Raw genomic sequence first — 258,580 nt, 5'->3', positions numbered from 1 at the left:
GTGTTAGAAATACGGTAGATAAATCAGACATTTATTACTTTATACACATAAGATTTAGTTACCAATAACTGATTTATTTTTCAAAATTGTAAATGACACAATTTCTAAACATTAATGTATCGGCTTTATCCCAGTATTTATAATTGTAATTAATCTCCTTGAAATTGTCTAAAAAAAAATCACTAAATATTCTCCCTTCAAAGTGATCAATTAACATAGTACAATCAGTATCCATTGTTAGGCCTAATGCACACAGCGGTATGATGAATCATATATTGTAGGGTTCTTAGTACACTGGTAACGTTTTACATTTTATATATGTTTCCTTATATATCAATTTTAGGTGAAATAAGTTTTCAGTTTTCTTTTATGACAGTAACACATGGAGCCCATACAAAACCATTCCTTATCATTCTCATATGTGACCATCCAGTGGTCATGTTGGGCATTGCAGTTGAGTCTCTAGTGGGCATATTGTTAGCCTGTGACTTTAATTGAGTCTTGAAGGGGTATTCGCATCTGAACATTCACATTTAATTAATCTGCCATATACAAACATTTCTTCAATCGGATATTATTTAACAAAAATATATTTTTGTAGATAATTTCCTATAAACGTAGTCATTTTGCCCCTTAGAAACAAGATTGCTGTCTTTGGATACGACCACCGATGCGGAGGTAATTGCACATGAAATGTTCGGAAGTTACTTTGTGTCCCACAGCCATCCTGTGGTAATGACTGTTGAATGTAGGTGATCAGACAGGACTCAAAAGCGTATGCATGATGACCAACGCTTCCGGAGTTTGGGCTGGTTGTATCCAAGGACAGCTATCGCAATTCCAAGGGACAACATGGCTGCGTTTATGGGAAATTATCTTCACGTAGGTTAATTGTTTTTTTTAACATGCAATTGAAGAAATGTTTGAATATGTCAGATGAATTAAATGTGATTGCCCAGATAAGATTTCCCCTTTAACCTAATGTTAAATAGGATGTCCAGTTTCTACTTTTTTCATGTGGTTTCAGTTTGTTTGCAAAAATTCATACCAGTTTCTGCACCTCAGCTCACGTTCCATTGGTTGCAATTTGTTTAGATGGCTACAACAGTGACATAAGATAATGGACATGTGGCCTCCATGTCTTCCACTGTTGGAAGTTATGGGCAGTCATATGGCATCACTGTTGCAACTGGTTAAAGGGGTTGTCCACTTTCAGCAAATAATTCATATTGTCTGTGTAATGAAAAGTTATACAATTTTCCAACATACTTTCTGTATTAATTCCTCATTGTTCTCTAGATCTCTGCTTGGTGTCATTCATTAGGAAGCTTCATTGTTTAAGTCTTGTGGTTAAAACCAGTCTAGTCATGTGATGTCACACAGGTGCAAAACTTGTTATATCACAGAGAGTAATCAGATTTGTGTCATACAGCAAGCCATGCACCTGTGTGACATCACATGACCAGGTATATAATGAGCCGTGCACCTGTGTGACATCACATGACCGGGGAACTAACTAGCCATGCACCTGTGTGACATCACATGACCAGGGATATAACGAGTTGTGGATCAGTGTGATATCAAATGACCTGGCATATAAGGAGCTGTGCACCTGTTTGACATCACATCACAAGGAATATAACGAGCCGTGCACCTGTGTAACATCACATCACCAGGAATATAACGAGCCGTGCACCTGTGTGACATCACATCACCAGGGATATAACAAGCCGTGCACCTGTGTGGTATCACATGACAAGGGATATAACGAGCCGTGCATCTGTGTGACATCACATGACCAGGGATATAATGAGCCGTGCACCTATGTGACATCACATGACCAGGGACATAACGAGACGTGCATCTGTGTGACATCACATGATCAGGGATATAACGAGTGGTGCACCTGTGTGACATCACATGGCCAGGCATATAATGAGCCGTGCACCTGTGTGACATCACATGACCAGGGACATAACGAGACGTGCATCTGTGTGACATCACATGATCAGGGATATATAACGAGTGGTGCACCTGTGTGACATCACATGACCAGGGATATATAATGAGCCGTGCATTTGTGTGACATCACATGACCAGAGACATAACGATCCATGTACCTGTGTGACATTGCATGCCCAGTGACCATTTTTATCCACAGTAAGTAAACAAGAAGCTTCCTATAGAATGACAGCAAGCAGAGATCTAGAAAACAGTGATGAATTGATACAGAAAGCAATGGTGCAGGGACTGAAGTTCATCTTTAGCATTATTAAAAACACATTGGCCCTTTAAATAATAAACAAAAGTTAGATATAGCTTTAGATGTCTCCATACAACGCAAAAAAAATTCATTGGCCATAAATTGATCATGTGCATAAAACTATAAAACCTATCCAAAATAATACGTATTATACAATATAAATATATGTGAGCATTTACAAAAATAGACAAATGGAGGGGGAAACCATTTTTTGCCAGCAAAACAGGCCTGATTCCCCGTAATCTACTTCCTCTTACAAAAGTTTCTCCAGTCTTTTAGTTGTTTCTACGTTTTTGATGTATGTTTTGATCATATAGTACAACATTATTACCTATTAACATTGTTCTACACTTTTGCCTCCTATTCAGGACAACAAATAACACATATTTTATAAAAGCCAGCTTCTTAATGATTATTAAAAATATATTTTACTACTTAAGGGCTCATTCACATAGCCGTAATGGGGAGAGAATATCAGGCTGAAAATGGTGCCTATGGAGCCCGGTTGCACATGTTGTATCACCGCACCATGACGAAGAGATATAGGACATGTCATATATTTCTCTGTGATACAGCGCCTCTCTATGGAGAGGGGAGGGATGAGCAACTTATCCTTCCTCCCCTTCGCCGCGCTGACGTGTGCCTACGGGCGGGCGAGCCCACTTTCGTCTGAATGTACCCTTACTACAAAATATCTCAAGGTCTGTAGATTGACTTGGAAAAACTGAAGAATTTGTGTAAATTTGCAAGGTTCTGCATGACCAACCGGTGTGCGCCTTTACTGTAGCACGTTTTGTCTCCCATTAATAAAGTTTATTGTTGCTTAAAAAAATTTGCAAATAAAAGACCAGAGTACACAGATCCATGAATCTAAAATGGCTCCAAACTATATTTACATTAGGTAGTAATTCCCTTTTGGGTTTACTAAAATTCTGAGATAGAATTGGTACATAACCTTCTGTAGTCCTCAAAATACACATTTTTTTGTGAAAAGGTCCTATCCCTTATTTTTTCTGGAATTTTTCCATCCAATTCACCCTTCCCTAAGCTCTGTGGTGAACGACAGCAGTATCTAGCCGCCATTTTGAAAGATTTGTCCAACCGAATGAGAAAATTTTTTATTCTGTGCATGAAAAATTCCGGATTCGTAACAAATCTACGAACCAACTTATTGACATCCTCATCTCTACTATGATGAAACCCATAGGATAGACAAATTAGTGCCTTTGTCATGAGCAATTTGGTTGATTCTACCGCGAACACAATCAAGGGAAACAGATAACATGGAGCCATTTTGAACATGAAATGAGGATCGTAGAGCCACACTAGTCCATTGGCTTCCTTCAGGCATCTGACCACCAATTTGTTGGGCCACCACAGTTGGTTGCACTTGGTCACTTATTCGTGTACTTATTGTCACTTTAACGACGTTGCACGAGTGGATCAATTTCAGATTGAAGGACACACTGACGCCTCCACTTTCAGTGAACTTAAAATATTTGTGGGCAAACTGGCCGGTGGAAATAAGCTGAATTATCTTATCATTGGGTAGATCCATGGTAAAAGTCAAGATTTTATTCCTCACCGCTCCCGTTGGTAATCCAATATTGGATACCGAGGCTGTGATGGCTGTAGAAATTGCTGTGGGAATCCAGAGAAGACTTAACATACTGATTCCAGAATTTTCCCCAAAATATCTAACATTGCATTGTGCCGGTGATAGGACCTCAAAATTTATTATGTCTCCAGCGTTGACTTTGGCTGCACCAGATCCTGAGATGGAAGTGTCTCTGTAGTTGACGCCTGACTTAAAAATTTGCAATAATTCTGAATTGGTGCCGTTTCGATTAATGTAAAAGATTAGAGTAAAACCTTCCCGCACACAGGTTGGACCCATAGAATATAAGGCTTGTTGGAAGACAAATTTGACTACACCAGACTCTGTAAGCTTTATGCTTCTGCCATCGTGGGAAAGGCCAACCATGTAAGGATCAGACACTGAGATAATCTTAAAGGTGGGCCGATAGTTGGTTTGGTAGTGCATTGCTGTGGACATCTGAGCAGTCATGGCCACCGCTCCCGTGTCGTGAGATAGCCAAAGCAAACTAAGTGGAGTGTTCAGGTCATAGACGTGCAAGTCTTTACTCTGATTACAGAACTGGTTGGGACTTTTGAGAACCACGGATAAAGTTTGGCTTGGCTCAACTTCAGCTGCGCAACTGATACTAGTGCTCTGGAAGTATTTCCCTTCTGGCTGTTCTATACGTGAACCACTTAACTCATAACCTTCTTCGCTGTTGTTAAGTTTTATAGACAGCTGAAGAAAGTTTCTGCAGTTGTGTTTTACTGCAAAATTCAGATCTGCCCATAACAAGCCATGTTGTTTGAAGACCGCCTGATTGTCTTCTGGAGATAAGATTTCACAATTCATCTTCTCTTTGATCTTTAGGTTGAGGCCTGGGTAGATCTGGGAGTTAGGATTTTTAGATGTAGGCAGGGAAAGGCTAGAAGACCACGATTCAGATAATTTGCTTTCACTTGTGGTTGTGCAGACTGTGTCGCTATCGGCAGTACATGAAAAGGCAACAACCCCTTCTTCACACTCCGAGCAGGCTTGGCACTCCTGCAGTTCCTTATTATAGAAGTATTGGTCACCGCAAATCCCTAATGCTGCCTCCTTTTCAGCAATCCCAAGACACCGGAAGCCACCTGGTAGAAAACATAATATGGTTAAGAAAGACAATTATAGTAAGGAATAATGTCTTAGTGTACAATAACTTTAGTGGTTATTTTTACTTTTACCATAGTATAATATAAAGTATACAGTAGCTATTTTTATTATTGTGCCTGCCTTAGCCAATAAAGATGTAAAAAATCATCTATCACCAAAAATACTTGTCTAATAGAAAACAGCAGAGCTAGGGGAGAGGCAGCTGTACAGTGATTTTATGAGACTGCACGCTGTGAGAGGGGAGAAGGAGTTTCCAAGGGAAAGATCAGACTGGACACAGTACAGATCTGACATCACATCTGGTAGAGCAACCCACTTATAAATATAATACTGATACCAGAAAAAATCAGAGGGATAAATATAAAAATAATAATTGCTAATTGCATCTATGACCCGGAGCGTGCGAGTGGTAATTATTATTGTGCCTTACAACTACAGTCAAAAAAAATGTAAAGGAGTTTTCTACCTATAGAACAGCTCAACAAATATCAGAAACCCCTTACTGATCAGCTGCTTCCACCTTTCTCCAGCAGCACCAGGTAGTCTAAGAGGCCATCAATACAACTAAAGTAAAACAATCCCTTTTACTGAGACAGTGGGGCTCATTTCCTAAGGGCTCCACGGCTGCACTTTCGTCGGGTTTCCCAAATTTTTCAGTTTTGCGTCGAATTCCGCCAGGATTTTGGTGCACGTGATCTAAAAAGATTAACAGACACGGTACCTGGGGTGTTTAAGCACTTAATCCTCTCGCCGCAGATGCTTGGTGAATCCATGCACTCGTCTCTGTCCTGCAAAATATGAAATTAATTATGTCTAGACAATCAATATAATGATTTGATTTTTTTTCCTTGTTTTGTTTTTAAAATATGATTTTGTTTTTGAGCCCTTAAGGGGGATTTTTTATCACCCACACCAACTCCCACTCCCAATTTAATAGGTGCCGCTTCACTGCTTTTGGTGGAGCTGGAATATTTTCTGTAGCCCCTAACGTTCCCAGGCAATTAGTGAGGTTAGTTTTGATAACCAAAATATAAATCAGACAATGTACTGTCATGTGGGTGGTACCAGGTCATCAGTTCCAATTCGGTACAACTCCCCTGACAAAGAACCTATAACACCCAGCAGAACTTTAGCGTGGATCCTATTATTTTAAGTAGGCCTCAAGCATGATGGTTACCTTCCCAAATATTGATGCCTAGCTTGTGATTGCGTAAATCTGTCTGCGGGGCCACATTGGACGGGAGATTGCAACTGGAACAACATCTCAAGAAACTGAAATCTAGTCCAATTGGATTGAGAGGGGTCCAACACCCCTTTGAATGGAACAGGAAGGTGTAGTGACTTGGTTCAGCCACTACAAGGAGAATGAAACTGTCTGATCTGTAGGAGTGCTAGGTATTGGAACCCCACCCCAATTTGATAACAAGAGAAGTGCGAATCGAATCAGATAACATGGAATTCAATCTGGATTTCTTCAAAAATTAGATTCGGCATGAATCTGAATTTCTTGACCATTCATGGTACTGAAATTTGAGAGCCTCCAGCTCTTGGCAAAAATAATAAGGTCGGATAAGGTTTCTATGACCTCCCAGTTGAGACCGATTTGATTTAGACCAGAATCAAATTTTTAAGAAATTCTCTCATCTCTGTTGATGACCTATCAATAGAATATAATCAATGTCAATTGTTATTGTTAGTATGGAAAACTCCTCAATCGATAACGAGGACCGATTACCTCTCCTGACATGTGTTTTAGTGACCGGTTTTCTATAAAATAGATGTTCCAGACTTGTTATTTCATAAAGTATAAAAACAAGTTTTTACATCACATTTATCTTTATTGCAACATTGCTCAGATTTTAGAAAATTTTTTTACTTACTTGACAAATCCGATCAATATTTTCGGAACAGTCAGAGAGTTGGAAGAATCCAGCGGGGCACAAGGTACATTTCTCACACTGAGGAGGAGTTTTCTGAAAGTTACAAAACTCATCGCTTTCACAGATGCCACACTCAGGTAAAGGTTCTTCAACGTCAAGCACTTTGGCGTCCACCTCCACCTTATGTACGGAGTATGTTTTCTGGAGGTTGTTCCGGACCTGATTCTGCAACCCTTGGAGATGCGCTTCAAAGTACTGCTGTATGTCCTCCTGTAGGCTCTGGAAGGACATCTGCTTTACGGTGTCAAACAGCATACTGTACTGGACTTTCACCATGTCCATCTGCTCATACATTCTCCTCTGCTGCTCTATGATCTCTCGCTGCTGGTTGATCAGTAGGTTCTGCTGCTCGGAGAGTTTCTGCTGTAAATCCGTGATGGTCTTTTGTTGCATTTTCAATGACTCCACAAACTTCTCCTGGCCTTTGGCAAGCTGCAACTGAAGAATCAACGCATCTTCTGATGGGACTTCATTTTCACCTGTAATATATTCATTTTGACAAATTTAACATGAATTATACATAGAGATCTGTATAGAATGAACGTGTATCAGATATTTTGTCTAACTTCTATCTCTAAAGGCCATGATGGAAATTTGTTGTGTCATTTTTTTATTAATCGGATGAACCCCATAGCCGAAAATAGCACCCAATTGTCCGAATTAGCCACTTTTTTAGAATTTTGCAATTAAGGTGATGTAAGTTTTTATTAATGAAAGGTTTTAGAATTTTTTAAAGGTATTAAGACATAACTAAACTATATAAATGTAGTATTTCTACGATTGTACTCGTCTAAAGAATAAAGTAGAAGCATCGTCTCAACGGCACATTGAAAGCCCATCAGAGGATACTGCAACTGTATTTTTTTGCCAATTTCACCACATTTGGAATTTTTTAAAGGTATTAAGACACAATTAAAACTATATAAATTTGGCATTTCTGTCTTTGTACTGATCCAAAGAAAGAAGGAGAAGTGTCATCTCAACCACACATTGAATGCCCATCAGAAAATGGTCCAAATTGCCAAATTCACCAGATTCAGAATTTTTTCCAGCTTCTCAGTACATGGCACAGAATATTAATCAGTGCCACTAGAAAACACAATTAGTCTTGCAGAGAACTATCCCTCATTTACCTTTGTAAACAAAAAAACGAAAAGATACGGCTTGTGGAAGAAGTGGAGTTAAAAAAAAACTAAAAAATTGGTCTTGAAGGGATTAATGAGTGGAGATGAGTGGACCCGATGATTGGGTTCAGGTTCTGCGTTTTGGATTGGTCAACTGACCTGGACATGCTAGGGGGGTAAATTTGCTAGATTGACTGTCAATCTCGCAATATGTCCGGGACAGGCGGCTTACTATGATACTATCTGTCCTGTACGTCTCAACTTGGTTTAGTTACACAACCCCTGTACATTATTCAAGAATTTTATGTGCCCAACACCATAGAAGGGGGTCAGTTTGTCCCTTGCTATGAGTCCTTGACTGTGCCACCACCGGACAGCGGCAATAAGCTATACAGGAGGGAGGAATAGCCTTCATGTGATCCTGCAAACAGCCACCATTGACATTTTTGGAAAGATAATTTACTCAGTGTATATACAGTACAGCTCCCTACAATGTAATCCGAGCATTAAGTGACCATCTAATTGCAAGTTTAGTCAATGAGAAACATCTGTGTGCACATGTGTGCCCCCCGGCTAAGCAAAACATATGTTCCTAAAATACACAGCATATAGAAAACAGACGTGCCTCACATTATCAGCGGCAGGGCAGACCTGAGAAATATGAGTAGTGCCAGGATACTCTGGGTTGTAGACAAATACCCCCAAACACTTTGCTAACAATTTGCCAAGACAAGCAAAGCCGAACCATGAAAGTGGACATGTTGTTACCCCTAACATGTCGCATCCTAGTAGGAACTTACCCTAAATAAGGGCAGGAAAGTCAGATATAATGTGGACAGTGGCTTAAAGGGAAATACAGAATATAGAAAAGTGTTGGGGACACAAAAATTCTAAATTCAAAATGGCTTCCCTGACAAGATACTACGTCAGGCCAGTGAGAGTAGTGTGCGGAGGAGGAAGGAGGTAATGGTAGAGATAGACTAGACTAACGATTTTTGAAGTTTTTTTGAAGGGTTTGTACGATTTAAAACTCATATCAGTCCTGCCCTGTAATACAGCATAATAGTACATGTCCTGTGAGCGGAGGATGTGTGGCCTATAAAGTCTTATTAAATTCTGCTACACTCTGATGCCTCCTCTCAGCTGCCAATACACATCAGCCCTGGGTGCAAATTCCACTGAACACAGATAAAGACACTTTCTAAAAGAAGAAAAACATTTGCCCTTCTGCAGCATCATCAATCAAACTAGATAAAAGAAGGTAACTTTTGAGAGGGCAGATCCTGCAGATGTTGTAACATGCAAATGATCCCTGTACTGTGACATCACTGTGTATTCTCCCTGTACTGTGGCATCACTGTGTATTCTCCCTGTACTGTGACATCACTGTGTATTCTCCCTGTACTGTGACATCACTGTGTATTATACCTGTACTGTGACATCACTGTGTATTCTCCCTGTACTGTGACATCACTGTGTGTATTATCCCTGTACTGTGACATCACTGTGTGTATTCTCCCTGTACTGTGGCATCACTGTGTATTCTCCCTGTACTGTGACATCACTGTGTATTCTCCCTGTACTGTGACATCACTGTGTATTATACCTGTACTGTGACATCACTGTGTATTCTCCCTGTACTGTGACATCACTGTGTGTATTATCCCTGTACTGTGACATCACTGTGTGTATTCTCCCTGTACTGTGGCATCACTGTGTATTCTCCCTGTACTGTGACATCACTGTGTATTCTCCCTGTACTGTGACATCACTGTGTATTATACCTGTACTGTGACATCACTGTGTATTCTCCCTGTACTGTGACATCACTGTGTGTATTATCCCTGTACTGTGACATCACTGTGTGTATTATCTCTGTACTGTGACATCATTGTGTGTATTATCCCTGTACTGTGACATCACTGTGTATTATACCTGTACTGTGACATCACTGTGTGTATTATCCCTGTACTGTGACATCACTGTGTGTATTATCCCTGTACTGTGACATCACTGTGTATTATCCATGTGCTGTGATATCACTGTGTGTATTATCCCTGTACTGTGACATCACTGTGTGTATTATCCCTGTACTGTGACATCACCGTGTGTATTATCCCAGTACTGTGACATCACTGTGTGTATCATCCCTGTACTGTGAAATCACTGTGTGTATTATCCCTGTACTGTGACATCACTGTGTGTATTATCCCTGTACTGTGACATCACTGTGTGTATTATCCTGTACTGTGACATCACTGTGTGTATTATCCCTGTACTGTGACATCACTGTGTGTATTAACTCTGTACTGTGACATCACTGTGTGTATTATCCATGTACTGTGACATCACTGTGTGTATTATCCTTGTACTGTGACATCACTGTGTGCATTATCCTGTACTGTGACATCACTGTGTGTATTATCCCTGTACTGTGACATCACTGTGTGTATTATCCATGAACTGTGACAGCATAGGCTTCCGACTTACATACAAATTCACCTTAAGTACAAACCTAAAGAACCTATCCTGTAGGGGGTCTGCCTGATTCCTAGACATTATTCCTAGAATCTGTTTGGTAGTGGCTTTTTTATCTGGAATTCATCATTATGGAGACTAATTGTACTGTCAAAAATGTTTCTTTTAATATATGGAATAAAGTATTTATTTTATAATTTTGTATGAGGTTTATGTTTTTGGACTGTAAACACTCATTTTTTTTGCTCTGGTTATGAATCGTAATTGAGTGATTTCATCTACATTTCATTCTATAGAATTCTTTGTTATTCAATACTAAATACTAGACATTTTATGGTTGGTAACACTTATATCCATGTAATGTGTAATGTCTGCTAATATACTGTCAGTGTAGGGGGGGTAATTAAACTATCACTCAGCACATCAAATGCAGAGCGCCCCCCGGGGACGGAACCTGATACTCTGACACATAAAGCCGCCTTTCAGCTCATCTGACTTCCAGTTGCATGAAGCCCGAACACATAATTCCAGATCATGTAGATCATAATTCCAGATCATCACAGAGCGAGTTATATGGAGTCAAATCCTAATGAAGTCACATAAAGAAGTCGCTGTAAGAGAGGGGAACCAGACAAAATAAACACCCTTCCCTGTGAGGAGTTATCTATGTGAATAGTATTGCTATGCTTGTTTTATTAAAGGGGTTGTCCACTTTACCTCATGTTTTTTGTAATGTGCGTGTAAGTGTGTGGTGCAGGATATTGGGTAATTTACCAATATACATCTAGTTATAGTTCTGCTCCGCTTTCTTGATATGTAAAGTGAGGCCTCCTGTCTTTTAACTCATCCTCCAGATTCCTGTCCATAAAATGGCCGCAGATGCAGGGTCATGTGATCAATAACTGTCCATAAGCAATCGCCCTGCCAAGACCTTAATCTTATATTCATGAATACTATCATAAGATAATGGCAGGGCGATTGTTCATTACAAAAAAGTCAGATAGACCAATATATTATGTGATGTATAGGCAGTGGCTTCTTCACCCCACGATGCCACCACAAAAAACTAGAAGGTGTTGACGATATTCTGTTATCGGTTCATCAGGTCAATTGCTGATGACAGGTTCCCTTTAATGGTCTAAAGTCACTGTCACTAATGTAAATGCAGTCTAATATAGCCGCGGTCTTAGCAATTTTATGGTATTTTATACATGGACTGCAGAAGCTGCTGTAGAAATGTATTGCCTGAGGGATCTTCTACCCTACAGAACTGGCCCTACATGACTGTCAGTAATGTGTCTGCCGGCTGTAGGCTCCATTAGTTTCCCTTTGTACCGTTTTAAGCATATTAACACAGCTAAAAACGTTTAATCGCTTCCTCCCTCGGGACCTGTCATCCAGTTTCCTTTCATGAAATCAACATCAATAATCAGAAGAAAGACTGACAGCTCTTCTGAGGAAGATGCCCTGAATATGCAGAGACCTCTTACATCAGCCGGCAGGTTTAGACTCGCTGAAGAAGGTGCCAGATGATCCACTGGTTGGCCTCGGGGATGTAGACCCTACCAGGAGAGCACAGGAACAACTGCAAACAGCTACAACCGGCCTTCAGAAATATAATTAATTATATAGTAGGGGGAGAGCAAATAAAACAAATTGTTTTTGTCTTTTTTTAGGTAATTTTTTTAAATTTGAAGAAAATACTAAATTTGAAAATTTCCAAGATTTCCGGCTGATGGAAACAAGAGCTGATCCAAACATCTGTAGGAGCTTGAAGACTGATTTCCACCAAAGTTCCTCCATAGATTGGATTTCCACCAAAATGTGATGTTGTTTTCTTTATAAACTAGTCAAAAACTAGTGTGTTACATGAAGGTTCCTCTAAATATACCAAGACGTACCGCAAAATGCAAACATATCCTGGACCTTGTGTTAGTTTCACTCAACTCCGTCGGTGGTCCTGAACAAGTTGGAATATTCAGAAAGCTAAAGCTAAACTAAATATTAATGTTACGTCTCTTCTGTCTACACTGAGATGTGACGTGAAGCTGTCCTTTTTCTATGGAGCAAAAAATATTTTAAAAGTTTTCGTTTTTTTTTATTATTTATATTATAAAAAAATAAGGCCCCTGATCCTAAAGTTATGTACATTTATAATTGACCCTCTATTCATTTTCACCTACACAATGCATGAAGCCAAGAAGTAGGAAAGATTGAATTTTTGTGACTGCATGATCAGACTACACAGGGTTTGTTTGCAGTCTGTTACTATGGATACAGGTCTGCATTGAAATCAGGAGCTCTGTTTTTTTTAGTTTTCCAGCAAATCTTAAGAGGCATTTTGCATTCAGTTCCTTTGCAATCTATGGGCATATCGGCGCTTATTTTAATAAATTTAATAAATTAGCAATTTTTTCAATAAAAATAAATAGTCTTATATGGTTACAAGTGAAAAAAGTTGTAAAGGTGAATTATTCTCCACAAGGGTTGAGGGGTATGAGGAGTTATCATATAAACCTTAGTAATTAGAGATGAGCGAGTATACTCGTCCGAGCTTGATGCTCGTTCGAGTATTAAGGTACTCGAAACGGCTCGTTGCTCGGACGAGTATCTCCCCTGCTCGAGATCGAGCATTTAATTAAAAAAACACAGTGAAGAACAGTGAAGAATAGAATAAAAACAGTGAACACAGGATCATTTAAGTGAAAAACACAGCGAAAAACTCAGTGAAGAATAGATTACAGATGTTCGGCACATCTGCTTACTTGTCGGGAGATACGCGCGGAACGGTGCGAACAAAATAGTATGTGAAGAACACATTGAAGAACACGGGGAACAGGACAGAGACATCGGGGAACAGGACAGAGACATCGGGGAGCAGGACAGAGACACCGGGGAGCAGCACAGAGATGTCGGGGAGCAGCACAAAGACATTGGGGAGCAGCACATATAAATGAATCCCACCTGCAACTGGTGGCGGGAGCCTATTCAAAGATGGGTAGAGGATAAGGTAGATCAAGATAAGCTGAAGATAGTATAGATAGAGAGTAACACTTGTGCTAGATATATCCCGCACGCGTCCTTGGATACCTGGGATCGCACATAACAGCGGCTTTCAGGAGCATAATGAAGATGCTGCAATAATTAACAGAGGCAGCGGCTTGCAGAGGAATACTGTAGCTGCTGCGCTTTAACAAAGAAGTGACAGTACTGAGGGGCAATCTTTATAGCTTTTCTTTCTTCTAGCACAGGCAGCGGCTTCAGCACTGTATCCTCCTGCAAGCTGCTGCCATATGCGATCGCGGGTAAACATGATGTTACCAGCGCAAGCGTCCTTGGATACCCGCGATCACTTGCAGGAGGATACAGCGCTGAAGCCACTGTCTGTGCTAAAGAAAGAAAAGCTATAAAGATTTTGTGGGTAACCAAGGGCACAAGCGTCCTTGGATACCCGTGTGGCAGCTGCTTGATGGAGGATACAGAGCTGAAGCTGTTGACTGCTTGAGTAGAAGAATAAACTCTAAAAGATTGCGAGCTCACCATCACAAGCGTCTGTGGATATTCACGATCGCGTATGGCTGCAGCTTGCAAAGGGAGACAGCGCTGAAGCTGCTGCCTGCGCTACAAGAAACAAAATCAATGAAGATTGCGGGTAACCATGGACATACTTGGATACCTGCATTCTTGGAAACCAGCGGGTAGCTTCATTGATGCCTCGGCAAAATCTCCGACCACAATGAGATAGTGGCGTTTAGCACAGAGGCATTACTTTGTTTCCTGAAATGTCAGACATTCATGGACGTGGAACCCTAGTATGGTCCACATATGGTCCACATCGGGAAGGGCAGAGAGATCGGGGAGACCTCAGTGGAAGAAGAGCAGCGGATCCCGGGACAGCGTATCTCCCGACAAGTAAGCAGATGTGCCGAACATCTGCAATCTATTCTTCACTGTGTTTTTCACTGCATTTTTCACTTAAATGATCCTGTGTTCACTGTGTTCACTGTTTTTATTCTATTCTTCACTGTTCTTCACATCTGCTAACTTGTCGGGAGATAATATACGCGCGGAACAGTGAAGAATAGATTGCAGATGTTTGCATACATCTGCTAACTTATGAGAAGACATTCTTTTTCAATTAAATAACACATTTTATTCCCGAACCATGGTCCCTTTGAAAAATGCTCGAGTCTCCCATTGACTTCAATGGGGCTCGTTATTCGAGACGAGCACTCGAGCATCAGGAAAAGTTCGTCTCGAATAACGAGCACCCGAGCATTTTAGTGCTCGCTCATCTCTATTAGTAATTCAATTCATGGGCTATGTCTGTTTAGTAAATCTTGGGTAACGTTATCATGTGTTATGATTTTTTTCACCCCCCCCCCCATAGTATTTAGGTGTTTTTTACATAGGGACACAACTAAAATCATAACTTCATGATTTCAACAAACCAAAATCAGGCTTACCTGGTTTAATATCACAGGTGAGTTGAACTCCCAATGGAGCTCCTCCTAGTTCAGCGTTTGAGAATGGAAGATCTGGTACCTCCCCAATAAAGTGAGCGGCCCTGTCTGACAACCTCAGCAAACCTTGCTGTCCCTCCACAGGGGGACATCCTTCCCCAGTACAAGGAACTCTGCCTCGAGATTTCAAGCGGATCCTCAGGGGCAGTTTACATTCAATTCCTTTACAATCTCTGGTGATGTTGCTTTGTGTTCCACCCAATGCTTCAGAACTTCCCAAAAAGTCAGAACTTGTCGAAACTGATTTCTGCTGGTTAGTTCTCGTAGGCTGGTAGAGAATATCACTGCTTGCTGTCTGCTGGTAGGAGTGTGAGGTCCTGGTTGCTTTAGCTGGGCACCTTGCACCCACACAGGGCTTTGGCTGTTCATTATCAATGGAGCTACTGGTGCAGGAGAGACCCCCAGGACATCTCTCGGCTGGAATTCCATAACATACAGGCAGGAATAGCAGGCAACTCATCCATGTGCAGGACCACCAACTCAGCATGGTTATCTGCAGATACACAAAAGCATAAAGCAAGGAGAAATAATCATCACATCGAGCAATCCTCAACATGTGCAACGTTGCGAATAGTAATGAGGAATGCAAGCAGCACCTTCTGGCCAGATATGCATCAGACATCTTACCATCTATTTGTCTTCCACCCCATATAAAATGCATTCCTTCAAGCTTACAAAAGTAAAACCCCCTTTAATGTATCTACATAAAAGCTCCTCGAGCATCTGTTTCCAATTGTCCCAGCTGTAGTGTCTTGCCTTTCGAATATTTGCTTTAGCTGAGATGAATCTTGAAAGAGATGTTTTATGGTTGGAATACCTTGGGAAGACTTGCGGAGTCAAGTCCTCGGAGCTGCTACCTCCAATTAATGACTTATCATCAGTTCAGAGAACTCAGTCTACCCAAACTAGTGACCTCTGCTAACAAAAAAAAAAAAGTAAACCCCACAAGCCGGGAATGTAATGTGCAACATTCCTCGGATTTCATTAGCTTAGAATTACTCAGAGACCACCCATTAACCCTCCACTCACTAGCCTCGATGGTTCATCAACTTACCTTAAAATTAAATTCCACTTCTTCTCATACATCCATGAAAAGTTCTTCACTGATAGGTCATGAATACAAATCCATTATTCGACAGATTCCAGGAGAATTCTTTGCCCCCTAATGCAATATGTCCATGATTTGCCCCCCTCTGTCACATTGAGGAGGAGGTAAAGAAGAAGGTTAAGTGTTTGCGACTCTAAATGTAAATCCAAGTTTTAGCCTAATTATGGTGGCCAGGGGCAGGAATGCTTTTCATTGTGCATTTCACTCAATCTCCTCTTTCAGACTGAGGCTGAACCTTGGAGGTACAACTATAGTCAAGATGTTGAAGAGCTATTGGATTTCAAGACCACTTCCTGCATATTTGTGGGGAGAGATAATTTACTTACCAAAACAAAAACAGAAGCCAAGAATAGGTAGATCAGAAGCTAAATTTACACGCAAGAAGGGGGGCAACATTTGGCTTTGCCTCCAGCTGTCTAAGAGAAGTTTCATTTTTTTAAAAAATTAAAGATCTATAGATATTTCCATTCCAACTGGACTATGTTGGAGATTCTCTGTATAGTACATGTTGTGTTGTACAGTAGCAGATGATAACATAGGCGGTTTGGGTGGTAGTCCGGGGCCAAAGCCTTCTAGCGGGTCCATGGCCACCCAAACCACCCACCAAATTTTAGACTGAAATGAACCTTCTCCCATGAAATCCTCATACATCTGCTTATGCTCCCAATACACATTGCAGAACCTTTAAAGGTCCTCCAAAGGTCCTGAAACAAGAGACTGAAAGCAGCAGATGCGACACATCCTCCATTCCCCAAGAAGCTGATTCTAGTACATATGTAGGTAGTGACTTCCAGCCTTGAGGAGGCTATAATACTCATACAGCACAGGGCCCATGGCAGTCTTACTCCTCCCCTGGTGTTATATAGCTCTCCTTGCCAGATCAGATCGCCACATTGTGATGAGCACCCATGGAGATAAGTCTGGCTCCTTGTCCTCTACGACTCCCTTCTTGCCATGCAGCCCTCCACAGCTATATCAGTTTGTTAAAGGGGTTGTCTGAAGGATCAGCGTGATTCCCTATCTACAAGAAAGGTGATAACATGTTGATGGGTTGGGGTCCTACCACTGTGACCCTCAATGATGAGAACTGTGGTCTCCTTAATGAATGGTACTATGGGTCTACTGGAGATACATGCAGTTCCAGGCTTTCCAAAAGATATTGAAGGGAGCATTCTCGACAAGTCACTGCAACCAATGGAAATGGCCCCATGTATAGAAAGGAGTCTCCCACTGTTGCCCTGTTGGGGGAGAGGGCTCAGGCACATACTGTGCACAAAGACCTTCTACGGGCTGGATATGTGCCTGCAACATAGATTTTTCTTCCTTCTGGAGAACTGTTTATCATACTATTCCCCTGGGGGAATCACTCTAAAGCAGTGTCCCGAGTCACACGTGACTCTTAGCAGAGCAGAACCTTAAAAACCAGAACTATTTTGCATCATACAGTCCTTGAATGAGGATGAGGGCACATCTACATCTATAGGTAAATCTTACCTGGATCATAGGTGGATCAATAAGGTTTATTACTAGAAAAAAGTCACCACAGGGCACATGATACATTACATGAAGGTCATGCCAATAATATGTACATCTTGGGTCCTCCAGAAAGACACATTCTGTGTAGCCATAATAGGTCAATTGAAATTGGATCTTCTAAAGCAGACAATAGGGGAGTTTTACTGTGCCTTCTCCATCAGTTTTCAGAGCCTTTTTGTACCCTGCAATCCAATTTGGGTGTGATGGGGTGGAGAATGGGGCGAGTGGGGTGCTTAAAGGTTGAACCAGTTGAGGCTACAGCTCAAATTTCTGTCAGGTCAGACATGGTCTAAACAGGTTCAACTTACGAGAGAATGGGACCAGATCTACAAAGATGATGGACCCTCTTAGTAGATCCAGACGCAAGGGGGAACATGACTGCAGTTTAAAATGCCAGCCTTAATAAATTCCCCCCAATGTCTTTAAATTAAAAACTATACTTGTGTCGTGATCTTAAAGATTGACTCGAGATACCGCAAAAACATTGGGAAATTTAGAACGTATTATTAGTCAGCAGCCAGTATTTTTAAAAGGGTTAAAGAGTCAACCTGTCTCTCAATTAGATGTAAGAATGACAGGGGGTAGATGACTTGGACCACTGCCCTTTAGGGCAACTCACCTTCCATCTGTCATATAAAGCCTGTTGCAAGTAGAAGGAAGGCTTCACACTTTACCTCCCTGGGGACATTCACCCTCCAGGATCCAAACTAACTCCTTCACAGCTTCCATTAAAGGGGTTGGCCACTTTACCTCATGTTTTTTGTAATGTGTGTGTAAGTGTGGGGGGCAGGATATTAGTAAATTTACCAATATACATCTATTAATATTTCTGCTCCGCTTTCTTGATATGTAAAGTGAAGCCTCCTGTCTTTTACCTCATCCACCAGAGATTCCTGACCATAAAATGGCCGCTGATGGAGGGTCATGTGATTTCTAACTGTCCATGAACAATCCCACTGCCAAGACCTTATGATAGTATTCATTAATGTAAGACCAGGGTACTGACAGGACGATTGTGACCATACCTCTTAACTTTTGGGCAAGAGAAAGAGGACAAAAAGTGGACCCACCCCAAACATATTCTAATATCATCTTTAATTATCCCCACATAGTATAATGCCCCCTTCCAATGGCCAACCATGTCCTCTCTCATACTATGTCCTCTCCTCTCATATTGTAGTCCCCTACTCCAATGCTGTGGCCTTCTGTCCTGGGTATTAAACAAATAAAAACTGTATTACTTACCTACTTTCATTCCCCACGGAACACAGCAGAGTAATGTTAATTTTGTGATAAGAAGATAGAGGAGTATTTGATAAAATGTTTGTGTTGTTAAATCTGTCATGGCTGGAGGAGTCATGGCTGGAAGAAGCTGAAATGGCAGCCAGGTAGAAGAAGAAGAAGACATCCCCTCTGATCAACTGTTACCAGATTTACAGTAAGTGCTGGTGTTACACATGAAATCACAATTCTGCACTCAATATTCAATGTTTTGTACACTGAGCTTGGTTCTATTTTTATGTACTTAGCTGGGTTCCGGTGCTGGATATACTTACTGAACTGGGTCTTGTTGTTTTTTATGTATTAACTGAACTGGGTTCTGGTGCTGCATTTTTTCTTTTTAGTTCTTTTCAGTTCTGGTGCTGTTTTGATATACTCAGCCTCGTTTTGGTGCTGTAAATATGTACAAACTTTGTTTATGTGCTGTATTCACTGTAAGTATTGGGCTTGTTTCTGGTGCTGTATTTATGATATGATCTTGTCTGGTGTTTTTAACTTGGTTCTGGTATTGTATGTGTTCTATCTTCTAGATCTAAGCGGTTAACACAAGATTTTTGTATTTATGGTTTGGTAAAGGGGATGGAAATATGTCTATATATGAAATGATTCATTAAGTAAGTAATTTTAGATACAAAAAGGTTGATTTAAATAGTGTATTCCTATAAAGTGCATTTTAAATATCGGAATTGTTGAATAGAGTAGGGAGTATTGTTTCTCACCCCGCACAACACGATGGACTTCTCTCTCCGTAAAGAGCCTGTTGTTAAAATTTGAAATCCCACACCTGAGTTTATGGAGCTAGTGAAGGGTCCATTTTAGATGAGTACATTAATTTTTATATTTAGTTAAAATTATATATTTGCAATCAATTTTTGTGACCCACCAAACAATAGAAAACAATGCAGACTATAGACAAACATTAGCAGAATTATTTGCAATGACGAGCTCTTGTAATGTGACACTAAGGGCCCTTTAATATGGGTAAAGAGGGGCAAAACTATGACATAATGACAATATATAACGCATTGATCATCATTTGTTTACATGGGCCTTGATACAGGTCGATGCAAACTGCATGTGGGAGGAATGATCACTACCGCCATCATTCATCCCTCATACACTTCTATGATGTCAGCGGCACATTCCCTGCTTACACAGGTCAGGTATTCCCGAAAACAATGGTTGGCCAGTTATTGGCCCATGTATAAAGTTAAGTTAATATGCCATTGCATTTTGTTATCCCCAAATAGAATGGGGGTGCCAAATCTAATGAAAGTAAATCCAGTATTTTATACCCATAGACATGCTCCGCCCCCCAAAAATTGGAAAAAAATAATCTCATTGATGAGCTACAGTGAATAATTGGGCTAATCCTCACACACAAACGTGAACATTCATTGAAGATCCAAAGTGGAAATCTGAGCCATGGATTCTATTTTTAATACATTTCTGATTTTCCATATGAAAGTATTCAACATTCCCTTAAAGGGGTTTTCCAAGGAGTCTTGTAAAACCTATGGGGGCCCAGGCAGAGGTGGCAAAAAATACAGAATGTACTTACATTGCTTTGACTACCAGTTACTATGAGGTCCCATCACATTCACTTTGGACATTTAGGGGCATCCACAGACCACAGGATGTAAAAGTAAAGTAAGAGGAAGAGACGTCCCATGGTCTGAGGAGGCCACTAATTGGCTCACATGGGTCATTTAATCCCCCGGAAACCCTAGTGGAGACTAAGCTAACCACAGTTCATCCAATACACCTGAGCTGTGACCAATAAGCCCCATTGAGTAATAATGAGGTCACATCAAAATCCTCCAAGATTTCCAATAGTTTAAAGTGGACCGTTCACTACTTTCAACAACTCTTTAATAGATGCTGCCCCATTGATTTTATTATAGTTGCTATTTTTTAACTGGGATGGGTGCTATTTAAGTAGGAGGGCGGCTATTCTATATCTCAATATATGAAGCCTGTGCTATATTCCGGGGGGGGGGGGCTGTGCAAAAGGAAGGGGGCTGTGCTTTAATGAGGGGTGTATGCTATATGAAGGGTCTGTGCTATTTTGAAGTGGGCTGTACTATAAAAAGGGAAGCTGTTCTACGTGAGGGGGCTGTGTTATAAGTAAGGAATCTGTTCTACTTGAGGGGGCTGTGCTATAAGAAGGGAAGCTGTTCTACGTGAGGGGGGCTGTGCTATAAGAAGGGAAGCTGTTTTACGTGAGAGGGCTGTGCTATAAGAAGGGAAGCTGTTCTACGTGAGGGGGCTGTGCTATAAGAAGGGAAGCTGTTTTACGTGAGAGGGCTGTGCTATAAGAAGGGAAGCTATTTTACTTCAGGGGGCTGTTCTATATTGAGGGGTATGTGCTATAAGAAGGGAAGCTGTTCTATATGAGGTGGCTGTGCTATATTGAGGTGGTATGTGCTATATGAAGGGGTCTGTGTTATTTTCCGGGGGGCTGTTCTATTAGAAGGGAAGCTGTTCTACGTGAGGGGGCTGTGCTATATTGAGGAGGGTGTGCTATAAGCAGGAGCCTGTGCTGTTATGAGGGGGCTGTGCTGTTATGAGGGGGCTGTGCTATATGAAGGTGATAGCTGTGCTATATTAAGGGGGGGCTGTGCTATTTAAAGAGGAGGGAGATGCTTCATTAGAAGGGGCTGCTGCTCTAAATTGAGGGGTGGTGCTGAGCTACATAAAGTCGGGTGTTGTGTAAGATTAAGGGGGTGCTGTGCTACATTTCTTATGGTGCTGTGCTGTGTTTAGTGGGGGTGCTGTGCCACATTAAGAGGAGGTGCTGTGCTACATTTCTTATGGTGTTGCTGTGCTAGGTAGGGTGGTGCTTGTGTTAAATATAAATTAATGAGCGGGCACAATTTTACATGTCCACCTAGGACACCGAAATGTCTCGTCCCGGAACACAGCGCAGGACTGCCCATCTGACAAGAGAGGGTGTAGCTAGCATACTGGGTGCTGAAACAAACTGGGAACAGTTGGGGTTAGGCAAATAAAATCCAGCTGTGTCAAAATGAGTTGGGTGACACCTAGTAAAGGATGCAACATTTGGTGGAAATGGTAGAGATGGTGAAACGTCCTCTTTAAACTTTCCATGTTCAGAGGCTTGGATTGTGCACAAAGCCTTGCAGCTAAAAAATAGCAAGTAATCCATGTTCTGCTGCCTGACCGTCCAGCAACCAGCGCTACATTTCCTAAATCATTACTGTTATGCGGCTATTTCCTATTAATAAATAATTTGCCTGCAATTTTCTGCTTCTTGTTTTGATGCAGAACCTTATTTTATGGTTATTTGCTTTTGCAAAATAAACGGATATTCGTGACAAATTGAAAAAGTCTCCAAGGAGTACGACATAACATAACAGAGACATAACATAGCAGCTGCCGAGCAGATGTCCCTCTGGTAACTGACCCCGTTGTCAGAGATTAACTTGGAGAAAACTCAACTTACGAGGAATCAAAGATTCTAAAACACGACAACGATTCTGTGTTTTTAGTCTCGTATCAAATAGGACGTTTCGATATCTTGTCAAATTACCTATTTTAATAATTCTGGTACAGTTGGAACTTCCTCTTTAGTCCCGATCATTCCTGGGTAATCGGTGCTGTTATTTTTGGCAAACAATACGCTAATTAAGCTCCCCACTGTCAAGTGGGTGGCACCAGGCTATTTGCTCCACATCCTCAGTTCATATCAATTTCCATTTGGAAATTCCTGCACCAACAGAATACTATACTAAGGGCTCTTTCAGGCTATCATGTCTGTTGAATGTCTGTTTGCAGCCCATTTGCTGCATTTGGCACACCCATTCATATGTCATGCGTTTTTCCATGTCTGCAAAAAACGGTAGCTAAAACTAGATGGGCAAAAGAACCTAGTTGCATTTATCATCTGAGAAAAAAAAATGGACCACACACAGGTGATATCTGCGTATTAGCATTTTTTTGGCAGACCCATTGGGCCACATTTATCAAAAGTGCGCCAGATTCATGAATAGTGGCACACGGTCTTCATTAATCTGGCGCCCCCTGCACTACTCCGGCAGAGTGTACCAACTTTTTTTGGTGCACCTTTAACATAGGGCATGTGACACAATTCTGTGCCCCAGAAGCCCGTACTTTGTGTGATAGCGCACGGATTGAAAAGCTCTGGTCTCATAGGGACTTTACTTCAAAGCCATGTGCACAATTCCTGGGCTGTAAGCAACAGAGACGCGTAACACCACTTGCGGCCTGTAGGAAATCGTAGGTGAGCAGTGCTCAACGCACCGATGTCCATTGAGAATGACTGCCCAGCCGCAAATCTATACAAGAATAGTGCCTGCTCTATAATTTGCGCTTTGCATGGTCACAGTACGGTGAGATATGGTGCATGCACCACACTGTCATCATTCACAATAGAGGTAATTGTGGGGGATTTATCATGGCTTGTAGACCTGAAAAGAAGAGTACAATTCATGATTTAATCTCAATTCCCAGTGCAGATCTCTACACTCTACACCAGTGGTGGCGAACCTATGGCACTGGTGCCAGAGATGGCACTCGGAGGCATCTCTGTGGGCACACGGGCTGTCTCCCAGGCACAGAGTTTGCCTGACATGACACCTTCCTGCAGTATCAGGCAGTCCAAGTAGTGCCCTACTATTTTAAAGTGACCCATCCTGTGCTGCTTGGTCCTTTCTGAAGAGTTAGGAGGTGTGGACAGGGTCGGATTGGAGCTCAAAGATTCTGGTAGCAACAAGTTTATTACTGCCTAAATTGCCGTGTTGGCACTTTGGGAAAAGCTAGTATGTTTTGGGTCTCATTTCAGGCACTCGATCTCTAAAAGGTTCACCATCACTGCTCTACACCCTCTGCGCAGGTTGGGTGGGGAGGGAGGAGGTGCCGGATCAATAAGGTGCAGGCTAGGGCCTAATTCTACACCAGGTCAGACCTGGCATAGAAGTGCCAGCCTGGCACAGCAGGAGGATGGAGCTTCCTAATAGATCCGGCGGCTGCCGGGAGGAGGGGGCACCATCATGGGCACTTAGCGCCAGCCTATGATAAACTTGCCCCAAGGTAACACACTGGCCCACATTTATCAAAACTAGAGCAGTCTGTACTACGTGCAGTTTGCCTGTAGAGGGTGCAGAGTGCGACAGATTCATCAAAACTGGCACCTGTTCCTGCTGCTGCAGAATTGTGGCGCAGACAAAAATGATAGTAAGAAGTCAGTAATAAATGTGGCGCAATGGCAGCAACAGCCCCTTTCAGTGCACATTTTTCTGTCTTGTCGGACACAGAGCAGCCGCGACAAAAAACTAGCCCAAGCGTTTTATAAATACTCGTACAAGCAGTTTGCACGTTCTTTTCAGAGCAAAATCAGACAGAAAACTGGCGCAAACGCTTTAAAAAATGTAAACGTAAAATACTCGATGCAGACACGTTGTAGTACGGTGTATACAATCCTCTGTTACTACTGTCATCAAAGTAAGAGATTTTTAATATTTGGGTAAACCCCATAAGCACATTCCTTAAGCAGGTGGCTGACGTCTAAATTAACAGGTCAATTGTATTCATATTCTCAATGCCTGGAGATGAAGAGTAGAGGAGCGGGTGTAGCGGGAGTAGCGATGAAAGCTAACATAATTGCTGGTACAACACAAAGAGAAGGAGATGAGTATATGAAAGACTGTTAAATGACTGTTAAATGAGTAGTTACCTTGACATCTATCTCATCATTGCTACAAAGAGGGAGGAAATTGTGCAGAACAACGTGGGATGGCAAGACATCAAAACAATATCACATCTACGAGCCAGTTCCAATCTTTTCCATTACCCTGAAAAGAAACTAAAAAAAACAAAAAAGATTTTGGAAATAAAGATCTGATCTCCATCTGAAACATCCCCCCGAAGGAGTCTCACCGAAAGTATTGGGGGCAACTGGATTCCCCTTGTACCTAAGCTGTATCTTGATAGTGGCCTAGCACTCAACCGGGTCATGGTTGCTTGATTCAGGCGGAACAGGCCTCGTCCAAGCCGGGCAGGTGTCCGACAGGTGGAGGGAGATTCCATGGATGGAAGGTACTTCTCCCTGGGGCTCTCCCTGTGAATGCGTGTATAAGGATCTTTGGGTACATGGTAGAGGGGAGGCCCTTGATCTTAGCGGCAGCCAGGGATCACACGTAGACAAGGTATGTAAAACATCAACTTCCAGTTCCTTTATTCCAGAACATGAACACAGCAAAGACAACTGGCCATGGTAATAATTTAATCTATCCAGGTCAAAGATAGCTGGTTGGATTATGTCTGGCAAAGGAAGCTCACAGCCTGGTTTCTGTAGCTTTAGGTTGAAGAGGTTATGGGCTTCTTTAGCAGCAAGGTTTCGGCAGGCCCTGTATGGCTGCTGCAGGCCCGGGTGTCTTTATTACATCCACAGACACATTCTCTCATCACTGGACTTAATCTCTCTTCTCTAGAAATTTTCAGCCACAGGGGATTTTATAGACTTCCCTTTGGGGTGGAGAATTTCAGCTATCCAACAAGGGGCCTTGTTACAAGTAGATTAACATTAATAAACATGTCATCTCATTGGACAACAGTTCCTTCTCAGACAGGTTTGATGCCGTTGCAATACCAAATATAGACAAAAGTTGGCGCTCAGAGGTGATCAGGCTGTATGGACGTTTGCAATCTAATAGGTGTGTATTTCGTAATGAAACTGTTTTGGTAGGGCCGTTACACATCTACAATGGATTCATAAATGTTATGGAGAGCCACCAGAATTTTAGTAGCCCCTACCCCTATATATGTTTTTAATAAATCCAGAAAATTTTAAAAGAAAGACCTCGATCTCTATCTATAAACTATGTTGTTTATCTTGAACACCATATCCTTCAATATTTTTATACTCAAAAACATGCATACAAACTATAAGTGATAAAACTGTCTGCCTGATGCTACCACTAGGGGGAGCTCAGTGCATAGGAATTTATGCCTCATTAAAAGCTGTAAAAATCTTTTTGCATTGATGAAAAAATGTAAAATTCTAGACTATTTAGACAAAGGGGCATTGTCTCCTGAAAGGGTGTGTGACGGGGAAGAAAATAATCAGTGCAGCTTAAAAAATTAGGGTTTCAGCACTCAGTGGGAAGGAGGAAGTGCTCCTGTACAGTGTAACAGCCTGTGAAGCCACAGTTCAGAGGGGTTCCGGTAACCACCCACCCCCTTTCCCTAGCCCTTCTAACTCATTAGAATAATTTGAAAGGTTGATTTTAGAGGGAAGGAGTCCAGGGATAACAAATATAAGATTACCACAGTCACGGTGCCTGGATCTATGAGTAATTTCCCTGGTTTATCATGATGGATTTTTATGGATTTCCTTTAATATTATTCCTTTAAAAGAAGCAGCAAAATATTCTCAAAACTCATTTACTGTTTTGATAGTTTGAAAACACAATCATGCAGTTTGATATATAAACCAAACTATATATATGTGAATAATTTCTCTGTATATATTATTGGACACGGCCAAGTGTTAAAATTAACCTGCAATTAATTTGTTCTGATAATTCTCAGGTTTTTTTTTAGTCTCAACAGCTTTGTTTTGGGTTTTAATAGATTTTACTATTTTAAAATGTGCAATACTCCATTTGTCCAGCGGGGGCACTGTAAAAAAAATATTGAACTCTTGATGCCAGATGTCTCTCCAGATTACAGATGATCCCAGTTGACAATTTATGATAGATAATTCAAGTTTCTAATGTAAGAAATCTTCTAAATTAAAATATCCTTTAAAAAATATAACGGATATACCGTTACCAATTAACCCTTTAACTGCTGGAAACTGTAAAGTTATTGTAAAGATACAAACATATAACACTTTGACTACTAGGTAGAAAAAAGCGAAAAAAATGCCGGCTCGCCCAACCTTAGGATCATCTGGGCTGTACTCCTTCTGTGTGGATCTTCTGGTGCACGGGAAGACTAATCTATAGCCGTATAGCACATGCAGGAAGAAAATGGTAGTAGACCGGCACAACACGAAGACCACCACTTGGGTACGATGAAAAACAAATCCTTCTTTATTGTTAAAATGTCACAAAACACGGGAAGAAGATGGGTTAACGCGTTTCGACGGACACTGTCTTAATCATAACCTGTCTAACATACCAAAACAGCCGCCTTTTATGTTACTCAGCTGACTAATAGACGGGAGGGAACTCCCTCTATACCTGACGTCACTAAGTTCCGGTCGTGCCCTAGAATCACATGATCATGCCTCCGCCCCCTAAGTCACATGATCGGAGGCGCGTCTCGGAACTGTGCGACAGAGGTAAGTAAACAATCAGTTTAAAATACTTGTAAATACATAAAATGAACAATATGTTAGTGCTAAATACTATTTTTGTATACAAAAACTACAAAGTTTAGGTACAAAAATAGAAATGTACCATTGGGAACAGAACTATATTAAATGGACTAAAACTAGAGCATCATAAAGTTCTAATGTTATAACATGGGACATATGCTACATGCCACAAGATTGACTAAACTTAATAGAAAAGACAGATGATAATAGCAAAAAATGTAAATTTTATTCAAGATACACGATACACAGTAAAAACACTTAAAATACCCAAAGATGGGTAAAAACTCAGGTCCCCCAGGTGTGTAAACAAATATCACCAAAATTCATACATCAAACAAAAATTCCAAGATTCTACACATTCGTTTCTGTAAAGCATCTAATAGTATAGATTGCTGCACGGTGGCTAAAGTGTACAAAGTGCTATCAGGTCAAATAGTCACTGAGGTGCAAGTAGGCAAATAAATAAATAATTAAAGTGCATAGATCAAGAGAATTTTGTAGAAAAATATTACCAGTAGTTCAAGTCCTGGGGGAGAGGAGGTAGGAATGCCCCACGCGTATCGCCCGCTAAACGGGCTTCATCAGGGGATACAGTGTAAGGAAACATCCACCGCCTTAAATACCTGCATTTTGCTGTGATGGGACGCGGCTGGCGGAGCGCGATGCGCAGACTTCCGGTCCAAACCGGAAGTACGTCATACCCACATTGCATTGGGTGCGTGTCAGATTCAAGGAAGTGAAATATATTGAATCAGTTCCGATGCGTTCCAGCATCGTAATGATAGAGTATCAAATACGATTAGGTAAGTATCTAATGGAAATCGTGAATTCCACTAAAAAGTATAAGTGCTTGGTTGTCAAAGCTTATATATAGAGCTAAGTGAAACATTTAAATAGTGCAATTGTTAAAAAGTGATCTATTTACAATAAAGTTAAGTGACAATTTATACCATAATCATAAACACAATCTTATGTATATACAATTCTAATTCAGTATTAATAACACTTCTATACAAAGGTAATATCTCAAAACAATAACTAAAAAATGCATTAAAGAGTGGTAGTTGGTTAGCCTTAGGGGCGACAAAAACCTGACAATAAAGAGGGGTTTTTTATAGTATTCGCAGGCGCATATTAGGTAAGTTGGGGAAGGGAAGAAAGGGGGGGAAAGGAGGGGAGGGAAAGGGGGGGGAGTTTGAACCAACCACAGTCCCATCAGAGCAAAAATTAAAACACGAGAATTATACAATTGAAATGGTATGTTCTTGACAAATATCATGATTTAGGCAATATCAAGTGTAAGAGACATCAATTGAACACGGGTCACAAACATGAGTGAAATATACATAGATGTGATTCACCCCAGACTGGATGAATTATATAGGAAACAACATATCCTCGATAAGGTCTAGTAAGAAGAGGGGATGGCAGATATTCAGTCTCACAAAGACTGGTAAGTACTGAGGCTTGTCTAGTGCAAATTAGGCCTCAATACAGATTTTGGAAGATGTTCAGTAATATTAGTGTGAGCGCTGGCTTCCACACAGAAATCGGTGTATGCCAGATTGTGAACCATACTATCTGATATTGGCGAGGAGGAAGAGAATGCACAGAGTAGGAGGTACAAGATGTTAGATTGTATGTGGATATAAAGAATATATATAAATTGGAAGTAAAGATAGAAGGTTGAGTTGAGGAGAAGCTCCTTAATTATAGTGAACATGCTATTAGATCGCGATAGAGCATTGTTAAATCAACAACGTGAGGATATTAAGAGGTTGGAATCTCGTCTATCCTCTTTCGACCAAGTCACCTTGGTTGAACCCTTCTCCAAAAAATTAAAAGAAACCATTGAGGGCTATGAAAGAAACATAATACAAAATAAACAGAACAAACTTCAACGGGATAAAAGAGACTACGAGAGGGGTAAAGCCTATCACTGGACTCACAGGGGCAATAAGCGAAGGTTTCACTCAACTTTGACACACAAACAACCCACGGAAGGAGGGCATATGGAGGAATCACAATCCTCTGAACCCAGTGAATCGGAATCATCACAGGATGACCAACCCTCGAATACACAAAACACCAAGAAAAGGGGCGCAAGGCATCGTGATTGGTCCCCCAATTACAAACGGGATAGAACAGCCCGAGGCAAGAAAAACAAGAATGATGGCAATTAGCCTTTAAATTATTGTACCATCGTCCGGACCTGTCAGACGCGTTTGCTGAAGAGGACAGACAGACATTTCGTGATCTTCTGGATCTTCTTAATGAAAATTCAGACACAACAGGTAAGAGAAAATTTGAACTGCGCACTCCATCACAAAGCACGCCAAGTTTCAGGCTGTTCCCTGCATTACAAACGTTCTATGAACTCACCATACGGGATATTCGCTCACTCCCATTGGACAGGAATAAGTTGGAAAACCTCTCGAGACCTGAACGTGTAGCCCTCTCTAACCTCAAGAAACAGAACGACTTCTTAATAAAAGAAGCCGATAAAGGGGGAAATATAGTAATCTGGCCCACAGATATGTATTTGGAGGAGGTAAAAAGACAACTTACCAATACCGAGTTCTACACAACTTTACCCTCGGATCCTACTGTCATTTTTAAAAATAAGATAGATCGACTTGTGGCGGCAGCCTTACATGCAGGAATTTTAAATAAAGGGGAATCGAGATTCCTCACTACAGAAAAACCTGTAATCCCCACGTTTTATGCACTGCCAAAAATCCACAAATCTATAGAAAAACCACCTGGACGCCCGATAGTATCAGGGATAGGCGGGCTTAACGAAAAATTATGCATGTATCTTGACTTTTATCTGCAACCTTTGGTCAACAGATTGGATTCCTACATAAGAGATACCACGCATCTGATACAAAAAATTGAAAACTTACAAATTTCGACTCCGGCGATTCTGGTTACCCTAGATGTGGAGGCCTTATACACGATAATCGAACATAAAACAGGTATTGAAGCAGTCTCTTATTTCCTAGACAAACAATGGTCTACGGATAGGAGGCACGATTCGTTTCTTTTGGACCTCCTCTTTCTAATTCTGCATCAAAATTACTTTGTATTTGATCGTGTCTTTTACAAACAGATCTCAGGCACCGCTATGGGGGCTAAATGCGCACCCTCATATGCGAATTTATTCTTGGGGTGGTGGGAGGAAAATGTGGTATATCGCTTAATCAACTTTCAAAATAAAGTGATTTGCTGGTCACGTTTCATAGATGACATCTTTTTTCTGTGGACAGGAACTTTGGAGGAATGCCAGGACTTCATCAGGGACCTAAACATCAATCCATGGCACATCAAACTTACCTCACATCTATCAGACAGGTTTGTAGAATTTTTGGACATTAAAATCCTAAATACACGCCCCACTCTAACTACCACACTCCACAGAAAGGAAACGGCAACCAATAACCTTCTTCATTATTCCAGCTTCCACCCCCACCACCTCAGGAATGGAATTCCAACCGGACAATTCTACAGAGTAAAGAGAAACTGCAGTACGGAATCGGATTTCAGAGACCATGCACATGATTTAACAACTCGCCTCAAAGACAGAGGATATCCACGCAAAGTGATTTCCAGATCATTTACACGAGCAAAGAACAGTGAGCGCAAAATACTATTACAGACCAAAACTCGACTGGCAGACTCAAAGCCACGAATAATAACTACCTTCAACAACCAATGGAGTGATATCCGTACTATTCTGGGACAGAATTGGCGTATCCTACAGAGTGACTCCAGACTTGCACCTTTTCTCAGTGAGAAACCACTTCTGACAGCGCGACGCTCCAGAAACTTAAAAGATCTACTCACGTCTAGCCATTTTCAACGGATTAATCCCTCCTTGGGAAGAGGCACCCGATTACAAGGTTCCTTTCCATGTGGAGAATGCTCGATTTGCCCGTACATGAATCGGACAAAAGAATTTACAGACCCGAACCGAAGAGATACATATCAAATCCGGGATTACATCCACTGTAAAACTAAGGGCGTGATATACGCCCTCACATGTTCCTGTCCGAAGGTATATATAGGTCAAACTACTCAAGAACTGAGAAAAAGATGTCAACAACATCTTTCAACAATAAACACAGCAAGATCGGACCTGCAGAAGGGAAAGACACTTACCTCTGTGGCCTCACATTTTCTCCAACATCATAACGGCCGGACCCGGGACCTGAAAATTGTAGGATTGGAAAAAGCATCACAGAATATTAGAGGAGGCAACCTAACTCCTTACTTATTACGCAAGGAGTCTAGATGGATTTACAGACTAGATACAACGGCACCAAGGGGCCTGAACGAGGAGTTACTTTTTACAGGTCATTATAAACAATAGATTCTCTTTTTCGATCTTTGATATAGTTATTTACTATACATCGACTGTACTCTCTCCTTACATCATTTATTGTCACCTTTGGTTAGAGCTTCACTCACCAGTACACTTATCTCCTTCACAGTCACTTTGTATCAATTCTTGGACCCCATAAATAGTATTGCTGTGTATCCTGGGCCCCCTAACACTTTATGTTTTTTGAGTTTTTTATTAACACTATTCTTTATCTTTACAGGATCAGTTTATCACCTTTAGCCTTCATTGATGACACACTTCTTCACTTAACTTTTGAGTCTTAGCGCTACACGTCCAAGAAGAAATCACTGAGAGAGTTCCAGTCTGCTGTTCAAAGTGAATGTTGATGTCAACTCCTCCACTATCGAGACCTCAACTCAACCTTCTATCTTTACTTCCAATTTATATATATTCTTTATATCCACATACAATCTAACATCTTGTACCTCCTACTCTGTGCATTCTCTTCCTCCTCGCCAATATCAGATAGTATGGTTCACAATCTGGCATACACCGATTTCTGTGTGGAAGCCAGCGCTCACACTAATATTACTGAACATCTTCCAAAATCTGTATTGAGGCCTAATTTGCACTAGACAAGCCTCAGTACTTACCAGTCTTTGTGAGACTGAATATCTGCCATCCCCTCTTCTTACTAGACCTTATCGAGGATATGTTGTTTCCTATATAATTCATCCAGTCTGGGGTGAATCACATCTATGTATATTTCACTCATGTTTGTGACCCGTGTTCAATTGATGTCTCTTACACTTGATATTGCCTAAATCATGATATTTGTCAAGAACATACCATTTCAATTGTATAATTCTCGTGTTTTAATTTTTGCTCTGATGGGACTGTGGTTGGTTCAAACTCCCCCCCCTTTCCCTCCCCTCCTTTCCCCCCCTTTCTTCCCTTCCCCAACTTACCTAATATGCGCCTGCGAATACTATAAAAAACCCCTCTTTATTGTCAGGTTTTTGTCGCCCCTAAGGCTAACCAACTACCACTCTTTAATGCATTTTTTAGTTATTGTTTTGAGATATTACCTTTGTATAGAAGTGTTATTAATACTGAATTAGAATTGTATATACATAAGATTGTGTTTATGATTATGGTATAAATTGTCACTTAACTTTATTGTAAATAGATCACTTTTTAACAATTGCACTATTTAAATGTTTCACTTAGCTCTATATATAAGCTTTGACAACCAAGCACTTATACTTTTTAGTGGAATTCACGATTTCCATTAGATACTTACCTAATCGTATTTGATACTCTATCATTACGATGCTGGAACGCATCGGAACTGATTCAATATATTTCACTTCCTTGAATCTGACACGCACCCAATGCAATGTGGGTATGACGTACTTCCGGTTTGGACCGGAAGTCTGCGCATCGCGCTCCGCCAGCCGCGTCCCATCACAGCAAAATGCAGGTATTTAAGGCGGTGGATGTTTCCTTACACTGTATCCCCTGATGAAGCCCGTTTAGCGGGCGATACGCGTGGGGCATTCCTACCTCCTCTCCCCCAGGACTTGAACTACTGGTAATATTTTTCTACAAAATTCTCTTGATCTATGCACTTTAATGATTTATTTATTTGCCTACTTGCACCTCAGTGACTATTTGACCTGATAGCACTTTGTACACTTTAGCCACCGTGCAGCAATCTATACTATTAGATGCTTTACAGAAACGAATGTGTAGAATCTTGGAATTTTTGTTTGATGTATGAATTTTGGTGATATTTGTTTACACACCTGGGGGACCTGAGTTTTTACCCATCTTTGGGTATTTTAAGTGTTTTTACTGTGTATCGTGTATCTTGAATAAAATTTACATTTTTTGCTATTATCATCTGTCTTTTCTATTAAGTTTAGTCATGTAACTACAGATGTAGCAATAATACCTATACCTTACACCCCCTCTTTCAGTATACATGCCACAAGATTGAACATGATGCCTATTATAAAGCTAATATTGAGTAAATACCAAGGAAAATTCCAAACACAGCAAACCTAAATAATGCGTAATTTTTTACATATATAAAATGTCATATAAGCATACTGCGAGATAGACCAATATGTGTATGTACACAATATGGTGCAGATAGACCAATATGTGCATGCACACAATATGGTGCAGGATAGCACAAGATGTACTATGGTGTGTGATGCAGAGTACGCACAAAACAACACATAATGCCTTAGTACGTTAATATGATGTCCTGTCTTTTGTTCATACCTTGTGGTGTTCTACTTTCCATTACAAATATCCAATAACTCTCTCTATTTAAAAGTTTTCTCTTGATACTGCCCCCTCTAATTGGATGTGAAACTTTCTCAAAGCCAGTCCATATGAAATAAGATGTAGACTTATTATGAGTTTCTCTAAAGTGCCTGCAAGCCGCTGATATGCCACTTGATTCGTTAGTAATGTCTGACAAGTGGCGGCGTATCCTGATTTTAAGAGGACCTGTGGTATGGCCTATGTATTGAATATTACAACTGGTGCACTTGATAGAATAAATGACATTGCTGGTATTGCAATTGAGATATGATCGAATAGGATAGCTCCTGTTGGTACTACTGGATGTAATACTTGTGTCTACCGCAACAAATTTGCATGCTTTACATTGTGTATGGCCACACTTATAGCAGCCTTTGGTGTTTAACCATGTCCCCCCAGAGTTTTGGCTTCTAAAAAGACTAGGTGAAAGCGCATTACCTAAAGTGGGAGCCCTCTTAGCTACACATTTAATACCACCCTCCAGTATTTTGTGTAGGCAAGAATCTTGTAGTAAAATGGGAATGAATTTTTGAACTATCTTAGTAATTTCTTTATATTGCCTACTATAGGCTGTAGAGAAAATTATAGGGGTCTTTGGTTTTCGTGTTGTTGAGACCTCCTTTCGTCTCCCATTTTTACCCTCGTTTTCTTTATGTTTTAAGTTTTTCTCGTCTAGTAGTAAGTCCTGTTGTGATATATTCAATATCTTACTCTCAGCTTTCTCAATGTAACAGTTTTGGTAACCTCTCTGAAGGAGTCTAGCCCTAAGTGTGTTTTTTTCTTTTTCAAAATCGTCATTATCAGAACAATTCCTTCTTAGACGTATCAGTTCCCCATACGGAATGTTCTGTATTACATGGGGAGGGTGACAAGAGGAAGCTAACAGAGTAGTGTTTCTAGCCATCTCCTTCCTATAGGGTATACTTCTAACCCTATGGTCTTCTCCTATTAGAGTAACATCTAAAAATGGAATTGACTTTCCCCCAAACATGGATGTGAATTTTAAATTCATGTGATTTTCATTAAGATAACTTACAAAATTTGTAAAGGATGTTTCTGACCCTTTCCACACCCACACCAGGTCGTCTATGTACCGACCGAACCATACTATAGACGCCTGGTGTGGGTTGGAAGATGAGGAAATAAACGCCTCCTCCCATTGTGACATATATATATTCGCAAGGGAGGGGGAGAATTTGGCCCCCATAGGGGCCCCCTCCACTTGCAAATAATACCTGCCGTCAAAGTAAAAAAAATTATTAAAAATTAAATAAAATAAAATTAATTATTAGTTATTGTAAAGATGTTATATATGTGCTGACTAAACTATTAGTTGTTGCTTTTGATTCAGCTTAGAGCAACACGTGGATCGTGCAGATATTTGCCTTGACCTTGGATTGATTTCTCCACAGTAATAACGAGGCCACAGATTCATTACCGGCGTCTCTAATGTGATTAAAAGATTTATCCGACAGTAATGTGATCATTTATTTAAAATATACAGTGACACAATCCAGGGATAAAATTGAAGTTGATAAAAAATTGGAACAAAATCCTGCAGTTACATTAGGACATTCAAGGCCAACGGCAGCACTGGGCATACCTGGGCAATGCCGGGGCCCAAAGCTGCTGAGGGGGCCCACATGAGGCTGTATCTAATGTATCCACAGGGGGTGAGGGGGCTTTATATAAAATAACCATGAGGAGGCTAGTATGATAAACAAGGGACTATTTTAGGGAACGGGAGACTCTACCAGTTTCTGAATTGCCGCAACATGAGTTCACTGCAAAGGGGCCCACTGAGGTTCTGTCGCCCAGGGGCCTACTGAAACCTGGAGCCAGCCCTGACCGCATTATGAACTATCCCTATGGGTTTTCCAGTTCCCTAAAAGTATTCCTAAAAGTTTGGCTTCAGATATGAATCACAAAGGGCCAGATATATGAAAAGTGGTGTAAATAGCCTTAGCGGCGCACGATCTTCGTAAATCTGGTCTATTTTCAGGATGTGACACAGTTGCACCTTCTTTTCTTGCTGCACTTTACTCCTTGCTGTTGCGACACAATTGTGGCGCATCTCAGGAATAAATGTGTCGCAAACTCTCACTAAGCTCTACCACGTCCCTTTTAGGTGCACATTTTTCTAAAGTATTGGACAAAGTGCACCTGCAACAAAAAGAGTCGCAAACACTTCATAAATACATATGTAAGCTCAAATGACCCTTTTTTGGGTGCAAACTTAGACAAAAAAACAGACACAAAGGGGGTCATTTACTAAGGGCCCGATTCACGTTTTCCCGACGTGTTACGCGAATATTTCAGATTTGCGGCGATTTTCCCTGAATTGCCCCGGGATTTTGGCGCACGCGATCGGATTGTGGCGCATCGGCGCTGGCATGCACGCAACGGAAATCGGGGGGCGTGGCCGAACGAAAACCCGACGGATTCGGAAAAACCGCAAAGTCGCGAAAATTGCACTTACCTTCACTCAGCCCGGCTCGGTGTATTCCAGTGCGTTCCGATGCTCTTCAGCGCAGCAGCGCCACCTGGTGGACGTCGGACGAACTACCTTAATAAATCCCGGCCGGACCCGAATCCACCGCAGAGAACGCGCCGCTGGATCGCGAATGGACCGGGTAAGTAAATCTGCCCCAAAGAGGGACATTTATCAGAATTGTCTGAGGTAAAACTGGAAACCAATCAGATCTCAGCTTTCATTTTATAAAAAACTGTGGGAAAATGAAAGCTGAGCTCTGATTGGTTGTAATGGTCAATTAGAACAGTTCTGCTCTCAGACACTTCTGATAAATCTCCTCTAATATATCTGGGCCAGTATCTGTTGAAAAAATTGCAGATTGGGGAACATAACGGGTACATGACATACCCCATTATAGTCAATGGGAGTCTCTCAGGATACTTTGTTGTGCATTGTTTCACTCATCTGGATTTCCATTTTCCTGTTCTTAAGGCTACATTCACACTGCCGTTGCCCACCGTACCGTAGCACGGCGGGCACACGGCAGTGCACGGGGAGAGGAGGAGGAGGTGAGCGCAGCTCACCCCCGCTCCTCTCCATAGGAAGATATGGCGTACTACGGAGAAAGATAGAACATGTGCAGCACCGTACCGCCGTGCGCCCATTGCCGTCTATGGGGAACGTATATCGGCCGTATATACGCCGGCCGTATATACGTCCCCCATACGGCAGTGTGAATGTAGCCTAAGATATAGGATTCAGCAGCCACAAATCTGGTGAATGGAAACCCCAGAATATAAGAATACACAAAAATCAGGACCTGTAAGGATGTGTTCACACAGAGGATATTGAAAAAAATTCCATTGAAAAAATATGTATAAGAATGCTCCTCCCATTGACGTATATGGGAGACTGACTTGTAAAATTTCCAGAATTCTGGTTAAAAAAATCTAGAACGAGCTGAAATCTGCAGCACCCCAATGACTATTTTTAACACAGAATTTGATTTATTTCTTCAAACTGCTCAGAGAAGTTTTGGAACTGAGTCTTTAGCTTCAGATATTTCTATACAGTTCCCCTTAAATCATCCTTAAAGGGGTTGTCCACGTTAAGCACATTACAGCAACTAATTAATATTGTTTGTGTAATAAAAAGTTATTTAATTTTCCAACATGCTTTCTGTAACAATTCCTCACGGCTTTCTAGATCTCTGCTTGCTGTCACTCTATAGAAAGCTTCTATGTTTACTTCCTGTAGATAAACACAGCTCCCTGGTCATGTGATGTCATACAGGTGTGTGACATCACATGACCATGGATCGAGGTTTATCTACAGGAAGTAAACAATGAAGCTTCCTAGTGCATGACAGCAAGCAGAGATTTTGGAAACCGTGAGGAAAGTGTATTGGAAAATTTTATACCTTTTCATTACTCAAACAATATCAATTATTTGGTGGAATGTGCTGATATTGGACAACCCTTATAAATGAAATCTACCATAAAATCCGTCATGATAAACCAGGGACATTACTCATGGATCCAGGCACCAGGACTGTAGTAATCTTCTTATATTTATAATCCATGGCCTCCTTCCTTCTAAAGTTTACAATTATGCTAATGAGCCTGAAAGTCTACTGGGGTGGTTACCAGAGCCCCTACCATTCACAGGCTGTTACACCTCCCCCCTCCCACTGTGTGCTATAACTTCCTGTGCTGCAGTGAGTACATGAGGCAGTGGGAAGGGGAAGTGATGAGGGAGCAGAGGGAAAGTGAGACAGTGTAACAGTCTGTGAATCTGAAGGTTCATTAGCATAAATATAAAAGTTGATTTTAGAAGGCAGGAGACCATGGATATCACATATAAGAAGATACCACAGTCACGGTGCCTGAATCTATGAGTAATGTCCCTGGTTTATCATGATGGATTTTGATGGGACATTTTAACCTATTGTATAATCTGATGTAAGGTACCACCCTCACCAAAAAAAACAACAATAGACGAATGTGTTTCCTGAGAAATTGTTGATTAATCTTGACCACATAAACCCTGACTTGAACTTCTTGAAATGCCAGGGTAAAAGTATTTCCGTAGCTTAAAGGAAACCTACCATTTCAAATGGTAGGTGTAAGCTGTAAACACCGAGCACCAGTTCAGGGTGAGCTCAGGGTGAGCTGGTGCCGGTGCTTAGTTTCGTTAGTGTTAAAACCGCGGTATCGCGGTTTTAACACTTTTTAAACTTTATAGCAGAAGCCGCTTCGCCTGCGGCATTTCCTATGTAGGCGCGCGCACGATCGTGCGCACGCAGCGCCGAAGCAGTTTCTGCTATAAAGTTTAAAAAGTGTTAAAACCGCGATACCGCGGTTTTAACACTAACGAAACTAAGCACCGGCACCAGCTCACCCTGAACTGGTGCTCGGTGTTTACAGCTTACACCTACCATTTGAAATGGTAGGTTTCCTTTAAGAAAATAATTTAGGATACAAATGATACAAAATAAAAAACTTGCTTTTACAGAGATTCCATGATTTCTTCCATTTGCAGTAGTTTTATCCACTTATTCTCTTATAGGGAGCCATGGGACACACAATCTATAGTGTAAACGGGCTCTCCATGGTGGTGCCAGGTTTGGCTGGAGGGCTCTAGGGCCAGGTGTTTGTTTCCAAACAATGGGTCCTGTAGTCAGGGGACTGCTAATTGTCTTCTGGAGAGTGCAGCACCCATTATTCTTTCCATCCTTACAATTGGCCTTAAATATTAGATATACATGGAACAGATACTCAGGACCCCTGCAGATCAGCTTTTTACCTAGAGCCAGAATTCTATAATATTGCCCTCAATGTGGGGGATTTTTTTCGTTCAGTGGAAGTTGTATTCATTCCTATGTTGTGAGCTCCCCCTAGTGGTGGCTGCATGCAGCCAGTTTTATCAGTTTCTTGGTAATTTGACATAGATGTAACATATCATATATCTTCCTTGCAGTACAATCTATGGATCATCAATACTAATTCAGTGTTCCATAAACTTGAATAGGACACTATTGCAGTACCGAAAACCACCACTGGATGTGAATTTTCCATGTTTACATTTTATTGTGGTGGAATGGCGCTTAGAGACTTGTCATAGTTGTTGCCATGTTCAGTCATTACCTTCTTCCAGCTTCCAATTATTAATTGCAATATACAGAACGTAACGGAACAAATCGTTGTACGGTAATTCTGATTTTTTAGCTGCTGAAACAGCCAACCCTTTAATTAAAACCCGCTTTGAAGTGTGTCACGGCTATATTTTTCCAGGTCACAGAATTGTGAGTTTTGTGTCATGTTATTTTCCTACTGCTACATCATCAGACACGTCCTACGGGGAACCTTCTATAAGCCATAGAGCATTGCCGGCCGCGATGTGATGGTTAGCAGGAGCTCCATAATTACAGCACAATGTATTCATTAACTACAACTGCGTCTTTTTCCGATTTTTCCACGGCTTCCTGTGTTCTACATCCTTCAAACACAACTGGAAAAATCACAGTTCTCTTCTACCGCCCCTTTGTAGCGCTGTGTGTAATTCTTCTTATTTCCAGACAAGTAGAATGATACAAAGGTGAAGAAAGAAATGCAAAGTAAGAAAGATATACTGGGAGATCTTAAGGTAGATTTGACCACTTAAAGGGATTGTACAGTTTAGGAAGTTATTCCCTATCCACAGGGAAGGTGATGACAAGCTGATCGGTGAGGGTCTGGCAGCTGGGACCCCCATCATCATGAGAACCGGACCTCCAGCTATTGGGAGAATGGGGATCTCAGTCTCACTAACAGTCTCGAGCATGCTCCTGCTGCAGTATTAAAGACTATGGTGTCGTAAATTGCTGAGCACAGTGCTCATGTATCTCCAACAGTGACATTCACTGTCTATAAAGAGAATTGATTGGATGAACATGCGTCTACTTGGCTCTACTTTTTAATGAGAATGGGAGCCCCATTCCCGTTCTCTTGATCGGTTTGGTTCAATAGATAAGGGATAACTTTCTTGAGTTAGTACAATCCCTTTAAAGGTAATCTACCCTTAAAATTAAGCATGATAAACCAGGGACACATACTCATAGATCCAGGCAGTGTGGATAAATTGTCTTATATTTGTTATTCGTGACTTCCTTCCTTCTAAAATCTACTTTTAAAATTATGTTCATGAGCAAGAATGTCTCTGGGTGTGTTACCTGAGCCCCTCTGTGCTGCAGCTTCACAGGCACTTCCTCTCCTACTGTGTGACAAAACTTCATGTGAGATTACTGTGCCTGGATCTATGAGTAAGTGAAAGTTGTATCAACGTCTATGTTCTCAGCTCCCCCTAGTGGTGGCTGCAGACAGCTAGGTTTAAGACTTTCTTGCCAAGGTGTAACATAGTGGGGCTCATTCACTAAGGGTCCTGCGGCCGCGATTCCGTCGGGTTTTCCCCAATATTTCCGATTTGCACTGCTTTTCGGACAACACGACGGATTCAGAAAAAAAACGGAATTTTAAAAAATATTTGTGTCGCAAGATCAACAGTTAAATGCAACGGGAAGCAGAAGGAGAACTCTGGCGGACTTCGGCACAGCAGCGACACCTGGGGGACATCGGGTGCACGACCTTAGTGAATGCCGGCAAAACCCGAATTCTCGTCGGAGAACGCGCGACTGGACCGGGTAAGTAAATGTGCCCCATTGTAGACATATCAGGGACATGGAAGCACTCCTGCACAGTGTAACAGCCTGTGAAGCTACAGCATGGAGGCGCTCTTGTCACACTGTCCAGAACCCTTAACATTAACATAATGTTAAAAGCTGATGTTAGAAGGAAGGAGGCCATGGATAACAAATATAAGAAGATTACCACAGTCCCGGTGCCTGGATCTATGAGTAATGTCCCTGGTTTATCAGGATGGATTTTGATGGTAGATTTTCCTTTAAAGGGTTTTTCTCATTTATGACATTCAGCTCTTATGGCTTGGGTATTGGATGGAAACAAACAGCCAGTAATGTTGATAATACAGACTGATTTTGAAAGGAAGAAGAGAGACTAATTATGTGATTTTCACCGTCCATACATTTCATATGAAGCTGGGAGTACATCCTTTTTACTGCCGACTAACAACAAATTTTCACTGTTCCTAAGGACAAAGATCCAGAGTGCAAAAGCTAACAGTATAAGTAACCACAGGAGCACATTAGTTTGTAGAATGTTCTAAACTATGTATAGTTCTTTTTGTTTTATATATAGGTAATATACTTCTATATTATTACAGCAGATTTACTGTATTATAGATTATTTGATCCTATAGTAATAAACACCTCTTCTAAATCAAAAAGACCAAGTAGAGAGTAATTATAATTTCCTTAAGTAAATTCAGGACAATAAAGGGATTTCTGTAAAGTCTCACCCATGTAAAATGCATTTACCCATAACAAAGTATATGTACAACCATACAAAGAAAACATCACCTGCAGCCTTAACATCAAACAATGTAGCTGAAAATTTTTGGGATTCCATCTATAATCTCTATTGTGTTGGGTGACCTCCGTCCCTTTGAGGTTCAGTTAACAAACCTAAACTTTGTCAATGGGTTGAGTAAATAACCAGTACATGTAACAGGATGAATAGCAAAGACTTGTCATGCACTAATAGACTAATGAAACCACATTTACTATGTAAGTTTTAACATGATCCTTTAAAACCCAAGCCCTCTGTGTGTAGTTCATCACCTGGTAGTAGCTGCAACACTGTAAACTAGTGGCACCAGAGAAGTGGATTTGTTGTAGGTGTCACAGTCTATGGGAAATAGTCCCTTGGGACTAAAGTCTTGTATACTCCCTGGACCACTGCGGGAGACAAAGATGACAGCCACAACCCGGGAGCGGAGTCTAAGTGGACTCCTGGTCTTCACCAGAGCCTGCCGCAAAGGGGGATGGTCAAGCGCAAAGCGGGGAGCCACCAGGTCGCTCCACAGGTGCGACTAGGACCACGGTGGCAACCAAGGTAGGGACATGGGGACCACGGGAAAGCAGGACCACGGGAAGGCAGGACCTCAGATAGGCAGGACCTCGGATGGACGGCTGGCAGGACCTCGGAAGACTACTAGGATACCGGACAGCCACAGGATAACAGGACCGCCACAGGATTACAGGACCGCAACAGGATTACAGGACCGCCACAGAAGTACAGGACCGTCACAGGATTACAGGACCGCCACAGGACTACAGGACCGCCACAGGATTACAGGACCGCCACAGGAGTACAGGACCGTCACAGGAGTACAGAAACACGGGAACACCAGAGGAACACGGAGCGTCTGGAAACGCTCAGGAATCACGAATGCGTCTGGAAACGCCCAGGAAGGCTTTCTCTCCAGTAGAATGACCTGAAGATCCGGCAGGGGATGCTGGGAGTCGCCACGCTCTATATAGCAGGGCCTGGATGCCAGTACCAATAAGGAAGAAGCTGGCCCTTTAAATTCCTGAAGAGCCGGGCGCGCGCCCTAGCAGCGGGACCCCGCGGCCTCGGCAGGAAGCAGGAGTGCGACCTCGGAGGAAGCCGGCGTGGACCAGGACGGGATCGACGTGGAGTCCGTAGCCAGGTGAGGTGAGAATGGACCTGGGGGAGTGGGGACTGCGGCAGCACAGCAAGACACGGGTGCCCCCGCGATCCGAGACATGGATCGCAGGGTCACCCGTAACAGTAGGTATCAAAACAATATTATAACTTAAACAGATTTTCCTAAATTAAATTTGAATGCTGAGATGGGATTTTAAAGGGGTTTTCCCACAAATCAAAGTTAGGCCCTAAGGGCCTAATTTGCTGATCAGTGGGGGTCTCAGTGATGAGACCCCCACAGATCACGAAAATGAGGGGTCTGATGGGGTCTCAGTTACCTCAGTAGGACCCCTTGTTGCTCCCGGAGAGTAATGGAGCAGACGGCCGCGATTGACCGTCCTGCTCCGCACATCTCAACAGAGCCGACGGAAATTGCGGAGCACTACACTCGCCAATTTCCGTCAGCTCCATTGAGACGTATGGGGCAGAATGGGCATATGCGGCCGCCTGCTCCATTACTCTCCGGAAGCAACGAGTAACCGGCTGAGGTAACTGGGACCCCATCAGACCCCTCGTTTCCTATTCTGTGGATAGGGCCTAACTTTAATTTCTGGCAAAACCCCTTTAAGGCCTGGTCAGAATGGGGTAATAGAGAAAGTCATGTAAAATGCAAGGGCATTGCTCCATCTACTCTTCTTCTGGATTTAGCCGTTTCCCTATCAGGTAACAAGGTATACACATGAAAAATCCCACCTAATATGGGCAGGTGGGAGAGGGGCATGTGATTGGTTTAAAAATTCTCTGTTATGTCCATTTCTGGTCTGTGTTTTGGCCTATGTATGTCACAAACAACCCCAGGATTTTTGTCATGGAGGAACAGGTAGAGATTGGCTACACCTCACTATTATACCATCCACTCGGGCAGAATACATTATTATTACCTGATCTCTTATAACCCTCTGTTTTCTACCCTTCAGCAATATTAGACTAGTAACAGGCACAAGAACATTATATGACCCGTTGACTGGTTCCTATCGGTGACGCGTTATAAAAGTGTTTTACGGAATATTATTTTCTGAACTAGCTGATAGTTTGGTAATTACAGGACACTTCTGGGTAAAGGTATTGCTACGGTTTATAGGGCAAGATGTTCTTTTCTGACATGAAATTGCTGGTAATTTCTCTTCTGCGCTGATACGAGAAGAATTCCTCCAGAGAAATACGACACGTTGACCTTCTATTACTGCCGACTGTGGTTGTGTAGTGCTAGATGTGGTGCAGAAACTTTTATTGGATTTTGAAGGAAAAAAAAAACTCTAAAAACAGAAATAAAGAAAGAAAATTAAGTTCAACAATGAACATCAACCAAATCATGTTAGATGGAATGGCCAAGAGTCTCCTTCACCATACAAGGTCATATCTTCTACACAAATGAACTGGGTACTTTTTTGGGATTCATGAATACTATGAGATACATAACTTGTCAACAAACTTTCTGATCAGAATGACTAAAATGCAGTAGTGGATTATAATATGGGCTTCTAGGAGGCCCATGACCACCCAAACCACTGACGAAATATAATACTGCCCTGTAGAGATAATTAAGGAAGGGACATCCAGGCCTGATATCCTCAAACAATATTTTCCTTACATCCCCATAAAATCAACTTTATGTTATATAACCTGGCAGCAGAGAAGGCGTATCCTTATTGGACAGACCCTCCCATCTAGTCCTCTCTATGCTGCAGCATTCATGTGACCAGAGTGATGTCATCTAAGGCCCTTTACCCAGTTACATTTGCAACATCTACCTCATGTATGTATCTGATCACATAAAATCAAAGCAGGCTCCATGCACTTCTACCCCTCCCCATTCCCCATGGAGCCTGCTATGATTTCATGTGATAAGATACATGCATGTGGTAGACATTGCAATTGAAGCCCTTACAGAGCTCCATTGAGTGCTCCTTCCATTTCCCATCCCTATGATGTCACTTCTATTTACCACATTCCTGATCAAGTGAATGGGGCTGAGTTGCAATACCAAGAACAGCCACTATACAATGTATGGCACTGTGCTTGCAGGTGACGCAGCACAGACAGTTCTTTCAGTCCTTTGTAACATGTGTCCATTGGGAGTGTTGGGTGTCAAACACTGGACATGTGTGATAAATTTCTTTAATATATATGTACATAAGTTCCTATTAATCCATGTCATTGTTAGATTTCATTTATCAGATTTATGGAATTTTCCTATTATTATAAAGCTTACATATAAATCCAGCCCCGCCTCCGCTCTTATGACTGTTTATCATATGCAGAAATGTTGCAGCATCTCGTGGACCACAGAAGAGATGGATGTGGTAATGATTCTCGTAACCGCCATCAAAGACACCGGCAGCTTAGGCAACATGTGAAGGCTCTTATCATTCTGTGCCAGAGCAACCCCTTATCTCTGCTCACTAGTCAGACCCTTCCTAAAAAAAACCTGCCCCCTCCTCCTTCATGAGCCTTTTATCTCATCCATAGACTAATCATGTAAATCCGGACGGGAAGCGAGTGGGATCATTGTCGGACGGCGTTGGATTCAGCGCCTGATATCCTATATATTCATGTGATACAGTCCTCCTTCTGTTCCCTGGGCATAGACCGGGTTGTCTGGTTGCATTAGGACGTCTTGGCTGCGTCAGGCAAGTCGTGATAGTCCAGCGCCATGTGTGACTTGTCTCCTCCTAGCTGTTGTACGTGCTCGGTGCAGCCTTCAAGACACAACAAGAAGATTAACCACCGAGCTGAGACGGAAAACCCAATATAGTGTTACACTGTGGGGATGCTGTATAAAGTGCATAGGAGGTCGTGTAGAGATGTTTCATCTCTGTAAAACCGATTTTTTTTTTCAAAGTGTTATTAAAATAAGAACAGGAATCAAAAGTTAAAGGGAACCTGTCGTCTACTTTTATCCCCCCTTACATAGAGTAGGAAATGTCCTTTCTAGAATTCCCCCTTTTATATGAAATCTCATCCGTTTACCTATAAAAAGTCATCTGCAAATGAGCCGAGAGTCACTTTTTTTCTGACATGAGTCACTTTTGAAGGCTTCAGGGTGATCGTCACTTCCGCTCAGGGATGGATTGAGACTGCCATGGGCCCTGGGCTGTATGGATATTATAGCCCCTACAAGTCTGGAATCACTTCCTACATCTGGTACTAGAATCAGCTTCTTGGGGAATGGAGGATGTGTCCCTTCTGCCTGCTCTGAATCTGTGGTTTCAGGACCTTTGGAGGACCATCAAAGGTCCTGAAATGGATCTTGTGCTTATGTGTATTGAGAGCAGGAACAGATGTATGAGGCTTTCATAGGTGAAGGTCCTTCTCAGTATAAAATTTTGTTGCTGGTATGGGTGGCCATGGACCCCCTAGAAGCCTTGGACCCCGGGCTACCGCTCAAACCACCTATATCTACTACTGCTTCCTCTGCCCATAACAAGAGTTCGGAATGGAAAACCTTATCCACTTTAAGTCTGATATTAGCAGTTGCCTGTGATGTGGAGAGCAAAAGATGATTCCAACAAAGTTGTTTTTGACTTCCATGAACTCTGACAAGTTTATTAAAGTAAATCTACCATAAAATCCATCCTGATAAACCAGGGACATTACTCATAGATCCAGGCACCGGGACTGTGGGAATCTTCTTATATTTGTTATCCATGGTCTCCATTATGTTAATGTGCCTGAATGGCTCTGGGAAGTGTTACCAGAGCCCATACTGCAGATTCAGAATATGTTACACTGTGCTGGAGCATTTCCCCCTCCCACTGTGCGCTGAAACTTCATCTTCTATCATGACATGACATCAGGCATAGTGATGGGAGAAGTAATGGGGGAGGATAAGACAGTCAGTGTAACAGCCTGTGAAGCTACAGCATGGAAGGACCCTTGTAATAAGCCCAAAGCTATTCTGGCTAATTCTTCAAACAGTGGGAGGGGGTAGCACCTGTGAAGCTGCAACCCGCAGGGGCTCAGGTAACACCCCCAGAGCCCTTAAGGCTCATTAGCATAATATTAAAAGTTGATTTTAGTAGGAAGGAGGCCATGGATAACTAATAGAGTATAAGAAGATTACCACAGTCATGATGTCTGGATCTATGAGTAAGTGCCCCACTTGATTTTATTGGTACATTCCTTAATAGGGGTTGTCCAGGGGTTGATAAACATGTCTGCTTTCTTCCAAAAACAATGCCACCCCTGTACACGAATAGTGTGTGCTACTGTAACTAAGCTCCATTCATCTCTATACAGCTGAGCTGCAATACTTGCTCAATCCATTATCAGGTGTGGCGCTGTTTTTAGAAGAAAGTAGCCATGTTTTTCCCAATTTCCACAAAAAAAGGTTTTTTTTTCCCAAAACTTCACCACTCTTTTCCATAGACCGTTGTGGTATATTGATTATACATAACCTGCAGTCGGCACAATTTGCCTAAGTTGCCAAATTGGGAAATCAGCTTTGCTGTATTTAACACTTTCAGCTCTACATTTAGATACATTTCTCATAGATGAATCTTTAGAAGAGCTTGAATTTAATGACCTCGCCATGGAATGGAGAAGGAAATATTGCAAATGTTCCTGTCCTCACCCTGCGAAAAACTTCACCCAAACTTGAAAGGTCAGCCAGCACAAGGTACAGACTAGACTGAGTACTCCATGTGACAATGAACCAGCTAAAGGGTTGTGACCGGGCCCATAAGCCAGGGAGGTCCACAGGCTCATCTCATAATAATATGATCTCCTTTGATATGTGGCAGTCTAAGTATTGTGAATCATTGCCTTTATTCTGTGAACAGAGATTTATGATACACAGGCTGTCAGACATATCCCCTTCCCGTCTGGAGATTTCTAATATTATAAGCCAAATGTAGCAGTAGGTCTCCCAGCACATGTATGGAGGAGACTGCTAAGGGATACAGAAGATTTTAGTCCATTCCCACCTGTACAATCAGAAAAGATGTCATATACATCTCTGGCGGGGAAAGAGAAACAAATCACTGAAATAAATCAAGAGGCCTAAAAATAAACCATGAGATCCATCGGAGTACCTCAAACTGACTACATGGGAGAACTAGGTGGATCCCCCCTTTATATTACAGTCCAGAAGAGGGCGCTAACGTTCCTGACTCACCTTCAAAGCAGCAGATTCCTTCTACCATAAAGCCTTGCTACACCATGGGGGTCACTGCAAACCTGTGAACCGAAACCCAGCAAAACCTGAACAAGGACCAATCATGTATGAGAAAAGCTAAAATCAGGGACACGATAAACAAGGCCCAGGAGTTATAGATGTGTATTAGTCACTGGAGGACCACTATAGGGTCATCCCAGAAGCTGACCATCTACTCCTGCGTACAGAGAGACTACAAAGTAGTCCAGTACCTAGAGAAACTACCGGACCCCAGGAACCAACAGATCCTGAACCCACGACCTGGCCATGGGGTCCGAACGGCACAGACAGACATATGTGCCCACAGACTGTGACAAAAGTGCCACAGGATGCCACAGAGGACAAGGCCTAGTATTCAACTCTAGTTTTGGACATCTGGCATTGCCACCTAACGAAGTATACTCTGCTCAAACCAGTCCTCACTTAACGGGGCAGATATATCTTATTTCTATCTATTTTGCAGGTTTTTTTGCTAAAATGTCTTTATTTTGCGCCATACTTGACTAATGTCAGAATTTCCTTAGATAGATGTGATCATTCTGTGTGTTTTGTTTTTAAGACTTTTTCATATTTTTGTGACTTTTTGTAAAATTTCCCAGCGAGAAAAATTCTTTAAATCAGCTTCAGCTGACAACATACAATCATTGAACAATTAGGAACATTCTTCAGACTAATAGTCAGGGGCGTTGCTAGGGTGGTAAAAGATTCGGGGCACAGGCCCCAATGCATGTGTATGGCACTTTCAGTACTGCCCCCTTCTGTACATAACCCCCTCACATGTGGTTGTGCCAATAACAAGGTTACTTCTGGTATATACAGCTACAGAGAACACAGGAGAAATCCCCATCACCACATGTTATGTACATCATTGTCCCTACATCTTGGTTCCCTGGCAGTGTTATCCGGCTGCCGCCTCTAACAATCTCCCCAAATACTGTAAGGCGGAGCTCACATGTTACCCATCACATGTGTATTACTGGAAAATATATGTGATCAAACCAAGGCCTGTCCTAGTGCCATGTGTGAACACGCCCCAAGAAATGTCCCCCACACAGCCCCCCATAAGTAATGTGCCTCACACAGCCCCCCAGTAAATAATGTGCCTCACACAGCCCCCCAGTAAATAATGTGCCTCACACAGCCCCCCAGTAAGTAATGTGCCTCACACACAGCCCCCCAGGAAATAATGTGCCTCACACAGCCCCCCAGTAAGTAATGTGCCTCACACAGCCCCCCAGTAAGTAATGTGCCTCACACAGCCCCCCAGTAAATAATGTGCCTCACACAGCCCCCCAGTAAGTAATGTGCCTCACACAGCCCCCCAGTAAATAATGTGCCTCACACAGCCCCCCAGTAAGTAATGTGCCTCACACAGCCCCCCAGTAAGTAATGTGCCTCACACAGCCCCCCAGTAAGTAATGTGCCTCACACAGCCCCCCAGTAAATAATGTGCCTCACACAGCCCCCCAGTAAGTAATGTGCCTCACACAGCCCCCCAGGAAATAATGTGCCTCACACAGCCCCCCAGTAAGTAATGTGCCTCACACAGCCCCCCAGTAAGTAATGTGCCTCACACAGCCCCCCAGTAAATAATGTCCTCACACAGCCCCCCAGTAAATAATGTGCCTCACACAGCCCCCCAGTAAATAATGTGCCTCACACAGCCCCCCAGTAAGTAATGTGCCTCACACAGCCCCCCAGTAAATAATGTCCTCACACAGCCCCCCAGTAAATAATGTGCCTCACACAGTCCCCCCAGTAAGTAATGTGCCTCACACAGCCCCCCAGTAAATAATGTGCCTCACACAGCCCCCCAGTAAGTAATGTGCCTCACACAGCCCCCCAGTAAATAATGTGCCTCACACAGCCCCCCAGTAAATAATGTGCCTCACACAGCCCCCCAGTAAGTAATGTGCCTCACACAGCCCCCCAGTAAATAATGTCCTCACACAGCCCCCCAGTAAATAATGTGCCTCACACAGCCCCCCAGTAAATAATGTGCCTCACACAGCCCCCCAGTAAGTAATGTGCCTCACACAGCCCCCCAGTAAATAATGTCCTCACACAGCCCCCCAGTAAATAATGTGCCTCACACAGCCCCCCAGTAAATAATGTGCCTCACACAGCCCCCCAGTAAGTAATGTGCCTCACACAGCCCCCCCAGGAAATAATGTGCCTCACACAGCCCCCCAGTAAATAATGTGCCTCACACAGCCCCCAGTAAGTAATGTGCCTCACACACAGCCCCCCAGTAAGTAATGTGCCTCACACAGCCCCCCAGTAAATAATGTCCTCACACAGCCCCCCAGTAAGTAATGTGCCTCACACAGCCCCCCAGTAAGTAATGTGCCTCACACAGCCCCCAGTAAGTAATGTGCCTCACACAGCCCCCCAGGAAATAATGTGCCTCACACACAGCCCCCCAGTAAGTAATGTGCCTCACACACAGCCCCCCAGTAAGTAATGTCCTCACACAGCCCCCCAGTAAGTAATGTGCCTCACACAGCCCCCCTACTAAGTAATGTGCCTCACACACAGCCCCCAGTAAGTAATCTGCCTCACACAGCCCCCCAGTAAGTAATGTGCCTCACACACAGCCCCCCAGTAAATAATGTGCCTCACACAGCCCCCCAGTAAGTAATGTGCCTCACACAGCCCCCCAGTAAGTAATGTGCCTCACACAGCCCCCCAGTAAGTAATGTGCCTCACACAGCCCCCCAGGAAATAATGTGCCTCACACAGTCCCCCCAGGAAATAATGTGCCTCACACAGCCCCCCAGGAAATAATGTGCCCCACACAGTCCCCCCAGTAAATAATGTGCCTCACACAGCCCCCCAGGAAATAATGTGCCTCACACAGTCCCCCCAGTAAGTAATGTGCCCCACACAGCCCCCCAGTAAGTAATGTGCCTCACACAGCCCCCCAGGAAATAATGTGCCTCACACAGCCCCCCAGTAAGTAATGTGCCCACACACAGCCCCCCAGTAAGTAATGTGCCCACACAGCCCCCCAGTAAGTAATGTGCCTCACACAGCCCCCCAGGAAATAATGTGCCTCACACAGCCCCCCAGGAAATAATGTGCCTCACACAGCCCCCCAGGAAATAATGTGCCTCACACAGCCCCCCAGTAAGTAATGTGCCTCACACAGCCCCCAGTAAATAATGTGCCTCACAAAGCCCCCCAGTAAGTAATGTGCCTCACACAGCCCCCCCAGTAAGTAATGTGCCTCACACAGCCCCCCAGTAAATAATGTGCCTCACACAGCCCCCCAGTAAATAATGTGCCTCACACAGTCCCCCCAGTAAGTAATGTGCCTCACACAGCCCCCCAGTAAATAATGTGCCTCACACAGCCCCCCAGTAAGTAATGTGCCTCACACAGCCCCCCCAAAAATAATGTGCCTCACACAGTCCCCCCAGTAAATAATGTGCCTCACACAGCCCCCCAGTAAGTAATGTGCCTCACACAGCCCCCCAGGAAATAATGTGCCTCACACAGCCCCCCAGGAAATAATGTGCCTCACACAGCCCCCCAGGAAATAATGTGCCTCACACAGCCCCCCAGGAAATAATGTGCCTCACACAGCCCCCCAGTAACTAATGTGCCTCACACAGCCCCCCAGTAACTAATGTGCCTCACACAGCTCCCCAGGAAATAATGTGCCTCACACAGCCCCCCAGGAAATAATGTGCCTCACACAGCCCCCCAGTAAGTAATGTGCCTCACACAGCTCCCCAAGAAATAATGTGCCTCACAAAGCCCCCCAGTAAATAATGTGCCTCACAAAGCCCCCCAGTAAAAAATGTGCCTCACACAGCCCCCCCAGTAAATAATGTGCCTCACAAAGCCCCCCAGTAAATAATGTGCCTCACAAAGCCCCCCAGTAAATAATGTGCCTCACACAGTCCCCCCAGGAAATAATGTGCCTCACACAGCCCCCCCAGGAAATAATGTGCCTCACACAGCCCCCCAGTAAGTAATGTGCCTCACACAGCCCCCCAGTAAATAATGTGCCTCACACAGCCCCCCAGTAAATAATGTTCCTCACACAGCCCCCCAGTAAGTAATGTGCCTCACACAGCCCCCCAGTAAATAATGTCCTCACACAGCCCCCCAGTAAATAATGTGCCTCACACAGCCCCCCAGTAAATAATGTGCCTCACACAGCCCCCCAGTAAGTAATGTGCCTCACACAGCCCCCCAGTAAATAATGTCCTCACACAGCCCCCCAGTAAATAATGTGCCTCACACAGCCCCCCAGTAAATAATGTGCCTCACACAGCCCCCCAGTAAGTAATGTGCCTCACACAGCCCCCCCAGGAAATAATGTGCCTCACACAGCCCCCCAGTAAATAATGTGCCTCACACAGCCCCCAGTAAGTAATGTGCCTCACACACAGCCCCCCAGTAAGTAATGTGCCTCACACAGCCCCCCAGTAAATAATGTCCTCACACAGCCCCCCAGTAAGTAATGTGCCTCACACAGCCCCCCAGTAAGTAATGTGCCTCACACAGCCCCCAGTAAGTAATGTGCCTCACACAGCCCCCCAGGAAATAATGTGCCTCACACACAGCCCCCCAGTAAGTAATGTGCCTCACACACAGCCCCCCAGTAAGTAATGTCCTCACACAGCCCCCCAGTAAGTAATGTGCCTCACACAGCCCCCCTACTAAGTAATGTGCCTCACACACAGCCCCCAGTAAGTAATCTGCCTCACACAGCCCCCCAGTAAGTAATGTGCCTCACACACAGCCCCCCAGTAAATAATGTGCCTCACACAGCCCCCCAGTAAGTAATGTGCCTCACACAGCCCCCCAGTAAGTAATGTGCCTCACACAGCCCCCCAGTAAGTAATGTGCCTCAAACAGTCCCCCCAGTAAGTAATGTGCCTCACACAGTCCCCCCAGTAAGTAATGTGCCTCACACAGCCCCCCCCCAGTAAATAATGTGCCTCACACAGTCCCCCAGGAAATAATGTGCCTCACACAGCCCCCCAGGAAATAATGTGCCTCACACAGTCCCCCCAGTAAGTAATGTGCCTCACACAGCCCCCCAGTAAGTAATGTGCCTCACACAGCCCCCCAGGAAATAATGTGCCTCACACAGTCCCCCCAGTAAATAATGTGCCTCACACAGCCCCCCAGTAAATAATGTGCCTCACAAAGCCCCCCAGTAAATAATGTGCCTCACACAGTCCCCCCAGTAAATAATGTGCCTCACACAGTCCCCCCAGTAAGTAATGTGCCTCACACAGCCCCCCAGGAAATAATGTGCCTCACACAGTCCCCCCAGTAAATAATGTGCCTCACACAGCCCCCCAGTAAGTAATGTGCCTCACACAGCCTCCCAGTAAGTAATGTGCCTCACACAGCCCCCCAGTAAATAATGTGCCTCACACAGTCCCCCAGGAAATAATGTGCCTCACACAGCCCCCCAGGAAATAATGTGCCTCACACAGCCCCCCAGTAAGTAATGTGCCTCACACAGCCCCCCAGTAAGTAATGTGCCTCACACAGTCCCCCCAGTAAGTAATGTGCCTCACACAGTCCCCCCAGTAAGTAATGTGCCTCACACAGCCCCCCCCCAGTAAATAATGTGCCTCACACAGTCCCCCAGGAAATAATGTGCCTCACACAGCCCCCCAGGAAATAATGTGCCTCACACAGTCCCCCCAGTAAGTAATGTGCCTCACACAGTCCCCCCAGTAAGTAATGTGCCTCACACAGTCCCCCCAGTAAGTAATGTGCCTCACACAGCCTCCCAGTAAGTAATGTGCCTCACACAGTCCCCCCAGGAAATAATGTGCCTCACACAGTCCCCCCAGGAAATAATGTACCTCACACAGCCCCCCAGTAAATAATGTGCCTCACACAGTCCCCCAGGAAATAATGTGCCTCACACAGCCCCCCAGGAAATAATGTGCCTCACACAGTCCCCCAGTAAGTAATGTGCCTCACACAGTCCCCCAGGAAATAATGTGCCTCACACAGTCCCCCCAGTAAATAATGTGCCTCACACACAGCCCCCAGTAAATAATGTGCCTCACACAGCCCCCCAGTAAGTAATGTGCCTCACACAGCCCCCCAGTAAGTAATGTGCCTCACACAGCCTCCCAGTAAGTAATGTGCCTCACACAGCCCCCCAGGAAATAATGTGCCTCACACAGCCCCCCAGGAAATAATGTGCCTCACACAGTCCCCCCAGTAAATAATGTGCCTCACACAGCCCCCCAGTAAGTAATGTGCCTCACACAGCCTCCCAGTAAGTAATGTGCCTCACACAGCCCCCCAGTAAGTAATGTGCCTCACACAGCCCCCCAGTAAGTAATGTGCCTCACACAGCCCCCCAGGAAATAATGTGCCTCACACAGTCCCCCCAGGAAATAATGTGCCTCACACAGCCCCCCACTAAGTAATGTGCCTCACACAGCCCCCCAGGAAATAATGTGCCTCACACAGCCCCCCAGTAAGTAATGTGCCTCACACAGCCCCCCAGTAAATAGTGTGCCTCACACAGCCCCCCAGTAAGTAATGTGCCTCACACAGCCCCCCAGTAAGTAATGTGCCTCACACAGTCCCCCCAGGAAATAATGTGCCTCACACAGCCCCCCAGTAAATAGTGTGCCTCACACAGCCCCCCAGTAAGTAATGTGCCTCACACAGCCCCCCCAGGAAATAATGTGCCTCACACAGCCCCCCAGTAAGTAATGTGCCTCACACAGCCCCCCCAGGAAATAATGTGCCTCACACAGTCCCCCCAGGAAATAATGTGCCTCACACAGCCCCCCCAGGAAATAATGTGCCTCACACAGCCCCCCCAGGAAATAATGTGCCTCACACAGTCCCCCCAGGAAATAATGTGCCTCACACAGCCCCCCAGTAAGTAATGTGCCTCACACAGCCCCCCAGTAAGTAATGTGCCTCACACAGCTCCCCAGGAAATAATGTGCCTCACACAGCCCCCCAGTAAGTAATGTGCCTCACACAGCCCCCCAGTAAGTAATGTGCCTCACACAGTCCCCCCAGTAAATAATGTGCCTCACACAGCTCCCCAGGAAATAATGTGCCTCACACAGCTCCCCAGGAAATAATGTGCCTCACACAGTCCCCCCAGTAAATAATGTGCCTCACACAGCCCCCCAGTAAGTAATGTGCCTCACACAGCCCCCCAGTAAGTAATGTGCCTCACACAGTCCCCCAGGAAATAATGTGCCTCACACAGCCCCCCAGGAAATAATGTGCCTCACACAGCCCCCCAGGAAATAATGTGCCTCACACAGCCCCCCAGGAAATAATGTGCCTCACACAGTCCCCCAGTAAGTAATGTGCCTCACACAGTCCCCCAGGAAATAATGTGCCTCACACAGTCCCCCCAGTAAATAATGTGCCTCACACACAGCCCCCAGTAAATAATGTGCCTCACACAGCCCCCCAGTAAGTAATGTGCCTCACACAGCCCCCCAGTAAGTAATGTGCCTCACACAGCCTCCCAGTAAGTAATGTGCCTCACACAGCCCCCCAGGAAATAATGTGCCTCACACAGCCCCCCAGGAAATAATGTGCCTCACACAGTCCCCCCAGTAAATAATGTGCCTCACACAGCCCCCCAGTAAGTAATGTGCCTCACACAGCCTCCCAGTAAGTAATGTGCCTCACACAGCCCCCCAGTAAGTAATGTGCCTCACACAGCCCCCCAGTAAGTAATGTGCCTCACACAGCCCCCCCAGGAAATAATGTGCCTCACACAGTCCCCCCAGGAAATAATGTGCCTCACACAGCCCCCCACTAAGTAATGTGCCTCACACAGCCCCCCAGGAAATAATGTGCCTCACACAGCCCCCCAGTAAGTAATGTGCCTCACACAGCCCCCCAGTAAATAGTGTGCCTCACACAGCCCCCCAGTAAGTAATGTGCCTCACACAGCCCCCCAGTAAGTAATGTGCCTCACACAGTCCCCCCAGGAAATAATGTGCCTCACACAGCCCCCCAGTAAATAGTGTGCCTCACACAGCCCCCCAGTAAGTAATGTGCCTCACACAGCCCCCCCAGGAAATAATGTGCCTCACACAGCCCCCCAGTAAGTAATGTGCCTCACACAGCCCCCCCAGGAAATAATGTGCCTCACACAGTCCCCCCAGGAAATAATGTGCCTCACACAGCCCCCCCAGGAAATAATGTGCCTCACACAGCCCCCCCAGGAAATAATGTGCCTCACACAGTCCCCCCAGGAAATAATGTGCCTCACACAGCCCCCCAGTAAGTAATGTGCCTCACACAGCCCCCCAGTAAGTAATGTGCCTCACACAGCCCCCCAGTAAGTAATGTGCCTCACACAGCTCCCCAGGAAATAATGTGCCTCACACAGCCCCCCAGTAAGTAATGTGCCTCACACAGCCCCCCAGTAAGTAATGTGCCTCACACAGTCCACCCAGTAAATAATGTGCCTCACACAGCTCCCCAGGAAATAATGTGCCTCACACAGCTCCCCAGGAAATAATGTGCCTCACACAGCTCCCCAGGAAATAATGTGCCTCACACAGCTCCCCAGGAAATAATGTGCCTCACACAGTCCCCCCAGTAAATAATGTGCCTCACACAGCCCCCCAGTAAGTAATGTGCCTCACACAGCTTCCCAGTAAGTAATGTGCCTCACACAGCCCCCCAGTAAGTAATGTGCCTCACACAGCCCCCCAGTAAGTAATGTGCCTCACACAGCCCCCCCAGGAAATAATGTGCCTCACACAGTCCCCCCAGTAAATAATGTGCTCACACTAACCCCCCCAGTAAGTAATGTGCCTCACACAGCTTCCCAGTAAGTAATGTGCCTCACACAGCCCCCCAGTAAGTAATGTGCCTCACACAGCCCCCCAGTAAGTAATGTGCCTCACACAGCCCCCCCAGGAAATAATGTGCCTCACACAGTCCCCCCAGGAAATAATGTGCCTCACACAGCCCCCCACTAAGTAATGTGCCTCACACAGCCCCCCAGGAAATAATGTGCCTCACACAGCCCCCCACTAAGTAATGTGCCTCACACAGCCCCCCAGTAAATAGTGTGCCTCACACAGCCCCCCAGTAAGTAATGTGCCTCACACAGCCCCCCAGTAAGTAATGTGCCTCACACAGTCCCCCCAGGAAATAATGTGCCTCACACAGCCCCCCAGTAAGTAATGTGCCTCACACAGCCCCCCAGTAAGTAATGTGCCTCACACAGTCCCCCCAGGAAATAATGTGCCTCACACAGCCCCCCAGTAAATAGTGTGCCTCACACAGCCCCCTAGTAAGTAATGTGCCTCACACAGCCCCCCCAGGAAATAATGTGCCTCACACAGCCCCCCAGTAAGTAATGTGCCTCACACAGCCCCCCCAGGAAATAATGTGCCTCACACAGTCCCCCCAGGAAATAATGTGCCTCACACAGCCCCCCCAGGAAATAATGTGCCTCACACAGTCCCCCCAGGAAATAATGTGCCTCACACAGCCCCCCAGTAAGTAATGTGCCTCACACAGCCCCCCAGTAAGTAATGTGCCTCACACAGCTCCCCAGGAAATAATGTGCCTCACACAGCCCCCCAGTAAGTAATGTGCCTCACACAGCCCCCCAGTAAGTAATGTGCCTCACACAGCCCCCCCAGGAAATAATGTGCCTCACACAGTCCCCCCAGGAAATAATGTGCCTCACACAGCCCCCCACTAAGTAATGTGCCTCACACAGCCCCCCAGTAAGTAATGTGCCTCACACAGCCCCCCCAGGAAATAATGTGCCTCACACAGTCCCCCCAGGAAATAATGTGCCTCACACAGCCCCCCACTAAGTAATGTGCCTCACACAGCCCCCAGGAAATAATGTGCCTCACACAGCCCCCCACTAAGTAATGTGCCTCACACAGCCCCCCAGTAAATAGTGTGCCTCACACAGCCCCCCAGTAAGTAATGTGCCTCACACAGCCCCCCAGTAAGTAATGTGCCTCACACAGTCCCCCCAGGAAATAATGTGCCTCACACAGCCCCCCAGTAAATAGTGTGCCTCACACAGCCCCCCAGTAAGTAATGTGCCTCACACAGCCCCCCCAGGAAATAATGTGCCTCACACAGCCCCCCAGTAAGTAATGTGCCTCACACAGCCCCCCCAGGAAATAATGTGCCTCACACAGTCCCCCCAGGAAATAATGTGCCTCACACAGCTCCCCCAGGAAATAATGTGCCTCACACAGTCCCCCCAGGAAATAATGTGCCTCACACAGCCCCCCAGTAAGTAATGTGCCTCACACAGCCCCCCAGTAAGTAATGTGCCTCACACAGCCCCCCAGTAAGTAATGTGCCTCACACAGCCCCCCAGTAAGTAATGTGCCTCACACAGCTCCCCAGTAAGTAATGTGCCTCACACAGCTCCCCAGGAAATAATGTGCCTCACACAGCCCCCCAGTAAGTAATGTGCCTCACACAGCCCCCCAGTAAGTAATGTGCCTCACACAGTCCCCCAGGAAATAATGTGCCTCACACAGCTCCCCAGGAAATAATGTGCCTCAGACAGTCCCCCCCAGTAAATAATGTGCCTCACACAGCTCCCCAGGAAATAATGTGCCTCACACAGCCCCCCCAGGAAATAATGTGCCTCACACAGCCCCCCCAGGAAATAATGTGCCTCACACAGCCCCCCAGTAAGTAATGTGCCTCACACAGCCCCCCAGTAAGTAATGTGCCTCACACAGCTCCCCAGTAAGTAATGTGCCTCACACAGCTCCCCAGGAAATAATGTGCCTCACACAGCCCCCCAGTAAGTAATGTGCCTCACACAGCCCCCCAGTAAGTAATGTGCCTCACACAGTCCCCCAGGAAATAATGTGCCTCACACAGCTCCCCAGGAAATAATGTGCCTCAGACAGTCCCCCCCAGTAAATAATGTGCCTCACACAGCTCCCCAGGAAATAATGTGCCTCACACAGCCCCCCCAGGAAATAATGTGCCCCACAATGTTCTCCCCCTTCCCTAGTCCCTATCATGTTTCTCACCTCACAGATGCAGCTCTCTCTCTCTTTCTGTGCACTGCTTTCCCCTGCAGGTCATGTGATCATGACATCATCACAGGTCCTTGAGCCTCTGGAACTCCCGGAGGTAAGGTCCTTGCAGGGGAAAGCAGCGCCTGCACTCGTTCTCATCACCATCTGAGGATACAGATCGTGATGAGAACAAGTGGGGCAGATGATCTGCTGACCCGAGGAGATTCGGGGCACTGGCCAAAAGACTTTTGACCTAGCGACGCCCCTGCTAATAGTCATTTTTAAAGGGGTGGATTTATTTTTTTTTTAAATGTAAATATCAAAAATCGCTCACTAAAAAATGAAGATAAATCTGCTGTTTTTATCTCCTTATAAGATAGATATGATATAGATAGATAGATAGATAGATATGAGATAGATAGATAGATAGATAGATAGATAGATAGATATGAGATAGATAGATGATAGATAGATATGAGATAGTTGGATAGATAGATAGATATGAGAGTACATAGATAATAGATATAGATAAATATGAGATGGATAGATAGATACATATGAGATAGATAGATATGAGATAGATAGATACATACATACATATGATATAGTTAGATAGATATAAGGTAGATAGATAGATAGATAAATAAGAGATAGATATGAGATAGATAAATATGAGATCGATAGATATGAGATAGATAGATAAATATGAGATAGATAGATAGATGATAGATAGATATAAGATAGATGGATAGATAGATAATGGACAGATATGAGATAGATAGATAGATAGATAGATAGATAGATAGATAGATAGATATTAGATAGATAGATATGAGATAGATAGATAGATAGATAGATATGAGATAGATAGATAAATATGAGATAGATAGATAGATGATAGATAGATATAAGATAGATGGATAGATAGATAATGGACAGATATGAGATAGATAGATAGATAGATAGATAGATATTAGATAGATAGATATGAGATAGATAGATAGATAGATAGATATGAGATAGATAGATAAATATGAGATAGATAGATGATAGATAGATAGATAGATAGATAGATAGATAGATATGAGATAGATAGATAGTTGGATAGATAAATAAAGTAAAAAGCGGGCAGCACTCCATGGTTCAAAATTTCAAAATAAAAGGTGAACTTTATTGAACAAGTGGCGACGTTTCGGTTTGATGAAGGTGTTACACACCGAAACGTCGCCACTTGTTCAATAAAGTTCACCTTTTATTTTGAAATTTTGAACCATGGAGTGCTGCCCGCTTTTTACTTTATTTAGCTACAAGAGGATCAAGCCAGAACCTTTGTGGGCGCTGCACCCCTCCTTATTAGGAGTCCATAAGATTGTGCTGACTTGGATTTTACTTCTTCTAGTTGGATAGATAGATAGATATGAGATAGATAGATAGATAGATAGATATGAGATAGATAGATAGATAGATACATAGATAGATATGAGATAGATAGATAGATAGATATGAGATAGATAGATAGATAGATAGATAGATAGATAGATAGATAGATACATAGATAGATATGAGATAGATAGATAGATATACAACATTTGAAAAGTCCAGCAGCACCAAGATTGCCAAGTAACTTTGTGGGTGCAAACCCCAATATCCTGGTCTTGACACACCAGACAAATATATCCAAGAAAAAAATGAGACTGCGCTCCAAGGTAAAATGTGAAAAAATGGATGGGAGCTTTATTAGCCCAAGTACAAAGAGCGCATGTGCGCGTGTCCCTATGACATCAGGGAGCCACAGGGTTATTTACTGACGTTTCTTGATATATCAATGGAAGCTGTTCACTGTGTCACATATATGAATGTTTTGAAGTGTAATTTTGTTGTATACATGCACCTGATATGATCACATGACTTATGATGTTGTCCATATATATGGGGCCACATTTGTCACTTGTTTTTTCTGTTGTTTTTGCGCCTTTTCGTTTAGGCGCACCGTTTTTGCGCCCGTTTTGCGATTAAACGTCAAATTAGCCGCGCAGCTAAAATAACCACCTTTCCCTCATCTATCGTTCAATTCCAGATGTTTTGCTGCGCCTAATGATATTCATCACGTGCGACTTTTGCAATTAGGCGCACAAACACTCCAGCCCGAAGGTGGTGTTATCTGAGAAGAAAGAACTGAGCCCCTTTGCAGAACAGCTCATTTCTAGCAGCAGAGCTCAGCCAGACACTGGAACACATAATACAGACATTAGATACATTACAGACAGGAGCTGCAGACTCTATTTACAGTTCATCACCTTCTATTTACAAAACATTCTGCAAGACGCTGAGCTCACAGCAAGAGCAAGAGAAGTTTGCACAAGTTTGCAGAATGTTGCAGATACGACATACAAGTGTCCCCCATGTAATTCTGCACAGTATCACCAGTGTGTCTGAGGGGGATACTGTGCAGAATTACAGGGGTGCAGCAGGAGACCAGCACTCGGGGATCCCCTCCAGGAGAAGCCACTGCTGAGGAGGTCACTGGGTGCAGGGTGTCACACACCTGGGTGCTGCTGTGAGTGTTATCTTCATTCTGGGCTGTGGGAGAAGCAGAGAGGAGCTTGTAGCAGGATCACATGTAAGTGTCCGAATCTAACATTGCGCCTAAACTGCGCCTAAACTGTTTTAAAGTAAAGTGATTAATAAGAGGCAGAAAATTACCTTATCACAGATGGTTGTAGCTTGTGATAAATCTGGCAAAACATTGCGCCTGAATTTAGGCGCAACTACTACACTTAGGCGCACAAAAGTGATAAATGTGGCCCATGGAGTGTTGGATTTATCACATTGCTTGAAAAAGGATCCTGAACAGGGTCTGAAACGTTGCACTTGGGCTAATAAAGCTCCCATCCGTTTTTTCACATTTTACCTTGGAGCGCAGTCTCATTTTTTTCTTAGATAGATAGATATGAGATAGATAGATAAATATGAGATAGATAGATAGATATGAGATAGATAGATAGATAGATATGAGATAGATAGATAGATATGAGAGAGATACATAGATAATAGATATAGATAGATACGAGATGGATAGAAAGATACATATGAGATAGATAGATAGATAGATTTGAGATAGATAGATAGATAGATAGATAGATAGATAGATAGATAGGAGCTAGATAGATAGATAATAATCTCTTCCTCCTCTAGATGGCGACTGTGAGGGGTAATTATATTCACATTTTGGGGGACATTAATCATAGTCAGTTAGACTGTTTTGAGCGTCTTTTAACGCTAAAATCTGGCGCATCTCGTTAATTAGGCGCATTTATGCGCCATTTCTGGCGCACGGCAAAGTTCGGCACGTAGTGGTTTTGAGTCTCTGCGCCTTATCTGACATAGTGAGAGCGTCCTAAACAGATGTTTGCACGGGATCTATCACAAAAGTGCGCCTAAAAAGGCACAAAATAGGCGCAGAAAATGCACCTGCTCTGAGCAGGTGCACTTCCAAAAAACTTCCCTTTTCATTAAAACAGACATTTTAGGTTCCCAAATGAAGAATAACCTCTATGTAACATGGAAAATACTTCGGAGCAGTTTTAAAATGTAAAATTTCTCCAGTAACGACTTCATCATTGTCTATGGGATCATCTCTGGGAGTGATTATTGTCTTATTGTACAGATCTGAGAATATTATCAGTCTCCATTTCATGTAAATTACAATAAAAAGGGAAAAGACTCATTTCAGCAAGAATTTTTTTTTTTTTTTTTTTTACATCTCTGTCACTTTTAGTCCCTGCATTTGCATCATAATGATATTTTTTTTGTGCAGAGATGAAGCCCTGAACGTTCTGTCACATTTTCTCAGTCTCCTTTCATTATTGCTCACAAATGAGATCTAACAATTGCGCCAAATTTGGTGCTAATTTAGGCGCAAATGAATGGGACATGCGACAAATCCAAAGTGCATTTACTAAGGCAGAACCAGATCCATCATAGATCAGGAGCCAAAAAGAAGAGCAAACCAGGCGCAAAAACAGGCGAACCTGAGACCCACTATGATTAATGTCCCCCTTTATGTCTCATTAACCCTTTCCGTTTTTCCATATGGTTGCACTTCTATTGTCCAGCGCGGCCCCGATCTCCTGCCGTTGAGCAGCCACATAATCCATAATGTCATTCTGTGCGGCTGCTGCCTCTCTGTTATCGCTGGCAGAGGATCATGTAGCTTTCACTGAAGTCCTACACGAAAGGAATATCAATGGGATGGTAATGGCTGTAGGTGACGGAGCTGACACGCTGCATGGCCGCCGGTAATGGCTGAGCTCACATTGTTACAGTATATGGATTCAGCAGAGACACCATGTAATGGTACATTAAATACATGAACACATCTTATCGATGTACAGGAGGAATTATCCTTGTCCGTAGTATTATATATGGAATTCCTTTTTATGGCTTATATGAAACTACAACACCCAACGTTGCATACACTTGAACTGAGCTGCAGTACCATAGGCAGGCCACTATACCCTGTATGGAGCTGTCTGCTTTCGTCTCCATACACCAGGCTTTAATCAGCCAATGTCAGATCCTCACCCATCTATCATGAATATCCTATACATTAATAATCGCTCTAATACAATTCCTCTAACCAACTGAGCTGCAATACCACACGCCGACCACAGACAAGAGTGGCGCTGTTTCTGCTCAATAAAAACCCACTTATATTTTTTTGGGTTTTTGAAGTCACCAAAAACCATACAAATTCTACATGTGCTGATTGTGAAAGATACCGTGTACATAAAGGATACAACCGCCCCCCTATTTGTTAATTAGATGCACCACTTCCTCTTTGGGGGAGGGGGAGGGATGTTTAACCTAAAGAAGAAGTTTCAACCTGACTCATAAAAACTTAAGTTTAAGAAGAAACGCACTTGTGTTACATCTTGGCACATTGCAGACAGGACAGATTGCAACATATCGCAAAGGTAAGGAGATATTGGAAAACGTATTGATAATTAACATTCCGGAATATTGGGACCAGTCCCAGTGGCTTGAGATGAAAAAATTTTTTTTAAATGTTTGGGTGTTCTGCAAAGAAAAAAATTCTTTACATTAAATGTGATAATAGTTTAGAATAGTAAATAAAGAAAATTTTAATTATAGATTGCAATAACATTATATGGATATGTAGTTTGCCTTGTGGATTTACATAAATTACATTGTATGTAGAAAGGATTCTTTGCAGTTGGAGAGGTGACTGTATATAGTTACATGAAATATTCCAGATGGTTCTTTTAACTGAATTACTGCATTCTGCAGTTTTAGGACCTTTAGAGGACCTTAAAGGTCCTGGAAGGGCTCTTATATACTTCTATGTCAACAGCCGGCAATCATGTATGAGGATGTTAGGTCTTGAGGTCCCTCTCTTTATGATCTCTACAAGTCATTATCAGACTTGGAGGGTGGGCTGGGTAGTCATAGACCTACAAGTAGCCTTGGGCCCAAGACGGCCACCCAAACAGCCCATATTACAAGCAAAAAAATTAGAACTGGGTGGGTTTGTCACATATGTTAACACAATATTTAGCCAACCACAAGGATAATTTTTTTAAATGGTTTCACAATTACTGAATATCAGATCTAAGCTTATTGGGAAAAGGCTGTCCCTTTTTGAAGTTTAAGGACCTTTGTAGGTCCTGGAAGAGCTCTTGTATTTCTCTGGGTCAACAGCCAGCAAACATGTATGAAGATGGTAGGTCTGGAAGTTCTTCTGTTTATGATCTCTACAAGTCATTATTACACATGGGAGGGTAGATTTGGAAGCAATAGGTCCACAAGAAGCCTTGGGCCCTGGGCGGACGCCCAAACCGCCCATATTATTTATAATCCACTGCTGTTGGACCCAGAAAAAAATTAGACCTGGGTTGGTTTATCATACATGATTGTGAGAAAATTCATTGATAATGGGCCCACCATTTTGCTTTAATGGCCTCTATGGGGGACCCTTAGTAAATGAGCCCCTATGTGCGTGTCAGTATAGCATGGTGGCCATGAGATTAAAAAACACCCAAAATTAGTTTCCTTTTTCATACCGAAAAATTTGATTATCCAGCAACTAATGACCCCAGTAATGGAAATTTTCCTTAAAGGGGCCAATTTCATTTAATTTCAGTGCTCTAAAGGGTTAAGTAATTATGGAAATTTTAAGACATTAATATTTCATGGTTCTGCACTTTACATGATTCTGATGAAGTGGATAATTAGTACCTCGCATCAAATGCTGCCTATAATCAACCCTTCACCTACATAGAGAAGTAACTGACTCATAGTATGGAGGATGGTATATGGTGATAAGCTCATTTGCATATTCATAAAAATGAAGATTTTTTTTCTGTATGCCCTGGATGACTCCTCTGCATGGAAATCTGTGTGATGTGGATAATCTTGTATTCAGGATGTTCCTAGATGAGATACATGGAGTTAGCCCCATTCCATTGGTCATAGGGACCTATATAGAACAGTTACATTTTAGCATGGTTCCTTTCATTCAACATTTGAGAAGTATTTTTCCATGTAAATCTGTGGTTGCTTTGCTTAAAAGATGAGTAACTATATTAATACATTGTATGACTTATCTGATTCTATGTTACATTCTGATTCATAGACTGTAAGCTCTTGTGTCACCCCCTCATCCTCATAGACTGTAAGCTCTTGTGTCACCCCCTCATCCTCATAGACTGTAAGCTCTTGTGTCACCCCCTCATCCTCATAGACTGTAAGCTCTTGTGTCACACCCTCATCCTCATAGACTGTAGGCTCTTGTGTCACTCCTCATCCTCATAGACCAGTGATGGCGAACCTTTTAGAGGCCGAGTGCCCAAACTACAACAAAGACCCACTTATTTATCGCAAAGTGCCAACATAGAAATTTAATTTGTGATTTATACTCCCTTCTCTGTCACAGTTTTCATTGATACCAGCACCCTGAGGACACCAATAAAGCAGAAAATAGTCCCATTAGAGCTGTCACTTTAAAATACCTCTGTGTACAGCAAGTCCTGGGCTGTCTGGGACTGCAGGAAGATACCTGGAGTCATCTCTGGTGATGGCCTGAGTGCCCACAGAAAGGGCTCTGAGTGCCACCTCTGGCACCAGTGCCATAGGTTAGCCATCACTGTCATAGACTGTAAGCTCTTGGTCACTCCCTCATCCTCATAGACTGTAAGCTCTTGGTCACTCCCTCATCCTCATAGACTGTAAGCTCTTGGTCACTCCCTCATCCTCATAGACTGTGAGCTTTTGGGAGCAGGACCCTCACTCCTATTGTTCCATATGACTGTCTGCACTCTGTAATGTAGTATTTTATTTGTATGTGTCCCTTATGATGTGTAAAGCGCTACAGAATATGATGGTGCTTGATAACCTCCTTAGACACATTTCTAGAGGCTATAGTCTTATAACATAGTCATAGTTATTTTGTAGCATATCATAGCAATGTACAGGATGCTGGAAGATTAACAGTCCTGACCCCTGAATCTGTAATATCTATAATGAAATATGTTGTAGTGCAAGTAGCAGATTCTTCTGAATGATGATTTACACTCACCGGCCACTTTATTAGGTACACCATGCTAGTAACGGGTTGGACCCCCTTTTGCCTTCAGAACTGCCTCAATTCTTCGTGGCATAGATTCAACAAGGTGCTGGAAGCTCCTCAGAGATTTTGCTCCATATTGACATGATGGCATCACACAGTTGCCGCAGATTTGTCGGCTGCACATCCATGATGCGAATCTCCCGTTCCACCACATCCCAAAGATGCTCTATTGGATTGAGATCTGGTGACTGTGGAGGCCATTTGAGTCCAGTGAACTCATTGTCATGTTCAAGAAACCAGTCTGAGATGATTCCAGCTTTATGACATGGCGCATTATCCTGCTGAAAGTAGCCATCAGATGTTACAGGGTACATTGTGGTCATAAAGGGATGGACATGGTCAGCAACAATACTCAGGTAGGCTGTGGCGTTGCAACGATGCTCAATTGGTACCAAGAGGCACAAAGAGTGCCAAGAAAATATTCCCCACACCATGACACCACCACCACCAGCCTGAACCGTTGATACAAGGCAGGATGGATCCATGCTTTCATGTTGTTGACGCCAAATTCTGACCCTACCATCCGAATGTCGCAGCAGAAATCGAGACTCATCAGACCAGGCAACGTTTTTCCAATCTTCTACTGTCCAATTTCGATGAGCTTGTGCAAATTGTAGCCTCAGTTTCCTGTTCTTAGCTGAAAAGAGTGGCACCCGGTGTGGTCTTCTGCTGCTGTAGGCCATCTGCCTCAAAGTTCGATGTACTGTGCGTTCAGAGATGCTCTTCTGCCTACCTTGGTTGTAATGGGTGGCGATTTGAGCTCGAACCAGTCTGCCCATTCTCCTCTTACCTCTGGCATCAACAAGGCATTTCCGCCCACAGAACTGCCGCTCACTGGATGTTTTTTCTTTTTCGGACCATTCTCTGTAAACGCTAGAGATGGTTGTGCGTGAAAATCCCAGTAGATAAGCAGTTTCTGAAATACTCAGACCAGCCCTTCTGGCACCAACAACCATGCCACGTTCAAAGACACTCAAATCACCTTTCTTCCCCATACTGATGCTCGGTTTGAACTGCAGGAGATTGTCTTGACCATGTCTACATGCCTAAATGCACTGAGTTGCCGCCCTATGATTGGCTGATTAGAAATTAAGTGTTAACGAGCAGTTGGACAGGTGTACCTAATAAAGTGGCTGGTGAGTGTATAGGCATCATTCATCTCACTGATCCTCTCCTGTTGCTATGCCAAAACTAAAAAGTATGTTCCAGTTATTCTGGAAATCAGCACAGGGGGCTGGGGTGCCAAAATAGGAACTCAAAGTGAGTCATTTACTAAGGGCCCGATTCGTGTTTTCTAGACATGTTACCAGAATATTTCCGATTTGTGCCGATTTTTCCTGAATTGCCCCGAGTTTTTGCCGCACGAGATCAGATTGTGGCGCATTGGCGCCGGTGTGCACGTGATGGAAATCGGGGGCGTGGCCGAACGAAAACCCGGCGGATTTTTTTAAATAAAGTGTTGCTACACGCGATTATCTGCACCAGGAATAGGATCGTGAACTCCGGCGGACCTCGGCGGACTTCAGCGCGGCAGCGTCACCTGGTGGACGTTGGAGGAACTGCCTTAGTGAATCGCCGGAAGACCTGAATCCACCGCAGAGAACGAGCCGCTTGATCGTGAATGGACCGGGTAAGTAAATCTGCCCCAAAGTGTACTTGATCCAGCATTGCACCAGTACATTCATTCTTCGGCAACTCCAGCCAAATTGTGGCCACCTTGGAACCATGGGACACCTTGTGTTTCAAAGAGGTGACTGATTGGTCAAAGTAGGTTCCTGACCAGTAGTGGATTACAATATAGGCGGTAGCCCAGGGCCAGAGCTTTCTATGGGGCACCTTGGCCCCAAAAACCACCCACCAAATTTTATACAGAGGAGGACCTTCATGAAATCCTTGTACATCTGTTCATGCTCTAAATGCACATGTACTCAAGAGCCATTTCAGAACCTTTGAAGGTCCTCCAAACGTCCTGAAACTGAAGATTGAAAGCAGATGGAAGGGACACATCTGCTATTCCACAAGAAGCAGATTTCTGTACCATATGTAGGAAGTGATTTCAGACTTGTAAGGGCAATAATATTCCTACAGCACTGGGCCCATGGCAGTCTTAATCCGACCCTACCTCTGACCCTCTGGTACTTCCAGTCAGATGGAAGACCAATGGCTTGGAGCAAAAACACGGTGGATCGGGGAACCGTAACAGGGTAAAAGGATTCTGGAGATTTTTGGTAGCTTGTTCCCAGGGCCGGCTCCAGGTTCCAGTAGGCCCCTGGGTGACAGAGCGTCAGTGGGCCTCTTTTTCAGTAACTAGAAACTAAAACAGTCTCCTGTTGCCTAAAATTTTCCCTAATTTATCATCCCAATCAGCCCCCTCATGGTTAGTTTGTATAGACCCCCCCCCCCTCACCCACTATGGATTCATTAGATACCGCCTTATGTGGGCCCCTCAGCAGCTCTGGGCCCCGGCACATGCCCGGGTATGCCCAGTGTTGGTGCCAGTCCTTCTCGTCCCCCTGGTGGTTTTCCATCCAATTCCTGCAAGATGGAACTGCAAGTAGAGACAAGTTTGGACATTTACAGGATTTACCATTTAAAGGGGCTTTACAATTACAAAATCTACCCACCCCCACCAACCACAGGATAAGTTATACATTTCTCAAAGGGGGATTTCATGCTGGAGATGAAAGCAGGACTTCAATATCTATAGCCACCTTATCCCTGCTATAGCATACACTCTGTAATACTTAATATTAAAGGGATTTCCAACATCTAGAACGCAACTTTAAGTGAGGATCCCCTGATAGTCAGCCGATCATCCGGAATCCTGGCCACATTTTTCATACTCAATGGCCACTACAGGAATGATGTAATGTTCCTTGGCTCTGATACAAATAATTAAGGAGCAAACACTTAAAGGTGCACGAAACCTGAGGGAGGGGCGAAGTGGGGAAGGGGGAATAGCTGTCACTTGAATATATGCTGATACAGCAGTTCTCCACTTTGGCTCTTATAGAATGTCCTTAAATCTCCTTCTACATCTTCTAAAGGGACTATATTAGTAATAGAAGCAAATCCTACAGGGTGGAGAATAGGGGTAGGTGATCGCTGAGCCTTGCTGCACACTGAGCTGCACAGGATGTGGACTATGATGACAGATAGCAGGAGCCCCGCACTGCGGTTACACACTTAACAACACTCTTGGTTACACATGTTTCTTATAAAAACGTGAAGTGTGAAAATCCTACAATTTATTTAATAATGTGAAACTTCTTTTTTCTAATTTACAGTATTCCAGATTTAGAGTAAGGTCACACCGCAAATTTGGACAAAATCCTTGGTAAAAATAAATTTTTCAGATTTGTGGTGTAGATTTTGTCCCCAGCTCCTTTATATTTATTGAATTTTTATAAAAATTTGTGTTTTTATACTTCATTTTAAACGATCCGACCTCTTATCAAATTAGAGGTCGGATTGTCGTACAAGTTCCCTAGCAGTCGGCTGTATTCATGAGGGGGCCGGCCGACACACCCCCTTCACGCCCCTTTCAGTCATGGACCTGTAACAATCGCCGGCAGCAGCGCATGTATTGCGCAATCGCTGCCAGCTCTATGCGATGCGGCGCGCTTACAGCGGCCGCAGAGGGGCTTATTCACAGCACTGGTTGAACAGTCCCTGGATGATGGAGGTTGGGGAGCCCGTGATGGTGAAGCAGCCTGATCCAGGGATTACACGGAGGCAGATGGTGCAAATCAACTTACAGTTCTTTATTCAACTCCAAACGGTAGGCAACAGTCTTAAGAGGATCAACAGATTCAGCAGAGCTGGAAGGCTGATGGAGATAGCTGGTCCACAGGAAGGATTGCATACCGCATGGTAGTAACTTCAGGCTGGACTGATAAAGATGGAGCCGAGTCCAGATAGTGGACCTCTGCTCAGGGCCTTAGTCTCTCGGCTTTGGCCTGAGGAACCTCTGCTTCCTGGTAGTGTGTCTGGCTGGCAGCTCTGCAGGAGCTGCACACTGGACCTGCTTTGTCCTAGAACTTCAGACCATGAGGTCTGGCTCTCTGCTCTGACCATATGCTCACGCTCACCAGGGGGGTTTTATACTCCCTTGGTCAGGTGGTAGCACCCTCCAACCAGCTTCCAGCTTGTTTTACAATAATACAAGGAATATCATTAGATAACAACATTTCACATGCCTAACTCTTGCCTGACCAGGCAGTGGCTTCAGGCTGCAATTACTAAGTTTACCTAGCAGTAGCTTCTGGATGAATTGTGAAGGCTCACGGGATAGCTCCTGACAAGGAGAGGGTGCTATTCACAACTACCACCTTGCCTATGGATTGGCAGGGTTGTTGCACAAGCCTTTAGAAGGTCACAATTGTCCACCGCGGCCGATCACCAGATAGAGCATGAAACCAGAGACTGTTGATATTTCCTGCAGAAGCAAAGGATCGCTATTACACCCTTTTCAAACTTTTTTAGATATATATATTTTTAGGGAAGCTAACATTTTTAAAGGGAATCTTAAATCAGTTTTGACCATAAAAAGCTGCACTGGAGATCTGTGTGATCATATCTTTTTGTGTGTTGGTTAATGGCCTCAGGACTGTGAAAAATGAATGTATATTCCAAGATTGTAGCACTAGGGGGAGTCTCCTTAAACTGCTTTGTTCTTAGATTCCACTGCTCCCACAATCTATTTACAATCTGTTGTAATATGTAACCAGAAGCTCTTACCCAGAGCAGAGGGGAGTGCTGTAATACCTAACATATGGATGCAGCCCAGAGCTTCAAGTCCATCTACAATCCTGGAAATAAATCCACATTTCATGGTCCAAGAGTGACCATCTATATAGATGTTGAAGTTGCTACCTGTAGTCACTGTGCCCTGGCTTATACAGTAGATGAAGTTCCTGAAGAAGAGATTCTTAATTTACCTAAAAATAACAAAATTCCCTAACAGGATACAAAAAATGGGATTCTAAACCAGACAACCATCAATCATAACCAGATGTTCTTCAATACAATATACTCCACTCCCAAATCTTCATAAATTACTAGTAAAGAGAATGTACTCCCACATCCTAGAACGCCTAAGGACCCTTCTCCGTTCCTTGTTGTAGACCTTTCTCATGAACTGAGGCCCTGGTAGATAAGGAGACAGGAAATTGCCATCTTCAGTTTGACTATGGTGCTATCTACACATCAGATCTATATTGTGATCTACTTACAACAGATTTATGAACAATATGTAAGTATAAAGATATATTTTGTGAATATCAAGGGAAACATCCTGGTTGTTGTGGTTATAGAAAGTTTGGGGTAAATGCTCTTCCTGCAGCTTCATCCATTAATGAAAATGAGAGCCCCGTTCTCCTAACTGCTGGAGGTCCCAGTACCATCGGAGCTGTCGGACCCTCAACGACTAGGAAGTTTTCTCCTATGGTGTGGGTGGCCTGGCCGACTGACCTTCAACATTCCAAGTTTTTCATGTAGGGGATCTCAGTCTTGATTTGCTCTACACCATGGCAGTATACACTCAAATTTTAATATGGCATTTTGAGTGCATTCTCTGGAAGTTTGTGAAACTAGAATCAAATCTTGTGAGGCAGGTGGCCTGGTCCACATTGGGCCAACATGACACCCCCATTATTGAAAGTCCTAATGATGTAAAAAGCAATTTCCACAGAAATGTTGCAGTTTAAAAAAAATTGCAAATACACAATCTGATAAGTTTTTGGCATTTAAACTCCCCCAGTTTCTACTTCTATTAAAGGAAATGTACCATGAAAATCCATCATGATAAACCAGGGACACTTACTCCTAGATCCAGGCACCGTGACTGGGGTAATCTTCATATATTTATTATCTATGGCAGTGATGGCGAACCTTTTAGAGGCCGAGTGCCCAAACTACAACATAGACCCGCTTATTTATCACAAAGTGCCAACACAGAAATTTAAGTTGTAATTTATACTCCCTTCTCTGTCACAGTTTTCATTGATACCAGCACCTGAGGACACCAAGAAAGCAGAAAATAGTCCCAGGTAGAGCTGTCACTTTAAAATAGCTCTGTGCACAGCAAGTCCTGGGCTGTCTGGGACTGCAGGAAGATACCTGGAGTCATCTCTGGTGATGGCCTGAGTGCCCACAGAAAGGGCTCTGAGTGCCACCTCTGGCACCAGTGCCATAGGTTAGCCATCACTGGTCTATGGACTCCTTTCTTCTCAAATAGACTTTTAATATTATTCTAAAGAGCCTGAAGGGCTCTGGGGTGTTAACAGAAACCCGACCAAACTGCATTTAGACACATCCTTTAAGGCAGTCACCATGGACCAGCAATAGTCTGAAGATGTTCATTGAAGTCTATGAGGGATCATTGTGGGTATGCTCTTTGGTCATTGTGCTGGTAGAGGATGGAGATAAGATGTGACATCATCCAAAGCGAATGGTAAATATTCCGGAATTCTAACTTCAGTTATATCCCTACAGGTAAGGTCCAGGCAGAGGAGGAAATTGAAGCTGCTGGGTCCTAATGCAAAACCTCTACCAGGCCCTAAACGATAAAGTATTAATTTATTCATGGTACCAGTCCCTTTGTTTGAGGACATAGACACCTAATGGGCCCCTATAGAAGTTACATCCCCGACTTTAGGTCTGCCTATTTCCGTCTAAATGCAATCAATGTGAGTTTGGGTTGGTATAGCCTAACCTTTTGAACAGTTTCACAAAAACATCTCATTTCCCCTTGCACCATCAATAACACTGATCTCTGACACTCCCCTTCATTTCCTCATTGCATAATAGACAAAGACAATGCTGCATTTAACCCATTTGTGACTAGCGAGATGCTACGCCAGCAATCCGCACACTACAGAGAGTCACCGCACGTATAACGTTAATAGTTATACAGGAGAGGCCATGGGAGACTTGAAAACGGGAACCAAAACCGAGCATTTGGGAATTATTTTTATATAGTTTATAATAAAAAAAATTCTAATTCTGATCATAAAATTAGTTTTTGTCCAACTACTAGCGATAGGGATCAGAGCAACTAGGACTGGACTCCATCATGGTGCCCATACGGTGCTCACGAGCTTGGCTTTAGTAAGGTTTGTTGTATCATATTTTACCGTGTGGCAAGTTATTTCATTAGAAAAGAAACTAGAATACTCAGAAATTTTAAGTACTTTAAATCCATCTAATTTAAATAACCAAAAAGAGTATTATTGGGAGCGGATTGTGAGCCTACTGTGCAGGGTCGGCCCACGGTATCAGTAGGCCCCTGGGCGACAGAGCCTCAGTGGGCCCCTTTGCAGTGAACTTACGTGACAGTATTAAAAATTCAAAAGCTACTGTTCTCTAAAATATTCCCTAGTTTATAATCCCAAACATTCCCTTCATGGTTATTTTATATAAAGCCCCCCTCACCCCCATGGAATCCTTACTTATGTGGGCCCCCCAGTAGCTCTGGGCCCCAGCACTTGCACAGGTGTGGCTGTGGGCCATCAGGAATGGATCTGGGCCACTCCTCAGGCTGACGTCTAGGTGGCCACAGTGGTGTTCATCCCCTACTCAACCCCCCCCACCACCACCACCATGCTGCAGATTCAACGTTCTTGTACTATCATCTCCTCCACCGCTGCTCCTGCTTGGCACTTCCCCCCTCCCTCTGCCTGCTGTAATCTCACTGCAGCACAGGAAGTTTCAGCACACTGTGGGAGGGGAGAAGTGCTCCTGCACATTGTAACAGCCAGTGAAGCTGAAGCACGGAGGGCCTCTTGGAACTGCCCCAGTAGCCTTGCAGGCTCATTAGCATGATTTTTCACAAGATTTCAGAAGGAAGGAGGCCATGGATAACAAATATAAGAAGATGACCACAGTCCCGGTCCCTGGATGTAATGTCCCTGGTTTATCAGGATGGATTTAGCTTTTTTGACTTTTCAGCTACAAACAAACCAAAAAAAGTTATATAAAGCAAAATTAAATCTATAAAACTTTTCTTCACTTTATAAACTACATCATCTGTATTGTTGTTTCAAGACTTTAGGTTTGTGAAACGAGAACTATACAGCCACAACCTATGATCTGATAGGAATCAGGGCAGATACAGACTTACGTCTATGTGGAGACATAAAATACTTAAGTAAGTTTAGAGAGCACCCCCCTCCCTCTCCCATGAGACTTCTACCAGTGTTATGTTGAAATTTGCTCAAGATAGTGGTAAACAATTGCTGGAAAGTTACAATAATTCAATTAGTGAAAATCTATTAATGGGGTTGGCCAAAATATTATTTTGAAAGTCTAGACACTAGAAGCCATGTTTGTATTCCTAGATAATTGTAATGAACAGAATCAATTTTTCTATTCCACACAATTAGGACCTCGGCAGGGAGGTTGTGCCAAACATCTTGGACGACTACCCATAGAATTTTTCGGCAATCCTTCTGTTTCGGCCAGGTCTTTTATGTCATCTTGCTACATCTGAACTATCTTGCATTTTTGTAATAGCACTAGGTTGTATCATCACTTTACGATCAATGGGGGTCTGACCTCTAACATCTAGGGACCAAAGCAGACATGTGGAGCAGCAGCGCCAGGGAATGGGCATTATTGTCTATTAATATTAGTAAAGCACCTGCTCCTAATGACCCTCTTATTTCTTTTATTAGCCTTGGACTATATTTATAGAGGAGACCTTGAACCTGATAAGTCACATGGTCACTGTGAATAAGTGGTGGTCATGGAGAGGTGGTCGCACATGTGCAGTTATCAGCAATAATTACTAGGAGAGTCCAAAGAACAGTCAGCAATACTGGAACATAAACTTAAAGTTAATTTCAGCCCCTTTCAGCTTTTCAGTCTGCACGGTGACAAGTCCAAGTCCTAACACTGACTACACACCTGTGTAGCCTTCATCTATTTACATGAAAAGTGACTTGACCCCTGTAAAACTTCACTACATGTAATGAATAACTTCAGCGGTGATGGATGGTCTCCATGGTAGACCTGTACATTCCTTGAAGATAGTAATTTTTGATAAATGACTAGGATGGTGTTTGTTCTTTACTAACTGGTGGCTTTTGCACAATATCAGGATCTCCTAGATTCCCCTTGGGCTTCTTCTTCTCAAATCTCTTCTCCTCCATCCTATACCTCATTGTGCGCATCTGATCAACACCTCGATAATGTGAAATGACACAATCATTACATAGAAGATTATTCACTCTCACTGTGTTATGTAGTACCTATGGGATAACCAGATCTCTAGGCACTAGGGCTGTATATGGGGTAAGATAGAAAGACAGAAAACTTCCCTGGTCAACTGTTCTTAGGGTAGACTAACCTTTAAATTTCCTTAAAGATCATCTACCACCAGGAAGAAGGACTGTAAACCAAGGACACTGAAATGCAGGTGTGTGGCTCCACTGGCAGGATCCACTTTTCTTTTACTTTCTTATGCCTTTGTTTTTAAGAATAAAAGGCCTTAAAAAGTATGCAAATTAGCCAAAGGGGCTCCAGGCTCCATTAAAATACCATAGAATAAGAAGCTAAAAGAAGAGCGGATCCTGCCAGAGGGAGCACGCAACAGTATGTCACTGTGTTTGGTTTACAATCCTTCATCCTGGTGGTAGATGTCCAATAAATTCTTCTTAAACATCCAGGACCCATCTAATAGATAAAGCATATCCTAAAGACCTACTATGCACTATTTAGCCACTTATTATCTGCTTCCTCTCAAAAAGAAATCCATCAGCATTTTGACCAAGTAAAGTTAACAGTATTGTGAGCAAGCAGATCTAGAGAAATGACTGAAAATATAGATCTTTATTTGAGGATTCCAGGACTTGTCCTCACACTGCTGTGCTCTTAGCTGTCTGCATTAAATGAGAGCAAAGAGCACAGCACAGTGACTACAACCCAGTGGATTAGGAGAATCTACCGTCCTGGAACATAAACCAATTGTAAACAGTCCTGCAGCTACAACACACAAAGGTATAGCTACACAGGGACAATACCTAAGGACTCATTGACACTGCCTCAATGGCGGACCAGTGGCCACCCAACACAGTCACGGTGCGGTAATGTGGTGTCGAGTGGCCGCCCACTGTGGCCTAACACTGTCTTCAAGGGGCTAAGAACTCAGGTCATGCCCCAAATGTACCAGAGCCTTTATACAATCCTGGAACATAAACCCATTTTAACAGTCCTGCTGCTACTAACAACACAAAGATATGGTTGCACCTATCTCGAGGGCCATACCTAACGCAATCAGAAGCTTTGTATGATCAAAACTGCAAATAAATAAATAACTGCTTAATACGATTTTTATTATGAATCTAAGAAATAAAAAAAATTTAGATTTTTCTTAATATACTTTAATAAAGAAATTCTGATGGTAGGGCATGCACCATAAATGATGTATCATGCACATATTTCGGTGTATTCAGAGGGTGCGGCCCTGTGGGGATCTCAGTACTACATAATGTGGTTTTTTAACTTTAGAAATAGACTTGAGTTTCTTACATTTCTTAACTCTTTTCACATTGTTGTGGTCAATGTGCAATCACAGACCAAAGTAAACTTGCAAAGTCTATACAACAAACCAATCCCCCCGAGTCACAGTTCTTGTAGATACATTAACAGAGGGTCATCGTCCTCCTGAATGTGTCCAATGAAAACCCAAAAATGATACATTCACGAGTAAAACAAAAACAATATATTATGGAATGAAAACGTCATAAAGGGGCTCAGCCCATTACAAATGAACAATTATATAACACCATAGACAAGATATACAAGATAATGGGGCAGATTTACTTACCCGTCACGATCTCGCGGTGAGTTGTCCGACGAGGATTCGAGTCCGGCGTGATTCACTAAGATCGTGCGTGCCAGTTCCTGCATGTGTCACTGCTGCACCGATGTTCGCCGGGGTTCACCTTCTTCTTCCCGGTGCATGTGAGTGCTTAATCTTGTGACACATTTTTAAAAAAAAAAATTTTTTTTTAAATTCTGTGTTTTTTTCGAATCAGTCGGGTTGTCTGACGGCCACGCCCCCCCCCATTTCTGTCGCGTGCAAGCCGTTGCGCAATCCGATCGCATGCGCCAAAAACCAGGGGCAATTCAGGGCAAAAGAGAAATATTCGGGAAACCCGACGAAAGTGCGGCGTTCGGACCCTTAGTAAATGAGCCCCAATGTGTCTCTCTTTACTATTCCTCGCGGCTTGTGATAACTCCAGAAGATTAACCCAAGATGGCCAACACAGAAAGTTTTTGTTCTCAGATTTCATCCTCTCATGACATTCATCTAGGCCAGGGGGAACCTAAACTCTCTACACCCCCTCTGCCCCATCTGGTAGAATTATATCAGGTTACTTTTTAGTAAATGGGTTCTCCATTCAGTGTCTCACACCCCTGCTGACATCAGATATGTAGAGACTTTGGGTCACATTTACTTACCTGGTCTATGCGCGATGCCCGAGGTGCGTTGTCCGACGAGGATGAAGTCTGCTGCGATTCAACAAGATTGTGTGCCCCATATCCTGCATGTGTCGCTTCCCTGCTCACGTCCGTCGGAGTTCACCTTCTTCTTCCCAGTGCATGAAAGTGCTTGGCTTGCGAAACACAAATTTGAATTTTAAAACCTGCGCTTAGTCCAAATTCGTTGTATCGTCCAACGGCCCGCCCCCCAATTTCTGTTGCATGAAGGCCGGCACCGATGTGCCAAAATCTGATCGCGTGCACAAAAACCCTTCTAAATCCGTCGCACACCGGAAATCGTTGAATATTCCAACGATAGTGCAGTCAGCGGACCCTTAGTAAATGAGCCCCTTTATTTTTAAGTGCCAGCTCCTGCTTTATAGAAGTTGACTGTGCCCCTGATGCACCAGCCATGAAGCCAAGTTGAGCCTCTTGCCCCAGGCAGCACCACCTGCAAAAAGATGGCTCTGCCTGAGGAAAGAGGCTCAACTCGGCCTCATGTCCGGTGCATACATCTACATCTAGGCATGTGGAGCCAAAGTAAGGAAGGTGTTCTCGTCAAGTTGATGATCATAGAGGAATTTGGTATTCAGTACTTTTAGGTGTATCCCAAAACAGGGATGTCACATAGTGTAACCAGTCTGACTGTGCAAAGACTGATGAACTGTTTACTCAGTAGTACAACATTTTTCAAGCACTCTAGATTTGGAGCATACTTAAATGGATTTTTCAGGAATCTCAAAAATCCCCAGGGAGCTTCGGTGGGAAAAAGAAACAATGCATACCGTACTTAGCCCATTCCAGCTCCCATATCCCTCATCGTTCTGCTACTTCAAATTTTTGGCAAAAAGCTTAATAAATTCAAGGGACTCAGTTGAACCAATGAAAGTCTTTCTCAATCCAGGGAGCATCAAAGGAAATTAAAGTCCCCTGGAAAGCCAAAGTAACATAGCGTGGTCCAAGGAAAGAGTCTGGCCATGTATTTCTATGGATAGCCTTTCCTCAGGATCAATAGTTAATGTGGGTGTCGACACCTGACCGTTGTTGGCTCCATGTTAGTGAAGCAAGCGTAAGCTGTAACTACACTTATGGCTCAAATTAACTTTCAATGGAACTTGTTGCTGCAGTTGTGGCAAACCGAACGCTATAGGGCAGTGATGGCGAACCGTTTAGAGGCCGAGTGCCCAAACTACAACAATGACCCGCTTATTTATCGCAAAGTGCCAACACAGAAATTTAATTTGAGATTTATACTCCCTTCTCTGTCACAGTTTTCATTGATACCAGCACCTGAGGACACCAATAAAGCAGAAAATAGTCCCAGGTAGCACTGTCACTTTAAAATAGCTCTGTGCAGAGCAAGTCCTGGCCTGTCTGGGACTACAGGAAGATACCTGGAGTCATCTCTGGTGATGGCCTGAGTGCCCACAGAAAGGGCTCTGAGTGCCACCTCTGGCACCCGTGCCATAGGTTAGCCATCACTGCTATAGGGGTATACAAGGGCTGTGCAATGACTGACCCCACTGATTAGTTATCCTGGCAATAGGCCATCAATAGTAATTCATAACTGTCAAGGAGGAGAAAGAGTTGCAGGTCCTGAACTCCGCCACAAACCCAATACCATTCCTACTGGTCAACAATCCTTACTCTGTGTATTGTATGTTCTCAGAACAGAAGTAAAATAAATAGACAGACAGTTAAATATACAGACACAAGAGAGGATTCAGAATCAAGTACAGGTTCAGGATTCCGGATCATGCTGACTGTTCAAGATTCTGGATCCAGCAGTATTCAGGCTCAGGTACAGGTTCAGAGTTCTGGATCAGTCTGGGGTTCAATGTTTTGGCTCAGGCAGGATCCAGGTTTAAGTACAAGTTTCAGGTAGACAAACACAAACAGACAGTATTACTAAAAACCAATGGAGAAAGTTTAACCAGCCCTGAGTCAACTGAGCATTGGATTTTTATTTTTTTTGTATAAATGTTTTTATTGTTTTACATTATACAAGTTACATATCAAGCTTTACATCAAAATGCATTGTAGGTTACAAAGAAGCCAACGAATATTATGCATATTACGTCAGGTGGATTACGTCTGGAAGCGGTCCAAAACAAAGGACCTGTGAAAAATAACCAAATAACAGACTGAAACACGGAATGTACAGCCATTGACCAGGGTTGTGATAAATAACCTAAAAGTGTCTTTCCATATGGTGCCACTGACCAAATATTGATAAAGGTCTAGTTGTATGCCTTCAATTGCCAGAAGGGCGGATGATAGATGGGTTGTGTCTCCCTTCACATGTTGCCGACAAAGGTGTAGTCGATTGATTGTACATCAACCCACACCTGGAAACCCCATTCTCAGAAACAAGATCAAACCACGCAGCTTTCCACAAAACAAACTCTCAGCTCAGCCAAAATGATCTATTCTGCAAGGCAGCTGTCAATCACAGCTCCAGCAGAGAAGCCCTGGGTGTGGATAAGTTCAGAACTCTGCAACCAGAATCCATATAAAGGGCTCCGGCGATAACCTACCCCTTTAAAGTGACTTTGGTGACCCCCTCCCAAATATTTAAATAATGTCTAGACACTATTAATATAATAACAATAAATAATAATTCCTTTATTTATATAGCGCACACAAACCACACAGTGCTGCACAGATCTTGCGCAATCAGTTCCTGTCCCCAATGGGGCTCACAATCCAATCAACCTGCCAGCATGTTATGGAGAATGGGAGGAAACTGGAGGACCAAGAGGAAACCCATTTAAAAAAGAATTTGTGTCGCTTGACACGCACTCACATGCGGCTTCCTCTCCATGTGCTGATAGCCCTGTGTGTCCATACTTTGTTTACACTTTGTTTCTGAGTTGGTTTCATGGGAGGGGAAGAGCTGCTTCTCCCTGCTCACAGAGGAAAAGGTCATGTGACAGTGTATGTAGCAGAGCTGAATGTGTCATAGACAGTGAATACAGATGTCTCCTGCACAGAATAGTGAGGTACAAGAACTCCCCTCAGTCCCTCCATCCCAGTCTGTGATTCTACAGAACTTTCTCTGTCTCTACCTGCACCTCATGCTACTCCCTTCCCCCACCTTGTCATCAACAGTATCAGCTCTGTGCAGATAAGTTATTAACCCTTAGAGCTCACACAGGATAGGCTATACACTGCATGTAACTTGTTTACTTATGATTTCTTCCACTAATTACATGTTCCCTGCTCCTCCATGTGATGGAAGCTGCAAGGCTGTCACCATATAAATCCTGTATGTGCACTGTGCAGTGTTCGGTGCATTTACTTGTGGGAAACTAAATGGATTTAATGCTTAACACATGGGATCACATGGGATCTGTGGGCAAGCTAACTGGCCTCAGCTTGAGGGCATAGACTGACAGACATTAGTCTCTGCCCACTTCAGATTTTTGTCAAACGCTTTCAGAACAGAAAATGCCATAACTTCGGAAAGAAAAGGACGAATGGCACAAAGTAGACATCGTCCTTTCAAAAGGGGGAATCGCATGTAATAATTTGGTAAAATCGCTATAGCCTTACAGTTACACTTTAATGATAAGTTATAGTACTATATTTTGGACAGTTGAATTAAAAAAAAACCCTGTGTATATCTTTTTAAAATAAATCCCCCAATTGTGACTTTATATCTATGTCCTCCATAGAATTTTTTCGTCTTAGTGTTATCTACCAAGTTTACTTGCTGCGGGACATCACCAAACCACCTGAATCCCAGATAAGATGCCCCTACTACATTTAAAAGTCTTCAGGATACAGATAGCATTCAATTCAAGAAAGAGAGGGCAGCATTGAGGCACAGGTGACCATGTTATCACCCCTGATGTTGCCCTTTGAAAGTTGGTGTATGTAACTAAGACCAGCCATAGTTGGGTCACGTAAGAAGATCTGGGGCACATGTCCTGGTGCCAGGACTCAAGTACACCATTAGAGGGTCTCAATGCACACATTTTTTGCACGTTGCTGTGAATATTACCAAACAAAGATTAACTTTCTTTATTATAATTGGAAGAAAAATGTAGTGATGACATCATTGGGATTACATCATTGGGATTCCTGGCGGAAAGGAAAGGGCGTCAGCCCCATTCACCCTACAATCTTCCCGTCATAATACTTTTGATCTTGTACCAAAAATTACTTTTACTTTTCCATTCCATTCACAATATCCAGAAGCTGTCAGTGACATCCAGGGGCCTGATCCCATACACAGTACAAAGACTACAGAAATGTTCTCCATGTGTGTAAATGTTCTGCTACCAAATACACAGTCCAGGGTGGACCACGTGAAAGCCATCTGTTCATAATGGCCTGTCCCTATTGTTACTACAGCCAAGCTATGTGTAAAGTCAAATTACCAGTGAATTTAAACCTGAAACCTTAAAATATTTTAGTGGGCTTGTCAAATAGTCCTGACCTCCTATTCATTTTACTTTGAGCCAAACCTAAAGGAATTAGTAAGAATGGGAACCCGATTCTCTTTATCGTGGGGGCCTGATCTTGTGATTTGTGGATTGTAGATACCTCGGTACAACCCCTGCTTGGACATCAGGCCTCATGGCAGATGCGGCCCTGTATACAGCCCCCCGTTTTCTATTATATACAGCCTCCTTTTTCTAAAAATAATAAAGCAATTACTCACCTCGACTCCTATCACTCTCCCCCGCCACCGCTCGCGTCCTCTTCCCGGCTCTTTGGCTGCCTTGTGCTCTGTGGCGGGACACAGGCAACGTGACATAATCGTACGCTGCCTGAGTCCTCCAGAGCAACAGAACGGCACAGACAGAAGGATCTGTGCCGCTCTGTACATCATTTGCGTCTGTCTCTTAAAGAGACACGCATTATTGATTTTTCATGTGGGCTATTCGGGCGGCAGTGGCCACCCGAATCGCCCACATTATGGCCCAAATTCCGCCCCTCCCTCACGGCTCGGGCATCTGGCAGATGTGGCCCTGGGTGTGTGCCCCCTCTGGCAGGACCTAAGCCCTTGTTTTTAAGGAAAAAAAGGCTTTACAAATTATGCAAATGAGCCTGAGGGGCTCCAGGCTCCATTAGCAGCTATAGGCATAAGAGGTTTAAAGAAGAGCCAGAGGGGACACACGAATATGTCAGTGTGCCTGGTTTACAATCTTTCATTCTGGTGTTAGATTTCTTTTAAATCCTGTGGGGAATTGCTCTGGTAGTTGACAGGTAGCAGTGCAGGAAGCAGTGACACACGCAGGTTTAAAAGTCCAACTTAAGTGTTTATTCACACTTGCAAAACAGAACACAAATTCAGCCTTGGTTTAGGCACATGCAAAAACATTACAAAAGTAATTCCTGCCCGGCTAGGCGCTGTCTAATACAATTGTCGGACCCTAGCTATCCGGGTACCAGGCTGCCTGGCACACGCTCTTGGCCACCAGCAAGACAGGAGACCCTCAGTTACCTTTGCTGTGAGAATGCAATCTCGCTTTCAGCTCTCCAGGTAGGGCCTCTCCTACTGCTTCTGGCCTGCAGACTAAATCAGGCCCTAACGAGGCCTGTGACCTGCACCTGTGGGCTATACAAAAGCCCAGGACCGAAGCCCGGGTGGAGTAGGAGTCCCACTACCAGCCTACCCCTACTCCATAATAAGCAGGCCCAGTACGGACATTACAAATGTGTCTGTGTTAGCTAGGCCAACACAGACAAAACAGACTATTCCTGCTTATCATGTCTGCATTAACCCTTGGGTTACTGCAGACAAACCCAGGGCTTTTACCACATGCATTTCATCTGCCTGTAGGACAGATAGCGGTTTTCCCACACAATACCTCTTACTTTCTCACATACCCTCCCCCTCAGTTCAGACCCACCGGGGCGAACTCCTGACATTAAGCAATGCGTTCGGGACAAGGCATCTGCATTGCCCTGTAGCTTCCCGGCTCTGTGCTCCACCGTAAAGCTGAAATTTTGGAGGGACAAGAACCACCTAGTGACCCTGGCATTCTTCTCCTTAGTTCTACTCATCCACGTGAGAGGAGAGTGGTCAGTTATTAGACGGAACCGTCGTCCCAGCAAGTAGTACCGTAGGGACTCTAATGCCCACTTTATCGCCAGACATTCCTTCTCTACGATACTGTAATTTTTCTCTGCTGGCTTGAGCTTCCTGCTCAGGTAGGTAATGGGATGTTCTTCTCCATTCACCTCCTGCGACAGGACAGCTCCCAGTCCTACATCTGACGCATCCGTCTGCACAATAAACTCTCTCTTGAAGTTTGGCGCAATGAGGACGGGAGATCCACACAATGCAGACTTCAAGGCCTGAAAAGCCCCTTCTGCTTGTTCATTCCACCGCACCATGACAGGCCTTTTACCCTTCAGCAGGTCTGTCAAGGGAGCGGACACGGTGGCAAAGTTTGGTATAAACCGTCTGTAGTACCCGACAATGCCCAGGAATGCCCTGACTTGTTTCGTGCTCACTGGTTGAGGCCAACCCTGTATAGCGTCAATCTTGTTGACCTGAGGTTTAATTATACCTCGAACAATCACATACCCCAAATAGTGTGTCTCCTCCATTCCCAGCGCACACTTCTTGGGGTTTGCAGTCAGGCCCGCTGCCCTTAGCGAGTTCACTACGGCCTGTACCTTGGCCAAGTGACTCGCCCAGTCTTGGCTGTAGATGATAATGTCATCTAGATAGGCTGAGGCGTATCTCCTATGTGGCTTTAACACTATGTCCATTAACCGTTGAAAGGTAGCGGGGGCCCCATGAAGCCCAAATGGTAACACAACATAGTGAAAAAGGCCCTCAGGGGTAACAAAGGCTGTCTTTTCTTTAGCCCTATCTGTCAGGGGTACCTGCCAATATCCTTTAGTTAGATCCAGGGTGGTGAAGTACCGAGCACTCCCTAGTCTCTCAATAAGCTGGTCCACCCGGGGCATGGGGTAGGCATCAAACTTAGACACCTCATTCAATTTTCTAAAATCGTTGCAAAATCGCAACGTCCCATCCGGTTTGGGAATTAGAACAATTGGACTGGCCCACTCACTTTTGGACTCCTCAATTACCCCTAGCTTCAGCATCTTCTGAACCTCCTCTGATATGGCTTGTCTACGAGCTTCAGGGACTCTGTACGGCCTTAATCTTACCCTTACCCCTGGCTCAGTGACAATGTCATGTTTAATTACAGATGTGTAGCCTGGCAACTCTGAGAACACATCTGTATTTCTTGCTACAAACTCTCGAGCCTCTCGCTGTTGCTCTTTGGTAAGGGTATCGGCTATTCGTACTTCTGCCTCCGGCACAGGCTTATCTGCAGCCTGTGAGGGTAGCGCAGGAGGTGGACTAGCCAGAACCATCTCTGTATGCAGACTCTCTCTGTCTTTCCAGGCCTTTAACAGATTAACATGATAAGTCTGCTCGGGTTTTCTCCGTCCGGGCTGACGTATCCTGTAGTTCACCTCTCCTATTTTCTCTATCACCTCATACGGTCCTTGCCATTTAGCGAGAAACTTACTTTCTACAGTGGGGACTAGCACCAACACACGATCACCGGGACTAAAGCTCCTTACTTTTGCTGACCTGTTATAAACCCGGCTTTGAGTTCTTTGTGCCTCCTCCATATGCTCCTTGACAATGGGCATGACGGCCGCCACCCTGTCCTGCATATCTGAGATATGGTCTATTACACTTTTGTGGGGGGTGGGCTCTTGTTCCCATGTCTCTTTGGCTATGTCCAGGAGACCCCTGGGATGTCTGCCATATACTAACTCAAACGGCGAGAACCCAGTAGAGGCTTGTGGAACCTCTCGGATGGCGAACATTAAATATGGCAACAGTACATCCCAGTCCTTCCCATCCTTGTTTACCACCTTTTTTAGCACACTCTTTAAAGTTTTGTTAAACCGTTCTACCAATCCATCCGTCTGAGGATGGTACACAGAGGTGCGTAACTGTTTAATATTAAAGAGCCGACATAGCTCCTTGGTGACTTTTTACATAAAAGGAGTCCCCTGATCTGTGAGGATCTCCTTGGGAAGTCCCACCCGGCAGAACATGGCAAACAACTCTTTAGCAATTAGTTTCGCCGAGGTGTGCCGTAGTGGGATGGCCTCAGGATATCGGGTAGCATAGTCCATGACTACCAGGATATGCTGATGCCCCCGAGCAGATTTAACCAAAGGACCGACCAAATCCATGGCGACCCTTTCAAAGGGTACCTCAATAATGGGCAGAGGTACCAACGGACTTCGAAAGTGTACCATGGGAGCATGCAATCGACAATCAGGGCAAGTTTCACAATACCTTTTTACCCTATCGTACACTCCGGGCCAATAAAAACGCTGCAAGATGCGTTCCAGAGTTTTTGTGGTACCTAAGTGCCCTCCCATCACATGCTTATGTGCAAGGTCTAACACCATCTGACGATATGGCTGAGGTACCATTAACTGCTCCCGGGTTTCACTGTGGACCTTATCAATGCGGTACAATAACTCCTGATTTACCACCACTCGAGGGAACAACTTATCCGCACCTGGGTGCTGAGGTACACCATTAATCTCTACCACATTTTCTCTGGCGCGGACCAGAGTGGGGTCCTGGAGTTGTGCAGTACCAAAGTTGTCACGGGATACCTCTAAATCCGACAACTGCGGTCCTGTCACTACCTCCTCAGTTTCGCCTGCCATAACATCTAGGGGAAACATTACACTTCCATCTTCTGTGGCGGTCACCCCTACGGCAGGAACTCCAGAATCTGGGTCATCAGGCTCGGGTTCAGAGATCTGACCAGACAACACAGGAGAACAACCCCCCAACTCTTGGTTTCCCCGCCATAGAGTCCAGAACATGGGGAAGTCCCGTCCCAAGATAAGGTCATGGGGCAAGTTCTTGACAACCGCTGCCTCATGTAGTGTCTCTCCACAAGAGGTCTGGAAGTTAATAACTGTGGTAGGGTAGTCCTTTACGTCCCCATGGATGCACAGGACTCCAACTGTGCGCCCTGTGACCGCCTTGGGGTCTGTGAGGGACCCATTAATCAAGGTCACCCGACTGCCTGAATCCAGCAGGGCCAACGCTGGATGCCCTGCCACAGTCACCCGGCACAGGTGGCGCTCATCAGCAGAGTCGGGGCTATTAGCTGTGTAGACAGAGGCAGCATAGAGAGAAACCCTTCTGGCGGAACTGCAGTCCATGGGCTCTGAGGAATTGGGGCAATGGGCTGCAATATGACCTGGCTCATGGCAGGTCCAACAGGTGGGAGCCTCCCCCCTCCTCCTCCCCTGGGGTACTTCCCGGACATTGGGTGTTGTCCTGCCCCGGCAATTTGTGGGTGACAAGACCTTCCGTGCCTTAAGGCCTGTCTTGGTATAAGGGGCTTTCTTTGTTAGGGCCTGAGTGGCACAAAACCTCTCCACCAACCCCACCAGCGCCTCGGCATCAGACGGGTCCCCGTGTCCCACCCATTGTTGGATCTCACCCGGCAAGGCCCTCAGGAAACGGTCCAAAACAACCTTCTCGACCATCTGGGCTGGGGTTGATGTCTCCGGCTGAAGCCACTTGCGGACCAAGTGAACAAGTTGGTGCATCTGCCCCCTCGGTGGTAGCGCCTCCTGGTATCTCCAGCTATTCACTCTTTGAGCGCGTAGATGCTGATCAACTCCTAGTCGGGCCAAGATCTCTGCCTTTACCTTGGAGTAGTCCCGGGCATACTCCTCGCTCAGGTCGTAGTATGCCTGCTGGGGATCAGCGACGAGGAAGGGGGCCAACACCTCTGCCCAGTGCTGCTGTGGCAACCTCTCTCGGGTGGCCACCCTCTCAAAGCCTGTCAGATAGGCCTCCACATCATCCTCGGCGGTCATCTTGGTCATAGCTTTGCGGACCTCTTTCCTGGCGTCCTTATCCGTCATTGCTGGGACAGTCCTTTGCTGAGCAGCGGTCAGGGCTGTTACCTGCTGGAGCAGCAATCTGTTTGTCTCTTGCTGCTGCACGTTGGACTGGACAAGCTGCTTGATTAACTCCTCCATGGCTGTGGCTTGCAGCTTCAGTGCTGTCCAGGACATGCACTAGTGTATACTTCACTGCACTATGCCCGCTCCAATCCACCATGTGTGGGGAATTGCTCTGGTAGTTGACAGGTAGCAGTGCAGGAAGCAGTGACACACGCAGGTTTAAAAGTCCAACTTAAGTGTTTATTCACACTTGCAAAACAGAACACAAATTCAGCCTTGGTTTAGGCACATGCAAAAACATTACAAAAGTAATTCCTGCCCGGCTAGGCGCTGTCTAATACAATTGTCGGACCCTAGCTATCCGGGTACCAGGCTGCCTGGCACACGCTCTTGGCCAGCAGCAAGACAGGAGACCCTCAGTTACCTTTGCTGTGAGAATGCAATCTCGCTTTCAGCTCTCCAGGTAGGGCCTCTCCTACTGCTTCTGGCCTGCAGACTAAATCAAGCCCTAACGAAGCCTGTGACCCGCACCTGTGGGCTATACAAAAGCCCAGGACCGAAGCCCGGGTGGAGTAGGAGTCCCACTACCAGCCTACCCCTACTCCATAATAAGCAGGCCCAGTACGGACATTACCAATGTGTCTGTGTTAGCTAGGCCAACACAGACAAAACAGACTATTCCTGCTTATCATGTCTGCATTAACCCTTGGGTTACTGCAGACAAACCCAGGGCTTTTACCACCAGCATTTCATCTGCCTGTAGGACAGATAGCGGTTTTCCCACACAATACCTCTTACTTTCTCACAATCCCCAGGAATAGGAATGGTTTGTCTATAAAGCTCATACATCGCTATTTATACTTGTGAGGTGACTCATAGTTTCCAAGTTGTATCTTGCTGTATGAATCTTGATGTAGACAAGAGATTAAGTAATCTAGAATTAGATGCATCTGTACTAAATCCATAGTGTACTAGTCAGTAATACTAAGCACCTCCTGTGTATGGATAGTACATGCCGTATACACTCCGGGGGTTCCTATACATGGACTTTTCCACTTGAAGATATTTTCAGACGTGCCGTAGGATTAATGTCCAGCGCCATCTTAAAATAAACAGTTTCTAAACGATTACTCCGTCTGACGCATGGACACCTTTATCAGGATGCCAAAATAATCTTCCAAATGAAAGCCATTATCACGGTCCTGGATGTAGATTACATAGAGAGTCAATTATATGTCAGAAAGTTTTTCTGTAGAGACATTCTTCCGAGGCTTATGGAACTACTTTAATAACAGATCTATCTCTCCCTGCAATCACTCACACATTGTATTCTCCTAGGAATAACTGTGATTTATTCTACAAATTGACAAGATGGAGGAAAATGTAAAAAAAATTAACATCTGTAATAATGCAGATAACAGTATGTCTACAGAAAGTTTAGTCTAAATCCACTTTATGAATATTTTTTTCTTTATCCTCTCACCGTGACCATTATTACAACTTTAATGCACCAAAGGTGACAAATGGAGAAACTTTTCGTATAGTCTCTGCGTATACAGATCTGATATGTCGCCATCCCAAAAGAACTCCCTACTCTTACTTCTTCATAACACTGGTAGGTCACCATTAAGTAGGGGACAAATGAACGGTGACCTGCAAGATCGGACTACACAGAGTTTGATTGCATTCACACGACCGCTGGGGGACGTATATACAGCCCCAAGCTTGTGGCTGTATATACGTCTACCTTAGACCGGCAATGAGCGCACGGAGCGGTACGGAGCTATACGGTGCAGCACACATGTCCTATCTCTCCCCGTATCACGGCGCCGTGCACCGTGTATCTCTAAGGAGGAGGGAGAGGTCTATGGCGCGGTGGACATACATTCGTGTAAATGCAGCCTTTGATTGTTGCCTGTTTCCATGAAGATCAGTAAAGGAGATGTAAACACAAAGTTGCTCCATGTTTCATTTAGTATCTATAAGCGTAATAAAATGGCGTAGTATTTGTGCTGGCATCATCCTCAGTAAACAAAGTGTGGCCGGGGATGCACTGACTAAGGGTACATTCACACGCGGTATGCCCGCCGTGCGGGCATACCGCCGTGTGCTGGAGGTGAGGAGGAGGTGACTCCTCCTCCCTCCATAGGAAATAGCGGCACACGGCCGCACATCCGCCGAAAGATAGAACTTGCTCTATCTTTTTGCGGTGTGCGGCCCGGATCGGTGCCACACATGTGTGGCACCGGATCCCCGCCGTGCCGCTATTGCCGTCTATGGGGACGTACATGCGGCCGCAAATTTGCGGCCGCATGTACGGCCCCGCAGACGGCAGTGTGAATGAGCCCTTACACTGATCTGTGTGAACACTGGTCTATTTTTTCCAAGCCGCATTGATTGATTATAAACCACACCCAGTAGTCTCCTTTCTGGTTCACTAATAGCTAACCTGCTGTGATGGACAGAACCCTTATCCTACCAGCGTTTGAACCAGGATTCTGACATGACTTAAAAGACCCTGGCAGCCTATCCTGTGTGTATATCTGGTATCTTCTGACCCTTAGGCTTGTCTTCCTGGTTATCCCTTTGCCTATCAATTTGGTACTTTGTTTTCATTTTGTCTTAGACTTGGCTGTGGTCACGTTTGTCTTGTCCTTATCAGTTTTCATCACTTAGAATAAAGCGGAAATTGTCATCCAGTTACTGGCCACTCTCTAGGCTGGTTCAGTGTGCCCCATACCTCAAGTTCTTGGATTGTTTTAAAGCATGTGTTTTTAGCCCGTTTAAAAACGCAGGCATTTTGATTGTTTACCATGTGTTTGGCTGCTTTGAACCTGTTTATCTTCATTTCCAGTGTGGCAGCTGTGAAACAGATTAAAACCAGCCAAACGCATGATAAACTTATAAAAATGCATCTGTTTAATATTGCATGCGTTTTCAGTCCGTTTAAATCCGGCCCAAAAACGGTCCAAGAACACGAGGTGTGGCAGCACCCTCAGAGTAAGAGATTGACGAGTTCAAACTGACCATTGAATTAAAGGGGTTTTCTGGTGACAGGAATTTTTCCCATATCCAAAGGATCGAGGACACCTTTTTGGCCCAACGGTCCTGAGACCTGAAAGCAGGTAGAAGGAGCACATTCTCCATTACCCAAGAAGATTGGATTACAAACTTGTGGGGGCTATAATATTCATACAGCCCAGGGCCCGTGGCATTAGTATTCAGCAAGTTACTGGACTCTTTCCTTTACAAAATGACAAACAGCATATCTGCTTATGTTGACTAACATCCTTGGCACATGCATTGGTAGGTTGTTGTTCTGATCTTATCTTTGAAGATACTAAAAGACAGCATCAAACATAGTTTTCAAGGACCCAACGGTAAAATAATTCTGGGGTCACACCTCCATCAAACCATAGGAAATTGGTTTCCTTCTGCTAGACCTCTAGGATCTGCTAGACCTCTGGGATCTGCTAGACCTCTGGGATCTGCTAGACCTCTGGGATCTGCTAGACCTCTGGGATCTGCTAGACCTCTAGGATCAGGTTAGACTCTGGGCCCAGTTGTCGAATCTATGACACTGTAGTAGGCCAGGCCAACCACTGCCTAAAGAGGACCTGTTATCATTCCCAACATGTCTACTTTGACCAATTCAGGCATGCCCCATAAAAGGGTGGATAATCTGTCCCCTGTAGACCAAGAAGATGGACCTGCAAGTGAATACATGTTTGGTCACCATTCCCTGTCAAAAATATCTGTCTGACGGAAGTGAATCATCTACAAATCATCTACCAAGATGGCAAAAGTAAGTTCTACTAGAACCATGACTTATCGTTGAGCAGTACAGTATGTTGCGGTACACTACTGTGCATGATAGTTAGAGTATTTAAGGTATCGATTGAAGTTAGCTCCAGATATCAGCCTAATGTACCAATGTGTAACCCATCTTGAGGCACTTTTCCAATGCATGATACCTGATCTCTCTGGTTTAGTTCTAATCGCTTTGTTTGCTTTTCCTCTCCAACAAAAATATCAAAAAGTACCTGGTAGCGGTTGCTTTTTTTAGTACCTCCTTCAGACCAGGTACCAAGTGGTCAGAATCAGTACTACTGTGTCACATGTGCAAACTGCTCAGCTCTGATGGAGAATCAGAATGGAGAGCTCTTGGTCCATGTCAAACCATTCCAAACCGAACCAAGCTGACCAGGTACTAAGCAGTAGAAAAGAGGATAGATCTTACTGTTGCCCATGACAATCATTTAAAGGGATTGGCCACTTTAACGCATGTTTTTGTAAGTGGAGGGGGGGCAGGATATTAGGTAATTTACCAATATACGTCCATTAATAGTTCTGCTCCGCTTTCTTGATATGTAAAGTGAAGCCTCCTGTCTATTACCTCATTACCAGACATTCCTGACCATAAAATGGCCGCGGATGGAGGGTCATGTGATCTCTAACTGTCCATGACCAATCGCCCTGCCAGGACCTTATGATAGTATTCATGAATATAAGATTAAGGTCCTGGCAGGGCGATTGTTCATGGACAGTTAGAGATCACATGACCCTCCACTTTACATATCAAGAAAGCGGAGCAGAACTTTTAATAGTTGTATATTGGTAAATGACCTAATATCCTGCCCCCCCCCCCCCCACAGGTGAAGTGTCCAACCCCTTTTATAACTAGACAATCATTAGGAATAATGGGTGGAAAGCCTCATCTGTCTAGATATCTCGCAGTAATAATTGACTTTTTGGTAGTACATTGGGCCACTGAAAGTTTAACTTTTTGGAAACAATGAAGCAATAATGGTAAACACATGTCAGACTTTGTCTGGACGCTTAAAGCTTTCCCCGTTTGCCTTTGATCACAGACTACGATTACAAAAATCATCACGCAGACTCATATGAGCGATGGCTTTTTGAACCTTCATGTAAATAACCTTTTTTTTTTTTTACATATTTTTGTGGAGATCAATATCAAGACTAACAAATACAGGTGTCCACTATTTTATGTATTACCGTAAATGGAAACTTTAAGGGTCAACGCTATCAACATTTCTAAGTAAATATAACAAGCGCATGAAGTTCATGAAGTCTTGTCATAACTTTAAAGGTTTGAAACAGAAATACAAAAGAAAAACCCAAGCAAAGCATTCAGCGCCATGTGCACATTACCAGAAACACATGACGGCTCCACCGCCCTCATCCAGAACCTCGCATGCCACGGGCAGAAGTAATACGAAGATGTGGGAAGGGGGGCAATTGCTCTGATAGAGATGTAACAGCTGCTGAAGCGCATCTTGTAACAATCTTGGATTTGCTAATGTATTATCCCATAGGAGGTGGTGTTCTGAACCAAACCTGGTACCAAAGAGAAGCGCATGGTTTCACTGGGTTTTACCTAAACATCAGTACTTAATCAGGGCTAAAAAATGCATCTCTCGACATCATGTAGAAGTCTTGAACCCTTAAAGAAAATCTATCAAAATCCATCCCACGAGGTGTCTATGTTCCACCCTCATCATGCCTGATGAAAGTTCTGGTCCGGAGCAGAAACGCATCGCAACCTTTATTTCTTTTAAATGTCATTTTTATTTTATTTAAATAAAAACTCATTTTATCCAATGCCGGATTTCCGAGTGGGTTGCAAAGCGCCGTTCCTACCTTCTCTTATGGGTCACACATAATACGCCCACACGTATTTAATCATGACATCTGCAGATTACGATATAACACGACATTTGCGCTCTGTTTTGTCTTATTTGCATCTATACTATCCTGCTGGGGTGTTGGAGATCACAGCTCGACCCCTTACCCCAGGTCTTTTTGACTATGTTCCACCCTCGGCATTAGTCATTTTTCTCTTGAGAAAGGGGTACTTTTTCCCCGAAACGTGTTGTGACTTGTTATTCAATAAAATTTTAATTTCCACTTCTGAGTGCGCCATCCAATTGGACCACTACCATACGCATTATCCTGATATACCAGGGACACTTTCTCATAGATCCACCGTGACTGTGGTAATCTTCTTATATTTCTTATCTATGGCCTCCTTCCTTCTAAAATCAATGTTTAAAATTATGCAGACGGCAGGCTTCGCAGACAAGGGACAAAGTTATTTGGTAGGAGGATCAAAGAACCTTGTGGGGGTGGAGTAGCTGTGCCGGTTAGCTTCAGCTCCGGCTACTCCACGCCCCAGTAGACTCTTTAGAAAATGTACATATTAGCTAAATAAAAGTTATGAAAAGATTGCCGGGACATCACGTCCTACAGATGCACCTACCACCCGATCTACCTTTATAGATAGATCCGTGGTGGTAGGTTTCCTTTAATATCAATATACTAGGAATATAATTAGATAGAAATTTCCTGAACTACTTCTTAGTTACTCACTGCACATATGTAACCAGTATACTTTTATTTTACAGATGGAGCAGACGTGTGAAGAAATAGATGAGATGTTTAGTAATCTACTAGGGGAAATGGATCTGCTAACCCAGGTGAGTCTTCTCAATAGTAGAGCCATACAGTCACAGATCAGCCCTCACAATCCCACATTTGTTCCTGTTCCAAGCTGAATGTTCCATGTGGAGACTTTCCAGACTGGATAAATATTGACAAAGTGGATTTCAAAGGAGATAAATTGGTCCAGTCTGTTTGGCCTCCTCTCCAATTGTGTGAGGAACAGTCCATGTGACATCACAGCAGCTCACTGTAAGGAACAGCTGTATCTCAGCCCCAGGAACACAGATTTACTCCAAGATTAGACCAAATTCTTCACAAGTCTCATCCTCGATATGTCAACAAGTATTGTTGCCTTTGTGAACAAGCAAAATGCTTAAAAACTAATTTATTTGGCAAGAACTTACATGTTCCAAAACCTCAAGACAAATTTAGTATGAATGAGTATACGTGACCTACAATATTCCTGCTATGGGTTAACTCATCCAGTAGTGGACTAATATAGACGTTTGTGTGGCCACCCGGGGCCCATGATCATCTGAACCAATCACCAAGTTTGATACTGCCCTCGGGGGCACATTTACTTAGCCGGTCCAGTCGCGATCCCGCAGTGCGTTGTCCGATGCTGATTCGGGTCTGCCGGGATTCACTAAGGTCGGTGCGCCCGATATCCAGTAGGTGTCGCTGCTGCGTCGAGGTCCGCCAGAGTTCACCTGCTTTTTCCTGGTGCATGTGAATGCTGATCTTGCGACACAAATTCTTTTTTAAATTCTGCGGTTTTTCCGAATCCCTCGGGTTTTTTCCGACGGCCATGGTCCCAGATTTCTGTCTCGTGAAAGCCGGTGCCGATGCGCCACAATCCAATCACGTGCGCCAAAATCCTGGGGCAATTCGGCACAAATCACAAATATTCGGGAAACCCGACGAAAATGCACGATTCGGACCCTTAGTAAATGAGCCCCACTGAATCCTCAACACATATGTATACAGGAGCTCTTTTAGGATTTTGAAGGTCCTCCAGAGGTCCTCAAACTGTAGAAATAAAAGTACACAGTAGGGACTTCCTAAGGTAATGGCCTACAATTTAGAGACAGCTCAGGACTCATTGCCATCTTAATCCGCCCCTGAACTTGTCCCATTGTTTTGTATAAATATTGGAAGACACTTTTCTGGTGCCTTCAACAAGTAATCCAGGAATCAAAAAAAGGTGTTTGGTTTTTTTCTTGAAACAGCGCCACAACTGTCCATAGTGTGGTATTGCAGTATTTCTCAATCCAGTTAATTGAGTTGAATTGCAATACCGGGCACAGCCTATAGAACAGGCTGAAGTGGACAATTAAGGGAAAGGGGGCTTGGCCCACAGAGTTCGGTCCAACTTTCTGTAATGCATGGATGTATTTCTTCTAAATGACATCCACTTCACTTCTATTGTACATTTCATCCGGTTAGTAGATTCTGCTGAGGCAAACCCACTCTGATTCAACCTGTGATATCACCAGCCTAAGGGGGTTTCTAACTATATACTCCAGCCGCCACTCCATTACTTTACCTGGACTTCCTAGGGAAGTTAGAAGTGAACATGAAGCACTTGGGAGCACTTGCCGGTTGACAGCTGTGGATTCCAGTAGTATATTATAAGATGGGTGGTTTGAGGTGTAGCCTGGATCCCAAGACTTCTAGGAGGCCCAGTGCCACCTGAACCACCATGTTTGATGCTGTCCTGTAGGACCTCCAGTCCTGAAAAGCTCATACATTTGTGCTGGTTCTCAATGAAAGAAGCTTTTCAGTTCCTAGAAAAATCCTTTAACTGAAACCCCAATACAAGGGAGTCCCTAACCCCTCCTTTCCCATGGGGTCAGTAAATATCAAACCATTACATAAGATTTGTGGGGGGTCCAAAATTGTTACAGCCCAAGGAGCGTGGTAGTCTTAATCCACCAATGATGGATTCAAATGCTAGGTCCCCCATCAATATTTTGCCCATCAGGCCAGTTTGTTCTATACCACTATGCCAAGGTATCTAGTGTGCCATCTCTGTAAGGCCTGGCTGCTGATTTGTTTTGGAGGCACCTCAATGATCCAGAGAATACAAGTTTGGCAGTGTTGTCCCCTAAGCAAATTCAACGCTAAGGAAGAACATCCTACAGAGGAAACTTTAAACTTTAAAGTGGACTTAGCAGTGATTTTCCATGACACAATAAGGGCTAAGTCTAAAACGAATCCCCAATACGCCACAAGGGCCCAATTGTGCAAACTAAAAATGGTTGGGGAAGAGGAAGTGCCCTAGAAATTCAGTAGGGGTAATACACATCTGGGCTCTTGTGGATTCATTTATTCATATGTGTCCTGCTGAGAATCAATGTCTCATACCTTACTACACATGTGTATGGGGACCATGCACTATGAGGGCTCGTGCCAGCGTGTGATAGCCCCTCCACAGCCAGATACATCAAGAGACTAAGGCCGCAACCTCCCTTCACACCCCGCCACGTCCCCCTGGCATGAATATTTGCAAGTCCTAGCTATAAGATAGCATTGGCGATTATTTCAGCGCTTCTACGCAACTGACGCGGCTCAGAAGTGCACATAAATATCCCTCATTGTGTTTATAGTTTATCAAGATTTTCGTCTCTCACGTTCACATACAAGCCGCCTTTACTCCACCCTCGCCACGCCTCTTTTCTTGAAAGAGCCAAAGGGGAGGGGTTAAAACTTTTTGACCAATGGAAGTAAAAGTAGACAGAAACATTTATTTGATTTCATTTGAAAGGTGATTTACACCTTTTTGTAATCCAGATCTGGCTTTAAAAATGTCCCCCGATGTGTATACAACAACAACGTTAACCTAACTTTGTTTTCATTCTATGTTTTTACAGAGCCTGGGTATAGAGAATGACCCCCCTATGAACGCCTTTAACACAGACAAAGAGATTAACTTTTCCTTTGGTTTCAAAGACTTAAATGGTACGAACTGTTTAACACTAGGACCACATTCACACTCAGAATTCTGCTATTGTATAACAAGATCCAGGTTCGGAACTTAAAGGGGTATTCTTATCTGGGCATTCACATTCAGTTTCATTAATCTGTCAGGTATATACATTTCTTCAATTAGAAATTAATTTTTTTTTACCTGTGTGAAGATAATTTTTCATAAATGTAGTGATACGGTGCCTTAGAACTGTGTCCTTGGATACGACCACCTCTGCTGGAGTGATTGCACAAAGAAACAAAAGGTTCCTGTATATGAAATGTTCGGGAGCTACTGCATGTTCTGCAGCCATCCTGTCATTATGATCTCTGAAACCAGATAGTTAGGCAGGACTTAGTAGTGCATGTCTGGCCACCGCTGCCAGAATGTGAGGTGGTCGTATCAGAGGAAGCTATCTCGTTTCTAAGCGACAACATGGTTACATTTATGAAAAATTATCGTCACACAGGAACATTTTTTTTAATAACATCAAATTGAAGAAATGTTTACATATGGCAAATGTTAATGCTCTAAGATAATTAGATTTTTCCATTACTATTCCGTGGCTTGTGTTCCACTTCTGGTTTTACAAATACTGATACAATATGCTGATGTCGGAAAGATAAAGGTTTTATATGTCTGATTATTTCACAGAGTCACTTAACGCCCTTGAAGAAAATGATTTTGACGCTCTAATGGCCGATCTCGTGGCCAACTGTGAGGATGACGAACTGAAAGTTAGCAGTCAAAGCTCCTCCCACACTCCCCTATTTCCTAACGCAGATACCCTAAATAATTATTACCCTAATTGTGATTACTTGGCCACTGGTTCCATGGATGACCTGTCTTCTCTCCCACCTCCACCACCACAGAGTGCATGGGAAATGGATCTTCCACCTCCACCACCTGATCCTGAAGAACCCAAGCCTCAGGTAAAACAATAAAGCGCAAAGGGGGCCCTTTTTTCAATTTTTTAAATGGATAACCACATTACATGGATTGATTAAGATATTGTAGTACTGTAATGAATCAGTTATGCAAAATTATGTGGTAGAACCCATGCTTGACTATCACTCTACTTACTCAAGGTAGAACCCTTGTACTCGTGATTACTGGAGGTCCAAGTGGTGTGATTTCCACTTACTTGGATTGATATTAACATATCCCTTTAAACTTCAATTCTGTCATTGGGGTTTATGATAACTTAAGGCAAAGGCATAATAACATCAACCATACAGTCCATCATGACTCAATCTATAATAAGACTGTAATGCGGGCTCTGTGAATGGACAGGTGATGTAGACAGTGCAGTGGGCTCTGAAACTAAACCCCCTTCCCATTTGCCCCTGACTTATTGCTTACCATAAGTGCTAAGGGACAACTAGTGGATGTTACCTTCCTGTGCCAAAGTGCAAAACACTGAGATGAAGACAGGCCAGGTGAGAACCAAGAGTGAAAGATACAGTACAAAATCACAAGTAAAAAGGGTAGTCAGAGCAAAGGGTCAAAATTCCAAGATACAGAGTATAGAAATAACAGGATACTAGGAGCTCACTATAAGTCTATAGCAGGCAAGACCTTATGTGGTGGAGTACCAGTGCCAGGGAGGGAATGGACCAGAACTCTGAAATCCAGACAAGACAGAACAGCAAAGGATTAATGTGAGAGGAGAGAGAGTCAGTAACAGTGGGGATAACTATTGATGAACAAGAGCAGAGCTGCAGAAGACTGACGGTTGTGGTGCAAAGTCAATCAAAGCTGTCAAAGAAAGGAATACACCAGTGTTCACACTTATAAAAAGAAGCATGGACAGACAGACAAATCAGTGCATCCTCCGCCGTGTTTCACAGACAGAGGATGATATAGGCACCTATGTAACAGAGACATGCAGAATTTTACATTATTATGGGTTACTGGACCCGAAATGAGAATGCCCTTGTTGTATTTTTAGAAACTGTCCCATCAGTCAGACTCCTGGTCACCATTTGTCCACCACTGATAACGACATCACATGTTCCCCATTGGGCTCCTGCTTTATTGCGTTTTGCATACAAGGCTAAAGTATAGTCAGAAAGAGAACTGAAAACAGCAGTTATAGCAGACTTTGTAGTCTCATGAGGAAGTTTTCGGAAATATTTGATAATATAGATATTTTTCTTAATGGGTATTATATTAAGTCATCCCTTAGTTTGCATGTTATGTAAGATGTTTAGTGTCTCTGGAAAGGGAAAATTATTTCACTTTTTTTGTGGCATTATTTGTTGTAGGAGGAAGAAGATTCAAAAGCCAAAGCTGACAAAATAAAACTTGCTTTGGGCAAAATGAAGGAAGCCAAAGTAAAAAAAGTAAGAAAAATATAAACTTCATATGGAATGTATCACCAATGTTATTTTTCACTCTTGTTCTGTACATGATGATGGAGGCTGAAATGTCCACTGAGCTCTATTTAGGGAGGTAATTTACAGCAGTCCAATTGTAATATGAAGCAATAATCTAGAGGCAAATCACTGAGGTCTAAAGAGAGTTTCTTGATCTGCTGTGTCCACCTATCCCACTAATAGGGGGTCAGTGTTATCTATACAGAGGTCATTGTACAGGGAGGGGGGAGGAGGAGATAAGCTGTGACATCATCTATTGTCAGTAGTGATGTAATGATGGGTCAGTGTTATCTATATAGAGGTCATTGTACAGGGAGGAGGAGGAGATAAGCTGTGACATCATCTATTGTCAGTAGTGATGTAATGAAGGGTCAGTGTTATCTATATAGAGGTCATTGTACAGGGAGGGGAAGGAGATAAGCTGTGACATCATCTATTGTCAGTAGTGATGTAATGAAGGGTCAGTGTTATCTATATAGAGGTCATTGTACTGGGAGGGGGAGGAGATAAGCTGTGACATCATCTATTGTCAGTAGTGATGTAATGATGGGTCAGTGTTATCTATATAGAGGTCATTGTACAGGGAGGGGGAGGAGATAAGCTGTGACATCATCTATTGTCAGTAGTGATGTAATGATGGGTCAGTGTTATCTATATAGAGGTCATTGTACAGGGAGGGGAAGGAGATAAGCTGTGACATCATCTATTGTCAGTAGTGATGTAATGAAGGGTCAGTGTTATCTATATAGAGGTCATTGTACAGGGAGGGGAAGGAGATAAGCTGTGACATCATCTATTGTCAGTAGTGATGTAATGAAGGGTCAGTGTTATCTATATAGAGGTCATTGTACAGGGAGGGGAAGGAGATAAGCTGTGACATCATCTATTGTCAGTAGTGATGTAATGATGGGTCAGTGTTATCTATATAGAGGTCATTGTACAGGGAGTGGGAGGAGATAAGCAGTGACATCATCTATTGTCAGTAGTGATGTATTGATGGGTCAGTGTTATCTATATAGAGGTCATTGTACAGGGAGGGGGAGGAGATAAGCTGTGACATCATCTATTGTCAGTAGTGATGTAATGATGGGTCAGTGTTATCTATATAGAGGTCATTGTACAGGGAGGGGGAGGAGATAAGCTGTGAAATCATCTATTGTCAGTAATGATGTAATGATGGGTCAGTGTTATCTATATAGAGGACATTGTACAGGGAGGGAGGAGGAGATAAGCTGTGACATCATCTATTGTCAGTAGTGATGTAATGATGGGTCATTGTTATCTATATAGAGGTCATTGTACAGGAGGAGGAGGAGATAAGCTGTAACATCATCTATTGTCAGTAGTGATGTAATGATGGGTCAGTGTTATCTATATAGAGGTCATTGTACAGGGAGGGGGAGAAGATAAGCTGTGACATCATCTATTGTCAGTAGTGATGTAATGATGGGTCAGTGTTATCTATATAGAGGTCATTGTACAGGGAGGGGGAGAAGATAAGCTGTAACATCATCTATTGTCAGTAGTGATGTAATGATGGGTCAGTGTTATCTATATAGAGGTCATTGTACAGGGAGGGGGAGAAGATAAGCTGTGACATCATCTATTGTCAGTAGTGATGTAATGATGGGTCACTGTTACCTATATAGAGGTCATTGTACAGGGAGGAGGAGGAGATAAGCTGTGACATCATCTATTGTCAGTAGTGATGTAATGAAGGGTCAGTGTTATCTATATAGAGGTCATTGTACAGGGAGGGGAAGGAGATAAGCTGTGACATCATCTATTGTCAGTAGTGATGTAATGATGGGTCAGTGTTATCTATATAGAGGTCATTGTACAGGGAGTGGGAGGAGATAAGCAGTGACATCATCTATTGTCAGTAGTGATGTATTGATGGGTCAGTGTTATCTATATAGAGGTCATTGTACAGGGAGGGGGAGGAGATAAGCTGTGACATCATCTATTGTCAGTAGTGATGTAATGATGGGTCAGTGTTATCTATATAGAGGTCATTGTACAGGGAGGGGGAGGAGACAAGCTGTGAAATCATCTATTGTCAGTAATGATGTAATGATGGGTCAGTGTTATCTATATAGAGGTCATTGTACAGGGAGGAGGAGGAGATAAGCTGTGACATCATCTATTGTCAGTAGTGATGTAATGATGGGTCAGTGTTATCTATATAGAGGACATTGTACAGGGAGGGAGGAGGAGATAAGCTGTGACATCATCTATTGTCAGTAGTGATGTAATGATGGGTCATTGTTATCTATATAGAGGTCATTGTACAGGAGGAGGAGGAGATAAGCTGTAACATCATCTATTGTCAGTAGTGATGTAATGATGGGTCAGTGTTATCTATATAGAGGTCATTGTACAGGGAGGGGGAGAAGATAAGCTGTGACATCATCTATTGTCAGTAGTGATGTAATGATGGGTCACTGTTACCTATATAGAGGTCATTGTACAGGGAGGAGGAGGAAATAAGCTGTGACATCATCTATTGTCAGTAGTGATGTAATGATGGGTCAGTGTTATCTATATAGAGGTCATTGTACAGGGAGGGGGAGTAGATAAGCTGTGACATCATCTATTGTCAGTAGTGATGTAATGATGGGGCAGTGTTATCTATATAGAGGTCATTGTACAGGGAGGGGGAGGAGATAAGCTGTGACATCATCTATTGTCAGTAGTGATGTAATGATGGGCCAGTGTTATCTATATAGAGGTCATTGTACAGGGAGGGGGAGGAGATAAGCTGTGACATCATCTATTGTCAGTAGTGATGTAATGATGGGTCAGTGTTATCTATATAGAGGTCATTGTACAGGGAGGGGGAGGAGATAAGCTGTGACATCATCTATTGTCAGTAGTGATGTAATGATGGGTCAGTGTTATCTATATAGAGGTCATTGTACAGGGAGGGGGAGGAGATAAGCTGTGACATCATCTATTGTCAGTAGTGATGTAATGATGGGTCAGTGTTATCTATATAGAGGTCATTGTACAGGGAGGGGGAGGAGATAAGCTGTGACATCATCTATTGTCAGTAATGATGTAATGATGGGTCAGTGTTATCTATATAGAGGTCATTGTACAGGGAGGAGGAGGAGATAAGCTGTAACATCATCTATTGTCAGTAGTGATGTAATGATGGGTCAGTGTTATCTATATAGAGGTCATTGTACAGAGAGGGGGAGGAGATAAGCTGTGACATCATCTATTGTCAGTAGTGATGTAATGATGGGTCAGTGTTATCTATATAGAGGACATTGTACAGGGAGGGGGAGGAGATAAGCTGTGACATCATCTATTGTCAGTAGTGATGTAATGATGGGTCAGTGTTATCTATATAGAGGTCATTGTACAGGGAGGAGGAGATAAGCTGTGACATCATCTATTGTCAGTAGTGATGTAATGATGGGTCAGTGTTATCTATATAGAGGTCATTGTACAGGGAGGGGGAGAAGATAAGCTGTGACATCATCTATTGTCAGTAGTGATGTAATGATGGGTCAGTGTTATCTATATAGAGGTCATTGTACAGGGAGGAGGAGGAGATAAGCTGTGACATCATCTATTGTCAGTAGTGATGTAATGATGGGTCAGTGTTATCTATATAGAGGTCATTGTACAGGGAGGAGGAGATAAGCTGTGACATCATCTATTGTCAGTAGTGATGTAATGATGGGTCAGTGTTATCTATATAGAGGTCATTGTACAGGGAGGGGAAGGAGATAAGCTGTGACATCATCTATTGTCAGTAGTGATGTAATGATGGGTCAGTGTTATCTATATAGAGGTCATTGTACAGGGAGGAGGAGATAAGCTGTGACATCATCTATTGTCAGTAGTGATGTAATGAAGGGTCAGTGTTATCTATATAGAGGTCATTGTACTGGGAGGGGGAGGAGATAAGCTGTGACATCATCTATTGTCAGTAGTGATGTAATGATGGGTCAGTGTTATCTATATAGAGGTCATTGTACAGGGAGGGGGAGGAGATAAGGTGTGACATCATCTATTGTCAGTAGTGATGTAATGATGGGCCAATGTTATCTATATAGAGGTCATTGTACAGGGAGGGGGAGGGGATAAGCTGTGACATCATCTATTGTCAGTAGTGATGTAATGATGGGTCAGTGTTATCTATATAGAGGTCATTGTACAGGGAGGAGGAGATAAGCTGTGACATCATCCATTGTCAGTAGTGATGTAATAGTGGGCCAGTGTTATCTATATAGAAGTCATTGTACAGGGAGGGGGGAGGAGATAAGCTGTGACATCATCTATTGTCAGTAGTGATGTAATGATGAGTCAGTGTTATCTATATAGAGGTCATTGTACAGATAGGGGAGGAGATAAGCTGTGACATCATCTATTGTCAATAGTGATGTAATGATGGGTCAGTGTTATCTATATAGAAGTCATTGTACAGGGAGGAGGATGAGATAAGCTGTGACATCATATATTGTCAGTAGTGCTGTAATGATGGGTCAGTGTTATCTATATAGAGGTCATTGTACAGGGAGGGGAGGAGCTACGCTGTGACATCATCTAATGTCAGTAGTGATGTAATGACGGGTCAGTATTATCTCTATAGAGGTCATTGTGCAGGGAGGGGGGAGGGGATAAGCTGTGATATCATCTATTGTCAGTAATGATGTAATGACTGGTCAGTATTATCTCTATAGAGGTCATAGTACAGGCAGGGGGAGGGGATAAGCTGCAACAACATCTATTGTCCTTAAAATTGCTAGATATAGAACTTTTTTCAAATATAAAAAACTAATTTAACTTAAAGAATAGGAATCAAGTAGATATTAAGTATAATGCATACCAGTGGATTTGTTGCTTCTACATGCAGTAACAGTACTATGGGATTATATATGTGGTATAGTTTCTATGCATCACACTTACAACTGTGTTCACTCTGCACTTGATATGATGGGTGATGCTCAGCTGTCAGCTTGAGCTCATAAACCACCCACCAGTAGTTGATCCGAAGCTTCAGGAAACATCTGCAGCAAAATAAATCTCTGACACTGATAGAAATAGAAAGATCCGTTATAGTGTCTGAGCTTCTAACACCAACAGTAGGAAGTGGCGGGCTAACTATACCGGTGGTGGGAGGTCACCATGGCCAGGAAGAAGTATCTCACATATGGGAATAGATTAGGTCATTAGTATGAAAAAGGAATGGGAGGCTCAAATTCCCTTTATAGCTATCAAGGGATAGTAGAGAACTTGCTTATCATGAAGGCCCAACCACATGGGCTGAAATCCAAACACCACGAAAAGTATAGGGGTGGTTCTTTTTTTGGGAGGTTTTGATATCTACAGTAGAAGTTAATTCATATAGAAATTAATGCAGGCGAATAATAGGCAAAGTCATCATTTAACATATTCCTTTACCGTCCCTATAAATAAAAATGAGAACTAATGTCGTTCAAAAAACCCAAATTTCACAACTTTTTACTGTTTTCTTTAAATTGTCCTGTTTGCAATAGTACGCCTCATTTACTTACTGTGCTAAAGTAGAGTTTTGTTGAAGCTCCCTAGAGATTAGCACAACTCTAGGTCTGATATCTGCCCAAAATCACCGAGAGATATGGTGTAGTTCTACTGGACCTTCTTAGCTCTGCTGCATTAAGAGCTACTTAATATGGAAAACCCAATGGGGGCCTAGGGTCAGGGTGGTAACTAAAGCATACTTACCCTAAAGTCTGGTTCCTGTACCGTTTCAGTACTTCTGGTTTGCTGGCCTGCACCCAGGCAGAAGTTTCTGAAGGGTCAGGCCAATGATAGGCCTCCTTGATCAAGTGACTTCACTTCCTTTGTTGTCTCTTGGTCCAAGGAGGCCACTCATTGGCTGACGCAAGACCCGTGGCCAGATCATAGCAGTGTGTGAACAGGGAATGGGTTACCGTTAAGTATGTGTTCTTGTTTATTCCCCAAAAATTAGAAATGTGGAAGCAGACCCTGCCTGTTTGGGTCATCAAGCAACTCAAGCATGATCCTGAGGTTTGTGATTTCATCCATCCATCTGAAAAAGGGGCATTATTTTGATAGACTCACTCAGTCACATGCAATAGAGATCTGCTGTGCCGGAACAATACAGGGGCTCCTTGTTACCCCATATTTTATCTTAGAGCACCTTCTTCATGTCCCCTACAATTTATTAGTAATTTGAAGGCATTGAATTAATTTGTACAGTCAGTCTCATGGAAGTAGGAGCCTATATCAGGGTAACAGAGGGCCATATTACATACTGGGGTTTAATATTATGTCTATCCTTGGTGGTGCCCCTAATCTAACACAGTTGGCATTATGGTTAGAGGGTCTCATTGTTAAACTAAAACGTTGATGATCTACAGAGATCAGTAGAATTTGACAGGTTAGCTCCCTAGGACTTAGTTACTTTTAGGTTAAGGACTTTTACGTTTTATGTCAACCCTAGTACCATGTCTCTACACATGATATTGATGAGGATCTAGAAGTTGGGAGACGTTCTCTGTAGAGCACCCAGTCCCTCGTAGGACTCTCTGCCCCTTAGTTTGTAGATATTATAACTAGTATTTCTGTCTTTAGCGTACAATATATTGTTGCCTTGATTCGTTCACAGCTGATTGTTAAGGTTCACATGACGGACAGCAGCACCAAGACCTTGATGGTGGATGAACGTCAGACTGTCCGTGAAATATTGGATAACCTGTTTGAGAAGACGCACTGCGACTCTACAGTGGAGTGGTGTTTATATGAGGAAAATCCTGAGCTTCAGATTGGTAAGTGTTTGGGTAATCGAGAGATTTAGTGCTGCATGTATTTAGGTCTCCAGATGTTGGTGGAGGAGGACCACTTTAAATTGTTTTGCATTAAGGATTTGGACATTGATCTATACTTAGACAGGTCACCAGTAGCAGATTGGTGGAGGTCTCACAACTAGTTCCCATTATGATCACCTTTGATTTCCAGAATGCTCCTCCTTAACAGAAAACAAACAACAGAAACAAAAACTCTGAAATGAAAATATGAACTGTGCTTGAACTTACCGATCATTGGATCCATGGGAATCACGGATCTTATCTTTGTTAGTCCCAGGAGGGCCACGATCCAGTGATAAATGCAGTCTTAGACAAAGGCTGACCACAGCCTGGAGCGCCGGAGATGCTCCCTCATTACATAATTATACATGGGGCCCTCCTGAGACTATGAAATCCCCAAGGATCCAACGATGAGCCTGAGGTTAAAAAACACTTTTTTAAAGTGGTCGATTTCATTAAAGATTTCATATAAGATTGATAATTTCATATAAGATTGATAAACTAGCCTTGGATAATATAACACTTCCCCTTATAGAGCAGGATTATAATATAGATAACATTATAACAATATCAACCGATCTTCATTTGGTCTTCCAGAGAGATTTTTTGAAGACCATGAAAACATTGTGGAAATCTTATCAGACTGGACTAGAGACAGTGAAAACAAAATTTACTTTGTGAAAAAGTCTGAAAAATATGCTGTGTTTAAAAACCCTCAGGTAAGTGCCAGGTATTAATGTGTCCAATTTCTGACATTGGTTGATGCCAGTCGATGAATTTTGTGTCCTACACCTAGTTTGTGCTATGGATTGGGGCTAAGGATTGAGTGCTTGGCCCATCACCTTCCCGTGGCTTAAAAGGGTTTTTAAGAATCCTGGAAAGCTCCTTGGCAGCTGGGGCAGGAGTAACCATAAAAAAGAAAGTGTACTTACCCTGCTCCCTGCTACCAGCATGGTGATGGTCTACCGGTCTTCTATACTGACTGCACAAACATAAGTGCCAGGTGTCACATGACCAGCTTCAGCCAAACAATAGACTCCTCAGAAAACGGGATGTCACTTTCTCTTACGTCACAAGTGACATTTTATTGTTATAAGGAGGCCACTGATTGGTCAATGCAGGTAAAGTGACCCCTGACATTTCTAGCAAGCAGTACCTAAGGTACCCAAGTGCATTTAGATACTGTAAATTAAAGCAGGTCAGTTTCTAGGACATTTGGCCAACAGGGTAAACCTCAAAATTTGCACCCCATCCCAAAGTTATGTTGAAAGTTGTCACAGAACCTGATGATTTGCACCTCAGCTGCTGTGGAGCCTCATACTACTCACCACAGCTGCTCCAAGACATCACAATTACCAGAAGAAATGCAGCTGATTTGTAACAATAGAGACATTTACATGTTACAGTATTAGGCTACATTCACACTGCCGTTACCCACCTGTACCGTACCGGGCAATGGCAGTGCACGGGGAGCTCACCCCCGCCCCTCTCCATAGGAAGTTATGGCGCACGGCGCCTTACTATGTACAAAGATAGGACATGTCCTATCTTTTTCCGGGGTACGGAGCGGTACGGTGCCGCACGTGTAGGGCACCATGCGCCCATTGCCGTCTATGGGGGATGTATATCGGCCGTATATACGTGGGCCGTATGTACGTCCCCCATACATCAGTGTGAATATAGCCTTAGATAAATGCCCATCGACTGTGCGGGACAATGCTGGAGATCTCCTCAATGTCTGAAGATACAAGAGGTTTCTAAACAGTACAATAATGTAAAACATACAATGTCATGCGATGACCCCGAAGTCATCCTATAGAATAGAAACATCTAATTAGCAGATTAAATAACATAAGATATAAGCACTTTCCATATATATTAACAATAGACGGGCACAGGAGACTAAACAAACAGGTGTCGGCCGGTGATGGATCCCACCTGTGGACGCAGGACATGTACTAAGGAATATTTATTATCTAAGATCAGACGCCTCCAGCGCAATGAATCACAGATGATGAATGTATACATATATCATGTTAATTTTGCGCATTAGGAATTCAGGGGCTGCACAATTTAGAAAATACATTGGAGATCCAAATTAGAGAACAACACACAATTTCCTAAATGTTAAGGTCAATGTGAAGTCTTAGGTGAAGATATCATAACACAAGTAACATAGGAGTATTTTAAAGAGAACCTGTCAAGCAAATTCATCCACCCAAAATAAATACCTAAAGGGAACCTACCACCACGAATCTACCTATAAAGGTAGATTTGTTCTTCCTACCCAAAATCTTCGGCGCACAGCTCCTTGTAGCTGCGCGCCCTTGTCCAACAAACCCGCCGTCTGCACTTGCGCAGAACAGCAGGCCCCCCCTGCACGTTCACTGCTCCGAAGCCGGAACTGCACAGACCAGGGCACAGTTCGTCGGACGAGGGCTCGCAGCTACGAGGAGCTGTGCCTGAAGATTTCAGGTAGGAGGAACAAAAAGACTACTGGGGCGTGGAGTAGCCGCGCCCTGTAGCCTGAGCTCCAGCTACTCCACACCCCAGTAGCCTCTTTACATAATTTACATATTACGAGAATAAAAGTTATCAAAAAAGTGCAGGGACGTGAGGATTAGTACTTAAAAGGTCATACTTCCAGGCCTCTTCATACTTCTAGGCCTCGTCATACTTCTAGGCCTCGTCATACTTCCAGGCCTCGTCATACTTTCAGGCTTCGTCATACTTCTAGGCCTCGTCATACTTCTAGGCCTCGTCATACTTCCAGGCCTCATCATACTTATAGGCCTTGTCATACTTCCAGGCCTGGTCATACTTCTAGGCCTCGTCATACTTCTAGGCCTGGTCATACTTATAGGCCTCGTCATACTTCCAGGCCTGGTCATACTTCTAGGCCTCGTCATACTTCTAGGCCTGGTCATACTTATAGGCCTCGTCATACTTCCAGGCCTGGTCATACTTCCAGGCTTTGTCATACTTCCAGGCCTCGTCATACTTATAGGCCTGGTCATACTTCCAGGCCTGGTCATACTTCCAGGCTTTGTCATACTTCCAGAGACATCAGCTGATCTACAGAAAGTGCCTGACTTAAGAACAACCAACTTAGAGTTACAAACTTACCTCCCTGCCAGGGCCGATTCTAGCATATTTGCTGCCTGAGGCGAATATTAAAATGCTGCCCCCCCCCCGCTCCCTGTTAAGTAAATGCTGAAAACTTTACTAACAATTAACAACCCTACAGACAGCTCCCTGACACTGTGTGACTGACTACAGGATCTGAGAGGCATTAGTGGAATCTAGTACCTTATAGATGACAATCTCTTCCATCAGCAGGACTTTATTCCGGGTTCTCCAATCCATGACGTATCACTGCTGAGGTCACAGCCAAATATCTTCAGCTCCGTGCAGCATCTCCACCCGGCGTCCCTAAAAATACCACAGTCACTTACAGTATAAAGTCTCCTGGAAAACAACACTGCGCTCCTAAATAATATATACCCCTCACAACACAACTGACCGCACGCTACCCCACATATAACACATCCCTTCATTATATAGGGATAAAATCTATATACATATAATATACTGTATCCCATATACAGCCCCTGCAGCTAAGTAATATACTGTACCCGATATACCGCCCCCCCCAGCATAGTAATATACTGTATCCCATATACATCCCCCCAGCTTAGTAATATACTGTATCCCATATACATCCCCCCAGCTTAGTGATATAGTGATATATAATATATACAGCACCCCCCAGTATAAAATGATTCTGGCCCCATATAATATATACTGAATCCCCCCCAGTATAAAATAATTATAGCCCCAAATAATATATATATAGCATCCCCCCCAGTATAAAATAATTATAGCCCCAAATAATATATATAGCATCCCCCCCCCAGTATAAAATAATTATAGCCCCAAATAATATCTATAGCATCCCCCCCAGTATAAAATAATTATAGCCCCAAATAATATCTATATAGCATCCCCCCCAGTATAAAATAATTATAGCCCCAAATAATATCTATATAGCATCCCCCCCAGTATAAAATAATTATAGCCCCAAATAATATCTATAGCATCCCCCCCCAGTATAAAATAATTATAGCCCCAAATAATATCTATATAGCATCCCCCCCAGTATAAAATAATTATAGCCCCAAATAATATCTATAGCATCCCCCCCCAGTATAAAATAATTATAGCCCCAAATAATATCTATAGCATCCCCCCCCAGTATAAAATAATTATAGCCCCAAATAATATATCTATAGCATCCCCCCCAGTATAAAATAATTATAGCCCCAAATAATATCTATATAGCATCCCCCCCAGTATAAAATAATTATAGCCCCAAATAATATCTATATAGCATCCCCCCCAGTATAAAATAATTATAGCCCCAAATAATATCTATAGCATCCCCCCCCAGTATAAAATAATTATAGCCCCAAATAATATCTATATAGCATCCCCCCCAGTATAAAATAATTATAGCCCCAAATAATATCTATAGCATCCCCCCCCAGTATAAAATAATTATAGCCCCAAATAATATCTATAGCATCCCCCCCCCAGTATAAAATAATTATAGCCCCAAATAATATATATATAGCATCCCCCCCAGTATAAAATAATTATAGCCCCAAATAATATATATATAGCATCCCCCCCAGTATAAAATAATTATAGCCCCAAATAATATCTATAGCACCCCCCCCCCAGTATAAAATAATTATAGCCCCAAATAATATCTATATAGCATCCCCCCCAGTATAAAATAATTATAGCTCCAAATCCCCAAATAAAATATACAGAAACCCCCCCCCCCGCCCCTAGTATAAAATAATTCTGGCCCCAAATAATATCTATAGCATCCCCCTAGTATAAAATAATTATAGCCCCAAATAATATCTATAGCATCCCCCCAGTATAAAATAAGTATAGCCCCAAATAATATCTATAGCATCCCCCCCCAGTATAAAATAATTATAGCCCCAAATAATATCTATATAGCATCCCCCCCAGTATAAAATAATTATAGCCCCAAATAATATCTATAGCATCCCCCCCCAGTATAAAATAATTATAGCCCCAAATAATATATATAGCATCCCCCCCAGTATAAAATAAGTATAGCCCCAAATAATATCTATAGCATCCCCCCCAGTATAAAATAATTATAGCCCCAAATAATATATATAAAGCATCCCCCCCAGTATAAAATAATTATAGCCCCAAATAATATCTATAGCATCCCCCCCAGTATAAAATAATTATAGCCCCAAATAATATCTATAGCATCCCCCCCAGTATAAAATAATTATAGCTCCAAATCCCCAAATAAAATATACAGAACCCCCCCGCCCCTAGTATAAAATAATTCTGGCCCCATATAATATCTATAGCATCCCCCTAGTATAAAATAATTATAGCCCCAAATAATATCTATAGCATCCCCCCCCAGTATAAAATAATTATAGCCCCAAATAATATCTATAGCACCCCCCCAGTATAAACTAATTATAGCCCCAAATCCCCAAATAAAATATACAGAACCCCGCCCCTAGTATAAAATAATTCTTACCCCATATAATATCTATAGCATCCCCCCAGTATAAAACAATCATAGCCTCAAATAATATATATATAGCATTCCCCCCAGTATAAAATAATTACGGTATAGCCCCAAATAATATAAATATATATTGCATCCCCCCCAGTAATAAAGAAATAATTATAGCCCCAAATAAAATAGCATTCCATAATCCCCCCCCCCCCAGTTTAAAATAATTCTGGCCCCATATGATATATATATAGCCCCCCCCCCCCCCCGCAGTATTAGTTATTAGCCACAATTAATTAAATACATGAAAAATAATAAAAATCATACTCACCTGCAGGCAGCTGCTCCCTCGGCGCGCGGGTCCCGTCCTCACGCGGCTCTTCCGGCAGCCGTGGCTCCGCACAGTGACACAGGCGCATGACGTCATGGCGCCTGTGTCACTGCTTAGAACGGAGCGACGCAGCTGCCGGAAAGGCGCTGCGTCGCTCCGCATATAAATCGCGCCTGTGTCTTAAAGAGACAGGCGCGATTTATTTAGCTGGTGGGCGATTCGGGCGTTAATGGACGCCCGAATCGCCCACTTTAGAGCGGCGAATTTCGCCGCCCTTTACAGGGACCCGCATTCTGCCGCCTGAAGCGAGATTTTCATCTCGCCTCATGGCAGATGCGGCCCTGCTCCCTGCCCCCTGTGACCTTTGGTGAATCTCTCTGGATGCTGGTAATTTACTGAACTTTAGCCTCAGGCTGGAACTGTCAACATAGAGGTTATGAAAGTTGTCTGGAATGAAGCTTTATTCTTAGTCCTTGGCCCTAAATTATGAACAACCATAATTTAGGGCCAAGGGATGGAAAAAAAAACTTTGTCTGGAGTTACACTAAAATATACCAATTCCAACTTACATACAAATTCAACTTAAGAACAAACCTATAGGGGGAGACTTATCAAAAGGTCTGAGAGTAGAACTGTTCTAGTTTGCTCATGGCAACCAATCAGAGCTCAGTTTTAATTTTATAAACAGCTGTGGGAAAATTAAAGCTGAGCTCTGATTGGTTGCCATGAGCACCTAGAACAGTTCTGCTCTCAGACACTGCTGATAAATCTCCCCCATAGAACATATGCTGTACATAACCTGGTAACAGTCTTTATAGGGCTCCAAGCACAGTGACACTTTGGTATTAGATTATTGCCAAGTGATTCCTCTAACACATAGTGATTGACCTAAAAGGAGAACCTTTTCCAAGGGAATCTGTCAGCAGCCTTGACCATACTTAGCTGCAGATAGTGCTAGGTTGCATTTATATAGCGCTTAGCGTGTTTTGTTAGTAGCAGCAAGACTGTGAAAAATGTATTTAGTGCATATTCCTGTATTTGGAGCACTGTTGTGTGGGATCTCTTCAATGTCCTGCTGCATAGCCCCTCCCACTTCTGTATTTGGCTTCTGATTGAATCTTACAACAGCTACTCAGGGTGGAGGGGCTCTGCAGCAGGACAGTGAAGAGAAATCACACACCAGTGCACCACAGAGCTCTGAATCCAGCTACAATCCTGGAATATACATGCTTTTTACAGCCCAGCTACTACTACCAACAAACACAAAGCTATGGTTACAGATCTCACACTGTCTGCAAATTTGTATGGTCAAAATATCTTACAGCTTCACTTCATGGAAAGCCTACAGCTTAAAAAAAAAATTTTGGTATTGTTTTTCTACTTTTTGTGACCTGATCATTATGTATAAACCTTTGTACATATATGTTCTAGAAGAGAATGTCTGCCCAAACTCCGTGGATCCTTGGATTTGTAGAGGGTCACCTACCCTGTGCATCTATCATTTCAAAAACCGTTGTCCCGTTGACTGGCAGAAGTCATGAGGAGGCTTAGAGGATGGACAATTGGGGGGAAATTTATTTATTGTAGGGCACCTCAGGAGGAGTTGTCATTCCCGCTTCTGCCATTTGTAGGGGTTCAAGTAATAAGACATTTATCCCCGATCCAGTGGGGATAATGAAAAACCTGTGCAGTGGTTTCAGGGGGGTTCGGATCCTTTCCTTGAAGTAATTTGGATGTCCTGGTGCCATCTGTCTAGAGACATTGCCTCTGCAGTATTATTTTTAGTGTTTGGCTTTGTTGTTGGGGATATTTGCCGCAGTAGACGGAGTCATTACCCGTCATTAGATGCAGTGTGTGCACGCGCCTTCTGTCTGTGTTTTCCTGAGCTCGGCTCCCATCCAGCGCAATATAAACAGTAGTGTGGAGCGTAATAAAAGCGTGACGCTATGATTGGAACTGTCTAAATATTTTTCTTTCTGTGCCCATAGCGCGATGGTTGGCCCTTACGACTCAAGGCTTTATGTATACTACATGTTCTCAAGGCTCCTCATCTACCACCCAGAAGTCGGCTTTGACATCTCAATGAAGTCTTACGGATTTTGTCTTCAAATGTCATGTATAGTTATACCCCCGCCCATGAAACTATAAACTGAGATATGCTCCATTAAGTAGTACAGGCCTACAAACTGTTAATAATCCTGCATGTAAATCGCTCCCATGGGACTATTTCCAGCCTCTATGTGAACAACCACTTTTGGGTGGGGTTTACACAAATGTAATGACTTATAAAGTTGTAATAAGCTGGAGTGACCAGCAGGGGCGGAGTAAGACCACCATGGGCCCTGGGCTGTATGGATATTAAGGTCCCTACAAGTCTGCAATCACTTCCTACATCTGGTACTAGAATCAGCTTCATGGGAAATGGAGGAGGAGTCCCTTCTGCTGCTTTCAATCTGTGGTTTCAGGACCTTTGGAGGACTTTCAAAGGTCCTTAAATGGCTCATGTGTACATGTGTATTGAGAACAGGAACTGGTATGAGGATTTCATGGGGAAAGTCCTTCTCAGTATAAAATTTGGTAGGTGGTTCGGGTGGTCATGGGCCCCCTAGAAGGCTTGGGTCCCAGGTTACCATACAAACCCACTTCATAATGATCCACTACTGATGGCCTGCAGAATTTTTTTGATATAATCATTGCAAATAGGGATCCAAAAGTTAGTCCAAAAGTTTATGAAACTAGTCGTAGGCTAGGGACATGTGATCCGGAATCACTGTGGAATATCCGCAACCATTGAAAAAACTATTTTTAAAAAATGAATCAAAGTAGATCAGATGTCTCAGCACGGCCACCAGGTAGGACCCCCTGACGCGTTCATTTGTAAGGAAAAGGCTCTTGTAGAATAAGCTTATTCCTAAATGTATCTTACAGCATCTCCGGTTACTGATTATGGAAAAATCTATGATCAAGCAGAGGGACAAATAATGATTTGCAGGACGGAGCATGTGAGATCTCTCCTGCAGCTGTAATTCATTGAAATACAATTATATCCCTGGAAAACTGAGGTTATGCATGAAATGTATGGTGGTGACTTCCACCATTAAGATATTATATAAAAACAGAATATAATATGATATATGGACACTGATTGCATGGATGTACACAAGCATAATCAGTAGGGTATTTGTGGAAAGACCATAAAAACTGACCATAATATCAAGCGATTATGACCAAAAACAGTTACTTTGCTAGGTTTTGGTTTTTCATGTCAGACTATGCCTTTGGTACAACAGTGAGCCCTTCCCCCCAGGCAAAGTCGGACTGAGGTCCCTAAAAGAGGTTCTCCAGTGACATACAAGTTAGCCCCTATCCACAGGTTAGGGGCTAACTTGATAATTGGTGAGAGTCTCCGTGACGGGACTCCCATGGATCTCGAGAACGGAGGTCCGTTGTACCCTGAGATGAAGAGTGCAGCGAGTCGCGCATTCTCTGGCTGCTTTATTCATCTCTATTGTGCTGACAGATATTGCCGAGTACAGCGCTCAGCTATCTTCATCAACGTCATAGAGATAAATGGAGTAGACAACACATTCGTGACCAGCTGCTCTCTTCAATCCAGGGTACGACGGACCTCCGTTCTCAAGATCAATGGTGGTCACATCACTGAAACTCCCACCAATTAGAAAGTTACCCCCTATTCTGTGGATGTCATTGGAGAACCCCCTTAAAGGACATCTACCATCAGATTTACTAATAGTAGATGTCCCAAACTTACTTGCTCATCTCATCTGTCAGGGGATGATCTCACTTTTATGAAGTTCTGGGACATTGTTCTAAAAAAGACTTTATAAATTTATTCAAATGAGCTGGAGACGCTCAGGGCTGCTAATATATGCACGCTCATCAGTGTTTATGGTGCATGGCCCTGCCCACCAATCCCCTGAGGTCATAATCGGTGGGCGGAGCCAGGTGCCATGAATATGGAGGGGCGTGCATATATTAGCAGGAGGCGGAGCCGTGAGGCACTCGGGGGACGTAGCCCTGAGTGTCTCCGCCTCACTTGAATATCTTTATAAAGTCTTTTACATACATGTGCAAGCAGTTTGCACTAAAAAGAACACGCTAAGTCAGACAGAAAACTGCTGCAGGAGCCAGATTGTGCAAAAGACATGACTTATATCTTGGAAATGGCATAATGGACTAAAAAAATTAAGGTATACAGGTTATCCCCTACTTAAGGACACCCAACTTACAGACGACCCCTAGTTACAGATGACCCCTCTGCCAACTGTGACCTCTGGTGAAGTCTCTGGATGTTACTATAGTCCCAGGCTGTAATGATCAGCTGTAAGGTGTCTGTAATGAAGCTTTATTGATAATTCTTGGTCCTGTTACAGCAAAAAAATTTTAAATTTTGAAATAAAATTTACAGTTTCGACTTACATGCAAATTCAACTTAAGAACAAACCTATGGACCCTATCTTGTACATAACCCGGGGACTGCCTGTATTGGAAATCACAATTCATTCCTCTACACAATGGCTCCAGCAGATTATAATGTGTGGGGGAGATTGTAGACTCCCACTTGGCCCGTCCATGTATTCGCTTGGTGGCGGTGGTAGACTCCCTCTAACGATACTGAATAATTTACAATTGGCCTAAAGCTTTCAGAAGACCTTGATACTAGTACACAAAACATGTCACAAATAGATTAGATTAGAAATGAAGTAACGAGCCTCTGGTTGTACCCCACATTATACAATGACTCATTGCTAATGTATTCATTTCCATGGGCAATTAATCAGCCATTAATATAATTCATTAGTAGAATCCAGTATTAGATGCCTACAGAACTACATATACATCATATTACATACATGACAGCGGAAACCTGTGTACAGAAGAAACTCATGCAAAAAGGGAGAGAACATACAAACTCTTTGCAGATGTTGGCTCTGGGACTTGAACCCAGGTACCCAGCGCTGCAAGGCTGTAGTGCTAACCACTGAGCCACCGATTTTTATGTGAAAGTTACTTTTTCTTGACCGTTGCTTGTCTGGTCTAAACTCACGGCTTCACACTGATCTATGTTGCAGAAAGTTCTAGAACTACCAAGGTTTTATTGTTCTATTGTCTGTGTATACTGTGAGTACTGGAGAGTGGTTGTAGTAATAGTTTAAGGACTCGCTGTATTATCACATTACGCTGATGCTATTAGATTAGTTCAAGCGACAGACAAGCTGGAAAATGCATTTGGCACTGAGATACTGCCCCAGCCTGAAAATGGCCCAATAAAAATTAGTGACCCATAATACAATTTAAACAGCGGCTATGAAACCGTGGTGCAGTTGAAGGCCTCAGTTTGTTTTTAGGAAACCCTGTTAGTAAACCGCTTTAATTCCCCATAAAATGAAGATGGATGAGGGTCATTAGGAAGGGCAGGATTCTGTATTTCAGTGTTAAAATTTCCCGTTATTGCCGCAGTCACTGGAGTCATTTCTGCATGACAAGGCCATAGTGAAGCCGCGCTCCTCGCTGCTGGGGTCCGACTGCTCCGAGACATTAGGTAACTGAACACCGGGACAGCTGCAAATAATCAGCACCGGGTCAGGAAATGGGAATCATTTAGAAAACTACACAGGTATTAGATATTAAGATACAAACTGTGAGAACATGAGGGATAAGGAGATTCATCTCTTCCCATTGCAAACAGCAAGTCTGATCCTAAGGGCTTTCTACTGAGAGACAATGGGGAAATTTCACAATTAGGGGCTCATTTACTAAGGGTCGCAGTTCACACTTTTGTCGGACTGTTCACATTTTTTCGGGGATTATATGGCCTGCACAGGTATTTAACAAGTGTCTGCGCTGAGATTTTGGCGCACACGATCCATTTTTGGCGCAGCTGCGCTGGCTTCCATGTGACCATTTAGGGGGCGTCGAACGATTCAACTGATTCAGCATTTGCGATTATTTCAGGGCTTCCAGTTTTCTGGTGCAGAAGCCCTGATAAATAAGCCCCTCTTGCTAGAATTCACTAGTCTTTTGCTGTGTCAGATTTATCACTGTGATGATAAATTCTGGTGCACTATAAGACTGTTGGTTCCTACTTTAGACCGAGTTTTTGTTGATCTAAACACCACAGCAGAATTTTTGGTGCAACAACCTTTCCCGGTTGGCCATGCGATGTCACACCCACACTGTGCTGCGATGTGCTGTTCTCTGCTGTAGACAATCTTCCCCCTACAATGTGCTGTGATCTGCCGTAGATGATCTCCCCCCTACAATGTGCTGTGATCTGCCATAAATGATCTCCCGTATACAAAGTGCTGTGATCTGCCATAGATGATCTCCCGTGTACAATGTGCTGTGATCTGCCATAGATGATCTCCCGTGTACAATGTGCTGTGATCTGCCATAGATGATCTCCCGTGTACACTGTGCTGTGATCTGCCGTAGATGATTTTCCCCCTACAATGTGCTGTGATCTGCCATAGATGATCTCCCGTGGACAATGTGCTATGATCTGGCGTACATGGTCTCCCGTGGTCAATGTGCTATGATCTGGCGTACATGGTCTCCCCCCTACAATGTGCTGTGATCTGCCGTAGATGATCTCCCCCCTACAAAGTGCTGTGATCTGCCATAGATGATCTCCCCCAACAATATGCTGTGATCTGCCATAGATGATCTCCTGTGTACAATGTGCTATGATCTGGCGTATATGGTCTCCCCCCTACAATGTGCTGTGATCTGCCGTAGATGATCTCCCCCCTACAATGTGCTGTGATCTGCCGTAGATGATCTCCCGTGTACACTGTGCTGTAATCTGCCGTAGATGATCTGCCATGTACAATGTGCTGTGATCTGTCCTAGATGATCTACCGTGTACACTGTGCTGTAATCTCCTGTAAATGATCCTCTACGTACATTGTGCTGTAATCTCCTGTAAATAGACTACATAGTATGTTACTGTACATGATCTTCCCCCTACATTCTTTTCACATTCTGCCCTGTAAGCTTCTGTAGATGATCTTCCCCCGCACTGTGTGCTACATTCTAGTATTTATGTTGTGTGACCTAAAGATGCTTTATTCCCTTCTTTTATCAGAATTTCTACATGGCCAGAAAAGGAAGTGCAGATATGAAAGACATGAATGAGAAAAATAAAGTCTCTTTGCTAGAGGTAAGATAAAACACTAAATGGTGTAATAGGGGTTTGGGAGTTTTCACAGATAATTGATTTTAAACATTGATTTTTTAGCATCAAGCTGGGTCCACACAAGACCTTCTTATAGCGTCATCTGCATAGCAAGGTCCAGGTGGCTTATGTCTTGTGGACCCAGTCTTTTCAGTTTGTACTAAAAAACATATATTTGTGAATTACACAAACCTCATGCACACAAAATAGCCTAAGTGTTGTCATTTCTTTAAGAACTGAAAGTTTTAAAAAATTTTAAAAAACAGACCATTTTCATACCCAAAAACTGTTTAATAACTTGGAAAGAATGTCGATGAGACCTGTGAAACTCACTTGCAATCGTCCGATGATATTCCACATTGTATCTTTGATAATCTTTCCAATTATTTCCCAAAAATAATTTCACCTCGTCCCATGTTTACACAGAAGCCAAACAATCCTATATTATTCGGAGACCTCCATGTAGTCTTCTTCTTTGTGACAATAATGCATCTCTTTGAAAGCCTCCACATATGTCCTGGTTCCTAAATTAGATTTGTTCATCCTCTCTGTTCTTGTTCCAAGATTTCTGTTTTCCATATAGTCGGATGGATCAAGCTGACTCTGTTACCCGGCACATGTCTAATCAAAGCCTTGTCACATGGACTCATTCGCTCTATATAACATTTAGCATGATATTGCTGCTGCCCCAAGGCTTTTTGTTGTGCAGTTATTCTCTTATGTGTTCCATTAGTGTAGTAAGAAGAAGCCTAGCTGGCCTAGCTGGTAGTCACACTGTCCATGCCCGGCACAAAGAAACTACTATCTGTATACTAGACATTGAACTTGTACCTTGACCTGCTAGCAGCATGTTATAGAGCAGAAAGAGCATTCAGATTAATCTATATAATATCGTTCCCTGAGCAGGAGGGAATGGAGTCACAGCAATGGGGGAGCAGAAAAATAATGTGAAGTTGTCATTGCACAAACAAGTCACACAAAGTGTCTTGCCCTGTCCTTCAAATCCATTACGTTTAGATGTTTACTTTAATCTATATTCATATCAGGCTGAGAAGACAATGAATTCTATTTGGTTATTTTCAATTGGCAGTCTGAACAGTGCTCTATTGGCTGGATAAAGATTTCCTTGCTAGCATTCTTGTCTGTGCTTTACTACCTGTATGTATGTACTTCCAGTTTTTCAATATTTGGCTTACATTCTTTACTATTCTTCTGTGCATACGATTCTGTATTTTGTATTCTATCTCTGGTGTTACCCGGATTGTTGATCTCCCCTTTTTGTTATTTGTTTGTCTGCCTTGTTAAGTGTTCAAACTTTAGTGCAGGGAGGGACCATCTTCATGGTTGTCCCGTATCACCTAGCATACGCAGAGGCAATTATGCAGGGCTGTTGGGGGGGGGGGGGGCTGGAGTTTTAGGGTTCACTGTTATGTCTGTTGTCCTTGAGTACACTTTCCCCATTACATATATATTAGCGTGGAGTCTCCTGGACAGATTCCTCCTGCTGAGAGGCCATAATAGCCTATTGGGGACAGATGCAACAGTATGACATTCATACCTAGCCTCCACGGAGAGAATGCTCTGGGAGGTCTCCAGTGACTTAACTGCCAATATTAGGACAGTAACATCACTGGGGGAAACACCCTGAACATTGTCAGCAACAAATTACTTGCAGCTGCTGTGTTCAGGGGGGAGAAACAGGACGACATATCCCAATATATTAGCATACAGTGGTATATATACGTCCTAGCCCTCCAAGGATATGTCAGGCAGATTCCAACCATGTCCTTACAACAGAGGGCTAAGACATATCCCACTGAGGGCTAAATATTAGCTATGAACATGACCTAAGCTTGAAGATAGGTCAAGAATATCAGATTGTTTAGACCACAACACCTGTCACCCCCTCTAATCGTCTAGAGATTGGTGGAGCTACAATACTGGGCCAGAAGCAACGCTCCATTTGCTGTGCAGTGGTCATACAGCTTAGGCCAAGTTCACACTCTCATTGGGGTTTCCATTATTCTCTTCTACAGTAGTATTTTTCCAGTATAAAAACCCAAAGGACATGACGGAAGCTGCCGAACACAAATGTGAACCTGTCCTTAGCTACGCTTTACTTGCTTCCTACTCCATTCTCTCTCTCATTGGAAGTATCGGTTGTTGGATCCCATCAATTTAATATTTTTTACCTAAAGGTGACAGGTTCCTTCAAACGCAAAGGGTCTGCTTTGCTACATTTACTAAGGGTCTGCACAACGCATTTCCGTCGGGTTTCCCGACTACTTCCGATTTGCACAGCATTTAACAGGGTTTTTTGGCGCACGTGATCAGATTTTGGCACAATTGCGCCGACTTTCATGAGACACAAATCGGGGGGCGTGGCCGTCGGACAACCCAACTGATTCGACTAAGCGCGGGATTTAAAATTCAAATTGTGTCGCAAGACATACACCGGGAAGAAGAAGGTGAACTCCGGCGGAACTCAGCGACACACGCAGGATATTCGGCGCACGATCTTAGTGAATCGTGCCGGACTTCATCCTCGTCGGACAACGCACCTCGAGGATCGCGACAGGACTGGGTAAGTAAATGTGCCCCATAATATACAACTGACGCCTTTATTGTTATCTTATTTTGAATGCCGGTGATGGTGACAATTATTTCCAAGCAGCATTTCCATTGTATTTCAATCTGGGTAAAATAAGACCTGCTGTGCATAAGATGTTCTCCCAACAAGGTCACCTATAAAAAACTGGACGGCATCTATTTTTTTGTGTACATTGATTTTGTATAATCTTCCCATTCCTTCCATCACAGCAAAGCTTTTGTGGAGCATCTGTTGTGGTACCAGATCTAGAAGGAGCTTTCTATTTAAAAGAAGATGGCAAGAAGTCTTGGAAGAAAAGATATTTCCTTCTGCGCGCTTCTGGAATTTATTACGTGCCTAAAGGAAAGACGAAGGTCAGTATATAAAAGAGGAAACTACTTAGGAATAAAGGAATTCATGAGGGTGAAAGAGAAGTATTCCCCGGGTGGCTTCTTCTGGGCATGTCTGGTGCACACGAGAGGTTCACCACTTGTGTAAACATTAAGATTTTTGCCTTCTGATGGTTTTCTGTGTCTTCTGTTTGCAGACATAAGAGAATTAGGTTTATTTTAGCCAAAACATTTCGAATGGAGACCTTGACATTCTTCTGATAACTGCAGCTAGATTAACGCTATTCCCCAATGGAGGACAAACATTTTTCTTTTGAGGGCCTTCAACGTAGACTTATAGTCACCAAAGCAAAACCGGTCTCTCTGTGTTCATCAATAGAACAACTGTCTGGTGGCCAAATATGTAAAATCGCAGTATGTTAATACAAATAGTCCAAGAAGACATTCGAGATGTTGCTGATAGGGTAACACATTCCTCTTAGACGAGAAAACATTGACTCGCGTTTCGGGTTTGTTCTAATTCTTGGCAAGATTTTCTTTTTTATTAGTGGACAAAATTAGGCATTTTCTTGTGGATTGCATCGTTATGATACAAGACAATGTTGTGCTTTCCGCTCATAGAAATGGTCCATAAACTCTTCTACAAAACCTCTGGGCCCCTCCTTCCCATGAAGCACCACTTCCTCGTCTTATGCCTTCTCTTGCATCTCCCTCAGTAGATACCATCACAGAAAGTACCCCTATATACCCAAGTATCCGAGGTCCATACTTATAGTATAAGCTGGGAAATGCAGCCCCTGCAATTTAAGAAAATGCCCAGCATATCCCCCTTGTCGATAAAATGTCCAGCAAGCCCCCTCTCAGTAATAAAATGCCCGGCAGAGCCGACTAAAAATAATAAACTTAATGCTTACCTCCAGCACTCACCCGGCGTCCTCTTCTTCTCGTGGCTCCTGGTGTCTTTCTGGCAGTGAGGGAAGAGGCACGTCTATGCGTATTTTCCTGCAAACACGCTATGTGTAGCACAGACAACACCGCGTCATAGAATGTGTGCTACTCGGCTTATACTCGAGTATATACGGTATATTGGAAGATTGTATAACATTTCATTACACAAACAATATCAATTCTTTACTGAAAGTGGACAACCCCTTTAAGGAGTTAGCATTAGCATTGGCTGGATTGCTGGAGAACATCTGCAGGGGACATTTTTATGACTATTTCTATATAAAGTCTTCTTATTTAGCTGCTGTTTACTCGAAGGACCCTCCATTAATAGAAGGACCTGGAAGGTCCTCATATGTAAACGCTATTGGAAATTAGGCGCACATTCAATCATATTAGTGGGTGGCTCTGCTATCTCACGTTGTGCCACTACCATAGATGATGAACACATTACAGAAACGTAATCAATATCTATATCTATGATTATTCTATTGACCGATAAAAAATGAATGATGGAACGGCTTGAGATTTCGTGGATCCGTTCGTATATTCATCAGGCACCGTCATCATGGATAATGGAGGTTTCTAGATCTACATTTATGTCACTTTCTTTGTCTCATGGAATATTTTAAATTGTGAGAATCGGCGCAGCATGAAATGGGCTGCATCCAAACAGCTACCGGGTCTCCGTTATCGCAGGTTACCATAGCAACCACTCAAGAACAAAAAAAAACGAGAACGACTTTATAACAAATGACAGGGAGAAAAGAAGGTGCCACATAATCGCTGATCTGTTCTTTTACATACAAAGGAAAGAAAACACGTTCATTTCTCCAGAAGGCGCGTTCATTTATTTAATACGTTTTTTTTAAAAATCGTAAGAAATATTATAAATTTGTCCAGAGAAGTGTAAAGTAGGATGTGACTCACCAGGAAATCAATGGGGAGTCAAAGGTGAGACGTGACACGTGACAGACGATGGGTGTCATCACTGTGTAATAAGCGGCCATCATCCTGGCCACCAGACCGAAAAATTGGGCCTTGTGTGAAGTCACAGCAACCAGAATGCATCAGGAGACGCTGCGTATGTCACTGGGATCACCCGGGGCAGGGGTCCCCAAATGCAGGGCTACTGCCCAACACCGGGCCGGAACCGGTACCAAACAGTGACTGGAGGAATCTTAAATAAAATGATGATAGTTATTGTTCCCTCACACTCGTCTTTTTTTGTCTTTTCTGCTGCAGTTGTGTACAGCAATGGTACATTATAGAAAAGGGGGCATGGTAAGGGGGGCTTCAGGAAATGTGCAATTATAGGGGGCTACAGGAATGGCGGTGTTATAAAGGAGAGGCTACAGGAAAGGGGACATTATAAGGGAGAGTCTACAGGAATGGGGGCATTATAACGAGGAGGCTACAGGAATGGGGGCATTGTAACGGAAAGGCTACTGGAAAGGGGGCATTATAAGGGAGAGGCTACAGGATAGGGGGTATTATAAGGGGGGAGGCTACAGGAATGGGGGCATTATAACGGAGAGGCTACAGGAAAGGGGGCATTATAAGGGAGAGGCTACAGGAATGGGGGCATTATAACGAGGAGGCTACAGGAATGGGGGCATTGTAACGGAAAGGCTACTGGAATGGGGGCATTATAACGGAGAGGCTACAGGATAGGGGGTATTATAAGGGGGGAGGCTACAGGAATGGGGGCATTATAACGGAGAGGCTACAGGAAAGGGGGCATTATAAGGGAGAGGCTACAGGAATGGGGGCATTATAACGAGGAGGCTACAGGAATGGGGGCATTGTAACGGAAAGGCTACTGGAAAGGGGGCATTATAAGGGAGAGGCTACAGGAAAGGGGGCATTATAACGGAGAGGCTACAGGAATGGGGGCATTATAACGGAGAGGCTACAGGAAAGGGGGCATTATAAGGGTGAGGCTACAGGAATGGGGGCATTATAACGAGGAGGCTACAGGAATGGGGGCATTGTAACGGAAAGGCTACTGGAAAGGGGGCATTATAAGGGAGAGGCTACAGGATAGGGGGTATTATAAGGGGGGAGGCTACAGGAAATGGGGCATTATAACGGAGAGGCTACAGGAAAGGGGGAAGACTACAGGAAAGGGGCACTATGAGGGAGACTACAGGAAAGAAGGAATTATAGGGGGGCTACAGATGGAGAATTTTAGGAGGCTACAGGAAAGAGGGAATTATAGGGGAGCTACAAGAATGGTGGAATCACAAGGGAAAGGAGGTGTCATAATGGGGACATTATGGGGGGCTACAGATAAGAGGGCATTAAAGGGGGACTACAGGAAAGATGGAATTATAGGGGGTTACAGGAATGGGGAATAATAAATGGGGCTATGGGAAAGGAGGCATTTTGGGAAAGACGTTACAAGAAATGAGGCACTGTAAGGAGGCAGGCTACAGGAAATGTGGCGTAATAAGTGGGGAAGGCCGCATAAAAGGGGGTATTATTTGGGCAGGCTAAAGGAAATGGGGCACTATAAGGGGGGACGCTGTAGAAAATGGGTCATTGTAAGTCTCTGGGGAAGCCATAGTAAAGATAATGCACATCGTGGCCATGCTAGAAGCCACCATCTTGAACCCAATGATCCCATCCAAAAGACAGCTTCACTTATTCCATTATTAATAGGCTGTGGCTTTAATGTGGGATTTTTTGTAGCTTGGGTATTTCTAAATACATCATAGGTGCGGGTCCTACATCCGAACTCCCCTTTCCTAAATGTATGGCCACTCCTCTATAAAGTAACACTTGGCTATTTTCTCGACTGCAGTGAATAGGACTATTCACTTCTATTAGGACTATTCACTTTGGGTCACATGACAACTGTCAAAGGAAAATGGAAGATGTGCAATGATTGGTTCCTAAGGGCAACACAAAAGTTTTTGCTTCTAGACTTTATTTTATAAAATTTTCTAAAATTGACCCATCAGGAGCATTTTTGTTACTCTTTGATGACTTGGATCGGAGTCAGCTCTATATTATAATGTTACGGCGCGCCAGAGGGAGTTTATTAAAGATGTTTATTTTGGGAATGAGATGTGTGTACGTGTAATAATCGCCTCCATGTGCTTGTTTTGCAGACGTCCCGTGATTTGGCCTGTTTTATCCAGTTTGATAATGTCAATGTTTATTATGGTATGCAGTATAAAGTGAAGTACAAGGCTCCGACCGATCACTGCTTCGTCCTGAAGGTAGGTCCCTGACATCAACTGAAGGATATGAAACCAACATAACTAATCATAAGGACTAAGGCTAAGGACCTGTAATTATGGATGGTTTGTTATTTCTAGTGGGGATTAATTCTAGTTTATACTTTTTCTTTAAGAATTACAGCAGATGAGGAATGAAGTTAAATCCTAAAATTATTAGCGGGATCGTGAGGGACGATGAGGTATAAAGGTGGAAGATGTGGAAGTTGTGGTTAAACAAGTTGGTCAATTCCCAGTAGATTGGTCCAGGGGAGGATTTAGCATTTTAGGGGACTGAAGCACAGCAAATTCTGGGGACCCTGATGAAATTAATTGTAAATAGTGGAGTATAGAGTTTCCTTCTCTGCCATAATTTTTAACTCTATCAGCACCCAGAGAATGTCAATACAGTTCTGTGTCAGCACCCAGAGAATGGCAATACAATTCTGTATCAGCACCCAGAGAATGCCAAACAATTCTGTATCAACACCCAGAGAATGCCAATACAATGCTGTATCAGCACCCAGAGAATGCCAATACAATTCTGTATCAGCACCCAGAGAATGCCAATACAATTCTGTATCAGCACCCAGAGAATGCCAATACAATTCTGTATCAACACCCAGAGAATGCCTATACAGTTCTGTATCAACACCCAGAGAATGCAAATACAGTTCTGTATCAGCACCCAGAGAATGCAAATACAATTCTGTATCAGCACCCAGAGAATGCAAATACAATTCTGTATCAGCACCCAGAGAATGCAAATACAATTCTGTATCAGCACCCAGAGAATGCAAATACAATGCTGTATCAGCACCCAGAGAATGTCAATACAGTTCTGTATCAGCACCCAGAGAGTGGCAATACAATTCTGTATCAGCACCCAGAGAATGCCAAACAATTCTGTATCAACACCCAGAGAATGCCAATACAATGCTGTATCAGCACCCAGAGAATGCCAATACAATTCTGTATCAGCACCCAGAGAATGCCAATACAGTTCTGTATCAACACCCAGAGAATGCCAATACAGTTCTGTATCAGCACCCAGAGAATGCCAATACAATTCTGTATCAGCACCCAGAGAATGCAAATACAATTCTGTATTAGGACCCAGAGAATGCAAATACAATTCTGTATCAGCACCCAGAGAATGCCAATACAATGCTGTATCAGCACCCAGAGAATGTCAATACAGTTCTGTATCAGCACCCAGAGAATGGCAATACAATTCTGTATCAGCACCCAGAGAATGCCAAACAATTCTGTATCAACACCCAGAGAATGCCAATACAATGCTGTATCAGCACCCAGAGAATGCCAATACAATGCTGTATCAGCACCCAGAGAATGCCAATACAATTCTGTATCAGCACCCAGAGAATGCCAATACAATTCTGTATCAGCACCCAGAGAATGCCAATACACTTCTGTATCAGCACCCAGAGAATGCCAATAAAGTTCTGTATCAGCACCCAGAGAATGCCAATACAGTTCTGTATCAGCACCCATAGAATGCCAATACAATGCTGTATCAGCACCCAGAGAATGCCAATACAATGCTGTATCAGCACCCAGAGAATGCCAATACAATTCTGTATCAGCATCCAGAGAATGCCAAAACAATTCTGTAAGAGCACCCAGAGAATGCCAAAACAATTCTGTATCAGCACCCAGAGAATGCCAATACAATTCTGTATCAGCACCCAGAGAATGCCAATACAATGCTGTATCAGCACCCAGAGAATGCCAATACAATGCTGTATCAGCACCCAGAGAATGCCAAAACAATTCTGTATCAGCACCCATAGTATGCCAAAACAGAGCATGCAGCAGGAATGCAGGTCATATCCCCCATCTCCGTTTTCAAACTGGTCAAGGAGAACCTGCACCCCATCTCTAAGTGGGGACCTTGATCTTGAGGGGCATTAAGTAAATGTGTAGGATGGGTGAAATTGCCCCTGAGGCTGGTCAACAATATGTCATCCACCGGTCCAGAGAATTAACTTGAATCTTCAAGCCCCCATCTACCAAGTGCCATATTACTTACTGTTGCCTGCTTATATGGAAGAGGGTTTTTGGGTCTCCCCATGTACCAGGGTATATGGGTGCATCTACATCACCTACACCTTACCTTACCACATAGGTATTCTGAGTTATAACAAGAGTGTATTGTATGGACTAAAGCACTCCCAAGGCAGTAATACAGCACTTAGAGGGGTATTCTCATCAATGAGAAATTGTCAGTAAGGGGAACCTGTCAGCAGAAACTGACTGAATAAACCACTACCAGTATGTTATTACTAGATCATGTTTCTTTCGGGGCCCAGCATGGTGGCATCAACCATAAAATCAACAATTAAGTGAAATGTAAATTGCTTGTATAAAATCAAGGAGGTGGAGATCTCACTGCAGAAGTCAAGCTCTCCCTGCCTAAGGGCTCTTTCACATTGGAGTTGATGTTCAGCTTCAGTTGCACATCTGTAGCATATTGTCTCCTTTGTGTCTCAGTTTTTCCTCCGTTTTGTCTCCTTGATGCAACCATTTTGTCTCCGTGTCCGCAAAAAACACCTGAAGGTTTAATATTGCTTTGAAAAAATCACACCTCATCAGTGGACCCATAGCCTTCGATTGCCTTTCGTGATCCGCATCCGCATTATGTTTCATAATTTTTTCCACGGACAATGGATCAGTGAAAATACAAACCAATGTGAAAATATCCATAGAAATCAATGGCTTTGTGAGGCATCCATGGAAATCATTGAACCATGGACGTGAAAAACAACGCCAATGTGACAGAGCCCTAAGGGTGCCACGATCCAACTGATCTATGTGGTCTCCAGTTCCCTCATACATCATCCTACCAACACCTTGTTTTTTATGCACCTATTTAAGGTTTTTAAGAAAAAAAAGGCTTTAAAAAATATGCAAATGAGCCTGAGGGGCTCCAGGCTACTTTAACACCTATGGAGCCCCTCAGGCTCATTTGCATGATTTTAAAAGCCTTTTTTTGTAAAAACAAGGGCATAAGAAGCTAAAAGAAGAGCAGATCCTGCCAGAGGGGGCACACACCAGTATGTCAGTGTAGTCGACTTGTAAAGATTTGGGGTCTCAGCTCCGTTTATCCGACTATCCCTACTAAACAGCGTTTTGGGCAAAAGAAAAATCAACGGCCCTTGGTCATAGCCAGGGCCGCCACTAGGAATTTAGGAGCCCCAGACTGGAAGAATTTTGTGGGCCTCCCCCCTCCCACCGGTGTCCATTCCCACGTTGATACTCTACTGCACGTGCCCACTCAGTATATAGATAGCCCCAGCACATGCCCACTCAGTATATAGATAGCCCCAGCACGTGCCCACTCAGTATATAGATAGCCCGAGCACGTGCCCACTCAGTATATAGATAGCCCGAGCACGTGCCCACTCAGTATATAGATAGCCCCAGCATGTGCCCACTCAGTATATAGATAGTCCCTGCACATGTCCACTCAGTATATAGATAGCCCCGGCACATGCCCACTCAGTATATAGATAGCCCCGGCACGTGCCCACTCAGTATATAGATAGCCCCAGCACGTGCCCACTCAGTATATAGATAGCCCCGGCACATGCCCACTCAGTATATAGATAGCCCCAGCACGTGCCCACTCAGTATATAGATAGCCCCAGCACGTGCCCACTCAGTATATAGATAGCCCCAGCACGTGCCCACTCAGTATATAGATAGCCCCAGCACGTGCCCACTCAGTATATAGATAGCCCCAGCACGTGCCCACTCAGTATATAGATAGCCCCTGCACATGCCCACCCACTCAGTAAATAGATAGCCCTGGCACATGCCCACTCAGTAAATAGATAGCCCTGGCACATGCCCACTCAGTATATAGATAGCCCCGGCACGTGCCCACTCAGTATATAGATAGCCCCGGCACGTGCCCACTCAGTATTCAGATAGCCCCTGCACGTGCCCACTCAGTATATAGATAGCCCCTGCACGTGCCCACTCAGTATATAGATAGCCCCTGCACGTGCCCACTCAGTATATAGATAGCCCCTGCACGTGCCCACTCAGTATATAGATAGCCCCAGCATGTGCCCACTCAGTATATAGATAGCCCCTGCACTTTCTATAGCCCCTGAATCACGAAACGGATCCTGTAATATGCCATCTATTGTAGCCAAAGAGTATAGTGGTTCTGTTTGACTGGGATAAGCGGCTGCCGGGTGTTTCTGGTGACGCTTATCTACACCCAATATAGTGCGGTAACTCCAGCCCCTGAGGTCTGGGGTAGATTGAGGCATTATACATCAGACTATTGGCCGAGTCCCAATTAGTGGTGATAGCACTTGTTGACCTGTTCACATTACTTTTATCAGGTTGCCATGTAACATTGTGATGGATCTTGTAGGCTGGATCCTCACATCACCAAGATGTGGTAAAAGCATCTGACCTTGATTTACGTCTGCTGCGCGTTATATAAAGTAGATTACTATAATTCCTCTCCGTGCTTCCTATCTGACACATGTTTGTCATATTTCTAATTAAGCTTCGGGTTCACTTTAATCCAATCCTTATCATCTACAAAGTTTGCAAAAAGTATCAGATCTGGAGGTAACAATCCAGAGATTAGACTGCCATCTGCTGGTGATGTGGGCAAAATACAACTATTTCATCACCATCATTATCCTAAGTATTATTATTATTTTATTTTTATTAAAATTATCATTATTATCATTATTATTACTATTATGATCATTGCTTTCCATAGTATGTACATATTCATCAGTGTATGGAAGACACTGTAAACACAGTGGGGGTCATTCACTAAGGGCCCGACTCACGCTTTCCCAACGTGTTACCCAATATTTCCGATTTGCAGCGATTTTTCCTGAATTGCCCCGGGTTTTTGGCGCACGTGATCGAATTCTGGCGCATCGGCGCTGGCATGCACGTGACGGAAAACGGGGGGCGTGGCTGAACTAAAACCACACGGATTTGGAGAAACCGTCGCATTTAAGAAAAAAAGTGTTGCTGGACACGTGCTTACCTTCACCAAGCAGTCGATCGTGAACTCCGGCGGGTCTCGGCGGACTTCAGCGCAGCAGCGACACCTGGTGGATGTCAGAGGAACTGCCTTAGTGAATCGCAGGAAGACCCAAATCCACCGCAGAGAATGCGCAGCTGGATCGCAAATTGACCGGGTAAGTAAATCTGCCCCAAGTAAATCTGCCCACCGGAACAGGCGGTCCCCGGGTTACATACAAGATAGGTTCCGTAAGTTTGTTCTTAAGTTGAATGTATTGTATGTAAGTCGGAACTGTATATTTTATAACTGTAGCTCCAGCTAAAAAATTTTTGGTCTCTGTGACAAATGGATTTTAAAAATGTTGGGTTGTTATAAGAACCAGAATTAACACTAAATCTTCATTACAGACACCTGTGATAACTGTTACAGCTGATCATTGTAGCCTAGGACTAAAGTACAATAAATTACCAGTAGCCAGAGGTCCGTTTGTAACTAGGGGTCGTATGTAAGTCGGGTGTTATTAAGTAGGGGACTGTCTGTATATTATATGAGCAAACAGAGATCATAGGAAAACTATGTAAGTTTTTAAGATGACCTCCCTCCATAAAATAACAAATCAGAAGCTTTTTTTATCCTCCCTTTGATCTGTGCCGTTTCTCTGTTATTCTTTCTGGGAAAGTTGCAAAAATTGCCAAGTGGGTGTGAGCATTGACAAGGCGGTGTCCCTACACATTCAAATGGCTGCACTGATTGGGCAGTGTCAGATCATCCAAGGACACGCCTCCAACCAGTAAGGCCCTGTTGTCAATTTATTCATATACTTCTAACAGAGAGTAATGGTTAAAGAGGATTTGTCACCCTTAAAAACGGCACTTACTGAAGTAAGCAGCTCCTAGTGCTAAATCAGTCCCAGCAGTGTTACACTAATAGGGTTATCGGAAACCTCTGATAACGCTAGCAGACACTGCTGCGATGTACAACAGAAACACCAGACCGCTCAAAGCAGTCCAGCGTATTCATGAGGGGGCGGTCCCAGGTACTGCCTCGCCCTCTCCATAGGCCAGAGGTGACTGCCACGCGTCATGCGGCAGTCACCACCCCTAATCCCGCCCCCTCATGAATATGCCGGGGTCTCATGTTAATGTCATTTTGTTGAATTAAAGACGATTGTATCGCATGTGAGAGCCAAGAATAACAGAGAAATGGAACAAAGCAAAGTTATAAGAAACAAAGAGATCCTGGACTGCTATTCTATTGGGGATAAGAGTCTGGAGACGTGATAGGGGCAATAACAATAGTATAGGGTAGGAAGGGGCGTACCTAGAAATCATGGGGCCCCAACAAAAAATAAATATACATTGTAATTCATAATCTTTGTGACGTGAGATCTACAGTATTGTGGTGCGTAGGAATTATCGCTCTCTATATTCATTAACATAATCTACCGCCATACAATATCACTATATAGAGTAATCCTTCATATAAAGACCAATGATATCACTGAACCAAATATTACCCCCAACTAATATTACTGCCTTACTGTACTGTACAAACAGTATGATGCAAACTAAGATGATACCGCCACAATAGGACCTTTACCATAGTGACTGAATAATACCCCACACTGTGACCTCTGCCATTACCTCTACATAGTGTCCGAATAATACCCCACACTGTGACCTCTGCCATTACCTCTACATAGTGACTGAATAATACCCCACACTGTGACCTCTGCCATTACCTCTACATAGTGACTGAATAATACCCCACACTATGACCTCTGCCATTACCTCTACATAGTGACTGAATAATACCCCCACACTGTGACCTCTGCCATTACCTCTACATAGTGACTGAATAATACCCCCACACTATGACCTCTGCCATTACCTCTACATAGTGACTGAATAATACCCCCACACTGTGACCTCTGCCATTACCTCTACATAGTGACTGAATAATACCCCACACTATGACCTCTGCCATTACCTCTACATAGTGACTGAATAATACCCCACACTATGACCTCTGCCATTACCTCTACATAGTGACTGAATAATACCCCCACACTGTGACCTCTGCCATTACCTCTACATAGTGACTGAATAATACCCCCACACTATGACCTCTGCCATTACCTCTACATAGTGACTGAATAATACCCCCACACTATGACCTCTGCCATTACCTCTACATAGTGACTGAATAATACCCCACACTGTGACCTCTGCCATTACCTCTACATAGTGACTGAATAATACCCCCACACTATGACCTCTGCCATTACCTCTACATAGTGACTGAATAATACCCCCACACTATGACCTCTGCCATTACCTCTACATAGTGACTGAATAATACCCCACACTATGACCTCTGCCATTGCCTCTACATAGTGACTGAATAATACCCCATACTATGACCTCTGCCATTACCTCTACATAGTGACTGAATAATACCCCATACTATGACCTCTGCCATTACCTCTACATAGTGACTGAATAATACCCCCACACTATGACCTCTGCCATTACCTCTACATAGTGACTGAATAATACCCCCACACTATGACCTCTGCCATTACCTCTACATAGTGACTGAATAATACCCCATACTATGACCTCTGCCATTACCTCTACATAGTGACTGAATAATACCCCCACACTATGACCTCTGCCATTACCTCTACATAGTGACTGAATAATACCCCACACTATGACCTCTGCCATTACCTCTACATAGTGACTGAATAATACCCCACACTATGACCTCTGCCATTACCTCTACATAGTGACTGAATAATACCCCATACTATGACCTCTGCCATTGCCTCTACATAGTGACTGAATAATACCCCATACTATGACCTCTGCCATTACCTCTACATAGTGACTGAATAATACCCCACACTATGACCTCTGCCATTACCTCTACATAGTGACTGAATAATACCCCCGCACTATGACCTCTGCCATTACCTCTACATAGTGACTGAATAATACCCCACACTATGACCTCTGCCATTACCTCTACATAGTGACTGAATAATACCCCCACACTATGACCTCTGCCATTACCTCTACATAGTGACTGAATAATACCCCACACTATGACCTCTGCCATTACCTCTACATAGTGACTGAATAATACCCCCGCACTATGACCTCTGCCATTACCTCTACATAGTGACTGAATAATACCCCACACTATGACCTCTGCCATTACCTCTACATAGTGACTGAATAATACCACCACACTATGACCTCTGCCATTACCTCTACATAGTGACTGAATAATACCCCACACTATGACCTCTGCCATTACCTCTACATAGTGACTGAATAATACCCCACACTATGACCTCTGCCATGACCTCTACATAGTGACTGAATAATACCCCCACACTATGACCTCTGCCATTACCTCTACATAGTGACTGAATAATACCCCACACTATGACCTCTGCCATTACCTCTACATAGTGACTGAATAATACCCCACACTGTGACCTCTGCCATGACCTCTACATAGTGACTGAATAATACCTCACACTATGACCTCTGCCATTACCTCTACATAGTGACTGAATAATAGCCCATACTATGACCTCTGCCATTACCTCTACATAGTGACTGAATAATACCCCACACTGTGACCTCTGCCATTACCTCTACATAGTGACCGAATAATACCCCACACTATGACCTCTGCCATTACCTCTACATAGTGACTGAATAATACCCCACACTATGACCTCTGCCATTACCTCTACATAGTGACTGAATAATACCCCACACTATGACCTCTGCCATTACCTCTACATAGTGACTGAATAATACCCCCACACTGTGATCTCTGCCATTACCTCTACATAGTGACTGAATAATACCCCCGCACTATGACCTCTGCTATTACCTCTAATAATACCCAAATAATGTGCCAACCAGAATCCGCAATAAAAATGTTGAAATCTGTGTAAAATTGACCATAAGTGCTCGATAAGAAGATGTCAGACAACAAATAATCTGCCACCAAATGTCTAGTAACATGATGAGAATCCATGCGGAGGTTTTCCTGTGACCTATTTACTGGATCTTCTCTTATTTTGTAGCATCCACAGATTCAGAAGGAATCCCAATACATAAAATACTTGTGCTGTGACGACCCATGGGTTCTGCACCAGTGGGTGACCGGTATCAGGATAGCGAAGGTAAGAGAATCAAAACTCTATGTTTTCTCAGATAGTAACAGTGCAAGATTTGAAACAGAAAAACATAGAATAGTAAATAATGTTTTAATGTTCTATACTAAGAAGCCCCGGCATGATATGTAGTTCTGGTTCTAGATATGTCCAGTGAGAAATGACTTTTCAAAAAAAAAAAAACATGATTTCACCATATTGGGGGAGATTTATCAGAAAATGTCTGAGAGCAGAACTGTTCTAGTTGCCCATGGAAACCAATCAGAGCTCAGCTTTCATCTCCCCACAGCTGTTTATAAAACTAATGCTGAGCTCTGATTGGTTTCCATAGGCAACTCAAACAGTTTTACCTCAGACACTTCTGATAAATCTCCCCCAATGTGTCATGAGATGCCTATTCAATATGAGTCCCAACCTAGTGGCAGTGATGTGTACTGCGGCATATCCAGTCTGATAGGGTTAGGCCATAATGAAAAAATTACAAGAAGTTCACCTTTTACAAGTGGTGAGTGGGATTTTACTTCTACGATCCCTCAGTTCTCATACCCATACTAAATATAACTTTGCTTTGTTTTCCAGTATGGAAAAACCTTATATGACAACTATAAGACGGCTCTCCACAAAGCCGGCCTGGCCTCTCACTGGTCCCCTCTCGGCAATGTGTCAGCCCCCGGCACAACAGGTAAATATAGTTTATAATATATAGATTATACTATTATACTGTCATTTTTGATCATACCTTGTAGGGTGATAAAAATTGTGACAATCTGATTGGAGCAAGTCCGACTGCTGGGACTAAGACAAATCACAAGATCACAATTGATGGAGCGACAGGTGGAGTGTGTGTCCCACCGCTCAATTTAGTACCATAGGAGTGTCGGATATTGCAGGGCCCATCGCTTGGGTATCCCCAGCAGTGAATTGGGAGAGGCAGAGATACCTGAGCGCTGTACTCTGCAATTCCAGTGCTCCTGAATGGATCGACAGGACACATACTGGACCTATCGCTGGTATATAGTAAATTCCATATACATTTGATCATTACCCTGTCCTCCAGAAATCAGTTTGAGAGTTTGTCTGACATTTATCTGACATGTAAGAACGTCACAGGGGATCACATGTTGGAAATATAACCCTCCAATGTCCTTTTATTTCATAGGCAAAGCACAAGGAAATGGACAGGTACCACAAAATGTCACAAATGTCAGCTCAAGTTTTTCGGATGCCTGGAAACTTGGAGAAGCAGCTAAGGTATATAACATATAGAATTCACATATGACCTACAAACGTCAGATGACTTTGTTATGGGATCCGGTTAAGACTTCTATTCTAACAACCCCATTATGAAAGGGGATGTCCCATAACAAGATGGGGGGGAGGGTCTGATGACTGGACGGCAGAGTGAGGGGATCCCCAGCAATCATGAGAATGAGGTCCTACAAGTGCCCCAAATAACTGGAATAGCACTGTATTCACTCTTATGGGATGGCTGTATTATAGACATTAAAGTGAACCTGTCACCATGAATGTCATTTTTAGCTGGTGGCAGGTTCCAATAGCCTATGCCAGTGATGGCGAACCTTTTAGGGACCGAGTGCTCAAACTGAAACCCCAAAGCCCCCTTGTCTATCGCGAGGTGCAAACCAAAAATAAAGCAGTAACTTATTGCTCCCTGTTCTTCATCAACGTTCAATCATATTTGCCTCCTGACGACACCAACATAGTAGAAAAAAAGATGGAATATTTGCAACATTGTAGCTTCTTTCCAGTGTCCCTCTGTACACAGAGAATCGTGGGGCCAGCAAAAGGTCCTCCAAAGATAATTCAGCCCTGTCTACACATTCCCCTCTTCCTACAGTCCCATGTAACCAAGTATGTATCACTTTAAAATATCACTGAAAGCAGCTTCTTTTAAGTAGTTTGGAACTGCAGGAAAATTCTTTGAGTCCTGTCTGGTGTGCTTGGGCAATGGCCTGGGTGCCCACTGAAAGAGCTTGGAGTGCCGCCTCTGGCACCCGTGCCATAGGTTCGCCACCACTGGCCTATGCTATGCCTTTGTCAGCATTCTGAATCATTTCAGTAGTTTATAAAAGTTTATTTCACATTACCGGGCTCTTATTTATGAATATAAGATCAAGGTCCTGGCAGGGCGATTGCTCACGGACAGATAAAGATCATGTGACCCTCCATCTGCAGCCATTTTATGGTCAGGAATCTCTGGCTGATGAGGTAAAAGACAGGAGCAGAACTATTCATAGATGTATATTGGTGAATTACCTAATACCCTACCCCCCACACACTTACACAGATTATAAAAATCATCAGGTAAAGTGTCCAACCTCCGTAACTTCTTTGGGAAATCAGACAAGCGAAGAGCACTCAGTTTTTGTTGCCGCTCTCTTAGATGTGAATTGCCTTGTGATACTCTACCTATGCCATCAGTAAGCACCAGACATGGTTTATTGTAACTGGAGAATGAAGTAGATGACATGTCTCTATGACCTCTAGATTCTTATGGTTTTCTTGTATTCTCTTCCTCTAGGGCACACAATTAAATGAGATCTCTAAGTCTCATGTTATTAAGCAACCAACCCCGACATTAGCGAAAAAGCCTCCACCTGCACCTATAAGATCCTCCAGTGCAGCACCAGCGCCACCATTACCAACTAAAGCCAAAGCTGATGGAAATTTTCCACCACCTCCACCCCCGCAGTATTTTCCTCCACAAGATTCACAAGTAGATGAGGATTTCCTTCCCCCTCCTCCTTCTGATTTCTTTGATATTCCCCCTGACTTCTTACCTCCTCCTCCACCTGACTCCATGTCTGGTTATGCTCCTCCTCCACCTGACTCCATGTCTGGTTATGCTCCTCCTCCACCACCAACCATAGGCAGCACAGCGGCACCTCCACCGCCTCCACCACCACCACCACCACCACCTTCTGCTTCAACTCCACCACAGCTTCCAGTCAAAAAGTTGCCACCTAATCCTCCAAGAAGAAAGGACAGTACAACGTCAAGGTCCAGGGAACTTAGCGCGAATGGAAATGCTGGAGGCCAACCGGATTTTATGTCCGACTTGATGAAGGCTTTACAGAAGAAGAGAGAAAACACAAGCTAAATGGACGTCGTACAAGACTTACTGCTAAAACGATGGCGCGGGAGCGAAAATCAAAAAGACTACATTATGATAGTTTAATATTTTTCAAAAAATATCCAAAAAGATTTCTCAGATTTGAAAACGATAAAGAAACAAAATTCTACCAAACACATAGAGAAGACTGCATTCTCTCCAGACAGCGGATCATAGGGGATACCGAGTACCGGACAACCCTATACACCCTATCCTATACACAAGCTGCAGAAACTGAATTATACTCCACAACATTCCCAGTACAATTTTCAAGGTTGCTCCCCCCCCCCCTCCTTCTCCATAGACTGGTTTCCAATGCATGTGCAAGTCTTCTGAGTTGATAGATGAGTATAGAAAATCTGGGGTCCTAAGTTTTAGTTCAATGTTAGGTTTTATGTGGTATTGTCACTATTGAATATAATTTTTGGAAAACTGTGTATTTGCCGACCCTAAGTAGACATAATTGGATGAAATGAGGTATATGGACTTTATTGGTATGACTCGCATAAACTGCAAACGTTAGCTTATTTACAGGAAATCTACCATAATATTTTTGATAAACCATGGACACTTACTCATAGATCCAGTAATCTTTTTATATTTGCCATCCGTGGCCTCCTTCCTTCTAAAACAAACCTTTGCAATTATGCTAATGAGCCTGAAGGGTGAGCTAAAGGCTCTGAGAGGTGTTTCCAGAGTCCATCGGTGCTGTAACTTCACAGGCTGTTACAATGAACAGAGCAGGTTTCCTCTTCCCCTGCACTTTCTGTAGCTGCTAGATTATGCAGAGGGAGGAGAGATAGAAGGGGGTTGGGTCATTGTTCTGGTCATTGTAATAGTCTGTGAATATGCAGCACAGATGGGCTCTGGTAATGCCCCCAGAGCCCTTAAGGCTCATTAGCATAAATTTAAAAGCTTTTTAGAAGAAGGGAAGCAATAGACAGCAAATACCACAGTAAAGGTGCCTGGGTCCATGTTGGATTTGATGGTAGATCCTTTACATCCCATCTTTGCGTCTATTATTCTCCTGTAGCCTGCCTGATATCAAGTGAAGGAGCCGAGAGCGTTCCCACACTCCCTCATGACCCTGCAACATTGAACCATCGCCCCTCCGTTCTATGTCATGCATGGTGCCTGTCATTTTGACACTAGCCCCGCACGTCCCCGTCGGGTCCATAGGTTCACTGCACAGGTTCTGATGAGGAGGTACTGGGTCGGCGATGAAATGACAGGCGCACCATGTGTACACAGGGATTTTGTTACGGAGTCTGTGACATGGAGCGATGGTTCAAAACTGAGGGGTCGTGAGGAGACGGGAGACCGGAGCTGTATCCTAGAGCTCTCCTGCCTCCTGCACGTGATATCTAATAGACAAGAGGAGGAATACAAGTCAGAGAGGACCCGTAGTAGAAGCATTCAGATACATGCTCATTCTTGAATAAGGTGCTACTTGTGGTTTTAGAGGATATGTAGGATATTAGAGGTGACAGGTTCACATGCAGTTACCTTCATTAAGCCTTTGACTCATTGGTTTCGGAAAAGAAGAGTCTCGTTCTTGCGGCCGCTTTCTAGTCACAAAAACGGGCCGCGTGTCATCCGTATGTAACCGACATGTCACCGTACACGAGCCGTATCACAAAAAAATTAAAAATAGTGGCTCAGCCCCCAAAAGACCTGGTCAACCTACCATAAAAATGGGCCATATGCGGCATCTCGCTTACCATGTAAATATAGGTACATAAGTGGAAATCTTATGTATTTCTATTCTTAATAGGAAACACCTAAAATCCCAGGGACTCTCATTCCTTAGCCGAAATGTGAAGTGCTCGTTCAATGTGAATATAACCCTGGGTGGAAGCAATCTGTGCAGACACAACGCTGCCAAGCCATGAAGTTACCGCTACGGAAAGGAGGGGCTGGCGCTACCTACCATCACCACCTGCTCCACATTAACAGACAGCTGCGCTGGGCACATAATTGATGAGAGTAATTATCGATGGGTGGACTTACCAATCCTCTGGGATAGATGAGCGAAAGCTCTTCCGCCTATGGCCACTGGCTCTAATGAGATCACAAGCTACAATGTGTCTGCTGTACACGCTATGTCCATGGCTGCCACTTCACATACACTTCTACTACGGGCACATACAAGCCACGGGTCCACATCTATGGGTATAGGATGCAAGGGAATTATATAGGTAACATATAGACATTTTGTACAGTTTACATCCCCATAACTTCTGGTCTTGTTCACACAGCGCAGTATTGGTGCAGTTGTTCAATGCCTTGTATTGTGGATGCAAATAAAAAGCTTAGAAAATGGATGGAAGATAATACTTAAAGGGTGTGAACATTTCCAAAATGGACATAGACTTTGCCTAGAACAGCCACTGACTGACCTCTGACCAAATTAACGGCTGATTAAATAATAATATGGACCGGTCTGCAAAAGTGTTAATTGATCTTGAAGGCAATCTACCACCTCCCCCCAAATGTAATAATCTGGTGGCAGCAGGTTGTAAAGAAATGCACCGTGATTTCATGCATACCTTTGTTATGCTGTTATACATCCCCATTTTAATCCATATGCCATTGGTGGCGAACCTATGGCACGGGTGCCAGAGGCGGCACTCAGAGCCATTTCTGTGGGCACTCAGGTTGTCACCCCAATAAAGAGTTCACCAGACAGGAACAAATCCACCAAATCTTCCTGCAGTCCCAGGCAAATGAAGAGATCCTGCTCTCAGCGCTATTTTAAAGCGACACTTCTTCGGCTGTTTGGAACTGCAGGAAAAGTGAAAAGGTTTGGACAGAACTGCATTATCTTTGGAGGTCCTCCTGCTGGACCCACCATTCTTCCTGTACAGAGACCCTGGAGAGAAGCTATAATGATAGTCTGAATTTCAACTGTATTGGTGGCCTCAGGTGGCCGATACAATTGAAAGATGTGTAAAAACAGGTAGCAATACGTTACTGCATAAAATGCCATGCTGGCACTTCATGGTAAATAAGTGGATTTTAGTTGTCGCTTGGGCACTCGGTCTGTAAAAGGTTCGCCATCACTGCCATATGCTAATGAGGCAGTTGGTGTACTCAGTGGCAAGTTCCCCGCAGCACTGCTATTTCTACATGGATCACTACCCCCTCCACCAGATAAGGAGATTTGTAATAACCTACTTGTAATAAGCTTGGAGCTACACTGATAAAAGAGGGAAGTGATCTAGGTGGGGATATTGGTGCTCTAGGTGCTAAGGAAACGGTAAGGCGCACCAACTACCTTATTAACACACAGATTAAAACGGGAATATCTTGCAAATGGCATAATGGATAGAAATAATAAAGGTACAGATGGTCTCCTACTTAAGGACACCCGACTTACAGACGACCCCTAGTTACGAACAGACCTCTGGATGTTGGTAATTAACTGTACTTTAGCCCCAGGCTACAATAAATAGCTATAACAGTTATCAAATGTGTCTTCAATTAACTTTATTGTAAATCCTGATTCTTATGACAATCCAACATTTTTAATATCCAATTGTCACAGCGACCAAAAAAAATTGTCTTACTTACAAATTCAACTATAGAACAAACCTACAGAACCGATCTTGTACGTAACCCGGGGACTGCGTGTATTATGAGAATCACAGTGCATTCCTCTACATAATGCTACCAGCTGATTAGAGTGTTTGGTGGAGGTTATAGACTCCCGTTAAGGCCACATCCAACTCCAGGAAAATCATCCAACTCTGCAGTCTCATCCAACCATGTGATATGTATTGAGCCTTCCATTTCTCCTCTGGTGGAAGATATGGAGAAATGATCAAAGTGGAATTTATGCACCCGGCTCTTGTCGTCTTAACTTATTACATGTCCACATTCAGGCGCACCAGTTGTCTGTGGACTAGAAGAGTCAGGAGAGCTCAGCCAATCAGTCCCTGTCTCCAATGGGGCTCACAATCTAATCAACCTACCAGTAATTTTTTGGAGTGTGGAAGTAAACCGGAGGACCCAGAGGAAACCCATGCAAACACCGAGAGAACATACAAACTCTTTGCAGATGTTGACCCGGGACTTTAACCCAGGACCCCAGCGCTGCAAGGCTGTAATGCTAACCATTAAGCCACCGTGCTGCCCTCATGTAAAAACTGCATCCTGGTCTGAGACCTGAATGGGGAAGCAAAGGCACCATATCATCTGTCTGTCAGATGTGGGGCAGGGGATGGATACTGTATCTTGTGCCTATCACTGGCACTATACAGTGATCTATATACCAAGACTATATATAGCGACCACCTATACATATACTGGGGGTTAGTTATCATTGCTTTCCTGGGCTTTTTCAGTGTAAAAAAGTCTCAAAGTAGTTGCATAGAGGTTTTTTGAATAATAATAATAATTCCTTTATTTATATAGCGCACACAGATTACGCAGCACTGCACAGAGGTTGTCAGATCTGTCCCTGTCCCCAATGGGTAACACAATCTAATCAACCTACCAGTATGTTTTGGAGTGTGGGAAGAAACCGGAGGACCCGGAGGAGACTTTTCATTGCTAAAAAATCTCACAGGACTATATACACCTCTTCATTAATCCAGAAAAAACATAGAACTACTACTAGTGCAACACCATGCAAAGCCAGAGTCATGATTTGGGACTTTTGCATAAAAGTCTCATTAAAAGTCTCAAAATTATTCCAGTCCCCTGCTGCCCTATGTGCTTTTTATGCATTTTGAGACTTTTTTGTGACTTTTTGAAAACAAAAATCCCAGATAGATAATAGACCATAATAACATTTATTAACGGGCCAAAGCCACTATAAAGAATGTGATGGGCAGCGGAGCTCCAAAAACAGACATAGGACTGCCCCAAGGAGCCGCCTAATGATAAATAACCTCCACTGTAAGAAACGGATTGGGAGGACAAATCCCACGTAATCCCACAGCCCCCGTGAAATAAGTAAATGGAAAATGAATCAGGAGCTGGAAGCCGCACAAGGAGATGCTCCTAATGATCTCCAGATTTACTGCAAAGAGGTTACAGGCAGTCCCCGGGTTACGTACAAGATAGGGTCCGGAGGTTTGTTCTTAAGTTGAATTTGTATGTAAGTCGGAACTGTATATTTTATAATTGTAGATCCAGAAAAAAAAAAAAATTTGGCCCCAGTGACAATTGGAGTTTAATCATTTTTTTATGTAATTGGATCAAGGATTATCAATAAAACTTCATTACAGACACCTTACAGCTGATCATTGCAATCTGGGACTATAGTAACATCCAGAGACTTCACCAGAGGTCAGAGGGGTCTGTCTGTAACTATGGGTTGTCTGTAAGTCAGGTGTCCTTAAGTAGGGCACTGCCTGTATTCTGCTACAAGTCCAAAGTGCCAAACCAGCCGCTCCTGATATCTGCTGTACATTGCCTATAAGTGTCCATATGTCACCAAAATACAATAAATCTGCATCACTGTCATCATTTGCCATACATTGTCAACTTGGTATTTGCAATAGATAATCCATAAGTTTTTATTATTATTATTATTATTATTATTATTATTATATAGGTTCTTTGCAGCAGTTTCATATGATGTTCTCCCTTTTTTAGTTTAATTTTTTATGTTCGATCATTTGGTTTGCTGCATGATGGTTTAGACACAATTATGAAGGTAGCCGGTGAAAGTTTGATGAATTTATTTTAAAAAAAGGAAAAAAAAAATCAAAAGGATTTGCTGCACATTAAAGGAAATCTACCAACAAAATCCATCATGATAAACCAGGGAAACTTACTCATAGATCCAGGAACTCTGACTGTGGTAGTTCTTTTTATATGTGTTATCCATGGCCTACATCCTTCTAAAATCAACTTTTCAATTATGCTAATGAGCCAGAACAGCTCTAGGGGCGTTACCAGAGCCCCATCATGCTGTAGCTTCACAGGCTATTACACTGTGCACACGCACTTCCCCCCTTCCACTATGTGATGAAACTTCCTCTGTTGCCATGAGACTACATCAGGCAGAGGCAGGGGGGAAGTGCTGAGGGAGAAGGGGAAGGGGCAGACGGTCTAACAGCCTCTGAAGCTACAGCACCAAGGGGCTCTGTTAACGGCCACATAGCCCTTCTGACTAATTAGCATAATATGAAAAGTTGATATTAGAAGGAAGGAGACCATGTATAACAAATATAAGAAGATTAGCACAGTCCCGGTGCCTGGATCTATGAGTAATGTCCCTGGTTTATTATGCTAGTTTGATGGTAGATTTTACAGCTTCAGTATAAGACCCTAATAGGGTTACACATATTGCATTTACCCTGTTAGATTTTCTAAGAGCCGGGGGTCATGTGGCCCCTGGGCAGCAGGACTTAGGACTTCCTATGATGTCCCGTGTCCTGCTGCACCCGGCGAGGATGCCAATGACAAAGTGATGAGGACGCTGCTGATTGGCTGAACTGGCTTCCGTGACCCCTGGCACTTTTAGCCAGGTGCAGATACAACATGGGAACCGGGAGCCGGACTAGGGCAATTCTACTTTTTTTATTCTTCCTGCATTTTAAGGTTTTTTCCGGACTTTATGGAGAACCCCCTTACATAGATCATTTTGTGTCAGGACGAGCAGCTGACTTTCAAGTCTTTGGCCCATTCTGGAGTTTTTTGGGAGTATCCAGCCTCTTCCGCCATCTTTTGCCTCTGAAAAGGTCGCTGTAATACTTTCTGCAGTAGGTGAACCTGTGGTGGAGGGAAGAAAATATAAATTATTCATTAAATTATCTTCATACAGACGCAGACAAGGTGCAGGATTTGGTGGATTATTCATTTTCTTTCAGATACATTTCCTTCAGTTGTTAGAAAATCTTATTACACTGTAACCAGAGACAGACCGTCCAGTTACACAAGAGCACAAAGGGGACAAGATAGATAGAGAGATATGAGATAGATAGATATGTGATAGATAGATAGATAGATAGATAGATAGATAGATAGATAGATATGAGATCGATAGATAGGAGATAGATAGATATGAGATCGATAGATAGATATGAGAGAGATGATAGATAGATAGATAGATAGATAGATAGATAGATAGATAGATAGATATGAGATAGATGATAGATAGATAGATAGATAGATAGATATGAGAGAGATGATAGATAGATAGATAGATATGAGATAGATAGATATGAGATAGATATGTGATTTACTAAGGGTCGCGGATCGCACTTTCATCGTACTGTTCATGGTTTTGAGGGATTGCACGTCTGTGGCAGGTATTTAGCAGGGGATTGTGTCGCACGTGATCGGATTGTGGCGAGCTGTGGTGGCTTTCATGCGACAAATATTGGGGGACCTGCCGTCGGACGATCCGACTGATTCAGACTGAGCGCCGGATTTAACTCTCAATTTGTGTCGCAAGCCAAGCACTTACATGCACCGGGAAGAAGAAGGTGAACTCCGACGGACCTGAGCGGGGAAGTGACACATGCAGGATATCGGGGGCGAGATCTTAGTGAATCACGCACAGGGCATTATCGTCGGAACATTGCACTTTGGATGAACTGCTCGGCCGGGTAAGTGAATGTGCCCCATAATCTTGCACTAACCTCTGAGAAGTCGTTCCTTTCTGCCTTCCGCACTGCAGCTTCTGCCATCCAGTTGCGCAGGATATACACAGGGTTAGTAGCTGCAAACAGAACATGTAGCACAACATGTCACAATAGAAAGAGATGTGACACATCAGGAAGCATTTCTGTCTCTATTCACACTACAGTGATGTAACTTGAAGCTGTTGGGCCACAGGGCATAGGCTATGCCAGGCCCAGACTATAATGTACGGTTTATAGTACTAGTCTTCTCATATGGGAAAGTGACACAATATGGGCCCCCCAAGCTTCTTGGGCCCAGTTTTGACCACACCCTCCGCACCCCCTCAAGTTACTCCCCTGTCCCAGATACCCCCCAGGCAGCACCTACAATACAGATACATGGGAAAATCTTTTTCGCTTTGATTCGGCTACTGATCTTACTTTCCATCCGTCGTCTTCTTTCAGCATCACAGTCTTCTGGATTGCTAGGTAGAAAGAAAGAAAATATTATTAGGATCCATCTACAGGCAGTCCCAGGGTTACATACAAGGGAGGTTCTTTATGTTTGTTCTCAAGTTAGAACTAATATATTTTATCATTGTAGCTCCAGGCCAAATTTTATTTTTCTCAGTGACAATTGGATTTCCAAAATTTTATGCTGTGATGGGACCAACAATTATCAATAAAGCTTCATTACAGACACCTTACAGCTGATCATTGCAGCCTGGGACTTCACCAGAGGTCACAGTGGGCAGAGATTTGTATGTAACTAGGGGTCGTCTGTAAATTGGGTGTCCTTAAGTTGGGGACCTCCTGTATACATCATGTGGGTAGTGGCTCAATAAATGGACAGAGTCTCGAGCCTCCAAACATAAAGATTGACCAAATCTGACAATTTTTATGAATTTTGCAAACCATCTAACATATGCGGGGCTTCCCAAATCTTGACCAATGTCACATATTGGGGAGATTAGGATTGTGCAAGTAGAATTTAATAATGGCAGAGCTTATTGTGTATGTATAGGGCAGTGATGGCGAACCTTTTAGAGGCCGAGTGCCCAAACTACAACAAAGACCCGCTTATTTATCGCAAAGTGCCAACACAGAAATGTAATTTGTGATTTATACTCCCTTCTCTGTCACAGTTTTCATTGATACCAGCACCTGAGGACACCAATAAAGCAGAAAATAGTCCCAGGTACAGCTGTCACTTTAAAATAGCTCTGTGCACAACAAGTCCTGGTCTGTCTGGGACTGCAGGAAGATACCTGGAGTCATCTCTGGTGATGGCCTGAGTGCCCACAGAAAGGGCTCTGAGTGCCACCTCTGGCACCAGTGCCATAGCTTAGCCATCACTGGTATAGGGGAATCAGGACAGATACATGGGGAAGATTTATCAGAAGTGTCTGAGAGCAGAACCGTTGTAGTTGCTCATAACAACCAATCAGAGCTCAGCTTTCATGCTCCCACAGCGGTTTATAACATGAAAGCTGAGCTCTGATTGGTTGGCTATGAGCAACTACAACAGTTTTGCTCTCAGCCACTTCTGATTAATCTCCCCATTACGGTGTCTTCAGCCTGCATAGATCTCACACAGGAGATATATGTAGTAGTGATGTGCACGGTAGCGTCTTCCATCACATCATCCTTCATGCTCCTGGATATTTTCTCAGGTTGCATAAACATAAAAATATACACATCCTCCGAGAAGACGTGTGTTGTCTCCCTGGGTCCCTACGTGAGGCTATACAATAGAGGCAGAGCACAGCTTCTGATCACTGCAGCTACTGGATGCTAGCGCTGAGCTCAGCATCTGGAAATACTTGGAGATGTTGGTTCCCGGCCCGTCACACACCATTAACTTAATAACAATACAGATGTAGGGATTCGGGGCACATGTTAAAAGTCATTTAAACATCATCAATTAGTGATCAGCAATTAGGACATAAAATCCATGTATATGTGTGTGTGTGTTACTCCAGCTATGGCAACAGACGGATCCCAGCATCTTACCAGGACATGTCACTACTCAATACTTGCTGCACCATTATACACATAGCAATGGCCTATGGAGGTATAAAGATGCCCGGGATAACTGTATAGATGTTCAGTATACACTCATATTAAAGGAAATCTATCATCGAGATCCATCATGATAAACCAGGGACACTTACTCATAGATCCAAGCACCGGGACTGTGGTAATCTTCTTATATTTCTCATCTATGACTTCCTTCCTAAAATCAGCTTTTAGAATTATGCTAATTAGACAGAAGGGCTCTGGGGGTGTGGTGTAGTTTCAATGGCTGTTATGCTGTGCAGGAGCACCCCCCCATTCCCCCCCCCCCCATTCCACTGTGTAAGATTACATAAGGCAGAGAGAAGGGAGGGACCAGTGGGTGGGGCAGACAGTGTAACAACCTGTGAAACCACAGGAGGAAGGGGCTCTAAAAACACACCCATAGCCTTTCAGGCTCGTTACTATAATTGTAAGTGTTGATTTTAGAAGGAAGGAGGCCATGGATAACACAGTCACGGTGCCTGGATCTATGAGTAATGTCCCTGGTTTATAAGGATGGATTTTGATGGTAGATTTCCTTTAATGGGACTGGCCCAAGTTGTATTTGTATACCCTATCCACATACCAAATCAGTTCAGGACCACCACAATGATGAGAATGGGGTCCTATTTCTCCAACTGAATGGAGAAATAGGACGTCAGGTCATGCATCTGGACTGACATCCAATTCGTTCACAAAGTGACTTTTGTAGTTGGATAGCAGAGAGCAGTTCCACACATGGCCGGCAGTGCCAGCACTGGGCATACCTGGGCAAGTGCCGGGGCCCAGAGATGCTGGTGGGGCCCCCGTAAGGCTGTACATAAGAAATCCATGGAGGGGAAGGAGGCTGTATCTACTGAATCCATAGGGTATGAGGAGGGCTTTATATAAAATAACCATAAGGGTCTGTTTGGGATGATAAACTAGGGAATATATTAGGGAACAGAAGACTGTTTTAGTTTCTAAATTTTGAATGTTGCCACGTCAGTTCACTGCAAAGGGGCCAACTGAGACTCTGTCACCCAGGGGCCTACTGATACCTGGAGCCAACCCTGGTCCCACATACAGTGAATGATGCTGCAATGTGCATGGAAAACCTGACACGGGAGTAGGAACCAAAGCACCAGGCTGCAATGATCAACTGTAAAATGAATGGAATGAAGTTTTATTGATGTTCCTTGTTGCCATGACAGCACAAAATTTTCAAAATTCAATTATCGCATTGACAAAATGGGCTTTTATCTGGAGTCACAATTATAATACTAATTGTAACTTACAAATTCTACTTAATGGGACCCTACCACCATGATTCTACCTATAAAGGTAGATCTGGTGGTAGGTGGATGAATGGGACGTGAGGATAGCCCTTTTTTTGCAAATTTTTTTAAGCGGCTACTGGGGCGTGGAGTAGCCGGACATGAGACTACACATCGCAGCTACTCCACGCCCCAGCAGCCTATTTTCTCCGCCTACCATTTAATCTTCGCCGGGGACTCGGACGAGAAGATGAAATGGTAGGCGGAGTAATGAGGCTACTGGGGCGTGGAGTAGCTGCGATGTGTAGCCTCATGTCCGGCTACTCCACGCCCCAGTAGCCGCTTAAAAAAATGTACATATCCCCCGATTAAAGTTTTCTTAAAGATAGCCGGGACGTGAGGATTAGCCCATAAAAGGGCTATCCTCACGTCCCATTCATCCACCTACCACCCGATCTACCTTTATAGGTAGAATGGTAGTGGTAGGTTCCCTTTAAGTACAAAACTAAAGAACCTGTATCTTGTATGTAACCTGGGGACTGTATATGTATATCCAGATCATATTTGTGTATTCTTTACCTTTTTAATCTCTGGAGATATGCAGTGACCCATGCTGGGAAATCCGAATGCTGACTTATATCATAAAGGGCCCAGTATTCCTTTAACATAAAACCAAAGCATAAAATCAACAGGTCAGTTTGACTTAATAGATAAATGGTCACTAACTTTGCAAATGTACAAAAAACTTTGTGTACATATTATTTCCAAATTTACTGCTAAATCTGCCAAATTTACTTTCACTCTGAAATCTTTGCTGAATTCTGTCTTGAAGGAGAAAGGATAGTAGACTACAGAGATCAGCAGAGGGTAAACTCCTTACAATGCAGAATACAATAATGGGCAGGATAGTGTTATTCCCCATATACAGTACTTATATTGCAATGTTAGATACACTTTAAAGAGAACCTTTTACCAGGTTTTACCCCATTAAACTAGTAGCACTGTCAGGCAGAGGATAAAATGTCTTTTCTAAAATTCCCTTTTCTATGTAAAATATCACCAGTAAGAAATCTCTCCCAAAGTCAAGAAAATATGACTTTTCTCACTTATTTCACAAGAGATGAGTCAAGTTTAGTGGTTTAGTCACTAGAGAAGTATCTTTTGTTCTATACTACCTGGAAACATGTTACTGGTGTCATATTAAAGATAAGGATTTAATCATTCAAATCATCATTTTATGGCTTTATGATCTACAGAACCAAAGATACAGGCAGCTAAAGACGTAGTTGGAAATGCAAGCTGCACCTATTCTATAGCGGCAAGTATTTCCAGTTCTGTAGCTCACAGAACCGTATGCTTGATGGGATATGAAAGATGAGATTCTTATCTTTAATATGACATCAAAAGTTGTTTCTATTCTATTCTATTGCTTCTAAGTTGTATGATAGACCCAAAGATAGGGGCTTCCGAAAAGACACTACTCCTGCAACCACTAAACTTGACTCATCTCACGTGAAAATGTGGATGAGAAGAGTCATATTTGCCTGACTTTGGAGGCAATTTTTTATAGGTAAGATTTCACATATAGGAGGGAATTCTAGAAAAGACATTTCACACCTGACCTGAGAAGTTTAGTGGGGTTAAACCTGGTGACAGGGTCTCTTAAATGAGATATTGGCATTAAAAACATGCATCTTTTATGGGGTAAATATGAGATAAATTTCTGATATTAGTGCTCTGTCCACTTCAATGGGACTCCCAGGATAGAGGACCTCTGGAGCTCCTCCAGATGGCGCATAACAGCAGGATTTTCCGTTCCATATTCAGCCAATTTCCAGGGTGCAAGCGGTCTCACCCCCAGCGACCCTTCAGACATTTATCCTCTGTAAATATTTAAAATCCTAAATTTAAGATAGACCATTATTTTAAGAATATTGAGTTCAGCAGATGTATGGTGCTCACAGGCCTATGTAGGAGCCTCTTTGATCTACGGCCTGGATCCAAATAATCAGACCCCCAATAATCAAATATTGATGCCCAATCCAAAGAATAATCATGGAAAACCCGGATCGGTCTCCAAATACCTGAGGTATGGTGAGACTCTGCAGCTGGCAGTCTGTTATCTCACTCAGCTGACGAAAGGACATTGTGAAATCAGCCTTTGTGTCTTCCATCATCTGTGAGAAGGGGGAAAAAAACCACAATATGATGCAATGTCTGATGGTAATGGCGTCTACCCCGTTCTCTGCCCCATATCACGTACATTCAGAAAGGACACAATCAGGGTCCAGTCTTCTTCCCTCGCACCTACAAATCCCAGTTTGGACCTGAAGAGTTCGGTGAAGCTATAAGCAAAGAGAAGAAGGTGTCATTGTATACGGTAGCCCCATACCAGGGTGTCCACATAGGACCGGAAGTGAGAACACCTCCATTGTTTATTGGACCACTCAGTCGTTCAGCAGCCCCATGAGCGGCACGAGACTGGTGCGACGAGTGAGCGGCTACAAGAGGGCGTACCTCCGGTAATAGACATCTGGGAATCCATCAAGAACCTTTGAGGCTCTGAAATTAAATGTAAATTGTTAGTTAACAAGGATATTATAATTCTAGAGCGCCATCATATGCCGCAGCGCTGTACAGATCATTTACATATACGAACATTACAGAATAATAACTTGGTCATATGGAACAATAGGAGTGAGGGCCCTAATCCCAAGACCCCAACAGTCTATGAGGATGGAGGGTGACACATAAGGTGACAGTAGTTGTACCATGGTCACAAGAACTTACAATCTATAAGGATGAAGGAGAGGGACAAAGGAGGTGACAGTACTTGTACAATGGTCACAAGAGATTACAGTTTATGCGGATGAAGGGGATGACATATAAGGGACAGTACTTGTACAATGGTCACAAGAGCTTACATTCTATGAGGATGAAGAGGATGACACATAACGGACAGTACTTATACAATGATCACAAGAGTTTATAATCTATGAGGATGAAGAGGGCACGCCCCTAAAGAGATGGGTTTAAAGAGCACAAAACTTTGGTAAGTGGGTATTAGTCTGATAGTCCAGGCTAGTGCATTCCAGAAAATTGGTGCAGCTCAGAAGCAATCATACTCTTAGATTGCTGAAAGATGAATGAGCATGGGTTGGGGTTATAGACGGAGATGAGACAAAAGAGGTAGGGAAGAGCAGTGCTGTGGGGAGTTTAAGAGTCACTAGTATGAAAAAGGACATGGTTTGGCTCATTTTCTAGTGTTTTCTCAACCAGCTAAGAGATGTAAAGTTAGATCAGACAGCCATATATTTATCATCCAACACTGTGATATATCTGGAGCAGGATAACACTGACTCGTCTAACATTCAGAATTCTCATCTATAACCAGGACAGAGAAAGTTTCTCTTATTGGAGGACCCAACATGTCCATAGTCCAATAAGGTCAATAGATAAGGTGTAATACTTTATGTCCCCTGTGGTGGCGCTGCAGGGATATAAACACTTCCTCAGAGATCACAGATCTGCTAATTATTAGGACCCTTCTAACAAAATTTTAATACAAGTTCCCTATTGGATTAGAAGTCGGATCCAGCGCCTTAGGCTACCATCTAAAGAAGTTAACATGACACAGGCTTCAGATGTCTGCTCCTTGCGCTGGCAGAGGGCGGTCATGCTGGGAAGGGGGTTATTCTCCCTTTGCAAAAATAAACACCTAATCCCATCTGTCATTGGTCATTTGTCAACACAACATTTTTCAAAGTCTGTCCTAATCCTCCAAGGGTTTTAGTATCAAAATGTTCAAAGGGGCACAAGATGCCCCCGTCAGCGGATGCCTCTATTGCCACGATACCAGTATCCTGGGGTGCTAGGGGGAGTCGGGGTGTTTCCGACTCACATCTGTTGTTGCCTGGTGTCCATCAGGGGGCTCAGGGCTACCCGCAGCTTGTTCAGATTATACATTCCAACGTTGGCCTGGTTTCCGATCCTGTACCTCCCTTCATCGTCAGATGTGTTTGGAACGTAATCTATTTAAAGAAAACAGAGCGCAAATTACTGCGGTACCGAAAAAAAAAAAAAAGGGCATTTAAAATAAATAGTAATTGCAGCCGTTTTAACAATAGACCCCATTCCTGGCTCGGTGACTACATGAGAAGCTTTAGAGAGATCCAGGACCTTCCCGTTCTCAGCGCTGCGAGCTATACGCTATTTATTTTCGCAGGAGAGGCTACAGATTTCCAGATGCTCTCGGGCCGGCATCCTCCTCGCAGACACAAATTGTAACGCAATTGATTGTTACCGCTACATAATAAACCTCCCCTGTTATGTTAACCAGAGTAATCTGTGTAAGTTGTGGCAGGCGCGCAGCGCTCATCTATCATCCGCAACATTTGTTTTCTTTGGAAAATATGTTAAATCCTTCCGTGCTGGGGGCGAGGTATCCAACGTGCGCAAGGTTAAAGGGATCCAGGAACAAGACTACGGAACGTACAACATGTTTTACTTTGAGGAATGAGGGTTTTGTTTGTTGTAATCAAATATTTCTTCATCGAAACACTGGTGTATAGATGTAACAGCCGGCACAGGCATAAAATGGCATCAAAGGTGCCATCTGTGCATTAGTCTAAGGGTCCAGCCCCAATTTAATTTATCATAAATCCACAGTAGTCAGAACACACGGATCATTGGAATGGCGGCCTGTTCCTCCAGCGGAATGCAGCATGAGGTCGAGCATCCCTACTATCAGTCCCTACTGCACTGCTGTACCTGAAGGGGCGTTTTGGTGCTGATTTAGACCATGCATCACATTTATTATTGCGAGTCAACAGAATTGCGTTGCACACAAAAAAAGAAGTTGGTGCACTCCGTCGGAGCAGTGCAGGGGGCGCCAGATTAATGAAGAACATGCGCCACTATTTAATGATCTGCCGCACCCTGCACATTATTCAGGCAATTGCACAAAGTGCGGCTTGCACTAGTTTTAATAAATGTGGCCCATTATCTAAAAAAAAAAAAAAACTTTCACCATGAACATTTTTAGGAGTTTTTATGTTGTATAGTGGTTCAGATGCAGAATTGTATTGAGCTGCTTCGGACATTGTACCGGGTTCAGAGATTCTTTGTTGGAGCGTTACAACTTGATCCTGGCGCTATTCTATGCTCTCTCAGACTTGGACCCTAATAGGAATGATATCTAGTGCTAAGACAGTGCTGCTCCCCCTTAATGTGAGGATGGGTTTGGGGGTTTCACAAGTCGCTAGTAATAGCCTGTGCACAGTCCCGTTCACTTTAAAGGGAACCTGTTAACAGAAATTGGCTTGATAAACCACTACAAGGATGTTGTCAAGCAGCTGAACACCTTCTAGATTATCTTTCTTGCATGGTCCAGTATGGTGGCATGACCAGAAGATGCACTTTAAAGTCTATGCCAGGGGAGGAGGTTTTCAGAATTGGCGAGAGAGAACTTGACTTCAGTGTTAAACTCTGCACTTCTATGGCTTTATACAACCAATTTAGATCTCACTTCAAATTCAATGATCAATTTCTGATGATGGGTTCCCTTTAACTTTTCTGGTGTAATATTAAAGACAATATTACCCTCTTTAACATGACACCAGACCTCTATTTTCTAGGTGCCAAAGTTCAGACGATATAGCCACGTGATGTGTGCCCGTCCTATACACATACTGTCTGCATGGTGTATGTGCAATTAAGACGTATATAGTATGACAGTCGTGAAATGGTTCTCCTACTGCAATACATTAACAGAAGTATAGTCAGTGTCAGCAGGATGTGGGAACTCACCAGGATCATAATTTTCCATGAAACCAAAAGGACCATAATCAATAGTGATAGACAGGAGGCTGAAGTTATCGGTATTGCACACACCTGCGGGAAAATCCAGAGGAAACATCTCCTGTTATAAACATTAGAGTAGCACATTGTCTTATTGTGGAAAGGTTCATTGGCCTCCTATGTGATGGCCATATGTGTGTCTGAGCCTCGTCAGGGACAGGAATTCATCTGATTGATGACAATCTCTGTACTACGCTGCAGATTATGTCGGCGATACTCTATACAAGCAATGAGAAATGAATAAATCAATGGCAATGATGACAAAGCTCTGTGCCATCTACCAAAATCTGTGACAAGCACCAGAGCAATATGAAAGCAGAGATAAGGACCCGGAGGGAAGGTCACAGTGTCACAAGCCCCATAGCGAGCGACGTGTAATACAAGATAACGCACATCAGAGACGTGAGATGTGACCGCAGGAGAACTACAGAGTAGCAATCACACATATCTTATATCCACAGGAGGAATGAGGGGACACGGGAGTCCTGGCTGTCAGCCCATGGGGGTGGCTCTGCCCAAATGATCTACATGTGATCCTTTATCATGTGTTATATACATAGACAATAGAACATAAACTAATAACACTGCTCTCTGCTTGCTGTCATTATATAGGAAGCTTCATCGTTTACTTCCAGTGGATAGAAATCTGTCCCTGATCATGTGATGTCACACAGGTGCACGGCTCGTTATATCCCTGGTCATGTGATGTCACACAGGTGCACGGCTCTTTATATCCCTGGTCATGTGATGTCACACAGGTGCACGGCTCGTTATATATCTGGTCATGTGATGTCACACAGGTGCACGGATCATTATATCCCTGGTCATGTGATATCACACAGGTGCACGGATCATTATATCCCTGGTCATGTGATGTCACACAGGTGCACGGCTCATTATTATCACAGAAACAAATCAGAGCTGTATGTAATAACGAGTTGTGCACCTGTGTGACATCACATGACCAGGGACAGATTTCTATCCACTGGAAGTAAACATAGAAAGGCACATTTACTTACCCGTCTGACAGAGTTCACAGAAAGTGCGCTTTCCGTGTATAATGCACATCTGCCACGATTTACTAAGATCGTGCGCCCAATATCCTGCATGTGTCGCTTCCCCGCTCAGGTCAGAGTTCACCATCTTCTTCCCGGTGCATGTAAGTGCATTGTCTTGTGACACAATTTGAAAGTTAAATCCCGCGCTCAGTCCGAATGAGTCTCATCATCCAATGGCCCGCCCCCCGATTTGCCGCATGGAATCTGATAACGCACGGCACAATCCCGAAAACGTTAATGAGGATAATTGGAAAATGGACAAAAACAGTCAAAAAACTGATGCGTTTTTTAACGGACTGCTTAAAAACGGCCCAAAAACGGGTTCAGTAAATAACCCCCAGAATCTTTCTATAGCAGGACAGCAAGCAGAGATCTAGAAAACCACAAGGAATGGAAACAGAAAATACAGAAAGTTCATTGGATATTTGTATAACTTTACCTTACGCAAACAATATAAAATTATTTGCTGAAAGTGGACAACCCCTTTAACTACTTAGATGCTGTGGAGGCTATGGATCACAGAATCTAAGGGGTCGTCTATAAGTTGCATACGCAGCTGCCACATCTTTACTCACTTCAGTAAAGCAACGCTGCGATACTCTTGTTGTTTCAAGAGGAAACCATGTTTTGGGAGTCCTGAACAAATCCGTTTTTATTTGGATTACGGGGGAATGATGTGTCAGCTTACCATGTGCAAACCCTATGGACATCCACTTTGCAATCATCTCAGCTGTCTGAGACACTATTGTACTGAAGAAAGCCTGCAATGAGAAATCTGGTTATAAGCTATCAAACACTTATCAAGCTCAATGAACCCAAATTTTTATTAAAGGGAACCTGTCACCAGATTTTTCACCCCTTCAGGTCAGGTATGAAATGCCCTCTCTACAATTACCTCTTTTATGTGAAATTTCAAACATCTATAAAATAAATGTACTTCAAAGTTATGTGAGCAGAGGAGAGTCATATTTTATCGGAGATAAGTCAAGTATAGAGGTTGCAGGGGGAATGTCACATGCCAGTATCTTCAGTTCTATAGTAACTACAAACATTTTTGGTTTCATTTTAAAGATAAGAATCTCATGTTTTGCATCGCATCAGACTTGTGGTTCTTTGATCTACAGAACTGGAGATACAGAAAGCTAATGACATAGGACCAGATTTATCAAAAGTGAGGCTCTATGTGCAGTTTGCCTCACGACTTTGCAGGGTGCGCCAAATTATTGAATTGTGTCTGACACCATTCAGAAAACTAGCCCAACTTGCACACGCCGCTCTTGCTTACAGGACATCTACCACCAGGATGAAGGATTGTAAACCCAGAACACCGAAATACTGGTGTGCGCCCCCTGTGGCAGGATCTGCTCTCCTTTTAGCTTCTTATGCCCTTGTTTTTAAGAGAAAAAGGCTTTAATCATTATGCAAATGAGCCTTAACACATATGGAGCCAGGAGCCCCTCAGGCTCATTTGCATAATTTTAAAAGCCTTTAAAAAAAAAAAAAAAAAAACAGGGCATAGAGTGGATCCTGCCCGACTGTCCGACTTTCTACATAAATGTGGCGCACGATCCTAATCAGTGCAAGAAAGCCACTTTAGGTGCCGAGTTTTGTTTCATGGCGCACACAGTGCAGCCGTGACACAAAATGGGCGCACATACCTGTGCGAGCCATTCGCACATTCTTTTCTGTACACCTTCTGACAAAAAACCCGGCACAGCAAGTTTAATAAATTTAGGCCATGGTTGACATGCAAGCTGCAGTTACAGAACTGAAGACAGGACTCATCTCAGATAAAATATGACTCTTCTCAGCTCATTTGCATATGACTTTGGAGGAGATTTTTTACTCTATAGGTAAACCCTAACTAAAGGGCTGGTACATTTTTGGGGTAAAATCTGACAACAGCGACCCTTTAACAACACGAACAACATTGCATAATACTGTAATAAGTTGTACTTGGTCTTACCAAAATCCTATTGGGATCAGTTGGTTTAATAGATGGAAAGTGTTCTTTAATGACAAACTCAACTAACACCCTAGAAAACACAACATAAAACACCAAGCAATGGAATAAACATGATAAAAAAAAACAGATTTTATCATGTACTGAAACTGAAGATATGCGGAGTAAAGCCTCAGCTCGATCTCTTACCTTAGCAAGTGAAATTCTCCAGAGTTAGTCAAAATTTCAAGAGAACCAATACGAAACCAGGATTTGGCCACTCTCAAAACCACCGCTCCTGCACAGGAAGACAAAATACTGAATATTCACCCTGTTTATACTATATATGGATGGAGTGACTGCTTAAAGGGAACCTGTCACCAGGTTTTAACCCACTAAACTTCCACCCCCCTCGGGTAGGGTATGAAAGGTCCTTTCTAGAATTCCCTCTATTATGTAAATTTCTCACCCTTTTACCTATTTAAAAAAAAATCTCCTTCAAAGTCAGGCAAATATGACTCTTCTCACCTCATTTTGACATGAGGTGAGTCAAGTTTAGTGGATGTCGGGGTCATTTCAGAAACCTCTATCTTTGGTTCTATAGTATCTAGGAACACGCTTTTCGTGTCATATTAAAAATTAGAACTGAACCAGAACAGGACATAAAGGCAGTTGAAAAATAGGTGGGAAATGGATTTTTCTCCGAAGCTTGCATTTCCAACATTATCCTGCCAGGACCTTACTGTATTTTTCGGACTATAAGGCGCACAGGATTATAAGGCGCACCATCAATAAATGCCTGCTAAAACGTCTAGGTTCATATATAAGGCGCACCGGATTATAAGGCGCACCTGATTGTAAGGATGAATGACCAGCAGGTGGCAGACCTGTGCACAGTACAAGGCAGCTGTTGTCCAAGTATGGTTCATATATAAAGCGCACTGGACTATAAGGCGCACCTTTGATTTCTGAGAAAATCAAAGGATGTCTGCCTTATAGTCTGAAAAATATGGTAATCTTATATTCTTGAATACTTTCATAAGGTCCTGGCAGGGCAATTGTCTCATGGACAGTTAGAGATCACATGACCCTCCATCTGCGGCCATTTTATGGACAGGAATCTCTGTCTGATGAGGTAAAAAGACCGGAGGCTTCAAAAAAGCGGAGAAGACCTATAGATGTAAATTGGTGAATTACCTCATACCCTGCCCCCCCCCTCCCACATTTACACACACTTTACAAAAAACATGAAGTAACTTGGCCAATGCCTTTAAGGATCAATGGAGAGGGCGCTGCTATCACCCTGCGATCAGTGTTAACTCTTTAAGTGATAGCGGCACATGGGTGGCCCCCTCTAGGATGTGACCTCTGGACCTCCCTAATTGAGGAAGAAAAACAAAGATACATTCTCGTTTTCTCAGATACATTGTCACCGTGCAAGGATCAGCCACACAAATAAGTAGCGTCACTGTGGAGGGAGCCTTCTAGATGTTACCACAGGCTCATACAGCCCTATGCGTGTACCTCATCATAGTACCTACCTCTTTCTTTAGTCACATGTCCATTGTAGAACTGATCTCTCCAGACCGCATCATTGCTGACGACAAGGCTGTGTTACAGAATATATTAGCCATAGATTAGTATAACGCTACATCACACACATCAGTGGAATATTATGACCTTCTGTTCGTGTATTGGGGCATTTAGGCTCGGTAAGGGGGCAGCGCTTTTCACTGAAGGGGAATTCTGGTTCTCAATAGGGGGGTATAGTTTGCTCTTTGAAAGGATAGTTCACTTAATTGGAGATGGTAGAGGTTGTCCTGGATTGGCAAGTAATGACCTACTTTTAGGACTGTTGATGGGCGAAGGTCCAATAATTGTGCATAATAATATGAAAAGTGTGTCGAACCTTCACCCATCTCCTATACTGAGGGTAGGCGGTAACGTGTCAGTCCCGGACACCAGTTTTAGGTAGTCAGCTCATTGTAGACTGATATGAATACATACAGGGCTGGCGTCAGCACTGGGCATGTGCTGGGGCCCAGAGCTGCTAGGTGGGGGGGGGGGGGGGGGCACATAGGGCTGCAAATAAGAAATCCATGGGGATGAGGGGGGCTTATAAAAAATAACCATGAGGGGGTATGTTTGGGATGATAAACTAGGGAATATTTTAGAGACCATGAGACTGTTTACGTTTCTGAATGTTGTATGTGAATGTGTGTTCATTGCAAAGGGGCCCACTGAGGCTCTGTCACCCAGGGGCCTACCGATACCTGGAGCCGGCCCTGTATTCATGTACCTGGCAGCTCTGCTGGTGGGAACACCCAGATAGTACATGGCCTCGCTGCACAGAAACTCCCTTACAGAGGAGCGCAGCACAGCTCTCCCATCTCCATTCCTAAGAACAAAGGAAAGTACAAATATCAGATCTATAATATTATATATTACTATAAATAGGCCACAATCAGAGGCAGCACTGGTCACGGGAATATTGGAGCAGATCCCTTACCACAAATGTACGACCCATTATACTATGTGCCATTATTGTGTATAAAAGAAGACAAATTCTGCAGTGGAACTTATTTGCCAAGTCTAATGATATATCTACATATTTAGCTGCTGCATAACATAGACACTGTTGGAAAAAGAAAACTAATCCAATTTTTGCAAAATATTAGAAAATCCTAGTAAAAAAAAACATCACTGACTCCTGGATGATACCGAGTTGCAGGACCTATAGGAGGTTCCTCGGTTCTTACATCGGTGGGTGTCCGTATATATTACATATCCATATTAGAGCTAGAGCCCAGTTACACATTTTGCATTTGGTTCAAGGACATTTAAAGGGGATGTCCACTTTTAGCACATAAGTGACATTTTTAGATTTAATGAAAGTTATACAATTTCCCAATATACTTTTTGTATCAATTCCTCACAGTGTTCTAGATCTCTGCTTGCTGTCATTCCATAGCAAGCTTCTATATATACGTCCTGTGGATATTAACCGGTCCCTGATCATATGATGTCACACAAGTGCACGATTCATTTTATCCCTGTTCATGTGATGTCACACAGGTGCACAGCTGGTTATATTACACAGCTCTGATTACTCTCCGTGATATAACAAACCATGCACCTGTGTGACATCACATGACCAGGGATATAACGAGCCGTGCACCTGTGTGACATCACATGACCAGGGATATAACGAGCCGTGCACCTGTATGACATCACATGCCCAGGGATATAACGATCCGTGCACCTGTGTGACATCACATGACCAGGGATATAACCAGCTCTGCAACTGTGTGACATCCCATAACCAAGGATATAACGAGTCATGCACCTGTGTGACATCACATGACCATGGATATTACAAGCCGTGCACCTGTGTGACATCACATGACCAGGTTTATAACGAGCCATATGCCTGTGAGACATCACATGACCTGGGACCGGTTTTATCCACAGGAAAATAAACAATGAAGCTTTCTACAGAATGACAGCAAGCAGAGATCTAGAAAACCGTGAGGAATTTATACAGAAGTATATTGGAAAACTGTATAACTTTCATTACACAAACAATATTAATTGTTTGCTGAAAGTGGACAAAACCTACTTTTAGGATTTCTGACCACATGTTAAAATAGCCAGACTGTGTTTAGTAGGATGGAGAAAGCCTTGTACAGGTGCATCCAACCCTCCAATTGCCCCTTTGTTGAAGGCCCACAGACACCCCACCACATTTGCCTGAATTAGAGGCCCCAATTCCGGAAATAGTTGTTGATCCAAACTTTGTGATATTCCCCCCAAATCAGATCTTAATATCATTGTTCTACTGATTTGGACTTACTTGTATTTTTTTTGCATAAAAACCTATTAGCAGCTAATTACCTTGAATAAGGTGTTTTTCCTGATCCCTTTAACTGAAGCTCCCATCTTTCTCCAAACCTTCCAGAAAAAAAAAAGAGAATTTAAATACAATTGATAAAAGTTGAATCGTAAGTCTCTCCAGTTCTAACTATTGATTTTTTTCTCTTTTTATCACACTAAACGAAAACATTTATATTTCAGGTCCGCAGATCCAGGAAAATATTGATCTTCCTGTTGGGATCAATAATCTTCCATTATCAAAGCCAGAATAGTTTGTAATAATCTTCTCCTGCAACATCCTGGCCATCAGGAGGGAGACACCTAGTGGCCAATGAGCAGATCACATCCTCCTCATAGAAAGAGGTTTTAGTCCAAAGACATTTTTTTATTAAATTGGTCAGAAGTAAATTTTATTATTAACCTTTTCAAAGATGGAAACTGTTCCTGCTCAGATAGTAGAGGAATTTTGCTATCTTGCTATGTATGTGTTCCCGTATTATATCTGCAAAGTGCAGTTTGTACCTCAGCTGAACTGGAAATGTTAAAAAAGACAAAAATATTGGGGAAAAAAAATGAAAACCTAAATAATAACTATTAAGGGTGCGATAACTAGGTGGTCCAGGGTTAGATACGTAGCAGGCAAAAAATACAGCGCCATCTCTATCAATGAACTGTGTGTGGCACTGCAGCTCTGGCCCAGTCACTTAGGTGAAGCTCAACTGCAATACCACCTACGGACAGGTGGGGCACAGTGTAATGCAATGATTTTTTAATCGTCTTCACAGACATGAATGAGCTTTAATGAACTGATGATGATTTGTTCATTCTCTTGATATTGTCTTTCTATAAGACATCACTGATGAAGGTTGTGCTGGTATCCTACCTGTTGATGTAAGAGGCTATTAAATGTGCTCTGCCGTCCCCCAGCTGTCCGACCCAAACGCCAAACTGAAAGGAAACAGTAACAAAAATAGAAGAGATTAAAATCCAACTGCAATAACCATGTCTGTACTAAAGGGGGTATCTATGGGGCTCCATCCACCCCATAGACTTTAAAGAAGCGACACTGCGCATATGTAACTGCTGCTCCTTCCCAACTCTCTGCCACTGCTGGAGAGCCAATGATGCCATTTTTAATATCCATAGGTGTCCTGGTGGTATTAATGATGTACCTGGGGTGGTAAATGCAGCTGCACTATGATCGGAGTAGAACGAAGACAACCCCGTGTCCATAGTGTATCGGCCATTCACCAAAACTACAGGTTTGTATAAAATAAACAAGCGTAATGTATGCCATGTGGCCAAACGTGAATAGTGTTATATACGTACATACAGGGCCGACGTTAGGGGGCGGCAAACTGGGCATTTGCCAAGGACTCCATGTCCTAAAGGGGCCCCCTGCATGTAGACTTTTGTGGGCAGAGGATTTATTGCTCTTTTAATGCCCCTTGGTTGAATGCCTGGGTGAAGATGCTTATCCATATATCTCCTGTCTACATATCTATCATCTGTCTAGTTATCTATCTCCTAAAATTTGTCTATTTTCTATCTATATATCTGTCTATTAAACCATTTATCTATCTATCTCCTATATATTATCTATTTATCAATCAATCTTCTCTCTTCTACTGTATCTATCATCTATCTATAGATCTTTATCATGTTTCATATTTATCTTCTATCATCCATCTCCGTATCATCTGTCTCTCCTATATAATACTCCTACAGCCCCATATTACAGATACTTACCTACTACTGTGTGCAACTACAAAGTGTTATTATTGTGCAGGGCTAAAGGAGCCTCTTACTGACTGTGACGGTTTATAAAATAGTTTTATTTTGGGGCCCCACTTTTGCTCAGGGCCCCACATTGTCTAAAAACATCCCTGTATATATATATAAAACAGATGAGGTAAAAAATCCGGTCACCTGGTGGCCTCCGTATCTGTGCGTTAGAGGAGGGAATCCTGAAACTGATTTCCCCCCACTGACAAACTGCAGGAAGTCATCTGTGTGTGACACTGAAATGTCCAGATCCAGCAGATTTTCCACAACATCCTGTGAAAAAAATAAAACATTTAACCCCATTACAGATCCAATACAAACAGACATAACATGTATCCGAAAACAGACCCTGGATTAGGACACCAGGAACTGCGATTATTTCCAGCTTCATGTGGGCATGGAGGGGCCTGAGGGTGGGTATGGGCCGGTATTGGACCTTCCTGCCCTGCACTTGCTGTAGTCTGCAATTGTTGAAGCCTGAGCCTCTTGATGCGCCCGCCACCGCAGAGGGGGGGGCTTATATATTACAACGACAGCTTTACTAAATGGATGTTAAAAGGGTTGTCCACTTCTATAAAATTATTGATATTTTTGTGTAATGAAAAGTTATACAATTTTCTAATATACTTTCTGTATCAATTCCTCGTTGTTTTCTAGATCTCTGCTTGCTGTCATTCATAAGCTGCATTGTTTACCTCCTGTGGATATAAACTGATCCCTGGTCATGTGATGTCATACAAGTGACTCTATATATCACAGAGACAAATCAGAGCTGTGTGATATAAACGAGCCATGCACCTGTGTGACATCACATGACAAGGGATATAATAAGCCGCCCACCTGTGTGACATCACATGACCAGAGATATAATAAGCCGCCCACCTGTGTGACATCACATGACCAGAGATATAATGAGCCGTGCACCTGTGTGACATCACATGACAAGGGTTATAATAAGCCGCCCACCTGTGTGACATCACATGACCAGAGATATAATGAGCGGCGCACCTGTGTGACCTCACATGAACAGGGATATAACGAGCCATGCGTCTGTGTGACCTCACATGACCAGGGCTATAATAAGCCGCCCACCTGTGTGACCTCACATGACCAGGACTATAACGAGCCGTGCACCTGTGTGACATCACATGACCAGGGATATAATAAGCCGCCCACCTGTGTGACCTCACATGACCAGGACTATAACGAGCCGTGCACCTATGTGACATCACATGACCATGGATATTAGCCGTGCACCTGTGTGACATCACATGACCAGAGATACAATGAGCCATGCACCTGTGTGACATCACATGACCAAGAATATAATGAGCCGTGCACCTGTGTCACATCACATGACCAGGGATATAATGAGTCATGCACCTGTGTCACATCACATGACCAGAGATACAATGAGCCGTGCACCTGCATTACATCACAATGAAGATTCCTATAGAATGACAGCAAGCAGAGATCTAGAAAACCGTGAGGAAATGATACAGAAAGTATTTTGGAAAATTGCACAAAATTTAATTAGACAAACAATATCAATTATTTGCAGAAAGTGGCAGGTCACTGAAGAAACAGGGGAGTCCAAAAAGAATCATGGATTTATTTCTGGTGAATAGACTTGTTATAGGAAGGTTTGGAACACTAAAGAATACAAATGTTTAAGGATTATCTGCTGGATGAGGTAGATGATGTTGACCAGTCCTGTCCTGCATTAAACCCTTTGGATTTTAATACTACATACCACTGTATGGCCGGCTGCATGTGCAGCCAGTGGAAACAGACCAGTATGTTGGCTGCCATTCAGCCAGGGAGTCTTTGCATCATATTTCTGTATGATGCAAGGACTCCTGTGCAGCCAGTGGGATCTGACCAGCCTACAGGTCAGTTTCCATGAGCTCAACAAATAGAGGAGATACCGTAGTACTTCTACTATCTTTTTACATTCACTATTGGTTTTGGGGTCAAAGATGTAATTTAAAAAGTAAACCTAAACATGAGTAGACAATGGTTCCTAGATCTCAAACACTGAAAAAGTAGGGCATTTCATGGCAGCTCTGAAGCCTGCTGGATTCTTAATATATCTCTGGACTATATTGCAGACTGTGATTTATAAAATGACTTCTTGATGGTGTAAATTATCAGTGTGTAGAGCCCTGCGTGTGATATACTGGTGTCTTACCTCTGAGACTGCAACAAGATGAACATCAGACATATATGGAGTGGGGAAGGTCTGAGAGAAGATGCAGCCTTTCACCTTTCTTACATAATTGGCTTTGATTGCGTCAATTGGTAATTTGGCTGCATATTAGGAAAGAAAAGTAAATATTAAATCAAGAAATGTATTGAATCTGTGTAATACATGAACCTGCCTCTAGATTTTATCTCATTAAACTACCATTCCCATCAGGTAGGATATGACATGCCCTTTCCATAATTCACTTTTTTATGTGAAATCTCATCTGTTTACCTACAAAAATCTCCTCTAAAGTCATATGAAAATGAGGAGAGAAGAGTCATGTTTTGATTGAGATGAGTCAAGTTTATATGCTGGAGGGAAAGTGTGACTTCAGATGGCCCTATCTTTGGTTCTCTAGCACATAAAAACATGCTGGTGTCATATTAAACATAAAAATATTATTTTTAAGATCACTTTAGGCCTGTGGTTCTGTGATATACAAAAATGGAGATACAGGCAGTTAAGGAAATAGGTGGGAACTGGAGATGTGCAGATCCACAAAAAGAACGGAAGACTGGCAAATAATGTCGCTAGCTTGTTCCAGCTTCTCAAAGATGATATGTTCCGGAAATACAGACCGCGCATGGATTATACCTGTGTGGCACCTATTTCCCTCCCTTCACGCCATCTCCAAGCCAAATGGGCGTGGAGAGGTTGAATGGGGGGAAGTAGCCGGCAGTGGAGTGGGCTAGCTATAGCTTACGAACATTCAGTCCTGTAAATTTGCAGGCTATAGCGCTATTCAACGCCAGAGAGGACCTGGTGTAGATAGTCCACTGTTGCCACATCAGGAAGGTGAGGGGTGCGAGGCAATCATCATATGCTTTTGATTAGAATATTTTTATTGAGATTTTTTTTCAGTTTTTAAAGACTAAACAAACATTGAAAAACACAAGGACTCCAAACCCAACAGAGATCACACCCAAAAAATGATCAATATGTTGATTGTCACAGCGTTCCTCATTCTATATCAATAAAGATCAGGTCCGTGGACCATCATCATATGCTTGGGCATGGAGCACCGCCTTATGATAAATGTCCCCCAATGTGTCAGTGGGACACAAGGATGAAAACAACAATCCAGTGCATGCAGCCATAATCTGTCTTTTGGTAGGAAGTGGGTGGTCTACCTTTAAAAACATATGACTTAGACCCTATATCTTACCTAGATCATCGTCCAGTGTTGGGCTCCACAGACCCATAGAAGATACTCTCCTCCTCCTTCCGCAGGAGTCACTGCTGTTCAGCGTAGTAATGAAAAGTGGGTGCCCACCGTCCTCTGCGCCCCGATGGATGTTATGTTTCCAGGTCGGGCCATATAGTCCGTATGCTGCCCATATACACAGCAGCGCTATAAAGCTGCCCTGCCTCATCATCTCCTCTGCGCATTTCTCAGATTCTTCCTCACAAATCTTCTTAACACTTCGTCAACATCATTGATGTAGAGAGAAGACGCTCGTCCACTGCTGCGGAGTACAGGCTGCAGATAAGGAACGTGAAAAGTAATGTAATATGCAGATTAGGAGGTCACTGACTAAGGTGTTTGCTAATGTGATGTATTCTGGACAATTTACAACCAATATTAGATGGAAATAATAGAGCTGGAGCTTCTGTCCAATTTTCCACTGAGATGATGGAAGCCGAACGGACAATAAAATAAGCCATTAAAAGACCAATGAGATCTATGGACATTTTAACGAAAAACATTGGACTTCAGTTATTATCATCTTAGAGATAGAAGATAAGAACGGAGGTCCAAATGCAGGTGTTAACTTGGGTTTATAGGGGAGAACAGGCTGTGTGTGGCTATGGGGTTCCTGAGCTGTCTACCTGCCTATGCTGCCGCCGATGTGTGTGGCAGATCCTGGTGTCAGGTTCAAAGCCACAAAGAAAAAAATGGGGTATGGTGGAGATGTAATGGAAACCTACCATTTCATTTGATGCATTATGAAGCAAACATACCTTAAGAATGCTGTAGCTACACAGATGCAGGATCATATCTTGTTTAATCCCTGAGTTTTGCAGAAATAACAATTATATAATTATGATAATGAGGTTTTGTCACTTCTGTTCCTGGCCTCCACATGTTTCCTTTCACATTAGTTATTCACTGCTTCACAGGATCACTGTTCTTCTGGCCAGGCAGAATAATCAATTGCTGCACCCCCCCCACACCCCAGCTGCTGTGTATGAGTGATCCAGCTGAGGTTGATTAGTCCTGTCTTGGCTGTTCCGAAAGCTTGGGTGTAATGTGGATCCAGCTTTCCCAAGGTCCTGAATTTTATAATTGTTTTTAATCGTTTCAATCACTCAGCTCAGGGATTAACCAGCAGTCTCAAGGTATGTTTGGTGACAGAACTGCAATATCTTCCGTGGTCCTCATTCTGGACCCACCATTCTTCCTCTGCAGAGATACCCTGGAGAGAAGCTATAACGAGAGTCTGAATTTGCCCTCCTTCTTTCAACTGTATTGGTGGCCTCAGGGGGCTGATACGATTGAAAAATGTGGAAGAACAGGTAGCAATAAGTTACTGCTTAAAATGCCATGATGGCACTTCACGGTAAATAAGTGGATTTTAGTTGTAGTTTTAGCACTCTGTCTCCAAAAGGTTTGCCATCACTGTTTTGGGGTCTCTCTATTAGGAAATATAACGCCTTGATGCCATCAATATGTCTATATATTGATTTTTGCTCATGTGCACCACATTATAGACCACTTTTTGATTTATACTTGACAACAATTACCCCCCTCGTCCCCAGAGTCACGTGACGCCCCATCTCCCTATATGGACGTATACTGGGGTATACGGCACATAACAGAAGAACCCGCATCCACTGATAAATAATTCTCGTCCTAACCCATCCATGTAACAATTATTATTACATTCCTACTGGTAACGTCACGTTATAATTGTTCGCTATGCGCCCTGATATTAACACTTTAGATCACTTTTAGGGCAAAATACGCTGCCTTACCCTCACCAAAAATGGCCGACCAGTCACTTCCGGTTTCCGCCTGAGAAGCGAAAGGATAATGGGTAGTGTCTAGATTGGAGTTGCTCCTAGTAGGGATGATGTCACGGGAGGGCGGGGTTTCTTGTGAGAAGGGCGTAGCCTTCTACAGGAGCTGCTGGATGACGTCAGGGGTTTACAGCTGTAGGAGGAGATTAGGGGCAAAGTGTATGGGATTGGAAGGATATAATTTACATGGGACTGTATGATAGCGACCAGGAGTGATTGTCGTTACATGGGACTGTATGATAGAGACCAGGAGTGATTGTAGTTACATGGGACTGTATGATAGCGACCAGGAGTGATTGTAGTTACATGGGACTGTATGATAGAGACCAGGAGTCCTTGTAGTTACATGGGACTGTATGATAGAGACCAGGAGTCCTTGTAGTTACATGGGACTGTATGGTAGGGACCAGGAGTGATTGTAGTTACATGGGACTGTATGATAGGGACCAGGAGTGATTGTAGTTACATGGGACTGTATGATAGGGACCAGGAGTGATTGTAGTTACATGGGACTGTATGGTAGGGACCAGGAGTGATTGTAGTTACATGGGACTGTATGGTAGGGACCAGGAGTGATTGTAGTTACATGGGACTGTATGGTAGGGACCAGGAGTGATTGTAGTTACATGGGACTGTATGGTAGGGACCAGGAGTGATTGTAGTTACATGGGACTGTATGGTAGGGACCAGGAGTGATTGTAGTTACATGGGACTGTATGATAGGGACCAGGAGTCATTGTAGTAACATGGGACTGTATGATAGGGACCAGGAGTCATTGTAGTAACATGGGACTGTATGATGGGGACCAGGAGTCATTGTAGTTACATGGGACTGTATGATAGGGACCAGGAGTGATTGTAGTTACATGGGACTGTATGATAGGGACCAGGAGTGATTGTAGTTACATGGGACTGTATTGTAGGGACCAGGAATGATTGTAGTTACATGGGACTGTATTGTAGGGACCAGGAGTGATTGTAGTTACATGGGACTGTATTGTAGGGACCAGGAGTGATTGTAGTTACATGGGACTGTATGATAGAGACCAGGAGTCATTGTAGTTACATGGGACTATGATAGGGACCAGGAGTCATTGTAGTTACATGGGACTGTATGATGGGGACCAGGAGTGATTGTAGTTACATGGGACTGTATGATAGGGACCAGGAGTGATTGTTGTTACATGGGACTGTATGATAGAGACCATGAGTCATTGTAGTTACATGGGACTGTATGATAGGGACCAGGAGTGATTGTAGTTACATGGGACTGTATGATGGAGACCAGGAATCATTGTAGTTACACAGGACTGTATGATGGGGACCAGGAGTGATTGTAGTTTCCTTTTTACATGTATGTTTATGTTTATATGCTGTGTATATGGTATGTATGTATATGCTCTGTATACTGAATGTGTGTGTGTGTATTTCCCGTATGTGTGTGAAAATGCTGTATATACTAAATGTGTGTGTATTTGCGGTATGTGTGTATTCTGTATGTATATGCAGCATGTGTGTATTTGTTGTTTTTATACTGTATATATATATATATATATATATATATATATATATATATATGTATATAATGTGTATGCCGTATGTGTGATGTATATTTACTGTATGTGTGTATATACTTTATGAGTTTGTGTATACTCTGTATTAGTGTATAAATGTATATGGGTACATAAATGTGTGTATATATATATATATATATATATATATATATACACACACACAAGTATATATGGGTGCAAGCATACGAATGTAGAACTTTATAGGGGTCATTTACTAAGGGCCCCATTTTCCCGACGTGTTACCCGAATATTTCCGATTTGCGACGATTTTTCCTCAATTGCCCTGGTTTTTTGGCACACGCGATCGGATTGGGGCGCCTCAGCGCCAGCATGCATGCGACGGAAATTGGGGGGCGTGGCCGAACGAAAACCCGACGGATTCAGAGAAACCGCCGCATTTAAAAAGTGTCGCTGGACACCTTCACCAAGAATAGGATTGTGATCTCTGGCGCGCCTTTGCGGACTTCAGAGCAGCAGCGACACCTGGTGGACGTCGGAGGAACTGCCTTAGTGAATCGCCGGAAGACCCGAATCCACCGCAGAGAACGCGCCGCTGGATCGCGAATGGACCGGGTAAGTAAATCTGCCCCTATGTGTGTACACTCACCGGCCACTTTATTAGGTACACCATGCTAGTAACGGGTTGGACCCCCTTTTGCCTTCAGAACTGCCTCAATTCTTCGTGGCATAGATTCAACAAGGTGCTGGAAGCTCCTCAGAGATTTTGGTCCATATTGACATGATGGCATCACACAGTTGATGCAGATTTGTCGGCTGCACATCCATGATGCGAATCTCCCGTTCCACCACATCCCAAAGATGCTCTATTGGATTGAGATCTGGTGACTGTGGAGGCCATTTGTGTCCAGTGACCTCATTGTCATGTTCAAGAAACCAGTCTGAGATGATTCCAGCTTTATGACATGGCGCATTATCCTGCTGAAAGTAGCCATCAGATGTTACAGGGTACATTGTGCTCATAAAGGGATGGACATGGTCAGCAACAATACTCAGGTAGGCTGTGGCGTTGTACCAAGGGGCCCAAAGAGTGCCAAGAAAATATTCCCCAAACCATGACACCACCACCACCAGCCTGAACCGTTGCTACAAGGCAGGATGGATCCATGCTTTCATGTTGTTGATGCCAAATTCTGACCCTACCATCCGAATGTCGCAGCAGAAATCGAGACTCATCAGACCAGGCAACGTTTTTCCAATCTTCTACTGTCCAATTTCGATGAGCTTGTGCAAATTGTAGCCTCAGTTTCCTGTTCTTAGCTGAAAGGAGTGGCACCCGGTGTGGTCTTCTGCTGCTGTAGCCCATCTGCCTCAAAGTTCGACGTACTGTGCATTCAGAGATGCTCTTCTGCCTACCTTGGTTGTAACGGGTGGCGATTTGAGTCACTGTTGCCTTTCTATCAGCTCGAACCAGTCTGCCCATTCTTCTCTGACCTCTGGCATCAACAAGGCATTTCCGCCCACAGAACTGCCGCTCACTGGATGTTTTTTCTTTTTCGGACCATTCTCTGTAAACCCTAGAGATGGTTGTGTGTGAAAATCCCAGTAGATCAGCAGTTTCTGAAATACTCAGACCAGCCCTTCTGGCACCAACAACCATGCCACATTCAAAGGCACTCAAATCACCTTTCTTCCCCATACTGATGCTCGGTTTGAACTGCAGGAGATTGTCTTGACCATGTCTACATGCCTAAATGCACTGAGTTGCCGCCATGTGATTGGCTGACTAGAAATTAAGTGTTAACGAGCAGTTGGACAGGTGTACCTAATAAAGTGGCCGGTGAGTGTATATATCAGTGTATAAATGTGTGTAATTGTATAAACTGTGGGACTGCATGTCTAGTGCGGGCTAAGGTGTATGTTAAATGGGACTCCATATCTGGTAGGGGAGAAGGTAGATATAAAGATGTGTTACTGGGGATGAGGCCGCTGTATGTAACTGTGTTACTGGTGGTGAGGTGGCTGTATGTAACTGTGTTACTGGGGGTGATGCGGCTGTATGTAGCGGTGTTACTGGGGATGAGGCGGCTGTATGTAGCTGTGTTACTGGGGGGGAGGCGGCTGTATGTAGCTGTGTTACTGGAGATGAAGCGGCTGTATGTAGCTGTGTTACTGGGGGGGGAATCGGCTGTTTGTAGCGGTGTTACTAGGGGTGAGGCGGCTGTATGTAGCTGTGTAACTGGGGGTGAGGTGGCTGTATGTAGCGGTGTTACTGGGGTTGAGGCAGCTGTATGTAGCGGTGTTACTGGGGGCGAGGTGGCTTTTGTAGATGTGTTACTGGGGGCGAGGTGGCTGTATGTAGCGGTGTTACTGGGGGCGAGGTGGCTTTTGTAGATGTGTTACTGGGGGCGAGGTGGCTGTATGTAGCGGTGTTACTGGGGGTGAGGCGGCTGTATCTAGCTGTGTTACTGGGGGTGAGGCGGCTGTATGTAGCGGTGTTACTGGGGGCGAGGCGGGTGTATGTAGCTGTGTTACTGGTGATGAGGCGGCTGTATGTAGATGTGTTACTGGGGGTGAGGCGGCTGTATGTAGCGGTGTTACTGGGGGCGAGGCGGGTGTATGTAGCTGTGTTACTGGTGATGAGGCGGCTGTATGTAGATGTGTTACTGGGGGCGAGGCGGCTGTATGTAGCTGTGTTACTGGGGATGAGGCGGCTGTGTGTAGCTGTGTTACTGGGGATGAGGCGGCTGTGTGTAGCTGTGTTACTGGGGATGAGGCGGCTGTGTGTAGCTGTGTTACTGGGGCGAGGCGGCTGTGTGTAGCGGTGTTACTGGGGATGAGGCGGCTGTATGTAGCGGTGTTACTGGGGATGAGGCGGCTGTATGTAGCTGTGTTACTGGGGTGAGGTGGCTGTATGTAGCGGTGTTACTGGGGGGGAATCGGCTGTGTGTAGCTGTGTTACTGGGGTGAGGTGGCTGTGTGTAGCTGTGTTACTGGGGATGAAGCGGTTGTATGTAGCTGTGTTACTGGGGATGAGGCGGCTGTATGTAGCTGTGTTACTGGGGATGAGGCGGCTGTATGTAGCTGTGTTACTGGGGGCGAGGCGGCTGTGTGTAGCTGTGTTACTGGGGGCGAGGCGGCTGTGTGTAGCTGTGTTACTGGGGGCGAGGCGGCTGTGTGTAGCTGTGTTACTGGGGATGAGGCGGCTGTGTGTAGCTGTGTTACTGGGGGCGAGGCGGCTGTGTGTAGCTGTGTTACTGGGGGCGAGGCGGCTGTGTGTAGCTGTGTTACTGGGGATGAGGCGGCTGTGTGTAGCTGTGTTTCTGGGGATGAGGCGGCTGTATGTAGCTGTGTTACTGCTGGGATAGTGGAAAGTGAGAAGGACGTGTATGCACGCTGCAGTGAGTAGGGGCCTCCACCAGATTTTGCGCCCAGGGGCCCCCATCAACCTTAATCCGGCCCTGTCGTGACACATTGTAGTTTTTATTAGTATAATTTTGCTGATTGGTTTGGTTTTTTGGGAGTAAAAATTTTACAATTTAAGAAAATTTTGAAAAAAAGATTACAATTTTCTAAGTTTCAAATGTTCTATTTCTTAGACAAAAAGTCATAACACCAATTTTTTTTTGCAGAAAACTTTTGCCTTGTCTTTTTCTATTTCCATAATTTTTTTTCTATGTTTGCTTATTTTCATGAATGTTAGAAGGTTTATAGTTTTAGTAGGAAGGGGAGGGGGAAGGAAAATGGACAATGGGGGGGCATAACACAAGGAAAAACGGATGGTGCTGGGAATAATACAAGGAAAAACGGATGATGGGGCGGGGCGGGGGAATAGTATTTTTGCACCCGTATCTACTGGAGAGATCACGAGTATTCCTGCTCTCGGACACCCACCAAATGCAGAATGGCGGTGTTGCTGAGCGGGGAGATAGGGTGATGTCACACATTGGGTTTTTTACTTAGTGCGTTTTCAGATCGTAAAAAACCCATGCGTTCTTGTCCGTTTATTTACAATCTGAAAACGCCATAAACGGCCCAAAAACGCCATGTGTGACATCTCCCATACTTTCATCTGTCATGACTTAGAATTATTGTCACTGGCCAGTTTGTATTGACTGGCCAATGGCAGCCATCGACATTGCAGGACCATTCAAATTGGTCCTGTGATATCATAGGGGGTAATGTCCCCTATCGATCCCGGCACCCTTCGCATACACGTGTAGTCGGCTATAATAACCACCTCCTTCTAATACACATGTAGTCGGCCACCACTGGCTACCCCTCATACACATGCAGTCGGCTATAGTAACCACCCTCTCCTTATACACATGTAGTCTGCTTCCTTTTGTGGCAGAAGTCCACACCCCTTCCCAGGGAATATCCGCCCCTTCCAGTGACATCATCCGTGACAGAACATCTACATTGTAGACACGACCTCAGCCGTGCCCTCACCAAATATGGCCGACCAGTCACGTCCTGTTTCCGGTTTGCGATACATCCGCTCCCGGGGCAAGTGTAAGGGGGCGTGGCCTGGCAGCTGTCGGGCGCCGGGTGGAGGCTGAGCAGTGCGGGTTATGATGGGCTGGGGATGGAGCTGGAGGTTACGGTGCTGTGGACATCACGCCGCGGCCCTGGCCGGGATACGGGGTGTGCACGGAGGGTCGGGAGGAGGCTGGGCCGGCGCCATAGGAGGGAGAGCGGCAGCAGCAGGGAAGGTGAGGACAAGGGGGAAGGTCATGGTGTCCCCGGCGGATGCTAGGCTGCTGTGTGTCTCCATTCATACATAACATGTGCCCATACAACTTACTGACCGGCTCCCGGTCACCTCATGTGTTCTGCCCTGCATCTCATATAAACTGCTCTGCTTCCATGTATGCTCTGCACGAAATGCTCTGCAGTGTCATGTAGCTCTGCAAGAAATTCTCTGCAGTGTCGTGTGCTCTGTATCTGCAGTGTCTTGTGCTCTGTGTATGTAGCTCTGCAGTGTCATGTTCTCTGCATGTAGCTCTACAAGAAATTCTCTGCAGTGTCGTGTGCTCTGCATGGAGCTCTGCAAGAAATGCTCTGCAGTGTCATGTGCTCTGTATGGAGCTCTGCAAGAAATGCTCTGCAGTGTCGTGTGCTCTGCATGGAGCTCTGCAAGAAATGCTCTGCAGTGTCGTGTGCTCTGCATGGAGCTCTGCAAGAAATGCTCTGCAGTGTCGTGTGCTCTGCATGGAGCTCTGCAAAAAATACTCTGCAGTGTCGTGTGCTCTGCATGGAGCTCTGCAAGAAATGCTCTGCAGTTTCAGTGCTCTGCATGGAGCTCTGCAAGAAATGATCTGCAGTGCCGTGTACTCTGCATGTAGCTCTGCAAGAAATGCTCTGCAGTGTTGCATATTGTGCTTCAGTGCTTCCATGGATACTCTATAATGCTCTGCATTGTTGCAATGTGCTCTGCCTGTTAGGCTCCACAGTGCTGCCGTGGATGTTCTGCGCTGTATGCTCTGCACGGGCTCAGTTAATACACAGCAACTCATATAAAATATTGCCATCCCTCCCTGTGTGTTGTATACACTGCAGTCTGGCTGATAGAAGTCTTGTAAATCCAGCAGAGCAGTAAACATTTAGCTTTGCAGCCATTGGCTCTCCCTGGTCCTGGTGGCTGCTCGTCCTTGGTCCTAGTGGCCGCTCCGTTAGAACAATCTTACAGTAGAACAATCATCTATACCGCCCTGTCCCATCCACAAAATGTATGAAATGTGTTACAGCCACAGGCTGTGTGTAGTACTACAGCATGAATCTGGTCTTGTGACTACAGACACGTCCTGCGGTAATCCTGTACAGCTACTATATTCCTACACAAACCCTATAGATAATCTCTAGGTGCAGAGGGTGATGTATGGGTGTAGTAGATACATAGTTACTCTCCTGTGATCTGTGTGTCCTGTCCTTGACTAAGGGCAGACTCCGCCCTCCTATAATGTTCTATAGGGGGAGCTCCTGTATCTCTTATAGATTCCCTGCTTATCTTTACTGCCAGTTATTGATTATTGTCCTCCAGGTTTTATGGTTTCTACAAAGTTTAGATAAAGGTAATTTTTACGGTGTTTAAAATTACCACTTCTGTGCATTTTGTTGATTATAATTACCTTATATTATTATACTATCACATTGTGGTGTATGTTTTATATTGTATATTCAATATACTGTACAAACTGTAAAAAAAAAAATGTATGTGTGTGTACAGGGAGTTAAGAACAAACCTATAGAACAGATCTTGTACGTAAGTTCCTGGATTTATATACATTTTATGGCTGTAGGGAGTGTACATGTCCTGCAGTACTGGCTTACCCTTGTACTACCTTGTGTTATGTAGGCGATATCCTTATCTGGGGTCGCAGAGAGGTTTTTCTAAGTTTAGGTGACCTGGAATGGCTCCTCTTTGCGTTTTTCTTTTGCTTTCTCTATGTTAATGATACACGTTGCCTCACACCCCATGGATTCGCTCCATGCCGCCCTTTCATCTAGATTTTAAGTGACTTTTTTCATTTGGAAGCAATTTTTTTTTTTTTCGGCGGTGGTTTTTGCTGGTCCTGTGACACTCACGCTGCACCATCTTGTCTCCCGCAGGTACATTGCTCCCTTCTAAAGCCAATGTTTTTAAGGAACTCAGTGAGCGCTCACTTGTGGTAAGTCCGATCACTACTCGTGTTTTATTCATAGCAATCATAGAATACCCACCACTGCCGATGGTGACTGTAGAAAAAGTTTGCACAACCCACAAACACGGATCAGGAATAGGAACTGGTTCCAGTTACGCAAACCGGACTGGACAGCAAATCCAGCAAAATGGTTGAACATCTGGTTCACACATCTCTAGTAAGGAAACCTACCATCAGGGATCTGCCAACAAGGTAGATGTGATGGTAGGTTCCCACTATCGACCTCATCCCCATGTTGTATCCGGCTTATCTAAGAGTTTAGTAGAATCTAAGTTAAACGTATCTTTAATTTATGCAAATCATTGGCCGCAGCTACTTGGGCGTGGAGTAGCCGCGCCATGGAGCTACTGAGCTATTCCACACCCAAGTACCCGCGGCAGATGATTTGCATAAATTAAAGATAAGTTTATCTTAGATTCTATCTGCAAAGAGTTTGTATGTTCTCTCCGTGTTTGCGTGGGTTTCTTCTGGGTCCTCTGGTTTCCTCCCACACTCCAAAAACATACTGGTAGGTTGATTAGATTGTGAGCCCCATTGGGGACTGATTTGGGAAGCTCTGTGCAGCTCTGTGTGCGCTATATAAATAAAGGAATTATTATTATTACTAAACTCTTAGATAACCTGATATAGTAATGGGATGAGGCCCATAGTAGGAACCTACCATTGGATCTATCTTGTTAGGTATATCCCTGATAGTAGGTTTCCTTTAAGGCAGTATTATGGAGGTCAGGTACATATTGATTCAAGCCACACTGTCACCAAGCGGAGCTGCAGTATACGTCGTATTACATCCCCTGTTACACGTGATGTAATCCTTGGACAGGATGAGATGTTTCCTCATGTCACTATAAAGTTACAGAATAATTGTCAAGATGTCTATCTCGTTACATAAAGAAATATCGCCATTCGTGTCCAGTGTCACATTTTGCAGCCATTCACGTGACCTTTTTATTTTAGTCTTGTATATAATGCTGTGAGGTGACTATTCTATACTGATGTCTCCTGTTCTCCTCTCTCCTGCAGTCGGCCGCAGTCCAGACTCCTCCATTCTTCTCGTGTAGCGTGCTGCTACAGCAAGACCAACAGCGAGGCCAAATACAAGGATCCCTTTAAACTTGGGAGCAACGACTTGAAGAATCTCTATGAGGATATTAAGAAGGTGATTTGTTTAATATTGCACCAGATTCTGTGCTTGTGCCACATTCATAACAGGGCCGTATATATCTCTGTGCTATGTATAGCAGCAGGGTGGGTATACAGAGGCATCACCAGGCTGTGTGCCCACCTGCTAGGACTACAATACTCTTATAATACTCTTGAGAAAAGCTTGTGGGTTGTGTAGCATTTCAATTGCATCGGGCGCCATATTCCTGATGTCTGGCTACAACTCACACCTTTCATATACTGATGTAAACTTTTGTCCTTGATGCAGGAGCTATTTATAACGACACAGGAGCTGAGAGAAATGTGCGAATATTATTTTGATGGCAAAGGAAAAGCATTGAGACCTATGCTGGTGGTGTTAATGGCACGCGCTTGCAACATCCACCATAACAATTGTCGGTAAGTATGGCGCCATTGTACCCTGCCTTTGGGATATTTTAAACACTTTAATGAGGATATTCTGGAATTTTTATCAGCTTTAGATGATCCAGCACCCAGTCATGCCTTGGGTGCAGTCTATTTTCAGCTCAGTACTACTTAAAGGGACACTCCAGTCAAAGCTAATGCATTGAATAATACATGGTGCAGGGCCTAGAGGGAGGAGCAGGACTCACCTCCCTTCAGGCCCTTCAGTGTATATATAATTCGGTGAAGCAGCTGTGACTGGAATGTTCCTCTAAAGGGATTGTCCCAACTTCAAAAGTTATCCCCATTCCCCAGAATAGGAGATGACTTCCTATTTGGTGAGGGTCTGATATGGCTTCCTGAACATGCACACCCAGTTGTCGTAATGTGTAAACATGGAAAAATAATAATAATTCCTTTATTTATATAGTGCACACAGATTACGCAGCGCTGTACAGAGTTTGCCAAATCAGTCCCTGTCCCAAATGGGGCTCACAATCTAATCATCCTACCAGTGTGTTTTGGAGTGTGGGAGGAAACCCACGCAAACAAAAAACAATGCTCATCTTTCCCTTTAAATGATCCCTAATTGTGTAAGTGTGATGTAACCCTTTCTATCTCCCTACAGGGACGTGCACCCTGCACAGCGTTCGATCGCTGTCATTGCTGAGATGATCCACACGGCCAGTCTGGTGCACGATGATGTCATCGATGGTTCGAATTCACGGAGGGGAAAGAAGACGGTCAACCAAATATGGGGTGAGAGAAAGGTAAGCTCTATGGGAAATGCAGGAGCGCTGACGCTTATTGATGACTCTATGGGTCCTCTCATTGACAAAAGTACTAATTCGGGGCAGCTCATTGCAGAGAGCTAAGAGCACTGCAGTGTGAGGACAAACCTCTCTCCCAAAACCTCCCCTTACGTGAGGAATTGATACAGAAAGTTTATTGGAGAATTGTATAACTTTTTATTACAGCGCATGCAGTTGATATTGGTTGTGTCAGTACACAACCCCCTTCCAGGATTTAGGTGCTGCAGCATAATGTCCATATCCAATACCTCTGTACAGGTTTTTAGTGTGTGAACTGGGACACACGTGTGATTTATTGTCTTAATTGCTGTTTGTCTTTCAGGCCGTCCTGGCAGGTGACTACATTTTGTCCGCGGCCTCTGTAGCCCTGGCACGAATTGGAAATGCCACGGTCATATCTGTATTATCTCAGGTCATTGAAGATTTAGTACGTGGTTAGTAAACATCTATTTCTATACTGTATTATGCAGTTATATATATATGTGTGTATGTATGTATGGGAAGCAGGTTTAGGTAAAGGGCTTGCTGAGAATTTAGAGTAACAAGGCTGCTCTGGGGGGGATGAACTAGGAGGAACTTCTTCTAAATTCCGGTAACTCATTGGAGGTCTGCAGGAGAGGAAGGTTGGCATGGAGGGCTCTGCTTTGCACCCACCTGCTAAAGCCAGATCATGGGGTCCTGCAAAGACCAGCTTCCAAATTGAAGGACTTTGCTGATATTTTTATATAGACAGTCGTAAGGCCGTGTTCACATTAGGCATCCAGGGTTTTTAGAATGTACCTCCTCATTAGCCCCCCAATGTTAGGTTTACATATTACATACATGGAATCTCTGGCCAAGTATGATTATTGATTTTCCTTCTATTGATATTCAGCCATGTCTTATTTTTTGGTTATTGTGTGTAATCTAGGTGAATTTCTCCAGCTGGGCTCCAAAGAGAATGAAAACGAACGATTTGCTCACTACCTCGAAAAGACCTTTAAGAAGACGGCGAGCCTGATAGCCAACAGCTGTAAAGCAGTATGTACGTTCCGCATTTTCTATAGCTAAACGTAACGTACCGAGCTCTTCTTAGGCTGCGTTCACATTTGTGTTTTTGAAACGCATTACAACCTCTGAGGAGAGAAGATTTGCCTGATTACATTATGCCAACATTTGTGTTTACAAAACACAAATGTTAACATGATTTTAGCACACATGTTAACTTTGTGTTTTGTAAAGCAAATGTTAACCGCAATTTAATTAGGCAAACTTTCTCAGCTGTTTTAACGTGTTTCCAAAATCAGTGCAAATACCACGTGCGAACACAGCTTTACAAGCAGTAGGCTCGATGTAGTCTCATCTATACCCTGATCTACTAATCAAAATCCACTGTTTTTCCCAGTTTACCTATTTAATTAAAGTGGGACACTAGAAATTTTTATTTTTTGCCTATCCTTTTGGATAGGTGATTAAAGACGGAGCAGAGAGGGGTCTAATACCTGGCACCCTCACTACTGGCTGCACCCTGTCTGCTTTTATCCGCTTCTATTATAAAATGTATATAATGTTACTGACATTTACTTATTATGGGTGTCTGTTTAAACTTTAGGTGTCAATTTTGGCCTGTCCTGATCCCAAGGTCCATGAGATTGCATACCAGTATGGGAAGAACATAGGGATAGCCTTCCAGGTAAGCATTACCTTAGTCTAATGAAACTTCGTATTTCAAAGAAGAAAGTGTTGGAGGTAAACTCCCTGTATGTTGTCTGAAATAAGAGATTCTTATCTTTAATATGACACCAAAAGCATGGGTCTAGGTACTATTGGACCAGATATATAGGGTTGTCTGAATTGACTCTTCCCCTGCAACTTGACTCAACTCGGGCAAAATATGACTCTTCTTTGCTCATTTTCACGTGACTTTGGGAAGGTTTTTTTCATAAGTAAATGGGTGAGATTTCACTTAGAGGGAATTTTAGAAAGGGCATTTCAGCCCTAGCTGGGGGGGACGGGACAGTTTTCCCAGGGTAGAATATGGTGACTTTGTGTACGATGTTCACCTGATCACATTGAATTGCTTGTAGCTTGGAGTGTCCATTACTAATATAACACTATTAGAAAATGTACTTTAATATAAGAGACACTCTAAGGCCCCATGCACATGACTGTCATGGGGACGCAAGTACGCCGCAAGCGTCACCCATAGATGGTAATGGGCGCATGGAGCGAAACGGTGCTGCTCCTGTGCCGCTCCATACACGGGGAAAAGATAAGACATCTCCTATATTTCCCCGTGTATCTCTATGGGGAGGGATCACCCCTCCTCTGGCACTGGCTGTTGAAATGACGACATCACTTGTGGTGTTTTCTCCTCGTAGCTCATCGATGATGTGTTGGATTTTACGTCTTGTGCCGATCAGTTGGGAAAACCCGCAGCGGCAGACCTGAAATTAGGATTAGCCACTGGTCCAGTTCTATTCGCTTGTCAACAGGTGAGTTTGAGAGAAAACCCTACTACAAGTAGTACTTCTATCTGCATCACATATCCTGATGTTGTATATGATTGTGTAGAACTACAAGGATAAGCATACCTCTTACATGTGGGGTATATATACATTTACGCCCACCTTCCCACAAATCGTTCACATGTGTATTTTCCACAGATTACATGTTTTGGATAGCAGAAGGTACATTGAATTCCCATGTAAAATCTGCAGATTTGGGGTTAGTTTTGCACCCGGATGAGGAGGATGTGGCTGCTCCATGCATGTACTGCCATCTGCTCGTGTTATTCTGAATATTATAATGATAATGTTGTGTCCTCTGTCTGCAGTTCCCTGAATTAAACGCTTTGATCATGAGGAGATTCAGTTTAGCGGGAGATGTGGAGAGAGCGTGGCAGTATGTACGACAGGTAAGAGATCACTACTGTGGTGACCCAGCATGGGGGAAGGGGGGTTACAGACAAAGTGGGGTGATACTTACTAATGGGGCGTCATTGTGAGGCCAAACCCTGAACAGTTTGGAATCTGGGAGGCCAAAGGTGCTTTTAAATTGCTTCTTCTATGGCCAAGGCTCCATTGTCTTCTGTGCGGCTTCCAAGGCTTGCATTTTCTATCAGCCCCATAGAAGATTATGGAGCACTGGTCACACCTGTGTCCTGGTTGTTTTATTCTTAGGGTGGGTTCGGATTCACACCTGCGTGTGTGTTGCGTCTCCGCTTTGCTTCCGTCAACAAAAAAAAAACTAAGTTTAACATTGGTTCGAAAACCTAACACTTGGATTCCCAGTCTTGTCGGTAAAAAAAAACTTCCTGTCATTAGGTTTTTTTTTGCCGACTCGTAGACTTCTATCGCCTTCTGTGACCGGCATCAGTGAATGACAAAGACAAAAAAAAAAAGCCTGTGAAAAAAATGGCTCTGTAAGGCATCCGTCAAAATCGCTGACACACTGATGTGAAAAACGTCAGTCTGAAAGAGCCTCAAGTCCCTCATTCTCTGGGTCTTTTAACTACAGTACACTACATATACATCCATAATACAATGTGTAATGAAATATGCCAGTCTACAATATGCTGCAGCTTGAATTGTAGCTACACAGAAGTACTACTCAGGCCAGTCAGCCAAGAGCGATTTCGGGCCAAGAATTTCGCTCAGTGCGCTTGTGGGATTTCCAGAACCAGTTATCGAAACACTGGACTGAACAGACATGCTGAGTAAGATAGGGTTACGATATGGAAAATTGCAAAAGCGCGCGTTGCAAGTTTTACATGACCCTCCATCTGCGGCCATTTTATGGTCAAGAATCTCCGGCTGATGAGGTAAAAGACAGGAGCCTTCACTTTACATATCAAGAAAGTGGAAAAGAACTATTACTAGATGTATATTGGTAAATAACATAATATCCTGCCCCTCTAAGTTATTCTACAGTTGGTCCTTCTTGTAAGGCCTCAATGTGGTAGTAGTCCACTGTACACATTGATAGAATTTATTATCCAATTACGACCAGTTCTGAGTTGTTAAAGGAATTGACTGAAGTTTTCAAGTTATCCCCTATCGATGGGGACTGACCCCCAGTAGTCCAGAGAACTGGGGTACCATTCTTCAAAATGGGTAAGGCGCCAGGATAACCATCAACCTGCCGCTCTATTTACTGTCTGAGATACTGTTGCATACTGCTACTCCCACACTATTGAATAGAGAACGGCGAAACTCCTGCTTTACCAGACGCTCCACTGATTAGTGAGAACGGGACTTCTGTTTTATGGACTGCTGGAGGTTTGTTCTTGGGATCGGCTTGGGGTCCCAACAGGCAGACCCTCATCAAATCGGCCTGCTAACTTAAAAAACATGGCTGCTCTCTTCCAAAAACAGCGCAGGCCATTGTGTGCACCGTTATTGCAGCTCAGCTGTATAAAAGTCAATGAAACTTGGCTGAATACCAGGTTGCGGGGAGGGGGGGGGGGGGGTAAATGTTTAACCCCTTAAGGACCAGGCCCTTTTTCGTTTTGCGTTTTTATTTTTCACTCCCCACCTTCAAATATCTATAACTTTTTTATTTTTCCATGTACAGAGCTGTGTGATGGCTTATTTTCTGCGTAACAAATTGCACTTCGTAGTGATGGTATTAAATATTCCATGCCGTGTACTGGGAAGCGGGAAAAAAATTCTAAATGCAGTGAAAATGATGAAAAAACACATTTGCGCCATTTCTTGTGGGCTTGGTTTTTACAGCTTTCACTGTGCACCCTAAATGACAGGTCTGTTTCATTCATTGGGTCAATACGATCACGGGGATACCAAATTTGTATAGGTTTTATAATGTTTTCATACATTTACAAAAATTAAAACCTCCTGTACAGAAAAAAAATTCTTCATTTTGCCGTGTTCTTGCGCTAATAACTTTTTCATACTTTGGTGTATGGAGCTGTGGGTGGTGTCATTTTTTGCGACTTCTGATGACGTTTTCAATGCTTCTATTTTTAGGACTGTTCGACATTTTGATCACTTTTTATAGAATTTTTTCTATTTTTCAAAATGGCAAAAAAATGCCATTTGCGACTTCGGGCGCTATTTTCCGCTACGGGGTTTAACGCAGTGAAAAGTGGTTATTATATTTTGATAGATCGGGCATTTTCGGACGATACCTATTGTGTTTATGATTTTTACTGTTTATTTATATTTATATCAGTTCTAGGGAAAGGGGGGTGATTTGAATTTTTATGTTTTTTTAATATAATTTTTTTTTTTTACTTTTTTTAATTTATTTTTTTTACTATTTTACAGACTCCCTAGGGTACTTTAACCCTAGGTTGTCTGATTGATCCTACCATATACTGCCATACTACAGTATGGCAGTATATGGGGATTTTGCATACCATCTATTATAATGTGCAGATCGCACATTGTAATAGATAGCCTCGATTATGACAGCCTCGGATCTTTGTGTGATCCCAGGCTGTCATGGCAACGGTTCGCCGCTCCCCGGTGACGTCACGGGGAGTGACGATCGGAGCCAAGATGGCGGCGCCCACGCGCCGCCGGCTCTTTAATGCCGCTGGCAGCTTTGCCAGCGGCAATCAAAGGGTCAGCCTGTGAGCCCTCTTCATACTCCCCCATGCGCAGTAAGACGTAAGGGTACGTCTTATTGCGCTATGGGGTTAAGGAACAGGGAAGCCATGTTTCTTTTAAACCATGGACAACTACTTCAAGTCTCAAATTATGCTGCAAGCCCATTTTGCTACAACTTTCAACATTTCCTACCTGTTTTGTAAGTGAGAGGAATGTGACCAAGATCCGGAAGCCATTGCCTGGAAATTGAAATTTTCGCTGCATTGATCATTTTACATCCTTGTTACCCTTTAATACCCCGGGAACCTCCATTAGATTATTGGTGGATCTGTGATGTGTTGTCCTTTTTTCTTTCTTCCCAGAGTGACGGTGTCCACCAAACCACCTACCTCGCCCAACGCTACTGTAGCGAAGCAATCCGAGAGATCAGCAAGCTGCAGCCGTCCCCCGAGAGAGACGCTCTCATCCAGCTGACAGAAACTGTGCTCACCAGGGACAAATGATGGAGAACTGGGACCGGGCAGCTACCACCAAACAGTGCCTCAAAGTCACACTTACCGAAAATAAAAACACAGCCGGTTTGCTTCCTGTGCGGGCCACCAAAAAGACTTCAGAGAAAACAAAAATATTCAAGATGTTTATTATGCCATTCACCACGACAGTACTGTATTTTTTTTATGGTTAGGTTTTATCAGTGGAAGCCATATTATCATGTCTGAACGAGGGGGAAGGGGGGGGGATGTGTGCAAGAAGATAAAATCTATTCTAGAACTCAAATTTTAGTATATTTTTTAGTTTTTTATTTTATTCTAGAGATTTATCAGATTCTTATATTTATGATGGAGGACGATGAAGTGGCAGAAATGGCTTGGACGGGGGTCGCTGTAACTGTGACAATCACTAGAATGTGACATGATCCCCTTAATCCAGTAATCCGGCATTGAGTATTCCGGGATGTTGAATCAGGGAGAATTTGGTGAAGGGGATTCAGATGTAATTATTTAATGTGAAGTCAGGGGTCTCTGCGAACTGCTATAGACGTTTGAAGGTGCACAAGTGTCTGTAATGTCACGGTCGCTCCCAATATATCTGCATAGTGTGGGTGGTCCTTAAAGGGGTTGTTGTGGATTGGAATGTGTTTGTTCATGCAGTTGAAACCCCATAATAGAGCCTAGGTGCAATACCAGATGCAACCTGTGGACAAGTTTGGGGGGAGCGGAGGTTTTTTTTCATCCTAAATGTAACCCCTTTTAGAGGAACACAGAACCTACAAAATACACAAAACGTGTTTTGCTAGTAGGGTTGTAACTACTGAGACCCTCGCCAAAAAAAATAGGGTCCTGTTTCCCCTAATGAATCAAGCAGGAGGTCAAGTGTACACCTGGTCACTGCATTAACGTAGGAAATGGCAGAATAGAGCCCTCCAGTAGTCCCTTAAACGATGTTTTTTTAGGGGATACCTCTTTGATGTGAGGCGCCCCCTTTAAGTAGACCAATATCTACAAATAGGGGGTAGATAACACAAATGGGATCATTCTGGTGATGGCTAATAGCTTATTTATAAGGGCTCTTTCACATTGCCATTGACGCTCGGCTTCAGTTTCACATCCATTGCGTTTTGCCTGTTTTTTTTTTTTTTTTTTGTGTCCGCAAAACTGAAGGTGTAATATTGCTTTAAAAACCTCACACCTGGTTTTTCAGCCTCATCGGTGATAAAAAAAAAAAAAAAAAACTAGATGCAGACCCATAGATTTCTATTGCCTTCTGTGATCCGCATTTGTGAAAAAAAAAATAGGACATGTTTCAAAATTTTTTCCACAAAGGATCAGTAAAAAAAAAATACAGGCCAATGTGAAAACACCCATAGAAATCACTGATCCACTGACATGAAAAACAACGCCAATGTGAAAGAGCCCTAATTGTGATTTCTTGGTAACAATCAGACCACATATTATTAGTGATCAATGCAGAAATCATTTTGAAGGGTTCGTTTTTTTCTTTCCATGCACCTGTATGATATATATATGATACTACCCCCCCGGCCATGTCATTTCAGCCACGATCATCTTATAATTCTAGATTTGGTTTTTTAAACCTTTGGCCAATGAGAATAATATGCGGTTTGGCCCTGGTTGATATTTATGAAGCCTTTCAACAATAGCTGGAACAATCTCAGGAGAGGCATCAGCACCATTCCAGTGTTCAGCCAGAGCTAAGGGTTTTCTATGTGTGTGACTGTATATACCGTATACTCCTGCTCGCACTTCTACATCTGCCATTGTCTCTGCTCTTACTTCTGCTATTTGAATGCATTAGTCATAGGAAGAGGCTTCTATTATCACTCTCCTGTCCGAAAACCATTTCTTGCTAGGGTCCGAGACCATGCAATTCTCCCTTAAAGGAGTTTTCCATCAGATGAAACACCATGGACAAATATCTATGTAACCCTTGCCCCTATTAAGACCAGAAACTGCGTCACCACTGTACCTATATAATGTATGACATTACTTTTAAAGGGATTGGGCACTTTACCTCATGTTTTTTGTAATGTGTGTGTAAGTGTGGGGGGCAGGATATTAGATAATTTACCAATAACATCTAGTAATAGTTCTGCTCCGCTTTCCTGATATGTAAAGTGAAGCCTCCTGTCTTTTACCTCATCAGCCAGAGATTCCTGACCATAAAATGGCTGCAGATGGAGGGTCATGTGATATCTATCCGTCCATGAACAATCGCCCTGCCAGGACCTTGATATTAGATTTATGAATAGTATAAGGTCCTGGCAGGAAGGCCATTTTATGGACAGGAATCTCTGGCTGATGAGGTAAAAGACCGGAGGCTTCACTTTACATATCAGGAAAGCGGAGCAGAACTATTACTAGGTGTATATTGGTAAATTACAACACACTCTCACACTCACACACTCACTCTCACACACTCACTCTCACACACTCTAAAGTGGGCAACCCCTTTAAGCCACATTCTTCACAGTAGTGCTAAGGCCCAGTTCACACCTGTGTCTTCCATAATACTCTGTTTAAGGAGAACATAATAGAGATTAAAAACATAAGAGCATCCGTTCACCTTGTGTTCCCCCAGAGACTTTAATAATGGCTGTGTAACAGAAAATCTATTAAAGGGGTCGCCTGGTGCTTGCAAAATATGGCTGCTTTATTCCAAAAACAGCGCCACACCTGACCATGGTTTGTGCCGGTACTGCAGCTCCACTCCATTTATCTAATAATTCTTTATTTATATAGTGCACACAGATTACGCAGCTCTGCACAAAGCATGTCACATTGGTCCCTGTCCCCATGGGGCTCACATCTCTATACAGCTGAGCTGCAATACCGGCACAAACCATGGCCAAGTCTGGTGCTGTAAGAGAGCAGCTATGTTTCTCTTTTGAACAACCCCTTTTAATAGCGGTGGGAAAAAAAAATGCGGGTTGCTGTATAATTTTTTTCCCCGGTTATTAAAAACGCTGGTGTGAACATTTGAGATGAATGGACCTGTGAAAATTGAGTCAGGAACCTGAACATCGGTCCTGCTCATCCCTAGAGAACATAGCCTAAGCTGCAGTACCAGACACAACCTATGGACAGGTGTGGCACTGTTTCTATATGATAGATCTAAGCCAGGACAGTACCTGCATACCCCTCATGTAAACCAAATTTCTGGTCTGACCAGGCGTAATGGATTATGGCAGTGAAAAGTTGGACTCCTGGGCTCGTAACAAGAAGCCCTTCACGAAATGCACTAAAATCTTACACTTTGGTTCTAGGCACCCATCCCCCACCCATTTCTACCCCAGATATAGCAGATCCATAAATGTACATAAACAGGATAAAATTAGTTATTGCCCGTCCCTCATCCATTACAGACCCCCAGAAGGCACAATTTTAGCACTATGTGCCAGATAATATATCTCAGACTGCCATTACCTGTTATTTTTTTATTTTTCAATCCTCATTTCTACCTGTGAACTCTCTCTGGGGCAGAGTTATCAGTGCGTCAAACTAAAAAGGATCCACAAAGCCGTCTCTGATATTCTGTGCCATATTAATAGTTCCGAGTCTCCATTCAATACTAAGGGAGTGTCAAAAATTGCAGAGCACAGCGCTGGGGTATCTCCGGGACTTGTATATGGTGAATGGTAGTGCTGGAAATAACAGAACGCTGTGTTAAGTAATTTCCAACACTCCCTCGGTACTAAATGTAGATGCAGGACACATTCTGGACCTGTCACTAAATGAATTAGTTAGAACGGGACCACAATTCTCATGACTGGTGGAAGTGCCCCAGCAGTTGGACCCCCACAGATCACTATCCAATTTGCAGGGGCCTGATGACCATTATCTTTGCTGATCACCTGTACTGTATAGTAGAAGTGTTTTGGTAAGTGCAGAGTTGACAAATTTCCTTCCACTTAGAGGGGTTGTCCAAAAAACATGGCTGCTGGATTCCAAAACAAATAGCGCCACACCTAAGCATGGGTAGTGTGTGGTATTGCAACTAAGCCTTATCCATCTATATACCACTAAGCTGCAATAGCGGCATAGCCAGGTGTGGCGCTGTTTTTGGAAGAAAGCATCCATGGTTTTCAGCCTCCGGACAATCCCTTTAATAGCACTACAGGTGATCGGTGAGGATCTTGGTGCGGTTATGCACTGATTGGACTTTGCTGATCTCTCATACACATGGGTCATCAGTATCACCTTACAATCATTGACCCGAAAAAATTGTGGAATATAATATATGACAATTGATAATTCTGCCCCCTCTGTATACAAAGTCAATGTAACGCACTGAATGTATCTGCTCTTGTGTGTTCCACACTCTGTGGCCAAAACCTGTGCAAACATTAAAACAAAATTTAAGAAACTACAACGGATTCCGGGAACTTTTTGTCGCAGAACTTTTCCCCCATAATCTCCGTTCTAAAACAAAGGCTCCATTGGATTTACATAGGAGAATGGTTTATTATAAAAGACTGTACATAAAATTTTAACAGGTTATATACAAATGGAAAAACAAAAACAAAAGAATTCTGATTTGAATATAAAGGAACAATTACTTTTTTTTGTTTAATAAGAGTTCATGTCGTATAAGAAGAGCGTAAGGATGAAAGTTTTTTTTTTTTTTCAGATCTTCGGATACAAATAAGATTTCACGGCAAAGCTCTGCATAAAATACAAAACATCCCTCGAAATATCACTAAACCTCATAGAGAAGACCTGCTCCGACACCCACAAACATATGTGGAGAGTTCCGGAACTGGTCCCCATGTTATCGCTCATACAGGAGCGGCCGCCATCTTTTACGGCAATACGTTTACCACCACCTCCCAAATAGTTCAGTTTACAATCAATAGATTACGAGATGACAAGTATTTCGGATTTAGTAGCTTTAGATTTCATAGCAGAACTTTCTCCCTCAAAACTTCTCCAATTTCTTTTCTTTTGCCAAAATTGTCAATTTTGTAATTTTTTTAAAGAGAAATTTGTGATTGTGACTTTTATTTATTTATTTCTTTATTCCTGTTCTCCAAGACACAAAAGGCCTGGAATTGGTTTCGGTAGTTGCTTTGCCCTTTTGTATAGTATATTGTGATTGTACACTTTGCTGAAATCTTTTGTAGGCCCATTTGGGTTTGACCAAAAATTTACAGTTTTGAGGGTAGAGACTAGTAAAGTAAAGTTGCTACAGGTCATATGGCAGACAACATAACTTGTTCTGTCAGCTCTAAAGTATCTCACCTTCCAGGACCCTAGCGAATTTGACACATTGGGGCAGATTTACTTACCCGGTCCATTCGCCATCCAGCGGCGCGTTCTCTGCACAGGATTCGGGTCCGGACGGGATTTATGAAGGTTGTTCCTCCGCCGTCCACCAGGTGGTGCTGCTGCGCTGAAAATCATCTGAACGCGCCGGAATACACAGAGGTGGACCAGGTGAAGTAAGCGCTTCCAAGCGACACATTTTCGGTTTTTAAATGCGGCAGTTTTTCCAAATACGTCGGATTTTCGTTCGGCCACACCCCCCCGATTTCCGTCGCGCGCATGCCGGCGCCGATGCGCCACAATCCGATTGCGTGCGCCAAAATCCCAGGGCAATTCAGGTACAATTGGCGCAAATCGGAAATATTCGGGTAACACGTCGGGAAAACGCGAATCGGGCCCTTAGTAAATGACCCCCATTGGCTTTGGGTTACACATTTTTTTTTCCTGGTTTCATGTTATCCATAACATGAATTGTGCAAATTCTCTCCAAGTAAAGGCTTTTTTTTCGTTTTGGCAAGGCCAAGCCATTAAAAAAAAAAAAAGGCCATAGTTCATGGACAGAACAGTGGCCCGGGCGCTGGTATCCGTTGCCAAGTCACCGATTCCCCGATCCTGGAAACAGAATACAGTAGTCCTGAGGGGAGACAATGACTTCTAGGGCGATATATAACTATGGCAGGAGTCTCAAGTCCCAATGATCGGACTATGAAATACACCCATGTGAAGGAGGAGTAAAGGGAGTTGCCCAGATTACGGCAATAGGATACTCCTACAAAACCGATTAGACAGAGTGAAGGGGCTTATCCAATTAATTTATTTAAACGATTCCAAAAGTGAGTTATTATGGTGGGTAACCTCTGCCAAGAAGCGGCAGAGTTTACCATTGCCCAAGCAGTGGGTTAACCTGCTCAACGTTAGGACAGAAAGGCGACAGGTGTCCTGCTAAAAACTGGAAGAACTTTTTTAGGGCTTTTGGAATCACAACAAAGACATTGGGGGTAACTTACTAAGGGCCTGATTCGCGTTTTCCCGACGTGTTACCCGAATATTTCCGATTTGCACCGATTTCCCCTGAATTGCCCCGGGATTTTGGCACACGCGATCGCATTGTGGCGCATTGGTGCTGGCATGCACGCGATGGAAATCGGGGGGCGTGGCCAAATGGAAAACCGGCGGATTCGGAAAAACCGCCGCATTTTTTAAAAAAAAATCTGTCGCGGAGCTTGCGCTTACCTTCACTCAGCCCGGCCCGGTGAACTCCAGCGCGTTCCGATGCTTTTCAGCGCCACCTGGTGGACGGAGGAGGAACTACCTTAATAAATCCCGGCCGGACCCGAATCCTGTGCAGAGAACGCGCCGCTGGATCGCGAATGGACCGGGTAAGTAAATCTGCCCCAATGTTACGTAGCGTGTACACACACCCCATTTCCTACAGTCTGCAATATCAGGGGCAAAGATTTATAGTAAGGTGAGGTGGTGGATTTTTCTTGTTTCTTTCACCTTATAGAAACATTACAAGTGTTGCCAGATTTAAATTTGCCTTCTTTCATCTACCATAGAGGTTTCTGTAGAATAATACTTTCTACAGTCTTGAAAAGGTCACCGTTTCTAGAATCGGAGAAGTTTTGAGGATTACCATTATTATTTTTTTTTTTTTTTTTTAATTTCGTTCTCCCTCCCATCACTTATAAATCCCAAAGATAAATTATAATTCAATGGAAAAAAAAAATAAAAAATTGGCAGTTCTAGTATTATACAAAAGTGCCCAGCAAAGGCCTAAAACAGAGTCATGTAATACTTCTTGGGTAAGAGGGGGTTATAGACTGCAGTGTAACACTTGTGTACAGCCTCTCCTGTAATCCCTATGATCGGCCGGACATACTACTCAGAGGGCGATGGATCCTAGAGTAAAGGGGGCACTAATCTAGAAGCAAACGGGTGTTACCACATCTAGGTGGCCATAAGCCCCACTAACCTCGGCTGCTCTACGAGTAAACTTTTCCTAACACCTCCCTCCATGTGTTAGTTTTTGGGCCGTTTTTAAGCAGTCCGTTAAAAAACGATTTGTTTTCAAACGCATCACACAATCTGAGAAGAGGAGATTTGCCCAATTACATTGTTGTCCCCCGTTAGTGTTAGCGCAAACAAAACGCAACATGTGAACGCAGGCTTACATTCAGCTCTGGTCAAATATGCGCACCACAAGGAGGAAAAGGTGTGAAATATATAAAACACCCCACAGGAACAGATGGGGGTCAAATGTTAACTCCTTACAAACCAGTGTTAAATCATCCCATTTTAATTCATATTAATTGTGTAGTATATACATTTCATTTTGTGCCTCCTTTCAAAAAACGAAATTTAATTTTGAATGATATTTTCTTTGTGAGTGTGTGTGTAACCATCTCTCTACTTAAGAAGTTTACCCGCTCCTCAACAGATTGGCTATACCTGCGTTTTGCAGGCTGACTAGATATGGCAAGTTCGGTTTGCTTTTTTTTTTCCCCAAATTTCTGTTTTGCGTGCGATTTACAGAGAAACGCTCCAGGACACAGGCCATTGCTCATTTTCAATCATCTTCTCTGCCATCCTCTTATAGGAAAAATGAAGCGGTAGCTAATGTTTGGGCATTACAGGGGAACTATATGCAATTCATTAGAATCAATAGACTAGCTGGATGCTTTCTCACCGCTCTCCAAGTACTTAAAAATCTGTGTAGAGCTGGACAACCTCTTGCAAGGTTCGTCGATAAAGTTCACAAGTCTTCCCTCAACTACGATAGAGCAGGCAACTCTTAAATCAGTGGTGGTAAGACCAGAACAAGAGGCCCAAGTCTCCTCAGCTCAATGGAGAAGCCAGAGATGGCTCAGAACCACTGGGCCGGGACACACCTGGTCTCGACTAAATGGGTTGGAGACCACTGGTCTAGAAGCTTCACGTTTGTTAGATAAAGCTTCGTCTCCTGCATTCCCATAAAGTCACATGGGGCAGCACAACCCAAACGATACAGAAATAAAAGAAACATCGGGATCTCGAGATCGTGAAGGTCCAACCAAACCTGCAAACCATGAACAAATTATCCCTTTTGTGTGGTTATAAGGTAACTCTAGTACAACACAATTCACCAACCAGACCTTCAAGATTCCCACTCTTGGTAGAGACTTCTGTATATTAAGTAGAGCTTTAATCAACTGGCACTGGTCGAAATAACCGTGAATCCAGTCATGTGATCATGGTTGACGTATCAACACAGACCGACGTACCTACCAAATGGGAAGTTCAAGAGGCCAGTCAGGAAATGCCACGTCACCGGCTTATTTCCAATCTATAACAACATGTTATTGAGGCCTGTCTCCAAGATAAATACCAACTACTCCTACATTATCCTATTCAGCTAGGATCATAGCCTACTATGACTTACATTGGCACATTTCCAGCCAACCCCTTTAAGTTCATACTATAGTAACACATATATTTCAGTAATATTTCCCTTTTTCGTCTTCTCCTTCACTTCTTTCATATCTACAGAATGCAAGGCGTGGACGCCATGTTAGGACACGGAGAGGAATAGCAGGTTATTCCGGTCGAGCCGGATCTGCGGCCATTAAACTATAAATCAGTGGGACGTCAAGAGGTGTGGGATTTTCACTATTATCTCCTATAGAACTGAATCAGGGAGAAATGATAGAAAAATAGGAAATAAAATGTCTAAATGCTGATATATGTACATCAGATAACATCGTATTGAACATCACATAGTCTCATACATGCCGCACATTTTACAATCCACCCACGTGAAAACTGCAGAAATGGAAAGCTTACCAGAACCCTAGTAAGTGTTGGCGAGTACTGCGGTGCCCACCAGGAAAGCATTATCATCCCATTATAAAAAGTACATAAGATTAAGATTACACTTTTGTAGGCTGCCCGATCCTGGATCATCAGGCCAATATGCCAGAGTGGTCTCATGTGCACGTAGGGGGCCGTGCCACCCATTCACATGACAGCAGTAAATCCAATATGAAGTAATACAAAATGAGCTCATATTAAAAAAAGTTCCAAAACGTTTAACACGTAATGATCAACGTAACATCCAATTGTGTTTAAGACATGCAGTGATGGCAGCGGCGCCGTAGAGCTGTTAACATACAGTTTATTAAAAGACAGAATAAAACCAGGAATCATTTCAGAAATTTAAAAAAAAAAAAAAAAAATTCCAGAATCGTCCACAGGATTTCCTCTTCCTGTGCTACATTCCAGAGGAATTGTGCCTTTAGGTAACACCCATTGTCCGTGATTTGGCTCTGTATCATGGAGGTGCGCATTATCCAAACTTTGGTGGGCGTCTAGAGTTGAAGAATGGCGGGATCTGGAAATGGCCAGCGCGGAGTTAAAGCGGTACAAATTACAAAATACAGATTACAACCAGTATCGTTACACAGATAAGACAACTTTTTTTTTTTTTGTTCTTTAAAATCGGTGAAGGAGGAATTCGGAAGCATTGCGGACTTTTAAAAAAATATTTCGATACATAAAGAATTTTTTTGTTTTCCGTATGCATGCTTTTAAAAACAATTCATTTTTAATATTAAGGATGAGCAGTTATCGAGAAGGCAATACAACCAGCAGTAGCGTCGACTCAGAGTCCAAAATGTTACATGGTAGCCTAACGTAGTGTTAGTTTTTGTAAAAAATTTTTCTTTCTTTCATGCTGCGTGGAAAACATATGTTAAGAAGGAAAAACATATGTCAGTGGCACAAGATGATTTATCAAAGGTGATCACACACTATTATCCTACTTCCCAATGAAGTACTAATCGGGGGCGGAGCACAAAATAATGAACTGGTATAAAACGGCTGCCAGCTTTGTTAGGTCCATCAACCAATTGGCCTTGTGGGTAATTAATACATCAATGCTCTAGGGAAATAAGTCTAAACCCATCTAGTGAGAGCAGACCGCCAGCACAGAATGTGTTAAAAACCGAAAAAGCCACATGATCTCTTTAAGAGGATGCATCATCTGTCCCAACATTTTTACAAAATCTATGTATTCCTGGTAATAAAACAATCCTGAATGCCTTGTACCATTATCCTAGAAACTCCGGAACAAAACTGACAACGGGGCGTTACCAGCTGGAGGCGTGTCCCTGTACAGTCATATATTAAACAATCAATCAATCAATGATGTAAGGACCCAATGCTTCCATGGTAAAGTTTCTAAGAGGAACAACACAAACACATAATTTTATCAATGAGGAATACAAATAATTTGTAAAATCGGCGCCTCAGGATTAACGAGAGATCCTCTTTAAAAATTAACATTAAAATCAGATTAGACTTGGTACTGAATTTAGGAACAAATAAAAGAAAAAAAAAATATGAGAATTGGTAAAAACATTAATCCGCATAGTGCATGATTGTTTCGACGTAATTTCCGGGGAAGAGGCCGGTTACTCCGTTGGAGACCCCTTCGTACCAGCCGTCGTCGTTCTTCTTGATGACGTATATAATTGATCCCTCCATAAAAGACAACTCGTCCTCTTTGTCCTTTGAGTAGTCATAAATGGCGACAACTAAAGAGCAAAACGAGAAGATGTTAGAAGTAACCTACATGATATGGACTGTATAGAGCTGGAAACTCATAGCTAGAGAATTTCAGTCTTTTCTACACCAAAAACTTTAAAAAGGGATGATCTGGGATTACCCATTTTTTTGAGGATAGCCAGGGTGTTCTAAAAACAAGAAAAATCTGGGGGGTGCCAATATGGAACGGAAAAGTCAAAGAGAATTATCATTCTAGCATTTCCGGTACGGTCACCGCCCACCACTGACGATGTTACGAGCACACCTCACGACCTCTAGAGTGAGATGTTTTAGAGAGAGTGCACTATGGTTGTGTCAAAGGCCGACAGGAGGAATCCCATAAAGAAAAACAACAAGGGTCACTAACCTCAGGGTGAAATAACACCATCTCCAAAAAGATTAGAATTTTTATCCCCTGATCCACGCCGATTGGTGTAGAATTTGTGAATTTATCAGTGATCATCTATTTTGCAAAAAACATTCAACCCCCCCTCCCCCATTTGAATAGGAGGCAAGAAGATACAATAAATGGTCTACCACGTACCCAACTAACCTCCCACATACAATCTCCCTTTATAAAATGTATTTTGCCACCAAAAACATTGATCAAATAAAAAGGTCATCCGCAGTACCACTCACCTTTCTCAAGATACGTCTTGGGAGCCCATATTGGATCTCCATCTGCGTAAGGGTCACTGTATTGGACCACAGCAGCTTCTTCATCCTCATAGTCTACAGGGGGTGGAGGTGGTGGTGGTGGAGAGTCATCGAACATTGGAATCTCATCCGGAGGGGGCGGAGGTGGTGGTGTAGGACTATCGGCAACTTGAGAAGAAACGTAGGTACAAGAAAATATATTAAATGTGTTCCAAAAAAAATATTGGTTTATCCTTTTACTCTTGAGTTTCTGTTCCCAAAAGTAAAAAAGGGTTAAAAACAGCACCAAAAAAATGATATACTATTGCTTTATATTTTATAGGCGAGTATTTGGTGTTACTGTATATAGGCGAGCATGCGTTAGAGAGATCATGCATCAGCCACAGCATATAAGCGTCTCCTCGGACCCACAACTTTTTGTTGATCTTTTAGGACCTAGATATAACAAATGATACAAAAAAACAGTCTACGCATCTACAACGCGCCCCCCCCCCCCCCCCTTATATGTTTTTATTGCACCGCCCTGGAGCTTATCACAGGAAATGAACTTACTACCAAAAAAAAAAAAAAAAACCCCAGCTGTCACAGGGATTGACAACATTAGGCGGCCATCCATAGACACATTATCATACAAAAACATAAACCAATAAGACACAATAAAACACTGGCATTGGATCAATGGGGTGTGGTTGTTTATTGCTTATTAATACATGTAATTATCTAATTATAATATTATCAATAACTGGTTTTACTTAGTTGGTTTTTTTTTTTTTTTTTTTTTTTTTAAATGACCAAAAGCTTTCTGCCTCAACGTGTGTTTTGGTTCAGTCTGGTGTCGGTTTTTCCACAGATCCTCATAAAACTATAGACTATGAGTGATCTGTGAAAAAACGGGTCAGAAAGGGACACTAAGGCTACATTCACATGACCAGATGGGGGACGTATATACGGCCGATATACGTCCCCCATAGACGGCAATGGGCGCACACGTGCGGCACCGTACCGCTCCGTACCCTGGAAAAAGATAGGACATGTCCTATCTTACTCCGTAGTGCGGCGCCGTGCGCCATATCTTCCTATGGAGAGGGGCGGGGGTGAGCTGCGCTCACCTCCTCCTTCTCCTCTCCTACGGTACGGCGGGCAACGGCAGTATGAATGCAGCCTAAATTTATCATAAGTTTTAGTCACTTATCATAAAATAGTGCGACAAAATAAATCAAAATTACTTAACTTCAACAGCCCCCATAGGATGTAGTTCACATGACATATTCTAAATAGCCCCCTCTTGCCAAACATGTCTGGCCAACATTTCTGAGTAGAAATTACAGCGTTGACATGCTTTATGGCAAGATGGAGGTCATCTGTATCACAGGTTCTCACTTTCATTGCAGCTTAGTCCACAATATAGCTGCATGTATTTGTGAAAAAACCAACAATGCAAAATCCTAAATCCCTGCAATACACAACTAAACTGATATTTTAGTTATCAGCTCAATTTAAAAAATTTATATGGGGAAAATGATATAACTTTTAGGCACTCTAGTGTCAATTATCAAAAAAAAAAAAAAAATTACGCAAATTAGCGACATTAAAGTGGATTCTCGTTCAAAATGTAAAGTTTATTTTAATTTTTATTTAATTTTTAGTTTCTGCGGCGGCCATTTTAGCAACAGTGACAGAAAGATGACCACAAGTTTAACAATACGAGGATAGGTTTATGAAAAGGAGCCGTCACTCAATTTTCTACAATTAAAAACAAAATCTGTGTTACGACTTGCTGCTATGGGTGACAAAGAATGTAATTTTTCAGAAATCTTCTCCAATAGTTAGTTTTTCACAATTTTTCCTCACAGAAACTAAAAGATGACAAAAATAATTTCACTTGCTGCTGTCTCTCTTACCAAAAAAACAGTACTGAAAACTTATGAGGTGGGCAGAAAGACACATAGCAACCAGTTACAGCGTGGCTTTCATTTTGTATTTCACTTTTGAAAAATGAAAGCTGTGTGCCGATTGGTAGCCAGGCTTGTTTAAGGCCTAGTTTTCAAAATGGGGTCCGTATTACATCTGACTAGAATTTACTGCAGCATACTTCGCTATGGTGCGGACAATTCGGGACATACAACTTTCAGAAAGGATGTTATTTAGGAAGGGTCATAAAAACAAGGCTGCTGCTTTAACGCCAGATTTAGTAAATAACGCCAATTTTACATTTTGCGGGTAAATCCTCTGTGAAATTGCTTAAATATGGCCAGATGTCATGCAGATTTAGAGCCCCTGTATAATAAAAGCACCTAGGAGAGATTTCGCCACCAGATGAAAGAAGAGCTACTGGCAGCCATTTTGTATAGCCATGCAAAGAGTGAGGCTTGGTGTTCTTTAGCGGTGACTGGAAGGACTTACTGTTTTCTTGCACCCTGGCCACGAAGCCTGTGAGAGGTATCTGTGGAGTCAATTGAGGCATTGGGGGAGGGGGAGAAGCGATAGAAACTGGAAGCGGCAACAGTAGAGACGGAAAACGGGTGTGGAAAGAAAAGACAAACAGGCAGCAGTCAGTAACAAGGACCAAAAGCGGCAACAAATCTACAAAATTACAACAAAAAACACAAAAAAAAACATACTGGTGCACATTATAAGGAAGTGCCACAATTAATGTGTCATTTCAAAGGTTTATGTGAGAGCGAATTAGGCCAAGTTTTTAATAAAAACTGAAGCGGTTCATGGTGTATATCACGGATACTGGGAGGGTGGGAACTGTCCTCCATGTTTGTAGCGGACAAGACAAAATGGCTTCCATTTTTTTACACCATTAAAAGATTATAGGGTAGATTTATCACAAGAGCAGAACCAATCAGAGGTCAGCTTTCATTTTCCCACAGCAGTTTATAAAATTAAAGCTGAGCTCGGATTCTGTTTCTACGGAAAACTGGAACAATTTTACCTCAGAAACTTGATAAATCTCCCCCGATGGTTCTATTAATTTATATTTAACTTCAGTATTCATTGAAAACCATCAAATGAAAAACTGAGTGATAACTTCCATTGCTGGATAAATAGCAGCGTATTTTTCCTTTATATATTAAAAAAAAAAAAATTCAGTTTTTCTCTTATACCTTTTCGTAACCAGTAGATGTCACCATTACTCTTGTAGATGAGCAAAGGCGAGCCCACTATAAGAAGGGACAGCACAAGATTGTATACTACTAAATTCCCCCAGCAATGGAAACACCACTAGGATTAGAAGCAAATGGGAGGCTATTAAATAAAATCGTGAATTATTTTTTCTGTGCAAAGAAGAGTAAAAAGAGACTTAAAATTCAAGAACCTGGTCATATCATTTATTAGAAAAACACATACAACTTTAGCCCAAGTATATTTCATTATCAGTCACTTTAAGAGAACCCGTCACCTCCCCTAACATCTCCATAAATTCCCCATTTTCCAGCCTTGTGTTATTCCTCCTAGAAATTTAAACTGACAACTGACAGTTAGGGGTGTGCCTGATCTCAGATTCTGTCCAATCAGAGTTGACAGAACTCAATTATAAATGAGCCAAAGGTTCCGCCTAGCTGACAATTTAGGCAAAAAAAAATAAAAATGATAACAGAGGAATTGTTTATGTCAGACAATAGTGCTTGAGGAAAATCAGTCTTGAAATGAAAATCTCCAAGTCAATGGGAAAAGATCCTTTGTGAGGAGAAAATATCAAAAACTTCAACATGATCATTAGGCCATAAACCATTCAGCTGTAGAAAGTGAAGGCAGCCATATACTAAAACACATGGCTTTTCCAGTTTTGTAATTTTGATAGCCTGGCCCTGGCGGTTGCCCAATTTACTTTTTTATGTTTTTTTTTTAAATGTGTAGGCGGCAGCATATTAAAGGGGTTGCCCGACTAATAGCAATTTACAAGTTGGGCTGGGGAGGCCACTGGGACAGAAGATGGGTGGCCATGACAGACGGCCCGGTAGTTGTTGGAGTGGAGCATCCGTGCCACTGTATAGAAACAGGAGGACAGCTCTGATAGATCGCAGGGTGGGACACCAGGAGCATTGGAGGTGAGTACACATTTATTTTTGGGGAAAAAAAAGCCCCCTCAGCCAGTTTGTAAAGTCAGACAACCCCTTTAAGATATAGCTGCCATTCTTGTTCATAAAATGGGATGGAGGCCCATGTGATCCTAAGGCTATATTCACACTGCCGTTGCCCGGCCGTACCGTACCGTAGCGGGCAACGGCAGTGTACGGGGAGAGGAGGAGAAGGTGAGCGCAGCTCACCCCCGCCCCTCTCCATAGGAATTAATGGTGCACGTGTGCTGCACCGTACCGCTCCCGTAGGGTGCCGTGCGCCCATAGGAGTGTATGGGGGACGTATATCGGACGTATATACGTCGGCCGTATATACGTCCCCCATACGTTCGTGTGAATGTAGCCTTAGTGTCTGTGACAAACCTACCTTCCAGGACCTTAATCTTCTATTCATGAAAGGTCCTGGAAGGCAGATTAGTCATGGCCAATTAGCGATCACATGGCCATCCATCTCCAGCCTTTTTATGGACATAAATGGAATTGGCCAATATCCTTACCCCCCATATCTTATAAATAATAATAATAATAAAGTGGACAACCCCTTTAAAAATCCTTGGCTTTATACCCTAGTAAGCTCATACAAAATCAGTTTTAACCATAGGTTTGTACAATTGCGATGTGTGAAGGAACAATAGACTTGGTACCACAGATTTGGGTTCTTATACCTACAGACTCTAGTCTCTCCTAAAAATAATGTCACATATTAAAAACCAGATAACATTGTACGTAAGACACACACTTACTGACAAACACTGTGCATTACATAGCAACGTAAAAGATAGCAGACGTGCTCATTTAGCAAACAATTATCGATGATCTTATTGATAGGGAGTTGTGAGCTCAGGCCATTAACGATAATTCCCAATCTATCGGGTCGGTGTCATGATTTCAGGAGTGGTACAATTTGGAAATCGGAAGGCAACTCCCATAACAATATGGTTGACAATCCTCTCAAATTTAATCCACGTGTAAACAACCTTCGCCCACAGTATAGCATCAAAAAAATTCGCAGAAGTCTGGTATTTACATAGAGCAAATTCTCCTGCTCCTTTGTTATTCCTCCTAGAAATTTCTACATTAATTGACAACAGGGAATTGTCATCCCTGGTCACATGGATGTGCCCCTAGACGGTCTATTTATGACAGCACTGATTGGACAACGACATACTGTTTAAGGACACACCCCGCTCTGGAAACCCACCCCCAGTTGTCCATTTACTTATACATTCTTAAGAGGAATAATTGAGGAGCACAGGAAGGGAAATACAAATATTTAACGGTCATAAAATCGGACAGAAAACCGATTTGGTGAATGTGGCTTCCAAAATTGTGACTTAATAAATGGATCTCAAGGAATCGGAGGAAAAATAAAAGGACAGGCTTACTTGAGTTTTGGGAATACAGAGGCCCACCGTTGATATGAGGTTGACCCGAGAACTGTGAGGTCACAGAGGGCGTCCGTCTGTACCCCCCAGAAGAAGCAGTAGATGTAGTAGAGTTGTGCCGGGAGATCTGCCTTGCCATAGAGCCAAACTGGGAGCCGGGAGCTGGGCCACCGCCAACTGCAAGGAATGAGCCGAGAAGAACCCCGCCAAAGAACAGAATTATTATATATTCAACGTATAGAGCAAAGAAACCAAGCAGAGCCTCAAAACAGCAGCACCAATATCTGCAGAGTCAGCTCTTACTGCAGAAAGGCACAGGGTAAGCTCGGCCCTGTATGATGCCATCTTCCTGACATCATAAGTGAACTGCCTCCCTGCACAGGTAGTCACTCGCAGATAGGGCAAAGGTTGTCACAAAGGTCACAGGGAACCAACTTTGCAGCATGCACCACACATGTAACCATGTAAAGTTGGATTGGACTTTGCACCTGGGCGCCATGTTTTGAGGATGCTCGAGCATGCAAAGGGTCATAGAAGAAAAAAAAAAAAAAAAAAGGTACATGGATAATATTACACATTCAGAATGATCACAGAGGAGGCAACCAGAGTCTACAGTCCCTAATGAAAAGAATACATGAATTTATTGAATCAGGGATTTTTATTGCGTTGGTGGATTCCACAATGCATTGAAATGGCCTTCAAAAAAGATGGTGGCGCAGAAAGCCAACGGGTTCAGAAATCCCGGCAAGAAACCAGTGGAAACTGCATGGGACCATAACCTGGGACTATTGAATTGGTATGGGACTGGTCCGTTCAGTCTAATGGGCTCAAAAGGAGAACTGGCAAACATGGTCTTCATCCTAAATTCTACGGCAGAGTCTGCCTTCCCGGAGTATGAGTCCATCCATCCATGAATAGTTCAGCTCACAAATACATTACAAGGGTCCAAAATCTGGATGTGTTATGATCGGTTACTCCAGCTGAATGGAGCAGCGATCAAGCACACAATGCTTTTATTCCATTCAAAGTCTACCCTATGACACGGATGGTAACAGCCAGGCAATCTACTTGACCGTTTCAGTAGTTGGCTCCCTGCTGAACCAGAATTTATCTCCCATATAGGCGGGCAATTATTCTGGTCAGAATACTACTATAGGAGTTGGGGGGGGGATGGAGAGGAGGGCAGAATTTCTTCTGTATAGCTTAAGGAAGATTTTGTGATACAAAAGTGAATCAACTGAAATCGAAATATGAAGAAGGGACTAAAAATAGACCCACTCAACTTCACTGCAATCTTCCATTGGTTCTTCAGGAATTCTGGAAAACCCATTGGAGAACTAGAGCAGGGGTGTTGGTACTTCTGGTCTTCAACCTGGCTGAAAGTGCATGGGTTTACATAACATCTTTTGCTCGATCAATGGCCTCCTAAGATCACAGGACCTCCCTTCCTGTGGTCTGAGGAGGCCAATTATTAGTAGGAGGTAGACCAGAAGAACAGATACAACGTAGGACCTAAAGCACCACTGTCCTACCACAGTCGCTACCATTAAAAGGGATTTTCGGGTATTGAAATATTGTTGAATTGTCCTTAAAGGGGTTTTCAAGCTGTTCCAGAAAACCCCTTAAAGACAAATGAACATAATATTCCTGGAAAAATTTCAAACCAAACCCCCCCCCAGCGTCAGACCCCCAACCAATCTCAAATTGATCAAGCAAGCTAAAGGAAATCCCTTTAAGAAGTAAAAGACTGCTTAAAACACGGTAAACAGACTCTGGTTGCGGCTCTTCGGTAATCCTTCTCTTTACAGAGCATTTTACATTGTAGCTAAATATACAAATGAATCACAGCGTCTAATCCATCACCAGGAAAATTAAGACATCTGAAATTAGCAGTTTTAGAGTCATGCAGAATAACATTATTTCTCTGTTGGATGAATAAAAAAAACAACTTGAGCACTTTCCCTTCTTGCCAGGTTAATTTCCGAACCATCTGCGATGGTAAATCGCTGGGTAATATGCAAATAATTAATGTCATTTTTTTTTAAATTTTTGTTCCGAGATGTACTTGAGTAATGTACATCTCGCCGCGGGTAATACTGCAAAGTCTTTACTTATTAACGAGGCTCAATAGAAACGCTGACGGCAAAGGAAAGTCCACAAGATGTTCTGCAAAGCCTCTAAAGTGAAATGTGATTTAAGGAAACCCTTGGAAGAGAACCTCTGGAGGTGATCAAGCAAAGCAACACTGAAGATGTGAAGTGCTTTATAGCCTATCCCTAAGGACCCTGCCAGAAATATATCACTTGCTATGGATTATCCTCCGCTGGATGTCCCCATCATACACAGATAGTCTTGAAAAGCTTGAAATGAGAACAAGGTGTTTGATGGGGCCCATCAGTGTCAGACTGGTTCTTCAGAAATTATGGAAAACCCGTCAAGAGGCCACATCGTTGCGCTGGTACTACTGGTCTCCAACCAGGCTGGAAGTGCTGGAGATTCACAAAACCTGCTTTGGCCTATTGAGGGTCTGCTCAGATCACAGGACGTTACTTCCTGTTACATCACACGTGACTTCCTGTGATCTGAGTAGACCACTGATCGACCAAAGGAGATCTCTGAGGAGATGCCGAAGATCAGGAGAACTGATGTGACGTCAGACATGAAGCACCACTCTCCTGGCCAACATGAGGTTTTCCAATATTCCTATAAACCACCATTAGGATGTGGACGTTGATATAAATAGATATTTGGATCTACACAACACAACTCTGAGGGACATAAAAAGTCTCTCTCTTCTTCTTCAGATCATGTAGAATTGTAATCCCATAAACCTCATTGATACAGGGCTGTGTGAGAGGAGATGAAGATGAGGCAGCCCTTCTATAAGAGACATGCAATGTGACCAGGCAAGGCATCACCAAACACATCATCAGAATGGGTGATGTCACAGATAGGTGGCGCCTATTGTACGCACATGTATACATAAAACACGGATGGTGGCGGTTTTTTTCAGCCAAAACACTGACTTCACTTCAGAGGCTTTAACACCAAAATGACATTATGGATTAGAGACATGATAAGTCGTGTGAGTCACCTATGGCTCATTAACACCAGGAAATGAATCTACAATCATTGGTACACCTTGAAACCACCATGGATTAATGTAGAAAGGCACCCATACTCCATGTTGTAGAGGTCTCACCTGGAGGGGGTGGAGGTGGTGGCGGTGGAGGAGGTGGTGGTGGTGAAGGTGTGGGACCACCAGAGACACCTGGGGGAGTTTGGGTAGTGAAATAACGTGTATTGTCAGAACAGACAAAGGTTGTAAAGTGACGCTTTCTAGTCTCAGCACATGATACGCAATTATCTGATACATTGTATTTCAAGACATCGCACTTAACCAAAAAATTTTCTAATGTGTGTAAAGTCAGTCGGATATCATGCAATCCCAAGCGAGGTTGGAAGAGGATTTGACAACCATAGACCACCCCTCATTACATAGTTCATCATTTTCTACCACTGACCCAATCTATCGCATAAGAAGGTGGTAAACATATTAAAATGTGGACATTTATTTAATTTATGTGACTATTCATATGATCACAGGCCCAAACAAGACAACAGACGGGTTACAGAAAATTGCCAACTACTTCTTAACTTTGTTGTGTAGACATGGCCATGGTCAGTAGAATCGCCTCATGATGGTTTGTGAGAAGGGAACTGCTGTGTAGACTCGGACATGGTCAGCAGAGTCATCATCTTAAGTTTATAGTACAAACATGGACATGGCCAGTGGAGTCACCTCATGATTGGTTGTAAGAAGCGAATCTAATTGTAAATTACTGTTTAGACTTGGGCATACTCAGCAGAGTCACCTCATGACTGATTGCGAGTAGGGGGATTTCATAAAAACCTATTATACCCCCCAAAAAACCCAGATACCCAGATGTGATTATGTCACGGAGGCTGTACTCCATCACTATCAGGAGTATACAGAAGATATACATCAAATCCTCTTCTAAACTCATGAATAAATGGCCAAAGTGAAAAAAGAAATATCATTTTTGGACATTCCTGGGAATTCCATTCATAATAGAACAACTCCCTAAATATCTACCACCCTGGTGCTCCCCTTAAGGAAAGAATTATGGTGTTATTAAACTACAGTATTATGGAGTGGTCTCCATAATACTTCTAATGGCCTAACGTTACCCATGTTACATGCATGATCCCATGCTCATTGGCATGAACCAGGAAGTGAGATATATTAAAATGAGATATAGAATTATATCCGATCCCCGAGAATAATTTCCCTTCCCTGATGACCTTCCCTTTGGCAAGTTTGCATAGTGTAATAATTCTAACCTGGTAACAAATACGGAAAAACAAGTCCTACCTTGCCCGATAGTTGGTGGCGAAGGAGTTGGCACAGCTATGGGAATGCCAATGCTGCTGCTGCCACTGTTTTCTCGACTACCGCTGCCCCCGCTGCTTCCACTGTTGAAGAAAATTCAGATACGAAAGTTATTCAATGTTGTTCTGGAATCTATGGAGCCAATGAGACTGCTCGCTCTCTAGGTTTTCCTCGGATCCCCATATAGCAATTTTATGTTATTCCCAGTAATCAGAGGGGGCGTGTCCTGCTCAGCTGGCCCCTCTTCTCAGCATGTCACATGACCAGAGTGATATCATCGGTCCTGTAGGTATTGTTACATCGGCAACGTCTACCCCATGTATGTATCTGATCACATGAAATCACAGCACTTCTGCCATTACATGAGATCACAGTACTTATGCCCATCCTCCATGGAGACTGCTGTGATTTCAGGTAATCAGATACATATAGCTACCCTGTGCCTGTGTCATTTTTAAAACCTGCCAACTTGTTTTAGCAGGTTTTTACACAAGACTATGCAAAGTCGAACACAAAGCTTTGGTCGGCTAACAGCTAGGGGTGACAAGTGGCAGAGCATGGCCGCTGTTCACATACCTGTGTGTTCTTGGTCTCTGATTCAGGGATGCGGTCCTGCCTGGACTGTGCTGACTTCCGAGCCTAGCCGGACTAGTCATGTAATCATTAGGAACCGTAGGAGGTTTGACGGGCTCCAGGGTCTTGTATGGAGTATTCCGCCTGTAGAAAGGAATTTACATGTAAAGATGGGCCCATGCTGTAACAACATATACACCATCCATGGTGTTGGAAAATCATAGACATTAAAAGGAATAGAATATGTTAAATATAGGTCTGACTCAGACAGCAAGCAGAGATTTTATCAGCAGTCAATAAATATATAGGAAAAGCATGGTGGCTTGGTGGTTAGCACCACTGACGTGCTGCACTGGGGTCCTGGTTTAGAGTCTGACCGAGTGCTACATGGAGGTTGTATGTTCCTTGTGATATTTCTAGGTAATTTCGGATTTTGTAGAAGGGGTTGTAAGCAACCTCATAGGTAAATAAAGTGTACGCATTATACAACTGAAAGTTCTGGGAACGCACTTTGGTTTTCAATTCCTCATCTTAGTTATTGCAAAAATCAAAACCTCCTTCAGGCTCCGTCCACATTAAAGCTGAGAGTTTGGAAACCAAGGTCTTAGCATGATCAAAGTGTAGCAGCTCTATGCCACCCTCCCCTTGGCACAGACTTCTATGCAACTCTATGCCTCCCCCCTGCATAGACTTCTATGTAGCTCTATACCCACCTATTCTCTACATAGTCTTTCACGTAATCTGACCTAGGAGTCATTTTGGCTCTTCTTATACTCCCTCCTAATAAATCCACTATAAGTGCAGAAATCAGCACTTTCCCCTAGTAACCATCATATTGTAGCTACAAAGACTATCTCTCTGTCTAGAGGACCTAATGCAGTGGTGGCAAACCTATGGCACGGGTGCCAGATGGCACTTGGAGCACTCACTGTGGGCATCCAGGCCATTTCCCCAGCACAGAGTTCCAGTCAGGCTCAAAACCTCCTCCTGCAGTCCCTGGCCACACAGGATGTGCTATGGTCAGTGCCATTTTAAAGCTACACATCCTTAGCTGCTGGGACTACAGGAGGAGCAAGGAGGTGCAGACAAGGCTGGATTATTATTGGAGCTCCTGCTCTGGGCCCCACAATTTTTCCTGTTCAGGGGACCCTGGAAGGAAGCTACAATGATAATCGGAATTTCTCCTCTTTCGTTCAACTGTATTGGTGTCCTCAGGACACAGATGCAATTAAAAGCCATGACAAAACAGGTAGCAACATGTTACTGCTTAAATTGCCATTTTGGCACTTTGCATTTAAATAAGTGGGTTTGGTTTTAATTTGGGCACTCAGTCTCTAAAAGGTTCGCCATCACTGACCTAATGCATCCAAGCATTACACAGCTAGCAGATATATTTAAAGAGAACCCGTCATGCAAAATAAATATATTTTCATAAACTGCCATTAAAGAGCATTGCCTCTATCCCTTCATTGTCCCTCTACGTGCCTGTAAACCTAAGCAATGAGGTTCTAAAGCTGTATGCAAATGACCTGTGAAATGTCCAATGAGACATTAGCATATTCAAGCTGTCCAGCTTATTCATGAGTGGGAGGCACAGCCACACCCCCAGTGCTTGACTGACTGCCTGTGTAATGATGTGAGGCTGTATAATGATGTGATGGCTGCTCCATGTGCTTGCTGGTGGCCACGCCCCCTGCAGCCTGTGTGTGTGTATAGGAGAGATACAGCAGCTCCAGGCAGCCATGTTATAGCAGAACATGTCAGGTACTTGTGTAGCTGATGTCTGTGTCACACATGTATGGGAGGATGCAGCATGTCAGCAGATGCAGCACAGACACTAACTATACATTACTATACTTTACACACAGACATGAGCAGGGGAGGAGAGGGGAGGGGTGACAGGGGTGACATCACTGCCTCTGACCATGTGACCAGCCTCATTTAGATGATAAAGAATAGATGATTTTACAATGAATAATGTATGAAATAACTAGATAAAGGCTGGGATAGGATCCTTGTGAGATGCTCCAACAGGTAGAGGTGACAGGACTAGTGACACAGACCTGATGACAGGTGTCCTTTAAATAGAAATTATGCAATTCTTCATTTTACCAGTGGGGGCAGTGTAGTGTAATATAACACTTGCTGCCAGTCCCTCTATAGATTACCGCAATCGATCACTTAGGATCACCACCGATTATTCATTGACCATCTGTCTAGTGGACCATGAAGCCAGGTTTATTCAGTGCTCTTACCCCAGGGTACCCCGGCCCTGCATCGGTGGACTGGGCGGCTTCTGTGTAGGAGGATTTGTCCTGCTCAGTGTTCCGGTTCTCGCTGCCTGGTTACTTCCATGCTGAAGAGGGACAACGATAAATGATTAGAAACACATTTATAGCCGATGAGGACAATGGTTATATTCTTAGATAATATTATATAAGGATGTTAGGGTTCCCAGACATAGCTCAGGGATGACGAAGGCAAAGAACGTACAAATAATGATATTTTGGCACTTATCCTCCTTCATCCCAGCTTTATCCTAATACATTTATAGAAGAGAATAAATATGTCAGGATGTTCTCCGTTTGCCAAAAGGGATTAATTCCTCCAAAAAAATGTCCTAGTCTGGTCAGAGACCGAAGGAATTACACTGAAAAAGCAGAGGTAGTGCTGTACTGAACAATGGGTCCCCTCATTTTTTTGGAAAAATGCAGACCCCAATTATGGCAACATGATAGTTGATAAAGGTATAATTGCTTGGCGACCCCACAGATCTGCTGCAGACAATGGACAGGACAGCTCCATTCTCTGTATAGTGGCAGAACCGCATCACTGCAGCCAAGATTCTACACAAATGAATGGGAACCAACATGTAGTAACTGTGTCTGACCACTACACAGAGAATGAAGCTTCTTTGAGATGTTAGATGTTGGACCTCCACTGATATGATATTGAGGAGCAATTTCATGGGAATTGGGAAACTCCTTAAAATAAAACACCGATTTAGAAACCATAGAAGAGCAATCGTAAATTTGGAAACCTAAAAACCCCCAAAAAGTCTTCAATACACAATGTGACTTGTCTGGGAAGCCTTCCATAGCAAAATACAAGTGAAAGAAAGCAAGGGATCTACAAAATGAGGAAGCACAAAGATCAGGTTAGACTAATGAATGGCTAGACTAGAGCTACGGGGGTCAAAACATCCATGATATACTGGTTTATCAAGCTTTACTGAAAATCTAGAGGACAGGAGAGGAAAGACGGAGGCTGTAATGGACGGAGAGAACGGCAGCCATGGGAATAGGTGATATGGGATCAGATGGGATGAAATGACGAAGAGCTCTGCTTACCTTGGCTTTTAGCCACTTAATGATGGCAAAGGAGGAAACAGAAAGGCAAAAGATTAATGAATGGTCACAACGAGAGGTCATATATAAGACAAACATGGAAAGAAATCCAACACAGGCCCTCAGACTTCTACATAATATCCTGCCGTTAGATGACAATCCCAGGACAGTAGTCGAAAGTCCAATGTTTACACCAGGGACGAACACACACTGAAGACAGCAGAAGCTACAGAGACCAACGGAGCATCGAGCCGCATCGCCCAATCTGTAGAGGTCATGTACCCCATCAAACAATTATTTAAAAGGAACTTCTTCAAGAGGGTTTTTCCCCAGGTTGTGGATTCCCATCACCAAGACCGGCAAACTTTGTGAAGAACTAGGTCCAAAAGGTCTGGAGAGGCAATTATTGGTGGCCAAATCCAGGTATCTTAAATATTGGTCCAGGGCGACGGACCCAACCAATTGAGGTGTAGGGTCGACAAGATAGGTCATACATACGATGGCTGGATGAATGGATGTCCCAACTTAGAGAGCTGAACTTCTTTAAAGAAAGTCTATATTGAAGACTCAAGAACAACCCAAAATTTAGGGAATTTGTTGTAAACTTTGGACTACCTGGCTCCTTGGATTTGTTCATCCCTGGTCTAAACACAGTGAAGACTTACAACTTATTGACCAATAATCCATCATTTGAGAAATAAAACCAAGTGTATCGCATCTAATCCGCTCATATTGCCTATGAAATGCATCAACAATTTCCTACAGACATGACTTTTGTTGGCATGCCCAACAAGGGTGGGCGCAGGACATGGTAAATTAAGTTTATACCCATCCACCACTTGCTTGATAAAAGTATACCCTCATTCATGAGATAAAGTACATGTTATGGGCACTGAAGACCACAAATGGTGAAGCAGGTGATCAAACTGTGGATGAAGGTCAGGAGAACATCAGGTTTCTTCACAATGTAGGACAACATGCAGGATTCGGAAGACTTGAGTTGTGTCTTCTAAGAAAGTTTTTTTTAGGGTTACTAATATTTGCATTTACATGGCTCATGTTCATAAAATTGGCTTTCCAGATGAACGATGCCAGCTAAGTTAGCAGGGCTTCAAAGTCAAACAAGTTGGAGATGCCAGCAAAAGTCAGTCCTAGTATTTCTGATGATACAGGAAATTTCATTATCCAGGCTTGAAGTGTTCCTATAGGAACATCTGCAAAAAAGTGCAGGTGCATGCAAGTCGTGTGACCCTCTACCCCCGCTCTGCCCTGTAAATGGGCCCCGAGCCAGCTACAGCCTGAAGAAGCCGTCCATGTGCCGTGCACAGCTGAGGATGTGGCCCCGAGGACATGGCCTCCTATCTACCCTGCCAGCTGCAGCCTCCGACCCATGCCACACATCACAATTTCCTTATCAAAGAGAAGAGAGAGAAGTCAGTACATGCAAAGCCAAGAGACAGGGCATGGAAGGATCAGCGGGGAACAGCGGGTGCGTCAGCGTGTCTGCAGGAACCTTCCAATATTAGAGGATGTAAGGAGGCAATGCCAGGGGTACGTGTTACCGTTTATCCAATCCTTGTCTCTTCTTAAAAACCTCAGCTGGAGAAGGGGGCCACAGCGGGAGAGCAGAGTTACCTCCCACTAGACAAGTTCTAGGAACAATTCCTAGAGCGGCTTTCATGTTTAACCCATTACATGTACCATCAAGTACAGTGAAATGTATCAGCTTCAGGGTCATTTCATACATATATGACAAGTATGTGCCTTATCAAGAAAATTTCTGGCCTGAATTTGGAAAGACCTTTATTTGTAGTTATATGCAAATGAGCTTTTCAGTGCACCATGGGCGGGGCCACAATGTTTCATAAGGGGTCATCAATCAGGGTTACAGCAGTTGTCCACTTTCATCAAATACATTTTATTGTTTGTGTAATGCAACGTTATACAATTTTCCAATGTTCTTTCTGTATCAATTCCTCAGTTTTCTAGATCTCTGCTTGCTGTCATTTTAAAGGGAGCTTCATTGCTTATTTCCTGTGGAATTAAACAGGTCCCTGGCCATGTGATGTCTCACAGGTGCACGCTCGTTGTATCCCTGGCCATGTGATGTCACACAGGTGCACGCCTCGTTATATCCCTGGCCTTGTGATGTCACACAGGTGCACGGCTCGTTAGGGCCCTGGCCAAGTGATGTGACACAGGTGCAAGACTCATTATGTCACACGGCTTTGATTACTCTGATATAACGAGCTGTGCACCTGTGTGACATCACATGACCAAGGATCAGTGTTTATCCAAAGGAAGTAAACAATGAAGCTTCCTATAGAATGACAGCAAGCAGAGATCTAGAAAACTGATAAAGAAAGCATACTGGAGAATTGTATAACCTGGACAACCCCTTTAAGCGATACTGGGTGGCGAAACTTCCTACGAAAAAGGTGCCTTTCCTAGACTTCATATCCTTCCCATGGTGCACCAAATACCAATTTTCCTAAAAATGCGCATTTTTCTGTATTCATGACAAATGTCACTTCTCCTACATACTTTTTTATTTGTGTTGCCCCTTTAAGCTCCCTGTCCTTGCATTGCCCATTATGGGATTTCTCCTGCTCATAAAAGGAAGCAATTACAATGACGAATATGCAAATCCAAAAAAGGTTAACCCGCACCAGAACGCCACCGTACGGGCTGGAGGACGCAGATTAAAATCCAGACACGTTAGTGATGCGATGGGGTCCCGGCTGGGGGGGGGGGGCCCTTGCAGACTCTTTAGATCATCCATAGATCATGTAAGACAAAGGCAAAAATAAATCTTCCCCTGTCTGCGCTGGTGGGACAGGGGACCCTCCCAGAGCCGCTTCACAAGAAGGGATGGAAGCGATTATACACACGGACAGAACAATAGGCGCGCCGGAGGGGAAACACATCCAGCATAATAGTACCTCTAACTCCAGGAGGAGAATATCCATCTTATGAGACACGGCCGTTACTCATCAGACTCCGCAGTCACAGATTTTCTTCTATTTTTTTTTGCAGCAGAAACTATAAAGCGCTCACATATATCTCTGCAATGTGACCGCTGTCCGCTTCAGTTTGGGTATAGGACGCCTTTCTGCCCCCCATGGGAACAGAGTAAGTGCACGGATGGCAGAATATATCCAAAATTTTATATCTTAGGGCTGACATGGCCCCTGATGGCGTGAGAACAGGAAATCTGGAATGATCGCTATGGAGGATTCCTATTTCCATCCAAACAGCTGTAATGGGGGGGAAAGATCCATGTCACTATGTGTAGCACAGATCTCTAGTGATGTGTGGCCCATGAGGCATCATGGGATTGATAGCATTTTAGAAAAATCTAAAAAGTGTCTGAACAGAGTGAAGTCTTCTCTACAGGGATTACGGTGTAATATATATATATTTAATTTATTTTACTGGTATGCTACTTATATAATCCATATTACATTTCGGACCAACTCCAAAATAACTTGTTTGAAATGTCTACAGTAGATTAGAAAGTCCTACGTCCGCTTCACTTTTTACCTGGCACAGCATCATTTGTCTTGCAAAGATACAGAAAGGCTCCGTAGCCAAGTTCCATTCAGGTAAATAGGGTTGCAATACCAGACACAGCCACTAAATAAGTGCCACGTTCTGTTCCATTACCAGGTAACCCAATGCTAAGGGTCACTCACTAATCTAATATCCATGGCTCATGATAAAGTAAATATTTAAGTCTCAAATTTTTTTAATTTTACATTTATTTTTTTTTTTTTTAAGGAACGTCCCCACTTAAATATCCATCTATGTATCATGAACGCAGACGTCAGCAGAACTTATTAAAGTGATCGCCCCCTCTGGGCTTTGGACTGGCGGAGTTGTGTCCGTATAAGCGGCCGAAGCCTTTTAGTAGATATGGGCACGGGTCCCAGTGATCTGATACTTGATCACTGGTGGAAAAACTGCTTGAAGATGCAAATTATTTCGTATCCCTTTAAGAATCAGCCACACTACAAATGCTTTGTAGCTGTACACAGTGAGGATGAAGCCAGAGCGGTCACCTTGCTGCAACTTTGAGACCTCCAGATTGTGGGGGAGACATAAAACGTCAATCCTGCCCGTCTCCTCCTACCACCAATCTATCTGCGCTGCGAGGACGTTGCATGCACGGAGCACTGACACGGAGGAAATAACAGAGCGCTCGGTGTTGCTAGGAGATACGACTGCGGGTTAAAAACTTTCGTGTGGGTGGATATCAGACGCAAAGGACTGAAAAGACGCCTCCGTAATTACAACCAAGGACCCCGCTCGCTGGTATTGTTGGCGCTTGAGTAGCAGGGAAGTATATGCTAGCTGGTATGCTGCGCCCAAGCAGGTAGGTAGGCGTGCCATGCTCTGCAGCAAAGCTGCTATATACTCTATACATGCAGTGGATCTGCGGCCAGGCATTTCCATCTACGACAGCGATGCAGATGTTTAAGGAATTAGTAGGGGGCGGCCTTCATATTCCTGGGGGTAAGGGAACGCTTGGGAACAGATGTGGGTAAAATTCCCAAAAAAGTTGAAATTAGACAAAGAATTCATATAAATTTTTCATATAAAATGTACAAAACCGTAATAAACATGAGCACAATAACCTAAACAAAGTCCATAGAGAGATTAATGAGAAGCCTGGAAAAGATTATCAGTCAGCGGCCTAATTAAAGATGGCAAATCTTATTAGATGGAGAGAGAGAGGTCTGCACTGTGTCTGTCACATCACAGCTAAGACCCGGGCATTAACACAACCATCTGAGGCTCTGCACACCCCGATAAGTATCATCCACACTCCCTGCACCCGGATACTCAGTTTTATCATAGACTCGCTAAACCTCCGAGTAGAGTCCAGATTCTATTTTAGTTCTAAAAAATGAATGAGATCCTGGACTAGAAGGGCGACTCGCTAGTAAAACATAGGTTAAAAGTGCTCAGCAGGGGGAGTAGCACAATAAAACTGTACTTTCTACTTCCCTCCGATCCTGGTTGCACTCCACTTCCTGTGTGTCGGACACGACAGGAAGTGGCCAATCAGCCAATCAGCACACTACACCAGCAATTAGCTACAGCCTACCTAGGGTGTTTCCTAATTTTTTTTTTTTTTGAGTATCAAGCCGACAAATCGGCGGCCGGGGAAGGCGAGGAATTTGCATTAACAACTAGGAGACTGACCACCACAATATAGGTAAGTGATCTGTACACACGTACAATGCAGAGATGCTACATACAGGGATTGCAATATCTCACTAACTTCCTGCGAGAGATCTAGGAAATGAGGAAAGAAAGAAGGGATAGATTTTAGTCTTCCAGTTGACATTGGTGAAGACCGATCTCTTACCTTCACTCCGTGGCCTACATCGTCAAGCACCGTGTAGTCTATGGGCTTGCGAATGTACCTGACGGGACGCTCTATGTTGGTTGGAGCTATAATTTTATGGCTCCTTGCAGTGTTCTTGTTGGTGGTCAAGATGCCGATCTCTCTGCGAGCCACCTTCTCCTTGTGGATGTCCACGGTCTGTATGGAAAGTGGATGAAGACGAGACATCAGAATTTGTCATAGTCAATATTATACACTCCAGTCTATGCATCACTATAGGCCTATATATAAGATGGAAGATATGACACTAAATTATCTGTATGTTGGGGCGATATTAGCCATTGTTTGCCCCCTCTACAGTTTGGATCATATAACATAGGAGACCTATATAAAAAGTTTCGGCTGACTTCTAACAGTGTTAAAGTTTATGTAAACCCTTGAAGGAGTTTCACAATCCATGTTATCTGTTCAGACCAAAGACGACTCAGATCTCGTAAGATTCTAGAGAATTTTGCAGCCCTTTATGTTACAAAACACATCCCCTCGGTCATGAATGTTGTGATGTCCTAAACCAGTGTATTTTCAGCTTCTTGCAGGAATTTTCTCTGACTATGTATGCTTCAGGTGACAACTGAGGATCTCCATTAAGGGTGCACATCCCACTGCTCATAGAGACCAAAGAGCGCTGACATCAATTACTGCAACGCTCATCGGTCCTGGAAGTAGAGTAGCGGTGGGTATGCATGTACTCATGGCTCTTGGGTCCCTTCCTGCTCATGCCACCCTCTGGGCTCTGTACCACTGATCCCAGGACATATCATATTTAAGGACAAAAAAAAAAAAAAATTATACTTTAGGCAAAGAAAGGATTTAATAATCTATGCAAATGAGTCTTCAGTGCTCTACTTAGGTCACCCTGGCGATTCTGCACCTCCAATTATGCACGCCTCCATCTTTGTTTGGCGCTCCTCCTCCTTTGACAGAGAGCCGGTGACGTCACTCTACTCCCTACACTTATTACGCATGCACAGCTGCAAAGTGTCATGGCCGGCTGCACAATATTCAGTGAACGCGCATGCACGGATACCCATAAGTATTGCTTCAGCTGTGGTTACCTGTGACAAATTTCGGCTGCGTGAGGTTTCGTGACTGCGCATGCGCAAGAAGCACCTCGAACAGAGTAATGTCACCGGCTCTCGGTCCAAAGAGGAGGAACGCAATGAAGATGGAGGCGTGCATAATTAGGTATCTGAGGTGCACGCAATCGCCAGGGTAACGTTAGTGGAGCCCCAAAGCCTCATTTGCATAGATTATAAAATCCTTTTTAACTTTTTTTTTTTGTTTTTTTTACCTAAACCAAATATGTCCTGGGATCAGTGGTACAGAAGCCAGAAGGTGGTGTGAGGTGGTCATTTCGGCCAGGATCCAGCATAAGATTTCCTTTAATGCTGATCACTGGGGGGTCTCCAGCACACACATCTCCTTTAATGGTTCTCTGTCGGTAAACCTCAAGCGGATTCTCACATTCTCATTTTCTTCCGTGGGTCCTCATTACTTTTCCCGAGCATTTATATACATTACTGTATAAGATTTCCATAGAAGAACAGTTTCCAGGAACCAGACCCTAGTTACCAGGCAGCAAATGCAGTGATAATAACCACAGAGGAATCAGCCAGGACATTATCACCAATGCAGAAGGCACCATAGAAATTATAGGCAAGACTTCCTGTGACGTAAATAATAGGTTCCCCATTTTTGGGAAAAATCTGTCATAATGGCAAAAAAACCTAACTTATGTGCCCCCAAGGTCACTGCTCAAGTATGGATTTACAGCAAGCTACCAGACAACAGGAGGATAACCACTGCCCTAAGGCACCCATGGGTCACCCGTTTGCTAGTACAGCTCTGTAGGCGGTGGCTCCATTCTTCAGGGTAAAGGGTCAGCTATTTTAGGCACTTCAGCTGTTACAAAACTACAGCTCCCAGCAATCTCAGCCTAGTTCTGGGAACAGCAAAGTGGGAGTTATGTTTTCACAACAGCTAGGGTGCCGAAATATTGCCCAATTGCTATTCTATCAGACTTGGAGCATAACTCAAACTTTTAAGCAAATTGCATAAATTAATTGTGAATACGATAACAGCAAAAAAAAAAAAAAAAACAAAAAAAAAAAAAAAACAGTATTTTATAGAAAAATCTATTCCAGTGTCTCCCTCTTTCTTCCTTTTATAAGCAGATTGTGTAAATCAGTTCTCTGTCCTGTATCCAGTGACAGCAGAGAGATAAACCCAATAAAGTGTCTAATGACTTACTGACAGTCCCCGGACAGTCTAATCTCCACAGAGAGGTGAATCATGCAGGGTATTCCCACAAAGACAAGGTTTCTTAAACCTCAGGATACATTCTCTAATTCACTATTAACAAAAATTTCACAACTATCTCCTGATTTACACAAATTTCAGATGCCCCTAGACACGACCCTGTAACTTCTGACTTTAGGCCCGACAGCCATCCATGCTGTCACTGCTTCACAGAACTTGTTTCTCTACCTGCACTCCAGTCCCGCCCCCTGCCCGGAGCTCACACTGACAGCAGCATGAGGAGAACTACAAGCTACAGACAGATAAGTTCTTTATCATGGGAGGGTAAGAGGGGCACAGCAGATCTGATGTAGTAAGAACTGGAGAGTGTCATTGTGTGTAATAGCCATTTCATGGATCTCATCATCTCTGATCCGTCTCATCTCTCTCTGTGTGTCAGATACTAGAACAATGTTCAGAAATTAAATGAAAGTGTAGATAAACCCTGTACCCGGATAATCTAAACACATTGTCACCTCACAGAACTAAATGGATCATAACGTGTTTGCTTAGAGAGTCTCCGCCCACACCCTGGAATCTTACACTGACCATTACTGAGTGATAGGAGCTAAAACAGCAATAAAACTGAATAACATTGTAAAGCAAGGGGTTAAAAATGATCTTTATTGTGTTATCACTAGGAGATTGAAAATTGAGTATTTTTTTTCATGGGAAATCCCCTTATAGGACTAATTCACACGAACGTGCGTCCGCCGCGCCGTAGGGAGCCGAGGTGGGGGTAAGTGCTGCTCAGCCCCACCCCTCTCCATAGAGATATATGGCACACGGCACCGTAATACAGGAAAAGATAGGAGATGTCCTATCTTTTCCCGGGTACAACGTATATATGTCCCCCAACGGTCGCGTGAATTCTTCCAAAGGGAAATATCCTCTAGGAATGGAAATAGTTGAGCATTAGCCTCCTTTACTCAACTTTCTGCTGTGCTTGGGATGACAGATACACTGCTCACTACAAGAGAAAGAAGGAGCAGGAAAAAAAAAAAAGTCAGATAAGCTGATTGACTTAATGAACTATATGAAAAAGTTTAACATTTTCACCTGCTCCATTTAAATCTGCCATAAGTTATTCTTACTACAGCATACACCAACGTGGAGTAAGAACGGATATTGTCCACCTTAGGGTGCAATCACACGTTGCGTTTCAACACAAACGCAACGGGGAGGGGCTTCTACTGATTGCGTCTATGTTTCCACTGAAAACCTCAAGCAGTCGGTAAAAAGCACCACACATTTCTGCGCAAAACACGTGCTGATATTTACTGATCGCATGCATTTCAGTGGAAACAAAGATGTGATCGCCACAAGCCCCTCCCCGTTCCGGTTGCATTGCGTTTCAAGTGGAAGGTAAGATTTGGACATCACTACCAATAACATGGTTGCTTGTCCGACTCTAGAACCAAGTGAGAGCAAAAACAAACAACAAAAACAAAAAAAAAAGGGGGACTTTAAATTTAAAAAGTTTGAAAGGTTTAGGAAATTGGTGACTTAAGAGAACTAAAGAGACTAAGGCACTGGCCCAGTATAATCTATAGATGAGGTCCTTCCCCAGATACAGAGGAAGGGCACAGTATATATAGTTAAGTAGATAAGTGACTATCTCCAGCACGGTTCCCACGCCTCGGTTAGTTCCGCCTGCTCGGCCTCGGACATAGTAATCACATTTGTAGGCCTGTAATTGATCTCTTCCGTGGCGCGCTACCAGCCTAGGCTTCCCTGCACACAGGATTATTTTTAGAACTTAAAGGGGTTTTTCTTACAGTCACTTCAGGCCTCCCAAATTCTCTCGATTAAAACTGAACTCATTAACTTCACAATGTACTAGTCAGGAGGTCCATTATGTGAAGAACCAGAAAAGGGCCAGAGCCGGTGACTACTTCTTAAAGGGGTATTCCTCCTACAAAGACAAGTGTCTTATATGTACTCAGTATAACAAAATATCGCATTCTCCAATTCACTGTTATTAACAAAAATGAAGCATTTCACAGATATAAGTCCAATCTGTATCTATCAGTCATGGTGTATACAATTACAGTTGCCACTAGACACGACCCTGTAACTTCTGACTTGGGGTCAGGGAAGCCATCTTGGATTTCTGCGTGACTGCAGTGGTGCCAAGTTTCTCTCCCTCTGTTCCATGCACTCAAGCCCCGCCCCCTGCAGTCCAGGACGGAGCTCACACTGACACAGACACTGACTTCCTGCCAGCAGCAGCATGAGGAGAACTACAAGCTACAGGCAGATAAGTTTTTTTTAACTGGGGAGGCACAGCAGGAAAGCACAGCAGATCTAGTGTGTTGTGGAATTGCAGAGATGTAGGAGGGCAGACATTGTGTGTAATACGCATCTAATGGATCCCAGCATCTCATCTCTGATCGGTCTCATCTCTTTCTATGTGTCAGTACAATGTTCAGAAGGCAGATGAAAGTGTATATGACCTGTACCCTGATAATCTAACCACATTGTCAGCTCACAGAACTAGATAGTTCATAATGTGTCTGCTAAGAGTGGGATTTTTCATTGTCCAGCCTAGAGAGCGATAGGAGCCAAAACCGCAATAAAACTAGTAAAATTGTAAAGGGTTAAAAATGCTTTATTGTGTTAAAATCACTACGGGGTTGAAATTTGAGAAGTTTCTTTCATGGGAAACCCCCTTTAAGCTTCAAAATTTCACTAAATGTCTAAAAGAAAAAAAAAAAATTTGTATACCCATGGAGAACAGACAGACAGGGTCAGAAAAGGCTCTAGACTTTGGTTGCTTCCATTCTTTTTACACATCTTAGTTGTGAATTCTCAGAAACCCATGCAGAAGTGACGCCTACAACCTGAATTTGTGGTTGCACCCTGCTTCAGCAGCGTTACTAAAGGGGATATAACGAAAGCAGAAGGAAAGGACCTAAAATTGGCATTAATCTTACCTTGGTCAAAATTATAGGGGTGTTCTCATCTAGGCATTAACATTTACTTTAATTCATCCGCCACATACATACATTATTTCAATTGGATTTTATTAAAAAATATATTCTGTGTGAACAGAATTTCCCATAAATGTTGTCCCTTAGAAACAAGATTGTTCTTCTTGAATACAACCACTGCTGCTGGAGGGACTCCACAAAGAAACAAATAGTTTTTGCATATGAAATGTCCGGGAGTTCCTGCATATCCCACAGCCGTCCTGTACACTGAATCTAGGTGTTGGGAAGATTTTAAAAGCTCAAGGTGGTCGTATCCAAGGGCAGCTATCTGATTTCTAAGGGACAACATGGCTATATTTATGGGAAATTATCTTCACACAGGTGCATTTTAATCAAATGCACTGGAAGAAGTGTACATATATGGTAACTTAATTAAATGTGAATATCCAGGGGAGAATACCCCCTTTAGTCTCCATTAGCTCAATAGAAATGAACGGTGCACCCTGGTCATACGCAACCGGAAGCTCCAGACATCTTGGTGGTGCCAAGACGGGTGCAACAGGGGTAAATGGGACCCAACTTTCTTGTGATCTGTGGGGGTATCATAATCGTGATGATATTTAGCACCCAAGCCCTGGGTACGGTCTTCAGGTCAATGGCCAAAGTAGTACCCGTGACCCCGGCACTTATGGCTAAACAGGCAATGCTGGGGCCAGAAAACCACTGTAACGCAAAAAGTGGGAGCTGGGGTTAGTGCACTAATTTTTGCACCCCTGCCTCAAGGATTTGCCCCCAAACCAGATTCCTGGGGCTTAGCACACGGTCAGTCGGAGAGGCGAGGGAGCACTCCTCACCCCTCCCCTTTTGCCGTGCAGCAGGTCTGCCCAAATATAGGACATTATCATGGACACAATTACCGTCGTATGAATAAGGCCCCACTCCGATATACAAACATATATACGTAATCCTTGTAAGCAGTTACGCAAAAGCATTAAAAATGATGCTGAAATATTTCAGAGGAAATTAAAGCTTTAGTGTAAATGTCACCGCAGCTGTAATCATTCAGATCACACAGAAAAATATAAAGAAGGAAAATGTTATATTACAGATGACGATTATGCAAATTCTGCTCAATTTCTTCCCAAAAACAAAATTATGCAAAATGTCAGCAGGTGCAGAAGATCTCTCCAGATATTCACAGATTTGCAAATAACCTATGGGGAGGAGGGTAAGAGGAACCAGTAGGGTACAGGAGAGACTGAAAGTAAAAAGGAAATCTGCCGTATGTAACCTGCAACATCAGCTGCGTCCGCTTCCTGCGTGACACAATGCTGACATGTTTGCTACACGTGGACCTCGCCCCGTCTCCAAGACAGAAACTGCTGCCGAGCAAGTATTGTGTGAGACTATGATCCAGTGTGTGTGGTTCTGTTCACATATGGTGGTCACTTTATGCGCCTGGTGGCGGACAGGCTGCTGCTCTGGCTGTCTCCGGGCCCAATAATAGAAAGCAGAAGGTCAGTCCATTGTAATGTCCCCTGACAACTGGTGCAGGGTCGGACCCCCAACATACTCACAAGAGAAAAACCCTTTGGACATGTGTACCCAATGAATATTTAAATGTGGGCATATTGGCTAAAGCACACACCATGTTCAGTCTGTTAACTATAGAGATTGTGTGGTTTCCCGTTTAACAGACCAACCATAAAGACAAGAACAGGACTCATCATATCAATTTAAATATGATAACAGTTTGTCACTGTTGTTTTGCAGGAAAGCAGGGACTCCTTGCATCATGTATCACTACAGCAAATGTCTCAAAACAATGTTCTTGTATACAAGAGGCCTAAGGCTGAAGATGCAATAAGCTGAAGACAAATGGGTTGAGGATGCAAAAAAACGATTCCATATCCTAGCGACATACTGCACCATCACTTTATAATATAGCAATGGCCGTGATATTACGGACTTACCTGGGAGATATGATTGATGGACGACTCCATCCTCCGCAGCTGGGAAGCCTGGATATCCAGCAACTGCAGGACATTGTTGGCCAATGCATTGATCTGGTAGGCAACACTTGCCAAGGACTGGGTGGTGTAGGCCTTGGTCTCTTCTAAGGCTTTCCTCTTGTCTGGAGCCTGAGGAAAGGAGGAGGAGAAAAAATAAATAAATAAATAATAATAATTTAACAAAATATGGAACACAAAAAATTAAAAATCACTCAAAAAAATTTACAGGATGCAAAAGCTAAAGTGATCAGCAATGATCATTCCAAACACAGAAATAAAGATCAGCCACAAAGTGCATAGCCCTCAGCATGTCCATGTGTAATACTTCATTTTGCCTGTGGTGGCGCTTAAGGGTATATCTGCGCCCTATCACAGCGGACCCCTTAAAGGCTTGACCTTCAGGACAACATCAGGGACACCAATTGTCCAAATCTAGGCTTTGTATGTGGAGAATTTTTGAATTTGGGAGTGGAGTCCTACACGGACCCGTGTGCAGACTTGTCGACAGTCTCCCAAGGTAGGAATGTACAAATACACAAGTAAATAGTGTCATAACCTTGGAAAAGGCGCGTGCTTCGCATAGTTGTGACATCAAAACTTTTCACCGCCAGAGGAACAGTCGGCGTTAACCCTTCTCCTCCATTTCTCTAGATAAAAATTTTGTTTCAAAAAGTATGTCCTCAAAAAGTTCTACGTAGATAATCGGGTCCTAGGTCCATTAGAATGGTGGCAATTCTGCCACGTACATGGGGAGTAAGAGTGTCCCATCTCCCATAATCCAGTAACCTCCACCCTAGTATTGGTGGACCTCTTACTTTTTGCCCTCAGGGTTGAAGTTGTTGAGATACCACTATGGAAAATCATGGCATGTACCATGGATGGTCTTCACCAAACTCAATCCCAATCCTATACAACCATGTTACACACTAGAACAAACCATTTCCATGCCAGGGTGGGATGATACAATCCAGTTGCCCCCTACAGCTGGTGTCCATTCATACCGAGGTGTGGCCCTTCTAAACCAATGACCCCATGCAGTGAGCAGAGCTTTGGATATGGCCGATAATCATTAGCTTTCATAGAAGTCCCTTAGATGGGTCGTGGAGGCCCATGTCTACAGAAGCAAGTCGTGGTGGGCACTTTTGGTCAAATCCAATATGGACACCCTATAAATATCCAGAGGTCTTTATTCCATAAGGAAATTGAAAGACAACTCTTTAGGGACAACAACATGGCTCCTTTCTTCCTGTCCAAAGGTTGCATCTCACACTGTCGCCCTATTCCTTAAAGGGGTTGCAAAAAGGGCGGCTTTCTTCCAAAGACAGCTCCACACCAAGTCTCATCTTGTATGAATGGAGCCCATTTGCAGTAGGCAACACTATCCATGGTCAGGCGTGGAGGAGGTTTTTTTTGGAAGAGAGCAGCCATAGTATATTTTATAACAATCTAAATCGGTGGGGGTCCAACCACTGGGTCCTCTCGACCAATCAGAAGAATGGTGGGGTTCCATCTCCAGCACTCTCAGATGATGAACTAGAGTATAGGAGATAGTTATACACTAATAGACACTGAGTGGAGTGGCAGGACATGTACTTGACCTGCTGATGTGTCTAATGGATGCAACTGGACCCACAGTTTAGTAATCAGTGGACCGACCCCATTAATCAGATCCCGTGGATTCGATAAAACTAAGGCCACTAATTTCAAGTGAATACAAATGATCTGCTATACAGTGTAAAAGCAGTCACCAAATGAAGGACCATCCAGCTTTTCTAATAATGGACAGTCCCCTTTAAAGGAAATCTACCATCATAATCATAAATCCCTGGGGACACTTACTCATAGATCCAGGCACTGTGACTGTGGTAATCCTCTTATATTTGTTATCCATGGCCTCCTCCCTTCTAAAATCAACTTTTCAAATTATGCCAATGAGCTTCACAGGCTGTTGCACTGTGCAGGAGCACTTCCCCCACCTCCCTCGGTCACTGAGTGAAATTACAGCAGGCAGAGGATGTGCTACCCCAATCTTGCCAGGATATATAAAAGGATATTATAGAGACACATAATGCAGAATACTTCATTAAAATGCAGGATTTTTCTACCCCCAGAGCTGCGCTCCCTCCCCCCCATCATCTCTTATATAACAGAGCGTTCCGGGCTCATACACGTAATTGGGGTCCATGTACAATGCTCTGCTCCTACACAAGTCACAAGGTTTAGAGAAAGACTTGTAATCCTTGGGTACATAATGTGCCGGAGCCGTCAGCCGTGGGCGGAAGACTTCATGTAAGGAAGGTAACTATGTGCTCGTATTATACAGGTGAAATCCCAGGATCCCTTTCAGCACATTCATCTATTGTACAGGGGGCTCAGCGGGCGACGTCTTACTGACGTGACGATAATTTGCTCCATTGAGCAGAAGAAGAAATTAGAAACCATTTGAGATTGTGAGACATCTACATCCCCGGCCGTCTATAGGAAAGAGTCGAATAAATCGAGGGATAGGGGGCCGAAAAACAGATTTTGCTTCGATCATTGTGCATTGTACCATGTACTAAAAGCATTCACACATCAGCTGTTTCGGCGCAGTGTATCAGCCGGCTGTCTGTAGCCCTCACCAAAAATTAGAAGGGGGACGGGTAGTATGAAAACTTTACTTTATACCATAAAGCAGTTGATCGCTTTAAAGGGGTTGTCCACTTTCAGCAAATAATCGTGTAATGAAAAGTTATACAATTTTCCAATATACTTTCTGTATCAATTCCTCATGGTTTTCTAGATCTCTGCTTGCTGTCATTCTATTGGTAGCTTCTGTGTTTACTACTAGTGGACAGAAATCTGTCCATGGGTATATGACGGTCACACAGGTGCACGGCTCATTATGTCCAAGGTCATGTGATGTCACACAGGTGCACGGCTCATTATGTCCAAGGTCATGTGATGTCACACAGGTGCAAGGCTCATGATGTCCATGGTCACGTGATGTCACACAGGTGCAAGGCTCATGATTTCCATGGTCATGTGATGTCACACAGGCGCACGGCTCATTATGTCCATGGTCAGGTGAGGTTACACAGGTGCACGGCTCATTATGTCCATGGTCACGTGATGTCACACAGATGCACGAGCCATCAGTATCCCACGGCTCCGATTACCCTCCGTGATAATGAGCCTTGCACCAGCCTGTCCGTCTCCAGGGACAGATTTCTATCCACTGGAAGGAACATAAAAGTTTCTTATACAATGACAGCAAGCAGAGATCTAGAAAATTGATACAGAAAAGTATATTGAAAAAAAAAAATTGTATAACTTTTCATTCCACGACCAATCTCAATTATTCACTGAAAGTTGACAACTCCTTTAAATAACTTACTACCTTGTCCACGGTATAAGAAGTAACTAATAAGTGGTGGTAACCCCCCAGATTAATAGAGATGGGGTTTATTATACCCCAAATGAATGAAGTGTTTAGTTACTGGCCATTTCGTTTTCATGATACTTCTGCTTTTTGCTGCAGGACTGTAAAAAGTTGCACTGACGGGTGTTAGTCCTAACACTGCTGTGCACCCTCTGCATTGAGCCACTGAGCCGTCCTGCTGCTACCAAAACCACACATAAAAGGTATGATTACACAGATCTTCAGCAGCTGCAGTTTCGTAACTTGTCAAAACTGCTGACAGGTTCCCTGTAAGTTAAAGGGATTACTCATAACTGTAGACTGTATCAAACACAATAGTAGATAGACATCTCATCATTCACAATGATGTTTAGATGATAGACAGCCCTTCAGGACTTCCTTTTACTTCCATATTACCCCGACCCGCCCTGCTATATCCTGTCTCTGCATGTCACAGTATATATTGGTTAACATTTAACATGACCAGGGCTGATAAGAGCCTCTACACGGCGGCCGGAGTATTGATCCTAGGCACACAATGCGCTCTCCACTTCACTTACAGCACAATGAGGAACAGGAAGGAGAAGATTCCGAGTGACGGCAATCCGCTGGTGAGGAGAGGGTTAACGCTCCATTATTCGGCCGCCCCTTTTACAAGGGACAGATTTGTATGCAGGCTGCGCAAGATCTCGCTTGCTCTTGTATTTGGGAGAGCGCGGCTTACAATACCGGCTTATCATGGCGAGGGAATAAGATCCCTGCTTACAGTCCTACAATGGCCCATCCACAAAATCGGTGGCAAACCCGACACAACGCGATAAAGTCAGGCGAGATAAAAATCTGTGACATCTGAAAAATCGCTGCGCACTCATTTACCCCTCTCTCAGATTAAGGGTGATGCCACACATGGCGTTTTGAACCCGTTTTTGGTCCATTTATAAGCAGTCCGTTAAAAAGCGCATCAATTTTTTAAAAAATGCATGCGTTTTTTGAAACCGCATCCGTTTTTTTTAACATTTTTACTTAAGATAATTGGCAAAACCTGTCAAAAACGGATGCGTTTTTTAACAGACGGCTTAAAAAGGCCCATGTGTGGCATCACACATGTTTTTAGGCCGTTTTTGGGCCGTTTTTAGTTAGTGTGCTTTCAGTTAGTAAAAAACGCATGCATTAAAAACCGCATCCGGTTTTTAAAAATACATGCGGTTTTGTCCGTTTTTAATTGTGCAAATTCGGAGAACCAAAATGGGCCAAAAACAGCCTAAAAACGCCATTTGTGGCATCACCCTAAGGGTGAAGACACACATGGCGTTTTTAGGCCGTTTTTAGATCGTTAAAAAACGCATGCGTTTTTGACCAGTTTGAATTAAGATAATTGGTCAAACCTGTCAAAAACGCATGCGTTTTTAACGACCTGAAAACGCACTAACCAAAAACGGCCTAAAAACGCCAAGTGTGTCTTCACCCTAAAGCTGCGTTCACACACCGCAATTCAGAAGCCACATGTGCAACAAATCTCATCTACCTATACACCAATCACCTTGTTATCCCCTACAGGAGGTAAAGGGCTTGTCCCAGGTTTGAAAGTTATCTCTTGTAGGGGATAACAAGGTGATTGGTCCCCCAATGATCATAGAAACAGGACGCCTGCGATCTGGGAGAATGGGGGATCTCATTCTCCATTACTGATAGAGAAGTTGTCGTGCCAAACGAGAGGGAGCAGGAAGCCGAGTGGGCACATTAAAATTATTCCAATTAACTTGTCCTTGTCCCTGCCAACCACATCAAAATGTCTATTCTCCATGCTGAACCTTTGTAATTCATCTAAATAAAAAGGGAGGGGAAAAAAAACAACCTTATCAAAAACCCTAACAAAGTTATAAAAAAAAAAAAATGCATCCACTAGGCATAAAAGTAAAAATTAAAAATAAAACGGAAGAAAAAGTAAAAATTAAAACGAAAGAGTTAAATGATAAATATTATAGGAGCATAAAACAAAGACGCAAAAAATATGGAACCAAAATAAAATGCTCAACACGACTCCATGGGTCACAAAAGCTTCTCTTGAAGAGCAGGTTTGGTTTTAAAAGCAATATAATAAAACCCAGAGAATAAAGTGCACATATGGTAATGAGGCGCTCGCGGTGCCTCGGCTTTAGTTAAATAACAGCAATGTTCTAGTTCCCTAAATAAGCATGAAACATAATGTTACCGGTGCGGGAGCGAGAGGCAGGAACTCCCCGGGATGTTGTGCAATCTGGGTCGTTACATGGACCAGCAAGAAGTGAAGAGTCACAAAAATTGGCTATAAATGGAGCCCGCACACACCCCTGATCAATTCATCAGCTCTCACCAGCGCCCATTGGGGTTCAGAGCGGCTCAATCCAGAGCGGAGACAGAGCTCTGAGCTGGGAGACGCAACGGCCTCACGAATCCAAGGTCCATGACTTACACGGACTCACGCAGTCTTCAACTCATGTTTTTGGTTCCTCATTGCGCAGCTTTGTTACCGTATTTGTAAACCACATTAAAGGGGTTATCCCAAATGTAGACGTTACACTCCGGCAAGCACAGAATTAGGGAATAGGGCAGCAGGATGCATTTGTGGTTTGCTGCTCCATCAGTGAGAAAGGGATTCCTGTACTCCGGATCATAGGGGTACCACTAGTCGGTAACTAGTCACCAACGATCCCCTTGTTATGCCCTATCCTGTGGCGGGGTGATAACTTCTAAACTTGGGACAAGTCAGGTCATTGAGGCGGAGAGATCACCGCCAATGTCAAGCTCTCCCTCAACTCAATTCCCCTCCATCGCTGGGAGTGGTTCTGCAGCTCTTATGTACCACGTATTGTATGTTCTGGTGCATGCGCAGATTATCTCGCTATACTTTGGGAGGCTGCTTTAGCACACAACCCATAAGGTAGAGTGGTGGGACCTGCCCCAGGGTTAGCTTCCATACACATCGCATGTTACCGATCACTCAAGAAGACTGGTGGAAGCATACCGAACCCCCACCAATAAGACCCTTATACCCCATTATGAAGATGGGAATAACCTGCGGGTAAGGTCAGTGGTACACGACCATGGTCATCTATTACAGCTGCTTTTGTACGACCCCCTTTAGGCGAGCTGCCCACATCCTTGGCCTCATCCTTTGTACTAAAGTCGTTCGGTAAAAACCAACCAGCACAAAGTTGATATTGACGTAAGGACTATGGCTGTGTGCAGCCGGCCTAATGGGCGTTGTACAAAAATTTCCATAAACAGTGGCTTAGATGACCAGGCTAATAATAATAATAATAATTCTTTATGTATATAGCGCACACAGAGTTTCCCCAAATTGGTCCCTGTCCCCATGGGGATCACAATGTAACCAACCTACCAGCATGTTTTGGAGTGTGGGAGGAAACCGGAGGACGCGGAGGAAACCCGCGCAAACACAGAGAGAACATACAAACTGTTTGCAGATTTTGACTGGGATTCGCGGCTCACTGAGCCACCGTGCCGTCCTATTGCTTGTGCCGGTAATGCAGTGTAGCTCTATAGTAATGGAAGGAGCCAAGTTGCAATTTCGTGCCTTACCCATGGTCCGATAGGGAACTATTTTTGTAACAAAGCAGCCATGTTTTCCAAAATCTAGGAAATCCCTTTTACAGACAAATTTTAAAGCCTTTTCCTATACAAGATCGATGGGGATTGACTCTTCATCTCCACCGATCAGTGGATTTACACTATGGATACAATCACTGGAATGAGAGCTGAGCCACCAATGAGAAGGACATCCCCTACTAAAGATATCAATTACCACATAAATCTTATGATAAAAAACCTAAATTAAACACTACGGTTCTTCTGGTCAGAACCGCACTACTCCTACATCTCCAATGTCACAGTATCCTCCACACACACAACAAGTAAAACTTAAAGCAGGAAGGAAGTCCCGACCTTCCACTGACAGCGAGAGGCAATGTAAACTCATCGGAGGTCCACCCTCCACCCCCCCCTCCGGACCGCCCAGATCAGCCGCCACAAGCCCAGGAGCAGAGTTTATAAACTCTCACTGACACTTCCAGACTCTGCTGGAAGCCGCTGATAAAGAAAGCCCTGGACTCCTCCACTATAAATAGCTTCCCACCATCTACACGGAGGACAATGACGACTTCTTCCTTCCTTCCATGCGGTTCCAGTTACGTCAAGTCAGGAGCATGTTTGTAGGGACCTTCCCAATCCCTCGCCATCGAAAAACTCGTTGTGTTTGTTTGGAGTGAAGTAAACATCTACTATTGGAGGACTCTGAGGAAAAGCACTCAACCACATGGAAACACCAGATGTAGGGATGCCGCAACCGTTGCAATCCATACTGTAAATCCATTACCTAAATAGGACATGTTTTTCCCAAGTAACCAATAACAATGTCCCAGGGTACACATCACGGTGACTTAGTGGTTAGCATTACAGCCTTGCAGCGCTGGGGACCTGGGTTCAAGTCCCAGGGTCCACAACATAGTGGCTTAGTGGTTAGCATTACAGCCTTGCAACGCTGGGGACCTGGGTTCAAGTCCCAGGGTCCACAACATAGTGGCTTAGTGGTTAGCATTACAGCCTTGCAGCGCTGGGGACCTGGGTTCAAGTCCCAGGGTCCACAACATAGTGGCTTAGTGGTTAGCATTACAGCCTTGCAGCGCTGGGGACCTGGGTTCAAGTCCCAGGGTCCACAACATAGTGGCTTAGTGGTTAGCATTACAGCCTTGCAGCGCTGGGGACCTGGGTTCAAGTCCCAGGGTCCACAACATAGTGGCTTAGTGGTTAGCATTACAGCCTTGCAGCGCTGGGGACCTGGGCAAAGAGTTTGTATGTTCTCTGTGTTTGCAGGGGTATCCTCCGGGTCCTCCAGTTTCCTCCCATACTGGTAGGTTGATTAGATTGAATGGGACAGGGACTGCTGTGACAAGTCTGTACAGCGCTGTGTAATCTGTGTGCCCTATATAAATAAAGAATTATTATCTGTATAGATCTTTTAGGGTTTTAGTCCCCTTCTGATGACCCCCCAACAATGATCTAGGAGAAAGTTCTGATGGGCAACGATAAAGTAACCCTTAAGGTCCCATACTATGCATAAACGATCAATCACAACTACACAACGGACACCACATTACTACAGGCTCCAAGATCCATCAACACAACAGGACGGCAGAGAATGACTTCATCCATTATGTGCTCGGAATCAATGTAAAACGCGTTGAGCAATTTCCATATGCACCTCAGGGAGAGGAAACCGTATCATCACTGCCCAGCAATGCATTTCATTCAATACAGTAAGGCGGCAGGACAGAGAGCGACTGATAATGATCGGCTTCATACTAAATGAGTGAATGAGAGAGAGAGGAGGAAGAGCTGAGGGGGAGGGAGGGAGAAGCCTTACACGGCACAGATATACCACAGGACTCTGGGTAATTGGTAAGGTATGACCATACAAAACTGCAGCCTGTGTTAGATATTGTCCCTGGAGATGTGTGTGCATACCTTTGTGTGTGTTAGTAGCAGCAGGACTGTGAAAAATGCATACATATTTAAGGAGTGTAAGTGATTTCTTAACACTCTGGTGCGCTGGCGTTTCCCTACCCCCTGCTGTAGCAGCTTCTGTGAAAATGATGGAGAGTGAATTTTGAGTGTTCGATTTCTGTATTCAATGTACTAGAGCACAGCCCCTCTACCCGGAGTAACTGCTGTAATATTCACTCTCCATCTATGCGCATTTTCACAGTCCTGCTTTTACTAATAACACACACACACAAAGATATGGTTACACAAATCTCCGAGGCCAGTGATGGCTAAAATATTAGAGGGCGAGCGCCAAAACTACACAAACCCACTTATTTATCGCAAAAAGTACCGACACAGCAATTTAAGCAGTAACTTATTGCTCCCTGCACTACTTTAGCTTTCGATCGTATCAGCATCCTGAAGACATTAATACAGTTGAATGGAGGAGGTTCTTCTTTCTCTGTACTTGGGTTCTGAGAGGGCTCCGAGTGCCACCTCAGGCACCTGTGCCATAAGTTCACCACCACTGTCCTAAGCTGCTACCTAGTACTGGCTGCCAATTTGTATAATCAAAACTGCTGATAGGTTCCCTTTAACGCCCAAGCAAAGCTGCACAAAGTACCACGGACAGTCATGATGCCAGTGTCTATGAAAGGTCACAGGTCGGGTGCTAATTTTCTGTAGCAGTCACATGCGGGTTCACTTGCAAGAGAACAACCCCTTTAAGTGGCATCTTTGGGTTGTTCCTCATCATAAAAGTAGTTGGGGATCATCTCCTGGCACTCCAATATTAAAGAATTTGATTAGGGTGGCGTCGATCATTAGAAGAGGAAGCTTGCTCCTGCGGTGGTCGAGTCTTCCGTGGTACTCCTGCTCCTACAGGCAATGGCAATGAAATCACGTTCAGTGCACATGTGACGCCTGCGCCAAACTCTGGTCTGATACATGACCTCTTTCGGCAAGGGATTGACCAAGATATCAAATGTGCAATAATCATGTGGGAGCAGGAGCCAGGGAAACTCCAAGTTTAAGGTTTTCACCCCAAACACAACCTAGTAAGAAGTTCTCAGAATAAGTCACATAAAACAAAAAAGTTGAATTTTTGGAGCATCTTAATTCAGTTTCTCGTAAACCCGAGGTCTTCTCTCCATGACGAGGAGGGGGCGCTGGAGAATGCAGGAACGCTGAGTCAATTCTCGTGTAACACGGGAGATTAATCCGTCTGGCCCAGTGTTTTGTTTACCCGCGGCAGACACTGGCGAGGGATGAATACACACCAGCCTGCCTGGCAGCGTAATACCATGAAGATGGCATTCATAGGCAGGTCACATTGCTTATTACACAACACCGTCCTGCCGAGGGCCCCACAAGGAAGTATATACAAAGCCCGACACGTATACATGCCACACATCTGTATATGGGATCTCACACAGTAAAATGAACCCTTTTTTTTTTTGGTCCTCCCCGGGAGGCAATAACCTCCCCCTCCCCCAGTTACAGTACAGTCTATGTTGTTCCTAGTGAGTACTGCGGTGAGGATGGGGGTCATCCACATCGTGCAATGTATGTGACACCATCTACGGTCAAACCTAATTGGAAGTCTCAAAGACAGGACACCGACATGAGGAAGTGGGGTGGGTCACTGGAAATGGGTATATATAGTTTGTTTCTATTTTTATACAAAAAAAAAAAATGTCTGATGGGTTTCCCCTCCAAAACCTACAGTAGGACATAAGTTACAGATCACTAGGGGTCTGACTCTGAGTCCAAATACAGAAATCCTGTATTTATGACCTAGGCACAGGTCAGGTCATACATACATGACAGCTTCTGCCGGCAGGACCCATCCTGGAGAGCAGGGGTCAGTGACCCCCTTCCCATAGCCAGACTGAATAATCCACATGTGTGGCCACTTTCCATTCCAGTGTACAATCTTATTTTACCAGACACGGATGGAGAGTAGCCGAGCATCCACGGCACAGTCCACCTTCCCGTAAACTAACCAAATGGATCATATGAGACCAAGTTTTTCCAGTTGGGGGCATCTGCCATGACAAGGGGGGGCGTCAATTAGCCGAATTGGATGTACAGCCGGGTTGCGCAGCTGAACCCGAATGTAAATGTCGGGGCCGCTACATTTTCCCATGATGCCACATAATGTACACACATGGCCCGCTACATTTTCCCATGATGCCATGTAATGTACACACATGGCCCGCTACATTTCCCCATAACGTATCCGTAATGTGATCGCAGCTTTACAGTGCGCTTCCATGTATCTTCACAGAATCCGTCACATTATAACTCGACCAGATGGAGATGCTGAAAAAAAATAAACACATTTCAGCTACTCGGGTGGTGCCAGAGGAACAGGATACGAGCCAGTGAGTGCAGCTGCTGTCACCGCCTGTAAATGAGCGCGCGCTCCGAGTCGGCCTTTGATGGGCCATTTCCTGTTATTTCTGCTGCGATACACAGATTACCATACATCTCCCCAGCAGGCTGGCATCACCCGACCAGGAAGAATCCCACTAATGTAACCTGAAATAGTGCAGCCCCCCCCCCCCCGCCTGGCAGAGAGGTGGCGCTAGTGAGCACAGGACGGGCAGGTGGTGACCTGGGAAGTAGAAGGTCAGAAATGTATCATCTATACATTACTACTTCCCTTTTAAAACTCCTTACCCGCTAGCTGAAGATTTTGGGGCTTATTTACTAAGGGTCCGCAGCCACACTTTCTTCAGATTTTCTGAAGTTTTTGGGATTTAAACCGCTGTGACAGGTATTTAACTGGGGATTGTGTTGCACGCGATCGGATTTTGGTGCAGCGGCGCTGCTTTCATGTGACACAAATCGGGGGGCGGACCGTGGGATGATCCGACCAATTCAGACTGAGCGCGGGATTTAACTTTCAAATTGTGTCGCAAGACAATGCACTTACATACACCAGGAAGAAGAAGGTGAACTCCAGCGGACCTGAGCGGGGCAGCGACACATGCAGGATATCGGGCGCACGATCTTGGTGAATCGCGGCAGATGTGCATTATACACGGACAATGCGCTTTCTGTGAACTCCTCCGGACGGTTAAGTAAATGTGCCCCTGTATGTGATAATCTCAGACTTGGCACAGAGCTGGTAGCTGGAGACTAGTGGTTTTTAGGTCTCCCATATACCTCTCTTTTTCTCAATTGTTCAGAAGCATCGGATGGATCGTACAGCACGTAATACTGGGCAGTACTGATGTGAAGAACGTGGCGCGATGTGTAAACTATAGGCTCCAGGAACCTCCAGCTCTCCCCACAACTCTCCCTCCCCTCTCCATAGACTTCTGTAGTCAGCCTGACAAGCCGGACTACACATTCCTCCAATTTTTGTATTACAAAGTTTCTTCTATTCAGTTGTACTATTCATTGCTGAAAAAGTTTGTTGGGGAACATTTGAAGGAAATCTACCATCAAAATCCATCATTATAAACCAGGGACATCGTGACTGTGGTTTTCTTATATTTATTATTCATAGTCTCCTTCCTTTTAAAATCAAAAATAACACTAATGAGCCAGAAGGGCTATGGGGGCGTTACCGTGCGCAAGGCAATTTCCGTCAGCTCCATAGAGATTAATGGAGCAGAACGGTCATGCGCAGCCGTATGCTCAATCACTCTCACGGAGCCACGAGGGGTCTGATGGACAACGTACCTCCGTCTGACCACTCGTCCCCCTCATTTTCATAATCTGTAGGGGTCTAATCATAGAGACCCCCACTGAGCACAAGTTAGGCGCTGTCCTCTGGATAGGGCTGAACTTGTATTTGTGAGAAAACGCCTTTAATACTGTAGTTTCACAGGCCGTTACACTGTGCAGGAGCACTTCCTCCCCTCGGCTTGCTTTAACCTCACAAAGTGGGAGAGGAAAGTGCTCCTGCACAGTGTGAAGCTAGACAAGGTAACATCCCAGATTCCTTATGGCTCATTACAATAATTGTTGATTTTAGAAGCAAGGAGGCCATATAAGAAGATTACCACAGATCTATGAGTAATGTCCCTGGTTTATCAGGATGGATTTTGATGGTAGATTTCCTTTAAAGGTAACCACATTTGATGAAAGTTGGGCAAACACAACCCAACCATTTCGGTGGGACAAACCAACCAACCATCTGTGTGTTACACTGTGGTCACACATCGCGTTTTGAACCCGTTTTTCAGCAGTCCGTTTAAAAACTCATGCGCATGGGTTTTGACGAACTGCTTAAAAACGGTCCAAAAACCGGTTCAAGACGCCAGCAAATGTCATGCCATGGAGGCCAATGCCCGAGGCATCTTCAGTGGGCTCCGCCTAATGAGATAACTTGCACACTCAGCAGAGCTGAGCATGCACGTATATAAGATATAGGGCAGTTATTAGCTTCTGGGACAACAGTAATGCTTACTCCCTTTGATGGGAGACTTGTTTCTGTAGGGAACATCTGAGATGAAAATATATTAGGGGACAACCAATGAGCTTTGCATCCAGGGAAGCACAAAAATCTGACACAAGTGATCCCTCCCGAATCCCAGCGATATCGTCTGGCTAAAGAGCGTGGCTAATCAAGCCGGAAAAGAATGGAAACACCGACGGCAGAAGTGGGCTGTAATATAAGTATAATAATAGGACAGGGAACCCCGGAGTGGAGTGCGGTGTACACGATGGGTGGAGCGGCTCCAGACACCAAACCTTTGATCTTCTGCTATGATGTGCTGGGTCAGCTACAGATGGTAGGCAGACGTAACCTACAATGTGAGCCACAACAGGATAACTAGAGCAGTGACTACCCATTTAAAGGGGAAATCCACCCTCCCAAAATAATAAATATCAGCTCATCTTATGGATGGGACTCAATACTGAATCCTACAATGGCCGTGATAACACAATTTTACCAAGATGGACTCTAACAAGCGCAGTAATTGTGTCCCGGAGCAGAAGCGATAACACTGAAGACATTGACTATTCAACCTTTATTCCCGGCAGAAGCAAACAAGCTCCACATTAGTGAGGATGTAAGAGTCCGGCATGTAATATTCATGAGCTATCCCTCTTAGAAAACAGCATCAGAAAACCTGCGCCGGGATTTCGTGTGATATGTGTGGAATCTAAGATCGATTATTGCCGGCAGATTATGGGTGGAGATGGAAGAACTGGATTCTCGGCTCTGTCTCATCCGCAGCACGGCCAGGTCTATCATGTCCGACAAGATTAGGAAATCAATCTACCTGTTACGTCCTTATGCGAAAGGTGGGTTACTACTAATATGGCCGTCATCGCAACGCCCCTACGTTTCCGCAAAAAACACAATTCTACTTGGATGTGGCAATTTAGAAAGATCTCTATATGGCTCTGGGAATGTTACTCTTCAGGATCCTAGAAAAGCTGGATGACAATTCCTATGGGGTCTGTTCTTGGTTTTGTGACAACTACTATGGCCACCATTGTGAAAAGAGCCGGCATTCAGTGTTAATAGCAACAAGGAGGGCAACTCAGTCTTGATATTCAGATAACGGAGAAATCACTCCTGGTTTAGGGCTCACAAACTGCATCTGAAAACTTGAATGTGTAAACATATCCTCAAGAGAAATCTGGGTAAAAAATTAGTTTAGATGGTTTTTAAAAGATTTAAAATTATTCTATTGAACCAGAAGGGCCCTGGTTGGCTCTGTTTGCCACAGTTTCACAGACTGTTACACTGTCCCCTTACTACTACAGCAGCACCCCGCCCCCTCTGCCTGCTGTAATCTCACACAGTGTGAGAAGGGAGAGGCTTCACAGGCTGTTACACTGTCTCCCCTCCCCCTTCAGCACTCCCCCCTCTGCCTGCAGTAATTTCACACAGTGTGAGAAGGGAGATGCTTCACAGGCTGTTACATGGTGCAGGGGCACTTCCCCTCTCACACTGTGTAAGATTACAGCAGAGTCTCTGGTGCATGCGCCCAAGACAGTATACCTCGCTTTACCGCGCAGTCGACAGGTCTCTCCCATTGCACTGCGCATGTGCCAGATGCTCATGTGCACCCACCTAAATAGAAGCAGGTCCCAACTCTACAAACCACAAATATGACGGTGCATAGACCCCCTTGAAGCATCCGGGTCCTTATACAAAGTGCATGTGTGTCCACTCTTGATTTATGTGAATACCTAATAAAAGCAGAGTCTATTTGGTTAGTTTAGACGTTCACTAGAAGGCTTCCTGGACCCAAATGTGTGCTTTTCACGGCCCATAAACAATGGTCCCACGGTCCATTGTTTGCCTCCCACTTTGTCACTGTTATTCGAGTTCTGCTCATACAGCGATGGAAGGAGATTTGGGCACGAGTAGGTCCTGCTCTATCACTTGCAACTCGGCCCATCGGTTCCCACATGGGGCCATATAAGCTATTCATTCCATGTTTATGAGCCCATCCATATACACAGTGTGATAGCGGTTTAAACTACGGCTAGCACACGGGCCAAAATGCATATTTGTGTGTATGTAGCCTAAAGGAGAGAGGGTAAATCTCCAATCCCCCTGGTGGCAGGAAAGCGGTCCCTTATTTTTGAGCATTCATCACATTTCACCACAAATATTACGTATATATGAGAATCCATGTTTCTTTTTTTGAGCAATTCTACTGAAGGAATTGTCCCGTTTTATTAAAACTATATATACAATCACCTATATTTAGGAGAGGCGATGGAAGATTTAAAATTTACTTGTCACTCCTACCGGGCACCCCAATGTACCGTATTTTTCGGACTATAAGGGGCACAAAAAAATCCTTCGATTTTCTCAGAAATCAAAGGTGCGCCTTACAGTCCAGTGCGCCTTATATATATGAACCCTACTTAGAGACAACAGCTGCCTTGAACTGTGCACAGGTCTGCCACCTGCTGGTCATTCATCCTTATAATCAGGTGCGCCTTATAGTCCAGTGCGCCTTACATATGAACCTACATTTATTGATGGTGCGCCTTATAGTCCAAAAAAATACTGTAGTAATGGCCTCAATATCACACAAAGGGAGCTTCACCTGCTCAATTCATGTCCCTTCACCCTTGATATCATCACCTCCACCTCACAGTAGGAAGTGGGTCCTTCCGGTGGCTTCACAAAAAGCCTGACACAACAAGCTCGGCAGTCGTTAGGTGGAAACGACCAAAATAAGACTGAAGTTTGAGGAAGTAAGACCCGAGGTTAAGGCACTTGGGTGTCAGATTTGGAAACACTCAGATGACACCCCAGACACGAGATGCAAAAAGAGACAAGTCATTACGGTGAATAGGGTGGGCCCGTACTGCAAGCTATTGTAATCTGGTGTCAGCCTTTGTATTTTTTGTGCTGGAAATCAGTACAACAGTGACATCACCGAGCGGTTTTCTAGCACTGACCGTAAGAGAGGAACCAAGTACAGCGGCTAAAGAAAGCAGTGCAATCAGGGGAGGGAGGTAGGAGTCTGTTCACACAGGCAGGTTTTTCATTGCTAAATCCGGATAGGAAAGACCTGCAGCGTATAGCACCAAAATGGATGGGATTTCACAAAATCAATATACAACATGGTCATTCCTGCTGCAGAGCATTACACCCTTTTTACCCCCAGGATGAAATGCTCTGCAAATCTGTGTGTGCAACCAAAAAGGTATATTCACACGAGGCAGATGCGCTGTAAAAATCTCCATTGCATGTGAACGAGGTTGAACAGAACACGCAAGGAAGGAAGGACAAAAAACTTTGCCACGTGTGAACGAAGCCCAAGGCCGTATTCACACATCACGTAAATCTTGCAGGAGTTTCGACATGATAGGTCACACCCCCACTGGCCAATGAATGGAGTCTTCCGAAATATGACGAAGCAGGAACCGACAAACATCAGATTTTTCTATATATATCTATAGAAAACCCTAGAAGTGCCCAAAAACAGATCCCCCCTATACCAGGCTACATAGATTGGCGCCCCCTGCTCTGTGTGCGTCTGTAAAGTCGCTCCCCAATAAATTCTAAATGATCCGATGTGGGCGTCGATAAAAAGACGGGAAAAATGACTGCGAGGAGAAACAAGGATTCGTTTCCAAGCGTCTATCATGACATCGTATTCTCTCCGCAGATGTTAGTCACAGCTTCAATGTGACTTCATGGACCTTGAGACTGAAGTTCTCTGCCGCCTCCAGATTCTAGACTTCACTTCATCTCTGCCCAACCTGAAATACGGGGAATATTACTCTGAGGACAAGCGGGGGTGAAAAGACCCCCCTACAGATGGGACCACAAGTCTATTCACTTATGTTGTGTCCCAGGGGCCCCATTACATAGAGATACTACTAGTTCTACTATGATGTAGCAGGGGGCACTGGCGATCCTCCCCCCTCTCCAGTAATCAGGGTAATGGACCCTTCTTCAGTCCCATTGTAATAAAAACTACATGAAAACCTGGGGGGTTTCCAGGCTCCTTTAGTACGAAGAATGAGTCAATAGTGGTAAAGGAGATTAGAAAACCCCTTTAACGACTTTGTGCTCATGAATTACGATCACTGTTCATCCAGTGACAGCAAGCAGATTTATAGTAATCAGTATTACCGTATGTGTGTGTATAGCATAGTATGAGGAGTATACAAAGTATATAAAATAATGCATGAATAACACATAACCTGTAGAACCTATATCCAGTACACAGCATAACCCCAGCACAAGCCATAAGTGTGAACACTGGCATATCCTCTACCAGAATGATATAAACCAGGGACATTTACAAATAGATCCAGGCACCGTGACCACCGTGTTGTAATCTTCTTATATTTGTTATCAATGGTTGTTCCTTCTAAAAAAAAAAAAAAAAAAAAAAAATCAACATTTAAAATAATTCTAATGAACAAGAAGAGCTTTGGTTGGCGTTACCAGAGCCCCTCCATGCTGCAACTTCACAGGCTGTTGCACTTCCTCCTTCAGCACTTCCCCTCCCTCTCTCGGCCAGCAGTAAACAGTGCGAGAGGGTGGGAAGCTTCACAGGCTGTTACATGTCCCCTCTCACACGGTGTGAGATTACAGCAGGCAGAGGAAGGTGGCAGTGCAACAGCCTGTGAAGCTGCTGCATGGAGGGGGATCTGGTAACACCAATCAGAGCATTTCTGGTTAATTAAAATCATTTCGAAAGTTGATTTTAGAAGGAAGGAGGCCAAGGATAACAAATACAAGAAGATTACCACAGTCGCAGTGCCTGGAGGTAAGTTCCACTGTAAGAGTAAGTGTCCCTGGGTTATCATGACGCATTTTGAGCATATATTTCCTTTAATGCCCCAACGTGCCGTACACATCTGTATTAGACTTAACACAATCAATTTGGGACAAGCTAGTAACAAAATTTGCTAGTCTTTCGTTTTTTTGGCACATCCTCCAACGTGGATGACACACAGAGCATTTTTGCTTACATAGGGCTCAGCAGCGGATTACACATTGATGACACACAGAGCACGGATCTCTAGTCTGCGATCCTGTAACAGCGCACATTCCTATATCCAACTTTTCCCATAGCAGAGGAATGGACAGACAGGTCTCACCAACGACAAGCCATATGCCCGCTCCACCTATGGCATCTATATACGTCTCACATACAGCAAAATCCTTTATAAAACTGCACATGGGATTTCAGTCTCGGCTTTGCATTCCAGTTCAGAGAAGACCCCAAGGGAGTTTCTACCCCCCCCCCCTTAGGGAGAGGAATTCCTGAAGAACAGGAAGCCGTCACATGTCACAGTGTGTACAGGAGGATGTCTCTGGCCAGTTGTCTCTGCCACATTGAAGTGGGTATAGGATTACGCCACCTACGGATGATGGGAGTAGTAATTCTCTTGTTGTCCGCAGGTGAATACTTAAATAAGGATAAGGGTGACATGTAGCTTACATATACACAAAGCATGGGTGATGCCCACAGGGTGGGGGGCATGGAATGGGCAGAGGGGACCTGCACCCTGGGGATATCTCCATGATGTGAGTCATTAGACAATAAGGCACACCCTATGGGCACAGCCTGGGCCTCACCCCATGCACAGGGCACAGCACCCACACAATACACTTCCTGTCCGCCGGGGGTGCACCTCCCCGCAGCACTGACATCAATCACGCAGCTGTCACCTGGATGTAGTTGCTCTCGCAGTAATCCGCCACTCGGGTCAGGTTCTGGTAGCTCTCGATCAGCGCCCTCTTGCCGGCCGGGATCTCCTCCTCTAATAACATCTGCAGCTCTGCCATGTTCCAGCCCTGTGCATCTCTTCCTCGTACAGCGGAGGACAGACAGCTGAGCCCAGACCCGCCCGCCTGCTATTCTGGGATTCCGAGCCTCGATTCCGCCTGGCCACGCCTTCCCGCATAGATCACACGCCCAGACGGCTTCCGTACTCCGCGCAAAGCACGGCGGGACTTGTAGTTTGTTTGTCACTTTTTTTTATATTGCTTCCTTTATCCATTTTTTTCTTTTTAAATAAAGATAAGATTTATACAATAGAGCAGTGGCGTAACTACCGCCGTAGCAGCCGTAGCGGTTGCTACGGGGCCCGTGAGGTTCAGGGGCCCGGGGATGCACGCTCCCTGCAGTGCTTTGCCACGGCCTGGGGTAAGTGGTCCGGGGCTGCAGTGCCGGATCGTGCCCCCGGGCCCCTTCCTCTCTGTGCATCTACACGTCTCCTGAGCCCGCCCGCCTCTTTCCGGGATCCCTGCCTGCTCATATCCTTGACCCGCCCCCCAGCCACCTCTCTGACCCGCCCCCCTCATCTCCCTGACCTGCCCGCTCATCAGCCTGCAGGGCGGCACAGTTGATTCTCTGCCCCCCCCCTTCCCCCGCTCGGCCCCCCCCTTTCCCCCGCTCGCCCCCCCCCCCCCGCTCGCGCCCCCCCCTTCCCCCGCTCGGCCCCCCCTTCCCCCGCTCGCCCCCCCCCCTCGCGCCCCCCCCCCCCCCCCCGCCGTCTGAATGCATCTGGACACCTGCCTGAACACCCATACAGCCCCCAAACTTCCTAAAAGGTAAGTATATACAGATGTATTTATCTGTATGTATATATGTATTTATCTGTATGTATATATGTATTTATATGCATATACTGTGTACATATGTATATACAGTGTATATACAGTGTGTATATGTGTATATATTGTATATATACTGTGTATATGTGTGTATATACTGTGTATATGTGTATATATTGTATATATACTGTGTATATGTGTGTATATACTGTGTATGTGTGTATATACTGTGTATATGTGTATATGTGTATATACTGTGTATATGTGTATATATTGTATATATACTGTGTATATGTGTATATATTGTATATATACTGTGTATATGTGTGTATATATTGTATATATACTGTGTATATGTGTGTATATACTGTGTATATGTGTATATATTGCATATATACTGTGAATATGTGTGTATATGTGTATATATTGTATATATACTGTGTATATATACTGTGTATATGTGTATATACTGTGTATATGTGTATATACTGTGTATATGTGTATATATTGCATATATACTGTGAATATGTGTGTATATGTGTATATATTGTATATATACTGTGTATATATACTGTGTATATGTGTATATATTGCATATATACTGTGTATATGTGTGTATATGTGTATGTATTGTATATATACTGTGTGTATATACTGTGTATATGTGTATATATTGTATATATACTGTGTATATGTGTATATATTGTATATATACTGTGTATATGTGTATATATTGTATATATACTGTGTATATGTGTATATATTGTATATATACTGTGTATATGTGTATATATTGTATATATACTGTGTATATGTGTATATATTGTATATATACTGTGTATATGTGTATATATTGTATATATACTGTGTATATGTGTATATATTGTATATATACTGTGTATATGTGTATATATTGTATATATACTGTGTATATGTGTATATATTGTATATATACTGTGTATATGTGTATATATTGTATATATACTGTGTATATGTGTATATATTGTATATATACTGTGTATATGTGTATATATTGTATATATACTGTGTATATGTGTATATATTGTATATATACTGTGTATATGTGTATATATTGTATATATACTGTGTATATGTGTATATATTGTATATATACTGTGTATATGTGTGTATATACTGTGTATATGTGTATATATTGTGTATATACTGTGTATACATAAATATATATATATATATATAAATCCTATGTATATGTATATATGCATCTACTATGTATACATGTATATACTGTGTATAAATGCATTGAAGCAAATACTGTATTTTTACATGCATGTATTTATATTAGCATATATATATATATGATGTGTGTTTTTGTATGTGGTAAGTATGAATGCTGTATATACTGAATGTATGTTTATATTCTGTATGTATAGCAGCATGTGTGTATATGGTGTTTTTATCCTGCATGTATGTGTATATATGGTCAGTGTATACTGTATTTGTGTATGTATGTATATATATATTTGTGTGTGTATTGTAAATGTATTATATGTATATAATGTGTATACTGTATGAGTTTGTATATACTCTGTGTATTAGTGTATAAATGTATATGAGTGTATAAATGTGTGTATAAGTGAATGCTTGTATGTATAAGGGTGTGAGTATACGAGAGTAGAACTTTATGTGTGTATAAAGGTGTGTATATATCAGTGTATAAATGTGTGTAATTGTATAAACATGTCTGTATAGGGGTACCTTCCCAAGAACATATGGGGGACGTATATCTGGCCGCAGATTTGCTGCCGGATATACTTCCCCCATAAGCTTCTATACGCCAGGGCTCGGCACGGTGAGCACAACGAGTACTCACTGTTTTGAGCAAAAGAGATAGAGCGTGCTCCATCTATGGCCGTAAGAACGACCATGCGGCTCTATTCTCTATGGAGAGGGGAGGGGTGAGCCGCGCTCACCTCTCCTCCTCTCCAGCGCGCCCGACGTGTGCCTGCCATATATATATATATTTTAAGGGGTAGGGGGGCCCCATGCAGAAATCTGCTATGGGGCCCAGCCTCTCCTAGTTACGCCCCTGCAATAGAGAGAAATTGGGGCATCACATACAAGGGATATCTAGAGGCTAAAACAAAGTTGTGCAAAGCATTACACATAAAGGGTGGGGAGATTTATCATAAGTGTCTGAGGTAAAACTGTTCTAGTTTTCTATAGAAACCAATCAGAGATCAGCTTTATTTTTATAAACAGCTTTGGGGAAATGAAAGGACATCTACAATAAGCAGTGTCATAGAAGCATTGATAAATCTCCCCCTATAGAGAGAGATATAAGTCTATGGTGCATCTATTTTGGTATGATGGTACATCCGGCGTGTTGTTGGTTATTGCTACAAAGTTGCGTTCAGCATAAGTGTGAAGTCTACAGAGATGCGTCTTATTGTTACAGAAGCATGAATTGTTGCAACAATGACATACTTAAATATTAGTTACCTCAGTGTCTTGTAAAGTTGTGAATCAGTATTCCAATGGAACATGTTAACTTCTACTAGTATTACATCGGAATAAGTGTTTATTTTTCTTTATATTTCAATGTTATTTTAAGGGTAAGATGATTTATGATTTTACAATTTAGTGCATGGATCCTGCAGTACAGAGCCGGTGCTAGCCATAGGCATACCTGGGCAAGTGTCGGGCCCAGAGCTTCTGGGGGGGGGCCCAAATACGGCTTTACATAAGGAATGGATGGGGGTAAGGGGGCCGACCCTGCAGCAGTATACCATTATAAGGTTATTTTGTAATTGGGTTAATCTATTTTTAAATAAATGTGATTTCCTTTTGGAACATTTTGTGTTTTTTGTCAAGATAGACAGACATATGTAAGAGACGCAAACTAGTCCCAAAACATTGCACATTGCCAAGTAGCCGAGGCATTGGGACCAGGAGGAGGCGGGATCAGCTTCCTGCTAGCGCCTCACACGTTGGCTTAATCTCTTCAGCACAGCCTATGAGGAGGTGGCTCTTCCTTAGGCTGGCACCTTCCCCTCCTCCAAGTCAACATCAGATCCCCAGCAGAAGATGAAACAGGACTGCTCCGGGGAAACAAGTTGGAGGAGAAGGGCCACAAAATGACAGGGATGAAGAACAGTTGACCACAATATGAGGGGGATGGAGGACAGGAGGCCACAGTATGAGGAGGCTGGAGGACTGGAGGCCACGGTGTGGGGAGGATGGAGGACAAGAGGCCATAATGTGAGGAGGATGGAAAACAGGGGCCACAATATGAAGGTGTTGGACGACAGGAGGCCACGGAAAGAGGGGGATTGAGGACAGGGGCCACAACATGAGGGCAGTGGAGGGCCGGAGGCCACAATTAGAGGGTGATGGAGGACAGGAGGCCACAATATAAGGGGGATTGTGGACAGGAGGCCACAAAATGAGGGGAAGGAGGACAGATGCCACAATATGAGGGAGGATGGAGGACTGGAGGCCACAATATGAGGTGGATGGAGGACAGGAGGCCACAATATAAGGGGGATTGTGACAGGAGGCCACAATATGAGGGGATGGAGGACAGATGCCACAATATGAGGGTGACGGAGGACATGGGCCACAATATGAGGGTGATGGAGGACAGGGGCCACAATATGAGGGGAGTGGAGGGCAGGAGGCCATAATATGAGGGGAGTGGAGGGCAGGAGGCCACAATATGAGGGGTAGGAGGTAGGGGTACAGAAAGTAATGAGCGGTGCAATGTTAAATATCTGTAGATTGCCGCTGCTCAACCCCATTTGGCACAGATCAGAGACTTCTGTTACTGAATATCTGACACAAGTTATTAGCACCCTGCCATTCAGATGCTTTCCGGAAAGCAGAGACCTTTGGATCAGGCACCAGGACAATACAATGTCCCCTTATATTTCCCAACTGGGGATCCTTAATTACAACCTGTTCTTCCATCTTTCTTCCAAGCTGCGCTTGTTTCCCTTCTCAGTAATAGAAAATTCCTGTAACGCGATACGTGACTTTTCCAAAAACAAGTTTAGGAAAATATTACAAGTCATCCTATCTATATCAATAGAGAAAGAATTGGAAATGTGAGATCAGATTGCTGCCAGCTTGTGTGTCCCTGTGGATTTCAGAAGAAAATGAGTGGAAGGAAAAGCTCAGAAGTTGGACGCAAACATGAAGCTGACATCATGTATCAGAGTTCATCATGTTCTCCCGCTAGCAGTACTCCAGAATCTGTACATAAAGTATAGAAGGATCACTAAATTCATCATAAAAACTCACCAACTGTTAGTGTGGATCATGATGTCCACCTAATTATCCTATTCAGAGATGTAATTTACATTGTGCAGATCCTTCAGATTTCCTACTCGCTGTATGTTTGCTGTGTATTTGCTGTATTAATAGCTTATGGCACAGTATGGCAGTAAGTATAACTGGCAGTATGGCATCGTATAGCCATTATAAGGCACTTTATAGCAAACAAGGGACAGTATATAGCACTTATAGGGTCCATATAACACAAGTGCTGTTGAACCGCTTATGAGTGCAGTGGGCGCTTATTGTGATCTTTACAGAATTTGAAAAGATACATTTTGGCAGTAAAGTAGTATAAAAGTAGGAGATAAAATTAATTTAATTTAAAATTATTTTTTAAAAAGTTAATTTTCTTTTCTTCTAAAACAAAAACTCCCCTCCCCAAATGGTGCTTGCAGAGCTGTCGCCTTGTGATTGTCTCCCCCTTTATACCACCTCCACGCCAAGTGGGTGTGGAAGGGTGTGTAGGTGGGTGTAGATGGCAGTGGGGTGGCCGGCTGTCATGGGCATGGATGCCCCTGCGTCCCATATACCGGGTCACAGGCGCACCCTTGTTCCTCCCGGTGCCTCCTGTTCCTGCCTCAAAGATAACTTACCTTGCCCGAATCCAGCAGCGATCTCCGTGGCTCCCAAAGTCCGTGCTGGCCGGCTGCCAATTCTGATAAATTCTCAGCCCCTTCCTGTGTTCCCTTCCGGATCTTAGTGCTTTTTGCCTTAGAGTAAGCTTTGTCTCATACCCCGGTTCCATTCCCAACTACGCTCCTCTGCTTCCTGCCTTGACTTATTGCTACATCCCCAACTCCGCTCCCATGCTGCCTGTCCTGACCTCCTGCCTGTCCCCGACTACAACTCTGCCTAACGCCTGGTTCCTGTCAATTGCTGTGACTACTGGTTACTATGTGAAAGCACTGTGACTGTTGGGTACCATTTTCAGGCACTATGACTGTATTAGCTGCTATGTGGGGGCACTGTTACTATATTGGTGACTGTGAGGTGAATGTTACTATCTTGGCTACTATGTGAGGGCACCGTTTCTATATTAGCTAATGTGTGGACATACTGTCGGACATAATAGTGATCTATAGGGGAACATCAAAACAGTATTAAGTTTGATAAGAAGATGGAGAGAGTCATGGCTGGAAGAAGCTGAAATTGTGGCCAGGGAAAAGAAGAAGGTGTCTAATCCGATCAGATGTCTTCGGATTTACAGTAAATACATTACACATGAGCTTACAATTCTGCACTAAATACTTAAAGGGTGTCTACCACCAGGATGAAGGATTGTAAACCAAGCACACTTGCATACTGGTGTGTGCCCCCTCTAGCAGGATCTGATCTTCTTTTAGCTTCTTATGCCCTGGTTTTTAGTGTTACAGAACCAAGCCCAATCCTTACAGCAAATAGAGCACGTAAACCAATTTTGAACATATTCACAGCACCAGAAGCAAGTTCAGTACATGAAAACAGCACCAGAACTGTGATCAGAAAAAAAATACAGCACCAAAACTCAGCAAAGTAAATAAATGCAGCACCAAAATCCCAGTTCAGTAAGTATAAGTAGCACAGTAGCACAGAAACCCAACTGAGTACATAAAAATAGAACCAAGCTCAATGTACAAAATATTAAAGGGTATCTACCACCAGGACCAAGAATTATAAACCAAGCACACTTACTTCAGGGTGCTTTGCGAGCGATGACGTAAGTCGACACCTGGGAGCAGAGTCTAAGTGGCACCCAATTTTCGCCGGAGGCCGCCGCAAAGCTGACTCAATATGAATGTCATGCCAATGCCAGTCATATTAATTGACTAATATTATTCTGGAGACAGAGCAGGAAAAGTTTCTTTATTTTGTACAGCTCTGCGTGAATAAAGGTCATTTTATTATACAAAAAAAAACCTAAAAAGATTGAATAACGAATGCCAATAGTGTCAGCACTTCCAAAAAATAAGCACGAAGGCAAACTCATTAGTGGTTATTATGTATAGGAGATAAGTACCACGGCCAATGATTACCCGATAATTATGCTGTATTGTCAGAACAGCTTCAATGTGATGAATACAAAAGGAAACTGGCAGCTATTGTTAGATATCAGAGGAAAATGCAGTACACATCCGTTTTATCAAGTATTTATGTGGTGCGCACATATGAAGGGATTTTTACAAACCCCTTTTAGGGATTTTGAGTTGTTATTTTCAATGTTAATCAATTTGCCCAATGTTATAGCTCCCAGAATGGGTTTTAGGGATCACCCATAAATTAGCTAAATTCTCCATTAGTAGGCCATTGATATTCCCCACCTCTTTATCAGCCCCCATTTTATTCTTTGAATAAAGTAACAATTTGAAAGTCAAGCTCTCGAGAGAGGAATAGATTAAGACCCCAGGAACTTTATAGTGATGCACAAATACCTCCCAAAAGTGTCAGTCAAATGTTATATTAAAGCACAAAATAACTCCCATAAAGCACCAAAATCATCAAAGTGCAGCACAAAATAACTCAGCATTAGCGCTAGTTACCCAAGTGCAGCACACAATACTTACCTAAAAGTGCCAAATGGCAAAGTGCAGCACAAAGTAACTCACCATTAGCGCTAGTTACCCAAGTGCAGCACACAATACCTACCTAAAAGTGCCAAATAACAAAGTGCAGCACAAAATAACTCAGCATTCGCATTAGATACCCAAGTGCAGCATACAATACCTACCTAAAAGTGTCAAATGGCAAAGTGCAGCACACAATAACTCACCATTAGGACTAGATACCCAAGTGCAGTACACAATACCTACCTAAAAGTGCCAAATAACAAAGTGCAGCACAAAATAACTCAGCATTCGCATTAGATACCCAAGTGCAGCATACAATACCTACCTAAAAGTGTCAAATGGCAAAGTGCAGCACAAAATAACTCACCATTAGCACTAGATACCCAAGTGCAGTACACAATACCTACCTAAACCACTTGGTAGAGGAGTAGGATGAAACATTAACAACAGCCAACACGTATACATCCCTTCTGTTCCATGTGATCTATGAATCCCCAAGAGACTGCGCAGCAAAGGGGCCCGTTCACACTAACACAGTGGTGTCTGAGAGAAAACCTTCAAGGCACCCTAGATCCACTCTACCTGCCTTGATGAGACAGCGCAAAAGGGTAAATCAAGTAACCACCTATAGCAAAGTAAAAAGATAGACAAAGATAGACACAGTAAAGCTGCCACGCTCTCACCACCACAAATGGTCAGGTCCCTCAGGAAGCCATGGGATTAGTTGGTTGAGCTAAAAGTTTCATACTCTTTGTTCTTTTTGTTCTCTAAAGGCACCTGTATTAATGTACGATTATGGGTCTGCGCACCCACATATATGTTGTTTTGTCTGAAATGAAATAAAGACATATGAAAAAAAACCCACTTACCTAAAAGTGCAAAATGTCAAAATGCAGCACAAAATAACTCACAATGAGCACTAAGTATCACAATGCAGTGAGTACTAAATATCGCAGTGCTGCACAAAATACCTCCCCAATAGAACTACCACAATGCAACACAATGCCTAAAAAGTGGCAAATACCAAAATCATCCAAAAAAAAAAGACCTCCCCAAAACCAGCAATACCACAGTTCAGCACAAAATAATTCTGCAAAAGTGGCAAATACCAAAGTGCAACACAAAATTTCTCCCCAAAAGCACCAAATACCAAAGTACCACCCAGCTTCACAAAATAGCACAGCACAGTCCTTCTCCCAGTATGATTCCACAAAGCCACCCTTGAAGTAGAATCACATAGATATCCCCCCACGTTTTCGGTATATAATTACATGGGGACACTCAGCTAACACTGCAGAACACTTCTGGTATGTTTACACTTCCCTTGCTGCTTAATTTATGGTTACCGTAGCAAAAAATAAACATAATGTAGGGGGAAGTACTTTGTGGACTGTACTTCCCTTCTCTCCTCCAACATAAAGATGGTAAATTGCTGCTACGGGGACACACAAACATGGTGCAACCTGCGCTTTCTTCCTTCCCTTTGCATCAGCATTGTGCACAGTAGTGGGTGGCCTTACTGGGGTGGCTTTGATTGCTACATGCAGACATATGTACAGTAACTTTAAAGATATGTAGAGCATCGTATAGCTTCCTATGCATAAGGATCTTTATGCTCTTTCCCAAATTCAGTATATTACCTAGTCTCAGGGGCGGATGAAGACCGCCATGGGCCCTAGGTTGAAGGGATATTATAGTTCCTACAAGTCGGGAATCACTTCCTATATATGGTATTTGAAACAGTTTCTTGGGGAATGGAGGATGTGTCCCTTCTTCTGCTTTCAATCTGTGGTTTCAGGACCTTTGGAGGGCCGTCAAAGGTCCTAAAATGGCTCTTGTGTAAATTTGTGTTGAGAGCAGGAACAGATGTACGGAGATTTCATGTGTAAGAGTATAAAATTTGTTTGGTGGTTTGGGTGGTCATATCCCCCCTAGAAGGCTTGGGCACAGTGCTACCGCCCAAGCCGCCTATATTATAATCCACTGCTGGCTAGCCTATTCACCAAGGGTAAGGCACCCCCATCAATTGGTTGATTTCACATTACTTACCAGTGAAGACACACACACACAATATGATTTATTTTTATTTACAATAAAATTATATTTATTTGAATTTACAATACAAATTCTGTAAAAGATTACATTTGCAAGGTAATAAGCAATCCACCATCTTTTGAAGAGAGAACATATAATTAATAATAAAATGGAAAATAAATACAATAATAACAAATAAAGGAAACTTCGAAAATAAAAAATAATAAAAAAATGATTAAGAAAAATACATACATTAAAAATACTATAAATAAAATAATAATTTATTCATAACATCCCCTTCAAAAGCCCCAACCTACACCAAAAGTGTTCACACCCTGCATCGTTACATATTTCAACAATTAAAATTTCTTGACCCACCCACATTTGGTGAGGGGTTCCAATCCATACATTGTTTGAAGATCTAGCCAACATCAAAATTGTAACTATTCCCATCTTTTTTCTTAACCTAACTCGAGGCCTAAATCATCCATTAAGCCAGGGTTGGCTTCAGATTTCAGTAGGCCCCTGGGCGACAGACCCTAAGTGGGCCACTTAGCAGTGAACTCATGTGGCGGCATTAAAAATTCAAAAACTAAAAGTTTCCTGCTTCTTAAAATATTCCCTAGTTTATCAAAGCAAACAGCCCCCTTATGTACCCCCCCCCCTCACCTCCTATGAATAATTTCATACAGCCCTCCTTACCCCAATGGATTCCTTATGTACAGCCTTTTGTGCCCCTCCCCCCAGCAGGGGGCCCTGAAACTTGCCCAGGTATACCCAGTGCTAGTCCTGGCATCTCCCAAAGACCTCCTTCCAGAAAGCAGTCACATATGAACAAATTCTATCAACTATTGAATATAACAGGTGTTCAGGACTTACTGATAAGAGGACCTCTACGGGTCAGCTACTATGATCAATGTGCACAGTGTATTTAGTCATCTGTAACAAAATTATATTCTAACCAATCACAAATTAAAATCTACACTATGATCTTGACCAGCGTTTTTTTTTTTTTTCATCCAGAATCAGGAAGCCGGCATCAGAGATGTCAGCATTGGAGAGGCTTCCACAGGTTCATTTATGAACTTAAATTCCCAGCGAAAAATTGTAGATGTATCTAAATGTAATTAGGAGCCCTATAACACTCAATAATTACACCCAAGATCTTTTATTACTGGTTAGATGTAAAAAAGAACCCATTGGTAATGTGTGGATTTTTATGGTTAAGGTGAGAGATAAGTGGATCCAAACTTTAGGTTTGGTGTCCTCTATCCAGCTGCTCCGTCTAACCCGGGAATATTGTCAGGCTTCTGGGGTAGTGAACCCCCTGGACCACCGAGGTAGATGACACAAACCGAAAAACTGGGACCGGAATCTAAGTGGCACCTGGTCTTCACCAGGGTCCGCCGCAAAGCAGGTTGGTCTTGTTGCAGTGTGGTACCACCAGGTTGTTTCACAGGTGCGACTTGTCCGCAGTGGCAGCCAAGGTTGAGGTACAGAATCAGCAATCAATCTCGTAGTCGGGGACAGGCAGGTAGTCAAGTCAGGCGGCAATGGTTCAAAGTAAGGGACGGAGGTGGTGAGGGTTGGCAGCGAACGAGTAAAGCCAGGGTCAGGTCCGGGAGGAAGGTCAGAACACAGAAAACAATCACGGAGGGAAGCTTTCTCAATGGCATATTGCTCAAAGATCTGGTGGGGAATGCTGAGAGCAGTCGGTCTTTATAGAATTCCGGGAAATGTCCTGCGTCAATCAGTGGCGCACTGGCCCTTTAAATATGCGATTGTCGAGAGCAGGAATGCAGAGAGGTAAATGAGTCTGTAAACAGGGTGCCGCCACGGAGAAGTGTGCCTGCGATCCGAGATGTGAATCGAAGGGGCACCCGTGAGGGCAGCTTTATTCCCCTAGAAACTAGGCATGACTGTGATTAGCCAGGTGGACACTTGGTAGACACACCTGGCCAATCATAGCCTAGTCGCTTGGGGTGTAAAGCTACCTGATTAGCTGCTCTGCAGCCCCTCAAGCAACATGTTTGGGTTAGGTGTTCGGAGTTCAGGTCTGCTCATCGCTGGTTAATGTAATTCTAAATAGCTCTCTGTTATTTTATATGTTTTGTGATGTTTCAGGCTCCTGGCAGACTTTGGTGGCCTGAAGAAATGCCATCAACAGTGCCTACTGAGGTCGCAGTAGGTCACTGACTATTCCGGCACTAATTTGAAGCATGGTGCGTACACCTTATCCCTATAACACTCCTATAAATTAGACAATGGTTAACTCGATTCTCGTGTCTGGCCTGATGGAGACCCCTAGGCCCAAAAATCCAGAAGAAATGAAGTAGGTAAAGAATGCCCCATATCTCCCTCCGGCTACACTGATAATTCTGTTAACATAACAACCATGTCATAAAGGAGTTAAATATATTGAATAAACTGGAGATGCCTTAGATTTCCCAGAATGCATTTGCTTAATATAACATTGGCGACTGTTCGGCTACTTTACCATGAAGACCTTTTAAGAAGCATTTCTCTTCACTGCTGGCCCTTCTCCCAAACCACTTATACTATAATATGATATATTTATGGCTATTATATGATTATATTTGTAGCAGACACTTGCTCTGGAGTAAATAAGTGCCGAAAATGGCACAAGCAGACGCTGGCTCAAGATTTATGTAGTGTCTGGCCACCACTGATCCATTGAGTCCTCTCATGCAGCAGGAATTATTCTGGGGATATAATTTCTTGCAAAATTGCACGACAGTCATGGGCAGCGCGGTCAAAGAAATCAAACACAAGCAAAAAGTCAGGATGTGGCTTTACCATTTTTTTTCATGTCAATTTTGGTGAAGGACCTATAAACCATAAAAGCTTAAAAGTATAGTAGAAAAAAGAAAGAAATGCATTAAATGGTAGGTATGGACTTGAAAAGGTGAGCTGGGTGGGACTGTGTTCCACACAGTGCTCCTGAATATTATATAATCCTGCTCTACACATATACCAAATAATACACTGTGACTCATCAATATGTTAATAATAATAAAAGTTTTTGCCCCGTCTCACTAGAGCTGCAGAGTAGGGACCAGGAGGCAGGATCAGCTGCTGCTGTCTCCACACGTCTCTTCTGGACTCTACAGCAGCAATTTGTGGAGGAAGCTCTTCCCCTGGCTGACCCCGCCCCCCTACTCTGTCATCTCACAACTTCGGGGAGAGAATGAAGCAGCAGGACTGCAGGAGAATGAGGAAAGGTAAGTCGCACTGTTTTTGTTTAATACCAAGAAAAAGGGGAGGACAGGGGACTATAATATGAGGGTAGATGGAGGACAGGAGGCCACTATATGAGGGGAGATGGAAGAGGACATGGGGCCACAATATGAGGGGAGATGGAGGAGGACAGGAAGCAACTATTTTAGGGGATATGGAGAAGGACAGGGGTCACTATATGAGGGGAGACGGAGGAGGACAAGAGGCCATTATATGAAAGGAGATGGAGGAGGGCAGGAGGCCACTATATGAGGGGACATGGAGGAGGACAGGAGGCCACTATATGAGGGGAGATGGAGGAGGACAGAAGGCCATAATATTGGGGGAGATGGAGGACAGAAGGGCACAAAAGCAAAGGGAGGATAAAATTAAAGAGAGGTATTATATTTTGCTGAGTTGCATTTAGGGGGTATTATGGATCCTTGGAGTTGGGGGGAGAGGCTGGACACAGAAAGGGGGCATTATACTATCTGGGTTTTTTTTTTTATATCTTTCTCTAGCCCAAAAGTTGGGTGGTATGCTCCCCTCTACTTCTTATATTGTCATCCAGATCCTGTCATCCATCCCCACTCATATTGTGGCCTCCTGTCCTCCCCTCATGTTGTGGCCTCCTGTCATCTCTCATATTGTGCCCCCCTCCCCTCATATTCTGGACCCCTGTCCTCTGTCATATTAAGGCCCCCTGTCCTCTCTCTTATTGTGACCCCCTCCCCTCATATTATGGACACCTGTTCTCTGTCATTTTAAGGCCCCCTGTCCTCTCTCTTATTGTGACCCCCTCCCCTCATATTATGGACACCTGTCCTCTGTCATATTAAGGCCCCCTGTCCTCTCTATTGTGACCCCCTCCCCTCATATTATGGACACCTGTTCTCTGTCATATTAAGGCCCCCTGTCCTCTCTCTTATTGTGGCCCCCTCCCCTTATATTGCGGCCTCCTGTCAAACTAAAGCCCCGTCTTCTCTCTTATTGTGACCTCCTCCACTCGTATTTTGGCCCCCTGTCCTCTCTCATATTGTGGCCCCCTGTCCTCTCCTGTTCCTGGGTATTAAAAAAAACTTTATGCCGTGACTAGTTTCTAGTGGTGTCAACAGCTAATACAGCAACATGTCAGGGTCCTGCAGCTGAACTCGAACTTCGGGTCCGCTTATCTCGAATTGTGAGCAGTGCCCTCACTCCTATTGTTTCCTATAAGGGTATATTCAGACACCAATCTATGGGCACATATATATTCGGCCACATGTACGTCCCCATAGACGGCAATGGCGGCCCGGCGGCGGTATGGTGCCACACATGTGTGGCACCGTTCTGCGCCGTACACGGGAAAAGATAGAGCTTGTTCTATCTTTTTGTGAGTGTGCGGCCGTGCGCCGCTGTTTCCTATGGAGGGAGGAGGGGTCACCACCGTGTGATGCACCCTAAGCATGTTATTACTGTAAGATCAGTAAATGTCTCCTAGGATCTGTAAGGCGCTTTACCAAGAAAGGTTTTTTAATCCTATATTATTATCCGTGCCTATAGGAAGTGATTCCATTCCATTTTCTGTGGCA

At 43.4% G+C, this 258,580-nt stretch overlaps 5 protein-coding genes across 15 annotated transcripts; 2 read left to right on the top strand and 3 right to left on the bottom strand.

The window, feature by feature from the left end:
• Positions 1–2,926: 2,926 nt before the first annotated feature.
• Positions 2,927–16,371, bottom strand: LOC140133659 (uncharacterized). 3 transcript variants are annotated; one of them, XM_072154116.1, is made up of 5 exons: positions 16,114–16,371; positions 15,003–15,552; positions 6,875–7,413; positions 5,716–5,782; positions 2,927–4,972 (listed from the first exon to the last, which is right to left on the bottom strand). In XM_072154116.1, the coding sequence occupies exons 2-5, from the start codon at positions 15,544–15,546 to the stop codon at positions 3,453–3,455; spliced, it is 2,670 nt and encodes an 889-aa protein (XP_072010217.1). In that variant the 5' UTR covers positions 15,547–15,552; positions 16,114–16,371; the 3' UTR covers positions 2,927–3,452. The 3 variants fall into 3 exon arrangements, with proteins under 3 accessions (XP_072010217.1, XP_072010218.1, XP_072010219.1); XM_072154117.1 differs by lacking the exon at positions 16,114–16,371 and adding an exon at positions 15,877–15,973; XM_072154118.1 differs by lacking the exons at positions 15,003–15,552; positions 16,114–16,371 and adding an exon at positions 12,438–12,505.
• Positions 16,372–64,147: 47,776 nt separating this feature from the next.
• APBB1IP (amyloid beta precursor protein binding family B member 1 interacting protein) lies at positions 64,148–139,780 on the top strand. The gene is made up of 14 exons (XM_072154863.1): positions 64,148–64,261; positions 94,791–94,862; positions 97,701–97,788; positions 98,450–98,727; positions 100,063–100,140; positions 106,802–106,961; positions 107,598–107,719; positions 120,024–120,098; positions 122,934–123,077; positions 127,115–127,225; positions 136,363–136,461; positions 137,032–137,134; positions 137,612–137,703; positions 138,995–139,780. Exons 2-14 carry the CDS (start codon positions 94,791–94,793, stop codon positions 139,571–139,573), a joined length of 2,001 nt encoding a protein of 666 aa, XP_072010964.1. The 5' UTR covers positions 64,148–64,261; the 3' UTR covers positions 139,574–139,780.
• A 6,103-nt stretch (positions 139,781–145,883) lies between these two features.
• Positions 145,884–168,654, bottom strand: LOC140134279 (protein adenylyltransferase SelO-like). The gene is made up of 19 exons (XM_072154862.1): positions 168,410–168,654; positions 167,188–167,306; positions 165,141–165,269; positions 164,095–164,159; positions 163,233–163,289; positions 161,638–161,736; positions 160,880–160,947; positions 159,549–159,636; positions 159,363–159,432; positions 158,085–158,157; positions 156,288–156,371; positions 154,381–154,510; positions 152,997–153,041; positions 152,743–152,824; positions 152,564–152,656; positions 151,059–151,138; positions 147,607–147,650; positions 147,184–147,263; positions 145,884–146,311 (listed from the first exon to the last, which is right to left on the bottom strand). The coding sequence occupies exons 1-19, from the start codon at positions 168,618–168,620 to the stop codon at positions 146,189–146,191; spliced, it is 1,740 nt and encodes a 579-aa protein (XP_072010963.1). The 5' UTR covers positions 168,621–168,654; the 3' UTR covers positions 145,884–146,188.
• A 7,595-nt stretch (positions 168,655–176,249) lies between these two features.
• On the top strand, positions 176,250–187,161 carry PDSS1 (decaprenyl diphosphate synthase subunit 1). The gene is made up of 11 exons (XM_072154114.1): positions 176,250–176,512; positions 178,410–178,468; positions 179,525–179,660; positions 179,934–180,064; positions 180,699–180,840; positions 181,205–181,316; positions 181,793–181,902; positions 182,474–182,554; positions 183,243–183,356; positions 183,698–183,778; positions 186,797–187,161. Exons 1-11 carry the CDS (start codon positions 176,372–176,374, stop codon positions 186,935–186,937), a joined length of 1,248 nt encoding a protein of 415 aa, XP_072010215.1. The 5' UTR covers positions 176,250–176,371; the 3' UTR covers positions 186,938–187,161.
• A 9,878-nt stretch (positions 187,162–197,039) lies between these two features.
• ABI1 (abl interactor 1) lies at positions 197,040–244,229 on the bottom strand. 9 transcript variants are annotated; one of them, XM_072154105.1, is made up of 12 exons: positions 243,991–244,228; positions 224,882–225,049; positions 217,639–217,815; positions 212,268–212,282; positions 211,173–211,273; positions 208,921–209,061; positions 208,327–208,427; positions 207,133–207,201; positions 203,931–204,107; positions 200,861–200,947; positions 198,440–198,625; positions 197,040–197,790 (listed from the first exon to the last, which is right to left on the bottom strand). In XM_072154105.1, the coding sequence occupies exons 1-12, from the start codon at positions 244,105–244,107 to the stop codon at positions 197,615–197,617; spliced, it is 1,515 nt and encodes a 504-aa protein (XP_072010206.1). In that variant the 5' UTR covers positions 244,108–244,228; the 3' UTR covers positions 197,040–197,614. The 9 variants fall into 9 exon arrangements, with proteins under 9 accessions (XP_072010206.1, XP_072010210.1, XP_072010207.1 ...); XM_072154109.1 differs by lacking the exon at positions 200,861–200,947 and having other exon boundaries at positions 243,991–244,229; XM_072154106.1 differs by lacking the exon at positions 212,268–212,282.
• Between the last annotated feature and the right edge of the window lie 14,351 nt (positions 244,230–258,580).

The sequence above is a fragment of the Engystomops pustulosus genome, chromosome 5 (genome assembly GCF_040894005.1).
Source record: "Engystomops pustulosus chromosome 5, aEngPut4.maternal, whole genome shotgun sequence".
Lineage (NCBI taxonomy): Eukaryota > Metazoa > Chordata > Amphibia > Anura > Leptodactylidae > Engystomops > Engystomops pustulosus.
The sequence above is the reverse complement of the archived record's forward strand: the minus strand, read 5'-3'. Positions and strand labels throughout refer to the sequence as shown.

Bases quoted from the DNA above. Each gene is read 5' to 3' on its own strand.
- PDSS1 (XM_072154114.1), top strand. From the start codon at position 176,372: ATGATGGGCTGGGGATGGAGCTGGAGGTTACGGTGCTGTGGACATCAC. The intron at 178,469-179,524 runs GTAAGTCCGATC...TCTCTCCTGCAG, and splicing joins TCAGTGAGCGCTCACTTGTG to TCGGCCGCAGTCCAGACTCC. The intron at 179,661-179,933 runs GTGATTTGTTTA...TCCTTGATGCAG, and splicing joins TCTATGAGGATATTAAGAAG to GAGCTATTTATAACGACACA.
- LOC140134279 (XM_072154862.1), bottom strand. From the start codon at position 168,620: ATGATGAGGCAGGGCAGCTTTATAGCGCTGCTGTGTATATGGGCAGCA. The intron at 160,948-161,637 runs GTACATGAATAC...TCTGTAACACAG, and splicing joins CCCACCAGCAGAGCTGCCAG to CCTTGTCGTCAGCAATGATG. The intron at 147,651-151,058 runs GTAAAGAATACA...CTTTCTACCTAG, and splicing joins TATCTCCAGAGATTAAAAAG to CAATCCAGAAGACTGTGATG.
- APBB1IP (XM_072154863.1), top strand. From the start codon at position 94,791: ATGGAGCAGACGTGTGAAGAAATAGATGAGATGTTTAGTAATCTACTA. The intron at 106,962-107,597 runs GTAAGTGTTTGG...TTGGTCTTCCAG, and splicing joins AAATCCTGAGCTTCAGATTG to AGAGATTTTTTGAAGACCAT. The intron at 107,720-120,023 runs GTAAGTGCCAGG...TTCTTTTATCAG, and splicing joins CTGTGTTTAAAAACCCTCAG to AATTTCTACATGGCCAGAAA.
- LOC140133659 (XM_072154116.1), bottom strand. From the start codon at position 15,546: ATGCTGAGTTGGTGGTCCTGCACATGGATGAGTTGCCTGCTATTCCTG. The intron at 7,414-15,002 runs GTAAGCCTGATT...AATATATTACAG, and splicing joins CACCTGTGATATTAAACCAG to GTGAAAATGAAGTCCCATCA. The intron at 4,973-5,715 runs GTACCGTGTCTG...GTTTTCTACCAG, and splicing joins TAAGTGCTTAAACACCCCAG to GTGGCTTCCGGTGTCTTGGG.
- ABI1 (XM_072154105.1), bottom strand. From the start codon at position 244,107: ATGGCAGAGCTGCAGATGTTATTAGAGGAGGAGATCCCGGCCGGCAAG. The intron at 217,816-224,881 runs GTAAGTCCGTAA...CTTTCCATACAG, and splicing joins CCATCAATCATATCTCCCAG to ACCGTGGACATCCACAAGGA. The intron at 197,791-198,439 runs GTGAGTGGTACT...TTTGCTCTTTAG, and splicing joins CAAGACGTATCTTGAGAAAG to TTGTCGCCATTTATGACTAC.